This window comes from Scyliorhinus canicula, chromosome 3 (genome assembly GCF_902713615.1).
Source record: "Scyliorhinus canicula chromosome 3, sScyCan1.1, whole genome shotgun sequence".
Lineage (NCBI taxonomy): Eukaryota > Metazoa > Chordata > Chondrichthyes > Carcharhiniformes > Scyliorhinidae > Scyliorhinus > Scyliorhinus canicula.
Genome location: NC_052148.1, coordinates 111,399,153 through 111,687,510, shown reverse-complemented (window position 1 = coordinate 111,687,510; position 288,358 = coordinate 111,399,153). Strand labels below are relative to the sequence as shown.

General features: G+C 46.0%; 2 protein-coding genes and 1 pseudogene across 5 annotated transcripts; 2 read left to right on the top strand and 1 right to left on the bottom strand.

The window, feature by feature from the left end:
* Window positions 1–38,900: 38,900 nt before the first annotated feature.
* LOC119963722 (fibroblast growth factor 9-like) lies at window positions 38,901–49,840 on the bottom strand. The gene is made up of 4 exons (XM_038793032.1): window positions 49,791–49,840; window positions 48,867–49,178; window positions 46,980–47,083; window positions 38,901–39,857 (listed from the first exon to the last, which is right to left on the bottom strand). Exons 2-4 carry the CDS (start codon window positions 49,138–49,140, stop codon window positions 39,612–39,614), a joined length of 624 nt encoding a protein of 207 aa, XP_038648960.1. The 5' UTR covers window positions 49,141–49,178; window positions 49,791–49,840; the 3' UTR covers window positions 38,901–39,611.
* Window positions 49,841–65,597: 15,757 nt separating this feature from the next.
* LOC119962883 (calcium uptake protein 3, mitochondrial-like) lies at window positions 65,598–277,340 on the top strand. Of its 4 annotated transcripts, XM_038791113.1 has the most exons (15): window positions 65,598–65,910; window positions 86,688–86,841; window positions 111,990–112,021; window positions 114,737–114,815; window positions 123,742–123,789; window positions 125,715–125,797; window positions 152,418–152,492; window positions 152,859–152,900; window positions 183,634–183,732; window positions 201,245–201,339; window positions 219,179–219,350; window positions 239,870–239,978; window positions 243,619–243,776; window positions 264,784–264,852; window positions 275,877–277,340. In XM_038791113.1, exons 1-14 carry the CDS (start codon window positions 65,629–65,631, stop codon window positions 264,850–264,852), a joined length of 1,497 nt encoding a protein of 498 aa, XP_038647041.1. In that variant the 5' UTR covers window positions 65,598–65,628; the 3' UTR covers window positions 275,877–277,340. The 4 variants fall into 4 exon arrangements, with proteins under 4 accessions (XP_038647041.1, XP_038647042.1, XP_038647043.1 ...); XM_038791114.1 differs by lacking the exon at window positions 152,859–152,900 and having other exon boundaries at window positions 65,599–65,910; XM_038791115.1 differs by lacking the exon at window positions 183,634–183,732 and having other exon boundaries at window positions 65,599–65,910.
* LOC119962884 lies at window positions 245,866–247,127 on the top strand (annotated as a pseudogene).
* Window positions 277,341–288,358: the final 11,018 nt, after the last annotated feature.

The window sequence follows — 288,358 nt, the reverse complement described above, 5'->3', positions numbered from 1 at the left end:
TGCCTCCTCCTCCTCAGATGAGGCCACATGTTCATCCTCCTCCTTGTCCAGCACGTCACCCCGCTGCTGTGTTATATTGTGGAGGGCACAGCAGACCAGCACAAAGCAGGAGACCCTCTGGGGAGGGTGTACTGTGGAGCCCCACCAGAGAGGCTGGTTTAGCACACTGGTTAAATCGCTGGCTTTTAAAGCAGACCAAGGTAGGCCAGCAGCACAGTTCATAGAACATAGAACATAGAACAGTACAGCACAGAACAGGCCCTTCGGCCCTCGATGTTGTGCCGAGCAATGATCACCCCACTTAAACCCATGTAACCCGTATACCTGTAACCCAACAATCCCCCCATTAACCTTACACTACGGGCAATTTAGCATGGCCAATCCACCTAACCCGCACATCTTTGGACTGTGGCAGGAAATCGGAGCACCCGGAGGAAACCCACGCACACACGGGGAGGACGTGCAGACTCCACACAGACAGTGACCCAGCCGGGAATCGAACCTGGGACCCTGGAGCTGTGAAGCATTGATGCTAACCACCATGCTACCGTGAGGCCCCTTTCATCCTGTTCAATTCCTGTACGAGCCTCCCCGAACAGGCGTCGGAATGTGGTGACTAGGGGCTTTTCACAGTAACTTAATTTGAAGCCTACTTGTGACAGTAAGTGATTTTCATTTCATTTTCAGTGGTGCAAGCAGCGGAACCGCATTTTGAGCAGCCCAATGCATGGTTCAATGTCAACACAGGTGGCAGTGTGGGCCTCATTGTATCGGGTTTCTGCCTCAGGCTCAAGCATCCGCACTGGCATCATCAGACATGGACTCAGCAGGTATCCCTTGTCCCTGATGAGTCAACCTGTCATCCTGGGGTGGTCCTCAAAGACACCATACATTTCTGAATGCCCCAGGATGTAGCTGTCATGCACGCTTCCAGGATAGCAGGCACACAAATGCATGATCCTGAGGCAGTGGTCATATATGATCTGACAATTCAGCGAGTGGAACCTCTTCCTGTTAATATAGGGCACATCCTGATGCTCCAGTGCTTACAGGATGACATTCATGGCATTGATTGCCCCCTGAATATGGGACATCCTAGCGATGGTGACAAAGCCTGCAGCCTGGGCATCTTGGTGGGCCTGGTCCAGGTTGAAGGTGATATAGTCAGATGCCTGGGCATACATAGCATCCATCACCTCCCGGATGCATCTGTGGGCTGATGACTGCGAAATGCCACAAAGATCCTTGCTCGTGCCGTGAAATGACCCGGTGGGGTCAAAATTTAGGGCTGCAGTGACCTTCACAGCCACTTGGAGCGTGTGTCGACACAACCATGGGGTGCCAGGTCCCCAAGGACTTGGCACATGTGCCACACTGTTGAGATGCAGTCTACTGCGGCATATGCTGTTCATCAGCTCACTGAAGGACCAATGACTCCTGTACAGCCGGCATGCCACTGGCCTCCCCTTCTAGCCCCCTCCTCAACCTGACAGATCTTGAGGGTCTGCACATATGGCGTCGCCGCAAGCTTCTTTCAGCCCTGACCATGGCTGTCAGAGTGCCATCCAGCAAGCCGGTTGTGCTGGAAAATCTGTCTAAACACTCACTCCCAACCAGATCAGGAATCCTAGACCCCAGATCTCTGCCAGCAATATTAGGGAGGCCGTGCTCAGCTGTCCTCCACTCATCCAGTCACTTCTCCTTTGGTTGAGAGAAGGTCCTTAATGGTGAAGCCCTGCTCTTTACTGTTTGATTGTTGGCAGCTGCCTCTGTGGTGGTGACACACCTAAAGTACAGGCAAATTGTTCAGGCATCAAAGGTTGCAGGACATTCAGTCCACTCATCATCCTCTAAGACAGGCTCCCTGTTCCTTTGAGGAAGCACTTGAGAGTTCAGGGGCTGGATTCTCCGCCCCACTGCACCGCATTTGTGTTTTACCCCGCCGGCGGGATGCTCCTATACGGCGGCTGGTCAATTGGGTTTCCCATTGTGGGGCAGCCCCACGCCGTCGGGAAACCCCTGGGCTGCCAGCAAAATGGAGCATCCCGCCAGCGGAGAATCCAGCCCCAGGAGTGTGACGTCCTCTCACAAATAACAAGGCTAATTCCTCAATTGAAATAGCCTGCTGCTGTGAAGCTAGAGCCTGCTCACAGTCAAAGGAAGTTAAATTCACTTTCATGAAAGTCCAAAGATGTGCAAGTTAGGTGGATTGGCAATAATAAATTGCCCTTAGTGTCCAAAATTGCCCTTAGTGTCCAAAATTGCCCTTAGTGTTGGGTGGGGTTACTGAGTTATGGGGATAGGTGGAGGTGTTGACCTTGGGTAGGGTGCTCTCACCAGGAGCCGGTGCAGACTCGATAGGCCGAATGGCCTCCTTCTGCACTGTAAATTCTATGATAATCTATGAAGAAAGCTGCAGGAGGGCAAGTCTGTGCAGGGCTGTATCTGGGGTGACTCCCCGGAGGTTGCTTCATTCAACTCCAATCTCATTAATGAGATTGAAATGATTGCAAATTAGGTTTAATTAGCTGCTTGCCATTTTTGGGTGAGATCCAGGTCTCACCATCGGGAGCGGGCCGGGTGAATTGTAAAATGGTTCACGTCCAGCGTGAATCTCATGTTTGCCCTTTCCTGCTGTTCACCATGCGCACAGGGATTGGTGGCAGGCGCAATGGGGTGGGAACATTGTGCCCATTAATAAATGAGTTCAAATTGACTATTGCATGGTTATGCTGAGCCCAGTAAGCACACAGGCCACTAATGTGTGGAGTGATCCTCCAGCTGTGTTGATTTAGCTGATATTAGCCATTGCTGTCATGGGAGTACTGTCATTGATGTCCATGTCCCCAGATTAGGAAGGGGATGGTGGATAAACTCAGTTAATTTGGACTATGGTATCACCCAGAGTTGAATATGATTCAGTAGTCACTGTGTATGCTCACACATAACAATGGCCACTGAGTGAGATCTCACCACCAGAGAAACCATACAATAGCATGGCTTACAACTTCAGGGCAACAAATGGCTAAGGGAAGGAAAAAGAAAATCAGTTATTTTTGAGGAGCTTAAAATATATTTTAAGCTTTGACGAAGGGTCATCTGGATTCGAAACGTTAGCTCTTTTGTCTCCCGACAGATGCTGCCAGACCTGCTGAGATTTTCCAGCAATTTCTCTTTTGGTTTCAGATTCCAGCAGTCAGGAAGTCAATGCCAGCTAAGTCCAAATCATGGGTGGACATCATGGGAGGGGAATTAAACATTGCAGAGGAACAAAACAGACATTTTGTGGGAATCAGTTGACCATTTCATGGAGGTGAATGGGATATCAGAGGGGTAAGTGGGACATCACAGTGGGTGAATGGTCTGCAACAAGATGGCAGATGGACTACAATGTGGGGAAGTGCAAAGTTAAACACTTTGTTCATAAGAATAAAAATGTGGGGCAGCAAGGTGGTGCAGTGGTACTCTAAATTTATTTACTTTTTTAATTAAAAAAAAAAGAATTAAAAAGCAGAATATTTTTTAAATGATGTGAAACTTGCAAATGTTGATGTAATAAGAGAGTTGGTTTTCCACGTACAAGAAACACAGAAAGTTAGCATGCAGATACAGCAAACAATTTGGAAGGTAAATGGCATGTTTACCTATATTGCAAGGTTGTTAGAGTACAGAAATTTTAAAAAGTATTGCTACAAACGTATAATTCTTTGATGATAGAGCACCCTGTGATATACCTGAGACGGCATTCTCCATCGGCTGACACTGAAATCAGGAAAAGTGATTGGGAGAGAAAAGATCTTGGTGGTGACACACCTAAAGTACAGGCAAATTGTACAGGCAATTGGCAGCCAAAATCATGGCGGGCGCTGGGCGCACAGCAGAATGTCATGCTCCGGTGCCTCGACAGCGGAGTCAATGTGTTCTACTCCACGTGCACAGTAAACGCTGTTGGCATATCATTAGCGGCCTGACCCGGTATTCTCCGGGGCTTCCGCTTTCCTCTGATGCCATGGGGGGAATTACCAATGGCAAGGTTCATTTATGGTTTAAAAATCGGGAAACAGATGCCATGGCCGATGAAGGAGAGAGAGGAGGTAGGACATGTTGATGTGTGATCGTGGGCTGCCGGACCGGCTACTGGCAGGGATGGCAGGGTGGGGGGGGTGAGGGACCTCCGTCAGGCCCAGGAGGGCAGAGGGCATGACCAGAGATTGGGCATTAGAGTCAGGGTGCCCCCCCCCCCCCACAGGACCAGGCTGCCCAGGCACAGGCTGCCATTTCCACGGCCTGCAAGGCAGCCATCTTGCTGTGCACCCAACTGACCGCCCACCGTGGCCGGTGGTTGTGCAGAATGACACCGGCCATATGGGTGCCCCAACCCCGCCATCCAGGCATTCCACCCTCCCACCCTTCACTCCACCAACCCCATACCTCATCCCACAAACTCTCCTCCCACCCGACCGGTTGGCACCCGGCGGGGGGCAGCATGTGGTCCACCCAAGGGCAACGCCCACAGTAGCCTCTGCAGGACAGCGGCAGATGGGGGCCGCAGAGTGTACATCCGTCATGGGTAGCACCAGCCACCGGTACCACTGGCAGCAGGGATGGAGGCCAGGGCCAGGAGCTGTCATGGTGCCAGGCACCAAGGAGGCCAGGGGTGCAGTGGGCAGAGTGGGCATGGAGGTGGAGAGAGGGGTGACATGCAAGGACAGGGTCTACAATTCAGGCCATGGAGTGGGCCTGGGTGGCACGCATTGTTAGCACAATATCCTGCAGTGGGAGGGTGTGGGGTCGTGGTTGTGGTGGAGGAGAGGTGCAGAAGTGGTGGTGGTGGAGGGGGCATGGGGGGTATGAGGATGGAGCAGGTGTGTCAGGGTTGGGTAGTGGTGGTGGAGGGGGTGGACCCTTCACGATAGTCCAGCGTTACCGGTTTAATACCGCTGAGAGGACCCCAGGAAAATCCCTTGCCGAATTTCTTCCAGGCTACGCAGGATTGCTAAGTACTGTGACTATGGAGAGACCTTGTCAGAAATGTTACGCAACCGTTTGGTTTGCGGTATTAACAATGCGGCCAACCAGAGAAAGTTGTTAGCTGAACCAACACTGGCTTTTCAACAGGCCATTCAAATAGTATTTTCCCGAGAGAGCGCAAAACGGGAAGTGCAGGAGCTACAGGGAATGGAGGTGCATGCCTTGGGGCGCAACCGCTTCCGTCCAAAAGCGTCTCCCCGCACCCCTGCGGTACCTTGGGTGAGGCGACGTCCAGGACGACACCAGTGGCTGTCGGACGTTCCTCCCCGAAGGGAGCCTTCTCCAGAACCAATGGATGAGGAGCCAAGTCTGTGTCGGACTTGTGGGCGCCGACCCCATCGCAGACGCTGGTCCTGGGACACCAGAGGCGCCAACGTTACGACAGAAACTGGGGCCAGCCCAGGGGCCGTACCTTCCATTTGGATGAACCTGTGGTAACTACTCACGAGGACGTGGAGATGGAGGACAACTGCCTGCAGCTGCATTGTGTGGCAGCTCCCCGTGTGGCCCCCATTAAAGTGACAGTACGAGTCAATGGTCACCCACTTGAGATGGAGTTGGACACTGGCGCAGCGGTCTCCGTGATTGCCCAGAGGATATTCGACCGCATCAAGCAGGGTATACAGAGCCTTACATTAACCGACACACAGGCCAGGTTGGCCACCTACACGGGGGAACCATTGGACATTGCAGGAACTACAATGACTCCTGTTGTTTATGGACGCCAGGAGGGACATTTCCCACTTATCGTGGTGCGCGGCCATGGGCCAAGCCTGTTGGGTTGGAACTGGTTGCGGTATTTGCAGCTGCAGTGGCAGCACATCCTCCAAACAGGTTCCGGATAGTTGATTGAGGTGCTCGGACAGTACCCAGATATATTCCAGCATGGTTTGGGAAAAATTAAAGGGGCCGTGACCTGTATCTCAAGTCGAACCAGGAGCCACGCCGCGCTATTTCTGGGCGAGCCCTGTGCCTTGTGCCTTGCTTGACAAGGTAGAAGGGAAGCTCACTCGTTTTGAGACCTTGGGTATTATCAGGCCCGTCCATTTTGCTGACTGGGCAGCACCAATTGTACCTGTAATGAAGCCAGATGCCACAGTTTGCTCGTGCGACGACTATGAACTTACAGTGAATACGGCTTCCCGGCTTGACCGATAACCAATGCCTCGCATAGAGGATCTCTACGCGAAGCTTGCAGGCGGACTCTTGTTTTCAAAATTCAATATGAGTCACGTCTCCCTACAGTTGGAGCTGGAATCTGCCTCCCAGCCATATGTAACTATCAATACACACCGGGGCCTGTATGAATATACATGTTTGCCCTTTGAGGTATCCTCTGTCTGCGTTATTTTTCAACGCGTCATGGAGGGCATCTTGAGAGGTTTACTGCGTGTCGCTGTCTACTTAGATGGCGTTTTGATTACAGGGACGTCGGAGTAGGAACATTTGGAAAATTTGGAGACTGTCCTTAGACGCTTTTCAGAGACTGGAGTCCGTTTACATCGCACAAAGAGCATCTTTCAGGCGAAGGGAGTAGTCTACCTGGGTTATCGGGTGGACCGCGAAGGTTTGCACCCCATCGAAGAGAAGGTGCGCGCAATCAACAGGCTGCTGCCCCGACTGACACTTCACATCTTCGTTCATTTCTAGGCCTCGGAAACTATTATGGGAGGTTCCTCCCCAATCTGGCAACTACGCTGGCTAGCCTCAGATGCTTTTCAGAGGCTCGAGTCCATTTACATCGCACAAAGTGCATCTTTCAGGCGAAGGAAGTAGTCTACCTGGGTGGACAGCAAAGGTTTGCACCCCGTCGCAGAGAAGGTGCACACAATTCAACAGGCCCCCGCCCTGACTGACACTTCGCATCTTTGTTCTTTTCTCAGCCTTATAAACTATTACTTGAAGTACCTCCCCAATCTGGCAACTACGTGGCCCCATTGCACCTTCTGCTAAAGAAGAATCACACCTGGGTTTGGGGTCAGCCGCAAGAAACCGCTTTCCGGCGGGTAAAACAACAATTGTCATCGTCTGGGTTACTAACCCACTATGATCCTGGAAAGCCTTTGCTCATCACGTATGATGCATCCCCATATGGTATTGGGGCCGTCCTGTCCCACAAGATGGAGAACAAGGCCGAGCGGCCGATAGCTTTCGCCTCCCGCACATTGACTGCAGCGGAAAAGAAGTACGCGCAGATCGAGAAGGAGGGCCTGGAGGTGGTCTTTGAGGTGAAACGCTTCCACCAGTAAGTGTATGGCCACTACTTCACTATTGTGACTGATCATAAGCCTCTGCTGGGACTTTTCAGAGAGGATAAACCAATACCGCCCATTGCTTCCGCACGGATCCAGCGCTGGGCGTTGTTTCTCGCTGACTACGAGTATTCTCTGGAGCACAAACTAGGAACCCTGATAGTGAATGCCGACGCACTGAGCCGATTGCCTTTATCAACCAGCCCCATGTCCGCGCCCATGACCGGTGAGTTGGTTGCAACCCTAAATTTTATGGACTCCTTGCCTGTCACGGCATCACAGATCCGTGAGTGGACCCAGATGGAGCCATTCCTGTCAAAGGTTCGGCACATAGTCCTGTATGGTGGGCAGCATAGACAGCTCCCAGGCGAGTTGCACGCATTTTCCTCCAAGCTGTCAGAATTTAGCATGGAAGAAAGTATCCTTTTGTGGGGGACGCGTGTGATTGTCCCGGAAAAAGGACAGGAGCTGGTACTAAGGGACTTGCACAATGGGCATCCAGGTGTGACCAAAATGAAAATGTTGGCCCGGAGTTATGTCTGGTGGCCAGGCCTCGACACCGACATTGAAAAGGTGAACCAAAACTGCTCCATTTGCCAGGAGCATCAGAGGCTTCCGCCAGCCGCGCCCCTACACAGTGGAGAGTATTCCTCACAATCTTCCTCTGGTGCCGCACTGGGAATGGCCAGGGCGGCCTTGGGCGCACTTGCATGCGGATTTTGCCGGCCCTTTTCAGGGATCCATGTTCCTTTTATTAATCGATGCCCAGTCTAAATGGTTAGAGGTGCATAAGATGGTAGGCACAACGTCCTGCGCAACAATCGAGAAGATGCATTTGTATTTCAGTGCGTACGGCCTCCCCGAGTTGCTGGTCACGGACAATGGCATTCCATTCACAAGTGAGGAGTTTGCGAGGGTCATGAAGATGAATGGCATCCGCATCCGCACTGCATACTAACCGACTTCCAATGGGTTGGCGGAGCGCACAGTGAAGACATTCAAACGGGGCCTAAAGAAACAGTCTTCCAGGTCTATGGACACAAAACTGGCTCGTTTTTTTGTCTTCATATAGGACCACTCCACATGCGGTGACTGGGGTAGCTCCCGCAGAACTCCTAATGGGGCAGAGACTTCGCCCCCGCCTTAGCATGGTTTTCCTGGAAAATTGCGCAAAAGTACGCCGCACTCCAGAATGGCAGGGACATGGTTTTTCTCGGCATCGGCTGATTCAGCAGTTTGCACCCGGTGACCCAGTGTTCATCCGAAATTTTGCTGGTGGTGCCCAGTGGGTCCCTGATGTTCTCTTTCTCAGAACGGGCCCTATCTCTTACCAGGTGCAAACCCTGGGTCGTCTCCAGTGCAAGCATGTAGACCACATTCGGTCCAGAAGACCATCTCTTCCAAAGATTCCCCACCCCCGGAGCTCATTTCCACAGCCACAGAGACCAGACACAGTAGAGAGTATTCCTCACAATCTTCCTCTGGTGCCGCACTCTCTGTCTCGTTACACATCGCCCGATCCAGCGCCTCATGCAAATGGTGTCCGGATGGCGGCAAAACGAGTCCGACGCCCTCCTTCGCCAGGGTCTTCGGTGGATTCCTTGGACTTTGGGGGGAGGGATGTTATAACCTGCCTGCTTACCACTGGCGGGGGACTAATGGTAATCCCACAATCCTTTGGGAGTATGAGCTTCCACAATGAGGGGGGGGGGGGGGACGGGGGGTGGAGAAATCATTAGCAGGTCCCTGCATAAATAAAGCTGGCCAGTTTGGAAACAGCTAGAGAGGAGTGAGCAGCAAGGGAGTTGCATATATGTTGTATATATATATTATTGTAAATAAATATTATTTCCTTCTATTCTTCAACTCGTGCTGGATTTTTCGTGGCCCTCTCAAAAGCTCCCAATGGAAAATGATATCCCAATAGCAAGTGAGTCACCCTTCTCCCCCACACCACTCCTTCCCAATGGATTGGCAGGATTCTCCGTTGGCCGCGCTGAAATCGTGGCATGCAATCGGGCAGAGAATAGCTCCCGATGCCGAAATTGAGTAGAGAGAGAGAGGGCGTACGGACAGTATCCAACAATGCTATTCCTCGCCGACACTCATGCCTCTGGCCAGGAGGCTTCTGCGAGAGCTGGGGGAGGTTATGGGGCTCATTTAGCACAGTGGCCTAAATAGCTGCCTTGTAATGCAGAACAAGGCCAGCAGCGCGGGTTCCATTCCCGTACCGGCGTCCCCGAACAGGTGCCGGAATGTGGCAACTAGGGGCTTTACACAGTAACTTCATTGAAGCCTACTTGTGACAAAATACGATGATGATGATTATTATTATTAGTGGGGTATGGCCAGGAGGTGGGCTGTGGGGTCAAGGTGGACGGTACGTAACACCATTACCACAGCCAGCAAGATAGCCAAGCAGCTGCCCATGCCACTGACAGCCCGCTATAAACGTTGTGGCCTGGGTCATATAGGTGGTCCCCCCCCCCCCCCCCCAACTCCTGGGTACCCTCTGGCCCCAGCCGACCCATCAGCTGTATGGGTGCTCCAGCACAACCTGTCCCATCTTTTTGACCGCATTCAGTGAGTGTGGGGGAGGGGTGTATAGTTTAAGCGCAGCTGCAGTTTGTCAGCCCTGAGAGTGACTATCACGGAAGCTGCGAATCCCGCACTGTTTTCATGAGTTCTGATGGTGTTCCACACCGCGCCGTTGCTAGCCCCTCACCGATAGCAAAATCAATGCGGGTGTGGTGCTGATTTTTCTGACGTGAAACTCCACAGATTCTCTGTTGGCATCAGCACTCAGGCTCAGAAACAGAGAATCCAGCCCCATGTGTCTTATCTTTTGTCTTGCAGAACCACCATCAAATAATGTCGGTCCGTCCGGGTTTCCTCACCCTCAGCTACATCCGCAGCACACCCTGGAGCAGCAGTCTGGGGAAGACACTGACATTCCTTCACTGCTTTCATCTGCCCCCTCCACCATCACAGACACTATCACCTTGGCAGGACATTTTAGTGAAGAGGCTTCTGGGTCACCTTCTGTGCAGACGTCACACATGCTGCAGGACATGAGGTGGAGGTAGGGACTCCCAAGGGAGTGGGTGGTCGGAGGGCTGCCCGATCCCAGGAAACATCTGTATTCCGGACAGGTATCATAGTTCTGGAAATTATGATCCTGTCACTGCTACAGATGCAGTCACAGAGCCAGGATTCATAGAAGGGGGTGTCAGCAACTTTCCAATGCCTGCAGGTGCAGCTGGAGGAGCACAGCTGCCTTCAGGCACAGGAGATGGTGCTGAAAATGTCTGGTACCCAGGTCAAAGCTGAATGGGTGGTGTCCGCAGTAGAAGGCCTGGGCATGACATCAGAGCAATGGTTCAAGATGTCCAAGGCTTTGGGCAATCTGTGCGCTTAATGGCTGAGGCACAAGATAGGAGGGCCCCGTCACAGGCAGACATCTACTTAGCACACATGGACATTGCTGCAGCACTCAGAGAAAAGGGTCATGGCTGAGGGCATCAAGAGCATTGTCCAGGTGCTGACTAACCTTGGCCAGAGACTGTGAGAGACATGACCCAGGCAGTGAAGGACATGTCAGAGGTTGTGAGGGGCATGTCAGAGACAGTGAAAGACATGGCTAAGGCAGTGAGGGACCTGTTTCACTCACTGAGGGATGTGTCTCAGTCTCAGTGCTCCATGTTTGAGGGCATCAAGAGTGGGCCTCCAAAACTGGCAGCATCAGATGACAGTGGAATCTCTGGAGCTCACTCCAGCCTCACCGCCATCCCATGACACAGCCAGAGGGCCATTGAGTGTCCTGAGAGAGGAAGAAGTGAAGGGGCCCATGCCGATGTCTCCCACAAGGGAGGTGCTGGAACACCTCAATACTTCCAAATACCTCCCAACTGACATTGGCACATCTGATAGGCAGCGGCAGAACAGGGTGTCACTTGATCAACTGTGGCACCCGAAAGTTAGTCGGACACATCCAGGTCCAGGCCCTCCAGAGGACTGTCGCCAAAGGCATTTCAGGTCAAAGAGCAAGAAACGCAGCAGGCCGCCTCCACGTCTGATGTGCAGTCTGGGGTAACACCGAGAAGGAACAGTAGGCCACGTAAAATTATAAAGTTAGACACCATTAAAGTTGGCAGACATGCAGCATATAGGTCATAGGTGTCAGGGCACAATATTGTAGAAAGTTATCAGTAAACACTTTTTCACAAACATTCTGACCTGCCTCAATCCTCTATCTGGGTGTTTGGGATGGCAGGGGTTGGGTGTAGAGGGTGTGCCAGGTGAGGGGTGTGGGACGGTAAAGGCGTATTTTAAGATGGGGGTGGTGGGATTGGAGGATGGCACAGAGAATGGCTGCAGCTGGTAGTCACATACCAACTGCACGTTCTGGTAGTGGAAGCGGCACCTGGAGAAGGGCACTCCCCTGATAAGCCAGTGCTTGTAGGGAGAAACATGTGCCATTGATTACCCTCTGGACCTGGGGCACACTAGAGATGGCAGCGAATCCTGCTGCCCAGGCATCCGGGTTTGCCTGGTTCAGGGTTCAGGCTGAAGATAATATAGTCCATTGCCTGGGTGCATAGGGCATCCATCACAGCACCGATACACCTGTGTGCAGACGTCTGAGATCCAGACATGTCCCCACTCAGCCCTGGAATAACCCAGAGGTATACAAATTCAGGGCGATCATCACCTTGACAGCACTGGAAGCAGGTGTCCACTTCGAAACCCCTGCAATGGCTGATGCGCCACCACCTTTCACAGAGGATGCATGGTCTCCCTGGTTAGCTGAAGTCTTCGGCGGCACATGCAATCAGCAGCTCCTTGAAAGAAAGGCACCAACGATATACACGTGCCCTCATGCTGCACCTCCTTCGCACCTCCTCATCTGCCTGTTGGACTGCTGGCACGCGAGCCTCACTGGCTGGCCCCTGCTCTTCTGGGGCAGGCTCCTTTTGTGAAGGGTGCTCCCTGAGCAGGCCCTGTGCCTCCAGATCCATGCATCAACAACTGCAGCTGCTGCCAAGTAGGTGACCAGCATGGCTCGCTGTACTCATTCCCTGCAACAGAGAAAAGAGAAGACACATTAGCAAGATGAGTATTTCCCTGCCCATTCAAATCAAACAGGTTATATGGTTGGTTCGCTATACAAAAACATCTGCTAGCAGAGGCCGAACTGGATGGCAAACAAGCATTGCAGCTGGCTTTGTCCTTAGAAAAAGCGACGAGCGGAGCACATGAGTTACAGGGTACTCCGATGGCACACTCACACCAGTGAAAATGAGTTAAGGGACTACTGCTGGGGATAGGCAACTGCATAGTCACCCTCAGGAACGACTTGGATACTAAGGAACCCAGGCCCACTCGCAGAGCCGCTCCCAAGCAAGGGAAAATTAGGACCAGTCAGACGGCAGCCCCTGCAGCCTTTCACCCGGCAAGATATTGTAGTTGTTGCCAAAGATGGGAGCCAGAGAGGAGAAATAGAAGCCCAAAACCAACATCTTGGAGAAGGACACGTAGGCCGGGATACAGGAAAATGCACACCCTAGAAGCCCCACCTACCTCCGACGAGGAACAACTAAATTGTGTAATGGTGGTTAAATCAAAACCCTTTAAATTTACCATAAGGTTGAATGGACATTCCACATTAATGGAGGTCGACACAGGAGCAGCCGTATCAGTTATAGAGGAAACAGTATTTAATAAAATGCGCACTGGGCTCTAACCTTTATCCCTAACCAGGACCTCGCAAAACTGAGGACATACACAGGGGAACCACTGAGAGTGTTGGGCACAACACATGTACCTATGGCTTATGGAGAGTAACTGGTTAGGCTGCCTTTAATGGTAGTGAAAGGTGCAGGACCGAGCTTATTAGGTCGAATCTGGCTAAAAGAGATCCAGCTGGATTGGGTAAACATTTTCCATATGGAAAATGGTCGCCTGAGCGAACTCCTGTGCAGATACCCTGAGGTTTTCCGAGAAGGGCTTGGAACAATAACGGGAGCAACAGCGACATTGCACGTAGATCCAGAGGTAGTCCCAAAATTCTACAAGGTGTGGTGAATGTATTCACCAGATAGGTGATATGCCTTTAAGGTTTGGTGTGATATGCCTTTAAGGTTTGGTGTGATATGCCTTTATGGCTTGGGTTGGAACCCCGGTGGGCTCTGCCTCTGGCTCTGCCTCCCCGGGGCTATATATAATGTTGTGCCCAGTGGGTGGCACTCAGTTTGTACTGAAGTCTCTGGCTAGCTAAGTTCTTTGCATATTAACGCCTTCATTCACTTGATCTCACTCTCGTGTCGTAATTGATGGTATATCAAAAGGCCTGACCGGTACCCTTCGCGTTAAGGCAGAAAGTCGATACGGAAATGAAAAGATTGGAGCATGAAGGAATAATAAAACCTGCCCCGTTTTCAGAGTGGGCGGCACCCGTGGTGCCTATCCTTAAGCCGGACAGTTTGGTCTGCCTTTGTGGAGATTTCAAACAAACGATTAATCACTACTCTCAACTGGACAAATACCCAATTCCCCAGATTGAGGATTTGTATGCAAAGCTGGCTGGAGGACTCCTATTCTCAAAGCTGGATATGAGCCACGCACATTTTCAACTGAAGCTGGATGAAGAGTCGCAAAGATTCTTGACGATAAACACCCCGACGGGCCTTTTTCAGTACACAAGATTACCCTTCGGGGTATCATCAGCCTGTGCGATATTCCAGAGGACAATGGAGAATATATTACAAGGGTTACCACAGGTCGCCATTTACCTGGACGATGTCCTCATTACGGGAAAAATGAGGGTAGAACGGAAGTCCTTGGGAGGTTTACAGCAGCAGGCGTGCGCCTAAGGAGGGAGAAATGTGTTTTTCTTGCACCTCATGTAACTTATCTAGGGTACAAGGATGACAAATCAGGGTTACACCCTTTGGAGGATCGGGTGAGGGTGATTAAAGATGCCCCGGCCCCCACCATAATCCGGGAGTTAAGATCATTTTTAGGACTGGTGACGTACTATGGAACGTTTATACAGAATAGGACTTCCACCCTGGACCCCCTACACCAAATACTAAAGGGGCAAGCCTGGGAATGGTCCATCCGCCAAGACAGGGCTTTCACAAAGATCAAACAACAGCTCTCCTCAGAAAACGTCTTGGCACACTACCCCAGGAAAGAGTTGGTGCTCACGTGTGACGCGTCTCCTTATGGCACTGGGGCAGTTCTGGCACACAGAGGGCAAAACTGACAGGAACAGCCTATAGCGTTTGCTTCCAGGACGTTAGAGTAGCAGAACAAAAGTCCACCCAAATTGAAAAGGAAGGACTGGTTGTGATCTTTGCGGTGAAGAAATTTCACCAGTACTTGTATGGGTGGAAATTCATGATATTCGCAGACCACAAGCCACTGCTGGGGTTGCTGAAAGAAGACAAAGCGGTGCAGCCAATAGCTTCGGCCAGAATCCAACGCTGGGCCCTACTACAGGCAGCATACCAATATCAAATGGAGCATCGGCCGGGAACCCAGGTGACAAACGTCGATGCACTAAGCAGGCTGCCATTACCAGACACCCCGCCATTGGTACCCAGAATAGAAGAAACGGTGATGACACTGGACATTTCCTGGACACCCTTCCAGTGGCCTCACAAAACATTCGTTCGTGGACACAAAGGGACTCAGTTTTCACAAAAATAAAGCACATGGTGCTGACAGGAGAGATGGAAAGGCCGTTCCAGGTGGCATTCCACCCCTACTGGAGCTGAAGGGAGCAGATCACCGTGGAAGACCAGATAGTGCTATGGGGGGCTCGAGTAATAGTTCCAATTCAAGGCCGTCGAGCCATACTGGCTGAACTACATCAGTCTTCAAAGATCAAATTATCATGGATGGGTAGGTCAGAGATCTATATTAACTCTATTACCCCCTCCCTGTTGGTCAAAATTCTAAAGGATGTGGCCATCACTGGCTACTGAAGCTTTTGTTGCTCATCCTTAATTGTCATTGAGGAGGTGGTGGTGAGTTTCCTTCTTGAATCACTGCAATCCATGCGGTGTAAGTGCATTCACAGTGTTGTTAGGGAGGGAGTTCCAATATTTTGACCCAGCCACAGCAATGGAGTGGATGGGTGCTGATTAAATCAGCTGTTTTAGTGTTGACGGAGATGCACTCATCCAGGAAAGTGGTAAGTATTTGATCACATTCCTGCCCTGTGCCTTGTTGATGTTGGACAGGCTTAGGGGAGTCAGGAGGTGAGTTACTTCCCGCAGTATATCTCACCATTGACCTGCTCTGGTAGCCACTATTTTTAGTTCAGTTTCTGGTCAATGGGAGCACATAGTAGGTTAATAATGGGTGATTCAGCAATGGTAATGGCATTGAACATCAAATACCAATGGTTAGGTTCTCTCCTGGTGGAGACGGTCCTTGCCTGGCACTTGTGTGGTACAAATGTTATTTGCCACTTATCAGCCCAAGCTTGGATGTTGCCCAGGTCTTGCTGCATATGGACACAGATTGCTTCAGTATCTGAGGAGTCACAAAAGATGATGAACATTGCATAATCATCAGTGAACTTCCCCACTTCTGATCATATGATGATTTCATTGATGAAACAGCTGAAGATTGTCGGGCCTTGGAAACTACACTGAGGAACTCCTGCAATGATGTCCTGGGACAGAGCTGATTGACCGCCACAACCATTTTCTTTGTGCCAGGAATGTATGATTCCGGGCAGCACGGTGGCGCAGTGGGTTAGCACTGCAGTCTCACGGCGCAAAGGTCCCAGGTTCGATCCCAGCTCTGGGTCACTGTCTGTGTGGAGTTTGCACATTCTCCTCACGTTTGAGTGGGTCTTGCCCCCACAACCCAAAGATGTGCAGGCTAGGTTAATTAGCCACACTAAATTGCCCCTTAATCGGAAAAACTGAATTGGGTACTCTAAATTTATTTTTAAAAAGGTATGTATGATTCCAACCAATGGATTGATTTCTTCCTAATTTCCATTAACTTCAGTTTTTCCTGGGGGTCCTTGGTGCCACATTCAGTCATTTGCTGCCTTGATGTTAAGAGCAGTTACTCTCACCTCACCTCCTGAGTTCAACTCTTTTTTTTTTTGTCCTTCTTTGGACCAAGACTTAATGAGGTCAGAAGCGGATTAGCCCTTGCAGAACCCAAAAATTACATCATTAACAGGTTTTTGCTGTTTAAGTGCTGCTATATAGCACTGTCTGCTAAGGGACTTCCGGTTGCGGCTATGACCAGCTAAGTCGCACGTTTGGCGGCTCCTGCTACAAAGGTGTTTTCGGGCCGATTGGAGGGCCCCAACGGCGCTGCAAGGACAAATCCCGGTGGGGGAAGGCTCCCTGAGGAGAACCAGACCAACTTTATGGTCGGTACCCGGAGTGGGGTGGTAAAGAAAGCAACAGCAGCTCCCCAAAAAAAGCGGGGGAAGAAGACCAAAATGGCGGCCGGTGGCGCACCCGAGGAATGGAGGAAATGGGCGGAGGAGCAGCAGGCCGCTCTCCTGCGCTTCTTTACGGAGCTGAAAATGGAGCTCTTGGAGTCAATGAATGCGACGACCACCAGGCTGATGGGAGCCCAGGCGACCCAAGAGGCGTCGATTCGGGAGCTGCAGCAGGAGATGACTGTGAGGGAGGAGGAGGCCACGGTCCTCGTGGGAAAGGTAGAGGTGCACGAGGCACTCCACCTGAAATGGCAGAGCCGTTTTGAGGAGCTGGATACCCGAATGAGGCGGAAGAACCTGAGGATCTTGGGCCTGGCAGAAGGCCTGGAGGGGTCAGACCTCCCGGGATACGTAGCAGAAATGCTGAGCTCCCTGATGGGGGCAGGGGCCGTCCCTTCGCCCCTGGAGCTGGAAGAGGCCTACAGGGTCATGGCTAGGAAGCCAAGAGCAAATGAGCCCCCGAGGGCGGTGCTGGTGCGGTTCCAGCGACTCAGCGATCGTGAGAGAGTGCTGGAGTGGGCCAAGAGGGAAAGGAGCAGCAAGTGGGAGAATTCGACGGTGAGGGTCTACCAGGACTGGAGTGCGGAGGTGGCTAAGCGGCGGGCCCGGTACAACCGGACGAAGGCGGTGCTACATGCAAAACGGATCAGGTTCGGAATGCTGCAGCCAGCGCGCTTGTGGGTCACCTACAGGAACCAACACCACTATTTTGAGTCCCCAGAGGAGGCGTGGGCCTTTGTACAGGAAGAGAAACTGGACTCGAATTAGACCCAGGGGATACTTGGCGGCCGTAGCCGCTCGGGTACTTTCAGCTGAACAAGCGGTTTTTTTTTTCGGCTGGGTCGGAACTGGGCAACTCTTATTGGAACGGTTTCCTTTTTTTTTTCTTCTTTCCTTGTTTGGATCTTGAACTCTTGCTTTGGGTTTTTCTTCTGATGTTTTTTCCCCCCCTTTGCCAACTTCCCTTAGTTATTGTTATTGTGGTTATTCATGGTTATTTATGGTTATTTATACTGTTTGGTAGAGGGCGACTGTTAAGTACATTGTTATTTGTTATCTATCTGTTATTTATGATGTTAAGTTGGGGAGGCGGGACGGGGGGGAGAGCAGATCGGGGATATGGGCTCCTAGGGGGGGTTCTTTACAGGCATGGACGGGGACGGGGGTGGAACTGAAGATGGCGGGGTGGGGTGTGGCAGGGCGAAAGCGCGGGCTTTCCTCTGTTTTCCCGCGCGCGGGGCAGAGGAGGGGGGAGGGGAGGAGTGCGGGGCGTGGCTAGCAATGGCGACCTTTCCCGCGTTGGAGCGGGGCCAGGGAGGAGTGGCAAGGGGGGGGAGGCCCCCCCCCCCCCCGAGCCGGGGGGAGTCGGAGTGTGGCAGGAGCAGCCGGGTCAGCGTAAACCAGCTGACTTACGGGAGTACGATGGAGGGTACATCGCGGCTAGGAGGGGTCCTAGCCTGGGGGGGGGAGGGGGGGGGGGGTTAGGGAGGGACACCGGGTTGCTGCTGGAAAGACCAGAAACGGGAAGTGGAGGACTGGAGAGGTGGGGGGAGGGGGCCATCGCCATGGGGAGCGGGTCAGAAGGGGAGGGTCAACCCGGGGCGGGCAGGGAACAGGACATGGCTAATCGGCAGGGGAAGGGGGCGGGTCGTCCCGCGACCCGGCTGATCACTTGGAACGTGAGGGGGCTGAATGGGCCGGTCAAGAGATCAAGGGTATTCTCACACCTGAAGGGACTGAAGGCTGATGTAGCAATGTTACAGGAGACCCATTTGAAGGTAGTGGACCAGGTTCGCCTGAGAAGGGGGTGGGTGGGACAGGTGTTCCACTCTGGATTGGACGCAAAGAACCGGGGGGTGGCGATTCTGGTGGGAAAGAGGGTGTCGTTCGTGGCGGAGGAGGTGGTGGCGGATAAGGAGGGTAGGTATGTGATGGTGAAGGGTAAGCTGCAGGGGGAGAAAGTGGTGATGGTCAACGTATATGCCCCGAACTGGGATGACGCGGGTTTTATGAGGCGCCTATTGGGCCTCATTCCGGGACTGGAGGCAGGGGGCTTGATCATGGGGGGGGACTTTAATACAGTGCTGGACCCCGGGCTAGACAGATCGAGCTCAAGGACCAATAGGAGGCCGGCAGCGGCAGAAGTGCTGAGGGGGTACATGGAGCAGATGGGAGGAGTAGACCCATGGAGGTTTGGTAGGCCGAGGGCGAGGGAGTATTCCTTTTTCTCCCACGTCCATAGAGTGTACTCCAGAATCGATTTCTTCGTGTTGAGCAGGGGGCTGATCCCGAGGGTACGGGAAGCTGAGTACTCGGCCATTGCGATCTCTGATCATGCACCACATTGGGTGGATGTGGAAATGGGGGAGGCGCGGGACCAGCGCCCGCTGTGGCGGCTGGATGTGGGGCTGTTAGCGGACGACGAGGTGTGTAAAAGGGTCCGGAAGAGCATTGAGAGCTATCTGGACTTGAATGACACGGGTGAGGTGCAGGTGGGGATGGTCTGGGAGGCCCTGAAGGCAGTGATCAGGGGAGAGCTGATCTCCATAAGGGCACACAGAGAAAGAAAGGAGAGGCAGGAGAGGGAGAGGCTGGTGGGGGAGCTATTGGAAGTGGATAGGAGATATGCGGAGGCACCAGAGGAGGGGCTGCTGGGAGAACGGCGCAGCCTGCAGGTCAAGTTCGACCTGCTGACCACCAGGAAGGCAGAGACGCAGTGGAGAAGGGCACAGGGCGCGGTCTATGAGTATGGGGAAAAGGCGAGCAGGATGCTGGCACACCAGCTTCGCAAACGAGATGCGGCTAGGGAGATTGGGGGAGTGAAGGAGAGGGGCGGGAAGGTAGTGCAGAAGGGGCAAGAAGTGAATGGGGTCTTCAGGGATTTTTACAAGGAGTTGTATCGGTCTGAGCCGCCGACGAGGAGAGGGGGAATGGAGGACTTCCTAAACAAATTGAGGTTCCCAAGGGTCCAGGAGGGGCTGGTAGAAGGGCTGTGTGCGCCAATAGGGCTAGAGGAGCTAGTCAAGGGAATAGGTCAGATGCAAGCGGGGAAGGCGCCGGGGCCAGATGGGTTCCCGGTGGAATTCTACAAGAAAAATGTGGACTTGGTGGGACCGGTACTGGTACGAGCCTTTAATGAGGCGCGAGAGGGGGGGGTTCTGCCCCCGACAATGTCGCAGGCTCTGATCTCCCTGATATTGAAGCGGGATAAAGACCCCGTGCAGTGCGGGTCCTACAGGCCTATCTCGCTTCTGAACGTGGATGCCAAGTTGCTGGCAAAGATCCTGGCAGCTAGAATAGAGGATTGTGTGCCAGGGGTAATCCATGAGGACCAGACGGGGTTCGTGAAGGGGCGGCAGCTCAACACGAACGTGCGGAGATTGCTGAATGTAATTATGATGCCGGCAGTGGAGGGGGAGGCTGAGATAGTGGTAGCGCTGGACGCGGAGAAGGCATTCGATAGGGTGGAGTGGGAGTACCTGTGGGAGACGTTGGAACGGTTTGGGTTTGGGGAAGGGTTTATTAAGTGGGTGAAGTTGCTCTACTCGGCCCCGACGGCGAGTGTAGTGACAAACGGGAGGAGGTCGGAGTATTTCGGGCTCCACCGAGGGACCAGGCAGGGATGTCCCCTATCCCCCTTACTTTTCGCACTGGCGATTGAACCGTTGGCGATGGCACTGAGGGGTTCAGGGGGGTGGAGAGGACTGACTAGGGGAGGGGAGGAACATAGGGTATCGCTGTATGCGGATGATCTACTGCTGTACGTGGCAGACCCAGAAGGGGGAATGCCGGAGATAATGGAACTATTAGCAGAGTTTGGGGACTTTTCGGGGTACAAACTAAATTTGGGCAAAAGCGAGGTTTTTGTGATACACCCGGGGGACCAGGGAGAGGGTATTGGGAGACTCCCCTTCAAGCGAGCAGGAAAGAGCTTTAGGTACTTAGGGGTGCAGGTGGCAAGGAACTGGGGGACCCTCCACAAGTTGAACTTTTCCAGGCTGGTGGAACAGATGGAGGAGGAATTTAAGAGGTGGGACATGGTACCGCTGTCGCTGGCGGGGAGGGTGCAGTCAATCAAAATGACGGTCCTCCCAAGGTTCCTGTTTTTATTTCAGTGCTTGCCCATCTTCCTCCCTAGGGCCTTCTTCAAAAAGGTGACGAGTAGCATCATGAGCTACGTGTGGGCGCACGGCACCCCAAGTGTGAGGAGGGTCTTTTTGGAGCGGAGTAGGGACAGTGGAGGGCTGGCACTACCCAATCTCTCGGGGTATTACTGGGCGGCAAATGTGTCAATGGTGCGCAAGTGGATGATGGAAGGGGAGGGGGCAGCTTGGAAACGAATGGAGAGGGCGTCCTGTGGCAACACAAGCCTGGGGGCCCTAGTAACGGCACCATGGCCGCTCCCCCCCACGAGGTACACCACGAGCCCGGTGGTGGCGGCCACCCTCAAGATATGGGGGCAGTGGAGGCGACACAGGGGGGAAATGGGAGGTCTGTTGGCGGCGCCAATAAGAGGGAACCATAGATTCATCCCGGGGAACATCGACGGGGGATTTCAGAGCTGGTACAGGGTGGGCATACGGCAGCTGAAGGACCTGTTTATAGAGGGGAGGTTTGCGAGCCTGGGAGGGCTGGAGGAGAAGTTTGAGCTCCCCCCGGGAAACATGTTCAGATATTTACAAGTGAAGGCATTTGCTAGGCGGCAGGTGGAGGGGTTCCCCCTGCTCCCCAGTAAGGGGGCGAATGATAGGGTGCTCTCGGGGGTCTGGGTCGGAGGGGGGAAGATATCAGACATCTACAAGATAATGCAGGAGGCGGAAGAAGCATCAGGGGAGGAGCTGAAAGCCAAGTGGGAAGGGGAGCTGGGAGAACAGATAGAAGACGGGACGTGGGCGGATGCACTGGAGAAGGTCAATTCTTCCTCCTCGTGTGCGAGGCTGAGCCTCATTCAATTTAAGGTGCTGCATAGAGCTCACATGACGGGGACAAGGATGAGCCGGTTCTTTGGGGGTGAGGACAGGTGTGTCAGATGTCTGGGAAGCCCAGCGAACCATGTGCATATGTTCTGGGCATGTCCGGTGCTGGAAGGGTTCTGGAAGGGGGTGGCAAGGACGGTGTCGAAGGTGGTGGGGTCCAGGGTCAAACCAGGATGGGGGCTTGCGATCTTTGGGGTCGGGGTAGAACCGGGGGTACAGGAGGCTAGGGAGGCCGGAATACTGGCCTTTGCGTCCCTAGTGGCTCGACGAAGGATATTAATTCAATGGAAGGACGCGAGGCCTCCAAGCGTTGAAACTTGGATTAACGATATGGCTAGCTATATTCAGCTAGAAAGGATCAAATTTGCCCTGAGAGGGTCGGTACAGGGATTCTCCAGGCGGTGGCAACCTTTCCTTGACTTTTTAGATCAGAGATAGACGTTCGGGGTCGTGGCAGCAGCAACCCGGGGGGGGGGAGGGGAGGGAGGGAGGGGGGAGGAGGGGAGGGGGGAGTGGAGGGGAATGGGGGGGGGGAGGGGAGGGGGGGGCAGCAAGGGTCGTGGGGGGACATGCACGACTGTAACGCGGGCAAGTCTGCTCGCTGCTCATGTCTGAAACTGTAGGCTGCCTTGTTTGTTAAGTTGTTGCTTGGGGGGGGGGGAGGACTGGTGCGCGCGAGAGGGCGGGCGAGGGAGGGATATTTGCCTAGAGGGATTGTGTTGTAAATAATTTAAAAATTAGTAGGGGTAAATGTTTGTATGGAAAAACTCTTTCAATAAAAATTATTTAAAAAAAAAAAAAAGCACTGTCTGCTAAGATCAATAATAGTATATGGTGGATTAATAATACAGCATCTTGCCTTTTACCTTCAGCAAGTTTATTCTTCATCCAACTCAGTAGAGTTACAAACCCCTTATTGTTGCACCATCCCAACTGTTCCAGTTCTGCCCATTTATACTGTTTTAGAGGTTGAGCAATGAGCATCAGCTGTCTTTAATAATGCAATTATCTTAACAATGTAGCTGCTAAAGTATGCACTTGCTGACACAATGAGTGTACTTTTTGCCAAAGTGTCATCGCGGGTGGGAAAAGCGGAGCACAGCCCATTTCCGGTATTCCTGGAAATTCACTCATTCAAGGCCAGCTCTGCCAGCAACTTAGAGTTTTAAAAGAACAGGGAACCCTTTTTGAAGATTGAAAAAAATAAAAATGGAGATCCCTTCATGTCTGGGCATGTTCCTCTCCCCCTGGGGGCTGTACTCACCTTTTGTGGTTCTGCTCGCCAGATGCACGCCACGGGGAACCTGTCGGGATTCATGTCCATCCTCAGTACTTCTTCCAGTCTGTGTTCAAGATGGAGGAGTATTGAGTCATCAGTTGAGGAGGGGGAGGGGGGGGGGGAGCGGGGTGCGGTGTGGTGTGATGGGCGCAAGGTGGTCCTAAGCAGTTGGTTTCCTTTCCCATGTGTGACTTGATGCCATGAGACTTCATGGGGTCTGGAGTTAATGTTGAGAACTCCCCAGGAAATTCCCTCCTAACTATATATAATTGTGCAAACAACTCTCATGCGACTGTCCTGTCGGTGGGATAGGGCATACTCTGGGACGGTTATGCTGATTTTGGGGCATAGTCGTACTCACCATATGGAAAATGTCAAACTGTTGCTGTGAGACAACTCTATCAATTTTGCCAGAAGCCCCCAGATATTCGTAAGGATGACTTTTCAGGGTTGGTAGGCCTGGGTATGCCATTGTCATTTTCGGTGCATAGGCCGATGCTGCATGGTCCATCCAGTTTCATTCCTTTTCAACTTCATTTGTAGCAGTTTGATAAAACTGAGTGGCTTTCAATCCCCAATGAGTTACAGGAACTTACCAAGTACCTGCCAAGCCCATGACCACTACCATCTAGAAGGACAAAGGCGGCAGGTACCTGAGAACACCATCACCTGGAGGTTACCCTCAAGGTCACTCCCCTTGGAAATATAGCTTGGAAATATATTGCCGCTCCTCCACTGTCACTAGAACTCCCTCCCTAACAGCACTGTGGGTGTACCAAAACCTCAGGACTGCAGCGGTTCAAGAGGGCTGCTCAGCACCACTTTCTCAAAGGCAGCTACAGATGGGCAATAAATATTTGCCCAGCCAGTGAAGTCCACATTACGTAAAAATGAATTAAAGAAAAGCATGGAAGAAGGATTCGATGATGAGTTCAGGCAGCTTCACCAGAACTACTCAGGCAGGTGAAGTGGATGATGTACCAATAATGCAAGGTCAGTGTGGCAGAGAGAACTGTCGAAAATGTCACGAATGGGGAGAGCCTTCATTCAGCACAGGGTGCCTGAAAAAGATGGATCCCCACACCTTAGGCCACAGCCAAACGAACAGGATAGTCATCCAACTATCACATTATGCTATCGATGTCACCTGGCTATATTAGTCACAGTACTCTTTTCTGATATTTGAAAGAGATGATCACAATCAAGTGAACATCTTATTCTCTGCACTGCATGGAATCATAGGGCTGGATTCTCCAGCACCCTGACGCCGAAATTGTGTCTGAAGCCGGAGCAGAGAATCCAGTTTGACACGGAATCAGGACTGGCGTGGGTTCCTTTATTCTCCGGCTCTGAAAGCGACGCACCACATATGGGCTGGTTTAGCACAGGGCTAAATAGCTGGCTTTTAAAGCAGATCAAGGCAGGCTAGCAGCGTGGGTTCAATTCCCATACCAGCCTCCCCGGAATGTGGCGACTAGGGGCTTTTCACAGTAACTTCATTTAAAGCCTACTTGTGACAATAAGCGATTTTCATTTTTTTAAATTCTTCATTCCCCGACTGGCCAAAGTGCCAAGGTGTATTTCTAATATGGTCCCAGCCGTTCGGGAAACCCACGTGGCGGCTGCGGACTCAGTCCGCAGCCGCAATGGTCGGGGGGGCGGGCTGATCGGAGGCAGGGTGGGCCTCATACAGGACTGTGCCTTTATTGAGCACACGGCAATCAGGGGCACATTTCCACGGTCCAGCTCCACAGTCTGAGTCCGTCATGGAGCATGGCGTGGCCGCTGGAGGTCGCCGCCGTGCGCATGTACGGCCTCTAATCTGGAGGTGCGGGAGGCCGATGCTGGAGCTGCGAGCTTCACGATTGTTTCCTGCTAGGCCCCTGCAGGGCTGTGAATCTGTGGCCTTTTGACGCCAGTTTTTCTGGCGTAAATGACCACAGTTTTCACGACGGCGTGGAGACATAGTCCCTGAAACGGAGAATCCAGCCTATAATCTTTGGGATACACAATAGATAAAATGCCAGCAGAGGCTAGTAGACGATGGGAACAGCTTTCCCGCCATGTCACTCGATTAAGTCCACACCACAACTACTAACTCCCCACCTGCCAGCCTGCTCCTTCAGACAAAAAATTTGAAGCAATTTTTTTCCATACCTTAATATAATATTAGCCGATAATGTCACTATAGCTGACAGGGAGAAAGGCAATAATTGAATCAAGGATTCTCATGATTGCAATGGTGCTGTAAACTGCTGGATTGAAGTTCGAGTGATTTGCAATGTCATTAAAACCCCAAGGTTCAATCACTCCCCTGAATCTGTCAGCCATTTTTTATTCGTAATAATATTTACGACTTAATATTTATGGCTTGTTTTAGGTGGTTTGGGTTCAAATTACTAAACTGTCTTTTCAAGGTGCTGCGGTGAAGATGAAAGCTGCACCAAGTGCCATAGGTGAGTGGGTAATAAAGATAAGGATAGTGTCGGACATGAAGGAGTACAGAATCACATAATTGATGCTATCATAGTTTAAGGGTCACCATCCTCCAGCAGAATTTGACTCACATTATTTGCAGCAATATATTGCGTTTATGTTGTCATTCAGTTTTCTTATACTGTCAATTTGTTTAAGAGTGGCATTGCTAGCAATGAGAAATGCAATAGAGTTCTGCACATTAGGTCAGAAATTTATCTTAAAACAATGGCAAAGCTAACGGTGTATCTGTTATTTACATGCAAATGTTATTGAAACTTCAGCCAAGGGACAGGGGCAGCACAGTGGTTAGCACTGTAGCTTCTCAGCATGAAGGACCCGGGTTCGATTCCCGGCTTGGGTCACTGTCTGTGTGGAGTCTGCACGTTTTCCCCGTGCCTCGGTGGGTTTCCTTCAGGTGCTCCGCTTTCCTCCCACAGTCCAAAGATGTGCGGGTTAGGTGGATTGGTCATGCTAAATTGACCTGTAGTGTCCAAAAGTTAGGCCGAGTTGCTGGGTTAGGAGTAGGGTGGAGGTGTGGGTTTAGATAGGGTGCTCTTTCAGGGGCTGGTGTGTACTAGATAGGCCAAATGGCCTCCTTCTGCACTGTAAATTCTATGTGCAGCAAAACATGTATATCCAGAGGTTGCTGGCTGAGATGCATCATTTCACTGTTAACTTTGAGAAAATTACATCTCTCAGTTGGCCGCAGAATTGAAACGTATTGGTGTGAAGTTGCTATCAGAGCATGGCGCATAAATCACCACAGAAAATGTTGTCTTGTTGTTTCAAGTACTCTTTTAATGATGTAACATGTCTTAATTACTGCCGATCAGCCTCTCAGGCATTGAAAACGAATTATTACGGGTAAACCTGATTCCTTCAGGTATTAACTGCTGTTAAGAGATATTAAATTTTTCTTTACTGACCCATTTTTCTATTTCCTTTTAATCTTTCTTTCCCTGTCTTTCTCTTTCTATTCTTGAGTTGACATTGAATTCATCCATTCTAAATTACACTTCATCCTCAGTCCTTGTGTTGTTTATTTCACAATCTTTCAATCTGATTGGTTAAGGAGATATACCATTGCCTGCTCTATTTATTCAGGTTCCAGATGCCCACTTTCCCCTCACAATTAAGCGATCAGTACACAACTTGCCTCAAACTTAAGGCATGCAAGTGCAATAGCAGGTGTCATGAGATCTCCCACTACAACAAAATCTGGCCTCATATGTTTTCTCCTGAACAAAACAAATGGAATGAAGCAACAACAAAAAAGATCTGGTTAACTCAACTGAGAACAAGAATAGTATTTTATTATCTTATTATGTACTTTACACTAATTCGTTCATTCCCATAACCAATTAACAAACCAGCAAAATATGCAAGTTCCATTCAATTAATACAACAGAAACATTAAATTAGAAAGCACTCACTGCTGGACCACCCAGTTACTCCTCTTGGCCCTTGTACACTTAAATGTTAGAAGCAGTTCTCTTTTGTTCAGGCACCATTCCTATTCCCTTCAATATGCCATCACCCCCTTCCCTCCCCTCTATCTCTGCACCACTTCTGTTTGCTGGCATCAAGTCATGGCTAACACAAAGTTTCTCAACCTTGACACTAGTGAAACCAAATCCTTCATTTGCAGTGCGTTCCAGCATGTCCTGATGTCAGTATCTCACCCTGATTGTGTGGTCAGAACAGATGGGCTGGGAAACACGGGGAGAAGAATAATTATGGTGGAATAAGTGCACCTGGAAACCTGGCATCATAACCATCAGTTCTGGATTTCACCAGCAGTGGGAAAACTCCAAGATAGTTTTGCCAACAAGACACAACCAGGCTCTAATTAGAATTGTTAAGCAAGTAGTTACCATGAAATTGCATGGTGCTCACTAATTTAATGATTACTCTGGCCTCATGCTCCTAAATGCTTGAGTTTTAAATCTTTAATACCCATCATTTCGACAAAGGTTTTTGGTCACCACTCTCACTGTGTTTTGCCACTGTTTCCTTTACTTTATCTATTTTTTTCACTCTTTTTGCAAAGCAGCTTGGGACCATTTAGTTGTTATGCAGGCATGACTTGTTGCAAAATGATTGTCACAAGCAATGTTGACACCTTAAGCACCACCCCTGATTATAATTGAGGTACCTATTAATAGGGGAGGTGGTGGAGTAGTGGTATTTTCACTGGGCTAGTAAGACAGACACCATGGAAGATGGTGAAATCTGGAAAAGTCTAATGATGACCATGAAACCATTGTCGATTGTCATAACAACCCATATGGTTCATTAATGTCCTTTAGGGAAGGAAATCTGCCATCTGGTCTGGCCTACATATGACTCCAGACCCACAGCAATGTGGTTGATGTTCAAAATGCCAGTCAGCTAGAGGGTAATGGTGGGTGAAAGCAGAACTAGGGGGCATAGCCTCAAAATAAGGGGAAGTATACTTAGGACTGAGCTTAGGAGGAACTCCTTCACCTAAAGGGTTGTGAATCTATGGAATTCCCTGCCCAGTGAAGCAGTGGAGGCTCCTTCATTAAATTTTTTCAAGATAAAGAGTGAGAGTTTTTGAAGAATAAAGGGTTATGGTGTTCGGGCGGGAAAGGGAAGCTGTGTCTACAAAAGATCAGCCATGATCTCATTGAATGGCGGAGCAGGCTCAAAGGGACATATAGCCTACCCCTGCTCCCTGTTCTTATGTTCTTATGTAATTAGGGATGGGCAACAAATACTGGTCTAGCCTGCGACACCTTTGACCAATTTATTAGTGAAAGGTTTTACCCAGGTGTCCTTATTTGTGAGAAGAACAAAGGACAAACACAGGTTCACAATTCAACCCAAGTTTTTTCACAAACACAACAAAACAGCTATTGTCCCAAATTACCCCAAATGTAATCTGCCCAAGATTCTAATACTACTCATGTCGATGAACTGGATCAAGCTACAGGCCCAATACTGAGCCTCAGTCAAGTCAGGGTCCTTGTTTTCGAAGGTGGGTCTTGCATGCCTCTTTCGTCCACTCTCTGGTCTGCCATTGAGTCTTCTCTGTTGCCTCTGTGCTTGTCTTCGCTGGAAAGGTCTCTTCTTATCCCTCTCTTCACACTCTTCCAGAAGTTTTTCTGGCCTTCAGCCAATGAGGTTGCTGGGTGGGAGTCGCAACACCCAATGGAGTTGCCGATTGCAACTCTGCAGGACACCAGGAACTCTCTCAAATCCTTTGGGGCATTGTCCACATTTAATCTTATTCATATAAGGTAATGAAGGGAAATCTAGGTGCCAGGAAATCTAAGTGCCAGAAAATCTGGCTTCATCTGGGCAATCCACAGCAATTGATCCATTTGAATGGGCTGAATATCTTCTGATGTCATGTTTACAGGACAGAGCCAGACCTGCCCTGGCTGTCTGTCTTTGTCCAGTATATTCGAGTCTGGCTGTTTGACTTCCCATCAGATCTGTCTGTGGTTCTGAATGTGGCATTAATTTAAAGTGTCCAATTCTATATCGACTTTAGGATTCAGTATGTTGGCCATTATACCACAATGGCCACTCCGTTGAAAATTCTTGTAGGTTAAATGAAGAACTCAACACACGGGACTACCTAAAATAAAGCATACGGCAACAGTGAATCACATGGTGAGGGTAAGATTTCAGCTCAGCAATTTATATGAAGAGGATTGACCCCTGACGCACTACAGAATTAAAATGTACATGTGTTGTTTCAGGTCCAGGCCAAACAGTATTTCTATTCGGAGCCACTGAGTTACAACCTCATCTTAATTCAGCACCAAGTCATGGAGCTATGTTTCCTTTTGAGCACATATAGCCCCATGAAATGATTCCTTCGAACTGATAAAAGGGATCTTCAAGATATCAACTAGTGTGCTGAGGAAAGATGCAAATTATCAAAGGATGTAACATGATGTAAAATGAAACATACACTGGATAACAACTGAAATCATGCTATGTTTACCCTTGGCTTATAAATGCTGTTCACTTTCATTCTTATTCCAACATTTTTCAATGCAGAATACATATAGCACTTAAAATCAATGCCTTTTCAAATCTTTTTGAGATCACTTCATCTATGCACAACAGTTCTTTGGAATGGGCAAAATCAGGTTTTTTTTGTCAGCTACATAAGCTAGAATTAACTAAGAGCTTGAATGCTGCTAGGTTGAATAATCTATTGAGTACAAGAATCATTATAAAGGAATGTGTGCCAGTGCTGGTGATTCAATGTATTATTACAGTAATCAGCAAGTAAATGCACAAGGGGCTTTACAGATTCACTAGTGTCAGCTGAGTCGAAACAAATACCAGCTTTACATAAGGCATTTTTTTCTGACCTTCAAATACCCTTACCAAAGGCTCTTATTTCTAAGTAGTGTGGGTACATTTAAAGAACGGCTATTTCATCTGTTCAACAAAAGAATAATAGGTCTGTCAAAAGCATTCAAACACTTGCAGTTTTGACAAAGATAAATTATGGTGAGTTTTTGCGACTTGAGATGTGCTATTAAGTGATCATATTTCATTCCCTACCCTTCGTATAAGTGCAAGAGTGATGTTGCATTATGACCTCTGTCATCCTTCAACAAATGTCATGCTAGAATTATCGGATAAAAATAAACAAACATTAGAGTGTCAGAACTGGAGATTTTATCTCCAGTTAAACATCCCACAGGCTGTTCACTACAAGGGATTTGATTGCTGTGGAATTTATTTTAAACACAAGAAAATCATGATGACCAAGAATCTGAAAAAACTAAAAATCAAGATGAGCTACACAATATAAAGTTATTAAGACACGCTGTTTGTAGCTAAGAATACCATTGTGATTAAAATGGACTCATACTTTTGGAATCAGCAGCAATAAAAATTGAAAACGCTAAACAGATACCACACTTGATTACAAAGCTAAAACTTTTCACTGGAAATTGGTAATTGAACCAACAGAATAAGAAAATGTTATTGATGATGGTAATTAATATTTAACTTATGGTGAATGTTATAACCTGCCGGACATTGGCGCAAAAGTACGCCGCACACAAGAACGGCAGGAACATGGGTTTTCTCGGCATCGGCCGATTCGGCAGTTTATGCCCGGTGACCCAGTGTTCGTTTGGAATTTTGCTGGTGGTGCCCAGTGGGTCCATGGCGTAACCTTTCGCCAAACGGGCCCTATCTCTTACCAGGTACAAGCCCAGGGGCGTCTCCAGCGCAAACATGTAGACCATGTTCGGTCCAGAAGACTATCCCTGCCAAAGATTGAGCTCATTGAGGAGCTCATTCCTACAGCCGCAGAGACCAGACACAATGGAAAGTATTCCTCACAATCTTCCTCTGGTGCCTCACTCAAAGCCTGCGCAGGTCGTGACAGAACCGTGTGGAGATAAAGACACTGAGATGATGGAGGCAGCAGACTCTGACTCCGAGATGGAGACACAAGACACCTCAGAGGGGGAATCCTCGGGCCGACGGGCCGTGGATGTACAACCGTTACATCGTTCATCGCGGAAGCGCCGGTCTCCATCTCGTTACACGCCGCCTGATCCAGCGCCTTGTGCAAATGGTGTCCGGCCTGCGGCAAAACGAGTCCGACGGCCTCCTTCGCCAGGGTCTTCGGTGGATTCCTTAGACTTTGGGGTGGAGGGATGTTATAACCTGCCTGCTTACCACTGGCTGGGGACTAATGGAAATCCTACAATCCTGCGGGAGTATGAGCTTCCCCAATGGGGGGGCCAGAGAAATCATTAGCAGACTCCCTGCATAAATAGAGCTGGCCAGTTTGGAACCAGAGAGAGGAGTTTGGCAGCAAGAGAAGTTGTTGCTGCTGTTGTATATATATGTTAATTTGTAAATAAATGTTATTTCTTTGTATCCTGAAAACTCATGCTGGATTCTTCGCGGCCCTCACAAAAGTGAATTTACACCAAAAGTTGAAAATCAGTGACAACCCATTGCAGCTTTGCGCTGATCTTAAACCTGCGGAGTATAAATCAGGTATCAAGGCACAAACTGACTCCAAAGCAAAGCAGAATGAATCTGTCCTCTAGGAAATCTCACTGCTAATGATTCTGGGCTCTGAAATTGTATTCAGACTTCATTCACATCATAATTTCACTTTTACAAAGTGAATTGAAAGCAAAATGCTTCTATTCCGATGCTATAGTTACAGCATGGCTATATCATTAGTTGTCTTGACTTTAAAAAGGCCTAGGTTATTCCATTCTGCAATATTATATCTGTTTGAGTAGAACTAATGTTCTAGTAATTCTCATTCTAGTAATAACCAAAGTGGCCATCGGTATCACTAGAAGAACAGGCCTTCATTTGTTTCTTTATGTGTAACAAGACATGTCATGTTTAGTGTTGGCAAAAAACATTGCAACTAAATATCATTTTATTCCATGTTTAATGCTTGCTCTTTCGTCCACATAAGGGTGTTTCTCTTATAATGCGGAAATGACAATATTAACATTAGAAGTGTAACATCCATGATGCCCTGAACCATGTCCTCAGTATATTGTTTTTTTTAAAATTTCCGAGGCTGATGCTTGCCATTCAAAAATGATTCACTTCTGGAAAGGAAAGGTGCTTTTATAATTGTCAATTAGAAGCATTCCCTTCGAACACAAAGCACAAACTATTGATTTGATATCAGATGCCACACTCGTTGATTTAATTAAGGAGACTTCTATCAAGTAAGAAAACTTATCCAATAAGTTCCATTATTTTCTTTCATGTCATACAGGGACTCAGTCATTGTTGACAACAAATTGAATTAAGAGAAAACTGTTCAAAGTAGTAGTACCAAATGCCTCCACAACAATTATTCACACTTCAAAAATAGCACACAACAGGCCTGATTTAATCCATTCAAAATCCACCCATTTACAGAATTAAAATCGGCCTCAATATTTCCAATTATCTCTTTACATTTTAACAGTATAGATGAAAAAGACTTGTGGGATATCAGTTATATTCTAGAGACTTTTTATTGGGTTTTTTATTAAATATGCCCTTTGAATTTTGAAAAGAAAATCGACTAAAACTAATTTCGAAATAAATTATAGCGGATAGCTGTGAAATCATGATACTGATTTACATAGAGAATCTTGAACTTATTCTTCGGGAATATTTTCTTGATCCCAGCTCCAAGACCAACATATTGGCCACACATTTTACTAGAAATAAAATTTATTTTATTTAAATTGAAAAAATAGCAAACTAATTCATATTTGAATTGATCCAAATGGATCAATCCAATGTAAAACAAGATTTCCTTTTTAACTCGAATGCCTTATCAAAATAAAACCTAACCACTGATGCAGGCCGCCAGTCCCCAGCCCGGGTAAATAGGTAGGGCAGTAAAAAAACACCCACTAAATCCCAAAAGAAAGGTTACTATGGAGCTGATCAAACCAGCATTGTGGTGACTCCATGTACACCAAAAAAAGGAATCAATCTTGTAAAAATATCAAATAATGGATGTAATCACATAAAATCTGTTATTGTGAGAAATCAATGCAAGATTTAATGATTTGAATTTGAAAACATTTGAAAGCTACAAAATAATCAGGGTAAATTGAATTAGTTTTAGTCAAGCAATTGGGTGAGAGAAAATCGGGAGCAATGAAGGTTGTAAAGGTAATTCAAAGTAAAACAAAATAATTAATTCTTCTAAACGTAGCTTTACTGTTCTGAAATAATTTCTACCAAGCTTGTTGTGTGTAACATTCATACTGTTTGAGTTGGCATTGTTAGCACCACAAACACTGTAGGATGGATGAGGCTTTTCAATTTAGGTTTAAGCGTGAACATCTACAAATAGCAATAAATTAATAAAATTTATCCAATAGTAAGTTGTGTTATGCTTAATCTTATCAAGACCACGTATCAGCAGAAAACAGTGTCAGGACCAAGTTAACTGACTGCCACATTGATCTCATGAGTATCAGAACAGTTACTTTTAATTTTACCACAATATTATCTTCAATAGAGCATACTGACAACAGGACTCGGCAACATGAAATGAAATGAAAATTGCTTATTGCTTATTGTCACAAGTAGGCTTCAAATGAAGTTACTGTGAAAAGCCCCTAGTCGCCACATTCCGGCAATATTAATCATCTTGCCCAAAATTAAAACACATTTATCCAAACCCTATATAATCTCTATATCTGATACTTTAACCGTTCCCTGATTAAAGTCGAAGATTGCACTTAGAGTTTCCATTGGGCCTGAAATTTGGAAAACTAGGCTTGAGGATTGGGGCATTTCAAAAGCAAGTTACATTCAGAATTGTGCTATTGTGATTTTTTGACGCTGCTTTTAAAATAATTGTACTGAAAGCCAACCCGGCCAACAAAACTGACCACTCGTCCGATTGAATTAACCAGCAGGACAAAGTTTTACCAAATGGGCGCCCTTAAGCAGGCTCTTAAAATTAAGGATGTTTTAGGTTCATGGGCAAAAACAGGCACCTTTAACAGTTTTTAAGGATTAAATAATATTCAATTTACTATGAAAATGACTCATATACACCACTGAAACTAGTAAATGTTTCTGTCTTATGATCTAGGGCGTGATTCTCCCAAAAGGGAACAAAGTCCCCTAGCGAGCGCATTTTGCCGTGTGTTTCCTAGCTCTCACCGTGTCAAGAGACACATGGCTATTCATTCAACGTGACTCGCGTTAAATAACTGGCCTGAACAAGGAACGTGCAGCTGCGGCAGCACATAGCCATGTTTTGTACAGTGGGGAGCTCCGCTCGGTTGAACTCCCCATTGTAGCAAGAGATTTGATATCAGATGCCATATCAGATTTTAAATGACATCCCAATCTCTGAGGACTCCAAAACCATCCCGGCCTCCCCCTCCCAGCCCGAACGCTGTATACCCCGCTCCACATCCCCTCCAACACCCACGTCGGGCAGCCCTGGCCCGATTGTGCATGCACAGAAAATGCCAGCTTGGTACACTGGCAGTGCCAACCTGGCACTCTGACAGTACCTCTGCCAGCTGGCAGTGCAACCTCAGCACCTTGGTTGAGTGCCAGGGTGGCAGCCAGATGGCACTGCCAGGGTGCAAGGCTGACATTGCCAGGGAGCCAAGCCTGCACTGCCAGGGTGCCCAGGTGGCACTAACAGTGCCACGGCACCCCTCTGCCCAAACAGCATGCAGCTGGGGGCCTCCGATCCCCTTGAAGACCCCCAGAAGTGCCATTCTGTCTGGTCCTCATTTGTGGGGACCAGTGCTAAACGGCACTCGCCCGTGGTCTCTGAGGTGAAGGGGTTGAATCTGAAAGCCTCAGGTAACTCGGCAATTGTCTAATATGCAGATTTGCCAAAATGGGCAGGATTCACATCGCAACGTTTCGCGAGATCGCATTGAATCTCGTGAGGCATTGTGAGTCAGATAGATCCCAGGAGTGGGGTCTTCCTGCTTTCAATGGTCATGCTGCGCTGCGGCGAGCTGCAAAGTGCAAAGTGCAAAGTGCGGCGAGGTGCAAAGTAGCCATTGGAACGTGCCCCTAAAAATTTTTTCAGTTATTTCAAATCCGATTTCTCACACGTGGTGAACTAGACATTCTTGTTAAAATGCTTATTATTTGTGATCAAATCCATTTTCAGGTGTATTAATAAAACTGCTTCAGATTACTATTTGTAAATATATCAAGGATTTTTTTTGAAGTTCAAAGTAAATAAACAATTCCATTCTAAAATGCTGCCCAAAGGCACTGGTTCTCGAAAGATTTTGCATCTGTGATTTTGCACAAGAATGCAAGCAGAAACTTAAACCATAATTTCACTTTGGAAAACCAAGGCAATTTTGAGCATAATTTTCGGTTGAACAGCTGGCTGCACCGAAAGTAGAAAAGGAGTTTGTGCAACACATAAACACCAACGTGGATCAGTTGCACCAAATGGCCAGTTTCCGTCTCATACAATTCTATGCATTCAAGCATTATAAAGTAGCTTAGCCATGCACAGGCCAGCAGAGACAATTATTGGGCTGGATTCTCCGAGCCTCCGCTCCAAAATAGCTTTCGGCACAGGGACGGAGAATGGCCGTTTACCCGGAAATCGGGATCAATGGCGCTCCCGCGATTCTCCAGTCCGGAGAATCCCTCGGGACTCCCCTGCGCGCGCTCTACGCCGCACGGGTAGGGGGCGCCATTGACAGAGGCCCCCGCCCCCCACTATTCTCCGCTCAAAACTGGCTGAGTTCCCGACCGACGGCATGGTTCTAACCACACAACGGCCATTGGGAAACTCAGGTGGCGGCTTCGGATTCAGTCCCATGGGGGGACGATCACCGGTGGGGGGCCTCGTGGACAGCCAGGGGAGCGATCAGGTAGCACGGACCCGCGGGCGCGTGCAATCTCAGGGGGGCCTACATTTGTGATGACAGTCTGCAGTGCGAGTCCGCAATGTCGCGGCCGCTGCTGTGCGTATGCGCGGTCTCCCAACCGGAAGTGTGGGGCCCCATATCTGCAGCCAGCACTGCGAGGAGCACTCCGGGGCCCTGCCAGCCCCTTGTAGGTAGGAGAATCGCTCAGAACTTTCTTAAGGAGAGTCTGGAGTGAAACGTCAGCATTTTTTGGAGAATCCAACCCAATAAGACTTCCTCCTTTATTGAGGCAACAGGACCATTTAGTGAAATTTTGTTTGGTGGAATTATTTGATTTACGTGTCAGTCCTCAATAGATTTTCCCACAAAAATCAGTTGTTTGATATGGACCAGAATTCTCTGACCGTTGCAATTCATTTTTTCTGCTGGCAGCGTACCCCCGCCAGAGCGTTTCCCGGCAGAGTGGGGGTGGAAATCCCATTGGCAAGCATCGGGGCTATGGAATCCCGCCGACAGTGAATGGCGTTTCACCAAGAAATACGCGGCTGGGGACTGGAGAATTCAGCCCATGATATCACTATTTGTATTTTTTTCACATGATTCTCTTGTCATCCCTTAACTGACCCAAAGCTACATTCTCCATAGGTTAACTTTTGGTGTACTTTTTATGGTGACCAGGGGCATACAATTAGAAGTAAGATTAGACTTTTGAGAAAAGGTTATTAGATCCAGTGAATACAGTTGTTCTCAAATATTGAAACATGGAGAAGGCACACAAGATGTAGGAGGGTGGCATAGCTGTCTTTCTATGTGTGATGGGGGCTAATGTTTTTAAAATAGTTTTGTTCTAAGGCATTGAACATCTCATATTTTTGTTCTAAGGCATTGGATACCTCCCCGTGTCTGCGTGGGTTTCCTTCGGGTGCTCCGGTTTCCTCCCACAGTCCAAAGATGTGCAGGTTAGGTGGATTGGCCATTCTAAATTGCCCATAATGTTCAAAAAGGTTAGGTGGGGTTACTGGGTTATGGGAATAGGGTGGAGGTGTGATCTTAGGTAGGTTGGTCTTTTCAGTGCAGACTCAATGAGCCCAATGGCCTCCTTCTGCACTGTAAATTCTATGATTAAATCTTGGTCATGCATGTTCATTACATGTGCTAAAATGTACTACAACCAGGTTGAGTAGAAATAGTTCAGATGTGCTACAGCAATATTCCTGCAGAATAATGTCCTGGTGTCTCAAGTTATTATTGCACTCTTGAGTATAAAAGGTCCGTAATTCAAGAGGGACGTTAATGCAGTCCACTTCTCAAGATTTGTCCTGATTGTCAAGATGATAGCAATGCACAGTTACTGTCATCTATCACATTATTTAATCTGTCCAGACAGCATTAATGAGAGAAGTTCTATTTTTTCTAAACATAATAGTAATTGTTATTTAATTCTCACTAGTGCAAATATTGCCTTCAGGCATTGTAAAACTGTTATTAGAAATTGCTTTCATATTACATGGCTTTGAAGTTGAACACTTGCAGAACTCTGACACTTAAATTAATTCCCCTTTGACGCCTTTCCAACCGATATTAATCTAAATTGTACCAAGGCATTTAGGGTAGGTCTTAACTTTATAAAATAGTGTAAAATGGATAAAAGTGTGCCAACAGCCCATTTTGTATCTGTCCTGAAATTTCAGCCGGAATTCTCTGTTCATCAGGATTCCCTTTTCCCACTGGTAGCGCACCCACACCAGTGGGATTCACAGCAGTGTGGGGTGGCTTCAATGGGAAATCCCATTGACAAGCAGTGGGAAGAAAGAATCCCGCCACCAGTAAACGGCGCACTGCTAAGATATACGCAGCTGGAGAATCGGAGAATCTAGCCCTTAAGAGCTACGCCTCTATCTTTAAAATCTAAATGAATGGGCATGGAATAAAATAAATCAAATTGCTAATTGTTCACTTTTGCACCATTGATTATTATTGTATAAAATATTTTAGCCTACAGCCAATCAATTGGGATCATAATTTGCTTTACCTCCTGTCTCATAAAGAATATAAGTGGACAAGCACTTGCTGAGCTAAAATAGCTTAAGTACCTACTGTACCAATGTCAAAATCTACATACACCAAGATACATGAAGAATCAACATTTATTTTAATTTTGTCCCTGTTTGAATAAATGCTAACTTAGGTGTTCACAATATGTGGAGAACTGTAAAAGTTTTTCAAATATTCAATGCCTCCCTATCTGGTAAATGTTTCAAAAATGGAGTTGGTTTACAGCCAAATCTAAGAGTGGATCAGAAAAATTAATCAAACAAGGCAATAAATAATCACTTCATCAACTCTCTAATAATTACTCATTTAAAAAATGGAGAAAAGTGTAGTAATTGTGATGTATCAACTATGAGTAAAATATACTTTCCAGGCTGCCATTCTACATGGAATGAAATGAAAATTGCTTATTGTCACAAGTAGGCTTCAAATTAAGTTACTGTGAAAAGCCCCTAGTTGCCACATTCTGGCGCCTGGTACGGGAATTGAACCGTGCTGCTGGCCTGCTTTGGTCTGCTTTAAAAGCCAGCTCTTTAGCCCTGTGCTAAATCAGCCACACATAAGTATGAAACAAAAATACAATTTCAAACATAATAATGAACTAAATCCATGTCATTTTATCTAAAACAGGTAAAATCTTAATTCAACAAAAAGTTCTGTTTGATGACCTTATGGTATTACTCAATCCTAAAAAACTTAATCATGAAGATGATTGTTCTTTCATTTGTTAGATCTTAAGATGAAAGAAGACACTGTGTTGGTAAAACATTTTCAATACTTTAATTCCCTTTTTAAATGTGTACTGCATTCAGCACAGAACTGGAAAGGATTCTTTATAAAATAAAAAGAAACTGATGCTTCTTGCATGGTACAGTCAAGAGGCATCTACATATAGATTATTATAGATAATAAAAAATGCTCCTTGAAAGGAAAGTCTATGGATAGTACGTTTGTTGCATTATTGCAGTAATTACTGCTTGCATTGAGAGAACCCTCTGAGTGAATATTGGCACAGTCCATTTTGCATTTTCTTATCTCACCTGTACATTTCTCAGTAAAAATAAACTCTGCTTAATAAATAATTATATAAAATAAATATATGTGATTTGAAATTGTATAAATACATCCATCCCAAAAGAACTGTAAAAAAGACTCCTGTCCAACATTGTCCGAGATTATGTAAGTTTAAGTTCTGCCCATCATATTTTGATGGAGGTCATTCCAATGTAATTCATTCATTGTTCTGATAGTCTGTGGTAAGAGTAAATAGTCGATTGGTCTTCATATTGGATATTTTAGGATGACGCATTGCTCAATCTGCACCAAGCCCAGGTGGTGTTTTACGACAGTAACGTGAAGGGGCATTTTTGTGGCACTACAATGTTAATTTAACTTGCATCCCAGAGAGAAGGCACCAGCAGCACATGATCAAAACATGCATCTTCCCTTCATCTGCTGCTATAACATTACTGATGTTAGTAAATTGTGAACTCATAGTTTTAAGGTGTAAAATCCTGAAAAGGTAATTGCACATCTGAAGTGCTTCTCATTTGCAGAATCTAAGGCCACATCTCTGACTGGGCATCCTTTTTAATCCATTCTCCCAACTGCGTGCAGCTGTAGGATGCTGTTGTTCTGCGTCGTTGTTCCTGTGAAGAACAGGATAAATAATTCTTCTTCTTCAGATGTTGAACAGCTTCAACTATATCCTAATAAATCTCTATAGAGTTCAGGGACTTTCTCAGGATCCACGGGTCTTGGCAAGAAATGTGTAAACTTCTGATGTCTTTTGGATCTACTCCCATCTCTTGGAGATCCATCTTTATTGAGTGCAACAAAATACCGTCGTCCTGTGTCATTGTGTTTATACAGGTTCGAAGAATATGTGTTGTACCAATTTTCTTCAAATTGTTCTCTAAAGATGCATTCTGCTGTCAGTTTTTCCTAAAAGGAAAATAATAGCCAATTAAGACATGTAATATAACTGCAGGTAAATATTAGATTGAAATGCTAATTCTTTACAATTTTCTGAAAGATTATAGAAAAGATTAATTGCTGTATCTTGACCATGTTGACAAATTTACTTCAGTGATAATACAGGGGATTAATCATCCATTTAAATTAATGGACAGGAAATCAGACATAAGGAAATCCATAAGGTATGCAACGCCCTCACTCAATTTTCCCCTACGTACTGTACACAGGCAATGCAATATACCCAGGCGAAGAACCAGAAAATTCTACCTCAATAAATATTTGCATTTTGAAAAGTAGAAAACCTGTAAGAAATACTTATTGGGGAACTGGGGAATGGTCTTTTGGGGTTGGGGGTAGAAGGGTGATCTAACTCAAAAGTGGGTGGATTGTTGACTCCTGCCCCTGCCTTTTAAAGATGCTGAAAAAGCGTCTTGTAGCTAATTTGCGGCTGCCCAGCAGGAATCCAGCCAACTAGGTAATCGGACCTATAGAGAGAGGGTCAGGCCATGAACCAGAAGTCAATCAAAGCCACCTTTTTAAAGACACCCTGGCAAGGGTTGGTGGCAGCCGCAGCAAAGGTATTCATTGTGAGGCAGTTGTTTAATCAGTAAGGCTGTTCATTCAATCCATTGAACATTTGGAGCAGCAGCAGGTAAAACTTGTTTTAACATTGTGGTAGCCATTGTGTCAGCAATATAGCATTAAAGATCCTTGCAAGGAATGAAAGAACATTTGAGCACACCTGTCCCATTCCCCTTAAGTGTTCAGAAGAAGACTACAATTACACCTTTAACTTTGTCTGCTTCTCCACAGAAGCTGTAAGGCCACTATATGTCTGGAAGAATGAAGGAAGAAGCTGTGAAGGGAGTGCAGACCCAAGAGGGTTCCACAGTTTGATGATGACCAAAGCAGCCTGGAATGAGGTTACAACGGTAATCAGCACCCATGGAATCATCCAAAGGACATGACTGCAGTTCTGTAAGAGGCTCAAATGCCTCTTATGATGATCTACCGGGGTGAGTGTGCAACCAATTTGCAGATTAACATATAAGGAAGAGTGTGAGGGTGTGTGAAGTATAGGATTGCTTAGTGGCTTGCCAAAGTGCACAAGGTGGCATGAGGCAGAAAACCCACTCTGCACGGCACCAGGGTATTCTGGGGAGGCGGTGGGTTTATGACCTGCAACACCTGTCAGTTAGCAAGGAATGTTGCAAATTGTTGGCTGCCAATAAAAGAAATGTTCGGCACACAAATAAAAGCATGACTTTGTACAACATATTGATTAGAATGTCCTTTTTTATTTGTGGGAGAAGTGGGCACCTAATGCTAGGACCAGAGATGGACAAGCCAACACAGCCATTTTCACCACTCTACAGGAGGAAGTGCAGAATCAGCGGAGTCGCAGAGTTGGGCGAGGTGAGGTTGGAGGACGGTCCGGGTGGTGAAATTCTAAGGTACATATCTCTTTCCCACAAACAAAAGGCTGATGGAGGGATAGAAAGAAACTGGGCAAGTTGCCATGATGGGCGTTAAATTTGGAAGCTTTCAGAATTTGGGGACAATTGTGTGTCTTGGTGTTGAATAGGCTGAAGTTTAAACCCTGGTTATCTTCTCTGAATGGCACAAGTGTGTGTTTTTAGCAAGTGTGTCTCTGTGCAGTCATTTCAAATGATGTTGGTGCCCTTCAGACTCTTTGTTAGTTTCTCGCACAGGTAGACATTGCAGCTGCAGCCACTATTCCCTGATGGACCAAAGTTAGTACCTAAGGAGAAGGGCCTTAGCAGGTTCAGCATTGTATCCTTGCTTTACAGCCAGCACCAGCACAGATACATGCACCTCGGTGGGAATGCATGAGCCAGCCCAAATGAATCTACACACTGGTGAGAGCACATCACAGTCACAAGACCAGCTGTTGGAAATGGAGATGGAATAGGCTTTTGGAACTTGGAGGAGTGTTGGAGGTGGCCTAGATGCTGAGCCTCAGACTGATGACAAGCCTCTGGGATCATCCATCAGGTGGCAGATTCTGGATGACAGTGCGAGGTATATAGAGATGTGGCAATGATTCTAGGGGTGTTGCATGTACTGGCACAGACTGTGCAGGAGTCCATCCAGACCAAGAGCACTGCGGTAATTCGCTCTTCAGAATGCATGGCTTCCTCCATTGAGAGACTGACGAATGTCATGGAGTCATGGTTTTTATTTGTTCATGGGATGTGGGCATCGCTGGCTGGGCCAGCATTTATTGCCCATCCATAATTGCCCTGAACTGAATAGTTTGCAAGCCATTTCTGAAGGCTGTTTAAATTCAACCACTTTGCTGTGGATCTGGAGTCACATGTAGGCCAGAACAGGTAAGGATGGCAGATTTCCCTCCCTAAAGAGCACTAATAGACCAAATGCATTTTTACAATAATCAATGACTTCATGGTCAACATTAGACATTTAATTCCAGATTTCTTTTATTGAATTCAAATTTTAACATCTGCCATGGTGGAATTCGAACCCGGGTCCCTAGAGCATTACCCTGGGTCACTGTATTATTAGTCCAGTGGTAACACCACTACGCCATTGCAATGTATGTATTCTGACCTGTACTCCATCACCTTGTCTCTGAACTCCGGAGTCCAGAACCAAGGCACGGGGGGAAACAAAACACCTGAATCTGTAGCCACACCTTGGTTCCTCTCAGGAAAGCAGGGAGGGATCAATTTGTTATAATGGCGGTGGATGAGGGTCCACTGTTACTACCAGAGGGACACCTCTGATAGGGACAGCCTCTCCTCCATCCGTTTACTATTGAACAAATCTCAGAGTGCTGTGGTGACAGATGAGCCTCCTGTCACTGGGCAGCAGACAGCCAGCACACTGGGGCCCTCTCAGCCTTCGGCCACCAGAGAGTGGCTATCAAAGTTACCCCAGGCAAAAGAGAATAACGGTTAGCAGCCTGTTTTCAGCATAATCATCAGTGATGCAGAAGCACCATGCTGGAGCAACCAGAAAAGATTTAGGAAAATACCATATTAGTCAGACATGGGTCCACATGGGTAATTGCTTTATTTTGTTAGTTCTGAAATGTCTTGATTTATTTTGCCAACAAGTTAATGTTCTGTGTAGCTGCAGCTCCTGCTGCATTAATGTGATGACTTTGGTTCGGATTGACAACATGCTTTTAAAGGATTTGTACTCATGTGAACAACTCTGATTAGTCTCATTTGGTACCTCTATATTGGTACAGGCACAGGCAGCCCTGGCATTGATGAGGTGGAGGTACCAAGAGATGGTGAAGGTGGCCAAAAGGGTCTAGTAGATCAAAATACTGACTGTTAGTTAAATCTTCACATTAGTGGAGAATCTCACATCTCTCTGGCATCCAAAGCATCTTGAGCACTGACTTGCACAGCTAGCTGGTATAGCACGGCCTCCCCATCACCAAACCCATCCTCAGATTTCTCATCAGATGATGAGGCTCACTTCAGTCGACCTTCCTCCACCACATTTTCCTCTCTTTGGTACACCAGGTTGTGCAAGACACAGCATACCATGACCGTAAGTGAGAGTCGAGCAGGAGAGCATTAGGGCAGCACGGTAGCATAGTGGTTAGCACAATTGCTTCACAGCTCCAGGGTCCCAGGTTTAATTCCCGGCTTGGGTCACTGTCTGTGCGGAGTCTGCACGTTGTCCCCGTGTGTGCGTGGGTTTCCTCCGGGTGCTCTGGTTTTCTCCCACAGTCCAAAGATGTGCAGGTTAGGTGGATTGGCCACGCTAAATTGCCCTTAGTGTCCAAAATTGCCCTTAGTATTGGGTTGGGTTACTGAGTTATGGGGATAGGGTGGAGGTGTGGGGTTGGGTAGGGTGCTCTTTCCAAGAGCCGGTGCAGACTCGATGTGCCGAATGGCCTCCTTCTGCACTGTAAATTCTATGAAATCTATGAAGAGCACCAGCTGACTCATCCAAACATTGAAATCTCATCCAAACATTGAAATCGCAGATCAATGATGGGCCTGGTGGAAGCATGGCTCTCATTGTACCTCCTGCCTGGCTTAGTCCATGATGTTCCAACTGGTGTCATGAGCTTGTCAACCAGAAGCCGCCCAAAGGTTCTGATGCATAGAACATTCCTAACCATATAGGCATCATAACTGTTGCCAGGATAGTGTGCACAGACCTACATTATCCTTTACCTATGGTCATGTACAAACTGTACATCGATGGAATGGTAACTTTTTCTGTTCACAAATGTCACTGGCTGACCCAATGATGCTTTAATCACTACATGTCTGCAATCTATAACCCATTTTGGGAATCCTGCAATGTCAGCAAAACCTCTTACTCAGTCTGCTTGAGTCGCGTGAAATGTACTCATGGGCACAACTGGGCACATTTGTAAAAACTTTCATACAATGATGGGCTACTGGTTGCGAAATACAAAAAAGTACTTAGATGATGCCTGGAAGGACCCCCAAGGTGAAAGCTTTACAGGCCACTGTTATCTTCAATACCACAGGGAATCAACCAACATAATTTAGTTGAGGCAATCTCTCCAACTAACATATTACACATTGGTATGACTATCTCCCTGGAGAGGCGCAGACTTTGCAGGTACTGGTTCTCTGATACTTGGATGTATGTCAATCTTTGCCAGTATGTCTATTGGCAGGGAAGTGCCATTGTCGACATCCACCTGCCTGCTACTGCTGTCTCTCATCTACAGGTCTTTGTTCAGCAGCAGGTTCCACAATTTCCTGGACCATGCTATCACCTGCCAGCTTCCTTCCTCCTTCTCCTGACTGAAGGAGGTGCCTGCTCCAAAGTGGAAAATATCCTTGGGGACAGTGATCTTAAAGATCCAAACTGGGGTGCAGAAAATTCACTTGAGACCTATCTCCAAAAAATCTTCGCTGATGTTCCATTGAAAGCTCAGAGTGATTATTAAAGTAACTTGTAACACTAGTAAATTCTTCCATCTTCACCAGCAGACTTTACGTCAGCCATGGTCCCACTTTCAGCCTTTCTATTTACCTTTGTAATGCATTCTCACACTTGGCTAACCCCCTCTGAACATTTTTTCCATGAACCCACCGAATATTCGCATGAGCAATGTGAAATCTCAACCTATTAGACAGTGACGAAGCTTAGTTTTTCCAAAATATCAAGTGAGCTGCCGATTTTGGCGCCTGCCCGGCTTCGTATCATCGGGGACTGGAGTGACGATGTCAGGTTAGCATCATGCCATCATGAGATTTCACATACGTACTCTGCAGTGGCAGTAGTGCCAATTTTGATATGTGAAATTCACCACGTTGCTGTAGTTATAGTGTCAACAGTGACCCCACCGTGTTATTTTTGTTTTCTTTCCAAAAGCATGATTGTTAGTATGATTGTTAGGCTGCATTAATTTGTTGTGCCAAACCTTGTTCAATAACAAGGCAATTCTTCCAAAAACCTAACTACAATAATAAATCTATGTTCAGTCATTAAATAAAAGCTAATTTAGTTAGTTTTATTCTTGTTTTTGGAATGTAATATTTATGATGTGTTGAATAGACTGATATAAAATTATCAATTCTTACATCAATATGCTGTGCAAAATTAGATTTACTTCTTTAAAAAGGAAGGGTTTTTAATGGATCACACAGCACAGCACAGCCAGATGTTGCTGCAGGGAATTGTCATTTAGTCACCACCTGCTGGAGGTTAAGTCTACTACAGGAAAAAAGACATGCAGATAATAATTTGATTGTTAATAAATTAAAATATTGTGGCTTAGAATCAACTTTCCATTCTATGAATTATTTATTCACATGATCATTATTTATTTTTAGCCAGTATTTACTGCAATGGTTTCAATAAATTATATTAATCTGTCAGCATTACTGTTACAACTGCAACAATATTCATCCCATTATGTTATCTAATTATTTGCAAGTTTTCCATTTTAATATGACAAGATTGGTGCACATTATTTTACCTTCATAATACAAAAGTAGTCGCCAATCAGGAAATGTAAATACAAAATGTACCGATCACTTTAACAATCCACTTCCTGCATTGGGGTCAATTCTGGCCTTGGGCGGCTGTCTGTGTGGAGTTTGCACTTTCTCCCCGGGGGGTCTGTGTGGGTTTCTTCCGGGTGCTCCCGTTTCATCCCACAGTCCAAAGATGTGCAGGTTAGATTGGCCATGCTAAATTGCCCCTTTAGGTGAAGGGGTTATTGGGATAGGGCGTGGAAGTGGGCTTGGGTAGAACGCTCTTTCAGAGGGTCGGTGAATACTCAATGGGCTGAATAGCCTCCTTCTGCACTGTAGTGATTTTATGATTCTATGATTAATATTCCAGCTAGGTATATTTCTGTCATAACCTGGGTAGCATTAATTGGAACAAGGGCCAACAGCACTTGTGTGGTCTCCTTGCATACAGTGGCAGTATTAGAAACTCAGTTTAGCTGCAGATGCCAAGCTCCACCTCCCTGTAATGTTCCCTAATCAGAGTCTCAGTGGTGGTCCCCACTGAACCGAAGTGTTATTTTTGTTACTAGGATGATCTACACTTACTATCTGTCTGAGCAAAATTGCTTAATTTGTATTAATTAGTATTGAATTTTCAAACCTTACGTTTCATGACAGCTGGATTAAGAATGCAATGTACTCGGTACATAGTAAGATCTTTAAAACAGCAGTTATCTGATAGTTTGTTTCTGGACAGTTATATAACGAACTTAGAAATCAAAAGCCAAACTTGCAGTGGAAACATTGGCAGAGTACATATTGTGCCTGCTAAATCAGTATTTATTATTTAACTCAAAAGTGACATAAACTAAGATTTTGGGATATGCGACAATATAAATCACGATGCTTGTTGACTAATAGTTCTCTGGTTCTCTTGTATTCTTCCTCTAATACAACTACTTTAAATATTTCACCAACTATAAGCAGCAACTATAGAACCGGGTAAAGTGTGTTGCGCATTTATGCCATTCCGATACAATATAACTGGTACAAGAATTGTCACAAAATGTTCACACTCCAATATTTGAGTTTTTCCTGGTGCAATTTTTTCGGGCCAGTTTCAATACATAGCATTACTTACCGAGCCATACAGATCTCCTTTATCGTTCATTCCCAGGTACAGACCACTGTCCACTCCCCTAATGCTGACCAAACCCACAGCTATACTGATGAACTCCAGAATCCCTAGAAAACAGAGGGAGGAAAGGATTTAAAATTTGCATTTTGAATAAGTTTTTTTTAAATGAAAAGGCAATGGCGCGTTCTGCTGCAATATTTCTGAATTGTACTAACACGTAGGAATAATGGTCAGAGGGGGATTGGACTGTATTGCGTGCTCAATAACAAACACAACGATTTCTTGAAGTGGATGTCTAATTCTGGGATTATAACATGACTCGCGAAGTTCCGCAGGCGCCTGCCAAAAACCGAAGATGCTTTGGGCACCGTTCCATATCGCTCCCTTGATAACTTCGGAGTTCAACATGGCAGGAAGGGGAGTTTCATTTAGGATTTTTACAAGAAGACTCCGGACAAAAATGTCCGAATTCTAAACTCATGGCCCATGCAGCTTCCCGGGCCGATTCAGTCGGAGAATCTCCCAATTCTGGGAACTATCAGTTCAGGTGTCTGTGGGCTGAGTGAGAAAGGGGATACATATATCGCGGATACGTTATTCTGGTTCGAATCCAAAAATTAAACCGTAAGGAGCTAGGTCCGCAGTGCATGGCCTGTGCAAATCGGTATTTGAGAGGCTGGGGGAATGCGAGCAGTGATCTCACGCCCCTGGCTCTGCACCGCTCTCATGCCCCTGGCTCTGCACCGCTCTCATGCCCCTGGCTCTGCACCGCTCTCATGCCCCTGGCTCTGCGCCGCTCTCATTTAACACGTTTCGCAGCATTTCTCCAAATATTGAAGGCTGTGCAGTGTCCTCGCCTGCGCCGCTGAGGATCGCTCCATTGTGAAATATAAACCCTCTCCCTCTATTCCAATTCTGCAAACAGGGCGTTCATTTTGTTCTGAATTAGGGGATCTTATCATTTTTTAAAAAATGTTCATGGACTCAACGTCATAGCCACACGGCGTGGTGAAGACATTGCGTGTAGCTGAGACGTTTGTGGAATCATTGCTGTTTGAAAGTGTGATTCATCTCCTGTCCAGACCACATCAGTCAGATGGGGAATAAGGGCAGAATCAAAGTGAGGCGTTTAGAATTGCTCAATTTGTTTGATGTCCTGAAAGTCTGAATTATATCTTTGCACTGATGTCGTGACCTCAGAAAGTTGTTGTTTAAATGACATGCAAAAGTAAAAAGGTTATTATGGTTATTAACTTATTTGATGACCGTACCATCCGCCCCCCCCCCCCCCCCCCCCGCCCCCGCTCCTAAATAAAAGTTACAGTATTCAATTTGGGGGCACATATTTGTATCGGGCAGGGCAAGTGTTTCAATGATATTCATCCATTTCTCGAGCCTTTGTAACAAACTGAGAATTGCAGGGGAACGGCAGGGCAATAGCACTAATAAGTCATAATGCTGATTCGGAGAGCTAGTGCAGAGACGATGGGCCAAACGGCCTCTTTCTGCACCGTAACTATTCGGTGAATCTGAATTCGAACATGAACCATAAATCAAAATAATACAACCGAGTGGAAATACATATCTAAATTTGCAAATATTCATCCAGGTGTTTTAATCTCCACAAAACCTGTGCAAATCACGAACGATTAATGTATTCCTGCAAAATGAACTGATGCATAAAGAACTGGCAGCAACAAGTTGACTAAAAACAGAGCGGAGATGCCAGCAGAGTGACAAAACCGAAGCAATTGGGATAAATGTATTTCTGATTGGGATCGGGATGAACCAGTCTTCTGCGTTTCTATATTTAGTAACACACGTAAAGTTTAGTGCGGAAGGAAAATTGACAAAGATACAGATGTGTTTTTTTTTTAATGGTATACCTACCGAATCGGCTGTGGTCCTGCCTGGTCCCCTGCACTATTCCACCTGGAAGGATTTCCAAATGAAAGCCAGTCCTGCAGTAGAGCTGCCTCCTTCGCAGAATTCCCTGCAGATGCACTAAGTCCGTGCTGGTACTCCGCGATAACCTGCTTTCGGTCTGGGCGAGGTGATCGCTCAGCAAGACCGGGGCGTCCGCCGCAGGGAGAAAGAATGGAGCCGCCATGTGTCCAGCGTCCAGACCCACCAAGTAGCTCCCGATGTCGGCTAACGGAGCCATGCTGAGCCGCTGACCACAATCAAGAAAACTGTCCACGGCTAAAGTAGAAAACAGGGGAGGGGGGTGAAAAAAAAACACAAAAATAAAACAAGGATCACCCAATGAAAGGTTACGACCCTGCCAATTTGTTTGGTTTTCACTGAGTCTTCCACTGCCTATTGCATGCTCTTTAAAGCGCGGAGGCTTAGCGCCGGAACGAACATATTCTAGTTTGGTGCTGTTATGAAACGGATCAGATTAGCCGACTGTTTATATACATACCGTATGTAAATAAGCCCTCTGGGTATATGCTAATAAACTCGTCTCATTCAGATGGCCAAAGTTTGTATTTATTTACTGTCAATTGCAGGCCACAAGACAACGAAATCTTACACGACGTTCAACATACTAACAAGACCACTGGGACATTGACAATGCACAAAGGAATAATAAGCTACACTCAGAATCTCCATTCTCACGGATTTGGTGCTGAAAAGCCTTGGGAAGTCTTCTCTTACCTTTTGCTCAAGGTGGTAATATATTCGAGTTATTTCCCTGGTCTAAGACATGCATTTTATATAAACTTCGGGCAGTTTGATTTAATAAGTACTGCTTGATGTGTGTGCATTACGTGGAACAGGTGCAAGGGACGGTACAAGTGGAGGCGTTACCTGAGACATGTACCTGCCCAGGCACATTAACGCGTGAAAAAAATAACCCAGTGATTTCTGAAACCAAACTTCAATCGCAAATGCAGCAATGATATAATAACATACTCGAATGCTGGTAAATCACATCCTCTACGTTCTGGTAAATCACATACTCCAGTGTCGCTAAAGCGATTTCTCAAAACGCAGAAAAGCAATTTGAGCCGCGCTCACATTCTGAACTTCAAAGATTTTTTTAAAAAACTTTACACACCCCCCTTCCGGATGGGAACACATTAATTTCATTTCGAAATCGTTTCATGGTTAAAAAGAAAGATAGGTGGATTTAGTATTGTGCTTTAGCCCTTTATTTGCCAGGATCTGGCCTGGAAACAATCCAGGGATGGAAGTATTGGTGTCTGCATCTATCTATCAGTCCCACAATCCCAGGAAGTACTGAAACAGAATTCTTAACAAAGGGCTAAAAAAAAAGAAATGTAGCATTTCCTTTCTTAATCACAGAATGTAGCATATCAAAAATAGCATCATAATAATTTGGGGCAATATAAGAGTACTCTCAGACACTATCCTAAAGTGTTTATTTAATATTTAGAGCAAAGTTTGTCTTGTTCGGTTTAGTTGCAATAATCACCTTGGTTCCTATATCAATGAAATGGGTCCCTTCTTCCGGCGGTCACCTTGGTCATATATATATGTGTGTAAACGAGATAAATAACTCCATTGCTTCAACTAACTCACTTGTCAAGAACAATTCTTCCACACAGCATGAGTGCAGATGCCAAAAGCTACTTTAAAGGGTGCGTGTGCGTACGCATCAAACTGGCGATGCTCCAGCAATGGAGAGATTTCCAACTTAATTGTATTTTTGTCTTAAACAGTAATGATGAATTACACAAAACGAGTATCAACGACCTCATAACAGGTGTCTGTTGTATTATTGCACTTTGTAAACTATGATGTCATGTGATGGGACTCGCTAACCGCTATAATTGCGATCTCAAAGCATGTCTGTGTCAACATAATAACTGAAATGTTAACACTTCCACTGATCAGCTCTTTGAAATTTCTGTTTGATTGTAGTGTGAAATCAAAGCGAGCAGATCAAAGTTTGGAAAAATCCCATATTCAAACATTACCTTCTCAAAGCAGATTTTATGACTACTTGAAGATGAAGACGCAATAGTTGGCGGTGCGGTTCTTCCACCCGGAAACGATTGTACTCTTCAATGTAACGTATCACTCAGGCAGAGCGCTGTTTTTGGTGTAGATACAATGCAATCCACAGATTAATGTATCATGCAACATAATTAATCAATGTTTATCCTCGAAATTGGGTGCCACCTTGAACATCTTCCGTACTAAATGTGAAATTTGCTTGATTACATCGAAAATGATGTTTACCAAGGGAATGATGACAAGGCAGTCATTTCGTTGATTGCTTAGACGCCTTCAAATCGTCTTCAATCATTCCTAGGCGTTATTCTATTTCTAGAGTCTTGTGCCAATGTATTTGTGTTTTGGCATACCAACACGCTGACAAATACATCGCAGGTTTAATAATTACAAATAGATTTCTAGACCGATTGCTCAGACTTGATTATCTAGAAATAACATTTCGTATCGGATCGATCTTAAGTGAAATAATGAACGAGCTGATTAATTTCGGAGGATACGCAATCCCGAGTTTGCTTGCTTGCCAAATTGTACGCATCAGCATGGAATACATTTGGGGGGGGGAGCAGCGGGCAAACCCCCTCTGTTCAAGATGTTGGTTAAGTGCCTTTCCAAATCACTAGGCTGTATTCAAATCAAATCAAATGGGTCAGCTGATGGAGTGAGCGCACATTCGCAGAAACTCTTCTGTTGCTGATCTCAATGCAAGATGCAGACATCAGTAAATCTCATGTTTCATTTGTGTTCTTCGTTGTCTAGATACCAGTAACCTCTCGTAACCTAATCCCTGGATCCTGCCTGCTATTACCTGTCATGAATTGTTATATTCGAGGAACTGCATTTTGAAGACACTGAACGAGGATTGATTAAGGTCAATGTTTTTAGATATCGCAGCCTGGGCATTGGCAGAATCATCCAACGATGCTGCAGAACTTTACAGGATGCAGGTCATTTTGCATGAAATAAAGAACCCGAGGCCTCCATAAAGTATATGTCAATGTTTGTTTTCTCACAATTATTATGTATAATACATGGAAAGTTCTTTTTTCATTTCTTGTTACGACATTATGTTGGTGTAAGACTGGGGTGACATACTGGCAAAGAAAACAACAGTGACTACAGAAAGACAAAGCATATGGCATTTGCAAACTTTGATATTACAAGTGTAAATTTGAAGGGAATAACTCCAAATTGTGGCAAAAGAATCGCCAGTTAATATAAAAATCAACAATCTATGAAAAGCACCAGCACCTTAAGGTGATATAACAACTCATGTAAAGGTTATGTAATGGTGCATGCACAAGTGACCACTTAATTCTGAAGTGCTTCTTCTTTTGAGCAGGTGTTCTTTCTAACCACAGTGGTCTAACCAGGTGGTCTGTCGGAGTGCTGCCCCCCACTGGCCTTTCTTAGAAGCTCTTCAGAACAAAGAGACAGTGAGCTGGATTCTCTGCTGTCGAGATTCTGGGTTACGTCAGCAGTGCACCCATGCTCGGGGATGCCAGGGGCTGGGGCACTGTTGGGGTGGGGGGGGTGGTCCGGGGCGCATGAGCTGGCCAAAGAGAGAGGCACTATTTTGCAGCCTGGGTCCGTGAACAGCCGCCACCATGTTGGACGGCCGCCGTGTGCATACGCGGCCACAAACCTGAAAATTCTCTGGGCCTTATCAGCAGTTTTGTGAGGGCCACGAAGAATCCAGCACGAGTTGAAGGATAGAAAGAAATAACATTTATTTACAATAAAATATATATACAGCAGCAGCAAATCCCGATCTGTTCACTCCTCTCTAGCTGGTTCCAAACTGGCCAGCTTTATTTATGCAGGGAATCTGCTAATGATTTCTCCACCTCCCCCCCCCTCATTGGGGAAGCTCATACTCCCAAAGGATTGTGGGATTACCATTAGTCCCCCGCCAGTGGTAAGCAGGCAGGTTATAACTTCCTTCTCCCCCTCCCAAAGTCCAAGGAATCCACCGAAGACCCTGGCGAAGGAGGGCGTCGGACTCGTTTTTCTGCAGACCAGACACCGTTTGCATGGCGAAATCCGCATACAAGTGCGCCCAAGGCTGCCCTGGCCATTCCCAGTGATGTAGGGCCGGGGGAAGCTTCTGATGCTCCTGGCAAATGAAGCAGTTTTGAGCCACCTTCTCAATGTCGGTGTTGAGGCCTGGCCACCAGACATAACTCCAGGCCAACATTTTCATTTTGGTCACACCTGGATGCCCATTGTGCAAGTCCCTTAGTATCAGCTCCTGTCCTTTTTCTGGGACAGTCTCACTGGTCCCCCACAAGAGGATACCATCTTCTATGCTAAATTCTGACAGCTTGGAGGAAAATGCCCGCAACTTGCCTGGGAGCTGTCTATGTTGCCCACCATACAGGACTATGTGCCGAACCTTTGACAGGAATGGCTCCATCTGGGTCCACTCACAGATCTGTGATGCAGTGACAGGCAAGGAGTCCATAAAATTTAGGGCTGCAACCACCTCACCGGTCGTGGGGGTCGACATGGGCCGGTCGATAAAGGCAATCGCTATCTGGGTTCCTGGTTTGTGCTCCAGAGAATACTCATAGGCAGCGAGCAACAACGGCCAGCGCTGGATCCGTGCGGAAGCAATGGGTGGTATTGGCTTATCCTCTTGGAAAGGTTCCAGCAGAGACTTATGATCAGTCACGATAGTGAAATAGCGGCTATACACATACTGGCGGAAGCATTTCACCGCAAAGACCACCGCCAGGCCCTTCTTCTCGATCTGCGCATACTTCTTTTCCGCTGCAGTCAATGTGCGGGCTATCGGCCGCTTGGCTCCATTCTCCATCTTGTGGGACAGGACAGCCCCAATACCATACGGGGATGCATCACACGTGATGAGCAAAGGCTTTCCAGGATCATAGTGGGTTAGTAACCCAGACGATGACAATTGTTGTTTTACCCGCCGGAAAGCGGTTTCTTGCGGCTGACCCCAAACCCAGGTGTGATTCTTCTTTAGCAGAAGGTGCAACGGGGCCAGCGTAGTTGCCAGATTGGGGAGGAACCTCCCATAATAGTTTACGAGGCCTAGAAATGAACGAAGATGTGAAGTGTCAGTCGGGGCGGGAGCCTGTTGAATTGCGCGCACCTTCTCTGCGATGGAGTGCAAACCTTCGCGGTCCACCCGATAACCCAGGTAGACTACTCCCTTCGCCTGAAAGATGCTCTTTGTGCGATGTAAACGGACTCCAGTCTCTGAAAAGCGTCTAAGGACAGTCTCCAAATTTTCCAAATGTTCCTACTCCGACGTCCCTGTAATCAAAACGCCATCTAAGTAGACAGCGACATGTGGTAAACCTCTCAAGATGCCCTCCATGACGCGTTGAAAAATAACGCAGACAGAGGATACCTCAAAGGGCAAACATGTATATTCATACATGCCCCGGTGTGTATTGATAGTTACATATGGCTGAGAGATAGGTTCCAGCACCAACTGTAGGTAGGTGTGACTCATATTGAATTTTGTGAACGAGAGTCCGCCTGCAAGCTTCGCGTAGAGATCCTCTATGCGAGGCATTGGTTATCGGTCAAGCCGGGAAGCCGTATTCACTGTAAATGTATAGTCGCCGCACAAGCGAACTGTGACATCTGGCTTCATTACAGGTACAATTGGTGCTGCCCAGTCAGGGAAATGGACGGGCCTGATAATACCCAAGGTCTCAAAAATGAGTGAGCTCCCCTTCTACCTTCTTGAGCAAGGCACAAGGCACCGGGCGCACCTGGAAATAGCGCACTGTGGCTCCTGGTTCGACTTGGATATGGGGTACGGCCCCTTATATTTTCCCCAAACCGGGCTGGAATACATCTGGGTACCATCCTCGCATCTCAGTCAACCCTCCAGAACCTGTTTGGAAGATGTGCTGCCACTGTAGCCATAAATGGCACAACCAGTCCCGACCCAACAGGCTGAGCCCATGGCTGCACACCACGATAAGTGGGAAATGCCCCTCCTGGCGTCCATAAACAACAGGGGTCATCGTAGTTGCTGCAATGTCCAACGGTTCCCCCGTGTAGGTGGCCAACCTGGCCTGTGTGTCAGTTAATGTAAGGGTCTGTATACCCTGCTTGATATGGTCGAATGTCCTCTGGGTGATCATGGAGACCACTGTGCCTGTGTCCAACTCCACCTCAAGCAGATGACCATTGACCTGTAATGTCACCTTAATGGGGGCCATACGGGGAGCTGCCCTGAAATAGTAACGCATCTGTTGTGCGTACTGGTTCCAACTTTCCAGCGCAGCATCAAAAATATCCAAACGTCCATACAGAGGCATGGTGTAACAGAAAAACAACTTCCAACCTGTGTCCAACAAAAATCCAGGAACATGGCTTCAGCAGTGTAGACAACTATCTGCTTTAACCCTCGTCGCCAGTTTTGTGAGGACCATGAAGAATCCAGCACGAGCTGAAGGATAGAAAGAAATAACATTTATTTACAATAGCATATATAAGCAGCAGCAGCAGCAGCAGCAGCAGCAGCAGCAGCAGCAGCAGCAGCAGCAGCAGCAGCAGCAGCAGCAGCAGCAGCAGCAGCAGCAGCAGCAGCTCCCTTGCTGCTCACTCCTCTCTAGCTAGTTCCAAACTGGCCAGCTTTATTTATGCAGGGAATCTGCTAATGATTTCTCCCCCCCCCCCCCTCCCTCATTGGGGAAGCTCATACTCCCAAAGGATTGTGGGATTGCCATTAGTCCCCAGCCAGTGGTAAGCAAGCAGGTTATAACAGGCAGCTAGGGCCGGGTGCTCTATGCTGCCTTGATGCTAGTCAAAGGAGGATCGGTGGCCGTTTTACGCCATTTTTCCTGTCGTAAAATGCCCATTCCCACGCCGGCGTGGTGACTTAGCCTCAAAATCGGAGAATCCAGCCCCTGGTGTGGTAGGATGGAAAATCCTTCCCAGCATGTTATTTTAAAAACTGAGGTTAGAAAGAACGCCTGCTCAAAATAGGAAGCGCTGTCGAGTTAATGGCCATGTAGACAACAGATACTTTCTTTTGAAATTACCTGGATTTGTCAATCAGGAGGTTTGTCAAAGCCAATGGACTGTGAAATTGATTATAAACAAAGTTCAAAGTTTCTAGCCTTCTAAGCATGCTCAGAGGCTCAAAAAAGTTAAAGGACAATGAAGTTAGCTGTGATAAAGCACTTCAAAGGTTTTCACAACATTTCACAACCTTCTTACAGATAATTAATAGTGACATGCAGGGAGAGAGTTTAAAGGTTCTAAGGCTACAGAAAGAACACTTTCACATTCTTCTTACAGATCATTGATACTGACATACTGGGAGATTCCAACACACCAGAGGAAAGACTTTAAACTGAAACTTGACATGCTGAAAGTTTAATGATTTTCAAGGCTACAGATGGGGAGACCAGCCAAACAGCACCCACCCTCGGAAGGACCCCTGATCTGAGCTCCTCTAGTCCAGCCCAAGATCCCACAATCCCCACGGCATCCTGGAGGCAAGTTTATGGAGGGCACTGACCCCCTTGCAACCTTTTGGGATGCAAGGTGCCAGGTCCCCGCTTGTCAGGACCTGCACCTATTCATGCTAGCATGACTCCCAGCTGGGGAGGCAGGGAACTGAGGCATCCAAGGAGGCTGGTGAATCAGGCGTCCTGCCTGATACTTACATGTAGATGAATTTGAATTGCTATTAACATGCTCATGCCTGCTCTGGGTGAGAGCCTCTTTGGGACTGGTGGGCCAGTGGAGTGGGCTGGGAGACTTGCAATGGGTTTGACCCACGTGAGAATCACATTTTTGCCCTCGCGCCCGATTTAGTAAGCTATTGCAATTTCTGCCTTTGGCTAGTGGTCCCGGAAAAACGACCCAATGTTTACTACCTCTTCCTGAATTGCTTTTAACATACAGAGAGCAATTCACCTGATCCAGAGGTTTTATCATCTCTATGTTTGATTAGTTTATTAATTGTCTCATCCTCTTCTATCTTAAATGCCTTCAGTATTTTTTGACAATTTTTCTAGTGTTATGTGTAGAACATTAGTCTTTCTGGAAAATATCAAGGTAAAGTAATTATTCAACATTTCTGACATTTTGCTGGTATTATCATTGAATTTGCCATGCATCTTTTAGTTGTCCTATCCTATTCTAATTTTCTTCTGCTTTTTTGTCTGTAGAATGTTTTACTATATCCTTTTATATTCCTCGTTAACAACTTTGTAGTTTTGCATTGCCTTTCTATTTTTAAAATTTGTTTCCTAACCTTTTCGCATTCCATCTGTCATCCTTCCCTTTGGTGTTGATACCTTTTTCTTTAGTTTCAATTTGTTCCTACTTCCTTATTCATCCATGATATGTCATTACTGATTTGTTTTTCTTGCTTTTTAGTGGGATAAATTTCTCCTGGACTCCACTGATTACTAGCTTAAATACTTCCCACAGCTGATCAATTACTTCTGTCAGTAACTTTTTTCCCTTTTGATATTTCTGACAGTAATTCCATTCTAATCTCCTCAAAATCATCCTTAATCCCCCAATTTATTACTTTGTTCTTTGCCTTACATCCTTCTCAATCTTTATCTCAGAGTTTTATTTCCCTAAAACCTCCCGTGGTTATTCTATGTATTTTAGCCATTTTACGTATTTACATACATATTTCTTCCTCCAGCTCCTTATATCATATTTTAATTGAATTAAATCAACATTCTTTAATGTTAGCAGCCTGTATTAATTTTTATTTGATTTTAAATGTTAATGTAGAATGATTACAGAACAGAAGGAAGCCATTCAGCTTGTCATGTTTGTGTCAGCTCTCTGCAAGGGCAACTCATTCCATCCCTCTGCCCCACCTTTTCCTTGTGGTGTTCCACTTTTTTTCCAGATAATTGCCCAATTCTCTTTTGAAGGACTTGATTGAATCTGCTTCCACCACACTCTCAAGCGTTACATTTCCAGATCCTAACCACATGCTGTGTTAAAAAGGTTTTCCGATGTTGCCTTTGTATATTTTACCGTTCACCTTACATCTGTGCCCTTGGTTTACAATCCTTCCACAAATGGAAATACCTCCTCCCATCTACTCTGTCCAGACCCCTCTTGATTTTGAACACCTCTCTCAGATCTCAGAATTTTCTCTTCTCCAAAGAGAACAGCTCCAACTTCTTAATCTATCCATGTAAAGTTCCTCGCCTTTGGAAATGTTTTTGTGAACCTTTTCTGCACCCTCTCGAGTGCCTTCATGCTCTTCCAAAAGTGTGACGCCCAGAACTGGACATGGCACTCCAGTTGAGACTGAAACAATGGCCCATAACTTCCTGGTTCTTCGGTGTTGGATTTGGGGGTTACCCCAAAAGATGCTCTGGGGAAACCCCTATCTGAAGATTCCAGGTAAGAGTTTATGCTGTAATTGTGGGAGTGGGGGGGATGTCCTGTGTGGGGACTGGTCTGGTCCTTAAAATAGTCACACTGAAGATAGAAGTGCTTTGATATCTTCTAATTTTTTCAGAATAACTATTAATGTAACACTAGCAGAATCATCCAAAGTTAGGGATTTAAGTTGCTTTGTCGGATGGTTCCCACACAGTGCAATTTTCCAGAGAAATATTGCGCTTCTGGACAATTTAAATTTTTTTATTCATTCATGGGATGTCGGCGTTGCTGACTGGGCCATCATTTATTTCTCATCACTAATTACCTTTGAACTGACCATTGTGGAGTGTATTTAAGAGTCAACCACATTGATGTGGTTCTGTCGGTCAGACCAGGTGAGGATGGCAGATTTCCTTCCCTGAAGGTACACTAATGTCCACAGCAAGCAAACATGCCAGCATGACTGTCATGTTAAATAGGATAACAGACAACTTAGTTTTGGTTTCACTGTGCTATAATGGTCTGTTCCAAGCTACTGTCAGCAAAGTGGTAGCAGTGAAGTGCATTTAGCCACAGAGATGGATATTAAAAGGGAACATGGAAAAGGAAACTCCACTCAAAGTTCTTTCATTTCTTACCTGTTGCCCACATTCCTGCACCTGACTTTGGTTAGTACCTAACATGCTCCCAGTGGGCCTTTCCGCCCTTGCACACTTTCATCTTTCGTTGACTGTGACAGGGACCTTAATCACTCAAAAACCCAGATGCCGTTAGCCAAATGTAGCTCAACAGTCAGAGTAGGGATTTGAGCAGCCTGCCTCTATAGTTGCTGGAGTCAGACAGTTTTTGTCAGATAGGAGCAGTAGGAAAAGATAGGATGCAAACCCTGTGGCCTTCACTGTGGTGGTGGAAACAGTTAATCAGGTAATCAGGTAGAAGGTAGTGGATTATGATCCTGTCACCTTTCCACCTCAACCCTGATTAAATTCATGACAGGAAGAGCCATGGACAGACTTCCTGCCCCACCCCAAATTGGGGCTTTTAGTTGGCCACTTTAAAGGGCCTCACCTCACCGCCACTAGTATTAATCTATTGGCTGCTGGGGGCTCACCATGCAATGTGCAAGCCAAGCAAACCCTGTGATATTTGATTCCCAGCTCCTGGGGTGGGAGGAGAGGGAGGTGCACTGAGAGCCACCCACAACCCTTGCTGCAAACCCCTCTACCTGCACTATACCCCCCCCCCCCCCCCCCCCCCCACAACCCCCAGACCTGAAACTCTTCCCACCATCACTCACCTCACAGAAGGAAAAAAAGAGTTTGTACCAGTATTCGTATTTCCAATTTTTAAACTATTTTTTCCTTCTGGGATCCTTGTGGTCCTATTTATTATGAAGATGAGGGAAGCCTTTTCAGGGTGATGGATGTGGTTGGTTGGTGTGGACTTGGGTGGTAGGATTAGTTAGGTCCTCACTGAGATTGAGGATAGACCCCCTCCCCCGCCCACCCCCAGTTAGAGCTATCTGAATCAGGTCTGTATTTGCTTTTTTGTTATATTGAATCTAAGAATCCGAGCTTGTCTCCTTTGATGGCTCAGGCAGATAATGTATTATGCAGAGGACTGGATTCCTTCTGATTTTTCCTTGAGGTTGGAGAGTTTTGTTTTTCTCCTTAGAGCTATTTGGAAGAATTGAGTAACGGCACAAGGAGAGGTCAGATTGGCCAAGCCTTGACTGATTGTTGAAAAGATAGACTGTTTGCCATGCCACTACATTGTTGGAGCCCTTCCCTCATGTGGGGGCAGGTTTGATGGGGGAGTTAGGCATCCTTCTCCAAGTGGTCCTATATGGTGGTTTCCTGAGTGTCCTTGTTGTGGCTGGATTTTCCATTTGGAAGCAGTGTTTGTGCCACTGTTGAGGCAACGCTGTCATTTCTCCTAATATCCTTCTTGTGTTGACGTGCTGCATGGGGTGATGGCTAATATTCCTAGTTCAGCTCGGGCATACTTGTCTTACGAGTTTCTTTTCTTTCTTGCTCTCTTCATCTGGGTAAGCAGTGATCTGTTATAAATCTTGTTCCAATACAGGGAGGTTCCCCTTATCATACCACCAGAGGGACACCCAATTATTGGGTGTTTTAACAATTCTTCTTCCCTTTGGTGAGGCGATCTCCCCGGCAGGGAATACTGAAATCTTTTTTATTTTTCTATTGTGTGAATGGGGCTGGTGCACTGCCCTGGGTGTGGTAAGGTTGGTAAGATGCCGGATGGGCCGGCCCGTATGCTTTGTGGTACTGAAGGTATTGATTCCTATGTGTCAGAATATGCAGGGCTAAGCTAGGCCCACTGCTGTGGTTGAGCAGTTGCCTTTTGGAGCTTGGGGTGTTCCTTCTCAAAGGCACTTATTAGGAACATCCTGAGAGGCTGGGTTTTGCTTCTTCTGTGCATAGGGGCCAAAGGTTAAGCTGAGTCCTGTACTTTGATTGATATCCTGTTGCCACCGAATATTCGGGATTCTTTCTTGTTTGAATGAGCAGCTTGTTGTCTTCTCCATTAATGGGCGATGGGCATGCGCCAGGGAATACGGATCATGGTGGGATCCTGGTCCTTTGTTATCCTGTGATCCGCTCCTGGTAGTTCTAGTTCTCCTTCCTTTTTGTTTTCTTAGGAGCTGTTGGTGACACTGATCATAATCCATTCATGTTGCTGGTGGTCTGGCATCTCTGTGTAAACAAATGGAATGACGTTGATTCTGTGCTGGGCCTGAGATTGGGGCTATGTTGCATCGTGTGATATATAACACCCATTTAGAGTTGGGGTTTTCGTGTTGTTGCATATTTCCATTTTTTCAGGAGTATGTATAAAGAATCCATGATTGGTTTCTACATGGGTCGGGTCTAGTATCTGAGAAGAGAAGGTTACAGTGTGTCATTGATGCCTTTGGCGCTGCTGGAATGGAGGGAGATATTTATTGATGCGAGCCGAACATTGTGTGAAACATTTATCTTGAACTCTCATGGCAATTTCATGCAATCGCTATGTGGGAAGATGTGCACCATCCCACCATGTTTTCATGGCCTTATCCTATTTCTCCCCCCTGTTCACTGGTTGGGCTTATAGAAGCATCAAGTCATGTCTACTGATTGTGTCGACTTGCTATATTGGTGTTCTCCTGTCCCCCTCTGTATTCATGTATGTGGAGCCTATTGTTTTTGCTTGCTGCGCTGTATCATTTTTGTGGGGTTTTTTGTGTTGTTTGTTAAAATGTAAAACCTCATAAATATACTTTAAAAATCTATCAACACTGTATCACTGCATTAAATACGCTCAACTTTTGTTTTTATAAATACTAGCAGATCACCCATCATGTTTCTTATTGTGAGTTGAAGAGTTTAGTATCTCATAACAACTGAAATATTACACTGTGCAGTGTTTAATTGCATAATTTAGTTCATGTGACAATATTGCTACGCCACCATCTTGAAGGTCAGAAGTAGTTGAAAAGGTGGAACATGCCAGCACTCAAAGAGCCAGACTGAGCTGTTACATTATTTGAAGAGTGTTAGTGTTATTGAGGGCTGACATCTCTTGTGAAAAGCTGGATCTGACAGCAGGTGGGGATTGGCTTGTGGACTGGCTGAATTGGAGAACTGAGTTTAGGATCAGGCAGGTAGTAGTTCTGGGAGCAAGAAGGAGAGGCTGGAATCTAGCAGGAAAGGGGAGAAGAGACTGGGGTCTGGCAGCAATTAAGGACCTACATTTTCCTGCAGTCTGACTTTATTTACTGATGGGTCTCCTGCAATGTTTCTCGTATTGAATGATAGGTTTTTCTGTTGTAAAGGTAAGGGGGAGGGATGCAATTCAACACTGAAAGGATGTGAAGAAATAATTTGCATTTGTGCAGCACCTTTCACAACCTCAGGGTGTCTCAAAGTGCTTTATGAAATACTTTTGAATACAATTTTATAAGATGGGAAACGTGGCAATCAATTTTACACACAACAAGTTCCCTCAAATAGCATTCAGACAATGACCAGTTAATCTATTTTAGTGATGTTGATTGAGGAATAAATATTTGCCAGTATAACTCCCCTGTTCAGCTTCAAAATAATGTCATGGGATCCCTTTACGGCCACCTGAGAGGACAGTTAGAGCCTCAGTTTAATGCCTCATCCAAAAGATGGCACCTTCTAATAATGCAGAACTCCCTCAGTACTGAACTGGAGTGTCATTCTGGATTATGTGTTCAAGTCTTTGGAGTGGGACTTGAATCCAGAATCTCTTGATTCAGATGTGAAATTTTTACCAGTGAGCCACAACTGATTTGAAAATGAGTTGGGAAGAAGCATGTTCAAAGACAGTGATGTGTTTTGATGGATATTAAAAAATAAATAAATTAGCTCTGAAACAATAAAGGAAGAAGAAAGCCTTGTAATAATATAGTGCTCTTTATGTTTTGAATCATTTCCAATCTTCTTACCTGAGATTATTTTATTTTCATTACTTACAATATCCTATGCATGAGCCTCCCTCAAATGTCCATACAGTAACATGCCCTGATAGTTTAACAGAAACTCTAAAACGTAATTGTTCTTAACTTTCAACATTATCTCCATATCATTTCTGTTAGTCCTCTTTTTAAAGGGAAAACAACAAATAAAGTTAATTTATAGAAGAAGAACAAATGCATAAAAAGTAGTCATATAACATTGTTCTAGATCATAGATCATAGAATTTACAATGCAGAAGGGAGCCCATTTGGCCCATCGAGTCTGCACCAGCCCTTATAAAGAGCACCCTAATGAAGCCCATGTATCAACCCCATCCCCGTAACCCTGTAACCCCACTTAACATTTTCTGGACACTAAGGGCAATTTAGCATGGCCAATCCATTTAACCTGCACATCTTTGGACTGTGGGAGGAAACCGGAGCACCCAGAGGAAACCCACGCAGACACGGGGAGAACGTGCAGACTCAGTACAGGCAGTGACCCAGCTGGGAATCGAACCTGGGACCCTGGAGCTGTGAAGCAACTGTGCTAATCACTATGCTACCGTGCTGCCCAACTATATTTACCGTGGCCATCTTTTCACCTAACTCCTTGAATGGTCAAAATAATAATACAAACATTTGCATTTCAAGAACGAAGCTAAATCTTTATAAATCATTTAAGTAACACCATATTTATTTTCTTTTAATTTCTTATCATTGTGCGAATCTAATCAATCTAAACCTTTCCTTTGAGATTCAAAATCTCTCTTTCAGCAGTTTCAATTGTTGGGTTTATTTTCACCATAACTCCTCAACCAGACTTTGATTTGAATAGAATAGACTTGAAAAGAAGCTTATTATTCCCCATTATAGGATTTTGATTTTGCTTTAATTTTCAAATTCTCTGATTCCCCTTCCAATAGCTTCATTCGCCATCTCGTTCGTCCAATTTTACCTTTTGGTTTATTTCTTCCATTAGTTTCCAGTGTTTCTTTTTGTTTCATTTCTTTTGTGTAAAATGCTTGTGTGTCCAAAATTGCAACCAAACAAAATTTGCAATCCGAAGACCAAATAAATTAGATTCCCATGTATAAACAGCGTAAAGGGTATTAGATTTTGTCTGTGTGCAAACATCTTGTCTTGTCTCATATAAATCATGTGCCATAGAAATTTGGCCCTATTGCTAACAGAGCAGTACTGCAATAGACTATTTGCAGCTGGTCTGTTCCAGCTGGTTGTTCCAAACAGGCTGCACTATTCTGGGACTTTAAGAATCACATGCACTTCTTCTGTGCACTTTTAGAATTACATACTTCCAAAATGCATTTATAAACAACAAAAAAGGCCAGAGATCCAGTCAATACTTGTGTTTTAGGGAGTAACTCATCTCAGGATCTGATACAAATCACTTTGGCAAATCTAACACTGCAGCACATGGATGATCCCTCATTTGCTTGTTATGTAGAAACCTTTTTCAAAATAACCATTAATGTAGGATAATGCAAATCCAGTATACATGAGGACAAACTGCCAAAGGTTAAATCTAAAATAAACAGAAAATGCTCAAAATAATTCCAGCATTTTTCGGTGTTACATGAGGAATATTCATTTAAAGCTACAATTAAAAGTGTGAACTATTTTGAATGATTCTAGCACAGTGACCTGTTTGGATGTCAGAGCAAATGTTAAGAGTAAATTTAATTTTCACAACAAAGAGTGAGATTGAAAATGTATTAATGATACCCACTTTTATTTCCCTGTTAGTGTGAAATATTTTTAAACCAAAATGAATTAAGCTGGCCAATTGTGTGGTGTTCTGTTTATGGGTCAGCATTCAAAGTCAAACCATTTAACTCAACTTCAAACTGGAGAGACTGTTTTTTGAGTTGGAAATTACTGAAAAATTGGAGAGACTTGTTGAAGCATGTATATAAATGCATTTGGATTGCTGACTTCTGATTGGGATTGATTAATTATTGCAGGATGCTAATGTCCCCAGTGAGTTGGAACATTGATCTGACAGCCATGCCCAAATCCCAACTTGATCCTTGGACATTTATACAGGAAACAACACTCTCTGCCCAGATAAAAGGCAGTCCTTCCTCTAGGTACAGAAGTGACCCCCTCTCTAATCATAGGACAGATCACCTCCTCAATGCAAATGGCAGACTCCTTCCCCTCTCTAAGCACAGGACAGCACCATCCCATTCTGAGCAGAAGTCAGACCACTCCCTTTAAGCACAGGATAGCCCAACCCCAATTTCCGATCATAGGTCTGTCAAGACCTCCATTCCCCCATCTCAGGACTGACACTCCCTCCCCCACCCACTCCCCAATCTTCAGAGATGACACTCATCTCCCACCCTCTCACCCAATCACAGGGCAAACATGCAACTCCCTCCCACCCAGTCCCCAATCACAGGGCAAACATTCAACCCCCACCCACCCATTCCCCAATGACAGGGCAAACACGCAACTCCCTCCCACCCCACAGCCCAATCAGAGGGCAAACACTCAACTCCCTCCCACCCATTCCCCAATCACAGGGCTGACACTGTCACCCCGCCCCCCCCCCCCTTCCCTCAATCTTCGGGGCTGACACTGAACTCCCACCCATCTTCAGAGCAGATACTAATACCCCCCCCCCCCCCAAATCTTCAGGGCTGGCACTCATACTCCCTCCACCCCTTCATCTTCAGAGCAGACACTCACATCACCCCCGCCCGCCCCTCAAATCATTGACATTGAACCACCCCCCGGCTCGTGCTGCCTCCGCTCTCGCGAGAGCTCTAGCTCGAGCCGCTTCACTAACGGGCAGCAATGGCCGCTCTGCGGAGATTCATGAAGCTGCTGCATCCCAGCTGCAACCACGGGCAGCCGGCCACTTTCAGCAGCTCTCGCCGCCTGAGACGGGCTGGCGTGTTCGCATCCCGGCCGGCGCCGGGGGGCGGCCTGTGGCTGGCGGCTGTGTGTGGCTTGGGAGGGGCGGCGGCTTCGTGTTATTGTTATGTGACTTGGGAGAGCGGGAGGAGGCGGCTCGGGCTCCTCTTCGGGAACGTGTCCGCTCCGCTCCCGATTGTAAAAGCCACGGGAAAGGCCAAGGTATGTGTTTGCGTGGCATCGCTGGAGGGGAGGCTCCTGCTGCTGGTGAGCATCTTGTTGTTGGCAACGGGTGCTGTCCGTCTCATCATCGCAGTTGCCTCAATGTAACTGCTATATTTACTAATATTTGTTGTATTCAGAATTCATGTTCTTTACATAAATGTAGATCTGCTTGTGATGCTGCAGAACCCGCCTCATTGGTCTCAGCAGCAGTCCCTGTCACTCCTTAATGTTACTGTCCCAGATGGTGTTCAGCAGCATCCCTACTGGTACCAAGGTGTATCTGTGCGTGCCTGGGATGCCTCAAAATCGAGGAAATGATGAATGGATAAAAACAATGAATATACTTTTGTCTGGATGTTTTTTCCTTGCCCATCCGATGATTCGTTTAATCTAATATTAAATATTGTTTTAAAAAAGTACGATCGAGTAAACTATGGGTCTCGTGGAGGAACAGCCTCATTAAAGTCGTAAAATTGTACAGGTTATAGTTGGCGTGGAGTGAGAAGGTGAGAATTGAAGAAGATCAGATGAGAAAAATAAATTATACACTGGATTTGGTGAGAGATCAAAGAGCATAATTGGATAGACCAAGAGGCTTTTCAGTGCCAGGAGACAGGGGGAGGGGGAGGGAGGGGAGGAGATGAAAATGGGCTAGATAGAGGCTAATTTCTAGTAAATCAGGAATTGATTCAACAATATGAAGATTAATGAATAAAGTCAAGAGGGAAGCATGGAAAGATTATTTTTTTTAAATACAGCATTTATACTGTGACTTTCATATCTTAATTCCAAAGTGCAGCTAATTGATTACCTTTGAAGTTGTTGTGTAAACATGTGGAAATGTATTTGTACATGACACTGCAAATAACAATGAGATAGATAATCAGCTAACACGTGTTGGTTGAGGTTATAAATATTGGTCAGGACACCAGCACAATTTCTTTGCTCTCCAAATAGTGCAGTGAGATTGCTTGTCCACCTGAAGAGGCAGACAGAATTCAGATTAAATAGTTATCCAAAACAAAAGGTGCCTCCAATAATGCAGCACTTCCTCAGACAGAAGTGTCAACTTACATTGCATAGATAAGTTCTTGAAGGGTGTGAGATCAGGGTAAACTCAAAGAGATGGATTAGGAGAATTCTGAATATTTCAGATGGGAAATTGGGTTAAGGTGGCATTCAAAACTGGTCCTAGTGAGTTGGAAGCAATTAAGTGAGAACATTATTTAAAATTAAAGTGAACTGCTTAAAACTTTAAACCTACTTCTAAAGTCTAGACAGGGAAACAAAGTTTTATTTAACCTAAATTTTGAAGATTTGAGGATGAAGAGTGATAAGTAGAGGAATTGAAACTTCATCTAGTCATAGAACTGCAAAGTGATACATTTTGATAGAACAAGGAGAGGCAATATAAAATAAAGGGTACAACTCCAAAAGGGCATAGAGAAACCGAGGGGTAAATGTGAACAAATAGTTGAAGCTGGCATGACAAGTTAACAAAGTGGTTAATTAGACATACGGGATCTGAGCTTTATAAATAGAGACAATGATCAGAATTTTCCGGCGGTCCATGCCAATGGGATCTTCTGGTCCCGCCAATGACGGACCCCTGCCACAGGTTTTCCGGCTGCATAGGGTTAATTCAACGGGAAAACCCCGTTGACAACGGTGAGACCAGAAGATCCTGCCATTGGCCAATGCTGGGCCACCACCGCTTTGTGGCAAGTTGCATGGAAAATGCCACCCATTGTGTACAAAAGCAAGAACGTTTGTTATGATGGAACGTTATAAAATATTGGTTAGGCCTCAACTGGAGGATTGTGACCAGTTCTGGGCACCACACTTTTTAGGAAGGTTGTGAAGGCTTTTGAGAATGGCTTCAGTTAAATGGATAAAAGGGAGACGTTAGTATTATCCTCCTTAAGAAGTCTTACAACACCAGGTTAAAGTCCAACAGGTTTGTTTCAAACACTAGCTTTCGGAGCACTGCTCCTTCCTCAGGTGAATGAAGAGGTATGTTCCAGAAACATATATATAGACAGTCAAAGATGGCAGACAATGCTTAGAATGCAAGCATTTGCTGGTAATTAAATCTTTACAGATGCAGAGGTAGGAGTAACCCCAGGTTAAAGAGGTGCGAATTGTCTCAAGCCAGGACAATTGGTCAGATTTCGCAAGCCCAGGCCAGATGGTGGGGGATGAATGTAATGCGACATGAATCCCAGGTCCCGGTTGAGGCCACACTCATGTGTGGCGGAACTTGGCTATGAGTTTCTGCTTCATTCTGGATCACAATGTCTTCACCTTCGACAACAAGCTTTTCATCCAGATGCACGGAACAGCCATGGGTGCTGTGGCGCGTTGGAACTGTTGATCGATGAGTCGAGTGCCATATCCCGTACAAGGGCATCTTTCAGCATCTATAGATGTCTGTTATGCTCCTCCTTGTCTGAGCAGATCCTGTGTATACAGATGGCTTGTCCATAGGGGATGGCTTCTTTAACGTGTTTCGGGTGAAAGCTGGAGAAGTGGAGCATTGTGAGGTTATCCGTGGGCTTGCGGTAAAGCAAAATGCTGAGGTGACCGTCCTTGATGGAGATGAGTGTGTCCAAGAATGCAACTGATTTTGGAGAGTAGTCCATGGTGAGTCTGATGGTGGGATGGAACTTATTGATGTCATCGTGTAGTCGTTTCAGTGATTCTTTGCCGTGGGTCCAAAGGAAAAAAATGTCATCGATGTATCTGGTGTATAATGTCGGTTGAAGGTCCTGTGTGGTGAGGAGGTCTTGTTCAAACTTGTGCATGAAGATGTTGGCATATTGAGGTGCGAATTTGGTCCCCATGGCTGTTCCGTGCGTCTGGATGAAGAACTTGTTATCGAAGGTGAAGACGTTGTGATCCAGAATGAAGCAGAAACTTATAGCCAAGTCCCACACACATGAGTGTGGCCTCAACCGGGACCTGGGATTCATGTCGCATTACATTCATCCCCCACCACCTGGCCTGGGCTTGCGAAATGCTGCCAACTGTCCTGGCCTGAGACAATTCACACCTCTTTAACCTGGGGTTACTCCCATGTCTGCATCTGTAAATAATTACCTGCAAATGCTCGCATTCTAAGCATTTTCTGGCGTCTTTGACTTTGTCTATATATATGTTTCTGGAACATACCTCTTCATTCACCTGAGGAAGGAGCAGTGCTCCGAAAGCTCGTGTTTGAAACAAACCTGTTGGACTTTAACCTGGTGTTGTAAGACTTCTTACTGTGCTCACCCCAGTCCAACACCGGCATTTCCACATGTTGTCCTCCTTATGATTAAGAGATTTGATATAGGTGCTGAAAATTATGAGGGATTGAGACCGAGAGAAGCTGTTCTCCTTTGCAAAGGGTCAAAAATCAGAGGAAACAGATGTAAAGTGATTGGCAAAATAACCAAAAATGACATGAGGAAAAGCTTTTAATATAGTGAGTGTTTACAATCTGGAATGCACAGCCTGATAGGGTAGTGGAGGAATATTCGATTGTGTTTGTCGAAATGGAATTGGATAACCAACTGATTGAAAATATTTCCAGGGTACAGGGGAAGCATAAGTTGGAACTAGCTAAATTGCCCTTGCAGAGAACCTGCACTGACTTACTGGGCTGAGCGGTTTGTTCTGTGCTATAACCAGTCTTTGATTCGAAGTACAGGGACCAGGGTCTGATAATATCCAGTAGCTGCTTGCTGAATAGTAGGGATATCTGGTTAGCTATTAGTGCTAAATAGAGACAATACAGAATGGTGATAACTAATTAAAATTTGAGGCAGCACGGTAGCATAGTGCTTAGCACAGTTGCTTCACAACTCCAGGGTCCCAGGTTCGATTCCTGGCTTGGGTCACTGCGGAGTCTGCACGTTCTCCCTGTGTTTGCGTGGGTTTCCTCCGGGTGCTCCGGTTTCCTCCCACTGTTCGAAGTTGAAATGAACTGAAAATCGCTTATTGTCACGTGTAGACTTCAAATGAAGTTACTGTGAAAAGCCCCTAGTCACCACATTCCGGCGCCTGTTCGGGGAGGCTGTTACGGGAATCGAACCGTGCTGCTGGCCTGCTTGGTCTGTTTTCAAAGCCAACGATTTAGCCCAGTGCTAAACAGCCGATGCATTGGCTATGCTAAAATTGCCCTTAGTGTCCAAAAAAGGTTGGTGGGGTTATGGGGATAGGGTGGAGGTATGGGCTTAGGTGGGGTGCTCTTTCTGAGGGCCGGTGCAGACTCGATGGGCCGAATGGCCTCCTGCACTGTAAATTCTATGATTCTATGATGATTCTATGAAGCAGAATACTAAACAATTGTAATCTGTTATGACACTCTGGGCTAGTGTGCAGTCAATTCTTGCACCACTTGACTTAGTGTTGCAACATAGTTGAGATTAACTTTTATTTTAAAACACCTGAGGTCTTCACCAGCCCAATAGCTACAGTCACCAGGTTTGTAAATTTAAATACAATTAACTTTTCATTCACAGTAACTATAATTAGGCAACAGATACAACTGGTTAACTACTAATTTCTAACTCTTCCCCCCACATATCTCACCCCACCCTCTGTTTTATGAAACAGAGGGGAAAGAAGGGTGTAAAATACCAATGACAACAATTATTTCAGATGCATGTCTTCCAGTTAGCTTATTTCGTCAGTCTAGGCTTTCAGATGGATGTTATTTCTTTCAGCTTGTAATGAATTTATTTCTAGATTCAGAACTATTAGGCAGTCAGCATTCGAGAGAGTGAGACAACTTCTTTCAGAGTCTGGAGTCTTCAGCCTTCAGCAGTAGGCGTTGGGCAGCAGAGCACAGAGAGAGAGCTGCTTCCACTTTGAGGGTCCAGTGACTTCTGCCGGGTTCCCTCTGGAAAAACTCCACCTGGCAGGACCCAATCACTGTCTGCTGCTGGGAAGGATATTGTCCCTTGCCAGTCCATTGGCCACCAGCCAACCAATAAAAACTAATCTCTCCAATCTGCTGGGTGCCATAAAGTCTGGTCTCTTCTGTCCATAATACAAAACTTCATAACACAGTGCACTATTTTTCAACTTTTGAGTTCCTTACTTCCTCTGCTCAACTTTGTCTCAATTAACAATCCATGGACCCAACATGATAAAGACAAACTAAGGGAATCAAGAGGAAGGGTCCTTGCGTAAACAAAAGCAAAATACAGCAGAAGCTGGAAGTCTGAAATAAAAACAGAAAATTCTCAGCTTCAGTTGAGAGAAACCAGGTTAACATTTCAGCTCGATGACTCTTCATCAGAACTGCCCTGGGATCCCTACAAAGTTTTCTGTGCCCCAACTATATTGTGCATTTTCAACCTGGACCTCTGATCCTTGTTGCAGAAGAAATGGGCCAGAGGAGACACTCCAGGGCAAGTCTGGCAAATGTGGAAGAAGATGAATGAAGAGAGGACATATACCCTTTTTATGACAGTAGCTGCCATGTCAAGGTATCAAATCGGGGAGGGAGGAATGTGTGTGTGAAGGGGGTTGGTTGAGGTGCTCAATGCACTTACACTGGTTAATCTTTGAGTTACACCAGAGATTAAACTGTGTAACATTTCCAGGTAAATATACAGGTAAGTCTGCTTGTCTAGCCCAAGTCTCTGATACGAAGCACAATGTTGGAGACTTTGGTGGAGGCTCCTAGACAGCATAGGGAGAAGTGAAAGGTATATCAATTATGCTCTATCCTGTAATACTGCAGAGGAGAGATAGTTTATGGCTCTATAAACACCTACTATAGATCTTGTTTTGACAGCTTGCATTTATTTCTCTAAGGATCAGTGTCAGGCATATAAGTGATTCATTACTTGAATAAGTAACTTGTTATTTAGAACAGTGTAAAATAAAAATGCATAACTGTTTAATATTCATATTATTTGAAGCAAATGAATAAGAAAGTAATCATGTGAGTAATTTTGAATCTGACTTTTATTAACTGTTTGCCATACGCAGCATCTATTTGTCAGACTAGCAAGGTAATCCAAACCACAGGTCTGTGTATTTAGCAGTGTTTCTTTGCGATTAATAGATCAGGAAACATGCTCATTTCTAGATACAGCAAAATATTCAGTTTGGGAACAGGAAATGCCAATTTGTGCAGCAAAGCTATATTTCTTCTGTCTTCTCATCATATCCCTCAATATCCTTTATTCCAGAAACCCACCTTTTAAAGTTATTTATACTGTTCATATTCATTGCCTTTCCTTTATTCCACAACTTTATTGACTTTTGTGTAAACATTTTTGTGATCCTTCTTATTTCTAATATCCTAAGTTTTAGCTTGTCCCTCAATTATTTTAACTTTCTGTTCTGTAAATAAATTGCTTGGATGAAATTTAGCAGTCCTCTTTGTAATCCAAGTTTGAACCATGTTACTTTCCAAAGTAAATCTATTTCCTTGGTCTTGTTTATAATTTAAACCCATAATAGCTGGATTCATCTGACTGGTTTAATTCTGTACTTGGTAAAGGCAGTAATATTACTGAATGAACCAAACTGTACGCATTATTTAAGATAAGTGCTACAAAATCCAGGCTTATACTAGATACACTCACAATCAACATAATGTTTATGGATCCTATATACTTTAGAATCAGAAGTTTATCTTTCACTGTCCAATATCTTGTTGTGTGATTCGGAATGGCATAACAGTTGTTGTACATTGTATGAAATGGATACTGTAACTGTGTATGTAACATGATTAGCATTTCTCCAATCTTCTAAAAGTTGGACCGCTGGATGCAGTTTTCCAGCTGGGTGTGGAATGAGACAGGCTATTGTTAGGGTATTCTTTCCGAGCCCCTTCCTCTAATGGTGTGAACAGAGATAATCTGGACTATTCATGCACAATAATATACAGCAAACACCCTTCTGCCTCAATTAAGAATGGAGCAATTCATTGATAACTGTCGTCTTTGTGTTGGGTTATGACCAGAAGCTTCCAGATATATTGATTCTGCCACCATTTTCACTAGCTGATTGATAAAAGGCTTGCGGAAATGTTCCATCTGTAGAAGAGCCTGTGCATGGTTGTCTTTTAGAACAAGAAGCCTATTGCACAGCAGGTCCCACCCTATTTTGGCAGGACACTGCCTGGTTGCAGTGGTCAAAATAGGATGGGACCTGCTGTGCATTCAATCTGCCACTATCATCAGTGCTTACCTTGGACTCAGAGGATGAAGTGAAATAAACCTTCTATTCCAACCTAGATGCAACTCTTGACAGCCATACTGAGATCATACTTCTTGATGGTTTCAATACCAGGGTGGGGGATAGCCATGCTCTTAGCTGAACACCACTGAAAAGCATACCGTTCAAAAGTCCAATTTCAATAGTGTACGCCTCCTTACCCTGTGTGCTGAACATGATTTTGTGGTCACTAACATCCTTTTCTACCATAAAAACCATGTTGACATCCTGGCAACATCCAAGATTGAGAACTGGCAGCTAATAGATATGTGCGAGTAGGACTAGGGATCAAAAATATGTGCATATTATATGTACTGTGACTGGGACCGACAGATGCTGGACAGACTATCGGCTTATTTGCTTCATATTGGTATTTGAGGCGATCTCAAAATGAGCCCACAGTCGTGACAGGTATGGATGAGGTTCAAAGTTTTCGGGGCCTGTCAAACAACACCAATCTCAAGGGATTTCAAGAACAAATAAATTGGAAATCACAGGAATGGATATTCACACCATTAACTAACACCCAAGATGGTTGGCAGCCATTAAAATTCATTATCACTCACACATGTTAAGAAATCCTCGGACATGCCACCGAAAGACACCAAGACTGAGATGTGACTGATGCAGAAATATGCAACCTCGTTGATTGAAAACAGACAGCATTCAAAACCTGGCAATGCAATCCAAACTCCACAGTGAAGAAGCTCGCCTATAAGACGGCAAAAGCTAAAGTTCAAAGAAGAAATGAAATGAAAAATGAAAATCGCTTATTGTCACGAGTAGGCTTCAATGAAGTTACTGTGAAAAGCCCCTAGTCGCAACATTCCGGCGCCTGTCCGGGGAGGCTGGTACGGGAATCGAACCGTGCTGCTGGCCTGCCTTGGTCTGCTTTAAAAGCCAGTGATTTAGCCTGGTGAGCTAAACCATGATTTGAAGAACAAACAGTGGACAGAGAACACTTCAGTACATTTGACATCTTGTTGACATGCAGGACCCAGGTGCATGGACACCTTATCCTGCTCCATGATCCTACCGTAAATCGTTGAAGCAACCCCACCCTCCAGCCCCATCATTGACAGCACGTCCTCCAGCAATGAAAAGGATGGTGCCAAATGTGGGCAGCACGGTGGCACAGTGGTTAACACTGCTGTCTCACAGCTCCAGGGTCCCAGGTTTAATTCCAGACTCTGGTGACTGTGTGGTGTTTGCACTTTATCCCCGTGTCTGTGTGAGTTTTCTCCGGGTGCTCCACTTTCCTCCCACAGTCCAAAGATGTGTGGGTGAGGTGGATTGGCCATGCTAAATTGCCCCATGGTGTCCAAAAGGTTAGGTGGGTTACGGGGATAGGGTTGAGGTGTGGACTTGCCCAGGATGCTCTTTCGAAGGGTTTGTGCAGACTCGATGGTCTGTGCAGTCCCCGTGTCTGAGTGGGTTTCCTCTGGGTGCTCCGGTTTCCTCCCACAAGTCCCGAAAGACATGCTGTTAGATAATTTGGACATTCTGAATTCTCCCTCTGTGTACCCGAACAGGCGCCGGAATGTGGCGACTAGGAGCTTTTCACAGTAACTTCATTGCAGTGTTAATGTAAGCCTACTTGTGACAGTAATACAGATTATTATTTAATGTTTGCTTTGTTTGACTATAATAAAAATTATTTTGTTTTAAACCGTGGAATCTTGTGCTTCATTCTTTCTGTAAATAACAGATTTCAGATTTCTTAAAAATTACTGGTCTCACGTAAGATCATAACTGATAAACTCTTCAGTCTTAACTGGCTTAAAACCGCAACTTCTATATTAGCACTATGGTACGATGGTGCTCATTCTGAAGAAGAACTGTGATAGATAATTGACATATTCACTGAAGCCTTCAAGAGCTTGGAGCTTACTCTGAACACCAGGAAAACAAAACTCCTCTACTAAATCCTGCCAAATGTATCAAATCGAATGCCTTCAATTGAAATTAATTATAAAGTGTTTAAAAATATCTTTAATTTCCCATCTCTTGAAAGCTATCAATCCCAAAAAACTGAAGTTGGTGAAGTATACATTTGTACTAGCTCAGCCTATGGTAAATTATGTACTCGTTTTTGATATCAGACCTGACACAAAACCTAAAGTCTCCCGGGCAGTGGTTCTCACTAGCTGCCTCTACAGTGCTGAAGCTTGGACTAATTGTGGATGTCCTATCAAGACACTAGAACAACAATCTCGCCATATCTTGTGAATCAAGTGAGGGGACAAAAGAGAAAATATGAGCGTCCTCCATGACACAGCTATACCTAGGAGCCGGTCATATTAGTTGACATGGTTGGCGCAGCTCAGAATACCTGACTCCAGACTGCTCAAACAAATTCTCTACTTGGAGCAATGCCAAGGTGTGCAGTCACATGGGGGTAAAGGGGAACATTTTAAAACAGTCTCTCAGACTCCAGTGAAAGTCTACTCTAATGTTGAGCGAATACTTTATATCGGTCTTCACCCAAGAGAATGAGGTGGTAGAACATAGAACATAGAAAATACAGCACAGAACAGGCCCTTCGGCCCACGATGTTGTGCTGAACTTTTGTCCTTGATTAAGAACAAATTAATCTACACCCCATCATTCTACCGTAATCAGAACTCGGGGAGAGAGAATGAGGTGCTTGAGCAATAGGGCGTGACAAGGTCTTGGAGGTGTTGGCAGGCTTAAATGTGGACATATCTCCAGGTCTGGATGAATTGTGTCCTAGGATGCACGTGAGGAGAGTTCGGGGGCTCTGACCCAAATTTTTAATTCCTCTCTGGCCTCCGGGGAGATGCCAGAGGATTGGAAGACAGCTAATGTGCTTCCGCTATTTAAGAAAGGTTGTCGAGATAAGCCAGGGAACTACAGACCAGTGAGTCTTTCGTCAATGGTAGGGAAACTATTAGAGAAAAGTCTGAAGGAGAGAATTTAGCTAAGCTTGGAGAGGCAAGATTTGATCAGGAATAGTCAGCATAGCTTTGTCAGAGGGAGGCCATGCCTAACAATTTGATTTGAATTTTTGAGCATATGATCAGGTGTGTAGATGAGGATAATGCCATTGATGTAGTTTACATGGATTTCAGCAAAGCCTTTGACAAGATTCCACGTGGGAGACTTATAAAGAAAGTAAATGCACATGGGATTCAGGGTAACTTGATGATAAGGTGGATTCAAAATTGGCTTAGCTGTAGGAGGCAGTGGGTGATGACAAACAGCTGCTTTAGTGACTGGAAGTCAGTGTCCAGTGGCATACCACACGGATCTGTGCTCAGTTTCCTATTGTTTGTCATTTATATAAACAACATAGATTACTATGTGGGGGTCGGACCAGTAAGTTTGAGGACGACACAAAGATTGGCCGGGTGTTTAACAGTGAGATCGACTGTCTTTGGCTACAGGCAGATATAGACGGGATTGTCAAATGGGCAGAAAAATGGTTGATGGAATTTAACCCTGAAACACGTGAGGTGATGCACTTTGGAAGGAGTAATGTGACAAGGAAATATTCGATGAATGGCGTGACACAACTTCTGAGGAACAAAGGGATCTTGGCGTGTTTGTCCATTGATCTCGGAAGGCAGAGGTTAATACGGTGGTGAAAAATGCATATGGATATTAGTCTTTATCAATCGAGGCATAGATTACAAAAGCAGGGGGGTCATGTTGGAGTTGTATAGAATTTTGGTGAGGCCACAGCTGGAGTACTGTGTGCAATCCTGATCGCCACACTATAAGAAGGATGTGATTGCACTGGAGGGGGTGCAGAAGAGATTCACCATGATTTTGCCTGGGATGGAACATTTAAGTTTTGAAGAGAGCTAGGATAGGCTTGGGTTATTTTCTCTTGAGCAGAGAAGACTGAGGGGCGACCTGATCGAGGTGTACGAGATTATGAGGGGCATCGATAGGGTGGATAGGGAACAGCTTTTCCCCTTTGTTGAATGATCAGTTACGAGGGGGCACATGTTCAAGGTGAGAGGCACGAGGTTTAGGGGTGATTTGAGGAAAAATGTTTTTACCCCGTCTGGAATGCACTGCCTGGGAGGGTGGTAGAGGTAGGTGGCCTGACATCCTTTAAAAAATATCTGGATTAGCACTTGGCACATCATAACATTCAAGGTTATGGGCCATGTGCTGGCAAATGGGATTAGGTGGGCAGGTCAGGTGTTCTTCATGCACTGGTGCAGACCCGATGGGCCGAAAGGCCTCTTCACTGTTATTCTGTGATTCTATTTACATCATGTGGGTAGGTTATGCTCAATTGTGGCCAAAATGGCCATTCATCACAATGCATGGTACCTTTAAATTGAGAAGAGCAGCAAATGAAAGAGAAATGAGAGAGTTGAAGGAAGAGAGCATCTGCTTAAGCTAACAATCCACCACCACCTCAACTGGCCTACAATTGATGTTCTGACTGGGGAGAGCCTGTAAAGCTAAGATGGGGCTTATAAATCATCCAAGAATTTGCAACCAAAATTGACATCTTACTTCCACCCAATCAAATGCAGGAAAAATTAATCCTCAGCACGAAGGATTGACAGTAGATTTTTAGCAACAAAATAGTGCTTTTCATAATGGAAAAGGTAACTGCTAATTCCAAACTCATCAAAAGAAATGAAAGCTTTGCTCCTGGTCATGTTTGTTTAGGGAGAAATATAAAACGATGGCTAGCTACCAGAAATATTGCATTTTCAGTTTTAAAACAAAATCAAGAGATGCATGCTGTTGTAAACCCACCTCTTCATTCACCTGATGAAGGAGCTGTGCTCTGAAAGCTAGTGATTCGAAACAAACCTGTTGGACTGTAACCTGGTGTTGTAAAACTTAAAACCTGAAGAAATGAGACTCCACCATTGTAAAAGTTAATTTTCAGTGCCAGATAGGTTGTTTGTAAGTAATTAAGACTTATCATACCATTAAAAATTACCTTATACTGGAATGGACATGCCCCAACATTGTCTGGTGTGTTTATTTGGTATATATCTATAAAGCAACGTTCTTTGGCCATGCAGCAATTGGGAATTTGTTGCACAATGATCTAAACAGGCTGCACGAAAATAACGGCTGCTTTAAGGTGTGTGGCAGCACAGAAATCTACAAATGGACTGTGCGCAGTGACTGGACTTTTGAAGGATCGTTGATTTTAAAATGGTAGTACCAGATTCAAAATAATTGGCTACCTACTGAAAATAATTGAGTTGTTGGAGATGTGGTCCTGGATGCTAGAATTCCTGTGTAGTTTATGTCAATCTGAATCTAACTGGAGTGTATATAACAAGGTTCCTATTCGCAGTGTTTTGCTAAATAATTTTCATCAATAGGTGCCAATTTACAAAGCAGCTTGAACTGCATTGATCACAAAAATACATTTTGTGCCATTTTTCTATCTGTTTTGCCATGAAGGCAGATATATACAATCTGCTGTGGTGTAATTTGTAAACCTTTGCTGATTTATATTTCACAAACTCTTCGTATAAAAATATATTTTTCACAGTTGCAGTCTTCGAATTATGCAAAAATCATGATATACTACTCATGAATCATATTTTTTTTTCTTAATGCAGGTCAGTTCCGTTTATTTATGTTTGTGTACCTGTGCTGAGGCAGAATGATGTATCTATTGAGTTTCAGTATTTGCTGTTAGAGGTCTTTTTCCCCACTTACCATTATTTGCTAGTATTATCATTTGGTGAGTATGTTGCTGGTGGGCTGAAAGGCTAATGTGTTGTATTAGGTAGATAAATGATTAAATTGGTCTCAGTTTACATCCTTTGTTTGGCATTTGATTTCCTTGCACCTTTGTGAATTCTTTATCTGGAAGTCAATCATGCCGTTACGGAAAAGCCAAATGTGAAACATCTGAGAGTAAAAACTTAGTGGTGTTGGCTCAATGTAATATGAGACAATGCTTTGGCAGTGAACCTTGCTTTTACTTGGTATGTAAGATAATGATGAAGTGCAACCTGCTTATAAGGAACATTATTTGGAGCATTTTGTTTAAAAATAACTGAAAATTTGGAAAAAGAAAATGGGAACTTGAGCAGGGAACTTCAAGTTCTTGGGTTAAAATTAATTTTAAAGTTTTAAAACTAGTTTACTTATTGCAATATAGTGGCAGGATAAGGAGGTTAGGTAAGGTTTTTTCTTTTACTGTGGTAAAGAACATAGAACATACAGTGCAGAAGGAGGCCATTCGGCCCATCAAGTCTGCACTGATCCACTTAAGCCCTCACTTCCACCCTATCCCTGTAACCCAATAACCCCTCCTAACCTTTTTGGACACTAAGGGCAATTTATCATGGCCAATCCACCTAACCTGCACGTCTTTGGATTGTGGGAGGAAACCAGAGCACCCAGAGGAAACCCACGCAGACACGTGGGAGAACGTGCAGACTACGCACAGACCGTGACCCAGCTGGGAATCGAAGCTTGGGCCCTGGTGCTGTGAAGCCACAGTGCTAGCCACTTGTGCTACCGTGCTGCCCCATTTTAACTCAGTTAAAATGGTATTGCTTTGGATTAGATTATTACTCAGAAACAGTAGGTGACAGGTGGTGCATTGAAGTCAGGAAACCTGGAACAACAGGATTCCCTCCGGGCATGCCGTATTTAACAGCAGAACATGATTAACATTTTCTGTAGCCAGGCAGATTGAGGGATGGTGATGATGGGGTAGTGTTGGATGGTAGATACGGGGTTTTGGGGAATATATGGAGGATGGGCAGGGCAGAGTTTGGGGGTGGGTGGGAGAGACCAGAGTCTGGAATGAAGAAGGTTGAGGGAATCAGACAGAGGCTATAGTGGTGATACAGGTAAAGAGAGAAATTGGAAGCTGAGTTATGGGTGGGGAGAGGGAGATCCAAAGTTGGCGGATGGAGAGATCAGAGGCTGGTTTGGGTTTTGGGTGTTTTGAGGTCTATGGACTCAGAAAGTGTGCAGGAGATGGGAGACCTGAGGCACCAGGTGGGATTGGAGATGTCATGTTTGGAGATTGGAGGCCAGGGTGGTGGTAGATAACAGAAACTGGAGGGAGGGATTTCAAACATGGGTAGATTGGGGGAGGGCAATCGGAGCCCTGGGAAGGGGGGAGATCAGAAGTTGGAATTCTTCCAAAGCCATTTAACATACTGAGGCAATAAATCATAGTGCGTCAGATTGTTAAAATTATTCCTTCTTGATTTAAGAAATCTGCCAAAACTCTAGGAAGTTCTAGGTGCCATGGATACCTGGTCAGCTCTCAACAGTGGCTCAGAGACTGAACCAGAGCTGTAATTTTTTAAGACTGTGTTGAAAGATCGATTTGTTCCAGGAGTGATAATATAAGAAATAGGGCGTGGTTATTTTATAAACAAACTTAATTAAACCAAGAAACAGTATTTAAATTTCAACTCTTCACTGACAGATTACATTTAGTTCCTTAACCTTAATACACTAGTTGCCGTTCACAGCACTATAAATAAACATGCTGCTCTTATTCCACTTACACAGACTGGCAGAGGCAATTCTTGCGTTTAGAAAACAATCTTTCTCCTGTAAGGAACATTCGTTCAGAACCCTTTTCCAAAGCATGCCTCGGTGGCAACTCTCATGACTCTCTCAGTCGATTTCCAAAGCCTTCTTGTTATGGGAGAGGTGTTTTCAAAACCCCAAAATGCATCTTGGAGTCCAACCAACCCCCACCTTTAATGGATTGTTGCTTTTGAAGCACACGGCTTGTTCCCCAGGTGTAGTATTACAATTATGGACATGTGTTTTTAAAAACAAAACAGTGTTTATTCCATGAACGCAACTTGACCTTTTAAAATAAACATTGGATCTCTTAACACCCCTTACTTCAAAGATAACCCCAAAAATAATACAACACTACCCAATCCTGCAAACTGTTCTTTTAAACATCCAAAAGACTTCACCCCTTCAAAAATAGGAGCCCAACAGAATACATTCAATATATTTATAGTCTTTGGATTTGCAGAAATCACAAGACCAGCTCTTTCCCTTCCTGCAGCTCTCAGCAAAACACACAGACACTCCCAGCTGCTCTCTCAAACTGAAACTAAAAACTTCAAAATGGCCGAGCGGAAGCCCAGCTCCACCCACACTCTGACATCACTGCATTTCCTAAAGGTACATTGCTTAAATATCCATTTTGTAAAGGTACTCTCACCTAACATTCCCCTCTGTAACTTTCATGATCCCTCTTGGTTGATCTCCAAAGCCTTACCTCTCTAACTGTTGAGAACAGCTTTTTTTTTCTCTTTCTCTATCTCTCTCTCTCTAAGCTTCACCCAGCTGGGGTTTCCAGGCTTGAACCCATCAGTGTTATGTTGACAGTTTGATTGCTCTCTCGTTTATACAAAAGAACAGAGCCATGCTATTGATATACAACTAACTTCCCATTGATGGACAAAGTAGCCATCAGACTCTGTAATGGGCTAATAGTTGGTCAGACAGAACTATGGATCTGGAGCATCCTGAGTATTCTCACTAATGAGTTTAAGTCTGACTTGGACAGTGTAACTCGACCAGACGTAGCTCTCTGACTCTGTGCTAGCATGTTTTTTTCACCTCGTCTTTTTAACCCCTAAATTGCCTGATAAATTGGGGTCTCATTTCTGGACCCAATTTCCTAATATCTTCCTTGGGTAACAGGAGAGAACTTTTTGTTCACCCTAGCAGATATAATTTAACATAAATCATTTGTGGATTTTTCAGGGGCACGCTCAATGACCGCAGCGGAGGCTGGATGTGGGGCTGTTGGCGGATGAGGGGGTGCGCGAGCGGGTGCAGGTTGACATTTGGACTGTGTGGAGTTGAAAGATACGGGGGAGGTCACAGCCGCCAAGCTGTGGGAGGCACTCAAGGCCGTAGTTAGAAGGGAGTTTATTTTGATTCGGGCCCGCAGGAAGAGATTAGAGCAGGAGGATAGGGCAAGGCTGATAGATGTGACTTTTGAGGGTAGAATCGTTTGCTGAAGGAGAGGCAGAGGCACTGGATGGAGTTTTGGTTAGTGTCTATAGGGAGGGTGGTGGGGCAGTTATGGAGAGGCATGTATGAATACAAGGAGAAGGCAAAAATGACTCTGGCCCATTAGTTGAGGAAGCATGCAGTGGCAAGGGAGATTGGTCAAGTGAGGGACGAGCGGGGTAAGGTGGTGATGCACCCGGAGGGGGTGAATGGGGCATTTGAGGCCTTTTATAGGAGGCTCTATAAATTGAACATGGGAAAGAGCGAGGTGTCCCCGATCAAAGCCAGAGGACAGGAAAGGAGATTTGTGGAGTTGCCATTTCGGGTGGTGGCAACGAGCTTTAGGTACTTTGTTATCGACCCCTTTACCATTCTCGCTGGCCAGGTACTCCATGAGCCCAGTGGTGGTGTCGGCGTTAAGTGTATGGTGGCAGTATAGGCAGCACTTCGGGTTGGATATATTGATGGAACCTTTTAACCGCAAACACCATGGCCAAACCCTCCTCGTCGATCTGGCGTAATTTTGGTCAGCTGCCCCAAGAGTCCAAAAGGCGAAGGCGATGGGCCATTCTGTGCCATCGTCCATTCGGTGAGGCAACACTGCTCCGACACAGTTAGGCGAGGCGTCACAGGGGACTATCAGCGATCTGGCGGGGTCGAAGTGGGTAAGCAGTCATGAAGACGACAGTTCTTTATCTCTGTAGAGGCCACCTGCTGCGGCCAACCCCATATCCATGTCTGGCCTTTCTTCAGCAGATGGTGCAGGAGGGCCAACTGGGTCACGAGGTCCGATGAGCTGAGTCCAAGGAAAGAACAGAGTTCTGTGGGGCCGTCCGAATCGAGGCCTGCCGAATTGCCTGCACTGTGTCTTCAACCAGGTGAAGGCCGTTTTGATCCATGCAGTAACTGAGATATGTAACCTCCCGGGCATGGAACATGCACTTCCCCCTATGGAGTCTAACCCCAGTGGCTGTAAAATGGCGGACTACCTTGTCAAGGTTCCTCAAATATTCTTGGTCCGAAGTCCTGGCTGTCCAGATGAACTGCAGCACATGGTAAACCCCACAGTATGTTTTCTATCACTCGCATAGGCTGTTGATACCCCAAAAGCCAATCTGCTATATTCACACAAGCCCAGGTGTCTATTCACTGTCATGTTTTTCATGGATCCTGGGTCCAAAATCAATTGAGGATAAGCGTGGCTCATGTCAAGCTTCCTGAAGGAATGACCTCCACTGAGTTTTGCATAAACGTCCTCTATCCTTGGTACTGGGTAACAGTCCAACCAGGAAACTTGGTTGACCGTCATCTTGGTAATCCCTGCAAAGGCGTACAATGCCATCTGTATTTAGCATGGGTACAACCGCCACTGCCCCATCTGTGACCTGTATGAGGAGGATGATGTCCAAAATCTCCAGGTGGTCGATCTCAGTGTCCTTCGGCCATAGTGCATATGGAACCGGGCGGGCACGGAAATAATGTAGCTGTGTTGATGGGTCTAGACTGATCTTTGCCGTGGCCCCCCTGGATGGTGCCCTTGCCCTTCTGAAAAGCATTGAGGAATTTCACCAGTATGGTGTCCGGCCCATCCGGGCACATTTGGCCAACCGGTTGCCAGTCGAGACACAGACGTTTCAGCCAGTCTTGGCACAGTAAGCTAGGGCCACCACCTCGCACCACGACTAGCGGCAAACAGGCGGATTGCTGTCCATAATTGATGGGAAACACCAAGATACCGGCAATCACCTGAATTTACGAAACAATTCCATGAATGGGCAGATGTCTTATGAAGAAAGGTTGGACAGGTTAAGTTTGTATCCACGAGAGTTTAGAAGACTAAGAGGTGACTTGATTGAAACCTTTAAGATTCTGAGGGGTATTGACAGGGTTGTTGTGGAGAGGATGTTTCTTCATGTCAGAGAATCTAGAACTAGGGGGTCACTGTTTAAAAATAAGGAATTGTTCATTTAAGACAGATATGAGGCGATTGTCTTTCTCTGAGTGTTGAGTCCGAATTCTCTTCCTCAATAGGCAGTGGAAGCAGTGTTCTTGTTCTTAAGGCAGAGCTAGATAGATTCTTGATCAACAAGGGGGTGAAAGTTACCAGGAGTAGGCAGGAATGTGGGGTTGAAGTTACAATCAGATGAGTCAAAAACTTATTGAATGGCAGAGCAGGCTCAAGGGGCCGAGAGGCCCACTCCTGCTCCTAATTTGTACGCTTGTATGCACAGAAGATGCACAGGGAATTAACAGGGAACGCCATGAGGGATATTGTGCTTTTAAAAAATATTTAAATACAGATTGTTCAATCCATGTTTGCCTCTTCATAAACAGATCCATTTCAATGAGTTGGACAATTACTACTATTCTTATCCTATGAATCGTAAAGGCCCCGACCAGTGATAAAAGTTCTGTTGTGACTTATTTTGTTTTTAAGGTGCATGTGGGCTCACACAGATACAACCATGTTTGCAATATCTGTCTCTTTCCCAGCAGATGCCAGTCATAGTCTTGTACAAGACTACGCTGTGCACATACCTGGATATGAGGAAGAGTTCTCTCTTAACAGTTCAAAATGTTGTTGTTTACACTGCCGGAAGGAAGTATGTATTCTCCTTAAATACAGGTTAGGTAGGCAGGTCCAATCTGTTCCTCAGGAGAGCCAGCAAGGTGTTGCTCGTTCTGGGTGAGTGTGCTTAACACTCAATTTGGCTCTGTTTCGTTACTTAGCTCTGGAGTCACCAGGTATCGTTAAGATCCCGCCACAAGTTTCAAGGTCAAGTTCAAAGCAATAAAACCATACACCAATTAGTAAGTTCAAACAAATGAGTTTATTATAATACAATTATAAACTACTCATGCACACGCTAAGATGACTAAACTATTCCTACCACTAAATAGACCAATACTTATCTGAATAAGGAACTGCCGGATCAGGGGACAATAGCCTCTTGCTCTGCACTGGGTCCGCAGACCTCAGGTTGGTACAGGTTAAAAGGGGTCAGGAGTGTCTATCTCTGGTAGCGATCGTTGTGAGACACTTACTTGCTGGCGGCTGCTGTCGGAACCTCTCCTCTCTCTCGGTCAAGGTCTTCTTCGGTAAAGGCTGGTCGAGAGGGCTGGTCAAGAGAGGAGGGCTGGTCAAGAAGAACAAACTGAGTTTGGGACCTGTCTTTTATAGGTCCCAGGGCTTCGCGCCCCTTTTGGGAGGACCCTCTATCTGCTGGGGATCGATTAGGTCTCTTCCCAGTCGATTTGTTTGAATCCCCCCAATACTGAGGCTGTCCCTCGGCTACTGGGCGGGCCTTCAGGTGCTTTGTCTTCGAACCCCGCTGGTGCTGGGGTGTCTGGCTTCCCATACAATGTTGCAATCACTTCCCTATTTGTGTCCTTTGTCCCTGGGATCGTTCCATTACTATGCTAACTGTCCCGGGGATTGCCTCATTAGTATGCAGAATGTTAGTTTCGGTGCTGTCTGCTCTCTTAGCAGACAGAATACACAGTGGTTTGTTGCAGCCTGCTGTGCTGCAAACTTTGTCCATTTTACCCTGCAAGCTTTGCGTTCCTCCATTTTGTATTGAGGGAATGGCCAACGTCGGTGGCTACAAAGGACAGAATGGGCCAAAATGCTTCCTTCCATGCTATAATAATTCTCTGGTTATTTGTAAACCTGGTTTGACATTATGCTAAATTTATACTTCAAGTCAAAGGAGTTTGAGACTGCTCTCTCCAGGGATTCTCGGCATACTTTGTCACAAAGTTAGATTGGGCCCTGACTCTGGTCTTGGTGAAAGCAGAAATGAATTTATACAGATGTTAAATTTGCAATATTTAAAAAGGTATGACTAAAAAGAAGAATTTTATTATACTGCTGTGGAAGGGAAGGCCATGATGATGTGTCTTCATGTTCAGATTTTGAAGAGGAAATGTCCTTCTCAATCTTGCCTGTTCAAAGAACTTTATTTAAACGTTTGTCATTTAAACACAACACAGCCCAGTCCATCACACAAACCTGCCTCCCATCCATTGACTCCATCTACACCTCCCGCTGCCTGTGGAAAGTGGGCAGCATAATCAAATATCTCTCCCACTCGGCTTGCTCACTCTTCCAGCTTCTTCCATTGGGCAGGAGATTCAAAAGTCTGAGAATACGCACAAACAGACTCAAAAACAGCTTCTTCCTCACTGTCACCAGACTCCTAAATGACCCTCTTATGGACTGACCTCATTAACACTACACCCCTGTATGCTTCACCCGATGCCGGTGTTTATGTAGTTACATTGTACACCTTGTGTTGCCCTATTATGTATTTTCTTTTATTTCCTTTTCTTCTCATGTACTTAATGATCTGTTGAGCTGCCCGCAGAAAAATATTTTTCACTGTACCTCGGTACACGTGATAATAAACAAAAACCAAAGAAAGGTTTTGTTCAAAGTGTGCAATGGACTTTATCAGATAGGTGATCTTCTGGAAAGAAGGAACTTCTGCATGTTTGTGTGCTGTAATAACAGTAAAATAAATTTAAAATATGTATTCAAAAAAAATTGAAGATCAACAACTGAATTTTATGCCTTACAGAGTGCAATGGAAGAATCTGATTTTGAAGATGTGGAACTGTATGTTTCTTCCCAAGAACAAAGATTTAGGCTGTTTACATCAATGACACATGAAGGTCAGCTTTTTATGACTCCACGAGATTTCATTGAATCTGTTACTACGGATGAACCAAGAGGTAAGTACATTGTACTGGCAAAATGATTTTAAATATGACCATTTTAAGCAATAGAAGAGGAGCTGTTACAATTCTAGGTGTTTTTACAATAGACCCCAAATGAAACAAAGGAGAAACTCTGTGGGCATATTTCGGGGCAATTGAAACATAAAATAGAATAGAAAGAGTAGGCGACTTCAAATAACCTAATATATTCTGGAAGAAAAATAGTGAAGGGCAAAGAGGGTGAAGAATTCCTAAAATGTTTCTATGAATAACTTAATCAGTATGTTTCTAACCCAGACAGGAAGCACTACTTGCTGGATCTAGTTCTGGTTAATGAACGAGGGCAAGTGGAGTGTGTTTCAGTGAGAGAACATCTGGGTAATAACAATCTAATATAAATAATTTTAAATTGTTTATGGGGGAGGACAAATAAAAATAAAAATGACAATCTAATTGCAAGAGAGCCAATTTCAGTGATTTGAGAAATGAAATGAATGAAAATTGCTTATTGTCACAAGTAGGCTTCAAATGAAATTACTGTGAAATGCCCCTCATCGCCACATTCCGGCACCTGTTTGGGGAGGCTGGTACGGGAATTGAACCGTGCTGCTGGCCTGCCTTAGTCTGCTTTCAAAGCCAGCGATTTATCCCTGTGCTAAACCAGCCCCGTACCAGCACAGGTGATTGGAAATGGAGAGGTCATAAAAACAGTACATATGCAACGAGAGGCCTTTTAAGGAGTTATTTGGATAAAACTAAGCACAGCCCCATAAGGTGGAAAGGTGTGGATCCAAAGCTAGAATTGCAGACATGTGAAAGGAAATGGGAAAAAAAAACAAACGCATGATATCAACCCTCACAGGTCCCTCAACAGAAACAAAGAAAAAGCCTGAGAATGTTTTATCATGTCCAGAGCTTTGTCGTAGAAATGATCTGTTCATCAATGCGTTACCTGTTGGTTGTTCCACATATCAGTACCATTCTTTGTCCACGAGCCGCAGCTGTGCAGGCCCTCCCTCACGGCGCAATCTCACCGGAACCAAATCCTGGCATACACATACTGATGCTCAAGGTGCAGTTGAACATCCTTAAATTCCAGCATGTTTGACCCATGTGATGTGCTAGTTATATGCAGCAATCGCCACAGCAAAAGCATCAGCAATCTGAAATCACAGAATCCCTACAGTGCAGGCGGAGGCCATTAGGCCCATTGAATCTGCACCCACACCCCTGCCCTATCTCTGTAACCCCATAACCCCACCTAACCTGCACCTCTTTAGTCACTAACGGGCAATTTTACCATTGCCAATCCACCTATCCTGCACATCTTTGGACTGTGGGAGGAAACCGGAGCAGCCAGAGGAAACCCATGCAGATATGGGGAGAACGTGCAAACTCCACAAAGACAGTTACCCAAGGCTGGAATTGAACCCACGTCCCTGGCTCTGTGAGGCAGCAATAATAATCTTTATTAGTGTCACAAGTAGGCTTATATTAACACTACAATGAAGTTACTGTGCAAAGCCGCTAGTCGCCACACTCCGCGCCTGTTCGGGTACACTGAGGGAGAATTCAGAATGTCGAATTGACCTAACAAGCATGTCTTTAAGGGACTTGTGGGGGGGAAACCAGAGCACCCGGAGGAAACCCATGCAGACACAGACTCTGCACAGACAGTGACCCTAGCTGGGAATCAAACTCGGGTCCCTGGTGCTGTGAAGCAACAGTGCTAAATATTGTGCTGCCATGCCGCCCAACAGAATGGTTTTGATCCATCTACCTCTGGGTTATGGACCCAGAACGCTTCCACTGCACCACTCTGCTCCCTGCAGTGCTAACCACAGTGCTTATCTATGAAATCTGCGAAAGCACTTCTTCAACATCTTCATAGGTTGCTCATTTGGATCAGTGTTGTGCACTAGGTCATGCAGCATCTTCTTGCTTCAAACCTGATTGTCTTCTGGACTCATGCGTACCCCTGAGCCCGGTGTTCTAGGTATCTTGAAAAAATTGTTCTTCTTTCTGGCTACAGAAAAGGAAGGAAATGGCAGCAGCAGCCTCCAGGCATTTGCAGGCACCAGCAGGAGCAAGCAGCAAACACAATCTGCAAATAATTTAGTTTATTGACCGAAGACAATACAATTGAGGATACCAATCACTTGGTACCCAGAACAATTGACAGTATCCAAATACAAAAGACAATACAATGAAGACACCAATCACTCGATACCCAGAACACAACCATGCCGGGGATTGGAAATAATTACTCACCTCCTCAGCTCCCCTTGCTCTAGCTTTGCATTTCTAAATAGGGTGCTAAACGGCACCCGGGTAACCTTTCGCTGGGCAGCCAGTTAGTTCCCGGGGGGCCATTAGATTGGACTTGTATCTCATTAATGAGATGGAGATTGTTCTTAATTGGTCTCTAAACATGTCTGGGCAGGATCTGGAACCCGCCAATGGGAGCGAGGCAGTTAGATCGCAAACCGAATCCTGCCTAAACGCGGATGCCGATTTTGGTGTCTCCCGCGATTCCTGTCCGACAAGGATGCCGATTTCGGCCTCTCCCGTGATTTAACCAGCATGCATGGTTCCGCGCCGAGCACAACGTGTCGTAGTGTAGGAAATGCAGCAACAGCACGGTAAACACCCACAAGCAGCAATATGATGATCTGGTTTTGTGATTTTAAATTAAGGATAAATATTGGCTAGCACACCAGGGATAACTCCTCTGATGATCTTTGAAATAGTGCCATGGAATCCAAAGGTTCACCTGAGAGAGCTGAAGGGGTTTTTCATGAGAAAGCCCACAACACGGAAAGTGCAGAACTCCCTCCCACAGTATTGCAGTGGAGTGATAGCCTACATTGTTCTGCTCAAATCGCTGGAGTGGAACTTGAATCCACAACCTTCTGACTCATAGGCAAGGGTGCTACCAACTTTGCCATGACAATGGCACTGAATAAATAAAGAATGTAGGTAGCATTGTGGATAGCACAAATTCTACACAGCTCCAGCGTCCCAGGTTCGATTCCGGCTTGGGTCACTGTCTGTGCGGAGTCTGCACATCCTCCCCGTGTGTACGTGGGTTTCCTCCGGGTGCTCCGGTTTCCTCCCACAGTCCAAAGATGTGCAGGTTAGGTGGATTGGCCATGATAAATTGCCCTTAGTGTCCAAAACTGCCCTTAGTGTTGGGTGGGGCTAATGGGTTATGGGGATAGGGTGGAGGCGTTGACCTCGGGTAGGGTGCTCTTTCCAAGAGCTGGGGCAGACTCGATGGGCCGAATGGCCCCCTTCTGCACTGTAGATTCTATGATAATCTATGATATAATTTTCACACTACAATGTCTATTCTCTCAGGTCTTTACAATATTGTGGGTGTACCTACACCACATGGACATGCGGTGGTTCAGGAAGGCGCCTCCCTACCACCTTCTCAAGGACATCTCCAGATAGGGAATAAATGCTAGCCTAATCAGCAACATCTACATCCTGCGAAAGAATAGAAAAATGGTATTGGGGTCTGTGGATAAAAAAACAATGTTGTCACCGCTTAAAATTATGAAGAAGTGAGAAAGATTCTATTGTTGGTGTGATGTCAGAAGTTTAATGCTACACTGTCGTACCATCTGAATGTGAGTTTGGCTCATGGAATTATCCCCCCTTTCCACCAACAAAAAAAAATTATATCATATCCTTGTAGTCTGTAAAGGCTGCCTTCAATTTGAGGAATACAGGGCGCGATTCTCCCAAAACGGGAGAAATCGTAAGGCTGGCGTCAAACCCGGGCGGGTTTGACGCCAGCGCGCCCCTTCCCGACCGGGAACCGATTCTGGTCCCCGGTCGGGGCTAGCAGCCCGACGCCGCAAGCTCTGGCATCACGGGCTTAACGAATTTCGTTAAGCCCGCTTGCCGGAGTTAGCGCCGGCTGACGCGTCATATGACGTCAGCCGCGCATGCGCGGATTGGAAGACTCCAACCCGCGCATGCGCGGATGACGTCATCGCGTATTTGCGCGAAATCCGCACATGTGTGGGCCGGATGCCCCTCAGCCGCCCCGCGAATGGATACTGCGGGGCGGCGGAAGGACAAATAGTGCACGGGCATTAGTGCACCGTGCCAATCGGTGCCATGGTTATAAAAAGCGAGTTGTTCCCGCCGTTTTTACGAACGGCCAGACCAGGTCTGTTTGCCGTTCGTAAAAACAGCGTAAAGGGCTGGGACTTCGGCCCATCGAACAGCTGTGAATCGCTGCCGGCCGTAAAAAAACGGCGGCAGCGATTCGTGTCGGGAGTTGGGCGGGGGGGGGGGAGAATAGCGGGAGGGCGGGAAATATGTCGGGAAGGCCCTCCCGCTATTCTCTGACCCGTCGTGGGGGTCGGAGAATTTCGCCCACAGAACCTCCTCCAAGGTGCAAAATGTTTCTTTCAGTACAGATAAACAATCTTGTGGATTTGTGTAGCTGTTAGACATGCTAAGCTATATTTGTACTTAACAATAAGATGCATACTTTGGGCATGTTACATTCCTCAGTATTGGCCACTGATCTTGAAGGGTCCTGACTCGAAAGATGTGATGTAACCGTTTAATGAAATTTATAGCTTTATGTCCTCATCATAAAAAAGACTGCAGTTATGTACACAGTAAAGCTAATTGTGTGAAGTATGTTGATGATGGGCAATTAGAGTCAACGGAGACATTGGTTAGTTTATTATCTTGGTACATAAACAATAATTTGGATTTGGTACTAATACAGACGCTTATGTAAACCTCTTTATTCCTAACTAAATAACCAAAATGCCTAGTTCAACATTATACTTTTTTCAATATAATTAGGATTTGCAGGTTTAATTCTGTGACTGAGTTTTGTTACAAAGACAGTGGCGGCGATTCTTCACTATGGAGCCCAAGTGTTCGCGCCGTCGTGAATGACGGCATGAACTGGGCCCTGGCGCTATAGTGGTTCACGCCGCTCGGCCGCGCCAACCCGTGAATGCGCTGTTGGGCCGCGCCAACCTGCGCATGCGCAGGGGACTTCTTTAGCGTGCCAGCCCCCAACTCAACATGGAGTCGCTGCTCAGGGGCCGGCTGCGGCAGAAAGTAGGCCCAGCGGGGGGAGAGGCCGGCCCGCCGGTGGGTGTGCCCCGATCGCGGGCCAGACCCCTTGGAGCCCCCCCACAGGCCGCCCCCCGACCATTCCCACCAGTAGCAACCGGAGGTGAATGGCGCCGGTGGGACTCTGTCATATCGGCGGGGCCGCCAATTCTCCGGCCCGGATGGGCCATGCGGCTGTGCCGATACGACAGATTCCCGCAACCGGGGCCGCGCCAAACGCGTCGGCTCAAATGGCGCTGATTCTCCACACCTCGGAGAATCGCGCGCCCGCGTCATCCCAGCCCGGCGCGGGGCTCGGAGAATCGCCCCCAACTATTTTCACACCCATGTATAAAAATGGTAGTACTAATTATTGCTGCTGGATAGATGGTTAAGTAATTTTAAAAATAAAATCTGTGCGACCTATACGCCTGACTTTTGGTTGTGCTTAATTTAAAACTAAGACTAAAACATCCTAATTTTCTGATTAAATTGCCCATTGTTATGTAGAATTGGAATGTTAGTATTAACATAGATCCCATAACTTTACTGTCCCAAAAGCTTTTCTTCTTCCACTAACTGCTAAGAAAATTCACATTATTAAGTGTATTATTGTTTGAGCTTTTATTCAGTTATGGGATATGGATGCGGCTGTTGTTGCCCACTCCTCATTGACCTTTAAAAGTTGTTGCCCTTCAAAAGGTGTTGGTAAGCCAATACTTTGAACTGTTTCAATGGCAGGGAGTTCCAGAATTTTGACTCATTGATGATGAAGGAACTGCAATACATTTCCACATCAGGGTGATGTGTGATTTGGAGAGGTGGTGTTCCCATGCACCCTTGCACTGCCACAGGTTAACAAAGCAGAAATTTGTGCAGGTTAGGTCGATTGGCCATGCTAAATTGTCCCTTTGTATCCAAAAGGTTAGGTTGCTTATGGGGATAGGGTGGAATTGTGGGTTTAAGTAGGGTGCCCTTTCCCAGGGCCAGTGCAGATCTGATGGTCTGAATGGCCTGCTGCACTGTAGATTCTGTGAAAGCCTTAAAAAAAAAACTAAGCATTAGGCTTTATTTGTGGAGGGGTGGAATTGGAAACTACTGAAGTTATCATAAACATGTATCAAAGCACACTACCTGAGTACTATGTGTAGTTCTGGTTGCCATATTATAAAAAGGATAAAGCAGCACTGGAGCAAATGCAGGGAAGATTTACAAGGATGATACCAGAAATCCATATCAAGAAAGGATTAACAGGCTGGGTCTCTTTTGTCTTCAAATAAGAACGGCTGAAGGATAACCTAATGGATGTTCTTAAAAGTATAAAAGGTTTTGATAGAATGGATAATTAGAGAATTTTCCCTTTTGTGGGGAAGAGCATAACTCGAAGACATCAATATAAGGTAGTCACCAAGAAATCCAATAGGGAATTCAGAAGAAACTTCTTTACCCAAAGAGTGGTCAGGGTGTGGAACATTCTACCATTGGCAGTGATAGCGAATACTATAGATTCAATTAAGGGGAAGCTAGACAAGCATTTGAGGGAAAAGGGAATAGATGGTTACAATGGTAGATTTTGATGAGGAAAGATGGGATAGAGGAGAGTTAGTAGAGGATAACCACTGGCATGGATTGATTGGGCTGAAAAGCCAGTATATCCTACATGCCATATACCTTCAGTAATTCCACATTCTCCAAGGCTGTAGAGGTTGCGAATTTCGAAGCTGCTGCCAGAGAACCCTTGGAAAGTTGCTGCATTGCACCTTGTAAATGCTGCACACTGCGGCTGTCATGTACCAGTAGTAGAGAAAGTGAAGTTTTGTGAGGGCCACGAAGAATTCAGCACGAGTTGAAGGACAGAAAGAAATAACATTTATTTACAATAACATATATGTACACAACAGCAGCAACTCCTTTGCTGCTAACTCCTCTCTGCCTGGTTCCAAACTGGCCAGCTTTATTTATGCAGGGAATCTGCTAATGATTTCTCCGCCCCCACTCATTGGGGCAGCTCATACTCCCAAAGGATTGTGGGATTGCCATTAGTCCCCAACCAATGGTAAGCAGGCAGGTTATAACATGAAGGCTTAAAGGTGAGAGTGCAGTGCCAATCAAGTGCGTGCTTTATCCTGGATGGTGTTGAATCAGTATTGTTGGAGCTGTTCTCATTCTTTTGAGTGGAAATGAAATGAAAATTGCTTATTATCACAAGTAGGCTTCAAATGAAATTTCAGTGAAAAGCCCCTAGTCGCCACATTTCGGCGCCTGTTCGGGGAGGCTGGTATGGGAATTGAACCGTGCTGCTGGCCTGCTTTGCTCTGCTTTAAAAGCCAGCTATTTAGCCCCTAAACCAGCCCCTGACTACTGGAGAGTAGTCAGCCACATTCCTGATTTGTGCCTTGTTGGTGGTGGAAAAGCTTGGACCGTCAGGAGGTGAGATACTACCCAGTCTCTGATCTGCCCTTGTAGCAGTGGTAATTATGTGATTCTTTCAATTAAATTTCTGGTCAATGGTAACCCCCCATAATGTTGATGGTGAATTCAGTGATGTGGAGTGTCATGGGGAGGCGATGAGACTATCTTGCAGAGATGGTTATTATCTGGCATATATGGGAGGGAACTGTTACTTGCCACTTATGAGCCCAGGGCTGAGTGTTGCCTAGTTATTACTATGAGCAGGTATGAGCTGCACAAAGACTTGGACTGTTTTATTGGTTCAGTGTGGGGTGAGCGGTGAAAGAAGGATGCTTGCTGTAACCTCAAAGAAAGCTTTGTTGCAAGATCTAGAGATCTTTGTGGCAGGAATTTCACTTCTATCCCTGTGCAATACTAGAGCTGATTACAGCATTTTTTACTGGGAAAATTAAGTGGTGATCTAATTGATGTATTTAAGAAAGACGATTAAACAACTTGCTCGAGCAAATAAAGTGAAATGGTTTTGTCTGTTGGGAGAGTCCAGAAAAAGGGTAATAAAATCAGAATTAGACTATGTGATGTCCAAAAACATTTCACACAAAGGGGAATCAGGAACTCTCTACCCCTGAAAGCAGTGAGGATGGGTCAGTTGAAAATTTCAAAACTGAACTTGATAGATTTTTATTCAGTAAAGGTTTTGTGGGTTATCGAAGCAAATGTAGGCAAAAGGAGTTTAGATACAAATCAACCATGTGCTAATTGAATTGAACAGGTTTGGAGTTGCCGGACCGACTCCTGCCCCTGAAAAGGTGTTTATTTTTTTGTGGGAATTGAAGAGTTATTCTGTGAACATTTTCTGTTGCTTATTTGTAGGTTTATGCCTTCTGTTAATGCAAATACTACAATTGTACAGTTGTGTAAGCCTAATATTTTCAGACCACTTTTTCTGCACATGTTAACAGAATGTGAGGAAAATCCACTGATATTGCCACTTATAACAGGGATCACAGGATTTACCCTGTAACCTTTGTAACATTGGATTTGAATAGGTAGTGGCAGAAAAAAATGTGTGTGCTTTCATTTAAAATTGTAGGTTTCAAACACTTCACCCATGTTAGGTTACAGTCGTATGCAAATTATAAGTTCTTTATTCATTTTGCATTTGAAAGCTAACATTCGGTCTTCTCAAGTAGAGAAATGAAGCATAGGTAAAGAAAGAGTTAAGTTGTTAAGAAGTCTCAGGGTTTCTTGCCCTATTATCCAACCTGTTTCCATGGCATTTTCTCAGTTGCTTATGTCAGTTGAAACTATTCTCTATGGGCTTACAGTTTCAACAGATTTCAGCACTGCTTCCTCACAGTGCCAGGGACCCGGGTTCAATTCTGGTCTTGGGTAACTGCACTGTCTCCCCGTGTCTGCGTGGGTTTCCTCCGGGTGCTTCGGTTACCTCCCACGGTCCAAAGATATGCAGGGTAGGTGGATTGGCTGTGCTAATATTGCCTAAGATTAGGTGGGGTTACAGGGATAGGGGTGGGGTATTGGGCCTAGGTAGGGTGCTCTGTCGGAGCAGGGACCAGTGTAGAATGGATGGGTCAAATGGCCTCCTGCACTGTGGGGATTCTAAGAAACTAGAGTTCTCAAGAAATGTTGAATCCTACAGGTCACTTGTATTACACTCATAAGTACTCAATTTTTGAAGGTCACTTTTATTTATGTAGCCCAGTCCAATTAGAAAATCTCATTCAGTTTCCAGAGTCTGCTGTAAAACTGGACATCATTACATAGATTGTTATGTCGTTGGGCGGCCACTGTATGTATGGGAAAGTTATGTTCTCAGTTTTGGCATTGTCAACTGTAATTTTTAAAGTTCTCCCAAAGCTGTATAATTGATTACACAACAAATGTTCTGCTGCAAAGAAAGTAGATTGTTACATAATGTGACAATGTGGAAAACTTGAACGTTTACATAGAACATAGAACAGTACAGCACAGAACAGGCCCTTTGGCCCTCGATGTTGTGCCGAGCAATGATCACCCTACTCAAACCCACGTATCCACCCTATACCCGTAACCCAACAACCCCCCCCCCCCGAACCTTACTTTTTAGGACACTACGGGCAATTTAGCATGGCCAATCCACCTAACCCGCACATCTTTGGACTGTGGGAGGAAACCGGAGCACCCGGAGGAAACCCACGCACACACGGGGAGGACGTGCAGACTCCGCACAGACAGTGACCCAGCCGGGAATCGAACCTGGGACCCTGGAGCTGTGAAGCATTTATGCTAACCACCATGCTACCGTGCTGCCCCACATAGTTTAAACTATCATTAGTGAACATTGAGTTGTAAATAATTAAACTTTATTTTAATTTTCCAATTTTTGAAAATAGCTGTGTTTCCAGTACATTTTGAAAAGAAAGATGTCTTTGTGCACCAACGTTCTGGGTTGGAATATTCAGTAGTTCATTCCTGAAACTACCCTGTACTTTTCTGACCTACATTAGCTCCTGATTAAGCACACCTTGGTTTTCAAATTCTTCTACACCCTTGCTCTTTTCTTCTCTCTAATCACCTTGGGCCCTGTCCATTTGCACATCTCTATTTTAATCATCCTGGCATTAGTGGCCTTGTTTTTAGCTGCCAAGATCTTAAACTCTGAATTTTCTCTCTCTCTGTTTGTCTACCTTTCCTCCCTCTTTAAGATGCACCTACCGCATCCTACCACTTTTTGACTAAGTGCCCTAAAAAAATGTTTGTTGCTCTCTGTCCAATTTTATTTGGTAATGTTCCTGTGAAATGCCTTGGGGTAATTTACTAGATGCTTTCTAAATGAAAGTCGTGATTATGGTGACAGGAATTCATGTAAAAGGAAAAATGTTCAACTCCCAGATGACTGCATTTCTGTAGCCAATCAAAAAGAGTAATAGAGACAGGAAGATCTGGCTAGTTTGCTAAGGTTTGCCTCTCTTCCACTGTAATTAAAGAAGTGTCATGACCACATAAAAGGTATTTCCTTAAAGTACCTGTGAGCTAAGAATTTGTGTTTGTATACTTAGATTAGATTTTAGATTCGATTAATTGTCACGTGTACCGAGGTACAATGAAAAATAGTGTTCTGCATACGGCCCAGGCAGATCCATATATGAAAAACATAGGACGTATGATAAATACATAATGTAAATTTGTAGACATCGGGTGAAGCATACAGTGTATAGTGCTACAACAGTAGAGAAGATGCGTAGAGAGAACAGTTCAGTCCATAAGAGCGCCATTCAGGAGTCTGGTAACAGCGGAGAAAATGTTGTTTTTAACTCTGTAATGCAGTGTTCTCAGACTTTTGCATCTATACGTAGCCTCTTTTTAATTTGAGTGATTCAATTTAAAAAATAACCCAGCAGAGAAGCTAAAATCTTAAAACAAGATAAATGTTAATTTATTACAAAAATGTACAACTGAGAACTACTTGGATAAAAGTGATAAAGTTATTAACTAAAATACAGATAAAGGAAAAAGATACGGAAAGATGAGATTTGAAATTGGTCTCTGAGATATTATTGCGTGCACATTATATGAGTTCCTTATGAAGTAAAGATTTTGAAACTTGAGGTTTAGTTTAGCAATTGTGATGGTTTCTGCAGTCAACCAGTGGATCTTTGCCTCTTTTGGTGGACTCATCAGGTTTTGGGAAAGATTTGATCATAATTTGGTTGAGGAACCCAAAAATAATGTCTCCAAGTTTTTTTGTTGACAACAGAAAACTAGATGGGAAAGTGAGTGGTGAGGAGGATGCTAAGATGTTTCAAAGTGATTCAGACAAGTTGAGTGAATGGGCAAATACATGACAGAAGCAGTATAACATGGATAAGTGTGAAGTTAACACTTTAGTAGGAAAAACCAAATGGTAGAGTATTATTTAAATGGTGATAGATTGGGAAATGTTGATCTCTAAACGGACTGAAAGCAAGTATACAGGTGTAGCAAACAGTTAAGGCAAATGGTATGTTGGCCTTCATTACAAGAGAACTTGAGGACAAGAGTAACGATATCTTATTGCAGCTGTACAGGCGCTGGTAAGACCACATGTACAGCTTTGGTCTCCATACTTAAGAAATTATATTGTTACAAAGAACAAAGAAAATTACAGCACAGGAACAGGCCCTTCGGCCCTCTAAGCCTGCACCGACCATGCTGCCCATCTGAACTAAAAATTCAAACCCCTACCCTTCCAGGGGCCATAACCCTCTATTCCCATCCTATTCATATATTTGGCAAGAGGCCCTTTAAAAGTCACTATTGTAACTGGAGTTCAGAAGAACCAGAGGAGACCTCATTGAAACGTATAAAGGTCTGACATGGCTAGACAGACTGGATGCAGGGTTAATGTTTCCTCTGGCTGGATGATCTAGAACAAGAGGTCACAGTCTCAGGATACGGGGTGGGCCATTTAGGACTGAGATGAGGAGAAACTTCTTCAATCAGAGGGTGGTGAACCTAAGGAATTCTTTACCACAAAAAGTTGTGAAGGCCAAGTCACTGAATATATTTTGGAAGGAACTAGATTCCAAGACTCGAAAGGTGTCAAGGGATATGGGGAGAGAGCATTGAGATACAGGATCCGCTACGATCCCATGTTTCCTATTCTTCACTATCTGTGTGATAATGGCATTTGTCGATTGCCTGGATTCTTTTGGTAGAATAGATATTGATTTCTTAATACCTTCCCCATAGTCATCCCTTGGCCAAAAACATCTCTCATGTTGTTTCTCAGAGGACTTTCTGGGGTTCAGCACCCAAAATCTCTGTCCTCAGCCTGTCTTATCACAACCAAAACAAAATGACTGCTATGTTGATTTTGATTAAGCGTTGTTCCACATGGAAAAGTAGTTATGTTTTTTTTTAAATTTAGGGTGTCCAATTCATTTTATTTTCCAATTAAGGGGCAATTTAGCATGTCCAATCCACCTACCCTGCACATCTTTTGGTTGTGGGGGTGAAACCCATGCAGACATGGGGAGAATGTGCAAACTCCACACGGACAGTGACCCAGGGCCGGGATCGAACCTGGGACCTCAGCGCTGTGAGACAGCAGTGCTAACCACTGCTCCACCGTGCTGCCCCAAAAGTAGTTATGTTGAGGTCCTTTTGAAGTCCCTTCCTGCCTCCTGTTCTGTGAGAAGTAAAAGATGGACATCCATGGAGGAATATTTTGCATTTTTTAATGACACTTCATGCCCAGCTCTAGAAATACAAATCTGACAAGCTTTGAATAAACAGTGGGCGGGCCATGTTGTCTGCCCACGCTTCCATTTTGAAATAAGCTTTTCAACTCGATGTAAAAATTTGAAAATGGAAATGTGTCTTTTAAACAGTTGTCCTTAAAATCTGTAATATTTTATGCATTTGTGACATAAGGGAAAGCTGGCCATGGTTTTGGCTCCTGATCACTGTCCCCCATATGTGAACATAATTAAGCTGTAATGCTCTCCGTAATCAAACAACCTACCAATACTTACTGTCACACATGAACAAAGGACAAATGCTCAAGCTAACTGGTACCCATGATACCCAAGGAATCAATAACCTCGGGAGAGGGAGGAGGAAATTTGTTGGAAGTTGGAAAGATAAGAAAAAATAAATGCATGTTGTTATAAAACCTCTCCAAGTAAAGGTTTTCCCCAGAAAAGGAAACTATTGATATGTTCTGAATGATTTTGAATAGTAGGCTGGAAAACGGTGTTTTGCTCCCTCAAACAACAATGGGATAATGACCATCAAGTCTCCTTTATTTGTGTGATGTCGATAGTAGGAAAAATATTGGTCACGGTACTGGGGCTAACACTGCTACTCTTCTTAAAAATAGTGCCATGGGATCGTTTGCGTCCACCTCAGAGGGCAGAGTGGGCCTTGTTTAATGTCAACACATTCGACGTATGTAGCATTCCCCCACTACTATATTGGATTGTCAGTCTTAATATTTACCCTGAAGTTGTGAAGTGGGACTTGAAGCCCTGATGTGCTACCATCTGGCCCATAGCTAACAAAACACCATTTTGCCATACCAATTGTGCCATATGGTTAATTTCTAATACTTTGTATTGTGCAACCTAAAATACCAGTATGCATGTTTTAGTGCAATCGACTGTTCTCTGAATTTGTCACAATTTGGCAAGCACAAGTGAAAAGCTACTTTCAGAATTATCACTGCTGTGGAGTGCTTTTTTAAAATCAAGTTCATTAATCTACATATAATATTAATGTCAATAAATTGTAAGCAGTAATAGTCGTAATTAAACTGGTCAAGCATTACTTTTGAAATTTTAAATCTACATTGGTTTGTAATGCACTGACATTTTACATATATTGACACTATTGACCCATGAAAACATATGCATGTTGCTTTTTCTGTGGCTCTGTTGTAACTATGGCAGTCAGTGAGGTTGCCCTCCTTTCTTTTGATATCTATATTCTAATGCTCAGAATCGCCAGGTATTGAATTATACCACCACAAGGTTCAATCGGCTAGCGATCAAAGAGCCAAACGGCAGTTAGTTAGTTCAAGGTCAAGGGTACTTTATTTACACACACAATTGATCATGCAACATGCGCTACTAGCTAACTACACCTATCGACTAAGACAATCTGTACTTAAGTGCAGGCACCCGGCTTAGGTCAGAGGAACAGTGGCCGTTGTTCGGTTCTGGATCTATCGAGTCTGTAGAAGTAACTGCTGCTCAGCTAGGCTCATCCGTCTGGTAGCGGGCATTGAACTTGGACTTCCTTCTGGTGGTGCTGCGATTGCAGATGGACGTTGCCGAGGCGCCAGGTCCAAAAGAGGACGAACACATCGTGGACTCTCTTCTTATGCTTGGGGGTTGTCGGGCTCTTTTGGGTGGTCCTTTGGACCCCATTAATTGGGTGATCCCTGATCACTATGTTCGATGTCGAACCAATAAATGGGTGGAGGCTGGTTGTGTCCCAAGCGGCCACTGACCCTGTTGTTTACGCTTCCCTAGTACAGGGAGTGGTGCCGAAATGTGTGGACTGTACCGGTCGCTCAAGTACCAGTCCTTTGTCTTGGTGGAGATGGGCCATCAAATGCTAATCGGTCCATCAAAATGCTAATTGGTCGGAGTTTCGATACCATCTGGATTCCTCACTTGCAAATATATATTTCAGGCTATGAGCCTGCCTGAATCCTGCTCTGTCCATTTTACCCGCTATGCTTTGCGAGTTTCTCTGTTCCTGGTTGTGAGTGGCCATCCCAGATGGCTACATGCATAATACGCATATTGATCACAAAATTATTTGTTTTCTGCTTGAAAATGTTAGAATGAAGCAAATTCTCAAGATAAAAAAAAGTATCAATTTAGCATTAGCTGACCGCCTTCTTAAAATGAGTAATGTGTCAGAAGGTAGTAATTGTAATCTTTGGGTGGCTGAGAAATTAATTGTTAATTCCCCTACCTACTATCCTTTTAATTAGTAACTGCTTAATTTTAATTCTCAGCATATCGTGAAAGAGGGACATTCAGCCCATTATAAAGAAAGAGACAATGCGGTCAAAAATAAATTACTGAAGGCGGCACGGTGGTGCAGTGGTTAGCAATGCTGCCTCACGGCGCCGGGTCACTGTCTGTGTGGAGTTTGCACATTCTTCCCTTGTCTGTGGAGGTCTTGCCCCCACAACCCAAAGATGTAGAAGGTAGGTGGATTAGCCATGCTAACTTGCCCCTTAATTGAAAAATAAATGAATTGGGTACTTTAAGTTTATAAAAAATAAATAAATTATTGTCCGCAAAAAGTCAATTTCACACACAATTGGTCCTACTGTTACAGAAGATAAGCTCAAAAATCTCCAAATAAGTAAAAGTTACAAATTTAGGAAAACATCCTGTGTGGCATATCAACAGTTCGACCAGCTATCTTTTATGATCCAGTTTTATATTAAGCAGTTTTTCAACTCCACCTTTATTTCTTCTTTCCTATATTAGAGCATTGACAAGTTCACCAAATTGGGAGATTCCAAGTATAGGGTCTTTTTAAAGCAAATTTCCCATCCGTGTCAATTTATTCCTCATGTAAGAACTAATCGGATCTTTTCAAGTATTGATTACCAATGGTTCCTGGTTCTTGTCTCTTTGAGTGAAAACTTTATTTTCTTTAGCTTTCTTATTTTGTAATCTATTACTCTAGTATAGTAGAAATTGCTTTTAGGTGAGGACTTAGCATGTTGAACCTTCTATAGGTTGCCACCTCGTTGTGATGGAGAGGCTTGAGCATTCTGTTCATCCAGAGTGATGCTGTCGGGAGCCAAACCCCTGGCAGGGTCACCCATGACTGTATAAGGTCGGAGGAGAGGAACCAGTCAATGTGCAATCCAAAACAAGTCCTTAATGGCAGATCAGGTGGAAGATACTAGTATGATATCAATGGCTGCGATGGCGAGTGAAGGCTGCAGCAGTTGGAAGATCCCCAGTCGTCTAGGTTCTCTTGCCACTGGAACAGGACCTACCTGTTATCAAGGACCATATGTCTGCTGCCATGCAACAGCATACTCATGTTGAAAGATGTCCCTCACCAGGCATCTACCTGGAGGAAATCAACACCACCCACACAGACACACACACACACGACCTGTGGCGATCGGCAAGGGACAGGGCTGTGCGATCTGGAAGTCCATAGCTTTGAACTGGCATGTTAGTGGTGGAATTTGATCTTGTTACTTTGTGCTAGGAATAGGAACAGGGATGTGTTTCGGCACAGCTTTCTTCGCAAGAAAACAAGAAGAAAGATCACGTTGAGCGGCTTCAAGAGCCAAGGATGCTAGCCAACATCCAAAAATGACTTCAACAAAATCTCCAAAGTGTTCATTCTAATGGAGTGGAGGAAAATGGGAAAGAGCTGAAGACAGCCATCATCTCAAGCTGTGAAGACACCATTACTACAAGACCAGGAAACACCAAGATTGGTTCGCTTCATTGACAAGAAGAGGAAAGCTTTCCTGCCTGGCAAAGCGACATCACCAGCAAAGCAAAAAGGAGACCTCATTAAATAGCAAAGGTGGAGGTACAAAGAAGAATTGGGAAACAGAGAACCAATGGCACTTGGCTCTTAAAGCCACTCAACATTGATCTTTTTTCTGGTTGTTTTTTCATCTTCCACTGCCTCTGGTGGAGATTTTTGGACATTTTAGGAGTGGATGAGCCTCTGGTCTGTCCAACAGTTGTCTGCTTTAGTGATGAGGGCATCCTTTTGATCTCTGGATCAAACGATGGTGTAGTTGATCATGCGTGACATCTTTGATCGTGGATGTCTCCAGGAATTCTTGAACTTGTCTTTTTGGGGGAACTGCGTTATTTATGACAAGCTGGTACTCTGCGCATTTGATGAGTGTCAGCAGGAGAACCTCATTGGATTTGTAATTCCCAACTCCTTCCTTTCCTATGATTCCGCCATTGATTCTTGAAGGTTAAGGAGTTGAAAATCCTTGCTGACAAGCATGATACCTGGGGCTTCTTCAGTGTCACCAAGACTATATATGCACCCAACACCCTAGGCTACAAACCAGTGCGGAGTAAGGACAGAACCCTTTTGCGAGACTAAGAAAACATCAGCCTTCGATGGAGAGAACACTTCATAGAACACCGAAACCACGATGCAATTGTAGATGAGGATGCGTTCGCGGAAATCCTACAACTCCCCTTCAAAGATGATCTTGGACTCCCACCAAGCGTGGATGAAGATAAAGCCACCATTAAACACATGAACGGAAAAACCACAGGAGTGCATGGGATTGGGACGGCACGGTGGCACAGTGGTTAGCACTGCTGCCTCACTGCACTGAAGACCCGTGTTCGATCCCGGCTCCGGGTCACTGTCCGATTTCTCCGCATGTCTGCATAGGTCTCACTCCCATAACCCAAAGATGTGCACCGTAGGTGAATTGGCCAAGCTGAATCCTTAATTGGAAGAAAAATGAATTGGATATTTTAAAATAAAAAGAGTGGATGGGATTCCAGCTGAGATTTTCAAACTTGGAGGAGAAGACATCACCCGTCAGCTCCAGCAGCTCTCCCTGAAAATAAATTTGGGACAGAGAAGAGGTTTTTACTGACCTCAGGGATGCCGTCCTATTGCCACCATCTTCAGCAAAGGAGACAAAGCGGACTGTGAGAACTACCAAGGAATTTCACTTGTCTCCATGGCCAGGAAGATAAGTCCCGATTCCTCGCTAGCCTCTTTCTCCCAGTCTCTGAAGAAATCCTTCTGGAAAGGAAGTGTGGCTTCTGACCAAACCATGGAATAATGGACATGATTTTCATTGCTTAACAACTTCAAGAGAAATGCCAAGAGCAACATCAACCACTCTACATGGTCTTGATCGATCTGACCAAGGCTTTTGACTCAGTCAATCGGGAAGTGCTGTGGAACACTTTGTCAAAGGCTGGCTGTCAGAGAAATTCATCAACATCCTCTGACTCCTTCACAACAGGATGTTGGCGACAATCCTCATGATGGAAATAAGACAGAAATCTTCAAGGTCATGACGAGTCAAGCAGGGATGTGTCATTACCCTCACCTATTTCTCCATCTTCATTGTCACCATCCTTCACCTTTTCAGGAACAAGATTTCCAGTGGAGTGGACATCGTCTACTGGATGGACTGAAAACCTTTCAACCTCAACCAGCTGAAATCCAAATAGAAAACAACACTGACATCGTCCGTCAAGCTTCAGTATGCGGATGACAATGCCATCTCCACTCTCGCAGAAGAGAATCTCCAAGCCATGCTTGACTCCTTCGCTGAAGCATACCCAAGAATCGGTCTCAGCCTCAACTTCAAGAAGACTTGAGTCATTTACAAACCCACCCCAGGGCAAGATCTGGTTTCTCCCTGCATCAAGATCAATGGAGAAACCCTCCTAAACGTGGAGTATTTCCCCTACCTGGGGAATTTCTCTAAATCTGACATCAATGTGGAGATCTGACATTGTGTCCAATCACCCCCTTCGGGCACCTAAGAATGAGAGTCTTCGACGACCATGACATCCGTGCTAATACCAAGATCCTTGTGTACAAGACTGTAGTCCTCGCAACTCTTCTATTCAGCTCAGAAACCTGGACTACATATAGAGACCACCTCAAGGCCCTGGAGAGGTACCATCAACGCTGTCTGAGACGGATTCTCTGCATCAGCTGGGAGGACAGGCGTACTAACGTCAGTGTCCTTGAAGGATCCAAGAGCACCAGCATGGAGGCCATGATCATCCAAAATTAACTCAGCTGGGCCGGCCACGTGCTTAGTACTACCAAAGTCAATCTTCTTCGACCAGCTCAATTAAGGCTCCAAACAAAGGAGGACAAAGGAAGTGCTTCAAAGACACCCGGAAGGCTTCCTCAAGCAACGCAATATAGACATCAATGCCTGGGAGACTTGCTCAGAAAAGACCTACTTGGAGGAACCTCCTATTTGAAGGGATATAATTCTTCAAGAACAACCGACGGCAAGAGGAGGCCCAGAAAAGGAGCCTGAGAAAGGAATAGTGTGTCAGAAATGCAACTCTAGGATCGGACTAATCAGCCACGCAAGGACTCACAGAACACATGACCAGTGACACAAAGTTTCTTAGATGGACAATCATGCTCGTTAGCGAGTGATCACTGAAGAAGAGAAACACATGTTGCAGAATAGAGGCAGCTTTACTCTTTATCAAACCCATGTTATACTTGACTGGTAAGTATTTGATGCTGTCACTGCATCTGAAACAGCAAATGTTCCATTTTGTAGCAGTAATATATGTCACCTTGACAAAACCATTATATGTGAACATTTAAAAAAAAAAAGAATCACAGGATGTATGCATCACTGGCCAGGCCAGTATTGGATGCCCATCCCTAATTGTCCTTGAAAAGGTGGTGAAGGTACACCCATAGTGCAGTTAGGAACGAGTTGCAGGATTTTTGACTCAACAACAGTGATTGAATGGTGACATAGTTCCAAGTCAGGTTTGGCACTGACTGAAATGCTTATTTATAGTGCCAGTGTAGAGACAATTAGCCGAATGCCGCCTTCTGCACTGTTAACAAGAATCTGTTACCCTGTGTGTGGCTTGAAGAGGAACTTACATGTGATGGTGTTCCCATGCATCTGCAGCCCTTGCCTTCCTGCTGGTTTGGAGGGTGCTATCAAATCAGACTTGATGGGTCGCTGCAGTCGTTTAATGGTGCACAAACTGAATGTTGAGGTGGTGGATGGGGTGCAAATCAAGCAAGCTGTTTTATTTTCCTCGGTGGTGTTAAGCTTGAGTGGTCTAGTCTTATGAAGACTATTAATATTAAATATTATCTGTGCTTCAGTAGAATATTATTGAGACAACAGATATGGGGGCATCATCACCATCAATAACGTAAAGCAGGAGTCCTTTTATAGAACTTTAACTCTCAATATTTTTTCGACTGTTTTTAATTCTTCTTTTGTTTAACCTCCCCATGTAAATTGGATACTGTTGCCATCCTTCATGGGTAGAATGCCTAATCACACTTACTTCATTCTGCAGTCTTTTGACCTCCCCAACCCTATTTTATGAAAGAATATACAAACTTTAGTTGTTAATCCTTTGTTATTGCTTTAATTGACCAGAAACTTGAACTTGTCTTTGGTCATCTAGATGGAGATTGACCTGCTGTGCATTTCTGGCATATGACTATTGATTTCATTTTCAACATTTACATTTCCTTTAATACATATTTTGGGGTGCACCATCTATTTTGTTATTGGCATTAGTCCTTTGTACCACCAGAAAATGTTATGTTTATTTTGTATCTTCATTCTGTAATTTCTCATCTTGTATCCAGTTGTCTTGAATATTAATGCACCTTTAATATCAATTATACTGTGACATTTATATTGAATTACAGATCTTTTCTTAGGACTGACACTTTGCTGCCTTCATTCTCTCTGGATTCTTCAAAGGGTGTTTTACACTTAACATACCCACGCACACACGGTAGCACAAGTGGATAGCACTGTGGCTTCACAGCGTCAGGGTCCCAGGTTCGATTCCCTGCTGGGTCACTGTCTGTGCGGAGTCTACATGTTCTCCCCATGTCTGCGTGGGTTTCCTCCGGGTGCTCCGGTTTCCTCCCACAGTCCAAAGTTAGGTGTATTGGCCATGTTAAATTGCCCTTAGTGACCAAAAAGTTTAGGAGAGGTTATTGGGTTACGGGGATAGGGTAGAAGTGAGGGCTTAATTAATTTGCAGGAAGTCAGCACTGGCTGTAACAATTCTGAAGTGCACTTTTCCACTCAGTTTGGTATATGGCCCAGTTAAGAAATGCTTCTTCACTGTCAGATCAAACTGAGAATTTTGCATTGATAGACACATTTACAAAACTGGCCCCACACAGATTCATCAATGAAACCGACTTTCATGTCATTGCAAAGAAAGTAGGAACTTAGGAAAACACTTCTGTGCGTTGATCATTATCCACCAATTTAGAGTATCCAAATTTCCAACTGGTATTTAAGTACCCTTTTTAATACCCTCACTGGTATAACTTCCAGTGTCACTAAAATAATCACTTTGGTTCAGGAACAGGTATAAATCCAGATTAACAACATCAAGCCACAATTGATATGGTGGAAGCTAAAACGTGGATTCTCAGGATCAGAATCCTGGTCAGAGAGAGTAATATTTTCACTAATGAACCATCTCCAAGTAAATTAATTCTATCCCAATATATTGCGAGCTATGTTAAAAGCTGTTTTTTTCCCCCATTAGCCACTATACCAACCTAATCGGGACTCTTTTACAGGGTCTTTTCCTCAGTAAACACATCAGTGGATACCAGAGCAACATGGATTTTAAGATGTAACTGTGTCACTTCCACATGCCAAAAGAAGGCCCAAGAAATATATCTGCTGCTCCCATTTCACTTCTGACACCTTGTGGCTGCAGTGATCATATTTCTCACCATTCTGGGAAGAGACCTAACTAGATGGTGACCATCAGACATAGAAGCAGAATTAGGCCACTCGGCCCATTGAGTCTGCTCCGCCATTCAATCATGACTGATATTTTTCTCGTCCCCATTCTCCTGCCTTCTCCCCATAACCCCTGATCCCCTTATAACGGTGTATAATTCCATACAAAATCACTTTGAAATGCATGGGTGGGCTTCTTGAGAGAAGTGAAATGTATTTTCTGCTGATAGTTTGAGGACTTACAGAAAAAAATATCACTTGCATTTGCATAACAGCTAGTTCCTGAGTCTGCAAAGGATGTTCTATATATTCAGGAAAATGCATATCTATTCCTGCCATTTTGTAACTCCAAAAGGACCAGGGTGTTTAAGCTCATGCTAAATATCATAGTGTTGAAGGCCTTTGTTTGAGGACATTGAAGTGGTGAAAACCGAGAACTAACTAATTAGAGTAGACCTGAAGGGTTAAATAATTTCATATTGGAGTCCAGGATTTGCCAAAAAAATGTATTAACCATAAATGTTGTGGAATGGATCAGATGTTTCTTAGCACCTTCCTCCCCAAAATCTTTGCTTTGTCACACTGCTTGTTTTGGATGAGCAGACATTGCCTCCGACTGAGCAAAACCTTTGGTTCCTAACACAAACTTGATCCTCCAGTTACTGCTTCTATTGCTCTCCTTAGCAGCTGCCTGAGACTTAGCAAATTGGTGTCGTATTTGATTCTGAGATGAGATCTCACTGCATATCCACTTCTTCACCAAAATCACTTAGTTCCATCTCTGGAACATTAACTGACTACACCTGTGCCTCAGATCATCTACTACTGAAGCCTTTGACCATGCCTTTGTTACATCTCAGGCTTAATGACTGTGTTCTTCAGGCAGGTTGTCCACCATCCATCCTATGTAAAATTGAGTTCAGCCAAAACTCTGTTGCCCTTTATTCTATTCTAATTCTTATCAAGGAAAGAGCACACCATCCTTGTGCTTGCTGACCTACACTAGCACCTGGTCCAGTAACACCTTAATCACATCATTCTATGGACTTAGCTATCCCTCCCTCGGTAGCCTCCTCCAGTTCTGCAAATCTTTTGAGATCTCACTCCTCCAATAGCGGCCTCTTGTCCATCCTTGATTTCCTACAGCCCACCATTAACATCTGTACTTTCAAGTGTCTCGGCCATAAATTAAAACTGCTCTGCCTCTTCCTTCCTTACGGTATTCTTTAAAACCAGTCTAATTAAATAAGCTTTTGGTCATCTGTGGACGGGATTGGGGCGGCACGGTGGTGCACTGATTAGCACTACTGCCTCATGATGACGAGGACCCGGGTTCGATCCCGTCCCCAGTTACTGTCTGTGTGGAGTTTGCTCATTCTCCCTGTGCGTGTGTGGATCTCGCCCCACACCCCAAAGATGTACAGGTAAGTGGATTGGCCATGCTAAATTGTCTCTTAATTGGAAAAAAAAATGAATTGGGTACTTTAAATTTAATAAACAGTGGACGCGATTCCAGCAGAGAAGCACTATGGCTCAGTATTTGATTTTTTTTAACATTTTAGTGAGGCACCTTGTTTTTTTTTACTATTTTAAAGGCACTATATAAATGCAACTTGTTATTGGTAAATTAAGTTTTCGCTGGTAGAATTTTCTGTACAAAGTGCTGATATTTGAATCTTGGGAATGAATAATGTTCCATTAAAAATTGGCTAGAATATTGAAAACCACAGATCTTATCTGAGGAGTAACAATAGGATAGGTGTACTGACTACACTGCTACAGGGTGCCTTGTTGGGACTATTGCTATTTTTGATTAAGTCAGTAATTTGGATTAAGAAACTCAATCGCAATTGATCCCATTTGGGCATTAATCACATTTGCTGATGGCAGCTTGGGCAGGAAGTTCATTTGGAGGAAGAAGCACAAAAGTTACAAACCAATATATGTAAAGAAACAGAGTAATGAGAAATGAAATTTAATACAGACAAGTGTAAACTACTGCAGGTAAAAAGGAAAATGTATGGGAAGTTTAATGAAATTTGCATTCATGATCTGCAGGAAGGTACTGAAGGCACGGTTGCTAAGTTTGCAGATGATACAAAGATCTGCAGAGGGGCAGGTAGTATTGAAGAAGCAGGAGGGCTTCAGAAGGACTTGGACAGGCTAGGAGAGTGGGCAAAGAAGTGGCAGTTGGAATACAATGTGGAAAAGTGTGAGGTTTGCACTTTAGAAGGTAAAATGGAGGCATATTTTCTAAATGGGAAGATGCTTAGGAAATCAGAAGCACAATGGGACTTGGGAGTCCTTGTTCATGATTCTCTTAACTTTAACGTGCAGGTTCAGTCAGCAGTTAGGAAGGCAAATGCAATGTTAGCATTCATGTCGAGAGGTCTAGAATACACGACCAGGGATGTACTTCTGAGGCTATATAAGGCTCTGGTCAGACCCCATTTGGAGTATTGTGAGCAGTTTTGGGCCCTGTATCTAAGGAAGGATGTGCTGGCCTTGGAAAGAGTTCAGAGGAGGTTCACAAGAATGATCCCTGGAATGAAGAGCTTGTCGTATGAGAAATGGTTGAGGGCTCTGGATCTGTACTCGTTGGAGTTTAGAAGGATGAGGGAGGATCTCATGGAAACTTACAGGATACTGCGTGGCCTGGATAGAGTGGACGTGGAGAGAATGTTTCCACTTGTAGGAAAAACTAGAGGCAAAGGACACAATTTCAGACTAAAGGGACGATCCTTTAAAACAGAGATGACAAGGAATTTCGTCAGCCAGAGCGTGGGAATCTGTGGAACTCTTCAGCACAGAAGACTGTGGAGGCCAAATCACTAAGTGTCTTTAAAACAGAGATAGATAGGTTTTTGATCAATAAGGGGATCAAGGGTTATAGGGAGAAGGCAGGAGAATGTGTATGAGAAAAATATCAGCCATGATTGAATGCCGGAGCAGATTCGATAGGTCGAGTGGCCTAATTCTGCTCCTATGTCTTATGGCCTTATGAAGTTCACATTCTGTGAGTGATGTTGAAATAGTTACTAATTAAATTGAAAGTGTCTGAGTCTTCGTAGATCAAAGCTGAACTTGTTCAAGGAATGCAAAGCAACAATCAACAATGTAATTTGAAGATTGACTTGTGTTGTAAAAGCAGTGGAATGCAAAATGTGTTCATAATCAAAATTTTGAGTACTAAAGTAGACCATACCTTGAGGGCTCTGTCCAGTTCTGACTACCAAAACACGAGGCTAATTCCGAGTGTCAAAGGTCTGTGATGAATTATTGGAGGAACTGGAATTTTACTCACTGAACAAGGTAGCTGAGATAAAAGCAAAATACTGCCGAAGCTGGAAATCTGAAATAAAAACAAAGTGCTGTAAATTGCTCAACTGGTAGTGCCAAGGTGCCTGGTCCATGTTTGTGTCGACCAGTACTGGGAGACCGCAACCTGGTGAAATCTCCCAGACACAGCCCTGAGGCACATTTAAACATGCAAATCTGCATCACGCCCAGTGAGGGTCTCGCCTTAACACCAAACCAAGCGCGATGATGCCGCGGAATTGCGCCCTTCAGCTCAGATATTAATGAGCATTGATTTTTCAATTTTAACTGTGCATACCAACTTGATTTCCACTACAATGAAATAAATTAACTCGACTTTTTTTTTTTGCAGGTTTTAAGTCTCGGAAATCACTCTCGAAACAGGTGAGTGATCCTGAGAAAGTGGGGGTTTGGTTGGGAGTGGAAAACTGGTTGTGGAAGATTTAGAACATAGAACATAGAACAGTACAGCACAGAACAGGCCCTTCGGCCCTCGATGTTGTGCCGAGCAATGATCACCCTACTTAAACCCACGGAACCCGTATACCCGTAAACCAACAATCCCCCCCATTAACCTTACACTACGGGCAATTTAGCATGGCCAATCCACCTAACCTGCACATCTTTGGACTGTGGGAGGAAACCGGAGCACCCGGGGGAAACCCACGCACACACGGGGAGGACGTGCAGACTCCACACAGACAGTGACCCAGCCGGGAATCGAACCTGGGACCCTGGAGCTGTGAAGCATTGATGCTAACCACCATGCTACCGTGAGGCCCCTTTGTTGCTCATTATACACACTGCCTGATTTTCCTTCCTATAATGGAGAGAAAAATTTGAGTGGCATGCATTGCAGTAGTGGAGTGATCCACTACTGCCAAGTTTCCACCCCTTACCTGCCAAAAGCGAAACTTGATTCCAAGGCGTTTAAAGTGTTGTTTAGCATACACACACCATTTTTACCTTTGGGGAATAGTGGGGAAGTGATGGAAGGATTCTTGAGCTGATCATCAGCCTGTTGTACCATGTTGTGAACACTCCTTCCATGAGCAAGAAGTCCTGGTGTTGGACTTGAACCGAGAGCTTCTGGGCCAGAGGTGGGATGCTACTACTGTGTCATAAAGCCTCCTTGTTTAAAATATATCGTGACTGAAATCATATTTAATTTTTCAGAAGATAAGAAAGGAGAAAGTATATCTAAAAGTTTACAACATGCTATTTAGAAGCAGCAATTTTCTTACTGGGTATATAAAAATATTTTTCAAGATTTTTTGCCCCTCCATCTCCCACAAGGATGTTCTGAGGGATCTATGCCTCTCACTTGAATGCAGGCCAAACAGCCTCCATCCATCACCATTGTCTGGCTGAACCTGTTCTCTCTTAACAATTTCTCCTTAAACGTGTCTCACTTCTTCCAAATAAAAGTTGTAGCTGTGAGTACTGAAATAAACCCTAATTATGCTTGATATTTTATGGACTATGTGGAGCATTCCTTGCTCCAGTCCTATTCAGGCACCCTCCCATGACTATTTTTGCGGTACATCGATGACGTGCAGTTAGGTAATTTGGACATTCTGAATTTTCCTTCAGTGTACCTGAACAGGCGCCGTAGTGTGGCGACTAGGGTATTTTTACAGTAACTTAACTGCAGTGTTAATATAAGCCTATTTGTGATAATAAAGATTATTATTATTGGGGACAAGAAAAAAAGGGCAGCCAAGCAGGGGCTTATTGACTCCATACTGGAGGTGGATCGGCAGTACTCCAGGGTCCCAATCGTGAAACTGCTTATGGAGAGGAAAAAGCTGCAGATGGAATTTGATTTGCTGTCCACAAAGTAGAATGGAGAAACCTCATGGAGGTATTTGAATGGTTTGGCTTTGGAGCAGGGTTCTCCACATGAGTGAAGCTCCTGCACAGCGCTACTATGCCGAGCATATGGATGAACGGCATCAGATTTGAATACTTTCGACTGCACAGGGGAACGAGGCATGGGTGCCCGTTATCCCCTCTCCTGTTCGCACTGCCAATGGAACCACTGGCCATCGCCCTTAGAATGATGGAGTGGTGGGCGGGCATTTGGAGAGGGGGCAGAGAGCATAGAGTCTCGCTCTCAGCAGATGACTTGCTCCTCTGTGTCCAACCCTCTAGGATGGGAAAGATAACCGGACTCCTTAGGGAATTTGGTGCCTTCTCAGCTTACAAACCCAACCAGGGAAAGAGCAAAATCTTCCCAGTGAACCCTTGAGAGGGAGAAACGGGGCTGGAAGATCTCCTGTTTGAAATTACCCAAACCAAGTTCAGGTACCTGGGGATTCAAGTGGCCATATCTGGATGGGGCCCAACAAATGGAACCTCTCCAGCCTGGTAGAGGAGGTGAAGAGGGACCTGAAAAGATGAGACTCACTCCTGCTTTCGCTAGCGGGAAGGGTACAGGCGGTCAAAATGATCATGCTGCCTAGGTTCCTCTTCATATTCAGATCACTCCTGACCTTCACCATGGTCGACCAGTTAATCATGGCCGTCTTAGGAGGTAAAGTCCCTAGGATACGCAATCTTGCAGCGAGTCGACACATGGGAGGCCCGGTCCTACCGAACCCACTATTCTGTCACAGAGCGGCAAACACAGAGAGAGTGAGGGGTGGCTAAGGGAACTGCAGGCGGACTGGGTCAGAATGGAGGATACCTCCTGCACGGGCTCGCCCCTCTGAGCGCTGGCCATTGCACCACTCCTGGCCCCTCCACACAACCCTCCAGGAGCCCGGTGGTAGTGGCCACACTAAGGACATGGAACTAGTTCAGGTGCCATTTCAAGCTTGCGAGATGTCCACAGAGACCCCCATCTGCAACAACTATAGGTACATATTAATGTAAACAATGTAGGAAATGATAGTACTGGGACTACTGTCACAGACGAGCTGGCAGCTTGTGATACTTATGTTGGTTTGTTATCATTTTAGCTATTAGTACTGTTTTTATGTCGCTTTGCAAAGTTTTGATTTTAAATGCGAAAATTCCAATTAAAATATTTTCCCAAAAAAAGGTAAAAATATATTGAGATGGCTTTTTTCTCACTTAAAATACTTGGTGTTGCAGGAATTGGACAACATGCTTGCAGAAACTCCTCCAGTATGGAAAGGATCTTCAAGACTCTTTCGAACTTTGAATGATAGAGGTGAGTGAAATTATTTTGAGAAATTGACACTATATCAATCATTGTGAACCCATGACTTGTAGCCAATACTGGTGTTCTGGGTCAGTTGCAACTCAACTTATTTACACATGATAATGTTGGACCACGCGGAAACACTGGGCGGCAAACTTTTATGAAATATGAAACTTCTGGTTTGATTGGTTTATTCCCTTGATATAGTTTCATGTAGCACATTTCATGAGATCTGGTAAATTGATATTTTGCCATTCTTTGGCAACTAAGGTCAAAATACATTGACTTTAAGTTGTGTGGACTTCGTAGATTCTGTACTGAAAATGCAACTTCATTTTCTTTGCACTTTAGTCACCACAGACATAATTTCATAAAAATTGTATGTATTTAAATTGAATTGTAGCAATAATATCAATAGACAGTGCATTAAAAAACACGTTTTAAAAAAAAAACTTATGCATAGTGAGGTACATTTCTCTTGCAATTGAAAGTCTAATGTAATTTGAAACTTGTCTGAAACAGTATTTTTTAAAGTTTAAGGGGAAGAAATTCAATGCCGCATTTAAAGACTGCATGGCGAAGTTTTGAACGTGTAACCATTTTAACATTGCACACATTCCATTATTTTCACTTGTCAGTCTACAAAATTATCAAGGCAAGTACAGCTGCATATTGCCCAACATTTATCCAGAACCATAAATGTAAAAGAAGTCTCATGATCGAGGCCAAATGGAAATAAAAGTCTGAAAAAGAAAGATTAATAAATGTGATCAAAAGCTTGGAGGCGTTTTTTAAAAGAGGAAAGAGAGCTGAAGAGGTAGAGTGGTGTAAGATAGAAATTCCAGACAGGTGCGCCCAATAATTGCAAGGTGAAGTGAAAGGATAAGAGAAACGATGTGCAAGAAGCCAGTATTGTAAAAATCTTGAAATCCGAGGGATCAAGATGTAATCGAGGATGTGGAGTTAGGATGAGGTGAAGCTATGGAGGGATTAAAGATGAGGCATTAAAGGGATGGGTAGCAAATGTTAGTCATTGAAGACTGGAGTAATGGGTGAGCAGAACTTAATTTGGGAAAAGGTAGCGGAGTTATTGACAAATTGGAGTCTATGTAGCATGTACGGGAGCAAACGGGCTGTTGGAATAGTTGTTTCATGGGTGATGAAAGCATATTTTAAGGGTTTCCCTTGTCAAGGGACTGAGCTCAGAAGAGTGGAAAAGAAAAGCCTTGTATAGATACTGCATGTCAAGACCAAAGTATATCGAGACCAAGAGATTTTAACTTAGCAATTAATTTTACAGTCCATCCTTTAAAAGGAAATGTGGCCAGTGGCATAAGGCTATTTTGTATATTTACTTCTGTAAGCATTACTGTGAATAGTTTTGAAATTTTTTTTTAAATTGTTCCAGATGGGACAGTGTAGACATTCATGGAAAGTTAGAAAAGGATAAAAATGCTTTGAAACATTGTCTATATATGAATGAAACTGGTTTGTATTCTGTATTCCAAAATACAGAAAGCCTTACTGTAGTTTGGGTCTAGTAATTAAAGGATCTAAAATGTAGTTTCTGCTAAAATGTGGGATGAAAGCCTTGGTATGCAGCAGTAAATTTTAAGAGGATCATACAATGTTTTTTTCATTTTTGTGGACTTAGATGTGCTTCACTTTCCCACTACTATATGTTTCCTATTTCTATTAACAATGCTAATACTTTGTTTTCAAAAGGAAGTTGATGTCATTTGGTGTTTGTTTTTTAAAGTTTTAATATATTGGCGATGTTCCACAATTTGTGTGCGGATAGTTTTATCTAAATATTAAATTTGAAAAGTTAAATGTTTCTGAAAAAATGCTGAAATTACTGATTTTTCATGCCATTTGTTGGTAGGAGTTTAGGCGATTTAAAAAATCTTACATTTCGAGAATGTTGCTCATTGTTGATGGATAAAGCTGTCATTTGAGCTTTGAGGAGTTAATTCCTACACTCTGAATACCTGTGATGTAGGTACTTTTCCACACTCAGACCAAATACCGATGTTGGAACTGAAACTGAGCACCAGAACTGGGTTGAAACCTGTTAATCCCGGTGTTGAGTTTCAAACCAAAGCAAAGTCACTCACAAAGGCATTATGCTAGCCGTCAAACAATGCTCATCTTTAGAAGGGCTTGTGAAGGCCCTCGAGAATGTCAAAGACTATTTGAGGTCCCTGGCTAGCAAGACAATTTTATGTTCTTACTACAGATCATTGTGAATAGAATTAACTGTTAGAGTAGCATTGAGTTACAGTGTATGCAAGAAAGCTTTTTGTGAGGTGTTGCTGTGGAATTTTTCTGTTAACAACATCTATTTGAACTTTTGCCTTGTCAGTGTCAATTATTTGAACTAGAATTTGAAGGCATTCACAAAGAAACACAGCAACACTTTGTAATTCAGTAGGTATTAAGTATTTTTGTAATATAAACATTGCTTATTCCTGGAGAGAACTTTAACAGAAGGTGGTATTGTCATAGACTTGACTGGAGGGGGAAGAATTTTGGGTTTGAATCCTGCAGGTTCCTGTGTAATCCTGCTAGAAACCACTGCAAGACTGTATTTACTATAGAAGCTATCTGATCTCTTTCAAGAAACAATATTGTGAATTCCTTTTTAAGATCAGTTTTTATTTAGCAGAGGAAAATGCTGAAGTGGAATCTTATCTGTTGTCTTATCTCCCAAACATGCTGAGATAATATAATGGAAATAAAGTGTAGTGGACACTACCTTTGTACAGCTATATCAACAGTCCCAATTTATTTACAAGTCTGTCAGTTGACAACATTCTTGCTGCTAGTAAACTTGTCATGTTAACTGCACTCTAATGTGAATGGTGAAGTTTATTCATCATGTATTGCATAGAAATTCTGAAGTCCCACCAACATTATTTTTCTGCTTCTCAAATTGTAATTTTTTCCAATTTGATTTGATTTGATTTGATTTATTGTCACATGTATCGAAGTACAGCGAAAAGTATTTTTCTGCAGCCGAGGGAATGTACACAGTACGTATATAGTAGACAAAAGAATAATCAACAGAGAACATTGCCAAATGGTACGTCGTCAAACGGTGATTGGTTACAGTGTGGAACAAGGGGCCAAACAAAGCAAATACATGAGCAAGAGCAGCATAGGGTGTCGAGAATAGTGGGTGCGATTCTCCGACCCCTATGCCGGGTGGGAGAATCGCGGGAGTGCCGGGCGATTCCCACCATGCCGCTCTGGCACCCGCACGCGATTCTCTCGCCCCCCCCCCCCCAAAAAACGGCGTGCCACGTTTCACGACAGGCCGCTCGGAGAATCGCCGCTCGTCGTTTCTAACAGGCGAGCGCCGATTCTCCGGCTCGGATGGGCCGAGCGGCCTGCCCAATCCGACGGGTTCACGCCGGCGCCAACCACACATGGTCGCTGCCGGCGTGAACAGCGCGCGAACGCTGCGTGTGCGGCCTGTGGTGGGGGGGGGGGGGGGGGGGGGGGGGGAGAATCGAGCACCAGGGGGGTGCTCAGTAGGGGTCTGGCCCGCGATCGGTGCCCACTGATTGGCAGGCCGGCGTCTCTAAAAGACGCACTTTCTTCCTCCGTCGCCCCGCAAGATCAATCCTCCATGTCTTGCGGGGCGCCCGCGGGGAGGACGGCAACCGCGCTTCGATCTTCCTTTACTTCCCTCCCTCTTAGTCTCCTCTTCTCACTCCTCCCCAATTTTAATACAGTTATCTGTCTGTCCTCTAAAAATCCTCCTTTATGTAAATCACTTCATTGATCTGAAATGCCTGTGTGTAATCCCATAGGATATTAACTAGCAATATATTAAAAACTTCATAATTTCTATGAAAACGTTTTGTTCTTTCACAAGATGTGGGCTTTGCTAGCTAGGCCAGTGTTTGTTGCCATTCCCAAATGTCCTTGATTATGTGATGATGAGCCTCCTTCTTGAACTATTGCCATCCACCTGGTTTGAGTACACCCATGGTGCTGTCGGGGAGGGAATTCCAGGATTAGATCCAAAGACGGTGAAGAAATGGTGATGTATTCCACGTCAGAACGGTGTATAGCTTGGAGGGGAACTTGCAGGTGATAGTATTTCCATACAGCTGATGCTGTCCTTCTTCGAGGTGGTGGAGTTTGTGGGTTTGAATGTGCTGTCAAAGGATTACCCAGTGTATATTAGGTCAGCCAGTAACGCACCAATCAGAAGGACTCCAATGTCCTTATTACAGAACTTAAGGCTGGTTGAGTGAGAAACTCTCATAACATACAAGAAGTTTTTATTCACTTTTATACTGACATAGCCTCCAAGACTATGAGTCAAGTGCTGGAAAATGGGAGTAGTGTAGTCAGATCTTTGTTGACCGGCGTGAAAATGATAGGCCAAATGGCCTCCTCTGCTGTAGACGTCTATAAAGTAGGAAAATAGAGTTAAGGTACAGATAAAGCATGTTAGGCCAGTTGAAGGGGCTATTGAATATAAAAATTACTTATAATTTTAAGTATTATTTGAAGTTAATAAGCGGAAATATGGTACAGATATAGAATCTCAAAACCGGCCACCTTGGAACTGAATCCATACCGGATTTCGGTTCATACCAGTTTTCAGGTTGAGCGCTTTGGTTCCGACCAAGTAGGGAAAGACAGATTTATGAAGCTGATAACTAGTCGACGCACCAACACTCAATGCAGCACCTAGCCTAGGAAGCCGTTAAGTTATTTTTCTCATTTTATGATCATTCAAATTCACGCAGAGTAGTTTAAAAAAATATCCGTTTTTCAGACAACGTTAATGTTCGGATAGCCGAGACACTGAACCTGCACACACTTTCTTGAAACAGACATGAACTAAATCAGAATCATTTTAATCCCATGTGAGAATGGTTAGAGAGTACGTTTTGATGATTGTACACCGTTTTTAATAAAATATGATAATACATTTGTTTCTGGTTACACAACCATGTTCATTATTTTCTCTCTCAAAAATGTAGCCCCAGTGGAATTTGTTGATAGCCTGCTTATATTTAAATGTCACACTTCTATTAACATTATAAATGTCAGAATCATGTTCTATCTTACTTTCTTATGAAATTGTTTACAAAACTGTATATTTTCACAATTAAGAACCCCAACCAAAATTATTTTTGTGAAGTCTGGGGTAATCATATAATCATTATACTGATGTCACCAGCCACACACTGCACGGAAACTGAAAGCATACACATATGTTAAGAACTGCTGCCAATTCATTAGTCTAAGTTTATTGAGTTGATCCAATTCTCATTAAATCAGTCCATCAGTCTCTCTTCTACTGGACACCTATCTACACAGCTTGGCATTATCAGCAAATGTTGTATAACACCGAATGTAAAACAGTCCCAACATGCTTCACAGGTATGTGCATAGGAAAACAGACCAGGGAATGGGAAGCAGGAAGGTAACCAAAAACCTCCAGAATTATGGGTTTTGAGGAAGTTTTCAAAAGGGAGGGAATCCGAAAGATTTATATAGCATGACGCATGCGGCCTCAAGAACGCTCTGCTGCCAGTGGTGTGGCAAAGGGAAGCATGTTTGTTTGGCATAGAGGAACAGAAGGTTGGGAAGGGGATATAAAATACTGGAGGAGGTGGCGGCCATGGTGTGTGTGGTTGCACATTTTGAGTTCCTGCTCGTGGCAGTTTTTTCAGACCTTTTCCCCGGTTAATGGGTGGATGTGAGGAGGCAAAAAAGGTGCAGGTGAGTGAGTGGAATGGATTGGTGTATGGAGCTGAGGGTCAGAAGCAGTCACAAAAGAGGGAATCGGGCTGTAAGAGTTGGCGTGGTACCTGCGATTCATGTGGAGATGGCAGAGGGGAAGGGAGCAGCCTTGCCAGTTCAGTGGTCAACAGAGCAGCTGGTGGGCTTCCTGAATGAGCAGTTCTCCCAGCAACGCAAAGAGAGTCTGGAAGACCTATCCCGGGCGGTGGATTCGATTTAAGGCTGTGGTCGACTGCGTGGAGATATAGCTGGCGGCCCTGGGTCAGGCAATCCAGAAGATGGAGGAGATGGTGGGGTTCTCTGCTGGAAGATGGGGGGGGGGGGGATGTTGATCTCTTTGATTGGGCTTGAGGTGAGGTTGTTTGTTTGCACTAATAAGATATTTGAGCGGGGACTGGGCGGAGGTGAATCAGTGGGAGGTAGGATGTTAGGAACCATGGGAGGGGGCTACCAGGCTAGCTGGGCGGGCTAGTTCATGGAAGCGCAGTGGGGGGATGGGGGCAGGGGTTCTTCGGGGAGCTGGGGGGGAATGGGGGACGTACTGCTGACCGAGGTAGGGCTTTTGAAGTGTAAGGGGAGGAGGATCAATGATGGTGGGCGCCCGAGGGCGGCCTGAGGAGGTGCGGGACACGATCTAGAGGCTGGCCCACAACTGACGGAAGAGGGTCCAGACGGGTGGCAAGATGCCGCACATCACAGAGTCCTCACCCCCTCTGAGGAACAGGAAGAGGTGGAGGTTGTCGGGGTGGCCAAGGACAGATTAGTCTCCACTGTAGAGGTCGCGAAGCCACAGAGCCAAGGATCCACCTGCCCCCACACAGATGACCAGTCAAACGTGAGTTGTTAATGCCATACAGACTGAGCCATCTCTCTCACTGAACACATGTCCATTCTCCCACAGGACCTGAAGCCGACCACGCTGGTCTTACGGCCAACCATAACTACTATTATCAATTCCCCATTAGCAATAGCCTTCAGCCATGCAGCAGAGGCCTCCACTGTCTTTGGGAGTTAAGCGTGTTCAGTGGAGCAGGAGGGCTGGGCTTGCCCCTGCAACTGGACCACGCGGTCCAGGGGTTGGCATGGTGGACCCGCGAGTGTTCAGGCACCCACCCCCTCCAGATTTTGTCCCAGTTGATTTGTTAAATATCAGGTCCTCTCGGCCCAAACATACTCCCCATGCCCCATACTCATGACTCCTTATAGTCCCTATGCCAACTTAGTGCCAAATCATGTCAGTCCATGTTCCACCCACCAACCCTTTGCCCTTACACCCTCCATACCAACTCAGCCCAGTATCTAAGGTAGGCAGATCTCAGGAGCTATGCGAGAAGAAATAACATAACATTTTAGTGTAATTTGCAAATTTGGCTGCAGTACATTCTATCACTGCATCCAAGTCATTGATACAGATTGTAAATAGTTGGAGACCGAGGACCAAACAGTGTTGCACACTTCTAGTTCCACCTTACTGACCAAAAAAGACCCATTTAACCCCACTCTCTGCTTTCTGCTGGTTAGCCAATCCTCTATCCAAGCTAATATATTACACCCAAACCCTATGGGATCATATCTTGTGCGGCACCTTATCAACTGCCTTATGGAAATCCAGATATGCTGCATCAACAGGATCCCCTTATCCATTTTGCTTGTTACATCTTCAAAGAACTCTCACAAGTTAGTCAAACATGATTTACTGTTCATAAAACCATGCTGACTCTGGTGGATTGCATTTTGATTTTCCAAATGTTCCGCTACAACTTCCTTGATAATGGATTCCAACAATTTCTCAACGACCGATGTTAAACTAACTGGTCTATATTTTTCTACTTTCTGCCTTTCTCCCTTTTTGAACAGGGGCATTATATTGACCATTTTCCAATTCACTGGAACCTTTCCAGAATCCAGGGAATTTTGGAATATTATAACCAATGCCTCCACTATCTTTGCCACTTCCTTTAAGACCCTCCCTCCATTAGACTAGTAAGGTTCTTGTCCAACATTTCAGGATCTCATTAAGTTGAGTGCCTCTGCAATTCCTCTCTGGTCATGGGCTGCCTGCCCCAGTGTTTAAATATCCCTATCGTCTTGATTTGGAACAGGTTGATGTCCTGCAGAGTTAGTGGCCAGTGATCTTCCACAATTCCAGCAGTGGAGGAGCAGGAACTCTGGAATTGTTTGGCCACTTTTTATATTTTTGTGTAATAGCTTGATTCTTGTATTAAAATGTATTCTGCAAGAGTAATACTTTTTACCTTTTTAACAAATTCAATCTATGTACACATCTTCTATTTAATTTTTCTCAAGGCACCTCCACAGTGACCTTCCTGTCATGTTTGTAGTCTTGCTGGAAGTCCCTCTTTTTTTTTTTGCGACCATTTCAAAGTCTTTCTCCCATAACACTCGATGCAGTCAACCAAAACTATCTAAGCATAGGTCACAATCTACTACAACAAAGGGCAGAATGCTTTCAGAGACGGGTAGGTAGTTTACTTCATGTTTAGATACTTGTTGCCCGACAGATGTTCTTCTCTTTGTTAGATGACAATCTCTTTGTAAAACAAATAAAAACAAAATAAAAAAGTATTCACATTAATTGAGTGATTACCTAAGGGTGTTTTACATCCTCTTATCAAAATCCAAGAAGTACCTTATCTGGAGGTGAATGTCACAGGTATCTCAATTTTATTTGAGTTTGTAACAACTTAAAAGGTCAATTATATTTGTTCTCCATTTCTTTGTGCTTCAGGGAACACAAGCAACAAGTTGTAAGGCAGCAGACCATTTAACTTCAACAAATTCACTTTATCATCATCAGTTTCCATATAAACAGGAGACCATTCTCAAAGGATAAAAACCTTGATTTGGAGCATTTTTATTTACAATGCTATATTGTCAGTACAATACTAAAAAACATTGGGAGATAGTGTGCAGATAATTTACTCCAGAAAAGTTGTAGTGAATAGTGATACTTGAAACATTCTCTTTCTTTTGCTAACTAACCTGTAGTTCAGTAAGAAGTCTTACAACACCAGGTTAAAGTCCAACAGGTTTGTTTCAAACACTAGCTTTTGGAGCACTGCTCCTTCCTCAGGTGAATGTTGCAGTTGATTTTATTTTCCTATTGCAAAATAATCAAAAGTGCCACTTTCTCCCCTTTTAGGTCTGATTGCCTACACAGAATATTTGTTTCTTTTGTGCATACTAACAAGTGAGTCTGAAACTAGCATGTTTAATAATTTTAACTAAGAATTCTACATGTTACCATTTTGCTAATGAGTATAAGTTAACAGTATATTAGCAATTTTCACAGCTGCATGTTTCTAATCGTTGTTACAGTGTCAACAATAAATTGTGAATTGAAGTACAAAAATAAGCCATTCGCAACTTTAATTTTTAATTGTATCACCATTATTACAGTAATTATCTTATTTTTATACATTCAAAAGTTCTGTCAAATATTAGCCGAATATCAAACTTGCAGCAGTAACAGAAAAGTACATAAGATTTGCCAAGCCTGAAAAGGCAAAAAATGGTTAAAGTTTCAAGTGGAGACCTTTTGTTAAAACTGAGAAAAGGAAGTAATAGGAACCACAAAACAAATCAAAGTGAACAGAAAAATAGGTGCAAGTCAAGGAGTCGCCACCCAACTATTCCATCTTTGATCTGATACATTGTTCCAACCAATCTCAGTGAAAACATCTATCCTTGTTTTACTCCAGGGACTTAGAATCCTTCAAATCGGAACGACAGAATTTCAAATTTTAATCATCTGCATTCCAGTTAGTTCCATTCCATTTTGGGATGTGTTTTGTCTTATCCTTTGCTTGAGCCAGTTCTAAACTGGGCTATTTTTTTTATTTTCTGAAGAGTGTTTCCCTGTCCTTTTGTTCCATATTTCTATGAAATGCAATTAATTAATCAGGAACTGTTATTATTATTACATGGAGGGGCAGTACAGTGGCACAGCGATTAGCATTGCAGCCTCACGGCGCTGAGGTCCCAGGTTCGATCCCGGCTCTGAGTCACCGCCCATGTGGAGTTTGCACATTCTCCCCGTGTTTGCGTGAGTTTCGCCCCCACAGTGCAAAAGATGTGCAGGGTAGGTGGATTGGCCACGCTAAATTGCCCCTTAATTGGAAAGAAAAATGAATTGGGTACTCTAAATTTATTTTTAAAAAGAATTATTATTACATGGAGTACTTACTAATTTTATTCTCACCCATGTATTCCCCGTTGGCAGTAAGGAAAAGTTAATCCAGAACCGCTTTGCATGAAAGCAACTTGGGATGTTTTCACATATTAAAGACACTATATAAATGGTGCTGTGTGTTCTTTTATGCTTAGTTGGTAATATTTCTCAACAATTTAATATAATTTTAAGCACTGGAAGCTTAAGAAGGAAAACATTCTGGCCATGATTTTCCGGTTCTGCCGAAGGTGACCCCCTGTGGCAGATTCCTCAGCGGCGCAGGTACTGAGCAAAGTAAATGGTCATTGATGTAGGTGGGACCGGAAGATTCCGTCACCAGCCAATGTTGAGCCATCTCTGCTGCGGAAAAACTGTTGCAGGGGTGGGGGCATGGGCTGTGCAGCAGAAAATCCAGGCCTCAGTATAGATAAAATATCGTCAATGAAGCGGGAAGTTAGTATAAAGCAAAGGATATGAAGGATAAAGTAGTTTGGTCCCGTACTTACCAACATTGTTTCTCTGTCTTACTTTTTGATCATGCTTCCTGTTGGTAGATTTTAATGTCATAAACTTAACCATAAAAAAATCTTGCTTTTACATTACTGGCTCATTCTACGATTTGTCTTTTAATTTAATTCTCTTTTAACGATTGTTACCTGTAATTATTTATCCTAGTTTCTTATGAATTGGTAGTAATATACATTAATTCCTTGATTTCGCTATTGTGACATTGGGACATTTTATGATGTTAAATGTGTGAAATAAATATAAGTTGCTGACGCACCATAAAAGCCTATTTAATATTTTAAATACTCTCAATTAAAATGTTGTCATATTGGTTGACTTTATAGGATGCAAAAAGGAATCAAGGCACTGAAACATTTTGTATTTATCTGTTGTCTCTTTTACAACTAATGTATTGGTATTTTGAAAATATGTTGCAGAACCTCATGCAGGTTTTAAAATAGCTTTCAACATGTTTGATACTGATGGAAACAAAATGGTGGACAAGAAGGAGTTCTTAGTGGTATGTACTTTATACTATCCATTTGAAATCCAGTTTTATGTTAACTTCATTGACTGAAGAAAATGGTTTTTGAATTTCAAGTTTAAATGATGACTGGTTTTGATTACAATGAAAAATATATCCTTAAAAGGCTTTGCATCATGTAATTTTGTGGATTTATAAGAATTGTTCTCACTGCCTATCCCCCCCTCTCTCTCTCTCTCTCTCAGACACATGCACATACTCCTTCATTAAACAAAGCACTATGTCGATCAGTCGCTTATTTTTTTTCCTACTATGTAAGTACTGTGTACCTTCCCTTGGCTGCAGAAAAACACTTTTCACTGTACTTTGCTACACGTGACAATAACTCAAATCAAATAGTCAAATATCACAATCGCAGAATTGTTACAGAAAGAAGCTCTTCGGCCCATCATAAATGCACCAGCTCTTTGAGCAATCCACGAGTGCCACTCCCCTGTAATCTGCACATTCTTCCTTTTCAGTTAACAGTCTCCATCCTTTTTAAATGCTTCAGTTGACCCTGCCTCCACCACACTTTCAGGCAGTGCATTCCAGACTTCAACCAATTGCTGCATGACAAAAAAATCTAGTATCACTTTTCTAAATTTGTACTCTCCCCTTCACAGTCCTTTCATGAGTAAGCATAGTTTTCCCCTATCTACTTTGTCCAGATCCCTCATGATTTTGAATACTTCCATCAAATTTCCCCTCGACCTTCTTTACTCCAAGGAAAGCAGTCCTAATGTCGGCAATTGGTCTTCATAACTGAAATTCCTCGCCCCTGAAACCATTCTTGTGAATATTTTCTTGTACTTTTTTCAATGCTTTTATCCTTTCTAAAGTCTGTCCTTCAGAACTACACCCAATACTCCAGCTGAGGCTGAACTATCTTGTACAAGCCTCATGCGTCTTATACAAGTTCAAAATAACGCCCGAGTTTTATGCTCTATGCCCCTTTTAATTAAGCTTGGATGTTTTATTAACTGCTCTCTGAACTGTCCTGCCAACTTCAATAACTTATGCACATATATGCCCAGGTCCGTCTGCTCTTGCATCCACTTGAGAATTGGACCCTTTATTTTATATTATTTATCCATGTTCTTTTTACCAATATAGATCACTTCACATTTCTCTGCATTGAACTTTATCTGCCACCACTCCGCCCATTCCACCAACTTTTCTGTGTCCTTTTGAGATCTTCTTCACAGTTTACAATGCTTCCAAGTTTTGTCACATCTGAAGATTTTGAAATTGTCCCATGATCTAGGTCATTCTATACATATGGAAAGCAAATGTCCAAAACCACTGACCTCTGGTGAACACCACTACAAACCTTCCTCCAGCCCAAAAAACATTCATTAATCACTATGTCACTTGGCCACTTCCATTTCCATGTTGCTACTGCCCCTTTTATTTTATGAGCTATAACTTTGTTCACAAGTCTGCTGTGTGGCACTGTATCAAACGCTGTTGGAAGTCCATGTATACCATATCAACAGCATTACTCTCATCATTGATTTATTTAATTTGTACTTTATAAAGGGTCCACCCATCTGCTTCATCCCATTCTTATAAAGGGTCTCTATATAAAGGGCCTTTACATAAAGGGCCTTTTTTCACATGCTTATGGGTATGCTGCCCGTATTCAACATGTTCTGTATGTATTGAATACACACCTTGATGCCTCATCAACAGCGCATGCGTGTATGTTAGTGTGCGGGGAGGAGAGTAGAGGGGTGGGGCCTCTGCGCAGGGCCCTGTTGCCAAGGAAACCAATACGCATCTCGATGCCTCATGTGCGAGACCACACACAGGTCATGATCACCTGACACTGTCAGGTGATCCTGACCTTCGCGTGGTCTGAGGCATCGAGGTGCCTGAGAGTTACTGGGAGAAAAAAATCATGTTGAGGGAAGGTGGACTACAGTAAGTAGACTCAGCACTAGCTCTATCCGTGATCTTTGTAGAGCACTGCTATGTATTTAAAGAAAAGAAAGTGCTAAACATACGCGGGTCAGGCAGCATCAATGGGGAGAGAAGCAGAGAGTTAACGTTCCAAATTGTTGAAAGGTCATTGATCTCAAATTTTAACTCTGCTTCCCTCTTTCTATACTGATGGAGTGCAGCTGATAATACATTGCACATTATTGAGTTTCAGCAGGATTCAGTTCATAAATCCTTGTTTTACTTGTGGAAACTGCTATTTGCTGTGAGCGTGAAAGAAAAATGCTGAAAAAGTAAACCTGAATCATCATGCATCTGTTTAACTATACCTTTACTATCATAAACCCTAATTTGAACATCAGATCTGTTAGTGCTACTTCATGAAAATATTTTTTGAAAGAAAGAAATGCACTGGATTCCTTTTTTTATGTATAGTTTCTTGCAGGAATTCAATTAAGTTAATCAAACGTCAGGACAATTTTGAACTTCATGAAAAAAGGCAAATTCTTTATTCACATTTTTCATTCTTAGATTTACTGAATGTTTGACACTTAATTTGAAAACACCCACTCATGATGGTGTACATGTATGAAGCATTAGATTTGCATTTCCATTTGTGTTTTAGATTTTTGCAATAAAGATGTAAAGCTGCACTTCAGATTGGTGGGCAATTTTCCTTTGAAATGAAAATCCGTATTTTACTGCCAAAATACCGATTTTTGGTATCTGGAATACTGATTTCTGTTAGGAAAGGTTGGCAGCTCTGTGGAGGAGACTTGATGGGCCTAGTGGTCTATTCTGCTCCTATGTCTTATGAAATCTTGCATAATTTTTAAAACCTCTATTAGATTCTCCCTTGACGTTTTCTTTTCGTAAAGTTTACACTTTAAAATAATTTTTTCAAAACTTTCGCCTCTGAATTTGAAAAGAGTATGTGGTTTATATTTTTCATTACTCTTAATACCCATTTTAGCAAGATCCATCGCTGGGCAATTAGAGAGGCGAAGGCCACAAAATCAGACCCGTTCCCCTCCAGCAGCTCCGGCACTTCCGATACCCAAAGAGTGCCACCATTGGGTCCGGCCTGACCTCTACCCCCACAGTCTTGGACATTGTCCCGAACACCACTTCCCAGTATCTTTCCAGCTTCTCGCAACTCAGAACATGTGCGCATGATTCGCCGGCCCACGCCCACACTTCTCACAATCATCGGCCACCCCGTGGAAGAAGCTACTCATCCTTGTCTGGGTCATATGTAACTTGTGCACCACCTTGAACTGAATCAAGTTCATCCTTGCACAGAAGGAGGTTAAATTCACTCTACACATCGCCTCGCACCACAATACCCAGCCTATTTCCCCCTCCCAACTCCTCCTCCCATTTGTTCTTGACTCACCACCTGCGCATCCTGCCCCCCCCAACCACTCGTATATATCCCCAATCCTACCCCCTCCCAACTCATCCACGAACAGCAGTTGCTCCAATAACATGTACTCCGGCACCTGGGAAACATCCGCCACTCCTTTCGCACAAAGTCCCTTACCAGCATATATCCAAATTCATTCCCCCATGGCAACTCAAACCTCTCCTGCAACTCCTCCAGACCTGTAAACTTCCCTTCCAAGTACAGGTCAGTTGCCCTCACAAGTCCTGCTTCCCTCCACTTCCCACATCCCATCCATCTGCTCCGGTTTAAACCTATGGTTCCCACACAGTGGTGTCAACACCGACATCCCCCGCCAACATAATATCTCCGCAACTGATTCCACAACCTGACCGGCAACTATACCACCAGGCTCCCCATATATTTCCCCAGAGCTAGTGGCAGCAGAGACAGTCACTTCTACTTGCTTTGAAATGAAAAATCTTGGCAATATTTTCCAAGTCAATAGAAAATTAAAACTGGCATGGTGAAAAATCTGGTACCGATTTGCTACCATCCCATTTGCACTGCTGGTGTCAACCAACTTCACCCCTTATGTCTTTGCAGAATTTAATGTTTTTCTTTACTCCATGATCAGTTGAAAATTGTTTAGAGATCAGGGGCGTGATTCTCTGCCCCCCCATGCCGGGTGGGAGAATCGCGGGAGGGCCGGGCGAATCACGCCATGCCGCCCTGGCACCCCCCACGATTCTCCCACCCCCCCCCCCCAAAATGGCGTGTCGCGTTTTGCGACAGGCCGCTCGGAGAATCGCCGCTCGCCGTTTCTAACGGCGACCGACGATTCTCCGGCCCGGATAGGCCGAGCTGCCTGCCAAACCCGACCGGTTCACGCCGGCGCCAACCACACCTGGTCACTGCCGGCGTGAACAGCGCGCGACCGCTGTGTGTGGGGCCTGTGGGGGGCGGAGGGAGGATCGAGCACCACGGGCGTGCTCAGGAGGTGTCTGGCTCGCAATCGGTGCCCACCGATTGTCGGGCCGGCGTCTCTAAAAGACGCACTCTTTTCCCTCCGCCGCCGCGCAAGATCAAGCCGCCATGTCTGGCGGGGCAGCGAAGGGGAAGACGGCAACCGCGCATGCGCGGCTGATGTCACTTAGGCACCGCCGGCCGCGTCATTCCCGACGCGCCACTTTGACGCAAGCGTCAAGGCCCGAAAGGCTGCGAAATTCACGCGCCGCCGCTTCTAGCCACAGGGGGGTGGGGGGTTGGGGGGGGAATAGGGGGCGAGGAGCGGCCTCCGACGCCGGAGTGAAACACTCCGGTTTCACTCCGGCGTCGGCTGTTTGTCTCCCTTTGGGAGAATTGCGCCCCAGGTCACAGACTAGATAAAATTTACCTTATGTAAAAGAAAATTAAGATGTCCTTTAAATATTCTAATTCCATTTAGGATATAAATATTCTAATTCCATTTAGGATATACAAGATTTTAACTTTGTATTAATATGTTATATGAGTGAACCTTTTGAAAAACTGAAGAGATGAGAGTGGGAGATTAAAGTCTGCATAGACTTAAAGTTGCTGACAAACATTCCCTGATAATTTGGTAAAAGGTAATTGGGGACCCCAGTTCAAATCCCACCAAGGCAGATGGTGAAATTTGGATTTAATAAAAATTTGGAATTGCAAGTCTAATGATGACCATGGAACCATGGTTGCATGTAGTAAAATCCCATCTGGTTCACTTATGTCCTTTAAGGAAGGAAATCTGCCATCCTTACCTAGTCTGGCCTACATGTGAATTGTAAATGCCCTCTGACCTCAGTTCAAGGGCAATTAGGAATGGGCAATAAATGCTGGCCCAGCCAGCGACATCCACATTCCATTAATGAATAAAAGAAACACTTCCTTAGTTATTCATGGATGGAACATCTTTCTCATGGAGTCTTTCTTTGTTAAAAGTTATAGAAATTTCTCATTAAATGTCTGCCACTGCTTCTCTACTGTCTAATCCGGGGCTGGTTTAGCACAGTGGGCTAAACAGCTGGCTTGCAAGGCCAGCAGCGCGGGTTCAGTTCTCGTACCGGCCTCCCCGAACAGGCACTGGAATGTGGCGACGAGGGGCTTTTCACAGTAACTTCATTGAAGCCTACTTGTGACAATAAGTTATTATTATTATCATTATCATCTTTATTTCCCCAGTCCACGTTGCCCGACTCTGTCCTCATACCTTGGTAATTGCCTTTATTTAATTTAACACATTGGTTTCAGACCGATGTTTCTCACCCTCAAATTGAATGTGAAATTCAGTCATGTTATAAGCACTCTTGTCTAGAGCAGTGCTTGGCGGGGGGGGGGGGGGGGGGACAATTATATTACATTATATTATCTTGCAAATATATCCATTATATTTGCAATTATATAATATAATGTAATATAATTGCCCCTGCAATAAGATATATCTCAAAAAAATTTCTGGGGGTTCACATCCCCACCCCCCGAACCCCCAGCTGGACTGGCTTGTTTCGCTCACCGGTCCCTGGCACATTGAAAAAAAAACTGCCGGTACGCCACATCAGATAGTTTGAGAAGCACTGGTCTAGAGAATCCTTTACTGTGAGGTCATTTATTCATCCTGAGGCGTTACATTTTGCCAGGTCTAAAATAGCCAGTTCCCTGGTGGGTTCTGGAACATACTATTCTAAGAACTATCCCAAATATATTTTCGGAACTTATTCTCAAGGTTAACTTGCAAATTTGATTCATCGATCTATATGAAGATGTTTGCAGTGCCTTTTCTACAAGCCTCCATTATTTTGTGATTAGGGTTAGGGTTAGCTACATTATAGCTACTATTCGTGGACCTGTAAACTACTCCCACCAGTGTCAACTTTCCCTTGCTATTTCTTTTTTCTCAAACGCGTGGCGACTTAGTCCCCAGAAGGGAGAATCCCGCCCCTTGAACCTGTTGGACAATTGCAAGGACTGCGACTCCTCTACAGCTACCTTCAGTATCACCATACCTGCCTCACCTGTAGTCATGCCCTCCTGTTCCTAACCATGGAACAAATCTGAAGTACCTAGCTTAAGGATAGGTAGACAACCTCCTGAAACTAACTTTCCCCTCCCTGATGTCATGTCCGAAATTTGGACTCCAGCTCATCAACTCTGAGCCAAATTTCCTTGGGCTGCTGACACTTAGTGCAGTTGTGGTTGCTATGGATGATGCTGTTGTCCACCAGACCCTACAGCTGCAGTCCACCGCCTGCAAAAGTAATCTCTATTATATTTTGTTTAACTAATTAGGGTTACAAGTTTAGAAATATCATTCAACTATTATTTGTAATTATATCAGATAGTTTAACTTGATAAATTATAAATTAATACAGTACACACATCTCTCCTGTGCTGGCTTAAACAACTGCCCCAGTTTAGAGCAAAAAAAACCTTGAAAATCACTAACCAATCGGCTATTTGTTTACCCAGTTAATGCCTCTGTACTTGGCTCTCGGGTCTCGTCGTCTCTCACTTCCTCTCTCAGACCACTCCTTGTTCTTATAACATGAAAGCAACACCTCTACCCTCACTCACTAAATTCCCCAAGTTAAGTAAGTATTGTGTCAGCAGTACACGATTAACGTAGAACATAGAACAGTACAGCACAGAACAGGCCCTTCGGCCCTCGATGTTGTGCCGAGCAATGATCACCCTACTCAAACCCACGTATCCACCCTATACCCGTAACCCAACAACCCCCCCCCCCCCCCTTAACCTTACGCTGGACATTGTGCTACGAACCAACCATGGAATATTATTTTTATTCCAAGGGTGGCATAACCAAATCACAGCATCGCAAAGTTATGTGCGAGTTGGGATAATGTATTTCAAATAGGATAAACCTGGTTTAAAGTTATTGGGCTGGATTCTCCGTTCCTGAGACTAAGTGCTGACGCCATCAGAGGGTCCATGGTGTTTCACGACAGGCAAATCGGCACAAAACCTGCACCGATTCCGCTACCGGTGAGGAACTAGCATCGGCACTGCATGAAACACCCACGGAACGTACGGAAAACAGTTGGAGAATCGCCGGGTCATGCAGCACATGCGCAGGGCTGACAAGTTGCAGCTGCACGTATGCCTACACCTCCCACACATGCACCAATCGTGCTGGACCGTGTACCCGCCCATCCCCCACCACGGCCTAATGTAGCAGAGCTGGACACTGTCCGCACGCTCGCTCTCTCTCTCTCTCTCTCTCTCTCTCTCTCTCTCTCTCTCTCTCTCTCTCTCTCTCTCTCTCTCTCTCTCTCTCTCTCCATAGCTGCCACGCCAGGCTCACGACTGCTGAGACGACCCGTGGCCCCCGTCCGGAACACGGCCATTGGAGGCGGAGCATCGCGGGTGGGCCCACTAATGACCATTCCAGCAGGGTTGCGACTGATGTGTTAGGCAGGCTGGTTCGATGTGGACTGCACTCGATGCAGGGAAGCTGCAAGCAGACATCTAACACAGGAAAAAATCCAACACTGTTTTATTCAACGATAGAACTGATATACATGTTCAGCTGTGGGTCGACACTATACTAAACTGACTGGTGACCTTGTATTAGCCTGACCAGACTTACTAGCTGAAAATGAAATGAAAATGAAAATCGCTTATTGTCACGAGTAGGCTTCAATGAAGTTACTGTGAAAAGCCCCTAGTCGCCACATTCCGGCGCCTGTCCGGGGAGGCTGGTACGGGAATCGAACCGTGCTGCTGGCCTGCTTGGTCTGCTTTAAAAGCCAGCGATTTAGCCGAGTGAGCTAAACCAGCCAGCATGGTGTTTGCACTGGCTAGCTCGTGGACTCTGACTGTCTCAGTGGCTGGGTCCAGAGAGCGCGGGAAACCTAGTGCCCTTTGGCTTTATAATGATAGTGTCCTGTATGGTGATTGGCTGCTCTGTGTTGTGTGCTTACTGGTCATCCTGTATGTCAATCACTGCCTGCCTGCACCTCATTATATATATATATGAGTGGATATTATGACATCTCCCCCTTTTTTTTAGATAAATAAATACTAGGGTTTGTGAGCGGATATATATGCCTGACTATATACAAAAAGTGTCTAGATGAACGTGTGTATATATATATATATATATATGTGTGTGTATATATATATATATATATATATATATAGGAAGGTGTCGATAGTGCAGATACATGGCAAACAAAACAATACTTTTGAGAAAAAAATGTTGTGATCAACACTTGTTTGATCACAACAGCTGTGGCTGACCAGCCGCCCTCAGGCAACTGGACATGAACATGATCAGTAGGGGCCAGCTCGGGTAGATCCGCGGCATGAGCATCGTATGTGGCTTTCTGTTGGGCCCGTGACTGCTGTATTTCCTGTAAGACCGTGAGGTGGTCAAGGTCTGGAACATGGATGGCTGGAACTGTGGTCCTCAGAGTGCGATTCATGAGCATCTGCACTGGAGACAATCCAGTGGACAGTGGGGTTGCCCTGTATGCCAGCAGTGCCAGGTTGAAGTCGGAGTCTGCAGCTTTGCCCAGCAACCGCTTTACAATATGGACCCCTTTCTCGGCCTTCCCGTTTGACTGCGGGTAGTGGGGACTGGAGGTTACATGACGGAAGTTGTAGGACTGTGCAAAATCAGACCATTCCTGGCTGTAAAAGCAAGGACCGTTGTCGTTCATTACCGTGAGTGGTATCCTATGCCTGGCGAACGGTTCTTGGCAGGCTTTTATTACCGCCTTCGACGTGAGGTCAGACAGTTTCACCACCTCTGGGTAACTGGAGAAGTAGTCGACCAGGAGTACGTAGTCACGCCTCTTGGCGTGGAAAAGGTCTGCACCTACTTTGGACCACGGACAGGTCACGATCTCGTGCTGCTGCAACGTTTCTTTGGGTTGAGCTGGCTGAAACTTCTGACAGGTAAGGCATCAGCCAATAGACCGCCTCCCGAGCTCTGTGTCGGCATTTCTCGACCCCAAGGTGACAGTTGGCCCAGCACCATAGCTCACATGCTCTGAGGAATTACGATCCTGTCGAGTTTCAGAAGGATGCCTTCCACCACCGTCAGGTCGTCTTTTACGTTATAGAACTGGGGACATTGTCCTTTCTGCCAACCATTGGTAAGGTGCTGCATCACACGCTGCAGCAGATGATCCTTGGCCATTTCCTCACAAATTTGGACCACCCGTTCGTCAGAGGCCGGAAGGTTGGTGGCACACAACTGCGCTTGCACTTCTATGTGACAGATGAAGTCACTTTGTTTACACGGTGTGGTAATGGACCTGGATAGGGCATCTGCAACGATCAGCTCTTTGCCTGGCGTGTAGGCAAGTTCGACGTCGTAGCGGCATAGACTTTTTAAAAATTCACTGTAACCGAGGTGTCATGTCATTTAAATCCTTTTGGATTATGTGGACTAGAGGCCTGTAGTCCGTTTCTACCGTGAATTTTGGCAGGGCGTAATCATAGTCGTGAAACTTGACTATCCCTGTCAGGAGGCCCAGAGACTCCTTCTCAATCTGAGCATACCGTTGCTATGTGGGCATCATGGCCCTGGAGGCATACGCCACTGGAGCCCAGGACCAGGAGTCATCTCGCTGAAGGGGCACCGCCCCAATGCCGTCCTGGCTTGCATCAGTTGATATCTTGGTTTCCTTGGCTGGGTCGAAGAACACTAGAACCGGGGCTGTAGTGAGCTTTGCTTTCAGCTCACCTCTTCATGCGTAGGCAGCCACTGGAATTCCGTCGGCATCTTGATGAGATGGTGGAGGGCCGTGGTGTGGGATACCATATTGGGAATGAATTTCCTGAGGAAGTTAACCATCCCGAGAAAGCGGAGGACCGCCTTCTTGTCCTCCGGGGTCTTCATGGCGTTGATCGGCGCAACCGTGTCGGCATCTGACCGCACACCCTGCTGCGAAATGTGGTCACGTAGGAATTTGATATCCGATTGACCAAATGAGCACTTGGCCCTGTTGAGCTGGAGACCATGTTCATGGATTCTTTGGAATACCTTCTTGAGGCGAGCGATGTGTTCCTGGGGCGTTGTGGACCAGATAATTACGTCGTCAACGTACACTCTCACCCCCTCGATGCCCTCCATCATCTGCTCCATGATGCGGTGAAATACTTCGGAGGCAGATATGATGCCAAAGTGCATCCGGTTGTAGCAGTAGCAGCTGAACGGGGTGTTGAACGTGCACAGCTTGCGACTGGACGCATCCAGCTGTATTTGCCAAAAACCCTTGGAGGCGGGTAATGCTCCCGCATGATGTTGCGGTTTAGATCCTTCGGGTCAATGCAAATGTGAAGCTCCCCGACGTCTTCTTTACGCAGACCATGGAGCTGACCCAGTCTGTGGGCTCTGTGACCTTCGATATGATGCCCTGGTCTTGGAGGTCCTGTAATTGCTTCTTCAGACGATCCTTGAGGGGTGCCGGCACCCAGCGTGGTGCATGAATTACAGGGGTGGCGTTTGGCTTGAGCAGGATTTTATATCAGTACGGGAGCGTGCCCATCCCATCGAATACGCTGTGGTACTGTGTGATAATGTCATCTATGTCGGCTTGCAAGTTTCCATCAGGCAAGGCCGTCGCCGGTGATGATGACATGGTGTGGACGCGCTGAACCAGGTTCAGGAGCTTGCAGGCTCGAGCACCGAGCAGGGATGCTCTGTCAGGCCCGACGATTTCAAACCGCAGCGTCGCCTTGATCGCTTTGTTGGCTACCCCTAGTTGACATGAGCCACTGGCAGTTATGGCATTTCCATTGTAGTCAAGGAGCTGGCAGGCCAATGGAAGAATGCTTGGTCTGGCGCGGATGGTGTCGAGGTCGGATTTTGAGATGAGGTTCGCCGATGCGCCGGTGTCCAGTTTGAACCGGATTTGAGCCTTGTTAACTGTGAGGACAGCACACCACGCATCGTCGGGATCCACTGAGGATGGAAAGGCGTTTCGCCGTTGTAGTGGAAGGCAACGCATGTGTCGTTATGATGCCCACCCGGTATGGGGACTTGAGGCACTCCGCATCAGGGTCTGTTGGGCTGTCGAGATCGGGATCTGGCATGATTGTTGTACTGGCTGTTGAGAGATGGAGCAGATCTGCAAAGAGCTGCGTAGTGGCCAAGCTTGCCACACTGTAGACACCGGCGTCCTTTTGCCGGCAATTGCCGCTTTAAGTGGGCGGAGCTACAATTCGAACACGTCTTGATGCCGACATCAGCGCATTCCGTGCGCCATCGCGCATGAGCAGTGGTGTCGGTCGATGTACGCACTTACGCAGTCGGGTTGTCGGTCTCGTCGTCTACTCGGTCGTGGTGCGCATGCGCAGGGACCCGGGAAAAGCACGTGAAACGGCCACTCCCCTCGATAGCCTGCACCCGTTCCACCTCGTGGAAGGCCAGCTTTGCAGTCTGTGCCGCCCTGATGTGGGAGTAACGATTCTTAGCATGCTCATGGACAACGCCTGTCTCGATAGCAACAGGGAGGGTCAACTGTTTGACTTTCAGGAGCTGCTGGCGAAGGGAGTCAGAGTGGACCCCAAAAACGATCCCGGATCATGGAATCAGCTGTCGAGTCATAGTTACATGACTGCGCTAGGATGCGGAGATGGGTCAAGAAGGACTGAAAAGGTTCATCCTTACCTTGAAGCCTCTGCTAGAAAACGTACCGTTTAAAGCTCTCATTCACCTCAATGTGGCAGTGGCTGTCGAACTTCAGCAGGACTGTTTTGAATTTCATTTTGTCTTCGCCTTCAGCGAACGTAAGGGAGTTGTAGATGTGGATGGTGTGGTCCCCTGCTGTGGAGAGAAATAGCGTGATCTTCCTGGCATCCGATGCGGCTTCGGGGTCGGAGGCCTTGATGTACAAGAGGAACTTTTGCTTGAAGATCTTCCAATTGGCGTCGAGGTTGCCGGAGCTGCGGAGGAGGCTGGATGTTTTCCATTTCACCGGATGGCTGCTTGCTGGTCAATGCTGATTTGCTCGAGGTAGATCCGTCAATATCAGTACCACTCTGGTACCATGATGTGTTAGGCAGGCTGATTCGATGTGGACTGCATTTGATGCAGGGAAGCTGGAAGCAGACTTCTGACACTGGAGAAAATCCAACACTGTTTTATTCAACGATAGAACTGATATACATGTTCAGCTGTGGGTCGACACTATACTAAACTGACTGGAGACCTTGGGCGGAATTCTCCGCAGGGGGCTGAATTTGTGAAGGCCGTCGTGAACTCGGCCGAAGTTCACGACGGCCTCGGAGCCCGCTCCCCGCACCTAATTCACCCCCACCCGGGGGGCTAGGAGTAGGCCTCCGTCTTTCTCGGCAGCGACCTCATCAAGCCGAGAATGTGAAGTCATCCGCGCATGCGCGGGTTGCCGGTTCCAACCCGCGCTTGCGTGGATGACTTCGTCGCGCAGACGGCACGCACCCGCGCATGCGCGGATGACTTTGTCGCGCAGACGGCACGAACCCGCGCATGCGCGGTGGCCGTCTTTCTCCTCAGCCGCCCGGCAAGACTTGGCGGCTTGATCTTGCCGGGCGGCAGAGGGGAAAGAGTGCGTCCGTTTTGGACGCTGGCCCGACGATCGGTGGGCCCCGATCGCGGGCCTTTCCCCTCCCGAGCACAGTCGTGGTGCTCCCATCCCAATCGGGCCCTTAGATGCCCCAAACGGGCATCTGGTGCCCGTTTCACGAATGCAGCGACCAGGTGTGTTTGCCGCCGTCGTGAAACGGGCGTGAAGGGCCGGCTGCTCGGCCCATCGGGCTCGGAGAATCGCCGTTCGTCGTGAAAAATGGCGAGCGGCGATTTTTCCGAGGCGGGGGGGGGGAGAATGGCGGGGGGGGTGGGGGGGGGGAGAATTGCGGGGGGCGCCAGGGGGGCGTAGAAAATGTCGGGGGGCCTTCCCGCGATTCTCCCAGGCCGCGTGGGGAGCGGAGAATCACGCCCCTTGTATTAGCCTGACCAGACTTGCTAGCTACCGCATGGTGTTTGCACTGGCTAGCTCGTGGACTTTGACTGTCTCAGTGGCTGGGTCCAGAGAGAGCGGGAAACCTAGTGCCCTCTGGCTTTATAGTGGTCGTGTCCTGTCTGGTGATTGGCTGCACTGTGTTGTGTGCCTGTCTGCACCTCATTATATACATGAGTGGATAGTATGACAGCGACTGTGCACAGCACGCGTATCAATTTGAGGGGGGGGAGCATCGCAACCCGGTGTCAAACTGGCGCCTGCCTCGATTTTGGCATCGGGCGCCATTCTCCACCCGATCGCCGTTCCCAATTTCAGCTTTGGGCAACTGAGAATCCTGCCCATTGCAGAAGTTTCAATTTCTATTTAATTTTATTTAAAGAAAATAGCAGGGAGGAGAATTAGAAACTAATATTGTCAAACGTGCAGTCTTTATTGTTTTTATAATATTAAAACTTACAAATACAAAAAATTAATAATTGCATTTAAAATAATCATTTTGATATTACTGGACACTATTATAAATGTCGAAAGGGACGTCAACACACATAGGACTGCAATCAAGATTTTGTGGGACAGGTAAGTGGAAAAGATGTAACTGATGGTGTAAGAGGGGCTCAGAGTGGAAAGTCTACATTGAGTCATTAATTGTGGGAGGAAAAGACATGGCAGAGGGCAGTGTGGGGACAATTACTCAAATAAAAATTCTGTGCATAAGTGTAGGCAGCAAAATATATTTTAAAATTAGTTGGAAGCACAAATTCATCTTAAGGGCTATGATGTAATAGTCAGAACAGAGACCTTACTACAAGGTGGGGATTATTGAGAATTAAATATTCCAGGCTAAGGAAGTTTAGAATGGACAAGGAAATTGGGAAAGAAGGAGGAATATTAACATACTATAGGAACGGATTTCATTAAGGGTGGTCCGGCAGTTGGAAACATCATGGTTGAATAGCAAAGGATGCAAGACTACGAATCTCCTGACAGTGATGTAGTGGGAGAATGTATAAGTATGAAGATACGGCAAGGTATGCAGCAAAGGTAGTGTAGCTTTGATGGGAGATATTGATCTGGAATTTGAGATAAGAATAATGGTGAGTACTCACCATTACTTAAGGAGTAAAGCATATGTGTGGAATCGGGGAATTGCAGGCCGGATTGCTCTATCCTCCACAAGCATTCTTACACCAATACACTGCCGAGAGATTTAGTACTCAAACACATTAAGGAAAACCTTTTGGATCAAATTGCATCTATTTCAATGCCAGAGGGATTCCAGGTAAGGCTGATGAACTCAGGGCATGGATAGGTACGTGGCATTGGGATATTCCAGCCATAACTGAAACATGGCTAAGGGAGGGACAGGACTGGCAGCTTAATGTTCCAGGGTACAGGTGCACTAGGCGGGACAGAGGTGGAGGAAAGAGAGGGGGAGTTGCATTTTTTGATTAAGGGGAGCATCACGGCAGTAGTCAAAGAAGAAATTTTTTTCTTTTTTTTTTTAAATTTAGAGTATCCAATTCACCTAGCCTGCACATCTTTGGGCTGTGGGGACGAAACCCACGCAAACACGGGGAGAATGTGTAAACTCCACACGGACAGTGACCCAGAGCCGGGATTGAACCTGGGACCTAGGCGCCGTGAGGCTGCAGGGCTAACCTACTGCGCCGCCATACTGCCCCGTCAGAGATCAAATAACCCAGGGATGATCCGACGAGACTTTGTGGGTGAAACTAAGAAATAAGAAGGGGATGGTAACTTTATTGGGGTTGTACTTTAGGCCCCCAAATAGTCAACAGGAATTAGAAGAGCATATATGCAGGGAGATTGGGGAGACTTGCAGGAGTAATAGGGTTGTTATAGTCGGGGATTTTAATTTTCCTAACCTAGACTGGGACTGCCATAGTGTTAAGGGCTCAGATGGGGTGGAATTTGTTAAGTGTGTTGAGGAAAGTTTCCTCAGGCAGTATGTGGAGAGTCCTACTCGGGAAAGAGCAAAACTTGACCTACTCTTGGGAAATGGGGCAGGGCAAGTGACTGAGGTGAGGGTGGGGGATCACTTTGGGACCAGTGACCATAATTCTATTAATTTTAAAATAGTTATGGAAAGGGACAAAACTGGTCCACAGGTGCAAGTTCTAAATTGGGGCCAGACAAATTAGACAGGAGCTTGCAGGGATTGATTGGAATAGCTTGTTTGAGGGCAAAGGGACCTCTAGCAAGTGGGAGGCCGTTAAAAGGGAAATAGCTGGAGTTCAGGGTCTATATGTTCTTGTTAGGGTGAAGGGCAAGGCTGGCAGGAGTAGGGAACCCTGGATGACGAAACATATTGAGGTTTTGGCCAGGAAAACAGAGGACGCATGGCTCAGGTATAAGCAGCTGGAATCAAAGGATTTTTTAGAGTGTACAGTGAATACAGGAGTATGCTCAAGAAGGAAATTAGGAGGGCAAAAAGAATGCATCAGGTAGCTTTGGCCGAGATAATCCAAAGGGATTCTTTAAGTAGATTAAAGGAAAAATAATAACGAGAGAGAGAATAGGACCCCTCAAGGACCAAAGTGAACACATATGTGAAACTGCAGGAGATGGGCGAGGTTCTCAATGAATATTTCTCCTCTGTTTACCATGGAGAAAGGCATGAAGACATGGGAACCTGGGAAGATTAATGGCGATATATTGGGGACAGTTCGCATTACAGTAGAGGAGGTGATGGACGTATTAAAATGTATGAAGGTGGATAAATCTCCTTGCCCTAACCAGGTATATCCAAGAACACTGCCTGAGGCTAGAGAAGAAATTGCGGGAGTCCTGGCTGAGATATTTGCATCGTCGTTGGCCATGGGTGAGGTACCAGAAGACTGCAGGGTAGCAAATGTTGTGCCCTTATTTAAGAAGGGCAGTAAAGAAGAACCTGTGAATTATAGACCGGTGAGCCGAACATCTGTGATGGGTAAGTTACTAGAGAGGATTCTGAGAGATAAGATATGCAGGCATTTGGAAAGATAGAGTTTGATTAGGAGTAGTCAGCATGGTTTTGTGCATGGGAGATCATGCTGTTCAAATTTGTCAGAGTTCTTTGATGAAGTGAGCAGGAAGGTTGATGAGGGCAGGGCGGTAGACATAATCAGTAAGGCCATTGATAAATTGGATATAAGAACATAAGAACATAAGAACTAGGAGCAGGAGTAGGCCATCTGGCCCCTCGAGCCTGCTCCGCCATTAAATTAGATCATGGCTGATCTTTTGTGGACTCAGCTCCACTTTCCGGCCCGAACACCATAACCCTTAATCCCTTTATTCTTCAAAAAAATATCTATCTTTACCTTAAAAACATGTAATGAAGGAGCCTCAACTGCTTCACTGGGCAAGGAATTCCATAGATTCACAACCCTTTGGGTGAAGAAGTTCCTCCTAAACTCAGTCCTAAATCTACTTCCCCTTATTTTGAGGCTATGCCCCCTAGTCCTGCTGTCACCCGCCAGTGGAAACAACCTGCCTGCATCTATCCTATCTATTTCCTTCATAATTTTAAATGTTTCTATAAGATCCCCCCTCATCCTTCTAAATTCCAATGAGTACAGTCCCAGTCTACTCAACCTCTCCTCATAATCCAACCCCTTCAGCTCTGGGATTAACCTAGTGAATCTTCTCTGCACACCCTCCAGCGCCAGTACGTCCTTTCTCAAGTAAGGAGACCAAAACTGAACACAATACTCCAGGTGTGGCCGCACTAACACCTTATACAATTGCAACATAACCTCCCTAGTCTTAAACTCCATCCCTCTAGCAATGAAGGACAAAATTCCATTTGCCTTCTTAATCACCTGTTGCACTTGTAAACCAACCTTCTGTGACTCATGCACTAGCACACCCAAGTCTCTCTGAACAGCGGCATGCTTTAATATTTTATCGTTTAAATAATAATCCCGTTTGCAGTTATTCCTACCAAAATGGATAACCTCACATTTGTCAACATTGTATTCCATCTGCCAGACCCTAGCCCATTCACTTAACCTATCCAAATCCCTCTGCAGACTTCCAGTATCCTCTGCACTTTTCGCTTTACCACTCATCTTAGTGTCATCTGCAAACTTGGACACATTGCCCTTGGTCCCCAACTCCAAATCATCTATGTAAATTGTGATCAATTGTGGACCCAACACGGATCCCTGAGGGACACCACTAGCTACTGATTGCCAACCAGAGAAACACCCATTAATCCCAACTCTTTGCTTTCTATTAATTAACCAATCCTCTATCCATGCTACTACTTTACCCTTAATGCCATGCATCTTTATCTTATGCAGCAACCTTTTGTGTGGCACCTTGTCAAAGGCTTTCTGGAAATCCAGATATACCACATCCATCGGCTCCCCGTTATCTACTGCACTGGTAATGTCCTCAAAAAATTCCACTAAATTAGTTAGGCATGACCTGCCCTTTAAGAACCCATGCTGCGTCTGCCCAATGGGACAATTTCTATCCAGATGCCTCGCAATTTCTTCCTTGATGATAGATTCCAGCATCTTCCCTACTACCGAAGTTAAGCTCACTGGCCTATAATTTCCTGCTTTCTGCCTACCTCCTTTTTTAAACAGTGGCGTCACTTTTGCTAATTTCCAATCCACCGGGACCACCCCAGAGTCTAGTGAATTTCGGTAAATTATCACTAGTGCATCTGCAATTTCCCTAGCCATCTCTTTTAGCACTCTGGGATGCATTCCATCAGGGCCAGGAGACTTGTCTACCTTTAGCCCCATTAGCTTGCCCATCACTCCCTCCTTTGTGATAACAATCCTCTCAAGGTCCTCATCTGTCATAGCCTCATTTCTATCAGTCGCTGGCATGTTATTTGTGTCTTCCACTGTGAAGACCGACCCAAAAAACCTGTTCAGTTCCTCAGCCATTTCCTCATTTCCCATTATTAAAACTCCCTTCTCATCCTCTAAAGGACCAATATTTACCTTAGCCACTCTTTTTTGTCTTATATATTTGTAAAAACTTTTACTGTCTGTTTTTATATTCTGAGCAAGTTTACTCTCATACTCTATCTTACTCTTCTTTATAGCTTTTTAGTAGCTTTCTGTTGCCCCCTAAAGATTTCCCAGTCCTCTAGTCTCCCAGCAATCTTTGCCACTTTATATGCTTTTTCCTTCAATTTGATACTCTCCCTTATTTCCTTAGATATCCACGGTCGATTTTCCCTCTTTCTTCCGTCCTTCCTTTTTGTTGGTATAAACCTTTGCTGAGCACTGTGAAAAATCGCTTGGAAGGTTCTCCACTGTTCCTCAACTGTTCCACCATAAAGTCTTAGCTCCCAGTCTACCTTAGCTAGTTCTTCTCTCATCCCCTTGTAATCTCCTTTGTTTAAACACAAAACACTAGTATTTGATTTTACTTTCTCACCCTCCATCTGTATTTTAAATTCCACCATATTGTGATTGCTCCTTCCGAGAGGATCCCTAACTATGAGATCATGAATCAATCCTGTCTCATTACACAGGACAAGATCTAGGACCACTTGTTCCCTCGTAGGTTCCATTACATACTGTTCTAGGAAACTATCGCGGATACATTCTATAAACTCCTCCTCAAGGTTGCCTTGACCGACCTGGTTAAACCAGCCAACATGTAGATATACAGTTGGTTTGATGGTAGGAAGCAGAGGGTAATGGTGGAAGGATGCTTGCCATACTGGAGGCCTGTGACTAGTGGTGTGCCTCAGGGGTCAGTGCTGGGCCCATTGCTGTTTGTTATCTATATCAACGATTTGGATGAGAATGTACAAGGCATAGAACATAGAACATAGAACGATACAGCGCAGTACAGGCCCTTCGGCCGTCGATGTTGCACCAACATGGAAAAAATCTAAAGGCCATCTAACCTACACTATGCCCTTATCATCCATATGCTTATCCAATAAACTTTTAAATGCCCCCAATGTTGGCGAGTTCACTACTGTTGCAGGTAGGGCATTCCACGGCCTCACCACTCTTTGCGTAAAAAACCCACCTCTGACCTCTGTCCTATATCTATTACCCCTCAATTTAAGGCTATGTCCCCTCGTGCTAGCCACCTCCATCCGCGGGAGAAGTCTCTCGCTGTCCACCCTATCTAACCCTCTGATCATTTTGTATGCCTCTATTAAGTCACCTCTTAACCTTCTTCTCTCTAACGAAAACAACCTCAAGTCCATCAGCCTTTCCTCATAAGATTTTCCCTCCATACCAGGCAACATCCTGGTAAATCTCCTCTGCACCCGTTCCAAAGCTTCCACGTCCTTCCTATAATGAGGCGACCAGAACTGTACGCAATACTCCAAATGCGGCCGTACTAGAGTTTTGTACAACTGCAACATGACCTCATGGCTCCGGAACTCAATCCCTCTACCAATAAAGGCCAACACACCATAGGCCTTCTTCACAACCCTATCAACCTGGGTGGCAACTTTCAGGGATCTATGTACATGGACACCGAGATCCCTCTGCTCATCCACACTACCAAGAATTTTACCATTAGCCAAATATTCCGCATTTCTGTTATTCTTTCCAAAGTGAATCACCTCACACTTCTCCACATTAAACTCCATTTGCCACCTCTCAGCCCAGCTCTGCAGCTTATCTATGTCCCTCTGTAACCTGCAACATCCTTCCGCACTGTCTACAACTCCACCGACTTTAGTGTCATCAGCAAATTTACTCACCCATCCTTCCGCGCCCTCCTCTAGGTCATTTATAAAAATGACAAACAGCAACGGCCCCAGAACAGATCCTTGTGGTACGCCACTCGTAACTGAACTCCATTCTGAACATTTCCCATCAACTACCACTCTCTGTCTTCTTTCAACTAGCCAATTTCTGATCCACATCTCTAAATCACCCTCAATCCCCAGCCTCCGTATTTTCTGCAATAGCCGACCGTGGGGAACCTTATCAAACGCTTTACTGAAATCCATATACACCACATCAACTGCTCTACCCTCGTCAACCTGTTCAGTCACCTTCTCAAAGAACTCGATAAGGTTTGTGAGGCATGACCTACCCTTCACAAAACCATGCTGACTGTCCCTAATCATATTATTCCTATCTAGGTGATTATAAATCGTATCTTTTATAATCCTCTCCAAGACTTTACCCACCACAGACGTTAGGCTCACCGGCCTATAATTACCGGGGTTATCTCTACTCCCCTTCTTGAACAAAGGGACCACATTTGCTATCCTCCAGTCCTCTGGCACTATTCCTGTAGCCAACGATGACCTAAAAATCAAAGCCAAAGGCTCAGCAATCTCTTCCCTGGCTTCCCAGAGAATCCTAGGATAAATCCCATCCGGCCCCGGGGACTTATCTATTTTCACCTTGTCCAGAATTGCCAACACTTCTTCCCTACGCACCTCAATGCCATCTATTCTAATAGCCTGGGTCTCAGCATTCTCCTCCACAATATTATCTTTTTCCTGAGTGAATACTGACGAAAAGTATTCATTTAGTACCTCGCTTATCTCCTCAGCCTCCACACACAACTTCCCACCACTGTCCTTGACTGGCCCTACTCTTACCCTAGTCATTCTTTTATTCCTGACATACCTATAGAAAGCTTTTGGGTTTTCCTTGATCCTACCTGCCAAAGACTTCTCATGTCCCCTCCTTGCTCGTCTCAGCTCTCTCTTTAGATCCTTCCTCGCTTCCTTGTAACTATCAAGCGCCCCAACTGAAACTTCACGCCTCATCTTCACATAGGCCTCCTTCTTCCTCTTAACAAGAGATTCCACTTCTTTGGTAAACCACGGTTCCCTCGCTCGACCCCTTCCTCCCTGCCTGACTGGTACGTACTTATCAAGAACATGCAATAGCTGTTCCTTGAACAAGCTCCACATATCCATTGTGCCCAACCCTTGCAGCCTACTTCTCCAACCAACACATCCTAAGTCATGTCTAATGGCATCATAATTGCCCTTCCCCCAGCTATAACTCTTGCTCTGCGGGGTATACTTATCCCTTTCCATCACTAACGTAAAGGTCACCGAATTGTGGTCACTGTTTCCAAAGTGCTCACCTACCTCCAGATCTAACACCTGGCCTGGTTCATTACCCAAAACCAAATCCAATGTGGCCTCGCCTCTTGTTGGCCTGTCAACATATTGTGTCAGGAAACCCTCCTGCACACATTGTACAAAGAATGACCCATCTAATGTACTCGAACTATATCTTTTCCAGTCAATATTTGGAAAGTTAAAGTCGCCCATAACAACTACCCTGTTACTTTCGCTCTTTTCCAGAATCATCTTCGCCATCCTTTCCTCTACATCCCTAGAACTATTAGGTGGCCTATAGAAAACTCCCAACAGGGTGACCTCTCCTTTCCTATTTCTAACCTCAGCCCATACTACCTCGGAAGAAGAGTCCCCATCTAGCATCCTTTCCGCCACCGTAATACTGTCCTTGACTAGCAGCGCCACACCTCCCCCTCTTTTGCCCCCTTCTCTGAGCTTACTAAAACACCTAAACCCCGGAACCTGCAACAACCATTCCTGTCCCTGCTCTATCCATGTCTCTGAAATGGCCACAACATCGAAGTCCCAGGTACCAACCCATGCTGCCAGTTCCCCTACCTTATTTCGTATACTCCTGGCATTGAAGTAGACACACTTCAAACCACCTACCTGAACACTGGCACCCTCCTGCAAAGTCAAATCTGTGCTCCTGACCTCTATACTCTCAATCTCCCGTACCCCAAAACTACAATCCAGGTTCCCATGCCCCTGCATGATCAGTAAGTTTGCAGATGACACTAAAATAGGTGGTATTGTAGACAGTGAGAAAGGTTATTAAAAATTGTAGCAGGATCTTGATCAGCTGGGGAAGTGGGCCGAGAAATGGCAAATGGATTTGATACAGAAAAGTGTGAGATGTTGTATTTTGGAAAGTCAAATCAAGGTAGGACTTTCACGGTGAATGGTAGTACCTTGGAGAGTATCGTGGAACTGAGGAGCCTTGGCGTTCAGGTGCATTGTTCTCTAAAAGTGGAGTCACAGGTAGATAGGCCCGTGAAGAAGGCTTTTGGCATGCTGGCCTTCATCAGTCAGGGCATTGAATATAGAAGTTGGGAAGTTATATTGTAGTTGTACAGGATGTTGGTGAGGCCACACCTGGAGTATTGTGTTCAGTTTTGGTCGCCTTGCTATAGGAAAGATGTTGTTAAACTGGAGAAAATGCAGAAGAGATTTAGAAGGATGTTGCCAGGACTCGAGGGACTGAGTTATAGGGAGAGATTGGATAGGCTGGGATGTTTTTCTTTGGAGCGTAGGAGACTGAGGTGTGATCTTATAGAGGTGTATAAGATCATGAGAGTTATGGATAGGGTGAATGACTCTGTCTTTTTCCTAGGTTGGGGAATCGAAAACTAGAGGGCATAGGTTTAGGTTAAGAAGGGAAAGAATTAATGGGAACCTGAGGAGCAACTTATTTACACAGAGGGTGGTAAGTATGTGGAAAGAGTGGTTGAGGCAGGAACATTGACACCATTTAAAAGGCATTTGGACACATGCATGGATAGGAAAGGTTTAGAGTGATATAGGCCAAATGCAGTCAAATGGGGATAGCTTAGATGGACTTTTTGGTTGACATGGATCAGTTTGGGCCTCGGCAGTTCCATGTCATAGATTCTGTGATTCTAGGAATTGGCACAAGGACAAGAAAAAACAACTCATGGTTGACAATTGGTTATTTTTTTTGGATTGGAGCTTGGTATAAAATAGTGTTCCCATAAAGATCAATGCTAGGACCACTACTTTTTGTGTGAAACATATATATAAATGGCTTGGATTCTGGACTACAAAGTAGAATTTCAAAATTTGCTAGTTTTGCCAAACTTGAAGGAGTGCCAATTAGTGAGGCCAAACAAATCACCGGCAACATTAAATAGGCTAGCAGAATGGGTAGGCAAGTGGCAGATGATTAATTTTTACAGAGAAAGGGAAAGGCAATCTAGCCTTAATGAGCGGCATTTAATCCAGGTGATGGGGATCTCACTCGTTGACTGGCAAACCCTCCATCTTCTCCTTTGGGGGAGGCCCCTGGGCTTAAATGACCAGCGGAGGGGATTCCCCAGTATTCAGGATCCCAGGAGCAGAAATCCCCCTCCCTCCACCCAAGATCTACCACCCAAGCAGATGTCAGCAGTTGACCATTGGAGGTGGTGCCAGTACCACCAGCGCTGCATCCCACCAGTGCCCACAGGTGAGCGACAGCAGGAAGGGGGTCACGGGAGATGTGTGAGATGGGGGTCAGCAGTAAGGGCAGGCTCTCAGGTGACCGCCCCATCCCACTTTCCGATGTCGGGACCCTTGGTCAGGCACTGAGTGCCTTTGAGTAAGGGAGCTCCACAGGAGGTCACAAACAAAACATGACGGTTTTGATTTTTGGAGTTTCCATGTGGTGACTGACCCATCAGCCACTAGTTGAATACCAGCAGTGGTGGGATAAGCCCCTCATGGGCCCCAATTGGCAGTGGAGCTGCCAAACCTAAATTCCCTCATTACTTTCCGAACTACCCACCTTCCCACTGCACGCCACACACAGTCCAAACCCAAGGAATGGAGCTAGTTCAAAAACAGAACATACTGGATAATCTCAGCAGGTCTGACAGCATCTGTGGAGAGAAAAGGGAGATAACGTTTCGAGTCTGGATGACTCTTTGTCAAACCTAGAGACACCTGGAAATGGGATCAGATTTATACTGTAGTGGGGGGGGGGGGGGCAGTGGGACTGGATAGGAGGCCAGTGATAGGTGGAGATTGACAAAAATGTGGAGGACAGAAGACAAAAGGAGTATAAATGGGGGTGATTAGGGCAAAGAAGGATGCTGATAGCAGCATATAAAGAGGTTAGAATGTGTGAATGGTAGAACAAAATTGAGCAGTGTGCCAAAGGGCAATAGGACTAATTGGCCCAGTGTGTGGTGGGGGGGTGGGGGGGGGGGGGGGGGGGGGGGGGTGGGGGGGGGGGGGGGGTGGGGGGGGGGGGGGGAAGAGACAATGGTGAGGGGAAAAACAGATCAATGGAAGAAATGAAAGTAAATTGATAGAAATAAAAATGGAATGAAGGTGGAAGAGAGAGTTCATCGTCTGAAGTTGTTGAACTCAATGTTAATTCCGGAAGGCTGTAACGTGCTTAATCGGAAGATGAGATCCTGTTCCTCCAGTTTGCGCTGGGCTTCACTGGAACATTGCAGCAAGCCAAAGATGGACATGTGAATGTGAGAGCAGGACGGTGAGTTGAAATGTCTGGGTCCTACTTGCGGACAGACAGGAGATGAGAGCCAATTAGCTGTTGGACAACTAACAAACATAAATTCAAACCCTCATTTGGCAGGCGGCAGATACCAGATGTTTCTCCTGTATGGCATAGTCTGCAATTCAATTCATTACAAAATATGCACGCACTTTCCCATCCGTCTCCTGACCTTGACTTGCTCATACACCATACTCCATCAAGCTAGGGTTCAGTCTGTTCAAACATGCACAGCTTTAGCAGCAGAACCTAAAACAAAATAGACATAGAAGTTCACATGTTCAGTTTAGGCTTATTTTGGCATTAATTGCTGATAAAGGTTGTCATCTCTTTTAGGATGCTGAGCAACACATTGATGTTGGCTGGAGCTCTCTTTGCAATCATTCCAGTTTTCTCTCACAAATCAGTGCTGTAGTTTGACCTTGAATCTTGTACATATTAGTGAGATGGTTTGCCTGTTACTTCAGATACTTTTGAGTTTTTCAATTTTATCTGTGCAAGATCATTTCCAGCATTCTTTACTTCCTTTAAAATCTAAACAAGCATTAGCTTCAGTTGTTTAAATGTTCAAGCTGTTACCCACCAATTCTTTATGCACAGTGAACTGATGCTATTTGCACAAGTCTGTAGTAATGCACCTGATTAGTTTGAAACCCTTTTGCAACTCACGTGCATAGTGAAATGAAATGAAATGAAAATCGCTTATTGTCACATGTAGGCTTCAAATGAAGTTACCGTGAAAAGCCCCTAGTCGCCACATTCCGGCCTGTTCAGGGAGGTTGGTACGGGAATTGAACCGTGCTGCTGGCCTGCCTGGGTCTGCTTTCAAAGCCAGCGATTTAGCCCTGTGCTAAACCAGCCCCTATTTATGTGAACCAGCTCTGCCTACTAAAGCCGATTTAATTTGAGCCAAATTCATGAAAAGAGAATTTATACATGTCTAACTTTAGGACAAATGCAGAGTTCAGCATATGTCCAATATTTTGGATTAAAGAAAAATAATTTCTTGATATAGGGATGGGTGCAGATGTATGGATTATTTTCAGTTGATTAAATGTTCTTTGCAAATGTTTACATCATAAACGTGCCAGCAGTTGGCAATCAATTTAACAGGAAATCTTTTGATCCAAACTGGGACATCAGTAAACATTTAACTACAATTAATGCTACAAAAGACAGAGGCAAAGTTATATTAGAATTATAAATGGATATTAAAATCAAATTTTACCAAGAAACAATCCCAATATAACTAATTGGCTATGTTAACTGTCTTATAAACAACCTTTTAAAAAAAAGAAAAATTGCTTTGGAGCTTGCTTCATTGTAAGCCCATGTAGCTGCTGTAACATTGAATCCTATGCTATGATTTATTGATTTATTGTCACATGTACCAAAGTACAGTGAAAAGTATTTTTCTGCGGCCAAGGGAGCGTACACAGTACGTACATAGTAGACAAAAAAGAATAATCGACAGAGTTCATTGACAAATGGTACATCGACAAACCGTGATTGGTGAAGTGCGGAACAAGGGGCTAAACAAAGCAAATACATGAGCAAGAGCAGCATAGGGCACCATGAATAGTGTTCTTATAGGGAACAGATCAGACTGAGGGAGAGTCTTTGAGGAGTCTAGTAGTTGTGGGGAAGAAACTGTTCCTATGTCTGAATATGCGGATCTTCAGATTTCTGTACCTTCTGCCTGATGGAAGGGTCTGGAAGAAGGCAAAGCATGGGTGGAAGGGGTCTCTGATAATGCTTTCTCCCTTCCTGAGGCAGTGGGAGGTGCAGACAGAATCAATGCGAGGGTGACAAGCTTGTGTGATGCGTTGGGCTGAGTTCACCACACTCTGCAGTTGATTCTAATGTTGATTCTAATGGCAATGCCAGAGACTTGGGTTTAAAAGTAGATTTTAAAATTGTATTTTTAACTTCCTGTGAACCTAGCTGTTAATAGTGTTGCTTAGAAAGACAGCTTTGAATGCAATGTAATTCTACATTTAATTTTATTGTAGCTTCAAGAAATTTTTAGAAAGAAAAATGAGAAACGAGGGAGAAGAGGTGATGATGAGGAGAAGTCTGCACAGGTGGTGAGCACATGTTACTTTCCTGTTTTTGATCTGAGTAAGGTGGCTATTTAAAAAGGATATCGCTTCCAGTTTAACCGTAATAGTATCACTTTCACAATGTTAATTATTATAATTTCAAAAACCTTGCTGTTAAGTGATAATTTGAGTTTCAGATATAAATCATATTTAACAGATCAAGGTTCCAGAATAAAAGGGGAAAGTACTGATATTAGACCTGGGGGTCGTATTCTGCCTGCCTGGCGTAGCCCGAGAATGTCCTTGTATGACTGATTGTATGTTCTAATTGCTTTGTCTTTTCTTTCCCTTTCCTTTTCTCAATTTCTGACTACAATCTGTAATTTGACACTGCACCATATGGCATGTAAGAATCTGCAACTTTTTGGTTATCAATATGCTCCTTCTCACAGTGTATGTATTGTTCTTTAATTTTTCTATAATATTAAACTATGCAAAATGCACTACAGTAACATCAAAATATAATATATAACTTGATTAACAACATCCAATACTCAAGTCTACCTTTTAGTTTCAAAGTATTTGAATTCTACTTTCCATGATTTCCACTATTCTGCTTCTATAGAAAATAAGTTATGCATGGTACAGTAAATCCTGTATATAAAAGATTATTCTGGGCTAAATTGCAAGCTTGTTGAATTCTAATAACTCTTGTATAATTTACTTTAAAATGTCATAACACTTGTATGCCATTTTAAGATTGGATCTAATAACGTTATATCAGTGTTTAGTAGTAAACTTCCAGTCAATGCCTTTGTCCATGTATATATAAAATGTGCATGATAAGACTGTTTTGATTGTATGCTGGGGACAGAAAAAATTGATCAAATAAAAATGGGGAAATCCCACTGCCTGAGGTAAGTAATCTGAACCAGATATTTCATTTGCATTTTCACATTATTAAGCAGGTAGGAAAAATAAAATTACATAAATATAAACTAAACTAAGAAAAAAAATCTATATATAATATATGAAATTTCTCCATTGATTTTCAAGCATTTCATCGCTTCAGGTAGCCATGTACCATTACTTTTTTTAAAAGACATTTTATTGGAGTCATTTTCAAATATATGCATAACAAAGAAGATAAACAAAACCAACCATAGCAACAGCAAACAGCCGCAACCTCCTTTTTTTTAAACAAACATTTTATTAAGGAATTTATGGTTTTATAACAACAAAAGACACAAATACAAATGTAAACATAATTCAGCTCATCTTCTCCTTTGCGCCTCCCCTATCTGGGTTCCATCCCACTCCATGAACTCTTTATAAATTTCCGAGACCTTCCCCTCCCCCACCCCCGTTTTAGAAACTACCTTATCCTGTATTCCCTGTGGCGGTAGAAGCGGAAACGGCGAAAGCTGCCTTTGCATAAAGTCCCTCATCTGCAGATAGCAAAACCGATTTCCACCTGGCAATTTGAATTCCCCCTCCAAACAAAGAAAGTTCCCATCGATAAACAGAACCCCCACCCTCTCAATACCTGCTCTCTGCCACCTTCGAAACCCCCCATCCAACCTCCCCGGGACAAACTGGTGATTGCCATAAATTGGAGCCCACACCGACGCTCCATCCACTCCCATATGCTTGCGCCACTGACTCCAAACTCTAAGAGCCGCCGCCACCACCGGGCTTGTTGAGTACCGGGCCGGTGAGAACGGCAGAGGTGCTGTTACCAGTGCTCCTAAACTTGTGCCCCTACATGATGCCACCTCTGCCCGCTCCCATACTGACCCCTCCCCCACTACCCACTTCCTGATCATGGCTATATTTACCCCCCCCCCCCCGGCTCCGCTCCAACTGCACTTCCCTTCCTCGCGGGGTTTTACCCCCCCCACACAAACGCAGAGATCACCGCATTATCTCCCTTGAAAAAGGCCTTTGGTATAAAAATAAGGAGACACTGGAAAACAAACAAAAATCTCGGGAGAACAGTCATCTTTACCTAACCCTAATCTACATGTCGATTGGTTTAACCAGGTCGGTCAAGGCAGCCTTGAGGAGGAGTTTATAGAATGTATCTGCGATAGTTTCCTAGAACAGTATGCAATGGAACCTACGAAGGCACAAGCGGTCCTAGATCTGGTCCTATGTAATGAGACAGGATTGGTTAATGATCTCATAGTTAGGGATCCTCCCGGAAGGTGCGATCACAATATGGTGGAATTTAAAGTACAGATGGAGGGTGAGAAGGTAAAATCAAACACTAGTGTTTTGAGCTTAAACAAAGGTGATTACAATGGGATGAGAGAAGAGCTGGCTAAGGTAGACTGGGAGCAAAGACTTTATGGTGAAACAGGTATGGAACAGCGGAGAACCTTCCAAGCGATTTTTCACAGTGCTCAGCAAAAGTTTGTACCAACAAAAAGGAAGGACGTAGAAAGAGGGAAAATTGACTGGATATCTAAGGAAATAAGGGAGAGTATAAAACTGAAGGAAAAAGCATACAAAGTGGCAGATTAGTGGGAGACTAGAGGATTGGGACATTTTTAGGGGGCAACAGAAAGCTACTAAAAAAGCTATAAAGAAGAGTAAGGTAGATTATGAGAATAAACTTACTCAGAATATAAAAACAGAGAGTAAAAGTTTCTACAAATATATAAAACAAAAAAGAGTAGCTAAGGTAAATATTGGTCCTTCAGAGGATGAGAAGGGAGATTTAATGATGGGAGATGAGGAAATGGCTGAGGAACTGAACAGGTTTTTTGGGTTGGTCTTCATGGTGGAAGACACAAATAACATGCCAGTGACTGATGGAAATGAGGCTATGACAGGTGAGGACCTTGAGATGATTGTTATCACGAGGGAGGTAATGATGGGCAAGCTAATGGGGTAAAGGTAGACAGGTCTCCTGGCCCTAATGGAATGCATCCCAGGGCACAAAAAGAATTAGCTAGGGAAATTGCAAATGCAGTCATGATAATTTACCAAAATTCACTAGACTCTGGAGTGATCCCGGTGGATTGGAAATTAGCAAACGTGACACCACTGTTTAAAAAAGGAGGTAGGCAGAAAGCGGGTAATTATAGGCCAGTGAGCTTGACTTCGGTAGTAGGGAAGATGCTGGAAACTGTCATCAAGGAAGAAATAATAAGGCATCGAGATGGAAATTGTCCCATAGGGCAGACGCAGCATGGGTTCCTAAAGGGCAGGTCGTGCCTAACTAATTCAGTGGAATTTTTTGAGGACATTACCAGTGCGGTAGGCAATGGGGAGCCAATGATGTGGTACATTTGGATTTCCAGAAAGCTTTTGACATGGTGCCACACAAAAGGTTGCTGCATAAGGTAAAGATGCATGGCATTAAGGGTAAAGTAGTAGCATGGATAGAGGATTGGTTAATTAATAGAAAGGAAAGAGTGGGGATTAATGGGTGTTTCTCTGGTTGGCAATCAGTAGCTGGTGGTGTCCCTCAGGGATCAGTATTGGGCCCACAATTGTTCACAATTTACATAGATGATTTGGAGTTGGTGACCAAGTGCAATGTGTCCAAGTTTGCAGACAACACTAAGATGAGTGGTAAAGCAAAAAGTGCAGAGGATACTGGAAGTCTGCAGAGGGATTTGGATAGATTAAGTGAATGGGCTAGGGTCTGGCAGATGGAATACAATGTTGACAAATGTGAGGGTATCCATTTTGGTAGGAATAACAGCAAAAGGGATTATTATTTAAATAAAATACTAAAACATGATGCTGTGCAGAGGGACCTGGGTGTCCTAGTGCATGAGTTGCAAAAAGTTGGTTAACAGGTGATAAAGAAGGTGAATGGAGTTTTGTCCTTCATTGCGAGAGGGATGGAATTTAATACGAGGGAGGTTATGCTGCAATTGTATAAGGTGTTAGTGAGGCCACACCTGGAATATTGTGTTCAGTTTTGGTCTCGTTACCTGAGAAAGGACGTACTGGCGGTGGAGGGTGTGCAGAGGAGATTCACTAGGTTAATCCCAGAGCTGAAGGGGTTGGTTTACGAGGAGAGGTTGAGTAGACTGGGACTGCACTCGTTGGAATTTAGAAGGATGCAGGGGGGATCTTATAGAATCATAAAACTATGAAGGGAATAGAGAGGATAGATGCGGGCAGGTTGTTTCCACTGGCGGGTGAAAGCAGAACTAGGGGGCATAGCCCCAAAATAAGGGGAAGTAGATTTAGGACTGAGCTTAGGAGGAACTTCTTCACCCAAAGGGTTGTGAACCTATGGAATTCCCTGCCCAGTGAAGCAGTTGAGGCTCCTTCATTAAATGTTTTCAAGATAAAGATAGATAGGTTTTTTGAAGAGTAAAGGAATAAAGGGTTATGGTGTTCGGGCGGGAAAGTGGAGCTGAGTCAACAAAAGATCACCCATGATCTCATTGATGTCGGAGCAGGCTCGAAGTGCCAGATGCCTGCTCCTAATTCTAATGTTCTTATGTTCTTTACGGTCTGTACCTTCCCCACCAGTAACAACGGGAGCATATCCCACCTTCGAAAGTCCTCCTTCATTTGCTCAACTAATTGGGCGAGATTTAATTTATGCAACTGGCTTCATGCCCTCTGCACACCCTCCTCGTGCCACCTGAATTCCCAAGTATCGAAAACTCCCTTCCACCACTTTAAATGGCAACTCCCCCCCAGCTTTCTCTTCTGCCCCCTTGCCTGGATCGCACAACCCTCACTTTTTCTCATATTCAATTTATACCTCAAGAACCGGCTAATTTTCCCTAGGATCCGCATAATCTCTCCCATTTCCCCTAACGGATCAGAAATATACAGGAGTAGGTCGTCCGCATACAACGAGACCCTGTTCTCTACCCCCTCCCGGACTAGCCCCTTCCAGTCCTTTAGCGCTCTCAGCGCCGTCGCCAATGGCTCTATAGCTAAGGCAAACAACAGCGGGGAGCATGGATATCCCCGCCTCGTCCCCCGGCTCAGTATGAAATATTCCGAACTAACCTGGTTCGTCTGCACACTCGCCACCGGCGCCTGGTACAGCAACCGGACCCAGTCTAGAAAACCCTGTCCCCCAATCCAAACCGCCCCAGGATCTCCCATAAATACTTCCACTTCACCCAGCCAAAGGCTTTCTCCGTGCTCATAGCGACCATCACCTCCACATCCCTCCCTTAGGGGACACCACGATGACATTCAAGAGCCTCTAACATTGGCCATTAGCTGCCTTCCTTTAACAAATCCTATCTGGTCCTCACCTATCACTCCCGGAACACAATCCTCTATTCTCGCAGCCAAAATCTTGGCCAGCAATTTGGCGTCATCATTTAGTAGGGAGATTGGTCTGTATGACCCGCATTGTTCTGGGTCCTTCTCATGCTTCAGGATCAATGAGATCGAAGCCTATGACATTGTTGGGGAAGAACCCCCCGCTCCCTAGCCTCATTAAATGCCCTCACCAGCAGCGGACCCAGCACCCCAGAAAACTTTATAAAATCCCACTGGATATCCGTCCGGTCCCGGGGCCTAGCCCGACTGCTTGGCCTCCATGTTCCATGTGATCAGCCTGTTCTCCAAATCCTCCACTTTCTTTTGCAGCCTCTTCTGGTGGTCCTTCATTAGCCCCATCGCGGCTAGCTGCACATCGTGCTCAGCAACCGCCTCTTCCACCTTCTGAATCACCTGGCCCTGGGCTTCCAATCTCTGCTCCACACGATCAATTCTGTCTTATTCGGATCCAGGTATTCCTTTCTTTGCTGAGCAAAACTCGCCTGGAGAAAGATCACCAGCTGCTCCGTTGACCACTGGGCCGGCAGTTTCGGTCCCTGACTCTCCACCACGTTCTCTTGTGCTGCAGACTCCACCCACATCTTCGACCAACGATCTCTCCTTTTCAGACCACTTCTGGTCCACGATTCCATACATTGGTGGAGAATCCTTCTCCTCTACTTCACCAGTCTCCTGTTCTATCGGTAAATTGGGGAAAAAGGGTCCCAAAGGTCCACCATGAGCTTGAGTTACCAAATAAACGACCACTTACTCCATGTCCGCCACCAGAATTCCCCAGCCACAATCTCCTTAAACATCCTACAAAAATCTCCCCCAACTCTACCGGCTGCCACCCCAGCACCTTCCCCCCTCCCCCCACCGCTGACAACACAATACTCCTTAAAGAAGTTGATGAACAGCTTCCACCTCGATGAGAACCCCTCCTCTACACCTCTGATGGAGAACTTGATTTTCTCTCAGTGCAGAAACTCTGCCACATCGCTCATTCATTCCGCTGCACTCGGGGGCTCCAAGTCCTGCCAGCGCAACAAAATCTGTCTCTGGTCAGCACGGTAGCAGAGTGGTCAGCACAATTGCTTCATAGTTCCAGGGTCCCAGGTTTGATTCCCGGCTTGGGTCACTGTCTGTGCGGAGTCTGCACGTTCTCCCCGTGTGTGCGTGGGTTTCCTCCGGGTGCTCTGGTTTCCTCCCACAGTCCAAAGATGTGCAGGTTAGGTGGATTGGCCATGCTAAATTGCCCTTAGTGTCCACAATTGCCCTTAGTGTTGGGTGGGGTTACGGGGATAGGGTGGCGGTAGGGGCTTGGGTAGGGTGCTCTTTCAAAGAACCGGTGCAGACTCGATGGGCTGAATGGTCTCCTTCTGCACTGTAAATTCTATGATAAACTCTATGATATCAGGGAGGCAAAGGCAAACGCATCGGCCTCTCTCCCCACCTGCACTCCTGGATCCTCCAACATTCCAAATATTGACAACTCTGGACCCTAAGCTCCTGTTACCCTAAAAGTCTTCGACATTATATCTGCCCAACCTGTCCCAAAACCCCCCAACCTCGGGCACGCTCAAAACACGTGGGCACGGTTCGCCGCCCACCTTGCACATTGCCCACATCTTCCTCTACCCCTGGAAAGAAATGACTCATCCTGGACACCGTCATGTGGGTTGTATGTACCACTTTGAACTGGGTAGGATGCACGACAAGGCCGCACTTAACCCTCCACAAAGCCTCACTCCACGCTCCAGCCCCAAAGCCCCACCCAGCTCTTCCTCCCACTTATGCCTAACCTCCTCCACCAGGGCACTCTCTCTCTTCATCAGCTCCCCATATGTGTCGAAGACCTTGCCCTCTCCTATTTCTTCTTTGGCCTGCTGTGCCGGGAGTGGCATTGCCAGCAACGAAGCCATCTCCTTCCTCATAAAGACTCGAACTTGCAGATACCTGAACCAATTACCTTTCAGCAACTGGTATGTCTCTTCCAGCTGCCCCAAGTCTGCAAACTTCACTACGGCAAACAAATCCCTAAAATATTCTATCTCTACCTGCCACCACCCCCGGAACCTCACATCCAACACCGCTGGGGAAAACCTATGATCGTCGCAAATCCTCTTTGCGAGCGGAGCCTCTCCCGCCCACAAGCACCTCAAAATCATCCCATTAACCTTCCGAAAAAAAGGATTTGGGCACAAAGGTCGAGAGGTTCTGAAGCATAAACAAAAACTTAGGTAACACCATCATCTTTACCATCTGGCCCCGACCAGCCAACGACAATGGCAGCACAACCCACCTCTTAAAGTACCCCTTCATTCCCTCCGTCAACTGCTCCAGATTCAACTTATGCAGCTCTGTCCAATCCGAGCACTTGTATTCCAAGAGAACAAAAACTCGCCCCTAGGAGCCAAAGCGACGACCTCCCCAACCTCCTCCCTCCTGTCCCCGGGCAATCCTTGGAAATATCTCACTTTTCCCCATGTTGAGCTTATACGCTGAAAAGAGGCCAACTCTCCCAAAACCCCCATGATCCTGTCGAAGCTCCCAGCCGGGTCTGAAATATACGGGAGGAGTACATCCCATGTACAGAGAGATTTGTTGCTCCACCCACACCCCGCTCAATAGCCCTCATCCCCCTTGAGACCCTAGGCACCATTGCCAGCAGCTCAATCGCTAAGACAAAGAGCAGGCGGAGAGTGGACACCCCTGCCTCTTGCACGAAGTGCAACCTAAAATACTGCAAATTGACCTTGTTTGTCCGAATACTTGCCTTATACAGCAGCCAAACCCAGTCCACAAATCCCTGCCCATACCCAAACCGCCCCAGCACCTCGATAAGTGCAACCACTCAACCTGACTAAAAGCTTTCTCCATGGTCCGTGCCGTGACCACTTCAACTTCTCGGCCCTCTGAGGGCATCATAATTACGTTTAATAACCTCCAGACATTCATGGACAGCTGCCGCCTTCACAGATCCCATCTGATCCTTGTCTATCATTTTCAGCACAAAATCCTCTATTCGCGTCGCCAGAACCTTCGCCTACAGCGTCGAGTTTACATTCAATAGTGAAATGGGGCGGTATGACCCACACAGCTCTGGGTCCTTCTCTTTCTTTAAATTGAGTGATATCGAGGTCTGAAACAGCATGGTGGGGAGCTCACCATCGACTTGTTTTATATCTCTACTGACGGGCCCCAGCTCCAACCCAAACTTCTTGTAGGATTCCATCCGGACCCGGGGCCTTCCCCGCCTGCATCACCCCACGCATTCCATTACCTCCACTCAGCCCGATTGGTGCCCCAAGTCCCTGCACCTTCACCTCTGCCACCCTCGGGAACTCCAGCCATCTAAAAACTGCCTCGTACCGTCATTCTCCACCAGAGGCTCCGAGCTACACAATTTCTGGTAATAAAGCCTCATATACCTCATTCACCTTATCCAGCTCCTTTACCACCGTACCCCCTTCATCTCTCAAACACCCAATTTCCATCGCTGCCTGCCTCCTCAGCTGATGCTCAAGCATCCTGCTGGCTTTTTCCCACAATTACCACACCACTTTACCCGTGGACACAATTCCAAGCTCCATCTGGAGCTTCTGTCTCTTCTTCAACAGCAGCTCTTCAGGCGCCTCCGAGTACTCCGTCACCCTTTAGAATGGCCTCCACCAACCTCAACCTCTCAGCCCGCCACGCTCTCTTTGTGAGGCCGGGTGAGATAAACTCCCGCCTTAATACCGCTTTCAGCACCTCCCGTAATGTGGAAGCGGAGACCTCCCCCATATTATTCTGCTTCACTAAGTTCCGGATAGCCACCCCTATCTTTTTGCAAACCTCCTTATCCGCCAGTAACCCCACATCCAACCCCCCCTGCTGCTGTTGGGGACTCTCCTTTGCCACCCGCAATTCCACCCATTGTGGTGCGTGGTCAGACACCATAATTGCTGAATACTATAATCCAACCAATAATCAGCCGGTGCGTGTCCGGTCCGGGATATTTTCCAAAACCTGCTTCACAAACTACATCGCCCCAATTTGGGGCATATACATTCACCAGCACCACAGGCGCCCCCTCTAACCTCCCACTCACCATCACAAATCTACTCCCAGGACCTGTCACTATACTCCCCACCTCAAAATCCACCCTCTTATTGACCAACACTACCACCCCTATCGTTTTCATATAGAACCCCGAATAAAATGCCTGCCCCACCAAGCTCTTTCTCAACCTCGTCTGGTCCTCCACCTTCAAATGGGTCCCCTGAAGAAACACCACGTCTGCCTTCAAACTCCTTAAATGCACAGAAACGTGCAGCCTCTTAATCGGCCCATTTAATCCCCAAACATTCCACGTAATCAACTGGGTCAAGCCCCCCAATCCGCCATAGCCCCTCTTCAACCATCTCCCCTCAGGTCCACCCTCGGGGCCTCCCAAGATGTCTGCCGCCATCTCCCATTAACTAACTGCACCATATCAACTCCACCCACGTCAGCATTCCACCCCCCCCCCCCCCCCCCCCCCCCCCCCCAAAAAAGCTAAGAAGACAATGAGGCCAACTCGTCCTCATGTTCCACCATTGGCTCCTCCACCTTCCGGAGCACCGAACTCTGCACCTCAAACCTTTGACCCACTTTCCCTATAGCTGCCCTGATTGGCTCCGCCGCCTTAGCCATGTCCTTCACGGCCTTTTACTTGTGCTGTTGGAATGTGGCACTCAGAAACCTTCAATTGCTCAGTGGACCACTGGGCTGGCCACGACACCCCAAAACTCTCTGCCATCTTTCCCTCTGTCGCACTTTGAAAGTCCTCTTGCCAGACTGTTGCCCCTTGATCGTTGCACTCCTCATTTGATAAGCCATAAGCAGGCCCTACCGGAGGAGAATTTCTATCTCTCACTGATCATGCACTTTGCACCAGAAAACACCACTCTATCGGGTGAAAAGAACCAAACAGTTACACCTTGCGCAGGAGCAAGCAAATGTGCAACCATTCACTCCATGGCCACCACCCGAAGCCCCACCCCCATGTAACATTACACATGCTTGATTGCAATATGCGTACCAGGGACCAAATGAGTCTAACTGTGCAAACAAACAAATCTCCCATCCAGGCACTATTTTCAGTAATAAGCCAATTATACAACCAGCCTGTTTGGCTAGTTTCTACTTTCTTGGACTCTTTTAAAATGGGTCACGTCAGTGCACAACTGTCATTGCCACAGTGAGTGTACGGTCACACTTGTTTCACTCAGCTCATCACTTGGACTTGTCCATTGTCTGGATCCTCTTCTTGTCGCCTGTACTCCATTCCATCCCCAGTTCATGATATCTCAATTACTTCTCAGCCCCAGCATTCCAGCCACAGGTCCACTTGTTCTCTATGTGCTGTACGTTGCAATGGGTTCTAGGCTTGCCCATAATTCATGCAATAACGATAAGGAGACCAGCAGTGAATGGAAGTAGTAATGACAACCTTTAGGAGGAAGAGCTGAATTCCGGGGTATCCTAGCAGCCTGTGTACAAAGTTCAGACAACTCCATTCTAGTGTGTCCATGGGATATAGGTGTTGCTGGCTAGACTAGCATTTATTGCTCATCAGTAATTGGACATGAGAAGTTGATGGTGAGTGCCCTTCTTGAGTGAGGTGCTCTTTCCAAGGGCCGGTGCAGACTCGATTGGCTGAATGGCCTCCTTCTGCTCTGTAAATTCTATGAGATTGCAGTCCATGTGGTGTAGATACACTCCCAGTGCTATTAGGAAAGGAATTCTGGGATTTTGTACCTGCAACAGTGTAGGAGTGGTGATATAGTTCCAAGTCAGTATGGTTTATCGTGAAACTTGCAGATAATGGTGTTCTCATGCATCTACTGGCCCTGAATGAGGAATTTTATATTTCTGAAGTTTCAAATTTCTCCATTACAATAAATTCCACATTTAATTTTTTATTAAGTTTATGATATTTAAACTTTCGTGTATGTTCCAATCATTCATTTTGCTATTTGTAAAATTTAAAACTAGAAGTGAAGAGATTTATTGGTTTTTACTTCCTGTTTTTTTGTGTATGAAATGCTTCAATGTGACTGGCTGCTGATCCTGCTTGATTACATTAATGTTGCTGAACACCAGGAGATCCCCTTGACTTGGACTAGAAATAAACTGATTTTGGGAAACAGGAAATCCACAATACAAAAAGCACTCGATCTTAAAAGTCAGAAAATACTGAAAAAACTCAGCAGGTCTGACAGCATCTGTTGAGAGAGCAACAGAATTAACATTTCAGGTCAATGATCTTTCATCAGTTCTGATATGTCAGATTTCTAGCATCTACAATATTTTGAATGCCAGCTATTTGTGGGCAGCTTTCTTTGAGGTCAACTGCAAGCTTAGTTCCTTCACTGCTTTCCATAAAATTCAGCCCAAAATGTTCTAAAAGCTCACAACAGTAAATATAGTTGCAAATACATTCAGTATCCTTATTGTGTGATGAAAATCACTGAAGTTTTTATTTTTATTCTTCATTTACAGTATGTGGGCTTCACTGGCTAGGCCAGCATTTATTGTGCATCACTAATTGCCCTTGATAAGGTGATGATGAGCTGCCTTCTTGAACCACTGCAATCCCTATGGTGTAGGCACACCCACAGTACTGTTGGGGAGGGACTTCCAAGGTTTTGACCCAGTGTCAGTGAAGGAACAGTGATATATTTCGAAGTCAGACTGGTGATTGACTTGGTGGAGAGCTTCCAGGTAGTGATGTTCCCGTGTGTCTGTTGCCCTTGTCCTTTTAGATGGTGCTGGTTGTGGATTTGGAAGGTGCTGCCTAAGCTGTCTTGGTGAGTTCCTGTAGTCCATTTTGTAGATGGTATACACTGCTGCCACTGTTAGTCATTGGTGGAGGGAATGAAAGTTTGTGGAAGCGGTGTCAATCAAGCAGATTACTTTGTCTTGGATGGTGTCAAACTTCTTGAGTGTTGTTGGAGCTGCACTCATCAGGCAAGTGGACACTATTCCATTACATTCCTGACTTGTACCTTGTGTGGACAGGATTTGGGGAGTCAGGAGGTTAGTTACGTGCCATATGATTCCTTGCCTCTGACTTTCTCTTGTAGCCATTTTTATGGCTAGCCCAGTTTAGTTTCTGGTCAATGGAAACCTCCAGGATGTTGTTAGTGGGGAATTCAGCGATGGTAGCACCATTGAGTAGAACCATAGAAAAGTTATGGTGCAGAAAGAAATCATTCAGCTCATCATGTCTGTGCTGGCCAAAAAATAAACTTATGCTTATTTTAATCCCACTCTCTGGTTCATAGCCTTGCAGGCTACAGCACTTCAGATGCAAATACAGTATAGGTACCATTTAAATTAGTTGAGCGTTTCAGTCTCAACCTCAAAATTAGGCCCATCGCCCTCTGAATTAAGAAGTTTTTTGTCATGTTCGCTCTAACCCTTCTAGCAATCACTGTAAATCTATGTCCCCTGATAATGGACCCCTCTGCTAAGGGGAACAAGACTTTCCTGTCTACCCTGTCTAGACCCATCATAATTTTGTGCACCTTAATTAGGTCACCCCCCAGCCTCCTTTGTTATAAGGAAAACAACCCTAGCCAATCCAATCTCTCCTCATAGTTGCAGTTTGCAAACAAACCCTGGCAAAATTCTTGGAAATCTCAATCTGAATGTCATGGGGCGATGGTTAGATTCTCTCTTTTTGAAATGGTTATTGCCTGGAACTTGTGTAGCAAGAATATTATTTTCCACTTGTCAGTCCAAGCCTGGATGTTGTCCCGTCCTTATTGTATTTGGACGTGGATTGCATCAGTATCTGAGGAGCCGTGAACGTTGCACAATCTTCAGCGAACATCCCCACTTTTTTTTTATATAAACATTTTATTGAGGTATTTATGGTTTTACAACAACAACAAAATAAACAATGTACATGAATTTATAAACATAGTGCAAAAACCGTCTTTCTCCCTTACAGGTCCCACCTTTACTAACCCCCTACTCTAAACTCCGTCGTCGGGGGCTTTGGGTCCCTCCAAGCTAAGAGAATCTGTCTCCGGGCTACCAGGGAAGGAAAGGCTAGAATGTCTGCCTCTTTCTCCTCCTGGATTCCCAGGTCTTCCAACACTCCGAAAATCGCCACCTCTGTACTCGGTGCCACCCTTGTTTTCAACACTTTGGACATGCCATTCGCAAACCCCTGCCAGAATTCCCTAAGCTTTGGGCATGCCCAGAACATATAGACATGTTTCGCTGGCCTTCCTGCACACCTTGCGCACCTACGGTTTACCCCAAAGAACCTGCTCATCCGGCCACTGTCATGTGGGCCCGGTGAACGACCTTGAATTGTATTAGGCTAAGCCTGGCATATGTTGTGGACGCGTTGACTCTTCTCAACGCGTCTGCCCAGAGACCATCCTCTATCTCTCCTTCCAACTCCTCTTCCCACTTGCACTTCAGCTCCTCGGTCTGCGTCTCCTCTGACCCAATGAGTTCCTTATAAATGTCAGAAGCCCTCGCTTCTCCCACCCACACTCTGGAAACTATCCTGTCCTGTATCCCCCTTGGTGGTAGGAGCTTGGTGGTTGAGACCCACCTGCGTAGGAAGCCCCGCGCCTGCAGTACCTAAATTAATTTCCCCTTGCCAATCCAAATTTCTCCTCCAGCTCCCTCAGGCTAGAAAAGCTCCCCTCTATAAACATATCCCCATCCTCTCAATCCCTGCTCGCTGCCATCTCTGGACCCCCCCCACCATCCATCCTTCCCGGGGCACACCGAGATTATTATAGATTGGAGACCACACCGATGCTCCCTTCGCTTCTCCATTGCCCCCAGACCCTCAGGGCCACCACCACCACTGGGCTGGTGGAGTACCGTGCTGCGGGAATGGCAGAGGAGCCGTTACCAATGCCCCCAAACTGGTGTCCTTGCATGAAGCTGCCTCCACACACTCCCATACCGACCCTCCCCCCACCACCAACTGATCATGGCTATATTCGCTGCCCGATAATAATTACTAAAGTTTGGCAGCGCCAGCCCTCCCTCCAGCTCCACTCAAGCATCCCCTTTTTTACTGACGGGGTCTTACCCGCCCATACAAAGCCAGTGATCACCTTATTGACCCGTTTAAAGGAGGACCGTGGAATAAAGATGGAGGGACACTGAAACGCAAACAGGAATCTCGGGAGGACTGTCATTTTCACTGTCTGCACCCTCCCAGCTAGTGACAACGGAAGGGCGTCCCACCTCCGAAAATCATCCTTCATTTGGTCTACTAATTGGGCCAAATTTAACTTGTGTAGCCGTTCCCATTCCCGTGCCACCTGGATGTCGAGGTATATGCCTAACGCGAACAACAATGGGGAAAGGGGTCATCCCTGTCTCGTCCCCCAAAGCAGCCTGAAATAGTCTGATGTTGACCTATTCGTCCGTACGCCCGCAACAGGAGCCTGATACAACAACCTGACCCGGTCAATATGCCATCTCCCCATACTCATAGATTGCCCCCCCTTGCCTTCCCCAGGTGCTCTAATGCCCTGCCTGTAATTAACAAGCCAAACTCCGCCTGTAGCCTCCGTCGTTCCCTTAGAAACCCTGCTTCTGGGGTCTCCACATATCTCCTTTATCAGTCGGTCCATGTCTGCTCTGCCTTCTCCCTATGGGCCCGTATCGTGATCAGCTCCCCTCTAACCATCGCCTTCAATGCCTCCCAGACCACCGCCGCCGAAACTTCACCCGTGTTGTTGACTTCCAGGTAGTTCCTCTTCGTCAGCTAAAAATCCCACGTCGAGCCTCCAGTGCAGGCATTGGCTACTCCCCCTGCTAACCTGTAGGTCAACCCAGTGCAGGCATGATCTGAGATTGTGATCGCTGAATACCGATTGTCCACTATCCCCATCAGTAGAGCCCTGTTCAGAATTTAAAAATTAATCCGGGAGTACACTTTATCCACGTTTGAGTAGAAGGAGAACTCCTTCACTCTTGGCTGCTCAAATCCCCATGGGTCCACCCCCCCCATCTGCTCCATAAACCCCTTTAGTTCCTTTGCCATTGCTGGCACCCAGCCCGCCCTTGAGCTCAACCAGTCAATAACTGTGTTAAAATCCCCTCCACGACCAACTTATGTGAATCGAGGTCCGGGATCTTTCCCAGCATCCTCTTTATAAACTCCACATCATCCCAATTTGGTGCGTACACATTTACTAGTACTACATGCAACCCCTCCATCTTCCCACTGACCATAATGTACCGGCCTCCCACATCTGCAACTCCTCCAGAGACCAACCATTCTCAAGTTCTGCCGGCGCGACCTCTTCTCTAGGTCCTCCACCTTCTCCAGGAACCTTTTCTTCTGCTCTCTCAGCATCCCCACCTCCAACTCCACCCCAGTTCCTCCTGGTCAGCCAGCGCCTTCTCTACTTTCTGGATCGCCCAACCTTGGGCATCCAATCTAAGTTTCAGCCGCGCAATCAATTCTTTAATCAGGTCCAAGCATTCATGTTTCTGCTTGGCAAAGCTCTCCTGAATAAACTGCATCAGCTGCTCTGTTGACCGCTGGGTCGACAAGCCAGGACTCCGGTCTTCCGCCATGCTGTCTCCCGCTGCAGCTTCAGCCCAAGCCTTCTCTGTTCGTCTATTTCTTCCTTTGCGATCACTTCTAGTCTGCCTGTCCATGCACCAATGTAGGAATCCACTCCACAATTGCCGCTAGCATCAATTTATCATATCAAGTCCGATTTTAAAAATCGGGGGAAAAGGTCCAAAAGTCCGACCCAAGCGGGAGCCACCAAATGTACGACCTACTCCTTCATAGCCGCCACCGGAAATTTGAACATCCCCACTCCTGACCTTATACTGGAAGGAACGCCATTGATGAAGCAGTGAACTGGATGTGCTGAGCAGTTGCATCAAGTAGCCCTCCTTTGGAAGACAGGAAAATACAAAGAACAACAAAGATACCAGGAAGCAGAAGTTCCAAAAGCCGCAGAGCCAGCAGAAACGGCAGCCAGGGTCAGGAGCAGCGTGGGAGCGGGTCAGCGGAGCCATGAGGCAAGGGTCCTCGGCCACTCTAGTGAGGGAGACCAGCGAGACCCCCTCCAGAGGATAGATGGAAGATGTACCTCACTGGGGACTAAAAGAGATGGAAGGCATTAAGGCAGACCAGGGAAAGAACCTTCGCTGGGCCAGACAAACGAAAGCCTGCAGCTGCAGCTAATGTCCCACAGGACATTAGGGAAGACCTGGAAAAGCGCCAGGCAGAAATTTACAGGCCAAAATTAGCCCTGTGCATGAACAATATCAAATTCGAGATGTACCCAGCCAGGCTCTGGGTAACGTACCAGAATAGAGAACATTATTTCACTGCCTCTACAGATGTGGACGAGTTCATCCAAAAAAACGGACTGGATAAACAACAAGGGAGACAGAGATTAGGCGGACACAGAGGAGGCAGAGAAAACCATTAAAGAATTTGCGCAGACTATGTCGTCTTGTTAAGAGCAGGGGAACCAGTTCACAGAAAAGAGGGGGCGAGTGCAGCAGAGTGTAGGAGGGGGGTGAGGAGAAGATAGAGGAGAAATCAACATAGCGGGGGTCAGACCAACCCCAGGAGGAGGGGGCCATCACACTAGTTGGAAAACTAGCACCAGGAGATACAAGTGAAGGATGAGAGCCTGGCAGAGGGTAGCGGTACGGGGCACACCACCAAGCGGGATGAACCAGGGGATTGGGGGGGGGGGGGGGGGGAGAACAGAATAAGGGGGAAACAAATCCGCAGGGCGCACAAAAGTGCGGTGGGGGGGAGCTCTAGACCGGCTTCAATAGGCCACTTGTAGAAATGTGGAACATAATGGCACCTTAAGCCATTTTGGATGGTCCCTGAACAAAGGGTAACCCCGGAGTGCAGGGGCTCACCCACATGGCATGCACACAGTTGGTTGTCATGTTGGGTGGCTCCTGGACAAAGTGAAACCCTAGAGCATAGGGGCCCGACCTCATGGTGAGTAACATGACCACAGTCATTTTGGATGGCTCCCTCATAGAATCTACAGTACAGAAGGAGGCTATTCGGCCATAGAGTCTGCACCGGCCCTTGGAAAGAGCACCCCACTTAAGCCCGCACTTCCAACCTATCCCCATATACCAGTAACCCCACCTAACCATTTTGGACACAAAGGGAAATTTAGCGTAGCCAATCCACCTAACCTGCACATTTTTGGACTGTGGGAGGAAACCGGAACATCCAGAGGAAATCCACGGCATGCATGGGGAGAACATGCAGTCCGCAAGACAGTGACCCAAGCCGGGAATCGAACCTGGGACCCTGGAGCTGTGAAGCAACTGTGATAACCACTGTGCTACCGTACCACCTCCAACAAAGGGAAACACCGGAGTGCAGGGGCGCATCCACAAGGTAAGTATGGTTAGACACCTGGAACATCAGGGGACTTAATGGCCCAGTGAAAAGATCCAGAGTCTTTACCCACCTAAAAAATATGAAAGCTGACATAGTCTCCCGCCAAGAGGCACAACTGAGGGAGAAGGACCAACTGCGGATAAGAGAAGGGTGTGTTGGACAGATTTGCCATTCATATAATCGGACCAGAGATAGAGGGGTAGCCATACTACTGATCAAGAGGATGGCATTTAACCTGATGAAGACGGTTACAGACCCAGGGGGAACGGTACATCTTGGTCAGCGGTGTTTTAGACCTGCACCGGTGGTCCTGGTGAACGTGTATGCGCCCAACTAGGACGACACGGAATTTGTAAAGAAGACCGTGGTGGAAATCTCCAACATAGATATGCACCGACTGATCACGGGGTGGGGGGGGCAACTTTAACGAGCAGTGCATCAGCTCCGTCAAACACGGGACCTTCTACGAACACAGAGACAAGGCTAGATGCCTGCTGGTCCACCAGCTGGGAAAGAAGGCAGCCACGAGGGAGATAGCGCAGGTGAAGGATGGCAAAGGCGACTGGTAGCTGACCCAATAAAGGTCAACAAAGCGTTCAAGGCCTTCTACTGGCGCCTGTACACCTCTGAACTCTCCGCCGGGGACTCTGAGAATGGTTCCTCGATGGACTGGACAATCCAATTGTTGGTAACGATAGAAGGAAGAGGCTGGAAGCACCACGAGAACTGGGAGAGGTCATGGAGAGCATCAGCTCCATTCAGGTGGGGAAGGCGCCGGGACCCAATGGGTTCCCAGCAGACTTCCACAAAAAACTTGCAACAGCACTGGTTCCGCACTTGGGGACATGTTCGCCGACTCGATAGCGAGAGACACCTTACCTCAAACGTTAACACAAGCCATATCGCTGATACCTAAGAAATACAAAGACCCAACCGAATGCGAATCCAGCAGACCCATTTCGCTGCTCCATGTAGATTCGAAAATACTCTCTAAGCGACTGGAGAACTGCATAAAAGGGGAGGTCACAGAAGACCAGATGTGCTTTGTTAAGGTTAGACAGCTAACCGTGAACATCAGGTGACTGCTAAACCTGATAATGACCCCATTGGGGAGAGAACACCAGAGATGATCATCTCCCTGGATGCAGAAAGGCCTTCGATAGAGCCGAGTGGGAGTACCTCATTAAGGCACTAAAGCAGTTTGGGCTGGGCACAGGGTTCACCTCATGGGCGAAAATCCTGTACGACGCCCCCATGGCAAGTGTACGGACCAACACCACCACTCTGAATGCGCCCAACTGCACAGAGACACAAGACCGGGATTCTCGCTGTCCCCGCTTGTATTAGTCCTGACAATCGAGTCGTTGGTTATCGCCCTCAGAGTAGTGAAAAACTGGAAAGGAGTCCAAAGTGGATACAGCGAGCACAGAGTCTCACTCTATGCGGATGACCTGCTCCTCTACATCTCAGACCCACGAAGCAGCATGGAAGGGATCATGAAGCTCCTGAGAGAGTTTGGAGCTTTCTCTGGCTACGAGCTCAGCCTGAGTAAGAATGAAGTCTTCCCTGTGAACCCGAAAGGAGGATAGGCAGAGCTGGCGGGACTATCTTTCAAGCAAGCCCAAAGCAAATTCTGCTATCTGGAGATCCAGATTGGCCACAACTGGAGACTGATCCAGTCTGGCGGAGGAAGTAAAAATGGACCTGCAGAGATGGGACTCACTCCCGCTCTCCATAGCAGAGAGGGTGTAGATGATCAACCTGCTACCCAGGTTGTTCTTCCTGTTCAGATCCATACAGATCTACATCTCCAAGGCCTTATTTAACTTGGTCGACAAAACAATTATGGCATTTGTGTGTGTGTGGGGGGATCCCCTGAAAGGTCCTACAAAGAAAAAGAAACATGGGGGGTGCCTGTCCCCTTAACCTAGTACCACTGGGCAGCCACTGCAGAAAGAGTGAGGGACTGGGTAAAAGAACCGAAAATGGAATGGGTGAGGATGGAGGAGAGCTCTTGTACAGGGGCGACCCTTCGAGTCCTCGCCACAGCAGCACTCCCAACCCTCAACAAGCCCAGTGATGGTAGCCACACTCCGAACCTGGAATCAAATGAAACAGCACTTCAGTCTAACCAAAATGTCCACTATGGCCCTCATTTGTGGCTACCAGGTTCACGCCAGCCATGCTAGATGCCACCTTTAAGAAGTGCAGACAGGATGGGAGGTTGCTGACTGTTAGGAACTTTTACTTTAGAGTAACTGTCAGAAAAACTGCAACTACCCAAGGGGAATGACCTGCAAAACCTATAGGTAAAGAACTTCCTTCGCACGGAGACAGCATATCCACGGCCCCTCGAGACACACAATGTTAGAGGAACTACTGGACGCAGGCAATCTGGATGGGGGGAACTGCGGGGACCTGTATGGACGACTATTAGAACGGGCATGCTCCCCACTGAACGAAACACAGGAAAAGTATGAGGAAGAACTAGGGATAGAAATGGGGTGGGGCGAAGCACTGAACAGGGCCAACTCCACCTCCACTTGTGCAAGGCTAAGCCTCATGCAATTGAAAGTGGTGCACAGAGTGCACCTAACAAGAATCCAAATGAGAAGGTTCTTCCCGGAGGTGGAAGGCAAATGTGAACGGTGCCAGGGAGGCCCTGGCAACCACACCCACATGTTCTGGGCATGCCCCAGACTTGTCAGGTACTGGACAGCCTTCTTTGAAGCAATGTTGTGAGGGTGGAACCAAGCCTGAGTTGCAGTCTTCAGGGTATTGGACCAACCAGAACTATTTATGGAGAATAGGGCTGATGCGCTTGCCTTTGCTTCCCTAATCACCCTCCATAGAATTCTGCTCTGCTGGTGATTAGCAGCATTATTCAAAGCTGCCTACTGGCTGGCAGACCTGTCGGAATTTCTCCACCCAGAGAAAATCAAATTTGCCATCCCAGGGGTGGAGGAGGACTTCTACGAAACGTGGAGGCCATTCACCAACTTGTTCCAGGACCTGTTTGAAGTCAACAGCCAATAGAGCGAGGGGAGGGCTGGCCACACGGGCCAGCAAGACACCAGGGAACAGGAAGAGGGAGGGAGGAGGGGGGTTTTGGGAACGGTGGGAATAGACAATGGGGGGCCAAGAACAAGACCATAAAGACAGGGCCTTCCAGCAGGGACAAAGGGCCACGGGACAAAATGGGAGCCGGCCAAGGGTGAACCGCCCAGTATGGAGCGGGGCACTAACCTGCCCCCCCCTCCTCACATACTATACATATGTAAATTATATAACAATCACCTTTTGTAAACGATGTATTCTAATAAAAATATTTTAGAATAACAAAAATGGAAGGGGTGGGGGGGCTAAGGAGTTTGGGTTATGGGGGTTACTTCCAATTCCTTTTTTTGTTATTCATTTACGGGATGTGGGCGTCGCTGGTTCGGCCAACATTTAGTGCCCAGCCCTAGTTGCCCTTCAGAATGTGGTAGTGAGTTGCCGTCTTGAACCGCTGCAGCCCTTGAGGTGTAGATCCACCACTGCTGTTAGGGAGGGAGTTCCAGGATGTTACCCCAGGAACAGTGAAGGAACGGCGATATATTTCCAAGTCAGTGTGGTGAGTGACTTGCACGGGAACCTCCAGGTGGTGGGCCTCCCAGGTGCTCTTGTCCTTCTAGATGGTAATGGTAGTGGATTTGGAAAGTGTTGTCTATGGAATCTTGGTGAGTTACTGCAGTGCATCTTGTAGATGGTACACATGGCTGCCACTGCAGTGGTGGAGAGTTTGAATGTGGAAGGGGAGCAATCAAGCGGCCTGGTTTGTCCTGGATCGTGTCGAATTTCTTGTTGAAGCTGCACTCAACCAGGCAGGCTTTGGGGGGTCAGGTGGTGAGTTACTCAGTGTAGGATTCCTAGCCTTTGACCTGATCTGGAAGCCAGAGTATTACTGTGGCTCGTCCAGTTCAGTTTCTGATCAATGGTAACCCCCAGGATGTTGATTGCGGGGGTTCAGAGTTGGTAATGCCATTGAATGTAAAGGGCAATGGTTTGATCCTCTCTTGTAGGGGATCATCATTGCCTGGCAGTTGTGTGGCGCAAATGTGACTTGCCACTTGTCAGCCCAAGCCTGGATATTGCCCAGGTCTTGCTGTATTTGGACATGGACAGCTTCATTATCTGAGGAGTCGCGAATGGTGCTGAACATTGTGCAGTCACCTGAAAACATCCCCACTTCTGACCTTATGATGGAAGGGAGGTTATTGATGAAATAGCTGAAGATGGTTGGGCCTAGGACACTACCCTGAGGAGCACCTGCAGTGATGTCCTGGAGTTGAGATGATTGACCTCCAGTCACCACAATCATCTTCTTTTGTGTCAGGTATAACTCCTACCAGTGGAGATTTTCCCCGATTCCCATTGAATCCAGTTTTGCTAGGGCTCCTCGATGCCATACTCGGTCAAATGCTCCCTTGATGTCAAAGGTAGTCACTCTCACCTGACCTCTGACGTTCAGCTCTTTTGTCCATGTTTGAACCAAGGCTGTAATGAGGTCAGGAGCTGAGTGACCCTGGCGAAACCCAAACTGAGTGTCCATGAGCAGGTTATTGCTGAGCAAGTGCCGCTTCATACTGCTGTTGATGACTCCTTCCATCACTTTGCTGATCATGGGGAGTAGACTGATATGGCAGTAATTGGCAGTTTGGATTTGTCCTGTTTCTTGTGTACAGGACACACCTAGGCAAATTTCCACATTGCCAGGTAGATGCCAGTGTTGTAGCAGTCCTGAAACAGCTTGGCTAGGGTTGCGGCAAGTTCTGGAGCACAAGTCTTCAGTACTATTGCCAAGATATTGTCAGGGAGCCCATAGGCTTTGCAGTATCCAATGCCTTCAGTCATTTCTAGATATCACGTGAAGTGAATTGTATTGGCTGAAGACTGATACCTGTGATGCTGGGGATTTCCGGAGGAGACCGAGATAGATCATCCACTCGTCACTTCTGGCTGAAGATTGTCGCGAATGCCTCAGCCTTGTCTTTTGTATAAATGTGCTGGGCTCCTCCATCATTGAGGATGGGGATTTTTGTGATGCTTCCTCCTCCAGTGAGTTGTTTAATTGTCCACCACCATTCATGCCTGGATATGGCTGGAGTGCAGAGCTTCGATCTGATGTGTTTGTTGTGGAATCCTGTGGCTCTGTCTATCTCTTGCTGCTTATGCTGTTTGGCACACAATTAGTCCTGTGTTGCAGCTTCACCAGGGTGACACCTCCTTTTTCGGTATGCCTGATGTTACTCCTGGCATGCTTTCCTGCACTCTTCATTGAACCAGGGTTGATCCCCTGGCTTGATGATAATGGTAAAGTGGGGGATATGCTGGGCCATGAGGTTGCAGATTGTGGTTGAAAACAATTCTGCTGCTGCTGATGGCCCACAGCACCTCATGGATGCCCAGTCTTGAGTTGCTAGATCTGTTCCAAGTCTATCCCATTTAGCAAGGTGGTATGCCACACAACACCATGGAGGGCATCCTCAATGTGAAGACGGGACTTAGTCTCCACAAGGACTGTGCAGTGGTCACTTCTGCTGATACTGTCATAGACAGATGCATCTGCAACAGGCAGATTGGTGAGGCTGAGGTCAAGTAACTCTCTTGTTGGTTCCCTCACCACCTGCTGCAGTCTCAGTCCAGCAGCTATGTCATTTAGGACTCGGACAGCTCGGTCTGTGGTGGTTCTACCAAGCCACTCTTGGTGATGGACATTGAAGTCCCCCACCCAGAGCATATTCTGCACCCTTGCCACCCTCAGTGCTTCCTGCAAGTGGTGTTCAATATGGAGGAGTACTGATTCATCAGCTGATGGTGGCAGGAGGTGTCCCTGCCCATGTTTAAGCTAAAGTCATGAGACTTCATGGAGCCCAGAGTCGATGTTGAGTACTCCCAGGACAACTTCCTCCTGACTGTATACTACTGTGCCGCCACCTCTGTTGTGTCTGTCCTTATTGTAAATGATATCTGATCTACATAGATTTGTTTATTTTGTAATGTAGAAAATGAAAAACTTTAATAAAAACATTTCTTCCCCCAAAAATTGATGAAGCAGCTGATGATGGTTGGGCCAAGGACACTACCCTAAAGAAATCTTGCAGTGATGCCCTGGAACTGAAATGATTGACCTGCAACTACCACAACCATCTTCCTTTGTGCTACATGTGACTCCATGGAGGGTTTGCCCCCAATTCCCATTGACTCCAGTTTTCTTTGGCTCCTTGATGCCATCCTCTGATGCCAAATGCTGCCTTGAAGTTAAGGGCAGTCGGTCTCAGAAAGACTGGTCGTGAATGCCACTGTCCACGCAAGACTTCTGTAGCAAACGTTCATCCTAAATGTTTCCTTTTACACACCTTTGTTTCATTTCCATCGTCCAGTCTGTATTTTTGTGTTCCCACATACAACAGCATTTGATGGGACCATAGTTGTCCAGTTAATTTTAAATCTGTACAAAATGGACCTCGGTTTTTCTGTGATGGGAGAAGATTAAGAACATAAGTAATAGAAGCAGGAGCAGGTCATATGATCCCTCAAACAATTGCACTTTCCCTGCTGCTCCCCATAACCCTTGACCTCCTTGGTCATCTATCTCATCCTTGAATATATTCAGCAATCCAACATTCACGCAGTCTGGATTAGAGAATTCTAAAGAATAGCACCCATCTGAGAGAATAAATGTCTCCTCATATCTGTTTTAAATGGGAGACGCTTTATCTGAAACTGTGTCCCCTAATTCTAGATTCCCCCACGAGGCGAAACATCTTCTCAGCCTCTTCCGTGTCAAATCTCCTTAGAATCTTATATAATTCAATAAGATCACCTATCTTTTTTTATAAGCTCCAATGTGAATCGTCCCAACCTACTCGACCTTTCTTCATTAGACAACCTCTTAATCCCAGAACTGAACCTTCTCTAAAATTCCTCCAATGCAAGTATATCCTGCGTGTAGTTCTGCTTACCACATTATAGGAAGAAGGGAGGGCTCAGAAGAGATTCACCATGATGTTGCCTGGGCTCCAGTGTTTCAGCTATGAAGAGAGATTGATTAGGCTGAAGTTGTTTTCCTTGGAGCTGGGAAGGCTGAGGGGGACCTGATTGAGGTGTATAAAATTATGAGGAACATAGATCTGGTAGATAAGTAGGAACATTTACCCCGAGGGCTAATAACTAGAAGGCATAGATTTAAGGTAAGGGGCAGGAGATTTAGAGGGAATTTAAGGAAACATGTTTTTCACTGCCTGAAAGAGTGGTAGAGGCAGAAACCCTTACAACATTCAAGAAACATTTGGGTGAGCTCTTGAAATGCCACAGCATAGAAGGCTATGGATCAAATAGGGCAGCACGGTAGCACAGGTGGATAGCACTGTGGCTTCACAGCGCCAGGGTCCCAGGTTCGATTCCCAGCTGGGTCACTGTCTGTGTGGAGTCTGCACGTTTTCCCCTTGTCTGCGTGGGTTTCCTCCGGGTGCTCCGGTGTCCTCCCACAGTCCACAGATGTGCAGGTTAGGTGGATTGGCCATGATTAATTGCCTTTAGTGACCAAAAAGGTTAGGAGGGGTTATTGGGTTACGGGGATAGGGTGGAAGTGAGGGCTTAAGTGGATCAGTGCAGACTCGATGGGCCGAATGGCCTCCTTCTGCATTGTATGTTCTATGTAAATACTGGAAATTTTTTGCTCACTCACTTTATCTAAATCTCTTCGTAAACTCTGTGGGTGGAATTTTCCTTTTTGAAACAGTGATGGGCGGGTTTCACGGCGTGATTCCCACTGCTCGGAATGGCGGGAAATCACATTCAATTCTGCACTTGGATGCACAGCTTAATTATGCACAGGTGAATATTTCTCTGAATCACCTGATTGTAAGAAGGGCCGAAGATCCAGGTGCCATATTTAACCACCACCGGAATGAATACATCTCCCCCTCAGCAGCTCATGTGTCTCCAGGCGACAGAGGTATCTTCAGACAAAGGAAGAAGGCTGCAAGGACCCTACTTCAACTGCCAGGCCCTTGAGGCCTTGACCAGAGGAGCGTGGATGCATAAGAATGTCCTATATCTCAAGGATGATTTTGGAAAGTACATCAACCTCATCTCATCTGCCCTGGGAGGCCATTGCAGGGCAAGCATTCCTGAAAAACCATCTAGTGCAGGAAGAGGATGAATGATCTCATCCACTCTGGCAGGGTAAGTCATCCTTCAACTCTCTCCGATAACAAACTATCATCGTGGCATCATGTACTCAGAGTCACTCGCTTTAGGGATCTCTCATAACTATTAGCAGGGGACACACATCACCTTTGATTGTCTCACAGAAACTTTCCATTCACCACCGTCCCATCTTTTATCCTGCACGCTCTCCATCCTCAACCCTGCTGGGTACCGCTCATCACACACACTGGTGTGTATCTCTTCCAACCTATGCTCCATCCCCTCTCATCACATACCTTTCTTTTGTCTTCATCCATGGCAAGTTTGCCACAACAGAAGGAAAGGTGTGCAGGCCGAGGGAGGCACTGCCGATGGAGGAGGATGTTAGTGACAGGGTGACGAGGCACCTTGGCCTCCCTCCTGATGTACCATCTCTCAGAATTAAAGTTTCACAGAAAAATACAGTGCTGAAAAGGCCCTTTGGCTCATTGTGTCTGCAACCTCTGCATGAAAGGCACGGTAGCAAAGTGGGTAGCACTGTTGCGTCACAGCTCCAGGGTCCCAGGTTCGATTCCGGCTTGGGCCACTGTCTGTGTGGAGTCTGCACGTTCTCGCCGTGTCTGCGTGGGTTTCCTCTGGGTGCTTTGGTTTCCTCCCACAAGTCCCGAAAGACGTGCTGTTAGGTGAATTGGACGTTCTGAATTCTTCCTCTGTGTACCCGATCAGGTGCTGAAATATGGCGGCTAGGGGCTTTTCCCATTAACTTCATTTGCAGTGTTAATGTAAGCCTACTTGTGACAATCAAGATTATCATCATCAGCCAATCCTAATCCCATTTTCCAGCACTTGGCCCATAGCCTCGAATATTAAGACATGCCAAGTACTAATACGGGTACTTTTTAAAGGATGTGAGGCAACCCACATCTACTACCCTCCCAGGCAGTGCATTCCAGACTGTCACGGCCCTCTGGGTAAAAAGGCTTTTCCACAAATCCCCCTGAACCTCCTGCCCCTCACCTTGAACTTGTGTCCCCTCTTAACCGACCCTTCAACTAAGGGGAACAACTTTTCCCTATTTACCCTGTCTAGTACTCCTCATAATCTCTTTAAGGAATTAGGGAATACTCCGCAAGGGCATTCCAGTGGTGTCGAGCCGCTCGTCTGCCTGTGGCCCTGTCCATTTCGGCTGCTCAGGCCGAGAGGGGTTCATCTGACCCTAAGCCAGTCTCTACTTAACAAGTTGGATCCTGGTCGTTGCACCACCACCGAAGGTGGACATACTGCTGCCCGTACGTCGCTGGAGTCACAGTGGTACCCACTACCTTCAATGCTACCCCTTGTAGGTTGCCAGTGTCGCTTTGGTATTCTGCAATTGCAGTGGCATGACCGCCATGTGAAGCTGCTGAAACATACAGAGGTCTACAATGGAGACAGCAGCCCCAGTGTCCATTTCCATCGGCACCGGGTGTCCATTTACCTACAAGATAATCTGGTTTGTAGCGATTCTCTGAGCCGTGACACAGTTTAATTGTATCAAACAGTCGTCGTCCTCCGGGGCATCTACGCAGAATAGAATCATAGAATCTCTACTGTGCAGAAGGAGGCCATTCGGCCCAACGGTTCAGCGCCAACCCTCTCAAATAGCATCCTATCCAGGGCCATTCCCTCGCTCTATCCACATAACCCAACCTAACCTGTACATCCCTGGACACGAAGGGGCAATTTTATCATGGCCAATCCACTTAACCTGCACATCTTTGGACTGTGGGAAGAAACCGGAGCACCCGGAGGAAACCCACACTGACACTGGGAGAAAGTGCAAACTCCACATAGACAGTTACCCAAGGCTGGAATTGAACCCAGTCCCTGGATCTGGGAGGCAGCAATGCTAACCACTGTGCAACCGTGCTGCCACGTACAAGGTCCTGATCGGGGGTGACCTTGGGGGTTACGCGGACGGCAAATCCTGTGCCGCACTGGACGACCCTGGCCCTCCTAAATCCCTCGACCACAATGCCGACAACGCACTCAACTCTCACTTTCATCCTTGGGCAAAGTATCCCATCGGGCAGCAGCAGAACCCAAGACCCAAATTCTGTTATGAGCTTGACATGGGGATTGCTCAGTCAGAGGAAGCCTGACTGGCTAAACACAGTCCCAGGACCGATAAGGGGCCTGAAAAGGAGGGCAGCTCAAACTATGGACACCATAGCCCATGGAGCTCTGCAGCTCTTGCACACTTTTCTTAGCATGTTCACAAGAGAGGGAAAGCCCAATGACCTGCCTCAAATCCAATGTTTTTTCCGCTAACTGCTTCCTCTGCGTGGCTTTATTGTTAATACCACACACAAGCCGGTCCCTTCACATCTCTGAGAGAGATGGCCCGAACTTGCAGTGATGAGGCAGGCACCGCAGATGGGTCAAGAAGTCGTGCCATGCTAAGTTGCCCTTAGTGTCCAAAAATGGTTAGGTGAGGTTACAGGGATAGTGTGGAGATGTGGTGATAGGGTGAATGTGTGGGCTTAGGTAGGGCTCTCTTTCCTAGGGCCGGTGCAGACTCGTTGGGCCGAATGGCCTACTTCTGCACTGTAAATTCTATGATTCTATAACTGATTCACTAGGAGAGCGCACTATCATGTTAAATCGATACCTGAGCATAATTGTGGAAGGATGGGGGTCATAGTTGTTAGAAACAATACCTACCAACTTATCAAAAGGCCTAGGCTGGATTCTCCAATAATGGGTATGTCCCCATGCGAGCGTATAAACGCTGGTGTTTCACTCTGGACTTTCCTTAAGAAAGTCCTCTGGCAGCACGGTGCCGCAGTGGCAGCACTGCAGTCACACGGCGCCGAGGTCCCAGGTTTGATCCCGGCTCTGGGTCACTGTCCGTGTGGAGTTTGCACGTTCTACCCATAACCCGTAGTTTTCGCCCCCCCCCAACCCAAAAAAGTGCAAAAAATTGGAAAAAATGAATTGGGTGATCTAAATTTATTAAAAAAATGAAAGTCCTGAATGGTTCTCCCATCTGCAGGGGGCCAGTAGGGCCTCAAAGTGGTTCTCTCAGCTCTGTCAGTGGCCCCCTACCTGCGCTGCGTAGCTCGCGCGTGCGAGCGATTCTCCAGGGACCGGTGAATCACGGGAGCGCGCCGGTCCGAATTTCCGGTTTGACAACCATCCTCCGTCCGCCCCTCCTCGCGCCGAATGCGATTCCGGCTCAGAGGATCCAGCCATTGGTGTCCAGTGCAGCCAGGTATGTCAAACTTTATGATCACAAACATCTGGGAACTTTATGTCCGTCTTCCCCCAATATCCCATTTGTCTGGAAATTTTTTTATTTTTTTTGAACAGTACAGCACAGAACAGGCCCTTCGGCCAAGCAAACCGATTGGCGAGTAGAGTTTTTGTTAGCCCTTGTCGCCAAAATAATGACACCAAGAAGGCTGACAGTAAACGTGAGATTGATTTATTTACAATGGTCTGCATAACACAGTATATCACTCCCAGTGCAATCCTAGCTGGGAGGACTTATCTTCCCAGACCCTGATCTGGGCTTGCTTTTAACCTTTGATCGTAACAACCCAGGTGGTATGCCTCTGCCCTCTACCTATGGAGCTCTTAAATACAGATAACACAAAAATCGGCCATGGAGTTGATACTGTAGTGAAGAGGATAGCTGTGGACTCCAGAATGATATCAATGTTTTGGTTGAGTGAGCGGAAAAGAAGCAAATTAAATTGAGGTTATACATTTTGGGAGGGCAAACAATGTAAGGGATTACTTAATAAATGGGAGGATATTGAGAGAGGTAGAGGAAGTGAGACCTTGGAGTACACATCCACACCTTCCTGAAGGTGGCAGGAGAGGTAGATAAACTGGTAAAAGAAAGCATAGAGAATGCTCTCCTTTAGTGCATGATACATAGAGTACAAAAGTAGGGATGTAATACTGGAACTATATGAAACATTGGTTAGGCCACAGCTGGAATTTTGTGTACAATTCTGGTCACTACGTTATAGGAAGGACATAATCATTCCGAAGAGAATACAGAGGAGATTTACAAGAATGTTGTCAGGGCTGTAAAGTGTATTATATAGGCTAGGATTATTTTTCTCCGAGCAGAGGAGTGACTAGATTGAGATGAACGAAATTTTGAGGGGCCTAGATAAAGTGGACAGGGAAGACTTGTTCCCCGAGCAGAGTGGTCAATTACCAGGGGATCACATTTAAGATGATTGGTAGAAGGATTAGAGGGGCTATTAGGCAGACTTTCCACCCAGAGGATGGTAGGTGTCTTTAATTTGTTTCCTGGATTGGTGATGAAGGCAAAAATCCACAACTCATTTAAAAGGTACCTGGATCTGCAGCTGAGGTGCAGTAACCTGCAGGGCTACAGACCGGGTACTGGATGGTGGAATTAGAATGGGCAGCTCGTATTTCTTTTCAATCAACACCGACACAATGTGCTGAATGGCCTTTTTCTGTGCTGCAACTTTTTTAAGCTTCTATGTGAGGAAGTGCAGTCGAGGTAGCTGTGAAAGCCAGTGGGTATATAATGAACATTAATTGATCGCCTATTCCCAGTAATGGAAACAAAGAGGTTGAGGGAAGGAAAGGAATGATAGACTGTGAAACTGAGAGAAGGTTAGAAATTGGAAGCAAAGTTGGTGAAATTTTCCACTTCGGGGCAAGAGTAGACAACAGTACCAATAAATTATCAAAGTAACAATAAAAGAAGTGAGGAAGTGGACCTGAATAGGACTGAAATAAGAAGTGTTCTGCATATCCCACAAAAAGGTTAACCTAGCTAGCGGGCACCCATTGATAAGGTGAAAATGAGTGGACTTGAAGGAGAAGGAGCTTTGACAAGATTCATGCAGACTTGAAAGGCTAGCTCCATTCTCTGTCCACCGATGCTTTCAGAACTGTCCAGCGTTTTTTAAATTTCAGATTCCATCATCCGCAGTAATTTGCTTTTATCTTATTGAAGGAGACGTTGTTCAGTGTGAGAACAAGTTCAGCCAGGTGAAGATTGGTGGTAGCGGATGGTTATTTGTTACCAGTTTTCACTTTCTTCTATGTGGTTGTACACAGAGAACAAATAGAACTATTCCATATTCCATAAATAGACGTATTTAAAGAAGATGAGGAATATCTAAAATTGTTTCTTTAATCCTATTTTGATCTCAACATAAAGACTAAGCAATTGATAGTATAATTTGTTTAATTAAATTTTTCTTGAATGGAACTTTCACTATGCCTCATTGATGATGTTGAACTTTCCAACAATTATACCCTTTCAAAACTCTCCAGGTGTTAAAAAAAGATCCCCCAAATCATGCCACAGACCGAAGTTACTGGGATACATTAAGACGTAACACCAGCCAAGCACTCTTTTCAGACCTTGCAGAGGTACAGACATATCACAAAGCTGGAGGGTTTATTAATTTTTCTAGATGCATTTTACTTGGAATATAGTTATGCTTTATTTTATGTGTTTTGCGATGTACAAATGGCAGTACAGCTATGAAATCGGGTCCCAAGACTTGAGGGTTGTGTAGTGTAGTGGTTGTTTGGTAGTATAGAACTTGAGTATTGCTGAAAAAAGAGACATGCCGTTGAAGCATTTTGTCATCAGAACAGATTTGCAAAAATACCAATAGTAATGGGAACACCCATTTTTACTGCATGAGAGGAGAATGCTGATTGGTTGGCAAGTGGACTCGGATTGATAGAGGTATTGCCAAAAAGAATTCACCAAGGGACAGTTAACCGCCAAGCTTCTGTTTAAATTCAAACCAGGCAACTCGACTCTGATCAAAGTATGGCCCTGGGGAATTAACCAGGGAATGGCTGTCTCCAAAGCTTTTGTTTAGTTGAACGCAACATGTGGACATGCTCTTATCTGCAAAGCTACTATGTTAATAGCCTAGTAATCAAAATCCTGAACTAATAATCCAGAAGCTCAATCCCTCAAATTGCAGTTGAAAATTTGAATTTATTTTAAAAATGCTGGTACAAATAAAAGTGATTATGAAGCTGTTTGATTGTCATAAAAACTCAAATGGTTTACTACTGCCTTTTTAGGAGAAATGACATTTGGTTGATCTGACCAACATGTCTGACTCTTAACAACTTGTCTAAGTGGATTAGCAAACTAATCAATTATGTTCAATTGCTACTCAGCAGTTCAAGAAGATCCATTACCTGTTTCTCAGGTCAAATAGGTATGGACAGCAAATACAAGCCTTGAAAACAATGCCCACGTCCCATGTTTAAAAAAAGCTGACCCCAAAATGCAACTATATGAGAACAATTTGATGGTATGAAGCCAGATTTTAAAAATGCTCACACTCATAATTACATTTATGTTTTTAAAAAATATGTTTTGACAGTTGGTGCTTCCCAGCTGCTCAAAACAATTAAACTATTGCCAGAGAGTGAAGCTCTGTGTAAGCAAGTGTATATGCTTGCAATAAGTATGTTCACAGAAGAATGTGTGCAATACACAGCTTGTGCTTTAATGGCACTCTTGCAGGCTACAAACTGTCCCTAGCCACTGGGTTGCATGGCAGTTTATCAGAGATTTAATCCCATTCATTGTTGTATTTAGTTAAATTGTAGTTTAAGTATTTTATTTCCACCATATCACACATGTTTTAGAATGCATTGACCTCAGAAATGCTTCTTTGAACATTGCTTATGAGCACAATATGAATTTCTCCACATGAATGTGTGTTTAAAGTTGGATTTTGGTAAAGGAGTGTGTGTTTAAAGTTGGATTTTGGTAAAGGAGTTACCTAACACTTTGGCGTGCTGTAACACATCAGACGCGATTTAACCAACTTGTTTCCTAAGTGTGGTAGCAAGCGGGAATTGCCGTGAGATTCCTGACACGAGGCCGCGTAAAAACGTTAATTGGTCCACTTAATGAGGTCCCACAGACTTCTTACCACAACGAGGCTGATTTGTTGGGACCACGCTCGCCAGCCCCCTGCTAACAAGAGAGAGCAGCACTTCAACCGCTCCTGCACAGCCAACCCCACTAGCACCATGATTCGACTAGCACCATGATTCGGCAATACAGACTTGGGCAGACTACTTCAAGCGGTCGAGGCCAGGCGGGATGTCCTGCTCCACCGAGCGTCTCAGAGGTTCAGTCACAGAATAGCCAGTGCCGCCTGGGAGGCAGTCAGCTCAGGGAGTGTGACCAGAGGACCAGCACCAGTGCCGCAAGGTCAACTACCTCCACCAGGATGCTGGAGTAAGTTTGCACTGGACCCCAGCCCCCATCCCCAAAGAGAATATGCCTGGCAACGCCCCACCATCACTGTTCTGTGCCCTACTCACCCATGCCCAGTAGTGCCACCCATGCTGCTCCATTCCCCGCCCCCACGATGAACCACGTGTGCAGCTAGCAATGCCCCCTCTGTGTCCCCGCAGACGTTGGCCTGCAACTGACAGGAGAGGGCCCAGACCAGGTAGCAGGGTGCTGGCTATCCGAGTCCTCACCCGCTATGAAGAACGGACTCTGGAGGTCACGGGGCTCGATGAAGAGAGGGCAGTGACCACCATAGAGGTTGGTGCATGGTGCAGAGGTGAGGATCCACTGGCTCCCACCCAGATGACCTGTCAAAGTGAGTTGTTAAGCCATACAGACTGACTCATCCCTCCCACTGACCACATGTCCATTCTCCCACAGGACCTTCAACCGATGGCGCTGGCCCATCCGGGGTGCCTCCGGATATCTCAGTTGCTGGAGGATGTCACCCAGTACCAGGTTGACCTTGATGAGACACTGCGGAACTTGTCCCAGTCCCAATGTGGGCATAGACAAGGCACTGCGAAGCATGTCCCGTTTTTTTTTAATTTGTTATTTACAGCACAGAAGGAGGCCATTCGGCCCATCGTGTCTGCACCGGCTCCTAAAAGAGATACCTAGCTAGTCCCATTCCCCAGCCCTATCTCCGAAGCCCCCTAAATTAATCATTTTCAAATATATATCCAATTATCTTTTGAAACCTCCTACGGAATCCACCTCCACCACTCTCCCAGGCAGCGCATTCCAAAAGCCAACAACACTCTTGAGTAAAGAGGTTTCTCCTCATCTCACTCCTAGTTCTCTTGCTGACCGTCTTGAAATTGTGACATACCAAGTTATGGAGACAGAATATCCTTCTTCAACCTGTCAAAATTGTTCATATTTTGAACACCTCAATGAGGTCGCCTCTTAATCTTCTCTGTTCCAAGGAGAGCAATCTTTCCTTGTATCTAAAATTACTAATTCCTGGTATCATTTCAGTAAATCTCCTCTGCACTCTCTCCAGGGCTTTAACACCTTTCCTTAAATAAGGTGTCCCAATACTCCAAATGTGGACTGACCAATCATTTGCAGAGGTGTAGCATCACTTTCTTGGTTTTATACTCTATTTATAAACCCAAGGACCCTATAAGCCTTCTTAACAACTGTTTCTGGTTACCTGGCTACCTTCAGAGAATTCTGCACTTGCTCCAGTGCTCTCCTCAGGGGCTGGTTTAGCACACTGGGCTAAATAGCTGGCATTTAAAGCAGGCCAGCAGCACGGTTCAATTCCCGTACCAGCCTTGTCGAACAGGCGTCGGAATGTGGCGACTAGGGGCTTTTCACATTAACTTCATTTGAAACCTACTTGTGACAATAAGCGATTTTCATTTCATTTCAAAGTTGTACGATTGAGCCTATATTGTTTCCCCATGTTCCTTCTCCCAAAATGCATTACCTCACATTTCGCTGCATTGAAGTTCATCTGCCAGGTATCTGCCCAACTTGTCAGTGTCCATCTGAAGTCGCTCAGCGTCATCCTCACAATTCACTATTCTCCCTAGCTTAGTACCACCTGGAAATTTAGATATTTTGCCCTTAACAACCACTTCTAAATCATTTATATAAATCAGAAAAAGCTAGGGTCTCAACACTGAGCCCTGAGGAACACCACTTTCAACTAGTCTCCAGTCTGAGAAATGCCTACCCTCTGTTTCTTATCTCTTAGTCAACTTCTAATCCATGCTGCCAAGGACCCATCAATCTCAAACATTATTAATTTGCCAACCAGCCTGCCATGTGGCACTGTATCAAATGCTTTCTGAAAGTCCAAATATACTACATCCACAGCACTACCAGGGGCTGGTTTAGCTCACTAGGCTAAATCGCTGGCTTTTAAAGCAGACCAAGCAGGCCAGCAGCACGGTTCGATTCCTGTACCAGCCTCCCCGGACAGGGGCCGGAATGTGGCGACTAGGGGCTTTTCACAGTAACTTCATTGAAGCCTACTCGTGTCAATAAAGCAATTTTCATACCTTTATCCACTGCCAGTCTCATGTCGTCAAAGAACTCAATTAAATTTGTCAGACATGACTTGGCCTTGATAAAGCTATGTTGACTGTCTAGTACAACTTATTTTTCTCTAAGTGTATATTTATCTAATCCCGTATTATGCTCTCCATCAGATTACAGATGTCAAGCTGACAGGTCTGTAGTTTTTTGGGTTATCCTTTGCCCCTTTTTTAAACAACGGTGTCACATTTGCAATTCTCTAATCCCTCCAGAATAATCCTGTGTTCAGAAAGGCCTTGAGAATTTCTATCAAGGGCTCCGCAATATGCTCCCTTACCTCTCTCGGCAATCTAGGATGGACCCTATGCGGGCCTGGCAACTCCTATATCTGGAGTGCTGCCAGTCATTTTAGTACCTTTTATTTATCTATCACGTACTGCTCAGTTGCTCAACACCCACATTTTCAACTGGGCCATTGTCACCATCTTCTAATTTGGTAAAGACAGAAGCAAAGTAGTCATTTAGTACCACTGCCACATCCTCTGCTTCAGTGAATAGTTTACCCTGCTTGTCCCTTATAATCCCCACTCTATCCTTCACTAATCTTATACCATTAATATGTTTGAAGAACATTTTACTATTTGTTTTAGCACAGTCTGTAATCCTTTACGCATGCTTCCTCTTAGCCTTCCTTATTCCAGCCTTAGCCTCTCTCCTGTATTTGAGATTCGATTGCTATTATTCCGGCATGTATCATATGCCTCTTTTTTTCGTCCTTATTTTATCATCAGTGTCCTTAATCATCCTGGGTACTCTAGCTTTGGATAGCCCGTATTTATTACTCATGGGTATGTACCTTGCTTGCACCCTATTCACCTCTCCTTTGAAAGTCTCCCATTTTTCATTCATTGTTTATCCACCAAAATGCGTTTCCAATCAACCTGCTCCAGTTCAACTGTTAAACCACTAAATTATTCTCGTTTCCAACCTGGGATCTTAATCCGTGACTGATTTTTATCCTTTTCCAACTTATTATTGAATTATATTATGATCGCTACTTCCCAATGGCTCCTCCACTCTGACGTTCTCCACCTGCCCTGCCTCATTTCCTAGGACCAGATCCAGCTTGCTCCCTGGTAGGACTGGAAATGTACTGTTCCAGAAACTTCTCCTGCACACACTGCAGGTATTTCTCCCTTCTGTGCCCCACACTCTACCCTTTTCCCATCTTAGGGGAATTGTAAGCCCCAACTATCACAACCCTACTTGCCCTGCAGGTTTCCATAATGTGCCTACAAATGCTCTCTCCAACTTCCTCCCCACTATATGGAGGTCTATGATAAATACCAAACAAGGTCACTGCTCCCTTCCTGTTTCTCACCTCCAACCAAATAGATTCTAATTCAGGAACTGCATCTCGTTCTAGAGCTATGATACTATCCTTGACCAAGACTGCTACACCTCCTCCCTTTTTACCCACCCTGTTCCTAATAAACACCTTTTAACCCGGGATGTTAAATATCCAGTCCTGTTCTGGCTTGAGGCAATGTTTCTGTCAATGCTACAAAGTCATATGCCCCTTCAGCAATTTCTGCTTCCAGTTCCCCACTTTTGTTCACCATACTCCATGTATTTACATACATACAATTAACCCTGCCCTTATCTCTTTCTTCCCCTATGGGAGGCGACCATTTCCTTGTTCACTGTCAACACTCAAGCCTTCTCTCACTTTCCTTTACCTATTCCTCTTCTTTCTTTTGCCCTCACTAAGCCCATTAGTCAACCCACCCCACTAGTCAACCCACCCCACTGCCGTACAAGTTTAAATCCACCCTCAGTATACTATTTACTCTCTCTCAGCCAGGAGATTGGCTCCATTTCGGTTCCGTTTAAGCCCATCAATTCTAAACAGCTTTCTCCTTTCCCAAAACTGAACCCAATGACCCAAAAACCTAAATCCTTTGCTTCTACACGATCCCTCAAGCCACACATTTACTGTGGCTGGTTTAGCACAGTATGCTAAACAGCTGGCTTGTAATGCAGAACAATGCCAGCAGTGTGGGTTCAATTCCCATATCGGCCTCTCCGAACAGGCGCCAGAATGTGGCGACTAGGAGTTTTTCACAGTAAGTTAATTGAAACCTACTTGTGACAATAAGCGATTATTATTATTATAATATTATTATTACCTCCCTGATCTGCCTTTGCCTAAATGGTGAAGCTCTGGGCACAGGGGCACAGGTAGTATTTCTGAGGTTATTACCCTGGAGGTCCTATGTTTCAACCTAATCCCTAGCTCCTGAAACTGGTCCTGCAAAACCTTGAAAATGTCCCTCCCTATATTGTTGGTTCCTACATGAATGACCTCTGGTCAATTACCCTCCCTTTCCGGACGTTTGTCCAGCCGATCCATTATGTCCCAAATCCTTGCACCTGGGAGGCGACAGACCATACGGACTCATGATCTTGTCTGCAAACTAGACTGTCTATCCCTCGAACTATTAAGCCACCCACAGCTACCACCTTTCTAATCTACATACCAGCCTCTCTTTCTTCTCTCAGAATAGCCTCAGGCACTATGGTTTTCCCTCGAGTCATCCATGCCTGATTCAGTCGTGTTGCTCATTTCACAGGCACCAAAAATTTCATCCCTGTTATACAGCTCCACAGAGTCCTGGGTTTCCTGGACTTGCTGTCTCTTTTCTTTTTGACAAATGGTCACAAACTCTCCTGCCATCCCTACACTCCTTGCTTGCCTATCATGATGTGGAGTGACCACCCTCTGGTACGACTGTTCCAGAAACCTCTCTCCCTCTTCTATGGTGTGCAATGAAGAGAGTTTCTGATCAAAATCAGCCACATGTTGTTCAGGGACTGCTTTCCTCTGGCACTTCTTGCTGATATGACTGTCCTGGATGCCGTGTGGATGTAGTGACGATGAGAACTCCGTGGCCCTCATGGCCTGCCGGATCCTTGCTGCTCCCCCCTGTCCACAAGTACATGGCTCAGGTGCTGCACCATCTCCTTGTTGAGATGGAGCCTCCTGCGGCACACATTGTCCCTCATCTGTTGGAAAGGCCAGCAACGCCTGTACACCTTGGGCGATCGCAGGCCTCCCCCTCTGGTTCCCTCTCTGGTCTGATGGGTGGATGGGTCCTCAAGGTATGGGGCGGGGCCTAGCACTTTGGACGCTGCCTCCTCCAACGCATGGCCTGCCAGCAGCACCACTAGGGCAATTTCTGCGGGATCAAGGATATCGTCCATCTTGTGCAATATCTGTAAGGAATTTGAGAGAGTGTGAGATTGACAACCAGCGGTGTCTTCCACCCTGGGACCTTCCAGTCCCCCCCCATCGCTCCTCCCACTTCCCCCAACCCAGCATGCGCACCTGGCAACACCAAGGTCCCATGGTCACCGGACCCCACACCATGTATCCCGGACACCTGCACGTAATTGCTACCTGGACCGGGCGCGGGTCCCCTCCCCGGTGAATACACCCATCCTCTGATCGTGGAAATGTCCCTGATTCTGGTGCCCAGCCCATGGGTGTTCAGATGTTGGCCGCTGCGTTCATAATGTTGCCTCCTGTAATATTCAGGCACAGTGTCCAGGCCTCATGGTGTGATTGCGTTACTAGGCAATAACTCCCACATGCTACATGGCATGCCTACCCATGGAGATCCACTTGGGATGTGTACTGACTTAGGCCAGGGCTTTGAGATTGGCCAGTTAGAATATGAGTTCCCTAGTGGCCCAATCAGAGAACCCCTCTCTCTGTACATAACAGGGAATGTCAGATCCTCTGCACTCCCAGTGTAGACAGCAAGCTGAATGCACCTGGTTGTTCGGCTGCTGGTTTTGTAAATAAAAGGGATTCTGATGAAGGGACTTCTGCCACCGAGAACTTATTGCAGGATGTGTGAGGTTCTCACTTAATTACGATTGCCAATTCCCAATTAGGAACGGGAATACATGGTGTGTCGTCTCTCTTTCCCCCCCCCCCCCCCCCCCCCCCCCAGCACCAATGTCGGCCCACCCTGACTCCCAGTAGCTCACCCACCTTACTTCGGGCACGGGGACAGCAACCCTAGTGTCCTCAGGCTCTTTGCCTGTGAGCGAAAATGGCTACTCCCCTCAGATCCCCACTACAGCCCTTCCACCAGCTTCATATTTTTAAAAAGAAACGGTGTACTAATCGGCACCCATGTGACCACTTGCTGGGTATGCCGTATGCAGGGGGCTATCAGAGTTGGGGGGGGGGGGGGGGGTCGTTCCCGTTAATTGTATGCCGATTGGACTTAAGTGGTGATCATTGGCTTCTGGCACACTACGGCATTATTGGCTTCACTACGAAGGGATCCTGATTTCGCTAACTGGAGAAGGCCGGTTAAATCACAAACAGATCGGCACATGATGCATTTCTTGATTTTGGCCACTCCCGAAAGCACAATGTGGCCATTAAATCGCATTCATCGAGTTATATTGCAGGCTTCACATAATAGTTCCAACTCAGAAGAGTGCAAAATGGAGAAAATGGAAGCTTTGTGTTTTCCTATAGAAAAATCAGTGGCAAGCTGTTCATCAAACCTGCTTGTCGCTCAGTGACTGGCAACACCTTGGACTCAGAGCATGAACAGGGCTGGGCAAGACATGTCGAAATAAATCTAAAATTAACATAATTGCCCCCAAATAAGTGCAGTATAAGTACCAAGATTAAAACTAATAAATATAGGACGAAAATTTAATTAAATAAGCCACCAGCAAAGTAAATATATAAAAAGAAACTGAGAACTGGAGAAGAAACTAAAACTACTTAAAACCGGTGTGCAAACTGGGTACAAATGTGGTCAGTGTAAGTATTGGGGTGGCAGAGAAAGTTGGTCTAAATCTCTAACATTTAGCAAAGAGCTTGAAAATTGGTAGAACTCGACAATATTGCATCAATGAAAATGCCATGATGTGGAGATACTGGGGTGGGCACAGTACAAAGTTTTGCAACACCAGAATAAAGTCCAAAAGGTTTATTTGGGATCACTAGCTTTCGGAGCGTAGCTCCTTCATCAGGTGAGTTCAATGAAAAGGGAGAAAGGTGGCATTGAAATAAATGTGACCAGATTAATGTCAACACTTAATTTTTAAAGTTTAATATGATTTCTAAAATTATTTTCCTCAGCCAGACATGTAGTTTCATGTACACATCACGCCTTTTACAATGGTGTAATTGCTTAAAAAGTACCGTCAAGTTCTATATTTACTGTTATAAGTGGCATATGTAACCATATATCTTTAGAATTTCCAATATACGTTCTATTTCCAGAAAGAGTCCTTATTCCTAATGCACCTAGATGAAACTGAATTTTTACCATCTCCATTTAAAATTTATAAAATGCCTAATTTGTTTCTCCTCTAGAAACGTATGAAATAGGAGCTGGAGTAGACCATTTGGCCCTTTGAACTTGTTCTACACGATCATGGCTAATCCTTAATCTCAGTACAATAGTCCTGCGCTCTCCCCATTTCTCTTGGTACCTTAAAGATTGGCAGAGAATATCAAAACATCTTCTGTTATCTGGTCCAAAGCATTTTGCACCCTGAGTTAATTGAAGGCAGAGTCCATTAAGGGCAGAGTCAGGAGAATTCATAATGGAGAAGAGCGAAATGGCAGAAAAACTAAATGATTACTTAGCGTCTGTTTTCACTAAGCAACTTTACAGGAAATCTCCCAGATGTCGAGATGTAGAGATCCAAGGGACTAGGGAGAATGTAGAGTTGAATGAAATTACTATAAATAAGAAAATTGTATTGGTGAAATTAATGGGACTGAAAGTTGATAAGTCCCAGGTCCTGATATCATGCATCCTAGAGTGTTAAAAGAGGGTGCTACAGAGATAGAGGATGCACCGGTGAGCATCTTCCAAAATTCTATAGAGCTTGGAATTGTTCCTGAAGATTGGAAGGTAGAAAATGCCACCCCACTATTTAAGAAGGGTGGGAATAGGGCAGCTTGGTAGCACAGTGGTTAGCAAGTCTGCCACACAGCGCTGAGGACCCGGGTTTGATCCCGGCCCCGGGTCACTGGCCGTGTGGTGTTTGCACATTCTCCCCGTGTCTGCGTGGGTCTCACCCCCCACAACCCAAAAATATTTGATGGGTAGGTGAATGGCCACGCTAAATTTCCCCTTAATTGAAAAAAATAATTGGATCCGCTAAATTTATATTTTAAAAAAAAAAGAAGGGTGTAGAGAGAGATTAAGCGGTTGCTAACAGGCAGAAAAACAGAGTAGAGAAAAACGGGTCATTCTCATGTTGGCAAACTGTGGCTAGTGGGGTATTGCAAGGATCAGTACATGGGCCACAGCTGTTCATAATATATATCAATGATTTGGATGTGGGGACCAAAATAATACTTCAATGTTTGCAGATGATACAAAATTAAGCAGGAATATGTGTTGTGAGGAAGATGTAAAACAGCCGCAGGAGGATTTGGACAGGCTTGATGAGTGGCCAAGAACATGGCAGATGGAGTATAATGTGAAAAAATGTGAGATTATCTACTTTGGTAGAAAGAACAGATGTGTAGAGTATTTCCTAACTGGTAAGAAATTAGAAAGTGTACAAAGGGACCTGGGTGTCCTTGTCCACAAGTCATTGAAGGCTAGCATTCAGTTGCAGCTAGCTATCACGAAGGCGAATGGAATGTTAGTCTTTATCGCAAGGTTATTTGAATACTGGCGTAGTGAGGCCTTGCTTCTATTGTATAGAAGCTTGGTTACACCTCATCTGGAGTACTATGTATGGTTTGGTCTCCTTATCTCAGAAAGGATATTATTGCCATAGAGTGAGGGGAACAAAAATTTGCCGGATTGTTCCAGGGATGGTGCAACTGTTGTTTGTATTCTCGAGAGTTTTGAACAATGAGAGGTGATCTCATTAAAACCTATAAAATACTTAAAGGAACAAACAGAGTAGATGCACGCAAGATGTTTCTCTTGGTTGGGGAGTGAAGACCCAGTAGCACATTTTCAAAATAATAATCTTTAGTATTGTCACAATTAGGCTTACATTAACACTGCAATGAAGTTACTGTGAAAATCCCCTAGTCGCCACCCTCCGCCACCTGTTCGGGTACAAATAAGTCTTTTGGGCCTTGTGAGAGGAAACCGGAGCACCCGGAGGAAACCCACGCAGACGCAGGGAGAACGTACAGACTCCACACAGACAGTGACTCAAGCGGGAATTGAACGCGGGACCCAGGCGCTGTGAAGCAAGAGTGCTACCCACTGTGCTATTTGCAGGAGGATGCCACTTAGGATCAAGATGAGGAGAAATTTCTTCAAGAGGGTTGTGAATCTTTGGAATTCTATACCTTAAAGGTCTGTAGAAGCTCAGTCATTGAATATTTAAGGGGCAGGTTGATAGATTTCTGATCAACAGTAGTGTAAAGGGTTATGGTGATCGTGTGTTTAAAGGCATTGAAGTATCAGATCAGCCATGATCATATTGAATGGCGGAACAGGTCAATGTACTGAATCGTCTACTCCAGTTCCTAAGTTCCTAAAATTAAATTATCAGTGCGACTCAAGTAGAATAAATTGACTTCTTGCCAGAGTTATCAAAGTTATCAATTAAATAATACAATTTTAAAGGAGGTAAAGAAGCAGAGATTCCTGAGCTTTCATATATTAAAACTGGGCAGGACAAATTGATGAGACTGTTAGACATATATGGGATCCTTGCCTTACAGAGGCATAAGTTACAAAATCAAGGAAATTAGGTTAGACATTTATAAATCACAGGTTAGGCCTCTGCTAGAATATTGTATTCAATTCTGGGTAATACACCTGAGAAGGGTGTCAGCCTCTTGGAGCAGGTGCAGAAGAGATTTACCAAAGTGGTGATCAGTTGCATGGGGATACTGGTGAAGTTGGGGTTGTTCGCAGCAGAGAAAGTTAACAGAAACCAAATGAAAGTATTCAAATTATGAAGCAGTTGGGTTCCACTGACAAAAGGTTCAAAGACAAAGATTTTTTAAAAATAAATTTAGAGTACTCAATTATTTTTTTTTCCAATTAAGGGGCAATTTAGTGTGGCCAATCCACCTAACCTGCACATCTTTGGGTTGTGGAGGTTGATGTGCTGGGTACTCTGGATCTGTGGAGACTGTGTTTACCTTAGCAGTAGCATAGACAGGCTACCAACACTTGTAATAGTACAACACTATTTTATTAAGCTAAGAACTGTTGAACATACTTGCACTGTGGGTCGACACTATGTTAGATTAACTAAAGACCTATGCCTATCCTGACCAGTCTAAACTGTTAGCACATGGTGAAGGTTTGTACTACTAGCTGCGAGCTCTGTCTGTCTCAGAGGCTGCATCCCGAATGAGCGGGAAAACTAGTGCCCTCTGTCTTTATAGTGAGCGTTCCCTAACTGGTGATTGGCTGCTGTGTTGTGTGTGTTGATTGGTCTTGCAGTGTGTCAGTTAGTGTGTGTCTCTGCACCATTATATACTGATGTGTATATTATGACAGAGGTGAAACACATGCAGACACGGGAAGAATGTGCAAACTCCACATGGACAGTGACCCAGGGCCGAGATTTGAACACGGGTCCTCAGTCCCAGTGCTAACCACTGCGCCGCATGCCACCCCCCCCCCAAAGAGAAAGATTTAAGGAAATTGGCAAAATATCCAATTAAAAATTAGTTGATTTATTTTAATGCTGCTGAGGGGAGTGGTACTAATACTAGCTTTTTCAAAGAATATCATGTACCTCCTTTTCTGAAGTGGACGAACCTGAGCAATTGCTCAATTGTAGTTCAGGGAATTGTGTAATTGTGTGTGCCATTGTGTTGAAAACATGTAAAAGAAAGACTTGCATTGGTATGGCACCGCGGCACAGTAGCTAGCACTGCTGTCTCACAGTGCCAGGAACGCGGGTTCAATTCTGGCTTCAGGCGACTGTGTGGAGGTCTGCACATTCTCCCTGTGTCTGCGTGGATTTCCTCCGGGTGCTCTGGTTTCCTCCCACAGGCCACAGAAGTGCAGGTTAAGTGGATTGCACATGATCAATTGCCCCTTAGTGTCCAGAGACGTGTAGGTTAGGTTAATAATAATAGTCTTTATTGTCACAAGCAGGCTTACATTAAGGGGTTGTTAAGATAGGTGGAGTGTTCTTTCAGGGGTTGGTGCAGACTCTAATGGGCCGAATGGCCTCCTGCACAGTGGGGTTTCTATGATTCTATTTTTTGATATGTAAAGCATGTTCATGATCTGTGGATGTCTCAAACCCCATTTTTAACCAATTAAATACTTTTGAAGTGCAGTCACTGCTGTAATGTCAGAAACATGGCAGCCAATTTTACACACCAGAAACTCCAACAAACAAAAATGTGATAATCAAATAATCTGTTTTTGTGATAGAGGGATTAATAGTGGCCAGGACATTGGGGGTAATTCTCCTGGAGTTTGGACAAAGCCTTCTTCATGAGTCCAACCATGATTCTTTATTCGGAGCTGAAAATGTATAAAGACATTGGAAGAATGATCATCTGTGCCGTAATGGCTCAATTACAGCAGTGAAAACACCACTTTGTTTGTTTCAAAGATATTTTAAAAATATTTTAATTCAAATTTTCAACATTTTTATATATTTTTACAAAAAGTAAGCAAGTAAAAGTACTTAAACAGTCAAAAAAAAACATCACTGACATCCAAAAGAAAAAGTTCATGCAAGCAGCCTTAGAGTAAACCTCCATGATCTAACACTGTTCACTGATTTCTTGCCTGTTTGTTTGCATGTAGCACCCAATTTACACTATTGTGGTGCTCCTTACAATAAAATGAGAGGGAACAGGTAATTTGAGTACTATTGCGTGGCCCCCAAGTCAAGTGCACCTGTACACCAGTTTTGCCCAAGTACTACCTCTCCCCAGAAAAATCCATCCTAACTCTTTATAAAATTCCTCTGGCTCATACTTCTGGGAGGATACAGAGATGAGTGGTTTGGGGCTGGTGGCGAGGTGAGAACCCAGAGTCTCCGGGGAAATGAAGATCCTGCTAAATGTTATGGCAGGACTAAATTATAATTTTCCTTTACATTTCCTGGCCGGTTGCCATGGTGGGGAGAATGCCAGTGGCAGGAAGCCACCGCAGAGGGGCTTATGGGAATGACCTCAAGATGTTTTAAATTCTTACCTGTGGGATTGGCCCATGATGACCTCCATAACTTTTGAATTCTTACCTGTGGGATAGGCCCATGATGACCTCCATAGTTTTTGAATTCTTACCTGTGTGATAGGCCCATGATGACCTCCATACCTTTTGAATTCTTACCTCTTGTGCATCGCTGATTTTAAGTTTCTCTGCTGGTGATGACCGTGTATTCAGCTGCCTGGGCCCTAAGCTCTGGAATGTTCTCCATTGGCCACTCTGCCTCTTTACCTTCCTCCAAGCAAGCAAATATTGGGAAAACTGAAGCCATATTTGTTTTTTGCCTGTGCCACAAATTGCATTCACTTTCCACCAAATCCATCCCTTTCCTTAGCCATTATTTCATGCTGAACCAGCCAGAGCGTTCAGAACCTTGTTGTCCTGTTTGACGTTCAGAGGAGCTTCTGACCTCCTGTTAGTCCATCGCCAAGACCGCCTACTTTCACCCCTGTAGCATCACGCTTTACCTTCCCTGTCTCAGCTCATCTGCTGCTGAAACCCACAACCATGCCTACCTCTGGACTCAACTATTTTAATGCTTAGCTGGCTGACCACCTGCTGTCACCCTCCATTCGCTTAAACTGGTGCAAGGTTCTGCTGCCATATAATTCTAGCCCCTTTCAGCCATTGTCATTGTGCTTTCTAGCCTACATTGCCTCCTGGTCCGAAATACCTTGATTTTTAAATTGACATACTTTATCTTGTGTCCTTCCTTACTCTATAATCTCTGCCCTATAACTCTTGTACCTCCGTACCTTTTGAATTCTTACCTCCTGTGCATCCCCTGTTTAAGTTGCTCTGCTGGTGCGGACTGTGTATTCAGCTGCCAGGGCCACAGAGATGGCACAGTGGTTAGTACTGCTACCTCACAGCGCCAGGGACCCGGGTTTGATTGCGACCTCAAGGAACTGCCTGTGTGGAGTTTGCACATTCTTCCAGTGTCTACATAGGTTTCCTCCGGGTGCTCCGGTTTCCTCCCACAGTCCAACGATGTGAAAGTGAGGTGAATTGGATATGCTAAATTGTCTCTCTTTGGGGTGACAGGGATAGGAAGGTGGATTGGTTAGGGTACTCTTTCAGAGGGTTAGTGCAGACTTGATGGGCCGAATGCCCACCTGCAGTGTAGAGATTCAATGATAAGTTCTGGAATTTTCTCCATTAGCAACTCTGCCTCTCTACTTTGCCCATCTCCTTTAAGATGCTCCTTAAAAACTACCTCATTTTATCAGATCTTTTGTCACTCGTCCTACTATCACTTAGAATCATAGAATGGTTACCACACTGAAGGATGTCATTCTCCCCGTTGTGTCCATGCTGGCTCTCTGCAAGAACAGCTCATCTCGTCTTTATGTGACTGTGTCAAATTTTATTTGCTAACGCTCTAGTGTAGCATTTTGGATTTCTTAACTACTGTAAAGGTGCTTTATAAATGCAAGCTGTTGCTGGGGGATGGGAAGTTGGATTGCAGGGTAGGGCTCGGTTTGGGGCGGGGGGTTGCGGTGGGTGAATGAAGTAATTGATCATGATGTACTAAAGAGAGGCCACATTCTGATGAACAGAGTCCATAAAGTAGCTTGTAAGATTGAAGGAGCACGACTGCTCCTGACTCAGTGCTATATAAAAAAAACACTTACTTTCTGGAGTTAGGAGCTTCCTCCTCCATTTCACTGTCTGGTTTCCCAAACCCAGGATAGTGCGGACAGAAGCAGTTGAATTTAAATTTGGCTCCCAGTTACGCTATGGAAGCCTAATTTAAATGTGATAATGAAGTGTCCTGCATCTCCAAAAAGGCACACTCTGATGGGACATGACTGGCTGTATAAAAATGATAACAAACTGATATGCTACTGTCAAAAGGTGGGGGGGGGGGGAGGGGTTTAGAGGGAGCTTTATTTTTCTTGTAGTAACAAAAATTTATTTTAGTTGACTTTGTAATAAGTATTTGGGCCATTTTATATTATTCCTAATTTTCCTCATTGGTGTAGTATATTTCCTATTTTTGTACCCATTTTTGTTTTTGTTTTCTGTTAGCTTCATATAATAATTATGTGTTAGCTTTCACGCAGATTTTCACTATATCGTAGTTTTGTTTCTTGGTTTTTCATATTTTTCTGTCAGCAATTTTTGGTTTTAAATTATAATAGAATCATAGAATGATTGCAGCACAACAGAATATCATTCAGCCCACCATGCCTGTGACTCTTCATTGGTAGAGCTCTGCAATTAGTACCACATTGCTGTTTTCCTCTATGACCATGTGATTTTTTTTCCCCTTTCATGTATTTATCCCAATCTCTTTTGAAAGATGCAGTAGAATATACTGCCACTACTCTTTCAGGCAGTGCCTTCCAGATCGCAACAAAAAAATTAGCATAAAAAAAGTTTACTTATGTAGTTTCTGGTTCTTCAGCAAGTCACAAATCTGTGACCTCTGGTTATCAACCCTTCTGCTGCAGGCAACAGTTTATTTTTAGTTACTCTTTCAAGACCGTGAATTTTGAAATCTTCTTTGTTCTTAAGGAGAACAACCCAAGCCTCTGCAGTTTCACCACAAAACTCAAGTCCCTCATCCCTAGTACCATTCTAGTAAATCTCTCCTGCATCCTCTCCAAGTACTTGATGCTTTTACTAAATTGCAGTGCGCAGTATTGAACACAATGGTGTAGCTGAGCTCTAACCAGTGCGTTCTAAATATTTAGCATCATTTGATCATGATTTTCCATTTGTGCCAGGCATAATACACTTAGTTGCTAATGATGGAAAATAGGTGGGGATTGGTAAACCTCCCATTTAATACATTTGCAAAAATATTTTTTGAGAAAACAAGGTGTATAGTAGATAGCAACAAGCTTGAAAAACGTGTAGGAACTAAATCAAGAATTAATAGGTAACTTTAAATAGACTATAAAAAGGTAGATTGAAGGAAGAATCGAAGACTGAACAAGGTAAGAAATTGCAGGAAGAGATTGCAGTATTTGAAAGAATAAATTAGAGTAACAATCTTGTTACATACTGGGAGTGCGGCGGGAGGAGGAGAACACATAAGCAGATATATTTGAAGCTTGGACTACAAGAGGGCGAGTTCGGAGGAACAATGGCCATAGTATCAATAAAATAGAGAAAGACAAAAACTATGAGCCAGATTGGACACTGGTGATAGAGAAGAGATAGGGGAGGTGCTAGATAGAGAGTCAACTAGTTATTAATGCAATATTTTGAAGAATGTATTTGCTTAATAAAGTTAAAAGTTGTTGAGAGGAAGTGTTTGGCTTGAAAGAGGAAATTCTGATTCCAACAAGGAGCTGTAGAATATAAATTTACAAATGGATGAATATGAAAACCTGACACCTTTTAAAGCATCTGATGTGACTACTGTTTTTTGTTTATTTTGCTCCAGCGTGCAGAGGAAAATTTCCTTGTAGATACTACACTCCTTGTACATTTTTTTGGAAGAAAAGGCAAGGCTGAGCTGAATTTTGATGACTTTTACAAGTAAGTCATAAATTGAAATCCTCCTTGTGTAAATTTAATTGTACTTGCAATTTGTTAAGTGATTAACCAGCTTCCAGATATGTGGAATATATTCAGCATACTTATGGATGTTTTGCTGATTTTTAAGTACTTTTATTTTTAAAATTCTCAGAGTAAGACTTCTGGGTCACAAATATGAAGAAGTTAAGAGTAGATAAAAATATGTATTTGTAACCGTATAAAATGGTACATAGATGCTGTTGTTACTGTGATCACTTTAATGATCACTGTGATAAGCGAAACCTTGGAAACAAATGATCGATTTTCGTGATCAGTTTCAGTAATAACAAACTCTGACAGCTTTGCCATTGTTGTCACTGCAAAATCTGAGCCATGACTGTCGTGTTCCGTGATCTTGTCTCTGTAAGGATTTTACAGAACTGCTGGTGACTTAATTAGAATGATGATTTATTGATGTACAAGTGGTAAAATAACAATCAGAATTGCTATACCGACCAAGTTGTTACATTACTAATTTTCCTCTGCACGCTGGAGCAAAATCAACAAAAAACAGCAGTCACATCCTGGAACTGCCCTTATGTGCGACTGTCCTGATGTACGCCTTACAACCTTCTGCTGATAGCTGGATGTCACATGACTGATTTTTGATGCCACCTGCTGGTAGGAGGTCGCACTACTGAGTGCATGGAATATTACTTACAGGCATATCACCACAATGACCACTTAAATTTAGAAGAGTTAGCTTTCCTATTCGTAGAGCTAGAAACTCCATCATCAAGAGGCATGAAAAATAGATTTCATATAAGTTGCAAGATAGCTTTTGCAACCAACAAAAATTATTGGCTATTGAACAGGCAGAATGGCCATAATTGATGTTTCTCTAGCTACTTTAGTAGAAAATTTTGACATTCCAAAGAGAGATCAATGTGATCCAAGATAGCTTGGACTGATCAAGACAGTAGACAGAACTTTCACAAGGAAGCATGATAGTAAAATGACTGAATCAAGATGCAGGACCTGCTCTGATGGAAGGGGAAGGATTTAGTGTAAAACCTAACAAACCAGTTAAAATTAACCCTGATATCCCTTAATGCAATCATGAATGTTGATGTGCATGAAGCTATTTAATTCATCTGTGTCTTTAACAATCCAAAATGAATCCTACTGTTCTCTGTACTGTATCTTCATGTCAATATATACATAGCACTGTCTTCATATTATTTACTTTTGTGCCTTAAAAGATGTATTCATGTCTGCCCATAGCAAAGAATTGTTTACTTTAAAATCCTCAGGAGAGAGCTTTTTACCAACATTCCTCATTTCTCTCTGTGAATGACCTATTGTCACTGACTCGCAAGCCAGAAGAAATAGTTTCCTTAACTGTCCCATCAAAATCCTTTGCAATCTCAAATCTCTTACTTTCACAAGACAAAGTGTAGATTAATTCCTGTCTCCCCTCATAACGGAAATTTTAGATTTCTGATATAATTTCACTTACTTTTCAGCAAAATGTGACAGGGTGTGATTTGTTACAGGTTACTTTGGAAAAGCTAGGAATGAGACGGTGTTCAAAAAAGTTAGTATTAGCTTCAAAATTGAGACTCCCCCCTTGGGCGGAACCTTACCAAAAAATGGCAAAACGTCAGTCCCGGCGAGAAAAACCGAGTAATGGGATTTCTCACGGAATCTTATGCCTCTTAAAGAAAAGTTTTCTCCCCATGAGAATCACGCCGCACTCTTGCCGCCCTCCCTCTAATCCACTTGCCCTGGGGAAACTTAATCACTGGGGAGCTCCATATAAATGCTTCTCCTAAGGATAAGCTGGCACCCCTGATGGTGGGGATGTTTGAGGAGGCGATAGTGGAGAGGGTGTTGCCACAAACCTTGGGGCAGGCATCAATTTCCCTGTTGCTTAAAACAGATAAGGACCCGACGGAGTGTGGGTCGTATAGGCCCATATCACTTTTAAAACGTGGACGCAAAAGTGTTGCCGATGGTACTGGCGGGTAGGCTGGAGGAGTGCCCCCCAAAGGTGATAGGTGAAGATCAGACGGAGTTCATGAGAGGGAGACAGCCGTTTTCAAATGTTAGAGTATTGAATGTAGTTATGGCATCGGCGGAGGAGAAGGAAACAGGTGGTTGTGGCATTAGACGCTGAGAAGACGTTTGACCGGGTAGAATGGGGGGGACTTGATGGCAGTTCTGGAGCGGTTTGGGATTTGACCAAGATTTGTGGATTGAGTAAAGCTCCTATATAAGGAGCTGAGGGCGAGTGTCCGCACAAATAACATCAGCTCGAGATACTTTTCACTCCACCATGGGACTAGGCAGGGATGTCCTATGTCCCCCCTGCTGTTTGCACTTGCGATTGAGCCATTGGCCATCGCATTAAGAAGTTTGGGGGTATGGAAAGGAATAGTGTGGGGGGGGGGGGGGGGCGGGCAGAGCATAGGGTGTCCTTATATGCCGATGATTTGCCGTTATACGTGTCGGAACCGACTGTGTCAATAGGGGGAATATTGGAGCTGCTTCGGGTGTTTGGGTCTTTCTCGGGGTAAAAACTAAATCCAGACAAGAGTGAGTATTCTGTGGTGTCTCGGCCGGGTGTGGGGGCAGGAGTGGGGGGGGGCTGCCATTCCGATGGGCAGAGACTCACTTTAGATATCTGGGGGTGCAGGTTGCCGGGATAGGGGGGGCTCCGCAGGTGCAACATTTCTAGTTCGGTGGGGAGAGTAAATGCTGATGTGGCAAGGTGGGATGGTCTCCCTCTGTCACTGGCGGGTCAGGTATAGGCAGTTAAAATGAATGTGTTGCCGCGATTTCTGTTTATTTTCCAATGCCTGCCGATTTTCCTGCCAATGGCATTTTTCAGAGAGATTGAACGAATGATTACCTCATTCATATGGGGAGGGAAGGTCACCAGAGTCAGAAAGGTGGTGCGACAAAGGGGAAGGCAGGCAGGGGGTTTAGGTCATCCGAACCTGATGTATTATTTTATTTTTTTAAAAATAATTTTTATTCACATTTTCACAAAATATCAATAACAGAAAATATTAAGAACGTGTATGCAACAAAGAAGAAATAAATTAACGTCCGTCATTAGAAATGAACAAATATACACGCCCCCCCCCCCCCCCCCCCCCCCCCCCCCCCCCCCCGGGTTGCTGCTGCCGGCCTTATTTCTACCGTTCTGCCAGGAAATCTAGGAATGGTTGCCACCTCCTGAAAAACCCCCGCACTGATCCCCTTAGGGCAAATTTCACCCTCTCCAATTTAATAAACACCGCCATATCGTTGACCCAGGCCTCCACGCTTGGGGGCCTCGCATCCTTCCACTGAAGAAGAATCCTCTGCCGGGCTACTAGGGACGCAAAGGCCAGAACACTGACCTCTTTCGCCTCCTGCACTCCCGGCTCCACTGCAACCCCAAAAGTTGCGAGTTCCCAGCCTGGATTGACCCTGGATCCTACCACCCTCGACACCGTCCTTGCTACGCCCTTCCAAAATTCCCCCAGCGCTGGGCATGCCCAGAACATATGGGCATGGTTTGCTGGGCTCCCTGAGCACCTAATACACCTGTCCTCGCTCCCAAAAAAACTGGCTCATCCTTGTCCCGGTCATGTGAGCCCAATGCAGCACCTTAAACTGTATGAGGCTAAGCCTCGCACGAGAAGAGGAGGAGTTCACCCTTCCTAGGGCGTTCGCCCACGTCCCCTCCTCAATCTCCTCACACAGCTCCTCCACCCATTTACCCTTCAGCTCCTCCACCGAGGCCTCGTCTACCTCCTGCATCACTTGGTGCGTTGCCGAGATCCTCCCCTCTCCGACCCACACCCCCGAGAGCACCCTGTCCTGAACCCCACGCGGCGGCAGCAGAGGGAACTCCGCCACCTGCCGCCTGACAAACGCCCTTACCTGCATGTACCTAAAGGTGTTCCCCGGGGGGAGCCCGAACTTCCCTTCCAGCTCACCCAGGCTCGCAAACTTCCCGTCGACAAACAGGTCCATCAACCTCCTAACACCTGCCCTGTGCCAACTCAGGAACCCGCCATCAATTCTCCCCGTGACAAACCGGTGGTTCCTCCATATCGGGGACCCCATCGAGGCCCCCACCTCCCCCCTGTGCCGTCTCCATTGCCCTCAAATTTTGTGGGTAGCCGCCACCACCGGGCTCGTGGTATACCTCGTTGGAGGGAGCGGCAGCAGCGCCGTTACCAGCGTCTCCAAGCTCGTGCCCACACAGGACGCATCTCCATCCTCTTCCATGCTGCCCCTTCCCTGTCCATTACCCACTTATGCACCATCGCTGCATTGGCAGCCCAATAATACCCACAGAGGTTGGGCAGCGCCAGCTCCCCCCTATCCCTGCCCCGCTCCAAGAACACCCTTCTCACCCTTGCGGTCCCGTGCGCCCACACAAACCCCGTAATGCTCCTGTTAACCCGCCTGAAAAAGGCCTTCGGGATAAGGATGGGGAGGCACTGGAACAGGAACAGAAATCTCGGGAGCACCGTCATCTTGACTGATTGCACCCTACCCCCCAGAGACAGTGGCAACATGTCCCATCTCTTGAACTCCTCCTCCATTTGCTCCACCAGCCTTGTGAGGTTAAGCTTATGCAAGGCCCCCCAGCTCCTGGCCACCTGGACCCCCAAGTACCTGAAGCTCCTCTCCGCCCTTTTTAGTGGGAGCCTACCAATCCCCCCCCTCCTGGTCCCCCGGGTATACAACGAACAGCTCGTTCTTCCCCAAGTTGAGCTTGTACCCTGAGAAACCCCCAAATTCCCTGAGAATCCTCATCACCTCCGGCATTCCCCCCACCGGGTCCGCCACGTATAACAATAAGTCATCCGCATAGAGCGACACTCGGTGTTCCTCCCCACCTCGCACCAGCCCCCTCCAGTTCCTCGACTCCCTCAGCGCCATGGCCAGGGGTTCAATTGCCAGCGCAAAAAGCAGGGGGGACAAGGGACACGCCTGCCTCGTCCCTCGGTATAACTGAAAATACTCCGACCTCCTATTCGTGGCCACACTCGCCATCGGGGCCTCATATAACAGCCTCACCCACCTGACAAACCCCTCCCCAAACCCGAACCTTTCCAGTACCTCCCACAAGTACCCCCACTCAACCCTATCGAAGGCCTTCTCCGCGTCCAACGCCACCACTATCTCCGCCTCCCCTTCTACCGCTGGCATCATTATAACATTCAAGAGCCTCCGTATGTTAGTGTTCAGCTGCCTCCCCTTCACGAACCCCGTTTGATCCTCGTGGATAACCTGCGGCACAAGGTCCTCTATCCTCATGGCTAAAACCTTCGGCAACAGCTTAGCATCTACATTTAAGAGTGAGATCGGACTGTATGACCCACACTGCAGGGGATCCTTGTCCCGCTTAAGGATCAAGGAAATCAGCGCCCGAGACATCGTCGGAGGCAGAGCCCCCCCTTCCCTTGCCTCGTTGAAGGTCCTAACCAACAGGGGGCCCAACAGGTCTGCATACATCTTATAAAATTCGACCGGAAACCCATCCGGCCCCAGCGCCTTCCCCGACTGCATGCTCCCTATCCCTTTCACCAGCTCCTCCACCTGTCTCTCCTCCACCCTCGGGAATTTCAGCCGGTCCAAAAAGCACCCCATCCACCCCTCCTCCGCTGGGGGTTCAGACCGATACAGTTCCTCATAAAAGTCCCTGAAGACCCCATTAATGTCTATCCCCATTCGCACCACATTTCCTCCCCTATCCTTAACTCCACCAATCTCCCTGGCCGCACCCCGCTTGCGGAGCTGGTGCGCCAGCATCCTGCTCGCCTTCTCCCCATATTCATACACCGCTCTCTGTGTCTTCCTCCAGTGAGCTTCAGCGTTTCTGGTGGTCAACAAGTCGAACTCAGCCTGGAGACTACACCGCTCCCTCAGCAGTCCCTCCTCCGGAGCCTTCATGTATCTCCTGTCCACCCTCACCATCTCCCCCACCAACTTCTCCCTCTCTCTCTGCTCTCTCCTCTCCGTGGGCTCGACTAGAAATCAGATCCCCCGCTAAACACCGCCTTCTGCGCCTCCCAGACCATCCCACTCGGACCTCCCCGTTGTCATTGGCCTCCAGGTATCTCTCGATACGTCCTCGAACCCGCCCGCCTGCCTCCTCGTCCGCCAGCAGCCCCACCTCCAAGCGCCAAAGCGGGCGCTGGTCTCTCTCCTCATGTGCCGCATGATACCCGCATTGTCCCAATTCGGGGCGTATACATTGACCACCACCCGCCCCCCCTAGCTGCGTAACCCCTTCCGGAGAGTCAAAGTAGAGCTGGCGGTCCTTATAAGTGACCCAGAGGCGCGTCAGCTGTAACAGGCCAAACTTGACCCCCTTCTTGTGGAGCATTGCCTTCGTCCGATTAAATCCAGCCCTTCTCTTTACCACATCCGCACTCCAGTCCTGGTAGATCCTGATGTCCGCATTCTCCCATTTACCACTCCTCTCCTTCTTCGCCCATCTCAGCACACATTCACGGTCGACGAAGCGGTGAAAATGGACCAGCACCGCCCGAGGCAGCTCGTTTCGCTTGGGTTTCCTCAGCAGCACCCGATGGGCACCCTCCAGCTCCAAGAGACCCTGGAACGACCCTGTGCCCATTATCGAGTTCAGCATCATAGACACATAGGCCCCCAAATCCGAACCTTCCAGCCCCTCTGGGAGGCCTAGAATACGCAGGTTCTTCCGACGGGAGCGGTTCTCCATCTCCTCTATCCTCGCTGACCACTTCTTGTGGAGCGCCTCGTGCGACTCCACCTTCACTGGCAGGCCAAGGAGTTCGTCCTTGCTCTCCGAGGCCTTTTGCCGAAGCTCTCGGATCTCCGCACCCTGAGCCGTCGGGGTCGCCATGAGCTTGTCCAGGGAGGCCTTAAGCGGTTCCAGGATCTCTGCCTTCAGCTCCCTGAAGGAACACTGAAGCAGCTCCTGCTGCTCCCGCACCCACTGCTGCCACGCTGCTGATTCCCTGCCCGCCGCCATCTTGCCTTTCCTGCCTCGCACCTTCCTCTGCTCCAAAGCCGATTTTTTGACCGCTCCGCTCCTGGTCCAGGCCATCCACTGGTAGAGAATCTTAGAGGAAGTGTTCCCACACGGGGAAAAGTCCAACCAGTACCGCTACGGGCCCTTAAAAGAGCCGAAAATAGCGGGAGCTACCGAAAGTGCGGCTTAGCTCCGCATCACCGCAACCGGAAGTCCCCGAACCTGATGTATTATTACTGGGCGGCGTATGCGTGTGGAGAAGATGCGGAGATCGGTCAGAGGGGTTGATTCCCAGTGGGTCAGAATGGAGGAGAGTTTGTGCAGGGGGTCGAGATTGAAGCCATTAGCAACAGCGCCGCTCTCGATGGCCCCGGGGAAATACTCGGGGAGTCCGGTAATAATAGCGCCATTGAGAATTTGGAGACAGTTTCGCCAACACTTTGGGTTGGGGGCAGGGTCAAGGGAAATGCCGATTCGGGGAAACACAAGGGGCGCAATTCTCCACACTCACGACGGTGCGGAGAATAGCGGGGGTCGTAAATTTTTACGGCCACGCTAGTCTGACGCCCTCCCGCTATTCTCCCCCCCCCCCCCCCCCACGCCCGACTCCCGACACGAATCGCTGCCGCCGTTTTTTTACGGCGAGCAGCGATTCTCAGCTGGCCGATGGGCCGAAGTCCAAGCCCTTTACGGCCATTTTTACGAACGGCAAACACACCTGGTCTGGCCGTTCGTAAAAACGGCCGTAAAGTTCGGATCTTGGCAACCATGGCACCGATTGGCACGGCCGTACCACGGCCGTGCCAAGGGTGCCATGGGCCCGCGATCGGTGGGCACCGATCGCGGGCAGCGGGTCCGATTCCCGCGCACTCTTTATCCTTCCGCCGCCCCGCTGTATCAATTTGCGGGGCGGTTGAGGGGCATCCCGGCCCGCGCATGCGCGGGTTTCGCGCAAATGCGCGATGACGTCATGCGCGGGTTGGAGTCTTCCAATCCGCGCATGTGCGGCAGACGTCATGTGTCGCGTCAGCCGTCGCAAACTCTGGCAAGCGGGCTTAACGAAATTCGTTAAGCCCGCGATGCCGGAGTTCACGGCCGCGGCATGCTAGCCCCGACCGGGGACCAGAATCGGTTCCCGGTCGGGAGGGGGGAGGCTGGCGTCAAACCTGCCCGTTTTTGACGCCAGCCTTACGATTTCTCCCAGCTTGGGAGAATCGCGCCCAAGATTTGAGCCAGGGAAGTGGGATGGAAATTTTCGGAAATGGGAGGAGAAGGGGATTAAGACACTAAAACATTTGTTTCTTGGGGGTCGGTTTGCAGGATTGAAGAAGCTGGGAGCGAAGTATGGGCTGGAACACGGGGAAATGTTTAGATACATGCAGGTTCGAGATTTTGCCAGAAAGGAGATACAGAGCTTCCCGGTCGAGCCTACCTCCACATTGCTGGAGGATGTGCTGACGACAGGGGGACGAGAAGGGGGTAGTGTCGGCGGTTTACAGAGCTATTTTGGAAGAGGAGAAGGCACCACTGGACGGAATTAAAGCAAAGTGGGAGGAAGAGTTGGGATAGGATATGGAGGAGGAGTTCTGGTGTGAGGTGCTCCGGAGAGTGAACACCTCCACCTCATGCGCGAGGTTGGGACTGATACAGCTGAAGGTGGTATACAGAGCACACGTCACGAGGACGAGGATGAGCCAATTCTTTGAAGGAGTAGAAGATGTGTGTGTTGACATATTCGTTACTGATTATTGTTTGTTGTTGGTGGGTGTAAATTTGGGAGAAAATGTGAAAAAGGAGGAGAATAAAAATATTTTTTTAAAATAAAAACAAATAAATAAATGCTTCTCCAGCATTGTTTTTTTTTTAAATAATTTTTATTGGAATTTTTTGAAAAATATATATCAACAAAACAATAATAACAATAATAATAATAAACACCCCCCGGCACCCGTAACAACGCATATAACAAACCCCCCCAACCCCAATAAACAACAGAATAAATTAACAATAAGCAAATTAACTTAAACACTATCCCCCTAAACCCCCTTTCCCCCCGGGTTGCTGCTGCTGCTGACGACCTAGTTCCTTATCGTTGAGCCAGAAAGTCGAGGAACGGCTGCCACCTCCGAAAGAACCTTTGTACCGACCCCCTCAGGGCGAACTTGACCCTCTCCAACTTAATGAATCCCGCCATGTCATTAATCCAGGTCTCCACACTCGGAGGTCTCGTATCTTTCCACTGCAGCAAGATCCATCGCCGGGCTACTAGGGACGCAAAGGCCAGGACATCGGCCTCTTTCGCCACCTGCTCTCCTGGCTCCACCCCAACCCCAAATATCGCGAGTCCCCAGCCTGGCTTGACCCTGGATCCCACCACCCTCGACACCGTCCCTGCCACCCCCTTCCAGAACTCCTCCAGTGCCGGGCATGCCCAGAACATATGGGCATGGTTCGCTGGACTCCCCGAACACCTGGCGCACCTGTCTTCGCCCCCAAAGAACCTACTCATCCTAGATCCGGACATGTGGGCCCGGTGCAACACCTTGAACTGGATGAGACTAAGCTTCGCACATGGAGAGGAGTTCACCCTCTCCAGGGCGTCCGCCCATGTCCCCTCCTCAATCTGCTCCCCCAGTTCCACCTCCCACTTAGCCTTCAGCTCCTCTACCGATGCCTCCCCCACCTCCTGCATTACCTGGTAGATGTCAGACACCTTCCCATCCCCGACCCACACCCCCGAAAGCACCCTATCCCTTACCCCCCGCGGGGGCAGCAAAGGGAAACCCCTCCACCTGTCGCCTAGCAAACGCCTTGACCTGAAGGTACCTGAACATATTCCCCGGGGGGAGCTCAAACTTCTCCTCCAGTTCACCAAGGCTCGCGAACCTCCGTCAATAAACAGGTCTCCCAACTTCCTAATGCCACCCCAGGAACCCGCCATCCATGTTCTCTGGGACAAACAGGTGGTTCCCCCGCAGCGGGGCCTCCACCGAGCCCCCCACTTCTCCCCTGTGTCGCCTCCACTGCCCCCAAATTTTGAGGGTAGCCGCCACCACCGGGCTCGTGGTGTACCTCGTTGGAGGGAGCGGCAACGGAGCCATTACCAGTACCTTCAGGCTCGTGTCTCCGCAGGACGCCATCTCCATCCTTTTCCATGCTGCCCTCTCCCCCTCCATTACCCACTTGCATACCATCGAGACATTGGCCGCCCAATAGTACCCAGAGAGGTTGGGCAGCGCCAGTCCCCCTCTATCACTGCCCCGCTCCAAAAAGACCCTCCTTACCCTCGGAGTCCCGTGCGCCCAAACAAATCCCAGAATGCTGCTGTTCACCCTCCTAAAAAAGGCCCTCGGAACGAAAATGGGGAGGCACTGAAACGAAAACAAAAACCTTGGAAGCACCGTCATTTTAACGGACTGTACTCTACCCGCCAACGACAACGGCAGCATGTCCCACTTTTTAAATTCCTCCTCCATCTGCTCCACCAACCTAGTAAAATTGAGCTTGTGCAGAGTCCCCCAGCTCCTAGCCACCTGAACCCCCAGGTACCTAAAACTCCTCACTGCCCTAGAACATAGAACAGTACAGCACAAAACAGGCCCTTCGGCCCTCGATGTTGTGCCGAGCAATGATCACCCTACTCAAACCCACGTATCCACCCTCTACCCGTAACCCAACAACCCCCCCCCACCTTACTTTTTAGGACACTACGGGCAATTTAGCCTGGCCAATCCACCTAACCCGCACATCTTTGGACTGTGGGAGGAAACCGGAGCACCCGGAGGAAACCCATGCACACACTGGGAGGACGTGCAGACTCCGCACAGACAGTGACCCAGCCGGGAACCGAACCTGGGACCCTGGAGCTGTGAAGCATTTATGCTAACCACCATGCTACCGTGCTGCCCTCTTTAGCGGGAGCCTACCAATCCCCTCCTCCTGATCTCCCGGGTGTACGACAAACGGCTCACTCTTGCCCAGGTTCAATTTATATCCCGAGAAACTCCCGAACTCAGCAAGAATCTCCGTCACCTCCGGCATTCCCCCCACCGGGTCTGCTATATACAACAGCAAGTCGTCCGCATACAGCGACACTCGGTGCTCCTCCCCACCTCGCACCAAACCCCTCCACCTCCTCGACTCCCTGAGAGCCATGGCAAGAGGCTCTATTGCCAGCGCAAAAAGCAAGGGGGACAGGGGGCACCCCTGCCTCGTCCCACGGTGGAGCCTGAAGTACTCGGACCTCCTCCCATTTGTCGCTACACTCGCCATCGGGGCCTTGTACAGCAACCTCACCCATGTAATAAACCCCACCCCAAACACGAACCTCTCCAACACCTCCCACAAGTACCCCCACTCAACCCTGTCAAAGGCCTTCTCCGCATCCAATGCCACCACAATCTCCGCCTCTCCATCTGCTTCCGGCATCATTATCACATTTAGCAGCCGTCTGATCTTCATGTATCACCCCCGGCACACAGTCCTCTATTCTAGTGGCCAAGATCTTCGCCAGCAACTTGGCGTCTACATTCAGCAGTGAAATCGGCCTGTATGAACCGCACTGCAAGGGGCCTTATCACACTTCAGGATCAGGGAGATTAGTGCCTGAGACATCGTCGTGGGCAGAACACCCCCCCTCCCACGCCTCGTTAAAGGTCCTGACCAACAGGGGGCCCAGCAGGTCCGCATATTTCTTATAAAATTCAACCGGGAACCCATCCGGTCCCGGCGCCTTCCCCGACTGCATGTGGCCAATCCCACTGACCAGCTCCTCCAACTCGATCGGCGCCCCAGTCCCTCCACCTACTCCTCCTGCACCCTTGGAAATCGGAGCCTGTCCAAAAAATTCTCCATTCCCCCTCCCACCGCCGGCTGCTCCGACCGGTACAGTTCCCTATAGAAGTCCCTAAAGACCTCATTGATCCCTGCCCCCTGCCGCACCACATTCCCATCTCTATCCTTCACTCCACCAATCTCTCTAGCCGCGTCCCGCTTGCGCAGCTGGTGCGCCAGCACCCTGCTCGCCTTCTCTCCATACTCATAGACCGTTCCCTGCGCCTTCCTCCACTGTGTCTCCGCCTTTCTGGTGGTCAATAAATCAAACTTGGCCTGCAAGTTACGCCGTTCCCCCAGCAATCCCTCCTCCGGGGCCTCCTATCCACACTCAACAGCTCCTCCACCAGTCTCTCCCTCTCCCTCCTCTCCCCCCCCCCCCCCCCTCTCCCTATGGGCTCGGATGGAGATCAGCTCCCCCCCTAATCACTGCCTTCAGAGCCTCCCACACCATCCCCACCTGGACCTCCCCAGTACCATTGACCTCGAGGTACCTCTCGATACATCCCCGAACCCTCCTACACACCTCCTCATCAGCCAACAACCCCACGTCCAGACGCCAAAGCGGGCGCTGGTCCCGCGCCTCCCCCATCTCCAGATCCACCCAATGCGGAGCATGGTCCGAAATCGCGATAGCCGAATATTCGGCCTCCTCCACCCTCGGGACCAGTCCCCTGCTCAAAACAAAGAAATCAATGCGGGAATAAACCCTGTGCACATAGGAGAAAAAGGAGTACTCTCGAGCCCTCGGCCTCCCGAACCTCCAGGGATCCACTCCTCCCATCTGGTCTATAAACCCCCTCAATACCTTGGCCGCCGCTGGCCTCCTGCCTGTCCTTGAACTAGAACGATCCAGTAGGGGATCCAGCACCGTATTAATCAAGCCCCCCACCTCCAGGCCAGGAATGCGGCCCAACATACGCCTCATGAAACCAGCATCATCCCAATTTGGGGCGTACACATTAACCAACACCACCCTCTCCCCCTGCAGCTTACCGCTCACCATCACATATTTGCCGCCACTATCAGCCACAACCTCAGACGCCTCAAACGCCACCCTCTTCCCCACAAGGATCGCCACCCCTCGGTTCTTCGAGTCGAGCCCTGAGTGGAAAACCTGCCCCACCACCCCTTCCTCAGACGGACCTGGTCCGCCACCTTCAGGTGGGTCTCCTGGAGCATGGCCACGTCCGCCTTCAGCCCCTTCAGATGCGAAAACACCCGGGCCCGCTTAACCGGCCCATTCAACCCCCTCACGTTCCACGTAATCAGCCGGATCAGGGGGCACCCCGCCCCCCTCCCCCGTCGACTAGCCATAACCCATCGACTGCTCGCCTCTGGCCATCACCCATTCGGCCCGTTTCCCATGGCGATAGAACCTCACCCCGACCCCCCCCCCCCCCCCCACCCCAAGGCTAGGACCCGTCCTAGCCGCGACGCTCCCTCCACTGTACTCCCGTGAGCCAGCTGACTTCTGCTGACCCCGGCAGCTCCCGCTCTAACTCCGACCCCTCCCGATATGAGGTCCCCCCTCCTCCCCTGCATCAGCTCCTGGGCACCGCTTCAGCGCGGGAAACCCGGTCTAATAACCACGCCCCTCGCCACCAGCTCCACCCCCTCGTCCCGCAGCGCGGGAAACCAGAGAAAAGCCCGCGCTTTCACACTGCCCCACCCCACCAATGCAGCTCCCAAACCGCAGTCCAACCCAACCACCAACTCCGTACAAACAAAAACACAGATCAACCACAAACCCCAGTACCCCCCTTAGAACACAGAACTATAACCCACATCTTCCGAAAGCGAGAGAAAAAACAAAAGCAAACAAAATAACCCGCTACAGCATAAACAATGATACATGAATAGAATAGAAAAACTCCCACAGCCCCCAATCTCTAGTTCGAGTCCAGCTTTTCAGCCTGCACAAAGGCCCACGCTTCCTCCGGGGACTCAAAGTAGTGATGCCGGTCCTTGTAGGTGACCCACAGGCACGCAGGCGGCAACATGCCGAACTTCACCTGCTTTCCATGGAGCACCGCCTTCGTCCGGTTAAACCCGGCTCTCCGCTTGTCCACCTCCGCACTCCAGTCCTGGTAGATACGCACTACCGAATTCTCCCACTTCCTACTCCTCACCTTCTTGGCCCATCGGAGAACACACTCCCGGTCACTTAACCGATGGAACCGCACCAGCACCGTCCGCGGGGGTTCATTCGCCTTAGGCCGCCTGGCCAGCACTCTATGGGCCCCCTCCAGCTCCAGGGGCAGATGGAAAGATCCTGCCCCCACCAGCAAGTTCAACATCACGGCCACATAGGCCGGCAGGTCCGACCGCTCCAGCCCCTCCTCGAGGCCCAGGATCCGTAGGTTCTTCCTCCGTGACTGAAGCTCCATCTCCTCGAACCGATCTTGCCACTTTTTATGAAGTGCCTCGTGTATCTCCACCTTCCCCACGAGGGCCGAAACATCCTCCTCGCGCTCAGAGGCCTGCTGCTGCAACTCAAGTATCACTGCACCCTGGGTTGTCTGGGTCTCCAGCAGCTTACTCGTCGTCACCTTCAGGGATTCCAACAACTCCCCTTTCAGCTCCGTGAAATAGCGCAGAAGGGCCGCCTGCTGCTCCTCAGCCCACTGCCTCCACTCCTCAGGGGCAACACTTTGTCCACCTTGTGTCCAACACTTTGTCCAACCATTTTGTCCACCTTTCCCCGCTTTTCCAGGGGAGCTACTGCCGTTTTTCTCCTCGCTCCACTTCAAGTCCGAACCATAAATCCCGGGGGTTTTGCTCCAGACCCCTTTATCCACTGGAAATCGTCAAATCAGCGCCGTTTGGGACCCTTAAAAGAGCCCAAAGTCCTTTTAAAGCGGGAGCTGCCGAACGTGCGGCTTAGCTCCGCATGGCCGCAACCGGAAGTCTTCTCCAGCATTGTCCAGCACTTGTTCCAGATCCATCAGAGGGGATGGCAGCATGAAAAGCAGCACCGAGTTTCACAGACTCGGACACATGGATGGTGGGTAACAAAGGCCAGAAATCCTGTCCCCAAAATCCGAGAGGCGGCCCACCAGCAGGGCTTCAACCCCCACCTGGGAGGCAATAGCTGCTTTGGTGAGTGCCAGCACTCTTCATAAGAGGATGGGGCAGCAGTGCAGGAAAAAGATAAGCGACCTATGCATGGCCAGGGTAGGTCTGTCACCTTCAGTCACTCACTGCACCCTTTGACCCACCCCTTGCTCTTCCAAGGTGATCTCTCAGCCAGCCACCTCGTGGGATGCCCACAGGTGACGATGCTCCCTCTTGGCATCAACGCCCAGGCCTCCCATTACAGTCAGTCTTTTCTGGTGATGAGGATGTCATGCGCTGACAAAATGTAGAGGGACTGATCCACCCCAAAGGTGAGTTGGAGGAACACACCAGGACCCGTGACCTGCAGCAGATGAGAGCTCATCCGCGTCACTAAAGTCCATGATAAGCCTGTTCATTGGTAGGACGCATTCAACTCTCTGTCAAACAAGAGTCCGACATATCGCTGCGGAACAGTGAAGCATAATTTTGTCCTCAATGCGACTCATAATTATTCCCTGTAAAGTCCGGCCAATAACTTTAGCACCCTGCCATTGGCATCGGGCATCATCATGGAAACCTACCGCTGGTACCGCACTGACGCTGAGATAGCAGCCCCCACGGTTGGAGATATCTTCACCCCTAGTCCTGCTCATCTCCAAACTTAGAGGCTATGAGTACGGACCAAGCGACCCCTAGCCATGACCCAAGGTCCTTCCAACTCCTTCTCCATGGGTTTCCCCTCACCGGCCTCCTCAACCTCCTCCTTATCCGAGGAGATTTGATGCTCTTCCATTTCCCTGGGTCCAGGTGGCCTCTCCTTTGCAGAACCAAATTGTGCATATTTTACTTTGCTAGTTGAAATTGTGGCCATCTAAAATGGCTGGTTGCAGAGAATGATGAGAAATATGGTCAGGCTTGGGACACAGACAAGCTGCAGCTTGTATATTTGCAAAGGGCAGTCCAGTAGTATGCAGGAATTTACACCTGCAAATGGGCCATCCAAGGCGATTAAAGTAACAATGGGACTAGCAGGCTCATCACATCATCTTCCAGACTAGGTGGCACCTAGCTCCTGCTCTAAGCACTCCCAGGATTGGCCGCTGAGTGCCCACCCCAAAAGTGATGTGGCAGCCTCAGATTGGATGTGACCATCAGAGGGTGGAGCCCTAAGGAATTGATTGACATGACCCAGAAACCGCCCACTGAAGGGACGGGGGAAAGCGCAAGCCGGTTAAAAGGCACTGCACAACCCACACTCTGTCTCTTTTGGACCGGCTCCTGACCACCAACCGTAGCACAACTCCTAACATCAGCCAAGTTCAAGGACCCACGACATCTATCGAAGGACGACCATTCAGCACAGACGACCCAGCCGAGTTCCAGCCGCCATACGTGAGGAAACGCATAAGGCCATATCTACCCTGCACCGAGCCAGTCATTTGGAAGTTAAGTCAAGGTCGCTTAAACTGATAGTTATAGTCTATGTGTGCATGAACGCATGATTATCTAAATATATAACCTTGTGTCCACTAAATAAACTGTGATTGAACTGGCTACTTGTGTGATAATTTGTCCAATACATGGGGTTCGCTCACACACTATGGTTATTATAAAGAGAGGGAGCAACAAAATACAATCCTTACTATATGCTGAAATTACATTTCATGTTGTTTATCCTTACTATTTGTGGTCTATGGGTCAGAAAGTCGAGGATCCAGTTGCAGAGTGCGGAGCCAAGTCCTAGGTTTTGGAGCTTTGATATGAGCTTGGCTGGGATTATGATTTTGAAGGCAGAGCTGTAGTCAATAAATAGGAGTCTGATGTAGGAGTCCATGTTGTTGGGATGCTCCACAAATGAGTGTAGGGCTAGGGAGATGGCGCCTACTGTGGACCAGTTGTGGCGGAATACGAATTGCAGTGGAACTAGGCATTCTGAGAGTATGGAGTTGATGTGCCTTATGACCAACCTCTCGAAGCATTTCATTGCACTTGATGTCAAGGCCACCGGACTCTGGTCATTCAGGCACGTTGCTGGTTCTTCATTGGCACTGGTATAATGGTGGTCTTCTTGAAGCAGGTGGGGACCTCGGAACGAAGTAGGGCGAGGTTGAAGATGTCTGCGAGCACATCTGCCGGCTGGTCCGCGCATGATCTGAATGCACGACCAGGGACCCCTCCCAAGGGTTCACTTTCAAGAAGGCTGATCTGACTTCAGAACCTGCGACGATGGGTGCGTCCTGGTTTGATGGGTTTCCTGCTCGAACCGAGCATAGAATGCATTGAGTTCAGCGGTGAGGCGTGCACTGCTGCCGGAGATTCTGCTCCGCTTCGCTTTGTAGCCATTATGGTGTTTAAGCCTTGCAACAACCGACGAGAGTCCATAATACTAGACTGTGACCGACGAGTGTCTGTAACACTAGTCTGGGAATGGGACTGAGTGGATCTTCTACATAGAGGCATGGATTTGATGGGCTAAATGGCCGCCTGTGTGTAATGTTGCTATAACTTTCATTTTCACAGTAAATTTATTTCTGTGTTTGTGGAATGGGTATGACCTGTTCATTAAGTTATGTTTACAACACAAATTATTTACCACTGCATTATTTTGCATTAATGTTATTTAGTATAAAGTTGAAACACAGTCTTTACTTTATGCTAAAATTACATTTTGTAATCCTGGTTGGCAGATTCAAAAGGTGTGAATGGACTGTAAACAGTAATGTGGCTTTAACTTTAAATGGCACTTTAAATGGCTAGCAGTTATAACTTTTACTAAGGCCCTTATGAAGCAAAACGAGGTATATCTAAACTTCTGCAGTTTTCAGTAGTTTTCACTATGGTTCTACTCAAAAATATGTACCAGTCAATTTTGAATTTCAAAGTAACTTGATTTTTTTGATCGTATGCTCAAATTTATTTGTCTTTGTAATGTTACTTTAGGTTCATGGATAATATACAGACTGAAATTTTGGAGACTGAGTTCCTTTCATACTCCAAAGGAATGGCTACGATTAGTGAAGAAGATTTTGCTCGTATTTTACTACGTTATACAAATGTTGACAACACAGGCAGTTATCTGGAGTCTGTCCGTCAAAGGATTCCTGAAGAAAAGGTATGTAGTCTTATGTGTGATCTGCAGAATTTTCCCCAAAAGAAAGATTGAATTATTCATTTTTAAAATCAACTTTAATATGTTATCATTTTCATCTAGATTTAGTAAATAAAGTACCTTAAATCAGATTTCTATTACTAACCAGATCTAAAATACTTTGCATTTCAATCACAGCTTTAACAGATATTTCAAAACAGTTCATTGAAGCAAAACAGTTCAAGGAAGTTAAGAGATGACTTAAGCTCGGTCAAAAAGTAGGTCTTGAGAATGCTTTAAAAGTCAAGGAAAGAAGTTGAAATGGTAAAGAAAATTTGAGATGAAGTCTAATACAACTGATGTCACTATCATGAGTCGTGGAGCAGAAGGAAGGAGAGATTCCTAGGAGGCAAGAGTTAGAACCAAAGGGCATAGCTGTCACATACAGCTCTGAAGGCTTACACAATCTGGATGAAGTAAGGCCAAGGAGGTTTTTTCAAATGAAGATAACATTTTGAATTTGATGCATAGAAGACAAAAAAAAATCAATGGTCAGCACAACTGATACATTGGCAAGGCACAGTGTGGAGTAGGACACTGGCAGTGAAGTATTAGATAGAATGTTTGCAAGAAAGTCATGAGAGCAACTAAGACTGGAGATAGCAGAAATACAAATGAGGATTTTGGTCGGAAAGGTTAAAGTTTAAAGCAGATTATTTGGCTGTCTGATGCTGAACCGTATCATTTTGAATATTACATCTTTTTGAGCCTAAGCTGAGCTCTGACCTCCTATCCAGTCTATCACTAATACTGGCTACTTGCGCCTGCATGACATCCTCTTGAGTCTGCCTTCACTTCAACCAGTCTGCTAAAGTCTCATCTATGCTAGTGTTACTCCTAGACTCAATTGTTACCGTGCTTTCCTGGCCGATATCCTACCTTGCAACCTCTGTGGAATTGAGCTCATCCAAAAATCAGCTCCGACCATGCTTAATTCACACAGCACTCCTGTGCTGGTGTGTACCACAACTTCTGCCTTGCATCCTCCTCCTCTGCACCCTCTCCTTGATATCGTTTACCTTGGCACCAGGGAAGCAACACATAATGTAGAACTATTTTTTAAATAAATTTAGAGTGCCTGTAATGAACTCCAATTGGCTTTATTGGTTGGCCAATTGGAGTATGAGCTCCCTCAATGATAGCTCATTGAGGGGGCCCATATAAGCACCTGGGTAGGCTTTGTGAGCCAGTCTTAAGTTGACTGGACTGCTAGCAGCACTGTTTGTAGCTGCTCCTGTAATATTGTTATTGTAAATAAATATTGGTGTGGTGATGGAACTCCTGCCTCCCGTGGATTACTACAGTGGCGACGAGGTAAACTAAGAATTTTGCGGAGACCAGCTGCCGCACTCGGAGGGTAAGCCTTGCCATTTTAAAAATGCCGTTTTTTGGGAGGTTAGAGGCATTCAACCCGGCTATTGAGGACTGATCCGAGTATGTGGAGAGAATGTGTTACTTCTTCCGGGCAAATGATATACTGACGGAGGAAAGGAGACGGCTTATCCTGCTGTCGGCGTGCGGACCCTCAGCTTTTGCCATTATACGTAGTCTGACTTATCCCGATGCGCCGGACACGAAAACTTTCCAAGAAGTAACGGAATTGGTGAAAGAGCACTATGACCCAAAACCACTCCTCATTTTGCGTAGGTACAGATTCTACACAGCGAAGCGGGAAGACAGGGAGTCAGTCACGAATTTCTTGACCCGCCTGAGAAGGCTGGCGGAAAAATGTGAGTTCGGCTCAACGCTAAATGAAATGCTTCGGGACCGGTTAGTATGTGGTATAAACGACCTCACAATACAGAAACGCCTGTTGGCGGAAATGGAGCTAGACTGCAGGCAGGCGTTACAGCTCGCACTGTCCCTAGAAAAGGCAGCAAGTGGGGCGCAGGAACTACAGGGCACGCCAATGGAGGTAGATACCTGTGAGAGGGACTACCACAATGGGTCCTGCTACCAGATAGCTGCTCTCAGGAAAAACCTGAGGGATAGAGGGAAAAAGGAAAACCCCAGAACTGCCCCCAAGTCTGCCAGGACTAACTGGAGACAGAGGGAAGTACCGGCTGAAGCTCCCCCAACAGAGAAGGACCGTTTCTGGCACCAAACAGAGTGGGGTAACAGCGACAGAAACCCTAGAAGGAGGTGGAAAAAGAAGAATAGCAGGTGGGGACGCAGGGAAGTACACAACCTAGACGCCCCATCCTCCTCCGAAAGGGAACAATTATATAATATTGCAACAAAGAAAGCAGAACCCATTAAGATTACCCCACGGGTGAACGGGCGGCCGACAATAATGGAAATAGACATGGGAGCGGCCGTATCAGTAATGGGAGTGGCAGCATTTAGAAAAACCAAAGATGGACTCCAGCCACTAACCCTAACAAAAACATCGACGAAACTTAAAACCTACACGGGGGAACCCCTGGAAGTTCTAGGCACGACTCATGTACCCGTGGAATATGAGAAACAATTGCTCAGATTACCATTGACGATAGTAGAGGGCTCCGGACCGAGCTTAATTGGACGAAACTGGCTGAAAGACCTAAAATTAGATTGGATGAAAATTTTCCATAGTGGAAGCGGGCAGTTGAAATGAAAAAAATGAAAATGAAAATTTGCTTATTGTCACGAGTAGGCTTCAATGAAGTTACTGTGAAAAGCCCCTAGTCGCCACATTCCGGCGCCTGTCCGGGGAGGCTGGTACGGGAATCGAACCGTGCTGCTGGCCTGCTTGGTCTGCTTTAAAAGCCAGCGATTTAGCTCAGTGAGCTAAACCAGCCCCCAGTTGAGTGGAGTACTCCAAAAATACCCGGAGGTCTTCCAGGAAGGTTTGGGGGAAATCATAGGCGCCAAAGCAACTTTGCACGTGGACCCAGAAGCCCTTCCGAAATTTTGTAAGGCCAAGCCGGTACCTTTTGCTTTAAGGAAGAAAGTAGATGACGAAATAGAAAGGTTACGGCGCGATGGCATTATCAGACCAGTACAGTTCTCAGAATGGGCAGCGCCAGTGGTACCAATTTTGAAGCCAGACGGCTCGATACGTCTCTGTGGAGATTTCAAACAGACAGTAAGCAAATACGCACTGCTGGACAAATACCCAATCCCGAAAATAGACGACCTATATGCCAAATTGGCAGGTGGGCTTTTGTTCACGATACTGGACACGAGCCACACCTAACTGCAGTTAAAACTGGACAAGGACTCCTAGAAGTTCGCTACGATCAACACCCTGAAGGGCCTTTTTCGTTATACTAGGCTACCTTTTGGAGTGTCATCAGCCTGCGCTATATTCCAGCGCACGATGGAAAATATTCTGCAGGGACTACCGCAGGTGGCGATTTATTTGGACGATGTCTTAATCACGGGTAGGGCAAACAGGGAACACTTAAGGAACCTGGAGGGAGTGCTCAGGCGTTTTGCAAAGGCAGGCGTACGGCTAAAAAGGGAAAAATGTGTTTTTCTGGCCCCACAAGTGACATACCTGGGATATAAAGTAGACGAGCCAGGCTTACACCCATTAGAAGACTAAGAGTAAGGGCAATAAAAGAAGCCCCAGCTCCCACCACGGTCCAGGAGTTACGATCATTTCTAGGGTTGGTAACCTATTATGGAAAATTTATTGAAAATAGGGCGTCCATCCTAGAACCCCTCCACCAGCTACTAAAAAAGGGGCAAGAATGGAAATGGTCCGCCCGCCAAAACCGAGCATTTAGGGACATTAAGGAACAGTTGTCATCCGAAAATGTCCTAGAGCATTATGACCCAAGGAAGAGTTGGTGGTCACTTGTGATGCATCCCCCTACGGGGTAGGAGCCGTCTTAGCCCATCGAGGAAGGAATGGGGAAGAACGGCCAATAGCCTATGCTTCGAGGACCTTGGCGATGGCTGAGAGGAAGTACGCCCAAATCGCGAAGGAAGGACTGGCGGTGATATTCGCAGTAAAAAAAATTCACCAGTATCTGTACGGGCGGAAATTCACCATAGTGACGGACCATAAGCCGTTATTAGGGTTATTAAAAGAAGACAAGTCAATACCCCCGATTACATCAGCTAGAATCCAACGCTGGGCGTTGCTACTGGCGGCGTATAGATATGTTCTGGAGCACAGACCGGGAACGCGAGTAGCAAATGCAGATGCTTTGAGCAGACGTCCCCTCCGGGACACTCCGCCGCAAATACCAAAAGTAGAGGAGACAGTAATGACTCTAAATTTTTTGGACACCCTACCAGTAGACGCACAACATACTCGGTTGTGGATGCAAAAGACCCAGTTTTAGCCAAGATGAAGCATTTGCTGCTAACAGTGGAACTGGAAAGACCAGTGGAGCCCCAGATGCACCCATACTGGAGCAGAAGGGACCAAATGACCGTAGAAGACAGTATCCTATTATGGGGAGCCCGGGTAATAGTCCCAGCTCAGGGCTGTCAGGCAATCTTAACTGAGTTACATCACGGACACCCAGGGGTGTCTAAAATGAAGATGCTAGCTCAAAGCTACGTTTGGTGGCCAGGTTTGGACACAGACATAGCAGCCTTGGTACGTCGGTGCCAGGAGTGCCAACAGAGGCAAAGAGTGCCACCAGCGGCGCCATTGCACCCATGGGAATGGCCAGGCAGACCGTGGACCCGCCTGCATATTGACCACGCCGGCCCTTTCATGGGCTCAATGTTTTTGGTGATAGTGGAAGCCCACTCCAAATGGTTGGACGTCCACCCGGTAAGCACGGCAAGCACAGCATCGACAATTGAAAAGCTCAGGGCCTCGTTTACAACACATGGACTTCCGGAGGAATTGGTGTCGGACAACGGAACGGCATTCACAAGTGGGGAATTTGGAAAATTCCTGAAGGAAAACGGAGTCCGTCACATCAAAACGGCCCCTTACCATCCAGTGACCAACGGCCAGGCAGAGAGAGCGGTCCAGACACTTAAAGCGGGACTCAAGAAGCAGCCGGCAGCGTCAATGGACACAAAGCTCTCCCGCTGTTTGATTACAGGACCACACCGCATTCCACAACGGGCATACCGCCAGCTGAACTCTTAATGGGAAGGCGGCTGCGAACAAGGCTGAGTCTCCTTTTCCCAAATTTAAAGGGGAAAGTGGAGAAACAACAGGAGGCCCAATGCAGGGGGCATGATAATAGTTCGGCAGCAGAGACATTTCCAGGTGGGGGCACCGGTTTGGGTCAAGTATTATGGAAATGGACCAACGTGGGTCAAAGGCACGGTAGAGTCCCAAACAGGTCCCATATCCTATGAGGTTTCGATAGGAGGTAAGGTGCTGAAGAAACACCTAGACCAAATAAGGGCAGCGGAACCACACCTGGAGGCAGGCGAAGCAGGACCGCCTCAAGCTGGGATAGCCCAGACGGAAAGGATAGCCACACCCCAGCCCTAAGCAATTTCTCCAGACCCCGTCATCCAGTCATCAGAGTCGGAGATGGACACGTTCGACGAGGCCGCCGCGACACCTCTCCCCGAGGAGGAGGAAGAACAACTTCCAAGGAGGTCGTCAAGGAAAAGACGGGCACCTATAAGGTACCCACTTCGGAGAAAGACCCGGTGGATGACACAGAGGTGACAGACCCAGACATGAGGAGCAGGAAGAAGCTCAGAGGAATGCCAGCTGGCAGGAATTCCTCGGACCTTGGGGGGAGGGGTGTAATGAACTCCAATTGGCTTATTGGTTGGCCAATTGGAGTATGAGCTCCCTCAATGATAGCTCATTGAGGGGTCCCATATAAGCACCTGTGTAGGCTTTGTGAGCCAGTCTAAAGTTGACTGGACTGCGAGCAGCACTGTTTGTAGCTGCTCCTGTAATATCGATATTGTAAATAAATATTGGTGTGGTGACGGAACTCCTGCCTCCCGTGGATTACTACAGTGCCCAATTCATTTTTTCCAATTAAGGGACAATTTAGTGAGGCCAATCCACCTACCCTGCATATCTTTGGGTTGTGGGGGCGAAACCCACCCGAACACTGGGAGAATGTGCAAATTCCACACGGACAATGACCCAGAGCCGGGATCGAACCTGGGACCTTGGCGCTGTACGACAGCAGTGCTAACCACTGCACCACCGTGCTGCCCTATAATGCAGAACTATTGATGATATATTCAGTGAGCTTTTTTAAAAACAATTTGAGCTCTGGATATGGGAGTCGTTGTCAAGGCAAACATTTATTACCCATCCCTAGTTGCTCTTGAGGTGGTGGTGTTGACCACCTTATGGATCTGCTACAGTGTTTCTGGCGGAGGTACTTCCACAATGCTGTTATGTGCAGAGTTCCAGGATTTTAACACAGAAATGTGATAGAATGGTAATGTATGACCAATTCAGGGAACTGTTATGAAGGGAGCTCCAGATTTCTGACACAGTGACGTTGAGGGAATAGTGATATAGTTGTAAGTCAGGAAGGTGTGCAGCTTGGATGAGAAATTTCAGATGAAGATGTTCCCATGTGTCTGCTACTCTTGTCCTTCTGGGCGGTAGAGATCCCAGGTTTTCTGTCAAAGGAGAATTGGCGGGTTACTGCAGTGCACCAGCCACTCCAGTACTTACCCCCCATATTGCAGGGAAGGGAGCGGGCGCCAAAATCGGCAGCCAGACCACCATTTTTCAACAGATAGTCAAGACTCAAATTAGACTTCTTATCAAGCCAATTGATCCTGATAAGATGCCGCTCATGCCATAAAAAGTTGGTGTGCGCAGTCGGACAAGAGTGGGCAGCCCAATTTTTAAAAGGGCGAGAAGGAAGGGTGGGGATTTCGGTCTTCAAGGTCGACTCCCCCTGCAAATAAAACTCCATGCTTTCTCCCTACATGCCCGCAGCCTGAAACCTGCAAACTGGCACCTTACTCTCCCTGACCAAGACCCCGGACTGAGCTGTTTCTGGGGATTCATGAGCCTTCTCCTCCTCCTCCTCTTGAAGTCTTTGGTAGCGCCTACAAACACGCTCTTGGCTCTGCTGGGATTAACCAGCTGCTGACTAAACTTCTGAGAGCAGGACTCCCTGCTCGATGATGGGCAGAGGTACCACTCTGCCCTGGTTTAGCTTGCCCAGAGCCTGTTATGGCTGTGGGAGGGCCAACATGGAGCGGATTGGCTCCACCAATGGCTTTGCTTCCAGGGTGGAGGATGGTGCCATCTGCACCCCTCCCGTAATACTCAGCCCATATTACTCCATCTGTCAATCTGTCTTGTACAAAATAAACTTTTGATTATTGCTGATTAATTTTAAACATTAAGCATTTCTCTTAATTTGCTTTCACCAGTCTGTTTGATAATTACTTGACAATCTAGGAAGGAAAGAACACACTATTCAGCCCTCTGAATCCCATACCCTGGGGGTCACCATGATTAGAAACTCAACTAGGCCAGCCATATTGCCTTAATTTTGGAGTAGAATGTGTGAAACAGTTATGGTAGAATCATGGAATAGAATCCCTATAGTGCAGAAGGAGGCCATTCGGCCCATCTAGTCTGCACCGGCCCATTGAATGGGCACTCTACCCAGGTCCACTCTCCCGTCCACCCCACCCGATCCCCGTAACCCGATAACCTCACCTGCACATCCATCAACATTCGGGGGTAATTTATCATGGCTAATCCACCTAACCCGCACATCTTTGAACTTTGGGAGGAAACCGGAGCACCTGGAGGAAACTTAAGCGGACACAGGGAGAACATACAAACTCCGCACAGACAGTGACCCAAGGCTGGAATTGAACCCGGGTTCGTGCCACTGTGAGGCAGCAGTGCTAACCACTGTGCCACCATGCCTCCCAACAATGGAAAGTGAAAAGTGAGCCAAGAACTGCATTGATGGACGGCATAGCATTTCTAGCTGTGTTGCTAGTTGGTTATCCGTTGAACTGTAGCATGCCCACATTATCTAATTCATTTAATGTACTCATTTAAAGGCTGTCAACCTATTTTCTAATTATCAGAAATAAAAGTAGAATAGATTTTCTTTTTAAAAAATAAATTTAGAGTACCCAACTATTTTTTTTCCAATTAAGGGGCAATTTAGCGTGGCTAATCCACTTAACCTGCACGTCTTTGGGTTGTGGGGGTGAAACCCACACAGACAAGGGGAAAATGTGCAAACTCCACACAGACAGTGACCCAGAGCTGGGATCAAACCTGGGTCCTCAGCGCTGTAGGCAGTAGTGCTAACCACTACACCACCCAGCCGCCCAAAAATAGAATAGTATATATGTTTTAATCTGCTTTGGTTCTCTGATACAGCCTTTATATTCAAAATGTCTCAAATTACAAAAGTACTGAGATACCTTAACACCGGTTTGGCCAACGTACAATCCGCCATTCCCCTCTATCTGGTCTGCAGACTCGGGTAAATGAAAGATAGTGATCTGCAAGGAGCTACTCCTCCAATCACAGGCCCTGTCTGCAATTGGCAGAGCAGTGTGAAAGTGAGTGGCTGAGTTGAGTCTCTCTCCACCTTTTGCTGTGCTCTCTCTCTCACCATCTTGCACAGCTACTGGCCCCTTAAAGGAGCATGGGGCCAAGATGACGGAACAGACTGAGGCAATGTTGAGAAATAGCAGTCGCAGCAACAGCATCTACCCAACCCCCTGCTCAGGACACTGGTGTCTCAGACAGGGGAGAGTGATGAAACATGTTTTGGCATCTTCACAGCTGTTCCGAATTCCTCCTCAGCAGTAAAACGTCCGATCCTCGCAGGTCTGGGAGGGGAATGAATTAGTCTGCGTGTGTGAGTGTGTCTATGGGCAAGAACCCTAAGACTGGTAGTGAGCCCGACACACACACACACACTCAGACGCTTTCCCTCCTTCGCTTCCCTCCCCAAAGCCCTATCCATACAGCATCTGGGAGAGGAGTAAAGCCCAGGCTGAAAGGCAACCTGTTTTCGACCCCCTCACTTTCATATGAACTTTGTTGAGGCCAACTTAGTGCGTGTGAGGTGAACTTTGTCGAGATCAGCTTAGAGCATGCAAGATGAACTATGTTGAGGCCAGTTTGGAGTGTGTGAGGTGAACTCAAGGTAATGTCAGTTAAATCCAGCTGCTTGATTCAGACCCAGTCCCCACCCTTTCTCTGCTGACCAGGACTTGGGACCTAGCCTGTCTCTATAGTGAATTGCATTGTGCAAGGTTTATTCATGATATGCCTTTTTTGTAGCCTTCAGTATTTATTTTGGACGTTTCTGATTTGGCATGCAAAGGAATTCCAAATAACATAATTCTGACATTAATGATCTAGCAAGTCCTTTAAGGGATTACGGTGATGTAAATACGATGGAGGACTCAGCATATCTAAAGGAGCAGAATACCAGATGGTAGAAATCGTGCTTCAGCTGTACAAAGCCCTGGTTAGACCAAACCTGGAGTACTATCAGAAATGATGTGGCGATGCCAGCGTTGGACTGGAGTGAGCACAGTAAGAAGTCTTACAACACCAGCTTAAAATTCAACAGGTTTGTTTCGAATCACTAGCTTTCGGAGCGCAGGTCCTTCCTCGGGTGAATTCACCTGAGGAAGGAGCTGCGCTCCGAAAGCTAGTGATTCAAAACAAACAACCTGTTGGACTTTAACCTGGTGTTGTAAGACTTCTTACTGTACTATCAGAAATGTACCACACCGTGGGAAGTTATATTAGTAATGGAGTGAATGGAGTGCAGGTAAACTAGAAGAATACCTGGATTCTGGGTTAGGCAAGCTACAGTGCAAGATTCTTCAAATTAGGGCTGTAGTCCCTAGAATTTACAAGGTTTTGCTAGTTAGAAAGTCAAGGCTATTTCTGCTTTTTAAGCGAAAAGGCAAAAAATGTTGAATTGGTTAGCTCTGTTGCTTGGCACTTGGTAATGATCATTTTTATTCATTATTCCTTTTTTAAATAATCAATTTATTGCTTTGACATTGACTTTTAAAAATAATCATGTTTAATATTATGCCAATACTTATCTTTCCGAAATTTGCTCATTGGTCCTGTGATTGAGAAATAAAAATTGAAATGTGGCTCCTCGCGCAAAGAGATTGGATATTCCTCTTTTATCACTTTCAAAACAGAGTTGTCTAAATATTTATCTTTAAAAGAAAATCGTGTTTTTCCTTTCGAAGAAGATCAATGACTTAATTGTACAATTATTAGGTTATTGGTAAATTGTATTGATGAATGAGAAGTTCTTATCAGTAGGTGAAGAGATATTTTGAAAGAATTGAGCAGCTAAGAATAGTAAAGAGTCTGTTGATAACAAATGTCTGTTATCGGTGGGGTATCTGAGCAATAGAAAATCTGTGGTAAGTAATTGCATCAATGAAAATCAATAGAACTGGTGTTACAAATAATCCTTCAGGTGTGGGATGTTTTGGATATATTCCTTATGTTTTTGTTTATAAAAGGATCAGGTTAATCTATCTTGGAAAATGTGCAAACAATTTTATTTGCTTCAAACTGCTGCATGTTGGCAGTGTTGACAGTAAAGCTTGTGAAACCAGAACATCTGTTTATTTTGTATACTGGGCAGCCTTGCTTTTAGTTCGTTAGAACTATGTTTTAATTTCATACCCCCATTTTGCCAAAGGACTGTCTTTCGCATACTGCCCCTTTTTAATTGAGTAAATTGCAAAATTTCAATTTGAACTTGGGTACAGTTTTGTATACTTAACTTGGAATAATGTTTATTTTATTTGCAAGTAATAGATTACCTCCTTGCATCAGGTGGAGGCAGTATTTATGTGTTATCACTTCAACAGGATTTTTATTTCACTTTCTCTCTCTCCAAATTTTTTCACCTCCAGAAGACCATGCTTGGTTGGTTGCCCATTTATTTGTCTCTACCTATATGTCCTCAACCACCTGAATAATAATGCTTTGCTCACTCACAAACCTGGAATGCCCAAGAGGGTCTTCCTATCTCCCTTCACATTTGCCCCCAGTCCCAACAGCAGCACTTTCACTTATCTCACCCACACCATAGCACAGCAATGCTAAGGTAAACAATGGCAAAATTTGAATGGCAACTACCATGTTCATTTCCATAACTGTAATTATGATCAATTTAAATTAATACAACAATCAGTTAAAGTGGCCCAATATTTGTCACCTGCCCAAATAGATATTTCTTATAGTAGTCAAAATGGAAGCTTGGGGGGGAGGAGGTGCTTTTTATCCCTGGTAAGTGACTGGTAAGAAGTTTTTCTTTTCATTGTCTAATTTATTTATTTTTTCTTTCTTTTTTGGAATTGTAGTTGTATAAGTTTACCTAAGGTTTAAGGCATGGCAGGAGATCCCAGAACCGTGTCATGCTCCTCGTGTGCGATGTGGGAGCTCAGTCCACTGTCCCAGGCTCCTTCATGTGCAAGAAGTGTGTCCAGTTGCAGCTCCTGTTAGACCGCTTGACGGCTCTCGAGATGCGGATGGACTCACTTTGGAACATCTGCGATGCTCAGGACGTCGTGGATAGCACGTTTAGCGAGTTGGGCACACCGCAGGTGAAAGTTACTGAGGAAGATAGAAAATGGGTGACCAAAAGACAGAGCAACAGTAGGAAGGCAGTGCAGGTGTCCCCTGTGGTCATCTTCCTGCAAAACAGATATACCGCTTTGGATACTGTTGAGTATCAGGGGAAGGCAGCAGCAGGGCAGGAAGAAGAATGGCAGGGCTATAGTGATAGGGGACTCAATAGTAAGGGGAATAGACAGACGGTTCTGCGGATGCAATCGAGACTCCAGGATGGTATGTTGCTTCCCTGATGCAAGGGTCAAGGATGTCTCGGAGCGGCTGCAGGACATTCTGGGGGGGTGGGGGGGGAGGGTGGACAGCCAGCTGTCGTGGTGCACATAGGCACCAACGATATAGGTAAAAAATGGGACGAGGTCCTACAAGCTGAATTCAGGGAGTTAGGAGTTAAACTAAAAAGTAGGACCTCAAAAGTAGTAATCTCACGATTGCTACCAGTGCCACGGGCTAGTCAGAGTAGGAATGTCAGGATAGATAAGATGAATGCGTGGCTCGAGAGATGGTGCAAGAGGGAGGGATTCAAATTTTTGGGGCATTGGAACTGGTTCTGGGGGAGGTGGGACCAGTACAAACCGGACGGTCTGCACCTGGGCAGGAATGGAATCGATGTCCTGGGGGGTGTTTGCTAGAGCTGCTGGGGAGGGTTTAAACTAATGTGGCAGGGGGATGGGAACCGATGCAGGAAGTTGGAAGGTAGTAAAACAGGGACAGAAACAAAAGGCAGTAAGGGGGAAAGTGTAAGGCAGAGAAGCCATAGTGAAAAATCAAAAAGGGCGACAGTACAAGGTGCAGTGACTGAGGTGAGCTAGGTAAATAGGCCCAGTAATACGAAAAGGAATAAAACGGGAAGTAAAAACATTAATGGTAAGCGACGCGGCAGGGGAAGACATGAAGGTATGGGTTCAACGACAAGGGAAATTAGGAGAAAAGTTAAGAGGAAATATAACTTAGGAGAGGTTACTGATCGAGGTGTTATGATTCAAAACAGAGGTAAAAAAGCCAACATAAGTGTACTTTACCTGAATGCTCGTAGTATTCGGAATAAGGTAAATGAGTTGATGGCGCAAATCATTGTGAATGACTATGATTTAGTGGCTCTTACTGAAACATGGTTAAAGGATGGTCACGACTGGGGAGTTAAATATCCGAGGGTATCAAACTATTCAGAAGGACAGATTGGGTGGTAAGGGAGGTGGTGTAGCTCTGTTATTTACGGATGACATACGGGCAATAGTAAGGGATGACATCGGTGCTATGGAGGATAAGGTTGAATTCATTTGGGTGGAAATCAGGAATAGTAAGGCGAAAAAGTCACTGATAGGAGTAGTCTATAGGCCACCAAATAGTAACATTATGGTGGGACAGGCAATAATCAAAGAAATAACGGATGCATGTAGAAATGGTACAGGAGTTATCATGGGGGATTTTAATCTATATGTCGATTGGTTTAACCAGCTCGGTCAAGGCAACCTTGAGGAGGAGTTTATAGAATGTATCCGCGATAGTTTCCTAGAACAGTATGTTTTGGAACCTACGAGGGAACAAGCGGTCCTAGATCTGGACCTGTGTGATGAGACAGGATTGATTCGTGATCTCATAGTTAGGGATCCTCTCGGAAGGAGCGATCACAATATGGTGGAATTTAAAATACAGATGGAGGGTGAGAAGGTAAAATCAAACTCTAATGTTTTGTGCTTAAACAAAGAATATTACAATGGGATGAGAGAAGAACTAGCTAAGGTAGACTGGGAGCAAAGACTTTATGGTGAAACAGTTGAGGAACAGTGGACAACTTTCCAAGCGATTTTTCACAGTGCTCAGCAAAGGTTTATACCAACAAAAAGGAAGGATGGTAGAATGAGGGAAAATCGACCGTGGATATCTAAGGAAATGAGGGAGAGTATCAAATTGAAGGAAAAAGCATACAAAGTGGCAAACATTAGTGGGAGACTAGAGGATTGGGAAATCTATAGGGGGCAAAAGAAAGCTACTAAAAAAGCTATAAAGAAGAGTAAGATAGATTATGAGAGTAAACTTGCTCAGAATATAAAAACAGATAGTAAAAGTTTCTACAAATACATAAAATAAAAAAGAGTGGCTAAGGTAAATATCGGTCCTTTAGAGGATGAGAAAGGAGATTTAATAATGGGAGATGAGGAAATGGCTGAGGTACTGAACAGGTTTTTTCGGTCGGTCTTCAGAGTGGAAGACACAAATATCATGCCAGTGACTGATAGAAATGAGGCTATGACAGGTGAGGGCCTTGAGAGGATTGTGATCACTCAGGATGTAGTGATGGGCAAGCTAATGGGACTAAAGCAAGACAAGTCTCCTGGCCCTGATGGAATGCATCCTAGAGTGCTAAAAGAGATGGCTAGGGAAATTGCAAATGCACTAGTGATAATTTACCAAAATTCACTCGCCTCTGGGGTGGTCCCGGCGGATTGGAAATTAGCAAACGTGATGCTGGAATCTATGATCAAGGAAGAAATAGCGAGGCATCTAGATGGAAATTGCCCCATTGGGCAGACGCAGCATGAGTTCATAAAGGGCAGGTCGTGCCTAACTAATTTAGTGGAATTTTTTGAGGACATTACCAGTGCGGTAGATAACGGGGAGCCAATGGATGTGGTATATCTGGATTTCCAGAAAGCCTTTGACAAGGTGCCACACAAAAGGTTGCTTCATAAGATAAAGATGCATGGCATTAAGGGTAAAGTAGTAGCATGGATAGAGGATTGGTTAATTAATAGAAAGCAAAGAGTTGGGATTAATGGGTGTTTCTCTGGTTGGCAATCAGTAGCTAGTGGTATCCCTCAGGGATCCGTGTTGGGCCCACAATTGTTCACAATTTACATAGATGATTTGGAGTTGGGGACCAAGGGCAATGTGTCCAAGTTTGCAGACGACACTAAGATGAGTGGTAAAGCAATACGTGCAGAGGATACGGGAAGTCTGCAGAGGGATTTGGGTAGGTTAAGTGAATGGGCTAGGGTTTGGCAGATGGAATACAATGTTGACAATGTGAGATTATCCATTTTGGTAGGAATAACAGCAAACGGGATTATTGTTTAAATGATAAAATATTAAAACATGCTGCTGTGCAGAGAGACCTGGGTCTCCTGGTGCATGAATCGCAAAAAGTTGGTTTACAGGTGCAACAGGTGATTAAGAAGGCAAATGTAATTTTGTCCTTCATTGCTTGAGGGATGGGGTTTAAGACTAGGGAGGTTATGCTGCAATTGTATAAGCTGTTAGTCAGGGCACACCTGGAGTATTGTGTTCAGTTTTGGTCTCCTTACTTGAGAAAGGATGTACTGCAGAGGAGATTCACTAGGTTCATCCCAGAGCTGAAGGGCGTTGGATTAAGAGGAGAGGTTGAGTAGACTGGGACTGTACTCGTTGAAATTTAGAAGGATCTCATAGAAACATATAAAATTATGAAGGGAATAGATAGGATAGATGCGGGCAGGTTGTTTCCACTGGCGGGTGAAAGCAGAACTAGGGGGCATAGCCTCAGAATAAGGGGAAGTAGATTTGGGACTGAGTTTAGGAGGAACTTCTTCACCCAAAGGGTTGTGAATCTATGGAATTCCTTGCCCAGTGAAGCAGTCGAGGCTCCTTCATTAAATGTTTTTATGATAAAGAGAGATAGGTTTTTGAAGAATAAAGGGATTAAGGGTTCTGGTGTTCGGGCAGGAAAGTGGAGCTGAGTCCACAAAAGATCAGCCATGATCTCATTGAATTGCGGAGCAGGCTCGAAGGGCCAGATGGCCTACTCCTGCTCCTAGTTCTTATGTTCTTACGTTGTTCATTACATAATCTCTCAGACGAAGTGGCACCAAGCACTTGCTCGGAGCACTCCCCAGTTTGGCCACTGAGTGCCCGCCCCAAAAGTGATGTGGCAGCCCATGATTGGATGTGACTGATCAGAGGGTGGAGCCCTGAGCAACTGATTGACAGTGACCCAAAGACCACCCACAAAAGGGGCGGGGAAAACACGCCTATTAAAAGGCAGTGCAGGCCTGCATTTCTTTCTCTTTCGGACCTGCTTTTGCGCCTGACATCAGACTTCACTGACATCAGCTAAGTTCAAGAGCCCGCAGCATCTACCGAAGGATGACAATCAAGCATAGACAACCTACCAGAATTCCAGCCGCCAGAAGTTAGAAAACAGATAAGGCTATATCTACTCTTTATCTGCCGGTCATCTGGGAGTTAAGTTAATGTCGTTTAAGCATAATAGTTATAGTCTTAGAGTGCATGAACGCATGATTACTTAAGTAAATAACCTTGTGTTTAATAAATGAACTCTGATTGAACTAAAATACTTGTGTGATTATTTGTCCACCATACACATTAAACACACACTGATTATAAAAGAGCAACATTTCCCATTGTGGGCACCCCCACGCCGTCGGGCAACCCGCGGGCACGAGTGTTTTGCCGACAAAAGGGAGGATCACGCCGACAGAGACTTTAGCCCATGGTTTGAAGATGCATACCGTCAATATGTCTGCTAAAGTGATTAAGGGCTTCTAAAAGAGGCAATCCTTGATTTTACAGGGGGAATGTTCTGACAATAGATTTGAGAAGCATTTATTTGTTTACAGAGAAGTGGCCAATGGAATATTGTTTTGTTTTGGAGGTCCTGGGGTGTAGATAATTTATGGGATGTATTGTATTTTGTCCTGGATAATTAGGTCCTGGAATATCGATGCCGGGATTCTCCGCTCGCGCCGCTTTTGACATCAGCGTCAGAACTTGGCCGCGGGATTGGAAAATCCCGGCCCTTGTAGGAGGAGATAGAAAAATGCCTTGTGCTTTGGGTAGAGATGATGCAATTAAGGGGTGGAACCAGGTCTGTATGTCGTTTTAGTTTGCCATACGATTTAAGTCTGTCAAGAAGTGTCTTTCAGTTTATTCTTGAAAGGTTCTCGCCAAGGCCTCTGCACAGAGAAAAGCAAGTAAACCTGATTGTTAACTTTATTTATAAGGTGTTAATTGAACTATATTGATTTGCTCAATTGAAATATGGGGTGGGATTCTCCTACCTCCCGCAGGGTCGGAGAATTGCCCGAGGCCAGCGTCAATCCCGCCCCCCGCCGTGTCCCGAATTCTCAACCACCAGAGATTCGGTGGGGGCGGGAATCACTCCGGTCGGCAGGCCCCCCGTGGCGATTCTCTGGCCCGCAATGGGCCCCCCGCCGCTGTCAAGTCTCTCCCGCTGGCGGGAATCAAAACACCTACCTGACCGGCGCGGGCGGGCGCCGGGGTCCCGGGGGGGTGGGGGGGGGGGGCATGGGGGGATCTGACGCCGGGGGGGTGCCCCCACGGTGGCCTCTCCCGTGATCGTGGCCCACCAATCGGCGGGTGGGCCTGTGCCGTGGGGGCACTCTTTTTCTTCCGCCTTCGCCGTGGTCTTCACCATGGCGGAGGCGGAAGAGACCCCCTCACCTGCGCATGCACCGGGACGACGTCAGCAGCCGCTGACGCTCCGACGAACGCGTGGACTTAGGCCGGCCGGCGAAGTCCTTTCGGCCCCAGCTGGCGTGGCGCCAAAGGCCGTTCATGCCAGCCGGCGGAGCGCGAACCACTCCGCCGCGGGCTTAGCCCCTCAATGTGAGGGCTTGGCCCCTAAAGGTGCGGAGACTTCCGCACCTTTGGGGCAGCCCGACGCCAGAGTGGTTCACACCACTCCAACACGCCGGGATTCCCTGCCCCGCCGGGTAGGGGAGAATCCTGGCCATAGTGTGGCACGTGTCGGGAGTAAGTTAAAGTTTTTTCTTTTACTTTAGAACTGTTGTATCTGTTATCTGTAAACCTATTTGTTTGTTGCTAATGTTGTTAATTGTGTGTTTAAATCAATGTTTGTATTAACAGAAAGATACCTAATAGTCAGTGTTATCACTTCTGTGATGCAGTCACCTTTCCTCACAGTTTTACAAATTGCAATTAGTTGGGTTCTCATCCGGGATCCTACCACTATGAAGAGGTGTTTTTAAATGTAAAAACTGGTGTTGTTACAATGGTATAAAAGTGTCAATCAACCAGACTATAACAGAAGCCCTTAGCATTTGACACCTCTTAACCTTGTGCAAAAATAAATATTGAACCTTGACAAAATGATCATGAAAAAACCCAACTCTTATAACCTCATGAAGTTATCAATCCAGCAAAGTCAACACTTTCCCGCATCTTTAATGTCTGTGGTGCAGACAGCTGAACTGGGTCTCCACCCATCATGGAAGCTTCCCTGGAGTTGGAAATGCTTAGGAGGTCTGTTTGGATGCAGCTCCCCACTATTTTTCCACCCTACCACCTCCAAGCCACCATCACAGGGCTGGGAAAATTCAGCCTAATGGGTTTATACAGTTTGTATAGTGTCTCAAATCTGGCTATCCAAAAACCAGAGTTGTCAGAAAACCTGACATTTTTTTTAGAAAGTGCCTTCCATCACTTTTAATTGGGTAAATTTAAAAGAAAACCTAGCTGCACAATTCGGCTGGGTGCTACATTGGCACAGTGTGGCACCTGAGTTATCTCCTTCACCACTAGCATACCAGTCTATTCCCATGCTCTGAGCAATCCTTGATGCCACCTGACCTGGTTTGACCAGAACCACCTGGTCTGAAGTCTGAAATCCGGCATATTTTCGGCCTTGAATTTTCCAGTTTTGAGGCACTGCACCTGTATTGACAGAAAACCAGGGCCAGAATTTTATAGAGCGTGAGTGGGCGTGGGTTTGTCTGATCCGAACTCAAGTGAAACAACATCAGGCTTGCGTCCCGACATCATTGTGCCCTCACATGATATTATTGCAGGTTTAATGGGTTTGATTTCCTTTTTAATTGCCAGAGGGCATATGTGGGAGTCGGAAGCTTGCCAGCCGATAATTAAAAGGGCAATTAAGCAAATTAAACGTGCAATTGTCCCAAACTTTACATAGAACATAGAACATAGAACATAGAACAGTACAGCACAGAACAGGCCCTTCGGCCCTCAATGTTGTGCCGAGCCATGATCACCCTACTCAAACCCACGTATCCACCCTATACCCGTAACCCAACAACCCCCCCTTAACCTTACTTTTATTAGGACACTACGGGCAATTTAGCATGGCCAATCCACCTAACCCGCACATCTTTGGACTGTGGGAGGAAACCGGAGCACCCGGAGGAAACCCACGCACACAGGGGGAGGACGTGCAGACTCCACACAGACAGTGACCCAGCCGGGAATCGAACCTGGGACCCTGGAGCTGTGAAGCATTTATGCTAACCACCATGCTACCCTGCTGCCCGATGCTACCCCGCCTGTTTTACACTTGGCACATCGTTCAGTTGGCCAGATAGGTGGCGTTCACATTTTTTATCAATCCTGATCCACGGCAGGATAAAAGGCTGAAATTTTGTACATTATGTATTTACAAAAAAGAGCCTCAGTCAACTTCCCAGCATTGGTTAGAGTGATTTATGCATGACTGTCAGCAAACTGTTCAGTATTCACATATGTCAATTTTGACTTCTCTTGATAGCCCCAGGATGTTTATTTTAACTGATTCCTGTGGCATCCCATAGTGAGGACTCACCGGGTTCTTCATGCTGCTCGTGGGATAGATCTGCATCTGTGTTATGCCTATAAAACTACACCACATCTTGAAAGATTGACAATCGGGATGTCAGCATAAAGATTTGAGTGTCTAAACTGATTGAACAAGGTGAAAGAAAAAAGGAAAGTGAAGACGAATAATTGATTTAAAACCAAAAGTTTAAAATTGAAAGAATCAGCACTGAATTCAAACATTATTCTTTGCAATCACCTGCTTGGTTCATAAATCTAGGTAATAAAATTAATCCTGATGAAATGGTGAAAGCACAACATTCAGATTGTTCTATAGGCAAGTGTTTTCTGAAGCAATGGGAGCATGTTTCAGGCTAGCTGACCCTTAATTGACCAACTAATGGGAAATTCTCCCAACCCCATGGACGGAGGTGAACACCAAGGCTGCATCAGCCCACAGTGATCGGCTGCACTCACCGACCAAATATCCTAGTAATATCCCAGGAGTAATTTGTCTGCTGACTCCTCAATCGGGGATGGTGCTTGGTTTAAAGAAATCTAAAAGCACAAAGAATGTAAAGTTTCTTTTTAATGTAATGTTCCCTGCTTTTCTGTTTACATTGAGTAAAATGCTGCATTTTCAAACTTTTCCTGTGGAAGAAAATAAAGTATGGAAAGCAGAAATTATATTTATTTGATATGAACACGTGTGCAAATTGTGCACTTCTTCTTAGCTGGTGTGTTCTGTTCACAATGGTACTTAACCACACCAAAAAAGCTGGATGGAGATACTAATTGGCTGTGGTTCTGTTATTTACTTAATTCTTGCAGTTTTTTTGTATTTACTGTTTTATTACAAAAATACTTACTTTAGAAGTTATTTTTTCTTAGATTTTAGCTTGCTTTCTTGACTTCAGAAGTATATAAATAAGGTAGTGGCTGATGTTGTGCAATATTCTAAAGGTTGAAATTTTCAGACAAACATGAGCAAATCTTTTATTTGGTGTCAAAAGTCAAAAGATCTGCCTTAGAGGGCTATGTTTATAGACACTAAAAGTTGCCTGAGCGCTGTAAGTAAACAATTAGTACTTGGCACTCATTAAAGAGTGTGTTTTTTTCCAAAATTTTATTTCAGTTGAATTGTGTTAAAAAGAACAGGTGAAAGAATCTTTGACCTAATCTGTGGAAAGTTTACTGACCTTCAGAGATTTTTCACTCTGAGTGATCATCAAGTCTAGTATTAACCTTCTATTGCTGGGTCATATCACACATGAAGTGTTAGATATGGAACCGCACAACAATAAATCAAATATAGTGCCCAATCAGATACAATTAAAGGCCTGTTAATTGAAACCTATATACCACTTGAGTCACAAAATGTTTCACTTATTAATTATTATGTATTTTGTTTTAGGGCATCACTTTTGATGAATTCAGATCATTTTTTCAATTCCTGAATAACTTGGAGGATTTTGCCATTGCAATGCAAATGTATAATTTTGCAAATCGATCAATTGGGCAAGGTGAGTAAAGCTGTATAATACTAGTACAATGATTTCAATTTTTAAAATTTGTTCACGGGACATGGGTATCTCTGGCTGGGCCAGCATTTTTGTCCATCCCTAATTGCCCTTAAACTAAGTGCTTGCTAGGCCGTTTCAGAGGGAATTTAAGAGTCAACTACTTGGTTTGATTTGGGGAAAAGGAATTTTATGAACCTCCCAGTTCTTCTGGAGAAAAATAATTTTCCTACAGTTCCACACAGTATAAGATTGGCCTTATCAACACCCTCATAAAAAGGCCGAAGCCATTTGCACAGTGAGCTCGCTTGATGCTGAAATAGTGTACATCGAAGCCATCCTGCAGGATAACAGCTATCATGATCAGGTTATTGCTCGATGTATATTGCACAAATTCATGAATGGGCCAGTCTATCACAGATTACCCTGGAGCAGTAAGGTGTCTCAAACTTTTGAGCAACAGGTGAAGCTGGCAGTTTGTCACTTATAATCATGCAATATCAACACGAGTGGTATTCTCCAATAGCAGGATTCTGCCATCAAGCCAAAGAGCCTGTTTCACAAATGCGTAGTATGGAATATGGTTTCCAGTGCTGACGTGATGGCAGCATGTAGGGTGTTCGTTCTAGCAACTGACAGATCTTATAAAACAGCACGTCTCCTCAGCTGATCACAACAGACACAGTACTGACCATACCTAACCAGCCCGTGCCTGCAAAACACAAAACATAGAGGGCGATTCTCCAAAATGGAGATCAAGTGTTCGCGCCGTTGTGACGCCGTTGCGTTTCACGATGGCGCAAAACGGGCACAGGCATGACTGATCCTGGCCCGCCAAATGGGCGCCGCACCAACCCGTGCATGTGCGCGGTACTTCTTCAACGCTCCGGCGCAACATGGCCCTGGAAGCGGAAGAAAGTGGGGGGGGGGGAAGCGAGCAGGGGAGGCCCGCCCGCCCGCCGATCGGTGAGCCCCAATCACGGGCCAGACCCCATCGGAGGCCCCCACACCCCCAGTGCAGGAGCGCTTTTCCCCGCCCCACAGGCCGCCCCCCCGACCCTTCACACAGAGTGCCCGCCGGCAGCGACCAGGGGTGAATGGCGCCGGCGGGACTTTGGCGTATCCGCTCGGCCCATCTGGGGCGGAGAATCAGCGGCCCTGCCGATTCCAGCGGCCGGCGCTGCGTCAAACGCACCAGCGCAAACGGCGCCGATTCTCTGCACCTCGAAGAATCGCGCGCCAGCGTCAGGGCGTCGTGGCGCGGTTGCGGCGATTCTCGGGCCCAGCCCGGGGCTCGGAGAATCGCCCCCATAGTACCTAACATTAGATGTGATTCTGTAATTGGTAACATTTGCTAAATAATCCGAATTGTGCCAAGAATTACTGCAAATCAATTTAAGATTAGGAGTCGGGATTAGTAGGCAAGATATGTAGAGGGACAGGTAATATTGAGGAAGCAGGGGAACTGCAGAAGAACTTGGACAGACTAGGAGAGTGGGCAAAGAAGTGGCAGATGGAATACAATGTAGAAAAGTGTAATGTTATGTGCACTTTGGAAGGAGGAATGGAGGCAGAGACTATTTTCTAAATGGGGAAATGCTTAGGAAATCAGATGCGCAAAGGGACTTGGGAGTCCTTGTTAACGATTCTCTTCAGGTTAACTTGCAGGTTCAGTTGGTAGTTAGGAAGGCAACTGCAATGTTAGCATTCATGTCGAGAGGGCTGGAATACAAGAGCAGGGTTGTACTTCTGAGGCTGTATAAGGCTCTCTGGTCATGCCCCATTTGAGTATTGTGAGCAACTTTGGGCTCTGTATCTAAGGAAGGATGTGCTGGCCTTGGAAAGGGTCCAGAGGAGGTTCACCAGAATGATCCCTGGAATGAAGAGCTTGTCGTATGAGGAACAATTGAGGACTCTGGGTCTGTACTCGTTGGAGTTTAGAAGGATGATGGGGGATCTTATTGAAACTTACAGGATACTGCGAGGTCTGGATAGAGTAGACATGGAGAGGATGTTTCCACTTGTAGGAAAAACTAGAACCAAAGGACACAATTTCAAACTAAAGGGACGATCCTTTAAAACAGAGATGAGGAGGCATTTCTTCAGCCAGAGAGTTGTAAATCTGTGGAACCCTTTGCCGCAGAAGGCTGTGGAGGCTAAATCACGGAGTGTCTTTAAGACAGAGATAGATAGGTTCTTGATTAGTATGGGGATTAGGGTTTCCAGGGAGAAGGCAGGAGAATGTGTATGAGAAAAATATCAGCCAAGATTGAAAGGCGGAGCAGACTCGATTGGCCGAGTGTCCTAATTCTGCTCCTATACCTTACGGTCTTATGGCTCGCAGTGTGGCTCACTTATGCAAGAAACTCCATATATTCACACACCTGACCCTGTTCTTTGCAGACAGAAGGAGGATGGCCAGGTATTGCATCTTTCTCACCTAAACAAAAGTTTGGGGAACAGCCATTCCCTAGTTCATTGTCCATGGCAATGCCTTGATCAATCAAAGTAGATCTGCCTGGTTTTAATGTGAACAAAAGCTTGGCAGTTAACTGTTGCTTAGTGCATTCTCCATGGCAATGCCTCTACCTATCAGAGTCAGATTGCCAAAATCAACTCTCTGCTTATGAAGTATTAGTTGTTGTTCCCTTAATTATTGGTATTCTTGTGAAGTGTCCTGAAAAGTGCAAGACAAAAACCATTTATCAGCAATGTAGAAGTTCTGTACTACCAAACAACTCAAAAATAATTTTGTTCAGAAATTCATTTGAACCTTTATGATTTTATTCGCAAGTAGGCTTTCCGCATCAAAGTATGCTTTACGCAGTTAATTTTTTAGCTATGAGCATAATTTTAAATAATGAATAGTGAGGCAATTTCAATTTTCATATTATACACAGACAATTTTTTTTAATGTTCTTAAGGTTATATGGTTAGTGACCTGAATGTGGTAGATAGAAAATGAAATAGTAATGAAGGTGATAATGATTTGACCAGAAAATATATAACATAATTTGGCTCACAATGCAGTTTTGGTAGCAAATTGGGAGGAAATGCAAATTAGATCAAAGAATGCATCTTCTGTCATGTGCATGCGCAAATTAACTATTTGTGTAGAAAATTGCCACAGTAATTAAAATTTAATAGTAAGTTCTATCTCTTCCTGAAAGTTTTACTAAATCTCTGATTGCTGAGATATTTTTTTCATAAATAATTTGCTCATTCAAATCATATTTTCTTGGATGTGGTGTGTACATAATTTCTGAAAAGGTTGCCTTTCTCAAGTCCACCATTAAATTTGCAAAACAACCGTGTGGGGTTTGCATATTCTCCCCATGTCTGCGTGGGTTTCACCCCCACAACCCAAAAGGTGTGCAGGTTAGGTGGATTGGCCACGCTAAATTGCCCCTTAATTGGAGAAAAAAATAATTGGGAACTCTAAATTTTAAAAACATTGCAAAACATTTAGACAATTTTGAAGGTTAATTTTCATTTTATACTTTTTTAGGTATTGAAGTCATTTTTTAAATTTATGTTGGTAATTTAGAAAATTTAATGAGGTTGTTAACTGGGTTTTCAAGCTTTGTACTTTATAAGAAAGATGATTTCTTACTTTTAATTCTTTTTTGGCATGTATATACAGATGAATTCAAGCGTGCTGTGTATGTGGCCACAGACCTTAAGCTTTCTTCACACTTGGTAAATACAGTTTTCAAAATCTTTGATGTGGACAAAGATGATCAACTAAGTTACAAAGAATTCATTGGTGTTATGAAAGATCGACTGCACAGAGGATTTAGGGTAAGCATATATATTTTTATAAAAGATTAATGGTAAATTGCTTTGAAAGAATATTTGCTTATCTTTACAGCTTAATAGGTGATAATTACCTTAGAATCTTGCAATCTGAAAACGCATATTACATCATTAATGCATTTGAGAACAACTGGAATGCCAAGCACGTGTAACTGAGGTAAACAGTAGCACTGCTGGATTAGCCCAGTGTTATCTCAAACCTCTATTTAATGTTTAAACTTTCAAGGATACCTTTATAAAATTTTGTCAGGTGAGTAACCATTTTGTTTTCAAATCTTGTATTCTTTGAGAGTATGGGCTCTTTAAGTGGACCATCCACTGTTGACATTCAAAATCACTCTGAAATGTTTTTATTATGTTGTCTGATAAAGTCACATTACTGAGATACAGTGACTTTATAGTTACGTTTGATCTTGTAATCATACTTAGTAGAATGGCTCTCTTTTTAAAAATAAATTCCTAAAGACATTCCTACAGTTGTTTCAATTTAACATAGAATCCCTAGAATCTCTACTGTGCAGAAGGCTAGTGATTGGAAACAAACCTGTTGGACTTTAACCTGGTGTTGTTAGACTTCTTACTGTGCCCACTCCAGTCGAACGCCGGCATTTCCACATCGTGCAGAAGAAGGACAATTGGCCCATCAAGTCAGTACCGACCCTCTGAAAAAGCACCGTACCTGGACTCACACCTGCACCCTATCCCTGTAACCCCACCTAACCCGAACATCTTTGGACTGTAGGAGGAAACCGGAGCACCCAGAGGAAACCCATGCAGACACGGAAAGAATGTGCAAACTCCACATAGTCACCCAAGGCAGGAACTGAACTTTGAGTTGCTGGGGCTGTGAGGCAGCAGTGTTGACCACTGTGCCGCCGTGCTGCCATATGTGGTAAAACTATATTTAAAAGAATATAAATGTATAATTAATTTTCCAGGGTTAGTCTCCATATTTAAGGAAAGATATACTTACATTGGAGGTGGTACAGCGAAGGTTCATTAAATTGATCCCTGGGATGAGGGGGTTGGCCTGTGATGAGGCTGAGTAAATTGAGCCTACATTTTCTGGTGTTCGGAAGAATGAGAGGTAATCTGATTAAAACGACAAAATTCTGAATGGACTTGATAAGGTGGACACTCAGAGGTTTTTTCTGCTGATCAGAGTATGTATAACATGGGAGTGCAGTCTCTGGATAAAGAGCCAACCACTTAGGACTGTCATGAACCACGCTGCTGGTATCTGCGAGGGTATCCCAACTTGAAACACCAGTTCGGGGGGGGGGGGGGGGGGGGGGGGGTATAGTTTTTTCTCCGGAATGATGTGAGGAGTCACGTGGAACCCCAGTGAGAATAATCAGGCCAGTAATTGTGAGACAATTTTTAAAGACTGTCCCACCAACATCTCAAGGCCATATTCATCTTGTTGCAATAAAAGGGTTACTGAACCAACGTCGCTAGCATCCACCGCCAGTTTAAACTCCTTGTTGTAATTGGGTGCTGCTAACACTAGGTTTGTTGTCAACACCGTTTTTAAATGTTCAGTGCTATTTGACAGTCCTCCATCCAGTTAAAGTGCGGGTTCTTCTTTAAGAGCTCTTTGAGTGGTGCTACCATACTGCTAAAATTTGGCACAAACTTAAGGTAGAATTGGTCTCATGCCCAGAAATTTTACAATCTTTTTCCATTGGTGGGTTTTGTGAAGTCCCAAATGGCCTGTATTGTTACATCTCTTGGGGCCATTTGACCATGTACCACTGTGTATCCCAATTATGAAATTTGGTCCTGAGCTATTGCGCTTTTTGCTAGATTCATCACAAGATTGACTTCTTAAAAGCAGTCAAACAGTTCCATTAGGTGGTGTAGATATTCTTCCCAACTCTGGCTGAACACCACTAAGTCATCAATGTATATGATACAGTGGCTCAATTCTTGAACCACTGTTCGTGAGCCTTTGAACTTTGAATTGTCCTTGTGGCAGAGATCTTTTCCCCCTCAGTCAAAAGTCCAGGCTGTCCGGCCGATGGAAGCAGCGATGGCTCCGGGCTGTCCGGCGGGTGGAAGCAGCGATGGCTCTGGGCAGTCCGGCGGGTGGAAGCAGCGATGTGGCTCCGGGCTGAGCGTGCGCTGAGTGCCAGTGTCCGAGTTGGCTTGCGATTTCAGTCAACCATCAGGGCTTCGGCAGTTGTATTGAAGGCAAGCCCAGCAGCACCTGGGTTCAATTTTGAACTCACAGATGAGTAGAAAGAGTTCCAGACCACAGCACAGAAATTTGCTTGGAAGGAGATGGTTCCTGCAGCTGCTGAGTACAAGAGGTGTGGGGAGTTACCTGTTCCACTTATCAAGGGAGTATGGGAGCTGGGTCTGATGAACACACACATCTCCGTGAATTGCGGTGGAATGGGGCTTGGCATCTTTGATTCCTGTCTCATAACTGAGGAAATACGATACGGTTGTACTTTCATTCAGACTGCAATTGAGGCCAACTCATTGGGGAAAATGCCAGTCATCCCAGCAGGCAATGAGGAACAGCAGATGAAGTACTTGGGGTGAATGACAGAGGCTCCTCTGATGTGTGCATATTGTGTGCTTTGACAAAGGGTCATCTGGACTCGAAACATTAGCTCTTTTCGCTCCCTACAGATGCTGCCAGACCTGCTGAGATTTTCCAGCATTTCTCTTTTGGCAAGGCTGTTTTCTTTTTGCAGCCCACTCGAATCCAGATCCCAAAGCCTCTGCCGGCAAGGACTTCACTGGGTTCATTATGGATGCTGACTCTCCTGGAATCCAGATTGGAAGAAAGGAGATGAACATGGGTCAGCGATGCTCAGGTACCATAGACATTGTCTCTGAAGATGTGCGAGTGCCCAAGGAGAACGTCCTCGTTGGAGAGGGGGCTGGCATCAAAATTGCAGTGGGAGCATTTGATTAAACCAGACCACTGGTAGCTGCTGGAGCAGTTGGTTTAGGCCAGAGAGCTTTAGATGAAGCTACCAAATATGCTTTGGAAAGTTACTTGCAGAGCATCATTTCCTTCCTGCTGGCGGAAATGGCTCTGAAGATGGAATTGGCCCAGTTAAGCTACTAGAGAGCGCCTGGGAAGTGGACATGGGGCGGAAGAACACTTACTACGCCTCCATAGCAAATGCCTTTGCAGGCGACATTGCCAATCAGGTTGCCAGTGATGCCGTCCAGATTTTTGGAGGCAACAAGTTTGACAATGAATACCCTGTGGAGAAACTGATGAGAGATGCTAAAATCTACCAGATCTATGAAGGCACTGCTCCGATCCAGAGACTGATTATTGCGCGGGAGCATATTGAGAAATACAAGCAGTGAAGGAACCGTATGTTCAGAGTCCAGTGCTAATATTGTGATCTAACTATGTATCCGTCAGTGACAAACAATGCAATTTGCTGCTCCACACAGCCCTCCTTCTCTTTCTATGCAACTGGGAAAGGGGTTTAAGCATTAAAACCCATTGCTGCCCAATTGAAGTTTACTTTTCCCGAGAACAAAGCCTTTTTTCTATTGACTAACATTTTCTCCAACTGACTTAAGGTATGCAGGTTAGGTGGATGGTTCATGCTAAATTGCCCCATAGTGTCCAAAAATTAGGTGGGGTTGCTGGGCTACAGGGATAGGGTGGAGGTGTGGGCTTTCAGGGGCCGGTGTAGACCCGATGAGCCGAATGGTCTCCTTCTGCACTGTAAATTTTATGATTCGATGAAAAGTATTTGCTAATAGCCCTTTAGCAAGTCTATTTTGATGATGAATTTCGACCATCCAATGCTTTTGATGCAGTTTTCCAAATGTGGAACAGGAAACAAATCGCTCTTATCTATGGTACTCTCCAGCCTGTAGTCCACGCACAGTCTCTGGGTTCCAACCGATTTGAGCACCATGACGATATGGGAACTCCAATCACTGGAACTCAACTCAATAATGTCATTAGAATCATAGAATCCCTAGTGCAGAAGGAGGCCATTCGGCCCATTGAGTCTGGACCGACCTTCAGAAAGAGCAGCCTAATCTAGGCCCACTCCGCTGCCCCATCCCCTTAACCCTGCTACCTCACTAAAACTTTGGACACCAAGGGGCAATTTAGCATGTCCAATCCACTTAACCTGCACATCTTTGGAGGAATTCAGAGCACCCGGGCGAAACCTACGCAATCTCTCGGTGCTGCACTTTTCTGCAGCCTTTCTCCATTTACTTTCAGTCTGTAAAAGTAGGGTTCAAATGTCTTATGGCAATTTCATCTGTTTAGCTATTTCCTCAGAAGCAGAAAAAATGTCTCTGCATCCTTTTCATCAAATTTTGGGAGAGCTTGTACGTATCTGATCATCTCCCAACTAGTTTCCTGTCTAGAACCACCTTCCTCCGCCATCTGCTCTAACCTTTATGGTTTTTGCTGCTTGTGTGCAGGATTGGAAGTCTCTCTTTCTCTGTCTTTTTCTTCTCATGTGGCTTGCTCCATTTCTCTTTTAAACTCCCTTTTCTTTCCTCCCATTCTCATTATGAATCATGCTCTTTCTCTTTCCTCTTTTTCCTCCCTTTCATCTCTCTTTCCTCTTGTTTCCACTCTCTTTCCTTTCACTCCCTCTCTTTTTCCTGCATTTCTAACTTAATTTCTATGTCTCTTTGTAATTGAAGCCTAGCTAATTCAATTTTTTCACTTCTTGAAATATTGGGTACAGCGTTTTTAAATTATGCTTTCAATTATCTCAGCCTCCTTGGCCCCTGCAGATAAGACTGCATCCAATTTAGCTGTCAGTTCCATCAGTTTGCTTTTAGGCACATTTTTCAAACTTGCTATGGTTACATTGTCTACTTCCATGTAAGATCGAGCTGGAGAAAGAGCCCTTTTTGCAGCCTTCTTGCTTTAAATAACACATTTTCACTTGATTCCACTCGCCCTCTGGACTTGCTGGACCCTCGCCGGTGCCACCTGTCCTCCAGCCTCCGGCTGGTCCTGTGGGTTCTTCCAAGCTCATACTCCAGCCCCTCCTGGTCCAGCTCCTGCTCGGAGGTGCCACATGTTCCTCCTCCAGTACGTCGCCCCACTGCTGTGCCAGGTAGTGGAGGGCACAGGAGACCATAACAAAGCGAGGCGGGTCCTCCAGAGGGTGTATTGCAGATTGCAGTGCACCGCCAGAGCGGTCAAGGCATCAAACTGCATTTTGAGGAATCCAGCTCTACGACAGCTGTGCCGCGAATACGGTGGTCTCCTCGGAGCTCCCCTCCGAGGCGCCGGCACTGTCGGATGAGGATCCTGCGGGAGAATGGATATATGGTCAGTTCTGCATGGCATTAACAACTCGCGTGTATCAGGTCATCTGGGTGGGGCCAGTGGATCCTCACCTCTGTGCCGTACGTGACCTTCAGGGCCCCTTCCTCATAGGGGGTGAGGGCTCTGATGTCCGGCACACCACCGCCCGTCTGGATTATCTCCTGTCTGTTGTATTCCAACTTCTCCTGCCGGGAGGAGACACAGAACGGGCACTATGAGCTGTATGCGCTGTTCATTGCGGGAGTGGTGTTGCTCGTTCTGGTGAGTGTGCTTTACACTCAATTGGCTTTGTTTTATTACCTTGCTCTAGAGTCGCCAGGTATCTTTATGATACCACCACGAGGTTCAAGTTCAAGTGCTGATCAATAACTCGGTATACCAATTAGTAAGGTTCAAATCAAAACACGTTTATTATATACACAGTTAATCGCTACTCATGCATAAACACTACAAAACTAGACTATCTCTACCACTACAGGCCAATACTTATCTTTGGAAAAGAACCCACTGGGTCAGGGAACAATGGCCTCTTGTTCAATCCTGGGACTGCGGGCTTCCAACTGGTACGGACTAAGGGTCAGGAGCGCCTATCTTGTAGAGTGCGTTGACTGGACACTTGTTGATGTAGCTGTTAGCCAGGCCTCTCCTTCTCACGGTCAAGAGTTCTTCCAAGCTGCTAAGATGTTCTGCTGGGAGGGCCGGCTAAGAGAGTGAATTGAACTTGGGACCTGTCTTTTATAGGCCCCAGGGACTTCGCACCCTTTTGGCCGCACCCCGTTCCTGCCTCCAATCGATTGGTTCACGTACCAATCGATCGGTTTGAATTCCCCCAATATTGGGGCTGTTCCCTGATCGCTGGGCGTTCCTTGGGTGCTCGTTAGCCTCTTTTGTCTTGGACTCCTGCTGGCGCCGAGGAGTCTGACTTGTTTTGACCGTTCTCGATTGTTACCATTGTGCCCGGGAATCGCTCATTAATATTCAGATTGCTGGTTTCAATGCTGTCTTCTTTCTGCGAGTCGAATATACGGGAAAACTTTGCAAACTGCTTGCTTCTCTGAGCCTGTCCATTTTTCCCTGAGTTCTTTGCGAATCTCCATTTTAAACTAGGGAAGTGGCCAACCCAGGTGGCTACAGTGGGAGATGGGGAGATGGTGTGTATGGAGGGGGAAGGGGAGTATGGGGTGGGTGATGGGGAGTATGGGGGAGGGGAATTGGGCGTGAGGGGAGTGGCATGGGTGGTACTGCTGGACATTGGTGAGCCAGGTCCAGAAAGGTGCTGGGCGGGAGTGGTGCCAGGCACATGCTCGGGGGTTGGGGGTTTGAGGTGGAAGGCGGGGCCGGTGCCAGAGGGCTGATGGAAACCCACCAATGCAGCCGGTGGAGGTCATTGACCTCCTTAGTGCACTGGGTGTCGGTCCTCCTGGTGACACACCCCGAGCTGACGCCCGCTGCCACTTCCTCCCAGGTGGCACTGGCTGCCCTGTGGCAGACCCTCGGGGGAACAGGGCATCCCGTCTGCTTCCCATAAAGCATGGGCTGGTCTGCTCGGTGGCATGGCTGGAAGCTGTGTGAGGTTGCCTGTGCAGGAGCGGTTGCAGCGCTGCTCCCCCTCGTTTGTGGGGGCTGGTGAGCGCAGTCCTGGTGCATCAGCGGGCAGATCATCATTTGTGACATGAAGCCCATCGGGCCTCGTTAAGTGAACCAATTAACATTTTATAGTGTTTATGGCCTCGTTGGGCTGAGTGTTGGGAAGTTTGCGGCAGTTCCCACTCGCTACCAAACTTCTCCATTTAATCGCACCCATCGTCTCACCAAGCTGAAATATAATTAACTTCCAAGGGAATCCCCTTAATCAAAACAAAATTACATTAGCCCAAGCTTTTACAATGGCTAATTGCACCTCTGGCTCCTAAAACCTTTGTTGTCTTTCAAACTGAGATTTAAAAAAAAACATGACTTCCGCAATCAAACACACTCTAACCCACTTCACCAAATACGTATAATCCAGTGTAGCTGAAATTCCTACATTCATTAAATTACAATATTGCCTATTGGTGCCATCAACAAATTTGGCTATGTAGTTCAATATAGAACATAGAACATAGAACAGTACAGCACAGAACAGGCCCTTCGGCCCTCGATGTTGTGCCGAGCAATGATCACCCTACTTAAACCCACGTAACCCGTAACCCAACAATCCCCCCATTAACCTTACACTATGGGCAATTTAGCATGGCCAATCCACCTAACCCGCACATCTTTGGACCGTGGGAGGAAACCGGAGCACCCGGAGGAAACCCACGCACACACGGGGAGGACATGCAGACTCCACACAGACAGTGACCCAGCCGGGAATCGAACCTGGGACCCTGGAGCTGTGAAGCATTGATGCTAACCACCATGCTACCGTGAGGCCCCAATATCTTCTGATCTGAGCTGTTAATGAATACCGGAAATATTTGAGGCTCGAACATCGATTCTTTCAGAACACCACCAGTCACATCTTACCAATCAAAGTGTCTGCCCATTATCTCCACTCTCTGTCTCCTCCCGATCAGCTAATTTCTTAACCAGGTCAATAACTTCCCTTCAATTCATGGAAATTCAGCTTTGGCCTCTTCTAAAGGACATTATTTTTTTTTTTTTAAATAATTTTTATTGAAATTTTAACAAAATATAAACATCACAACAATATTAACAAAACAACCGTGGTAAAAACCCAGCTAAAGGACATTATTAAATGTGTTCTATTAGTTCATATAAGTGGCATTCCTAGAAATTCCCCAGTCTGCTACTTTCGTCACATTCGCAAAAAGTTCAATAAGGTTCGTCAGGCATGACCTACCGTTAGCTCTCTGATTGGCTGAAAACTTTCAAGGAATTTAGTCACCTAATCCCTAATCATATATTCCAGCAATTTCCTGACATAGATGTTAAGCTAACTGGTCTATAATTCCCTGGTTTCCCTCGCACGTAATGAGGCTTGGCTGTAGACCCAGGACAATAAACGCATTAGCTCAGTAGGGGGTTCTCTTTTGACAACTGAAGTGAATTGTTAACTTGGCTTTATCAACATCTTTAACTTCTTTCTGTGATCTCTTTTGTCAATGTCTTAATATTTATTTGAAAAATATTAAGAGGTGTGAAGTGTTTCAAGCTTCTGTTAGTGATAGTTTCATTGTATGTCTCATGGACATTTTTATAGAGTTTTTATTCCCAAAAGAAGATTTGTGAAAGCGTGTTTTTCTCTCTGCGCTGATCCACACTTGCCATTGTTATTAAATGGCTCATTGATTATATACATAGTACACCTGCAATGGAAGGAAATTGAGTTGGCTTGGAGGGTATGAGGGGCCAGTTGGGGTGGGTTTTGGGTGGGGGAATGTTGGCACGGAAATGGCAACGATAAAACTTTTTGAACTTGCCTTTCACAAAGTTCCCAAATCCAGACTAAGGGGCCATAAACCCAGAGTCCTGGAAAAGCTGACCAGACTCCATGACAATTGCAGGTGCTCGGCGATGCCAACCGCCGTAATGCAATAGGCCTGGTCGGGAGTGTATGGTTCAGGCTCGCTACCCACACACTTAACCTGTGCCAGTGAAAATTGGGAGCACTGGAAATAGAGTGGGAATCTTAGAATGAGGGCCTATCTTCCATTTTTAAATGGCAATTTAGGATTGGGACGAGGTGAAATTTCCTCACTCAACAGGAGGTATTCCCCCCCCCGCGGCGGGAACTGTGCGGGAACGCTGGGGGGGGGGGGGGGGCTGTGAGGGGGGGGAGGGGGCTCCGATGAGATCTGGCCCGCAATCGGGGCCCATCGATAGACGGGCCGGCCTCCTTCCGCAGCTGGCCCCAGAACACCGGCGCCATGTTGGTGAGGGGCCAGCATGCGTAAGAAGTTCCCCGCGCATGTGCAGGATGGCGCGGCCCAACTGCGCATGCGCAGGAATGAGCTTCCCCAACTGCACATGCACGAGTTGGCGCGGCGCCCATTTGACGGCGCATAAGGACGCTGGACCGGCGTGAATCACTCCAGCGCCGTGCTTATGCCCTGTGGGGACCAGAATAGGTCATGCCCGGGCCCTGTTCGCGCCGTCGTGAAATGCAACGCCGTTCACGACGTCGCGGGCACTTAGTCCCGGGAGCGGAGAATCCTACCCAACATGTTTCAGTCTTTGAAATTCTCTCCCTTTGAGGACTGTGGATGCTCAGTGGTTGAGTAAATTAAAGACTGAGATTGATCAGATTTTTGGATTCCAAAGAAATCAAAGGACATAGGAGTCAATCAGGACAATGGAATTGAGGGCAAAGATTTGCCTTGATCTTGTTGAATGGCAGAGCAGGCCAACGGGTCTAATGGCTTACTCCTCTGATTTCTGAAGTTCGTATGACAGGTGTGAATGGAGCAGTGCAAGAACAATAGTATGGCATAAGACATCAAAGCAGTGGTGATGAAGCAAAATGATTGACCATATCAAACATTGGAGAGCCTGAAGGTGACAAGGAGATGTAATGCACAGAGAATGTTATTTGAGACTTCAAGCCCATAAGATAATTTTTATACTGTAATTGTGGAGTGATCTGGACAGTTTTGAGTGACGTGGTACATGGATGGCATTTACAGGATTAGGTTTCTCCCCGTGTTTGCGTGGGTTTCTCCCCCACAGCCCAAAAATGTGCAGGCTAGGTGGATTGGCCAAGCTAAATTGCCCGTTAATTGGAAAAAATGAATTGGGTACTCTAAATTTATTTTTTTTAAATCCATGTACCGCCTCACTCAAAACTGTCCAGATCACACCACAATACCACAATCACTGTATAAAAATTTTCTTGTGGGCTTGAAGTCCCAAATTCCATTTGGAGAGACGATTTTGGGCGGGATTCTCTGACCTCTGGGCGGGATTCTCTGACCTCGCACCGGGTTGGAGAATGTCCGGGGGGGGCGCAAATCCGCTCTGAAACTGGTCCTCTGATTCTTTGGCAACCGGAGAAACGGCACAGTCGGCCTGCCGCCGGTCAGGGGCCGCTCAATGCGCCCCCCCCCCCAAACGATTCTACCCATGCGATGGGCCGAGTGCCCGCCGAGTTAGACCAAGTAGCGTCGTTCTCGTGTGGGCCTACCCGGCGGGACATCAGCGTTCATGCTGCGGGGGGGCGGCCTGGTGGAGGGGGGATCCGACTCCGGGTGGGGGGGCAGTGGGCTCCACGGTGGCTTGGCCTGCGATCGGGGCCTACCAATCGGCGGGCAGGCTTATCCCGGTGGGGTCCTATGTTCCTCCGCGCCCAGCCCCTGTAGGTCTCCGCCATGTTGCGTCGGCAGACAGCAACCCACGTGCATGCGTGAACTTGCGCCGGCTGTGGTGCGCATGCGCGGACCTGCGTCACCCGTGCCGTGCCTGTATCAGCAGCTGGAGCAGCGTGAGGCTCTCCAGTGCTGTGCTGGCCCCCTGTGCGGTGCAGGATCGCTGATCCTAGGGGCCAGATGACACCGTCGTAAAACGCTCCGGCGTTTACGCCGGCGTAAACACTTAGACCCAGGATTGGAGAATCCCGCCCTTTTTTTTTTTTAAATAATTTTTATTGAAAGAGTTTTTCCATACAGACATTTACCCCTACTAATTTTTAAATTATTTACAACACAATCCCTCTAGGCAAATATCCCTCCCTCGCCCGCCCTCTCGCGCGCACCAGTCCTCCCCCCCCCCCCCCCCCCCCCCAAGCAACAACTTAACAAACAAGGCAGCCTACAGTTTCAGACATGAGCAGCGAGCAGACTTGCCCGCGTTACAGTCGTGCATGTCCCCCCACGACCATTGCTGCCCCCCCCCCTCCCCTCCCCCCCCCCCCCCCCCCCCCCCCCTCCCCCCCGGGTTGCTGCTGCCACGACCCCGAACGCCTATCTCTGATCTAAAAAGTCAAGGAAAGGTTGCCACCGCCTGGAGAATCCCTGTACCGACCCTCTCAGGGCAAATTTGATCCTTTCTAGCTGAATATAGCTAGCCATATCGTTAATCCAAGTTTCAACGCTTGGAGGCAGCAGGGTAGCATGGTGGTTAGCATAAATGCTTCACAGCTCCAGGGTCCCAGGTTCGATTCCCGGCTGGGTCACTGTCTGTGTGGAGTCTGCACGTCCTCCCCCTGTGTGCGTGGGTTTCCTCCGGGTGCTCCGGTTTCCTCCCACAGTCCAAAGATGTGCGGGTTAGGTGGATTGGCCATGATAAATTGCCCGTAGTGTCCTAATAAAAGTAAGGTTAAGGGGGGGGGGTTGTTGAGTTACGGGTATAGGGTGGATACGTGGGTTTGACTAGGGTGATCATGGCTCGGCACAACATTGAGGGCCGAAGGGCCTGTTCTGTGCTGTACTGTTCTATGTTCTATGAGGCCTCGCGTCCTTCCATTGAATTAATATCCTTCGTCGAGCCACTAGGGACGCAAAGGCCAGTATTCCGGCCTCCCTAGCCTCCTGTACCCCCGGTTCTACCCCGACCCCAAAGATCGCAAGCCCCCATCCTGGTTTGACCCTGGACCCCACCACCTTCGACACCGTCCTTGCCACCCCCTTCCAGAACCCTTCCAGCACCGGACATGCCCAGAACATATGCACATGGTTCGCTGGGCTTCCCAGACATCTGACACACCTGTCCTCACCCCCAAAGAACCGGCTCATCCTTGTCCCCGTCATGTGAGCTCTATGCAGCACCTTAAATTGAATGAGGCTCAGCCTCGCACACGAGGAGGAAGAATTGACCTTCTCCAGTGCATCCGCCCACGTCCCGTCTTCTATCTGCTCTCCCAGCTCCCCTTCCCACTTGGCTTTCAGCTCCTCCCCTGATGCTTCTTCCGCCTCCTGCATTATCTTGTAGATGTCTGATATCTTCCCCCCTCCGACCCAGACCCCCGAGAGCACCCTATCACTCGCCCCCTTACTGGGGAGCAGGGGGAACCCCTCCACCTGCCGCCTAGCAAATGCCTTCACTTGTAAATATCTGAACATGTTTCCCGGGGGAGCTCAAACTTCTCCTCCAGCCCTCCCAGGCTCGCAAACCTCCCCTCTATAAACAGGTCCTTCAGCTGCCGTATGCCCACCCTGTACCAGCTCTGAAATCCCCCGTCGATGTTCCCCGGGATGAATCTATGGTTCCCTCTTATTGGCGCCGCCAACAGACCTCCCATTTCCCCCCTGTGTCGCCTCCACTGCCCCCATATCTTGAGGGTGGCCGCCACCACCGGGCTCGTGGTGTACCTCGTGGGGGGGAGCGGCCATGGTGCCGTTACTAGGGCCCCCAGGCTTGTGTTGCCACAGGACGCCCTCTCCATTCGTTTCCAAGCTGCCCCCTCCCCTTCCATCATCCACTTGCGCACCATTGACACATTTGCCGCCCAGTAATACCCCGAGAGATTGGGTAGTGCCAGCCCTCCACTGTCCCTACTCCGCTCCAAAAAGACCCTCCTCACCCTTGGGGTGCCGTGCGCCCACACGTAGCTCATGATGCTACTCGTCACCTTTTTGAAGAAGGCCCTAGGGAGGAAGATGGGCAAGCACTGAAATAAAAACAAGAACCTTGGGAGGACCGTCATTTTGATTGACTGCACCCTCCCCGCCAGCGACAACGGTACCATGTCCCACCTCTTAAATTCCTCCTCCATCTGTTCCACCAGCCTGGAAAAGTTCAACTTGTGGAGGGTCCCCCAGTTCCTTGCCACCTGCACCCCTAAGTACCTAAAGCTCTTTCCTGCTCGCTTGAAGGGGAGTCTCCCAATACCCTCTCCCTGGTCCCCCGGGTGTATCACAAAAACCTCGCTTTTGCCCAAATTTAGTTTGTGCCCCGAAAAGTCCCCAAACTCTGCTAATAGTTCCATTATCTCCGTCATTCCCCCTTCTGGGTCTGCCACGTACAGCAGTAGATCATCCGCATACAGCGATACTCGATGTTCCTCCCCTCCCCATGTCAGTCCTCTCCACCCCCCTGAACCCCTCAGTGCCATCGCCAACGGTTCAATCGCCAGTGCGAAAAGTAGGGGGGATAGGGGACATCCCTGCCTGGTCCCTCGGTGGAGCCCGAAATACTCCGACCTCCTCCCGTTTGTCACTACACTCGCCGTCGGGGCCGAGTAGAGCAACTTCACCCACTTAATAAACCCTTCCCCAAACCCAAACCGTTCCAACGTCTCCCACAGGTACTCCCACTCCACCCTATCGAATGCCTTCTCCGCGTCCAGCGCTACCACTATCTCAGCCTCCCCCTCCACTGCCGGCATCATAATTACATTCAGCAATCTCCGCACGTTCGTGTTGAGCTGCCGCCCCTTCACGAACCCCGTCTGGTCCTCATGGATTACCCCTGGCACACAATCCTCTATTCTAGCTGCCAGGATCTTTGCCAGCAACTTGGCATCCACGTTCAGAAGCGAGATAGGCCTGTAGGACCCGCACTGCACGGGGTCTTTATCCCGCTTCAATATCAGGGAGATCAGAGCCTGCGACATTGTCGGGGGCAGAACCCCCCCCCTCTCGCGCCTCATTAAAGGCTCGTACCAGTACCGGTCCCACCAAGTCCACATTTTTCTTGTAGAATTCCACCGGGAACCCATCTGGCCCCGGCGCCTTCCCCGCTTGCATCTGATCTATTCCCTTGACTAGCTCCTCTAGCCCTATTGGCGCCCCCAGCCCTTCTACCAGCCCCTCCTGGACCCTTGGGAACCTCAATTTGCTTAGGAAGTCCTCCATTCCCCCTCTCCTCGTCGGCGGCTCAGACCGATACAACTCCTTGTAAAAATCCCTGAAGACCCCATTCACTTCTTGCCCCTTCTGCACTACCTTCCCGCCCCTCTCCTTCACTCCCCCAATCTCCCTAGCCGCATCTCGTTTGCGAAGCTGGTGTGCCAGCATCCTGCTCGCCTTTTCCCCATACTCATAGACCGCGCCCTGTGCCCTTCTCCACTGCGTCTCTGCCTTCCTGGTGGTCAGCAGGTCGAACTTGACCTGCAGGCTGCGCCGTTCTCCCAGCAGCCCCTCCTCTGGTGCCTCCGCATATCTCCTATCCACTTCCAATAGCTCCCCCACCAGCCTCTCCCTCTCCTGCCTCTCCTTTCTTTCTCTGTGTGCCCTTATGGAGATCAGCTCTCCCCTGATCACTGCCTTCAGGGCCTCCCAGACCATCCCCACCTGCACCTCACCCGTGTCATTCAAGTCCAGATAGCTCTCAATGCTCTTCCGGACCCTTTTACACACCTCGTCGTCCGCTAACAGCCCCACATCCAGCCGCCACAGCGGGCGCTGGTCCCGCGCCTCCCCCATTTCCACATCCACCCAATGTGGTGCATGATCAGAGATCGCAATGGCCGAGTACTCAGCTTCCTGTACCCTCGGGATCAGCCCCCTGCTCAACACGAAGAAATCGATTCTGGAGTACACTCTATGGACGTGGGAGAAAAAGGAATACTCCCTCGCCCTCGGCCTACCAAACCTCCATGGGTCTACTCCTCCCATCTGCTCCATGTACCCCCTCAGCACTTCTGCCGCTGCCGGCCTCCTATTGGTCCTTGAGCTCGATCTGTCTAGCCCGGGGTCCAGCACTGTGTTAAAGTCCCCCCCCATGATCAAGCCCCCTGCCTCCAGTCCCGGAATGAGGCCCAATAGGCGCCTCATAAAACCCGCGTCATCCCAGTTCGGGGCATATACGTTGACCATCACCACTTTCTCCCCCTGCAGCTTACCCTTCACCATCACATACCTACCCTCCTTATCCGCCACCACCTCCTCCGCCACGAACAACACCCTCTTTCCCACCAGAATCGCCACCCCCCGGTTCTTTGCGTCCAATCCAGAGTGGAACACCTGTCCCACCCACCCCCTTCTCAGGCGAACCTGGTCCACTACCTTCAAATGGGTCTCCTGTAACATTGCTACATCAGCCTTCAGTCCCTTCAGGTGTGAGAATACCCTTGATCTCTTGACCGGCCCATTCAGCCCCCTCACGTTCCAAGTGATCAGCCGGGTCGCGGGACGACCCGCCCCCTTCCCCTGCCGATTAGCCATGTCCTGTTCCCTGCTCGCCCCGGGTCGACCCTCCCCTTCTGTCCCGCTCCCCATGGCGATGGCCCCCTCCCCCCACCTCTCCAGTCCTCCACTTCCCGTTTCTGGTCTTTCCAGCAGCAACCCGGTGTCCCTCCCTAACCCCCCCCCCCCCCAGGCTAGGACCCCTCCTAGCCGCGATGTACCCTCCATCGTACTCCCGTAAGTCAGCTGGTTCACGCTGACCCGGCTGCTCCTGCCACACTCCGACTCCCCCCGGCTCGGGGGGGGGGGCCTCCCCCCCCCTTGCCACTCCTCCCTGGCCCCGCTCCAACGCGGGAAAGGTCGCCATTGCTAGGAGAATCCCGCCCTTTATGTTGCTCCCTTGCACATTCACCAAACTTGCATATCTGTATCATTGAACATCATATCAATGGAGCAGTAAGCCATCAAGATATTTCAGATTAATAATGATGTCAGGTGTAATAGTTGCTTCTTCACATTTTGTGGTGGATCTTGAGTTAATAGTATTCAGGTAGGAAGATAATGGTGCAAAATTTGCAGTTTTAATGATGGTGAAAATGTTGGCACTTGCCATCATTACTGTGTAAAATTGACATGCGCAATTAAATGTGGAAAGCCAGAAACTGCTGTCAGTGATACCCTGTTTCCTCCATTGGATGTGCAGTTGCAGTTTTGTAGATGCAATCAACACAGAATCAGTGGATTTACATGAATTTCAACATTTTATGCACTATTTTTGCTGTACAACCTGTTGAAGATGTTAGGCCTTCCTGAATGTGAGTTTTAATGGCATACTAGGCCTGTTATACTGTTGGTCAACTTCTCGGGTACTACAAACCTAATTTTCCAAGATACCTATTCCATGATTTTAAAAAGCCATTATTTTTTAAATAATTAAAATAAGTATTATAATGTGTGCTGCTTATTTTGAACTTCTGGATTTGCTGTATGAGAACTCATTGGCTTGATTGGCTGCTCAGCCCAGTTACTGCGATCGCTGTTACTGGATTCCCTATAGATGACTCCAGATTGAAAGTCGCATTGGCTCAGGTGAAATCAGTGATCAGGTCGGCGTGCCGCCAGTCGGTGGCCCGATGCGGCCCCCTCCCCCCAGCGATTCTGCCCACACTTTCTTCAAAGTCAGCAATGAATGCTGTCTCTTTGACATTGACCATAAAATCATGGATGCCAAAGTAATAAGCTCTTACAGGCGATGCTGCTGCAAATGATATTGATGAGCCCAAAAGGGTGACTAATAAAGCTCAAATTTGTGAAAATGCCACAGCAACTTCAAGCGAGGACAGATGCCTTATTAAATATGTAAATGATCTTGCTGCCGAAGATTTGGCCATTAGCTTCACAAAAACAACACTTCATTGTCTAGCTACCTGTTTAAATGCTTTGAACAGCGTGAGGTTCCTGTCTGCAGATAAGAAGTAAACTCACGACAGAAAGTTAAATAAAGCCACTTTCAGGTGCCCTTTCAATGCTATGATAAGCCCCAGTCACAACCAGCCAACCCCTCTGATACTGAAAATTAACTGCTATAAGTGGAAAGTTTCATTCTTTCAGAAAAAATGATTACTTTCTTTGCCTGTATTTTTCTCCCTTAATCCAATCTTTCTTTCTGATTCTTTAGTTCTCTTTATGTACCTAATATTCTACCAAATACACCCACTCTTAACACCCACTTTCACATTCAGACTTTCAGCTGTTCATTTCACGATCCTTCAATCTGATTGGTTAAGATGCACAACTGCTTGCCCTGTGGAACGTATCACATTGTTTCCATCTTGCACTAACAGTAACTTGCATCACAAAGTATCAAAACGATTAAACGGACAAGGGCAAGTCTAGCTAATTACAGGCATCGCTCGTTGACCGATTGCCGGAACCTTTGCACAGTTCTTACCAAAAATGTTAGTGCAATTTTGGAAAACTTTGCTGCCATCTTCTGGGGAGTACTGGTTTAAAATGTCTGTCAATGTTACAACAGACAGATATAAAAACAATTATTTGAATAACGCATGCATTCTTGGGCTTGAAGCACTTGGGGAAAGAATTATAACAGTAATAATCTTTATAATAATCTTTATTGTCACAAGTAGGCTTACATTAACACTGCAATGAAGTTACTGTGAAAGTATGTTTGTATGTTTATATACCTGGAAATTGTATTTTTCTTTGATTTTACTGCAGTTATTCAGAATATGAACTTCCAAGAATTGCTCTGCTCCACAGCCCCTTGACACTTCTGGCTATTTTGATGCTTTTATTTCTTAGCATTTAAAAATGATTTTAAACTTCTTCAATTCGATTCAGTTTCCCCTGGGTTTCTGTGACTATAACTCATCTTTCATTCTCACTCCACAGCATAAATATTTCCCACTTTCTCTGTCTTATAGCTTTGACCATTTGACCAAACGGTCAAATGGACTTGAAACATTAGCTCTTTTCTCTCCCGACAAATGTTGCCAGACCTGCTGAGATTTTCCAGCATTTTCTCTTTGGTTTTTGATTGGATGGTTGTTTTGGCAAGAGCAGTGTCTGTTGTGTACACCGCGTGCAAGCCTTTCTGTTGTTAATCACACACTGTGTCCTTCCTGTATGTGTCTAACAACATGCTACAGTCTCAATGTGTTCCCTAAATCCCCAAATCATAGAATGTACAATGCAGAAGGAGGCCATTTGGCCCATCGAGTCTGCACCAGCCCTTACAAAGAGCACCCTACTCAAGCCCACATATCTACCCTATCCCCATAACCCAGTAACCCCATTTACCCTTTTTGGACACTAAGGGCAATTTAGCATGGCCAATCCACCTAACTCGCACATCTTTGGACTGTGGGAGGAAACCGGAGCACTCGAAGGAAACCCACGTAGGCACGGGGAGAACGTGCAGACTCCGCACAGACAGTGATCCAGCCGGGAATCGAACCTGGGACCCTGGAGCTGTGAAGCAACTGTGCTCATCACTATGCTATCGTGCTGCCCCAAATTATGTCTTCAGAAAGTAGACAAAGGTCTTCCAAAAGCTGCACACCTGAAGGCTATGTTTAATATTTATCACCACCTTCTTGGGAAGAAACTGGAAGATTCAAAATCAAAACTGCATGTGCTGTTAAAACACGGGGGCATTTTTCAGCCCATGTTCGCTGTCTGAGAGAATAGTGACGCGGGTGGAAAATGCAGAGAAAATGAGGAAACTAGATTCTCTCTGGAAATATACAGTTCTTGATTTTCCTTGCCCTTCGCTGATGACGCCACAAGGTTCATGGCCACAGAGAGCGAGAACCGAAGCTTTCACAAATAAGTCATCCAGACTCGAAACATTAGCTTCCTTCTCTCTCCACAAATGCTGTCAGACCTGCTGAGATTGTACATAAATATGGGCCCTGACAATATTCTGGCACTAGTACTAAAGATTTGTGCTCCAGAACTTTCAAAGCTGTTCTAGTACAGCTATAACACTGGCATTGACCCGGCAAAGTGCAAAATTGCCCAGGTATGTCGTGTACATAAAAAGCAGGAAAAATCAAAACTGGCCAAATATCACCCATCACTCTACCGTCGATCATCAGCTAAGTGATAGAGGGGCCATCAACAGCGCAATTAAGTGGCTGTTGCTTAGCAATAATCTAACTGATGCTCAGTTTGCGTTCCGCCAGGGCCACTCATTTCCTGACCTCATTACAGCCTTCATTCAAACATGGGCAAAAGTGCTGAACTCCAGAGGTGAGGTGAGAGTGACTGTCCTTGATGTCACAACCACATTTGACTAAGTGTAGCATCAAGAAGTCCTAGCAAAATTGGAGTCGATGGGAATCAGTGGAAAATTCTGCACTTTGGAGTCATACCTAGCACAGATGAAGATGATTGTGGTTGTTGGATGTTCGTCATCTCAGCTGCAGGACGTCACTGCAGGAGTTGCTCAAGGGAGTATCGTTGGTCTAACCATCTTCACCTGCTTCATCAATGACTTTCCCTCCATCATAAGGTCAGAAGATCCCTCCTCCCAGCCTGGCCTAGCTCACCCACCCAACGTGACCCTCCCTCCTCCGCCGAGGCCCAACCATTGCCTTTCCAGCTGCTATGAAAATTCACCAAGACAACAGACTGCAACTCTCAGGTGAAAGGGCATCACTTTTTATACTTTTGAGGTCTAATTTTCTGCTTTGGAGGGTGGGGCAGCAGAGTGGTTAGGACTGCTGCCTCACAGCGCCAGGGACCCGGGTTTGAGTGGAGTGGAGTGGAGTTTGCACATTCTCTCTTTGCCTGCGTAGATTTCTTCCAGGTGCTCCAGTTTCCTTCCACAGTACAAAGATGTGCAGGTTGGGTGGGTTGGCCATGCTAAATTTCCCTTTGGTGCCCAAAGATGTGTAAGTTAGATTGCATTACAGAATTGCAGGGATAGGGTGGGAGAGTGGGCCTAGGTAGGGTGCTCTTTCAGAGGGTCGGTGCACACCTGATGGGCCGAATTGCCTTCTTCCTATAGGAATTCTATGGGAAACAGGGCTTACAAATAGTACTATGAATGTCAAGTCTCGCTCTCAGCCATATGTTTCTTTTAATAAATGGGTCTGAACCCTTTAAACGTTTTTGAATCTCAACGTTTGGGCAGGAGTGATTGGAAATAAATGTATTCTGATTGGAAAAGTTAAAAGTTGCCCACCAGATAAATTAGTGAACAACACCATTTCAGAGGTGGAGAAACTGTAAAACGTGCGCAGAAATAGAGTTTGAGGGATGGAGATTGTGGTGGACAGGAGGGAAATTAATGTGAGGAAAACTATCAAACAGATGAGGAGACATGGAACATAATTTATTCCAACCAGTGAGGACCTTGACCACCGGTTGGTGGCCCAGCATGAGCCACATCACTTTCAATCAGGCAATGAAGTGACCAGCGGTGGGCCTATCTTGAATCAAAAAGCCTGGGGTGAAAATTATACCTCCCTAGAGCTGCCAACCAATCAGACGCTGGGAGCTCTCCAATGCAGGCAACGCCACGGGACTGATGGTGTTCATATGATTATGAAGCAGCTCTTCATTGGTCCAGTTGTAAGGGTGTGATATTTGCCTACTCCAGAGAATGAGCATTAGTCCATCGCTCTGATTGAATGAAATTGACCTAAAACTTGATTATAACAGGTTTTTTTTAAATTGGATAGTATCCCAGTTTACATTGACCCATTTAAATAAACCATCAAAGCAGTGATTAACAAATATAATCTAGTAATATTGCCTATAATCCTACAAGCATAATAATTTGGTGTTAGCGGCCATAATAAAAGTAACTGGTACATACAATGTTGAATTACCTTTGAATCATACTATACACAGCATTTGTTGGGCTTGATCCTATACTAATAAAATGCAACTGCATTAAGTGATTTACATGGTGTTTATATTGAAAGAAAGCAAAAATAAAACAAGCTTGCATTTATATATTTATTTCACAACTCAAATTAAATGAAAATAGGATGCATCAATTTTTACTAATGCTGACTTTTGCTGGTCTAATATTTACTGCTATGTCAGCAATTTAGATAAAGTATCTTTAACTTTTCAGGTATTATAAGTCAAAGTTCATGAAAGCTAAAAATTATCTACTACTTATTGGCACTGTTTCTTTGCTTTTCTACCTTGCATCCAACAGGGCTACAAGTCGACACAGGGATATCCAAGTTTCAAAGTCTGCCTAAAGAAAGAGTTTGTCAGCAGATAAGTATGTTGAACTTATCATTTGTTTTTCATTGAAGAGATACTTATATGGCTTGTTGAGAATAAATGCTGATGTCGGTTATTTAAATACTCGCCATTAACACTTGAAATTTTGTCAAAGGTTTTTTTGCTCATTAACAGTTTGTGGCTGTAATCACATTGAGCATTAGGAACAGAAACACTGCTTACTATTCTTTCTCAAATGGGGCATGCTTCTGAAATAGATTTTTTTTGTAGCAAAGGAGTTGAAGTTCCGACTCTGCTCAAACTGACATGCTACAGTTTGGAAATAAGCAATCAATGCTTTTAGCTGTTATGTTGCCAGACATTTATGCTTCAAAAACATTTTCACAATTCGTTTCTGAGTTCACTTTGCCAACCCTAATGAGTAGTAAAAATAATTGTTTCCCCAAACTTCTGTCCTCTGCTTAAAAGTAAGTATTTTTTGTATTCATTCATGGGATATGGGTATCACAGGTAAGCACTTACAGGCCATCCTGGATGCTTTTGAGAAGTCGGAGGTGAGCCACCATCTTGAGCCACTGCAGTCCACATGGTGTAGGCACACTCAGTGATTTGCAGGAGGACGTTCCAGGATTTAAACCCAACGACAATGAAGAATCATGAATATTACCAAATCAAGGTGGTGTGTGAATTGGAGGGGAACTTACAGGTGGTGTTGAGCTTGTGTGTCTGGCCACCCTTATTCTTTCTGGTGTGATGACCACAGTCTTGTAAGAGATCTCATCTATGCATGTGTTTAATTGACAAACTCTATGTAAACATTCCTTTGGAGATTCAGAATGTTAGAAAATTAAGCTACCGTTAAGTAGTTATTTTTATCCACATTGTTACCTCGTCGTGTCAATACATAGTCCTCTAATAAGATTCCCAATGTTAATCTAATTATTGACCTGTAAATCTCACTGCAAGCCAGAAATAGAGTTGGAGATTCTACTCTGGGTACAGTCAACAAATAGCTCTAATTTTTCTTACCCCCACCCCCATATCTGTGCTAATTTAGGTACCCACGGTTACATTTTGATTGTAAAATGTCCCAAAATTGGAAAGCTGTCCCACAGTTTAATCAAGCGTCTGACTTATTTGTACTCATACAGTCATGCCTGTCAGCTAATTCCCCAGACTGCTCCATCACCATCCCTGGATATGTGTCCTGTCCCACCAGCAGAACAGATCGACCATAGGTGGCAGCCAATGATAAAGTCAGGTGGGAGTGAACCTGAGTGATCCCAGAGACTCCTTAACATTTACTCTGGACCTCATGGAGTCTCATGATGTCAGGTCAAATATGATCAAGGAAAACCTTCTGGATGACCACCTGCCACCTTCCCTCAACTGATGAATCAGCACTCCTCCATGTTCAGCACCGCTTGAAAGAAGCACTGAGAGTAGCAATGGCACAAAAGTTGTTGAGGGTGGGGAATTTCAATATTCATCACCAAAAAGGGCTCAATAGCAACATAACTGACTGAGTTGGCTGAACCTGAAGGACATAGCTGCCAGACTGGGCCCACAACAAATGATGAGAGAATCAATTGGAGAGAAAAACCTACTTGACTACATTCTCACCAATCTACCTGTTGCCGATGTATGTGTGTTTGAAAACATTATTAGGAGTGACCACTGCATCTGAAGATGTCCTGTTTCTAGACTGAAAGCACACTCTATGGTATTGTGTGGTACTATCACCATGCTAATGAAAATAGATCTATCAGTTCAAAATTGGGCATCAAGGAGATGCTGTGGGCCAATAGCAGCAGCAGAATTGTATTCCACACCAATATGTAACCTCCTGACTCAGCATATCGCTCACTCTAGCGTTGCCATCAAGCAAGGAGACCAAACCTGGTTCAATTAAAAGTTTAGATCACACCAGCAGCAACATCAGACATATCTAAAAATGAGGTGTCCAATTGGTGAAACTATAACACAGGACTGCATGTGTGCTAAACTGTGAAAGTAACATGCTGTAGACACAGCTGAGCCCAGCCATCTTCAGCTGTATCATCACTGATCTCCTCTTCATCATAAGGTCAAAATTGGCGATGTTTGCTGATAACTGTACAATACTCGGGGGTCGGTTTAGTTACGTTGGCTGAGCAGCTGGTTCATGATGCAGAGTGAGGCCAACAGCGTGGGGTCAATTCCCATACCGGCTGAGGTTATTCATGAAGGCCCCACCTTCTCAACCTTGCCCCTTGCTTAAGGTGTTGTGATCCTCAGGTTAAATCACCAACAGTCAGCTCTCTCCTTAAAGGGGAAAGCAGCCGATGGTCATCTGGGGCTATGACAACTTTACTTTACTCAGTTCCATGCACTTATCCTCATCTAAGGATGCAGTCTGTGCTCACATACTGCAAGGCCTAGACAACATTCAGATAAATAGGAAGTAGCATTCACCTCTCACAAGTGCCAGGCAATGACCATCTCAAAGAAGAGTCTAACCACTTTCCCTTGACATCAGTGACATGACCACAGTGAAGATCCCCCTATCAGCAACCTGGAGTTACTACTGACCAGAAACTAAACTGGATCAGCTGTGGCTACAAGAGTAGGTCAGAGGCTAGTAATTATGTAGGGAGTAACTCGCCTCCTGACTCGCCACAGCCTGTCCACCAGCCAGAAGGCACAAATCAGGATGTGATGGAATATTCTTGATTTCTATGTATGCGTGTAATACTTGTGTTGCGTTAAACAACATAATCAATGCCAAAACCACCTCAATCCAGCACATTTAATATTCACTCTGTCCATCATTGATAGACTCTTTGGTGGACACCCAAGTTGTAAGTGACTTCACTGTCTTCTGTGGGTCCTCATGATTAAAGAAGCCGTCCCTAAGTTTCGTAAATCATTGCTTCAGAGGGGGCAACAATTGGGCGACCGTGCCCTGGTGAATCTTATGCATTATTAATCGTGTGAATGCCGAGAAAGTTCGGTGCTGGTGTAGGGAACCAGATATCTGTGGGTGCAGATGGAAGAAGAGGCAAGTAAGAGTTTGGGGTGTCGCGGAAATACTCGAAGAGCCTGGTTGTGGTGGCAACATTGAAGATATGGAATCAGTTTTGCAAAAATTTTAATTTAGGGGGAGGGTCGAAACTGATGCCAGTCCGAGAAAATAATCTGTTGAACCTGCTAAAATAGACACTAGGTTCCAAGACTGGGAGGAAAAAGGTGTGATCATGTTGAAAGACTTGCTCCTGGAAGGACATTTTGCAACGTTTGAAGAATTGAGGGAGAAATACAAACTCCCGAAGAGGGAGGCATTCAGACATATGCAGGTACGGCCTTTCATAAAGGAGACCTTCCCTAGTGTTGCCCCCTTAATTTCTGGAAGAAGTGTTGATGGTGTTGGGAATAGAGGGGGGAGTTACCTCGGCTATTTATGGGAAATTTATGGAAGCAGGATCAGAATCCCTGGATGGGGTGAAGGCCAAATGGGAAGAGGAATGAAATGAAAAAAAAAAGAAAATGAAAATCACTTATTGTCACGAGTAGGCTTCAATGAAGTTACAGTGAAAAGCCCCTAGTCACCACATTCCGGCACCTGTCCGGGGAGGCTGGTACGGGAATCGACCCGTGCTGCTGGCCTGCTTGGTCTGCTTTAAAAGCCAGCGATTTAGCCGAGTGAGCTAAACCAGCCCCTCGAAAATCACTTATTGTCACAAGTAGGCTTCAAATGAAGATACTGTGAAAAGCCCCTAGTCGCCACATTCTGGCAGGGAGGCTGTTATTGGGGGAGGTGTTGGAGGAAGGGCTGTGATATGAAATTTTATGGAAGGTAAGTGCATCGGCCTCATGCGTGAGGTTGGCATTAATACAATTGAAGGTAGTTCACAGAACAAATTTGATGAGGTCGAGAACGAGTCGCCTGGTTAAAGGGGCTGAGAAGAGGGCAGGAAAAGAGACTGGGAGAGCTGCCGCTTAGAATGGTAGGGAAGAGCCTTTGATATCTGGGAATCCAGGTGGCCCGGAAATGGGAGGTACTACACAAGTTATCCCGGTTGGTAGATCAAATGAAAGGGGACTTTAAGAGATGGGACATGCTCCCGCTATCACTGGCGGGGAGGATACAGACCGTGAAGATGACGGTCCCCCCAGATTTCTATTTGTCTTTCAGTGCCTCCCCATCTTCATCCCGAAGGCCTTTTCCAAGCGAGTGAATAAGATTATTTCGGCTTTGTGTGGGCTAGTAAAACCCCGCAAGTGAAGAAAGTGTTGCTAGAGCGCAGTCGGTGGGAGGGTGGGTTGGTGCTGCGGAACTTCTGCAATTACTACTGGGCGGCTAATATAGCCATGATTAGGAAGTGGGTAGTGGGGGAGGGGTCGGCATGGGAGCGGATGGAGGCAGTGTCATCTGAAGACACCAGTCTGGGAGCATTGGTAATGCACCGCTGCCGTTCACGCCGGCCTGATACTCCACAAATCCGGTGGTAGTGGTGGCTCTATCTGGGGGCAATGGAGGAGATATATGAGAGTGGAGGGAGCATCGATTTGGACCCCGATTTATGACAACCACAGGTTTGTACCGGGTAGGCTGGATGGTGGGTTCTGGAGGTGGCAGGGGCAAGAATCAGAAGGATGGAGGAACTATTTATAGATGGGAGCTTTCCCAGCTTGAAAGCTTTGGAGGATAAATTTAAATTACCACCAGGGTATTTCAGGTACAAGACTCCTGAGAAAGCAGGTGCCGGCCTTTCTGCTGCTGCCGCCACGGGGAATACAGGATCGAGTAGTTTCCAGTACCTGGGTGGGGGAAGGGAAGGTATTGGATATTTACCAGGAGCTTTCGGAGGCAGACGAAATTACGTGAAGGAGCTTAAGGGCAAGCGGGAGGACGAGCTAGGTAGAGAATAGAGGCGGGTCTATGGGTGGATGCCCTAAGCAGGGTTAAATTCTTCTCAACGTGCGCGCCAGGCTTAGCCTGATACAATTTAAGGTAGTCCACCGAGCACACATGACAGTGACTCGGATGAGCAGGTTTTTCGGGGTAAAGGATAGGTGTGCGAGATCTGCGGGAAGCCCGGCAAATCATGCCCACTGTTTTGGGCATGCCCGAAGCTTAGAGGGTTTTGGCAGGGTTTTGCTGAGGCAATGTCCACGGTGCTAAAAACACAGGTGGTGCTGAGTCCGGAGGTAGTGATCTTTGGAGTGTTGGAAGATCCGGAAGTTCAGGGGGCGAAAGATGCCGACGTTCTGGTCTTTGCCTCCCTAGTAGCCTGGAGACGGATCTTGTTAATGTGGAGGGACTCGAAGCCCCCGAGTGTAGAGACCTGGGTTAGTGACATGGCTGGGTTTCTCAGTCTCGAGAAAATGAAGTTTGCCTTAAGAGGGTCAATGTTTCTCGGGGAGAATTAAAATGTCAGCAGATGCAGTGTTCCCGGGGGGGGGGGGAGGGGGTGTTCATTTTGCCATTTGGATGTTGTTTTTGTTAATGTTATAACAATTTTCAAATTCCTAAAATGTTATTAAAGGGGCTGAGGACATTTGAGAAAGGTGCGGGAGGGACCTGTGCACATGTTTTGGTCGTGCCTAAAACTTAGGAAGTTCTGGGGAACCTTCCTTAGCACCATGTTGACAGTGTTACAGTTGGACCTAGAATCCAGTCCCGTGGGGGCCATATTCAGGTAGCAGACTTGCTGGAGCTCCGTACAGGGGCGGGAGCAGATGTCTCAGCCTTCACCTCTCTGGTGGCGGGGAGGCACATCCTATTGGGTTGGAGATCAGTTGCTTCACCATGTGCCTCAGTATGGGTGGAAGACTTAATGGAGTTTCTGAGTTAGAGAAGGTTAAATGTAGTTTCAGAGGGAATGAGGAGGGGTTTCACAAGCAATGGTGCCGGTCATATCTCACTTTAAGGAATTAGCCTCAGTCAGCAGATAAAAGTGGGGCATGGGGTTGGGGAGTAGTCAGTTGATGAATTGTTTTCGAGTTGAAGGAGGGATTGTTAAATGTTATTCAAATGTGTGTAATGTAAATTATGTAAAAAAAATTTGAAAAAGGGAATAAAGAGTATTTTTAAAAATAGAGACCAATGCGAGAATAGTATGGACGTCCACAGAAATAGCAATTCATGTTGGTGCTTAGCCGAGCATCGGCAGCTGCACTACCATTGGCCTTTCTTTGGGCATTGCTGGATGTTGCAAGCTTGGCGTAGATGATCATGTTCAGTGTTCTCCACATGGGCTGCTGTATTTGCAGCAAAAATGCAGAAGCTCTTTTTTAGGGTGTCTTTGTATCCTTTGAAATAGCAAACCAAAGAAGTCACTGGTGGGAGTAGCTTATAGGCCCCTCAACAGTGGCTATACTGTAGGACAGAGGATATAACAAGAAATAATGGGGGCCTTCAATTTACATCTAGATTAGACAAATGAGATTGGCAACAGTAGCCTGGAAGATTATTTCATGGTGTGTATTTGGAACAATTTTTTTTAAATAATTTTTATTGAAAATTTTTTACAAAATATATAACAACAAACAGTAACAAACAACAATAAAACAACATAATAAGCATAACACCCCCAAGACCGTAGCAACACATATATCGAGCCCCCCCCCCCCCACCACCCCCCAAACCCGGTAAACAACAAGAGAACTTGAAATAAATTAAATTAAATAAACATAGTCAACACCCCCCCCCCCCCCCCCGGGGTTGCTGCTGCTGCTGACCTAGTTCCCTATCGCTGAGCCAGAAAGTCGAGGAAAGGCTGCCACCGCCTAAAGAACCCTTGTACCGATCCTCTGAGGGCGAATTTGACCTTCTCCAACTTAAAAAAACCCGCCATGTCATTGATCCAGGTCTCCACGCTTGGGGGTCTCGCATCCTTCCACTGTAGCAAGATCCTCCGCCGGGCTACTGGGGTTGCAAAGGCCAAAACACCAGCCTCTCTCGCCTCCTGCACTCCCGGCTACACCGCAACCCCAAAAATAGATTTTTAATTCCAGATTTTTATTGAATTAAAATTTCATCATCAGCCATGGCCGGATTCGAACCCAGGTCCTCAGAGCATGACTCTGGATTACTAGTCCAGTTTTAATACCACTATGCCACTGCCTCACGTGGGGGACTCCCGGGGACTCGGAGGCCTCCAGGTGCACACCGGACACTGCTGGTGCCACCCAGGCACCTGGCACTGCCAGTCTGGACCCTAATTGTGCCACGAGTGCCAGCCTTGCACTACTAAGATCCCAAGCTGGCATTTTGTGTGCTGTGGTGATCGGGCCGGGGTGCCCTGCGTGGTATTGGAGGGGGTGCCGGGGGCGGAGGTAACCTCCCACAGTGTGTTAGGGCTGGGGAGGGGGGTCAGGGGTCGCTTCAGGGGCCCCAGAGATTGGGACGCCATTTAAAAATGACAGTCCAGATTTCTCGCTACACTGAGGAGTTCTGGTGAGTGAAGCTTCTCATGCACAAAACGTGGCTGAGGGCAGCCTCGGCTGCACAGTCCCCATTGAGGCCCTGTATCTAACCTGGGTACCATTTTATAGCATTGTGTTTCTCGGCGCTGCAAGCGCTCTAGAACTAGCAGACATAGTTTTAAAATAAGGGGTCTCCCATTTAAAAGGAGAACTGTTTTCGCTCTGTGGAATTCCCTTCCCCATAGAGCAGTAGAGAAATGATCATTGAATATTTTTAAGGCTGAGTTAGACAGATTCTTGATTCACAAGGGAGCCAAAGGGTATAGGGGTAAACAGGAAAGTAGACTTGAGGCCACAATCAGTTTAACCATATTTGATCAGTGGCAGAGCAGACTCGAGGGACCAAATAGCCTACTTGTCCTACTTCATGTATTGGTATGTATGATTTGTACTGACCACCTTAATGCTGTTTGCCCTGAGACAGTTCCCAATAAAAATTACCTTGGGGACTCTATAGTCATTCATGCAGGAGACATATGGCTGAATTTTATGTAGCCCTGCCAGCATATTTGAAGACGGGTAACTCAAAATATCACTTGGGGACTGCCCACCGCCTTCCCACCCGACCCTCAGCTGTCTCCCATATTATGGTGGCCGGGTAAGGGCTCAGGAAGCCTGCCTACCATGAGGTCCATTAAGTCCTTAATTGGCCCATCAATGGCCATTTGGTGGCATTCATTCTGCCTCTAGTGGAATATGTGTGGCAGCTTTCACTGAATGGGCTGCTGTCTGGCAGGAAGAGGGGATACCTTATTGGGGTCCCCTGTGTACATCCAAGGTACCTCACTCTCTTTTAAACTTCCCATCTAGCCTCTAAAAAACAGCCTTACACACTTCCTCCACCCCTTTGCAAGGGCCTGGTTGGCTTGCCCATCTAAACACTTTGGACTTACCCTTTGTGACTCATGACATTTCTTTTGGGGACTGCTTTTGGTTCCAGCCATGGCCACTACTCAATCCAGCACTGCTGTGACTACAAAACCATCTGACAGCCGCTCTCTTCAGGCGGAAGTTCCTCCCACATGTTGTGGACATTTCACTCTGCATCAATTAAGGTTGTCCCGGCGATATATCACAGCAGAGGAATATGTCTCCTCATGAAATCAAGCCCATACTTGGCTATATAAGTTGAAATTTCTGGAGACTGGACTCCCAAGTTGTTGAGCCCGGTATGTTAAAGGACTTCATTGTTTATGATTCTCGTCATGCTATCGAATTCTCATGGTGGATCTCGGGGTCTTTGGAGGAAACTTTCCAGATATGGTGTGGTGTCTATGGCAGCCCCAGTGCTCCACCAATAGCATACTATGACAGCAGTGTGTCCTGCCTATATGGTGTACTGCAGCAACTCACCAAAGCTTTTTTCAAACCTTTGATCTCTACGTTTTGAAGAACAAGATTCATGGGAACACCATCACCTGCAAGTTCCTGCCTTGGAACTGTATCACCGTTACTTCACAGTCGCTGGGTCAAAATCCTGAAACTTTCTCCCAAAAAGCACCATGGGTAAACCCAACCAGACCTTGCTTCAGAATGAATTGAGAGCAGGTGATGTTCACTGAAGCTTATGGGCGCAAGCTCACTTAGAGATCGGGGCACCCTTTCAAAATGGCATCCCGGTGAATTCAGCTCCCCAGTGCTGGAAAAATACTCTGGGCGGGATTCTCCATTGGCTGACGTCAAAATTGGGACGTGAGATCGGGCAGAGAATAGCTCCTGACGCCAAAATTGCGGTAGGCGCTGGTTTGATGCCGAATCACGATGCTCTGCCTCCTCAAACAAATCAATGTGATGCACACCACGCATACTCTAATCACCATTGACATATCATTAGTGAGCCCACCCAAGATTCTCCACCTCCGATGGGCCGAGTTCCCGATGGCGAGGTCCACATGTGCTCTCGCAAATGGCGCACCTGGCGTGGTGGCTGTGGAGAGAGCTTACGGACGGTTTCCAGCACTGCCATACTTCGCCGACAGCCGTGCCGCCCGTCGTGGGGCTTCTGCCGGGGGGGGAGAGTTTGGGGTGGCCAGGACGTGTGAGCTAGCTGTGTGGTCGGGGTGGACCATTATCGCAGTCGGCACGGCAGCCTTGCAGCTACGCATACCGCTATTAGTCCGCTTTAAACCTGGTGCCCTGGGTCATATAGGTGACCTCCCCTGGGGCACCCCCCTGTGTGCCCTCTGGCCCCATCCAACCCATCGGCTGTATGGGCACTCCAGCACAACATGTCCCATCTTTCAGGCCCCGATCAGTGTGTGTGGGTGGTGTATAGTTTAAGCACAGCTGCAGCTTGACAGCCCTACGAGTGTCCATCACAGACCTAGCGATTCCCTCACCATTTTCTGTGCAGTGTACGCGGTGCTGGTGCTAGCTCCTCACCAGTAACGGAATCAGTGTGGGTTTGGCACCGATTCTTTTGTTGTGAAAGTGCACATATTTTCATTTGACGTCAACAACTTTGTCTCAGAAACGGAGAATCCAGCCTGTGGGCTAAATCGGTGAGAAACTCCCCAAGACCAAAAGAAGTGACTAAGTGACGTTTGATAGAGGTGGGGAACTCATCGGCAGAGCTGACAGACACTCCCCGATAAACCCGCCGAAAGTTAACTTTAAATTCTGCCCTATATTTATATGCTTCTGTGCAGGAAGAGGATCCAGAAGGGAAGAGTGGAAACCGATATTTGTATGGAACTATAGTACCACAATAAACCAGTTGTGGATCATCAGAATATCTTTTCCTGCCTAATATGGTAAATGGATATTTACTGGACTGCAGCAGTTCATGAAGATGGTTCATCACCATTTTTTATAGATGTAGTTAGGAATGGGAAATAAATGTTGACCATGCCAGTGATGCTCACATCCCACGAACAATTTTTAAAAAATCAATTTTGTTGCTCATTACTCTTGCTTTAATTGTGCTAGCCTCAATTGATCAAACAAAAAATAAAAGGACTGATGTAAACATCTTTAAAAACAACAACCTGCATTTGTATAACAGCTTTAGTAGAGTAAAATATTCCAAAATGCTTCACAGGAGTATTATTACAGAAAATTTAATTCCAAGTCAAGTAAGGAGATGTTAAGAAAGGTGCCAAAACCTCATTAAAACGGTAGGTATGAAGGAGCTTTTTCAAAGGAGGAGAAGGGTAGAGAGGCAAAAAGGCTTAGTGAAAGAATTCCAGAACTTATGGTGAGGTAGATGAAGGCACAGGTGTATTATAGAGTAATTTAAATCTGTGATGCCCAAGAGGCCAGAATTGAAGGAATGCAGAAATCTCAAGGGGTTATTGGCTTGGACGAGGCTACAGAGATGTGGAAGGGAGAAACCATGGAAGAATTTGAAAACAAATGTGAGCATTTTAAAATCGAGATGTTGCTGTACGGGAAGCCAATGTATGCCAGCAATCACAGGAATGATGGGTGAACAGCATTTGGTATGAATTAGGATACAGGCAACAGGGTTTTGCAAAATCTCAAGTTTATAGTCCTAGAAGATGGAAGGTCAGCAAGGAGACAAATGGTGAAGTCTAGAGATTACTCAAGTATTACTTAATCTTATTTATTTTTCTCATATTTCCAACACAGATGTTCAAATGGCCCGATAGCAAAGGTTTCTACGAATGCTTGTGTGTAAGGAAATGAACAACTTTTTGAGCAGCTTTGAAAGAAACGTAAAACATGCTTCTTTTGATGGTCTGAAAAATAGCATAAAAACCTCGACTTACCGTTGAATGATTCCTGGTAAGGTAGTTTTATGCAAAAAAAACCCACAACTAACCTTATTTGAACTGTGTGATTAGTAGGTTCTTTTCACTACATTGTGGTAACAATTTAGTACACTACTCAAGTTGTTCAACTTTGAATTTTGATGTGAATGTTTCCTTAACTTAATAGACATGACAAGCATGTGTGATTGATTACAAGCTTTTTCTATATGTTATGCCTGTGCTTCACAGTTGACAAACTTTCCAGTACATTATGTGAATGAGTAGTCAAAGATAATAATGTGGTCCAAAATTTCACTAGACCATGAGCACTATATTTACCTATTATTAAATACCTCAATGTTTCCAGCCAGCATGTATATCATTACAAGTGCAGACAAAATGTGCTTTTGAACACTCATCATAAGATGTATCTGGTTTGTGTTGATGAGACTAGACCTACAGACTTTTATAAACACTTCTAATTATTTTTATAGCTTGAACTATTATTATTATGTATTCCAATATATACAATTTATTTATTGGTCAGTCTGTTGAGGTGGATAGCATGGATACATTTAAGGAGAAACTATAAAATGAGCATATGAAAGAGAAGGGATTAAAAGAACATGCTGATCGGTTTAGATGAAGATAGGTGCAAGGCTGGTCATATGGAACATAAATACTGGCAGACCAGTTGGTAAGTCTCTGTGTGGTAGACAGTAATTCTATGTAATTTATATATACTCAAATCAGGAAAGGACAGATGTGTTGAAATTAACTTAAAGGAGAATATTGACAAGTCACTGGTGCTGTTTTGTATCCGAGTGAAAGCTGTCAATGTATATTGTCTGAGTTAATTATAAAATGATTGCGATGGTATCGAAGCAAAGCATACTTTAATTACCTTGTTATTTTCCTTCCAACATAAGTTACATTCCATTTGCATTCCATTTATGTTTCACCTATTTATTGTATTGAGATAGCGAATGCTGTGTATTTCATTTGTAGGTGTGGAAATAAACATAGTCTGTATACTTTCAATTAGTTTGTACTGCTGAAAAATCATGCAGCTTTAAAATATAGTGTTCAAATTCAGAATGGGCTACTATTATCACAATTATAATAAATATAGTAATTATATCAGTGATTCAAAAGCAGTTCAACAAAGTGCTGGTTAATATAAGAATAATATTTAAATAGACTTTCATAGCTTCAATTCTGTATGTTGGAATTAAGCAGTACGCTTTTACTTTCACAAAGACATAGCTCTGTTGGTTTAAACTTTTTTGCAGAATACTGTATCATGTGTCATTTTAAAGAATAATAAAGTTATTTAGAACAGTATTTTGTTGTCTTTCGACTTCAAGAGCTAATGATCACATGGCTGAAAAACACTCCGGTGCTCAGCTTTTCTGGAATTTTCAATAAATAATCAAAACATACTTCACAGCAACTGATACCCACCTTACCAACTGTGTCAGAATGGAATGAGCAGTCTGATGCTAGAAATAAACAAAATGCCAAATTTAGCATCACTATTCTGATATTTTGTGCTGTCGTGTCGATGAATCTCCACATAATTGAGAGCATCTTTACCATTAGATTAGCAAATCCCATAGTCGATGCCAGCAGTTTATAAATGTTAAGTTTAAGCATACAGCACTGTATATATGACAGCAGTTTGTAAGAATGCAACTAATTTACAGAAGTAATGCATCATATGATTCAAATAAACCAAGGCTATTTAATACTTTAACAGTAGTAAATGTTGGTGGGCCAGCCGTCAGTAGGTAGCGGCAAGGGAGATTGTGCGTATTAGGGATGGGACAGGTGGTGGCTCCCACGTCGGTGAAAAGGGTGTTTGAGGACTTTTTAGGGGGGTTATGTAACATTGGAGCTGCCCGGAGTCAGGGATGAGGGAGTTTTTGGAGTGACTGGTGTTGCCGGGGGTGGGAGAGGTGGAAAGGGCCAGTTGGAGGAGCCATTAAGGTTTGAGGAAGTGAGAGTAGCAATAAGGAAGATGCAGTCACGTAAGGTACCCGGGCTGGATGTGTTCGCGGTGGAGTTTTATAAAGTGTTTAAGGACAGGTTGGTGCCGCTGATGGTGGAAATGTTTGAGGATGTGATGGTGAAGGAGAGGTGACTTGAGACTATGGGGCAGGCATCTATTTCATTGTTACTGAAAAAGGAGAAGGACCGGTGGAGTGTGGGTCGTGTAGCATATTTCCTTCCGGAATGTGGATGCCAAGGTACTGGTGAAGGTGCTGGCGGTGAGACTTTAGGGGTGTCTTCCAAAGGTGGTGGGTGAGGCTCCGATAATAATCGCTTATTGTCACAAGAAGGCTTCAATGAAGTTACTGGGTTAAGAGCAGGCAGCTGTTGTCGAACATGCAGCGGCTGCTGAACGTGCTGCTTTCTCCGTCAGAGGGGAGGGAGTTAGGTTGTGGTGGTGGATGTGAAGAAAGCATTTGACAGCGTGGAGTGGAGGCATCTGTTTGCGGTTTTGGATAAGTTTTGGGATTGGGCCTAAGTTTGTGGCTTGGGTAAAATTGCTATGTGAGGATATGACAGCTTGTGTGGGGACGAATGAGACATAGTCGGAGTACTTCCCACTATTCTGCGGAATGAGACGGGGGTGCCCGTGTACTCCCTCTTGTTCACATTGGTGATTGAGCCCTTGGTGATTGCGCTGAGGGGTTTGGGCGTATGGAGGGGGATAGTGAGGGGGGAGTTGGAGCTTCGGGCATCTCTGTACGCAGATGATTTACGTCTGTATATCATGGACCCAGGTTCTTTGGTGAGGGATATAATGGGGTTGTTAGGGAAATTTGGGTCATTTCTGGGGTATAAATTGAATTTCGGGAAGAGTGAATGTTTTGTTGTGTCTCCTTCAGGTAGAGGGGTGGAAATGGAGAGGTTTCCATTGAGGATGGCAGCATCTCACTTTAGGTACTTGGGGATGCAGGTAGCGTGGGACTAGGCTCAACTCCGTAGGCTAAATTTCACGAGCCTGGTAGGGAAGGTGGAGGAGGATCTGGGGAGGTGGGATAGTCTCCCTTTGTCGTTGACTGGCCGGGTGCAGTTCTTGTTCTTTTCTTGTTCCGGTGTCCAGTAGTCTTTTTGCCAAAGACATTTATTCAAGGGGTGGATAGGCTGGTCTCATCATTTGTGTGGGCAGGGAAGGTGGCGAGGATAAGGAAGGTAGTGCTCCAAAGGAGACGGCAGTGGGGGAGCTTGGCCCTTCTGAATCTGTTGCATTATTACTGGGCAGTGAACGCGGAGAAAGTGCGGGACTGGAGGAAGGAGTCGGAAGCTTTGTGGGTGCGGATGGAGGTGGGGTTCTGTAAGAGGTCAGGGTTGCGGATGCTGGCAAAGGCACCGCTGCTGCTAGCCCCAGGGAAGTATTCAGGGAATACGGTATTGGTGGCCATGCTGAGGATCTGGGGGCAATTCCGACAGCACTTCAAGTTGGGGACGGTGTCGAGGGTTACGCTGATAAGAGTGCATCATGGGCTTGAGCAAGGAAGGATGGATTTGAGGTTCCAGGGATGGGAGGAGATAGGGGTGAAAGAGATGAAGGATCTGTTTCTGGAAGGGAGATTCACATGTTTAAAGGAGTTGGGGGCTGCAGTGTGAGGAAGGCTTTAGGTATATGCAGGTGTGGAATTTCGCAAGAAAGGCTTTTTCGAATTTCCCCGTGGCCCCGCCCTCCTAGTTGCTGGAAACATGCTGTCGGTGGAGGGTTTGGAGAGTGGGGTTGTCTCAGCGATTTATGGTAGGATTATGGAGAATGATAAGGAGTCTATGGAAGGGATTAAGGCTAGGTGGGAAGAAGTGGGATGGGTCTGAAGGAATTTTTTTTAATATACATTTAGTGTACCCAATTCATTATTTCCAATTAAGGGGTAATTTAGCGTGGCCAATCCACCTACCCTGCATGTCTTTGGGTTGAGGGGGCGAAACCCACGCAAACACAGGGAGAATGCAAACTTCACACTTACAGTGACCCAGAGCCAGGATGGAACGTAAGACCTCGGCGCCATGAGGCAGCAGTGTGGAGGAAGAATTATGATGCGAAGTGCTGCGAAGGGTCAATGCCTAATGTGCGAGGCTGGGGTTGATTCAGCTAAAAATGGTGTATAGGGCGCACTTAACGAAGGCAAAGATGAGGCGCCTGTTTGAGGGGGGGAGGATAGTTGCGAGCGGTATGGGATGAGCCCAGCAAATCGGGTCCATCTGTTCTGTTCCTCCTCAAAATTGGAGACATATTGAGGGTCATTTTTTAGCACCATGTCCGAGGTTCTCCGAATGGAATTGGAGCCGGGACCCCGAGAGGCCATATTCAAGGTGTTGGACCTGCTGGAGTTGCAAGCGGGAGCAGACGCCCTAGCCTTCGCCTCGTTGATTGTTCGCATGCGGGTTCTGTTGGGGTGGAGGTGAGCTTCACTCCCTCGTGCCTCGGCGTGGTTGGGGACCTGTTGGAGATTTTGGCCTTGGAAAAAGGTAAAATTTAATCTGAGAAGGGCCGATGGGGGTTCCACGAGAGATGGGGGTTATTCATTTTGCACTTTGGACACCTGGTTTCTGCCAAGAGGTTGGGGGGTGTTCGTGTACTGTTTGTGTAAAAATGTTGAATAAAAATATTTTTTAAAAACAATAGAAAACGTACAATGCTTTGTACCTACAATTTTAGAAAATGTGCTTAATATGCAAGTAACTTTGTTCTTCCCTGTCACGGTATTTACAAATTTATTATTTTGGTAATAAATGTTTTCTTATCTGTTGAATTTTCAGTATTTACGTTTTGTTTGTTTTTCTTGTCTATTCCCTCTCAAAAACCCTTTATCTCAATTGAACAATTGTTTCCTTCCTTGCTTCCTTATTGTAGTTCATGTTGAAGCTGTTGTTCATGTTGCTCTGCACCCAAGAAGATTTCCCATTGGTCTCCAGCACATTCTTCAAGCCCACCATCTCATAAACATTCTCTTCTGGCCTGAGTGCAATTAAAATTTCTTTCAACAAATAAACAAACTTATTCCTTGAACTCATAGTTTTTATTTAAAGCTTTATATTTATAAAGTTATGAAATATTTTGGATTGTTTGTCCTGACATTCCTGTCTCACGGTTGTTTTTAATTTTTCTTCCTTATTGGCCTGTACCGGTTCGATCTGATTTCAATGTTATGGATACGTGTAATGACTTTATCACCACTATGTTTCTTATGTTATAAATGATGTTTACGTGGTTACTTTACAGCGGGGATAGAACTCCCAAGATGGAAACCATGCTGAAAAATTTGATGCACATTATGGTGTACTTTGAACTGGTTGCTATTCTGTGAAATCTTTCTTGTTTATTTCATGGAATTAGAACGGTTACTGTGGGGATAGAAATGGCTTTGTAATATACAATTTAAATAACCATGATAATTCCATGATAAAAAAATAAAAGGCCATACTGTAATAAAACCTAAGCTCAACAACACACACAGTGTTCGCTAAGTGAAAATATCTCAGGCTATTTAGCTTTTAGAGAGATAAGAAAAAGGAGGAGGAGTATGCTGATAATAGATGATGGGATAAAGATAGTAAAGGGAAAGGATCCTACCTCAGAAAATCAAGTGCAGAATCATTTTCAGTGGAGCTCAAAAGCAGCAATGAGCAAGAAACATTGGTGGGAGTTGTTTATAGATCCCATAGCAGTAGTTCTAATGTAGAACAGGAGTTAAGTCAGGAAATTAGAGGCACATGTGTAACGAGGTAACACAGTAATCATGAGAGACTTTAATCTTCATACAGACTGGGCAAACCAAAATAATCTTCACACAGACCAGGCAAGCCAAATTTGCAATAATCGTGTTGAGGACAGGTTTGTAAAATGTATACAAAATTGTTCTCTAGATTAGTATTAAATTCTGTGCGGAGTCTGCACGTTCTCCCCATGACTGCATGGGTTTCCTCTGGGTGCTCCAGTTTCCACCCGCAAGTCCTGAAAATGTGCTGTCAGGTAATTTGGACATTCTGAATTCTCCCTCAATGTACCGAACAGGCGCCTGAATGTGGCAACTAGGGGATTTTCACAGTAGCTTCATTGCGCAGCTCCATCCTCAGATTAATTCCTCATTCCTCATTCACCTAAGGAAGGAGCAGTGCTCTGAAAGCTAGTGATGTGAAAAAACCTGTTGGACTTTCACCTGGTGTTGTAAGACTTCTTACTGTGCCAACTCCAGTCCAACGGCGGCATCTCCACATCAACCTATTCATGTATTTGTCAAGACGCTCCTTGAAAGTCACTTTCGTATTTGCTGCCACCACCTTCCCCGGCAGCGGTTCCAGGCTCCCACCACCATCTGTGTAAAAGAAACTTGCCTCATACATCTCCTTTAAACCTTGCCCCTCGCACCTTAAACCTATGCCCTCTGGTAATTAACTCTTGCACCCTGGGGAAAAAGCTTCTGACTATCCACTCTGTCCTCATAATCTTGTAGACTTTTATCAGATTACCCTCAACCTCCATCATTCCAGTGAGAACAAACCAAGTTTCTCCAACCTCTCCTCATAGCTAGTGCCCTCCATACCAGGGAACATCCTGGTAAATCTTTTCTGTACCCTCTCCAAAGCCTCCACATCCTTCTGGTAGTGCGGCGACCAGAATTGAACACTGCATTCCAAGTGTGGCCTAGCTAAGGTTCGATAAAGCTGCAACCTGACTCGCAAATTTTTAAACTCAATGCCTCAGCCGGTGAAGGCAAGCATGCCATTATACCTTCTTGACTACCTTCTCCACTTGTGTTGCCACTTTCAGTACCTGTGTAGCTGTACACCCAAATCCCTCTGTCTATCAACACTGTTGAGGGTTCTGCCATTTACTGTATATTTCCCATCTGTATTAGACATACAGAAATACATTACCTCAAACTTGTCCGGATTAAACTCCATCTGCCATCTCTCCGCCCAAGTCTCCAACTGATCCATATCCTGCTGGTTCCTCTGACGGTCCACATCACTATCCGCAATTCCCCCACCTTTTGTTTCGTCTGCAAACTTACTAATAAAACCAGTTACATTTTCCTCCAAATCATTTCTATATTACAAACAACCAAGGTCCCAGCACTGACCCTGAGGAACGCCACTAGTCACAGCCCTCCATTCAGAAACGCACTCTTCCCTGCTACCCTCTGCTTGTTTTGATGTATGGTTGTGTGTGACGTGTATATACATAAATGACTCAAGAAAATATTTTTTTTTTAAAAATAATATGTTATCTTCTCTCCCCCCCCCCCCCCCCCAAAAACTCACCCCACCATCTATACCAGTGTTCTTCAGACTTTATTTTTCCGGCGACTCATTTTTACCAACCGGCCAAGCTTCGGGACCCAACCCGGCCGACCTTCGCGACCCACGCCGGCCGATCTGCGTGACCCACCATTTTCTCAAACCTTGTTTACTGCTGACAAAAATGGAGAAAATGGTTTTGGGTCCCTTTGGCCCTCGTACATGCTCATCCAATGGAACCTGTTGGATGAAGGTGAAGCCTTTCAGCGTCGGAAAGTATGGAGTCTCCATCTGTCCAAAGTTCTGCATTTTCTTCCTGTAAAATTTTATCAAATAAACCCCCCCCCCCCCCCCCCCGAACTGGTACAAAAAAAATAAAATGAATAAAATAAATGAATAAAAAACCCCTCGAACTTGTAAAATAAAAAGCTGCGACCGTTTATAAAACAAAAGCGGGCGCACTGCACATGTGTTCCCAATCATCAGCGTGCATGCACAAAACTATGCGCATGCGCACCGATGATCTGGCACGCCATGCGCAGTGGGGCCGTATTTTTTTTACATGTTCACAGCCATTTTGAAGGCCGCTTGCTGCCGCCGTTATTAACTGTTGCACGCAGATTTGCGCCATCTGGAGGGCCGCAACGGACGGCTCCGCGACCCTCCTGACACCCGCCCGCAACCCACCCGCGGGTCATGCCCCTGAGTTTGAGAATGCCTGGTCTATACACACACACACATGACAGACAAACGCAGGGGGAAAGAGGGGTGTAAAATAATGATAAAAGTAAAAAGGTTAAGAGTCTTTTGGTTGTTTTCGCGCAACCGTACACATTTCAGTTTGAGGTTTCAGCCTTCAATCAGTAATAATTTTCACTGTAGAGGTCTCTTACAGCTAGTCAGCTTTTCTGGGGGAAGAGAAAGAGCAGGTCCTTGCCTCTTAAGCATCCAGGACTCAACTGCCCTTCCTTATTTCTCTGAAAACAATTATCTCACTCAAGCAGAATCCAATTACTGCCTGTTACCGGGCAGAATACGCCATTTTGGCCAAATCATTGACCACCAAGCAAACCGAGTCCCACCGATCTCTCGGGTGGCAAAAAATCTGCCTTCTGCTGTCCAAAGGCTAGCACAGTGTTCTCTTTTGTACCTTTTGAGTTCCTTTCGGCCCCAGCTCAACTTAAAAATACATGTTCATTGAGCAATATAAAGAAATGGGAAATAAGGGAATCAACAGGAAGGGCCCTCACATACCTCCCTCCCTAAAAGGAATGAAACGTGTGGGCACCGACGTTTCATTATGAGGTATGCAAGACATAAATTACAAATACATTCCATTCATCCATCCCCATCATATAAATACCCTTCCCAGTCTCTACATTGATAACTAGCCAGTGACAAGTCTGTAACAAAGCATCCGCTATCACATTATCCTTTCCGAGGCCATGTTCAATTTAACATTGAACTTCTGTAATAATAAATTCCAAAGGAATAATCTTGCATTCCAAGTTTTAAACTTTTCCATAAACGCAAGTGGATTATGGTCTGTATGAGCTAAGCTTTGTTTATTGTCATGCCGGATATATACTCCAACATGCTGAAGGGCTAGTAGCCATGCTTAAGACTTCCTATTCAATGGCGGCATACTTTTTTTGGCACGGAGTTAGTTTTTTTTTTTAAATTTAGATTAGCCAATTATTTTTTCCAATTAAGGGGCAATTTAGCGTGGCCAATCCACCTACTCTGCACATTTTTGGGTTGTGGGGGCGAAACCCACGCAGACACCGGGAGAACGTGCAAACTCCACACGGACAGTGACCCAGAGCTGGGATTGAACCTGGGACCTCAGCGCCGTGAGGCGGTTGTGCTAACCACTAGGCCACCGTGCTGCCCTACGGAGTTAGTTTTTTTGAAAAATATCCCACTGGTCTCTCTAATCCTGCATCGCCGTCTCAAAGTAGCACTGCGCCTACCCCAGGTCACTAGCGTCTGTGGCCATTTCAAATTTTCTGGACCAGTTCACTTATTAAGATGGCCTTCAATCTCCCAAATTCTACTTGGGTATTCTGTGGATCACAGCGTTTTCGATTATTTCCGCAACTTATCCAACGTGAAATATATTTCAGTCTGAGTCAGTTTCCATGGTTTTAGTTGAGACGGATTTTCCTTCATTGGTTTGGAGTTTCCGATGTCTACATCATCATGGCTAGCTGCTGCTTGGTGTTACCCTACAAATCTGTCTATATTTTTTCAGTATCTCTATTAGATCTTCTCTCTGTTCTTCTGCTGACAGATTTGCATCTTTGGTTTTAGAACTCCCTCTAGTATCTTCAAGAAGTGCTTTATTTTCACTCTTCTTCAAAATCAAAGACAACGTGCTTCCCTTTGTCAGGTTTCTGACTCTCCAAATTGGATAGGACCCCTGAATGAGTTTCTTCTGCATTTCTGTCTCTCGTATGGTTGCTCAGTCAGTGAATATATCCAAGACAGAAGTCGAAAAGTTTTTTGATTTTCAAATTCTCACTCTCAAACTGAATATGAAATTCCTTCATATTATGATCACTACTTCCTAAGGGATCTTTTATTCTGAGCTCACTTATTAAACCTGCCTCATGATCCATTACCATATCTAAGGTAGCCTGCTCCTTGATTGGTTCCATGACCTATTGCTCCAGGAAACTATCCCTAAAGCACTCTATGAATTTGTTGTCATAGCTGCCCTTTCAAGCTTGATTAACCCAATTAATATGAAGATTAACGTCATCCATAATTGTTGTTCTATTATTTTTACGTACTCCTATTATTCATTGATTTGTACCCTTTCCTACAGTGTGGCTACTGTTTGGGGGATCTATACCCTACTCCTAGCAATGTCTTCTTTCCATTGCTGTTTTTTACCCAAAGGTCGTGGCGCTCGGTCGCGGTGTTCCCGATTGCAGGGGGGATGACCAATGGCCGCGACCGGCTTTTAAAAATACCGGCCGTGACAGACTTTTTAGATTGCCGGGCATCCCACACATGCGTGCTGGATCAAACAGTGCGCTGGCCCAGAGCCCAGCGGAATGGACTAGCCTCCTCCTGACATCAGCGCACTGTCCAGGGACAGTTTTTTCAGCAAACGCTGAAGTCTTCCCACTGGAAACAGTGGCAGAGAGCAGATCCCATACGCTGACGTCGCAAGTGCTGGGCGCGAGAGAGATTCTTCCATTTTGCACCTGCCAGCAGTGCTGGTGTGATCTTCTGGACCTCTGGTAAACAACCCATGGAGAAAAAGCTAAAAACAGGAACAAAGCAGCATAAAGATGATTATTTGTGGTATGCGTTATTAATTCTTCCACTGAAAATCATCAGGATTTAAAGTTCATGTGTGTTATAGAACATAGAACATAGAAAGATACAGCGCAGTACAGGCCCTTCGGCCCTCGATGTTGCACCGACATGGAAAAAAAAACTAAAGGCCATCTAACCTACACTATGCCCTTATCATCCATATGCTTATCCAATAAACTTTTAAATGCCGTCAATGTTGGCGAGTTCACTACTGTTGCAGGTATGGCATTCCACGGCCTCACCACTCTTTGCGTAAAAAGCCCACCTCTGACGTCTGTCCTATATCTATTACCCCTCAATTTAAGGCTATGTCCCCTCGTGCTAGCCACCTCCATCCGCGGGAGAAGGCTCTCACTGTCCACCCTATCTAACCCTCTGATCATTTTGTATGCTTCTATTAAGTCACCTCTTAACCTTCTTCTCTCTAACGAAAACAACCTCAAGTCCATCAACCTTTCCTCATAAGATTTTCCCTCCATACCAGGCAACATCCTGGTAAATCTCCTCTGCACCCGTTCCAAAGCTTCCACATCCTTCCTATAATGAGGCGACCAGAACTGTATGCAATACTCCAAATGCGGCCGTACTAGAGTTTTGTACAACTGCAACATGACCTCATGGCTCCGGAACTCAATCCCTCTACCAATAAAGGCCAACACACCATAGGCCTTCTTCACAACCCTATCAACCTGGGTGGCAACTTTCAGGGATCTATGTACATGGACACCGAGATCCCTCTGCTCATCCACACTACCAAGAATTTTACCATTAGCCAAATATTCCGCATTCCTGTTATTCTTTCCAAAGTGAATCACCTCACACTTCTCCACATTAAACTCCATTTGCCACCTCTCAGCCCAGCTCTGCAGCTTATCTATGTCCCTCTGTAACCTGCAACATCCTTCCGCACTGTCTACAACTCCACCGACTTTAGTGTCATCTGCAAATTTACTCACCCATCCTTCTGCGCCCTCCTCTAGGTCATTTATAAAAATGACAAACAGCAATGGCCCCAGAACAGATCCTTGTGGTACGCCACTCGTAACTGAACTCCATTCTGAACATTTCCCATCAACTACCACTCTCTGTCTTCTTTCAACTAGCCAATTTCTGATCCACATCTCTAAATCACCCTCAATCCCCAGCCTCCGTATTTTCTGCAATAGCCGACCGTGGGGAACCTTATCAAACGCTTTACTGAAATCCATATACACCACATCAACTGCTCTACCCTCGTCTACCTGTTCAGTCACCTTCTCAAAGAACTCGATAAGGTTTGTGAGGCATGACCTACCCTTCACAAAACCATGCTGACTATCCCTAATCATATTATTCCTATCTAGATGATTATAAATCGTATCTTTTATAATCCTCTCCAAGACCTTACCCACCACAGACGTTAGGCTCACCGGTCTATAGTTACCGGGGTTATCTCTACTCCCCTTCTTGAACAAAGGGACCACATTTGCTATCCTCCAGTCCTCTGGCACTATTCCTGTAGCCAATGATGACCTAAAAATCAAAGCCAAAGGCTCAGCAATCTCTTCCCTGGCTTCCCAGAGAATCCTAGGATAAATCCCATCCGGCCCCGGGGACTTATCTATTTTCACCTTGTCCAGAATTGCCAACACTTCTTCCCTACGCACCTCAATGCCATCTATTCTAATAGCCTGGGTCTCAGCATTCTCCTCCACAATATTATCTTTTTCTTGAGTGAATACTGACGAAAAGTATTCATTTAGTATCTCGCTTATC

Bases quoted from the DNA above. Each gene is read 5' to 3' on its own strand.
- LOC119963722 (XM_038793032.1), bottom strand. From the start codon at position 49,140: ATGGCTCCGTTAGCCGACATCGGGAGCTACTTGGTGGGTCTGGACGCT. The intron at 47,084-48,866 runs GTAGGTATACCA...TCTGTTTTCTAG, and splicing joins GCAGGACCACAGCCGATTCG to GGATTCTGGAGTTCATCAGT. The intron at 39,858-46,979 runs GTAAGTAATGCT...TTTTCCTTTTAG, and splicing joins AAGGAGATCTGTATGGCTCG to GAAAAACTGACAGCAGAATG.
- LOC119962883 (XM_038791113.1), top strand. From the start codon at position 65,629: ATGGCCGCTCTGCGGAGATTCATGAAGCTGCTGCATCCCAGCTGCAAC. The intron at 123,790-125,714 runs GTGAGTCTGAAA...AATATGTTGCAG, and splicing joins TCTTTTGTGCATACTAACAA to AACCTCATGCAGGTTTTAAA. The intron at 201,340-219,178 runs GTAAGTCATAAA...ATGTTACTTTAG, and splicing joins AATTTTGATGACTTTTACAA to GTTCATGGATAATATACAGA.